Below are 262,502 nucleotides of genomic sequence, written 5' to 3'. Positions count from 1 at the left end.
TTCAGACTTAAATTGAAGAAAGTAGGAAAAACCACTAGACCATTCCAATATGACCTAAATCAAATCCCTTACGATTATACAGAAGTGAGAAATAGATTCAAGGGGCTAGATCTGATAGAGTGCCTGATGAACTATGGATGGAGGTTCGTGACATTGTACAGGAGACAAGAATCAAGACCATCCCCAAGAAAAAAATGCAAAAAACCAAAATGGTTGTCTGAGGAGGCCTTACAAATAGCTGTGAAAAGAAGAGAACTGCAAAGCAAAGGAGAAAAGAAAAGATATACCCATTTGAATGCAGATTCCAAAGAATAGCAAGGAGAGATAAGAAAGCCTTCCTCCATGATCAATGCAGAGAAACAGAGGAAAACAATAGAATGGGAAAGACTAGAGATCTCTTCAACAAAATTAGAGGGAGGGGGATTCAAGATGGGGAACACATGTACACCTGGGGCAGATTCATGTCAATGTATGGCAAAACCAATACAATAATAAGCCTCCAATTAAAATAAATTTAAAAAATAATAATAAAAAAGAAGTAGGAAATATAAAAAATGAAAAATTAGAGATACCAAGGGAACATTTCATGCAAAGATGAGCTCAATAAAGGACAGAAATAATATGGACCTAACAGAAGCAGGCCAAACCAGTCCATTCTAAAGGAGATCAGTCCTGGGTGTTCATTGGAAGGACTGATGCTGAAGCTGAAACTCCAATAGTTTGGCCACCTCATGCGACGAGTTGACTCAGTGGAAAAGACTCTGATGCTGGGAAAGGTTGGGGGCGGGAGGAGAAGGGGACGACGGAGAATGAGATGGTTGGATGGCATCACCAACTCAATGGACATGAGTTTGAGTAAACTGGGAGTTGGTGATGGACAGGGAGGCCTGGCGTGCTGCGGTCCATGGGGTCGCAAAGAGTCGGACACAACTGAGTGACTGAACTGACTAACTGACTGACTGATGCAGTGTATGGGTGGAGAAGGACCTGGATGAATGCAGCCAAAGTTACAAACTTCCAGTTATAAAATTAATACGTGCTAGGGATTAAGGTACAACATGACCAATATAATTAACACCACTTTATGTTATATATGAAAGTTGTTTAGAGAGTACATCATAAGAGTTATCTCAAAATTTTTTGCTATTTCTTGGATTTTATACCTGTATGAGGTGTTGAATGTTAACTAAACTGATTGGGATAATCCTGATATATGTTCATCAAATCATTATGCTTATAGACCTTCAGTTCAGTTCAGTTCAGTTCAGTCGCTCAGTCATGTCCAACTCTTTGCAACCCCAGGAACCACAGCACGCCAGGCCTCCCTGTCCATCACCAACTCCCAGAGTTCACCCAAACCCATGTCCATCGAGTCGGTGATGACATCCAACCATCTCATCCTCTGTTGTCCCCTTCTCCTCCTGCCCTCAATCTTTCCCAGCATCAGGGTCTTTTCCAATGAGTCAGCTCTTCGCATCAGGTGGCTAAAGTATTGGAGTTTCAGCTTTAGCATCAGTCCTTCCAATGAACACCCAGGACTGATCTCCTTTAGAATGGACTGGTTGGATCTCCTTGCAGTCCAAGGGACTCTCAAGAGTCTTCTCCAGCACCACAGTTCAAAAGCATCAATCCTTCGGTGCTCAGCTTTCTTTATAGTCCAACTCTCACATCCATACATGACCACTGGAAAAACCATAGCCTTGACTAGACGGACCTTTGTTGGCAAAGTAATGTCTCTGCTTTTTAATATGCAGTCTAGGCTGATTATAACTTTCCTTCCAAGGAGTAAGCGTCTTTTAATTTCATGGCTGCAATCAGCATCTGCAGTGATTTTGGAGCCCAGAAAAATAAAGTCGGCCACTGTTTCCACTGTTTCCCCATCTATTTGCCATGAAGTGATGGGACCAGATGCCATGGTCTTAGTTTTCTGAATGTTGACCTTTAAGCCATCTTTTTCACTGTCCTCTTTCACGTTCATCAAGAGGCTTTTTAGGTCTTCTTCACTTTCTGCCATAAGGGTGGTGTCATCTGCATATCTGAGGTTATTGATATTTCTCCCAGCAATCTTGATTCCAGCTTGTGTTTCCTCCAGTCCATGTTTCCTCATGATGTACTCTGCATATAAGTTAAATAAGCAGGGTGACAATATACAGCCTTGACGTACTCCTTTTCCTATTTGGAACCAGTCTGTTGTTCCATGTCCAGTTCGAACTGTTGCTTCCTGACCTGCATACAGGTTTCTCAAGAGGCAGGTCAGGTGGTCTGGTATGCCCATCTCTTTCAGAATTTTCCAGTTTATTGTGATCCACACAGTCAAAGGCTTTGGCATAGTCAATAAAGCAGAAATAAATGTTTTTCTGGAACTCTCTTGCTTTTTCAATAATCCAGCGGATGTTGACAATTTGATCTCTGGTTCTTCTGCCTTTTCTAAAACCTGCTTGAACATCTGGAATTTCATGGTTCACGTACTGCTGAAGCCTAGCTTGGAGAATTTTGAGCATGACTTTACTAGTGTGTGAGATGAGTGCAATTGTGCGGTAGTTTGAGCATTCTTTGGCATTGCCTTTCTTTGGGATTGGAATGAAAACTGACCTTTTCCAGTCCTGTGGCCACTGCTGAGTTTTCCAAATTTGCTGGCATATAGAGTGTAGCACTTTCAGAGCATCATCTTTCAGGATTTGAAATAGCTCAACTGGAATGCCATCACCTCCACTAGCTTTGTTTGTAGTGATGCTTTCTAAGGTCCACTTGACTTCACATTCCAGGATGTCTGGCTCTAGGTGAGTGATCACACCATCGTGATTATCTAGGTCATGAAGATCTTTTTTGTACAGTTCTTCTGTGCTGTAGACCTTAAACTTACACAATGCTGTATGTTGATTATATTTCAATAACATTTGAAGAAATGAATAATGCCTTAATAAAGCTAAGTTGGGCTTCCCGGGTAGCTCAAATGGTAAAGCATCTGCCTGCAATAAGGGAGACCCAGGTTCGATCTCTGGGTTGGGAAGATTCCCCAGAGAAGGGCATGGCAACCCACACCAGTATTCTTGCCTGGAGAATCCCATGGACAGAGAAGCCTGGTGGGCTACAATCCACGGGGGTCACAAAGAATTGGACACTAGTGAGTGACTTTCACATTCACTTTCAAAGCTAACTTAGGAAAAAACTTTATACCAAGATTAAGTGAGCCCAACACCGAAGAATCCAATGTTTTGGTTGTTAGGAAATATATTAATATATAACTAATTTACTTATAAATTTAGGAAAAGCCTGTGATCAACTTGATAGACACAAAGTAGCAAGATAGAATATTACAGGGAAAAATTATAAAAATAAAGATATTAATGCTTATGTACCCAAAGAAATGTCCAATACCCACAACACTAGTTCACCTATAGAGAAATAATACATTAATTTCCTGTAATTGTCAGAAAGATCACTAGGAGACAACGCCTAACAACACTTTGAGTAGTAAAAAAATTACTACAGGAAAAGAAGAATTAAAGTCATCTCCATTTATAGAGCATGTGGATCTATGTCTAATAAGTCTGAATAACTGATGGAAATTCATTACAGAAAATAAGACATTAAAAAAAAAAGAAAATAAGACATTTTAAAGACTATAGCATAAGTATGTAGTACACAGTTCACACAGACACATTAGTTAAAAGGTATATTAAAAGGGAGGCTGCGATTTTAAAAGTATAAAAGAAAATAAAAATAAATCTAACACCACATGTGGAAAAGTGTTCATATGAATAAAATTATCGTGAACTCCTCATACAGATAATACAAGAAAAAATAACTGAAGAAAAGGAAAAAAATTACTTCCTTAAATATAATAAGAACTCTTACATGCAAAGAAAAATATACCAATATCCAAATGTGTAATGGATATTTGTGTGTTTCTGTGTGTGTGTATATATATAGAAACACATATACAAGTATTTTTCTGAGGATAATTTATGGTTTACATGAAATAGTTATGAAATTAAAGCTTAGTTATTAACTTAAATATATTTTACATACAAGATACTTTACATACATTTCATGGAAACTACAAAGTAAAAATCTACTGTAGTTATACAAAAGATAAAGAATTAATTCATACCATAAAAAAAAAAACCCTAAAGGAACTGTTGTAGCCACGCATTCCGGGAACAAGCTCACTGAAAAGGACAATGCAGATAGTGGAGTGCAGTTTATTACACTGGCGGCCCCAGGCAGAGTCTCCTCTTAGCCAAGGACCCCAACCAGTTTTTGTGAAAACCTTCTATACCCCAAATTCCCTGAAACTAGTCTGAACAAAGGAAAAAGAAAGATACAATCAGAGTTAAGCCATGATTCATACGCGCCTTAAGCCTCGGTAGTTAACAGTGGACAATTATCAATAGGCCTGTGGCCTATCAATAGGCCCCAATAAGCATAATAGAATGTATGATTCTATTCGGTTACACAGATAATTAGGGTATTCTTTTAGGCGATGGAGAGCCCTGGGGAGCTTCCCTCTGGGGGCCTGGCTTTCCAGTTGGTATGTCCTTTCCATAGATACTGGGCATCCAGCTCAAAGTCTACAATCCGGCCCAAGATGGAGTCCTGCTTTCAAGATAGAGCCGGTTCGGTTTCCTCCTTCAGAACAACAATAACAAACACAAAACAATGAAAATCCTTATCAACAACTTAAACATTAATGGATGAAATTCTCCAGTTAAATGACACAAAGTGACTGAATTAATTTAAGAAAGGAACCTACAGGGAATTCCCTGGAGATCTAGAGGTTAAGTTCCTGCTGGGAACCTGGGTACAATCCCTGGCTCGGGAACAAGGATCCTGCAGGCCAAGCAGCATGTCCAAAATAAAAACAGTAATTTTAAAAAGAACGTGCAATATGCTGTTTACAAGAGACTTAATTCAACATAAGGACATATATAGATTAAAGTGAGAAGATGTGAAAATAAATTCCACGCAAATAGAAACCCAAAAGACAGCACGAGTAACTGTACTTAGTACAGGTTTTCCATCCAAATCAGTCATAAGAGGCAAAGAATGTTACCCTACAGTGATAAAGGGGTCAAATTATTAAGAGACTATTACTGTTAGGAGCCCTAACATCTGAGTAGCCAGGATAGGCCTGAGACCTTGCTTAGGCCTAAGTTTCAATTTCCTGGAGACAGGGTGGAGGCTAAGTTCACAGAAACTCCTGCCTAAGAAGATCCCCGCCCCCCGCCCCCCCCCCCCCCCCCCCCCCCCCCCCCGCCGCCAAAATTAAGAAACTCCTCCGTAGAAAAGTTCCGAAGGCGCCAAAAATCAGGCCAATCAGAGGAAAAAGGGAAATCCCCCAGAAAAACCCTGCACGCATAAACTGGCCAATAAGCTTCCACGCGTGCATGATCTGGCCAATGAGCTTCTGCCAGCTTGATCTTTTGAACAGAAATAGATGCTTATGTAACCTGAGACTATAAAAACCGCTGTGACCTGGGCTCGGGGCTCTTGTCCCACTCCACTGCGTTGGAGGAGGCATGAACCCTAGCTCGAGCTAGAAATAAACCCCATTCTTGCTTTTGCATTGCTGCGAGTGTCTTATTCTACCAGTATGGGGGGACCGGACTCAGGGCATAACATTACAAGTATAAATATATGTGCACGCAGCACTGGAACATGTAGATACTTAAAGCAAATATGAACAAAATTACATACAAAGGAGCAGTAATGAATAGCAAGGTACTTCAATATCCCATCTGTAAACGCAGATAGATCTCCAGGCAGAAAATTAATGAAAAACACTGACCTGAATAACGCTTTAGAAAAGTAAAAAGCGTTAGTCACTCAGTCATGTCCAACTCTTTGTGACCCCTCTGTCCATGGGATTCTCCAGGCAATAATACTGGAGTGGGTTAGCCATTTCCTTCTTCCACGGATCTTCCCCAACCAGGGATTGAACCCAGGTCTCCCACCTTGCAGGCAGACTCCTTACCAACTGAACCACTGGGGCTGAAGCCTTAGAAACGTAACCCTAACAGATATATGGGCTTCCCAGGTGGTGCACTGGTAAAGAATCTGCCTGCCAAATGCAGGAGATGCAAGAGAACCGGGTTCCATCCCAAGCAAAACATTCAGAGCTTTTCCTGTAAAATCAGGAACAAGATAAGGCTATCCACACTCACCACTCTTATTACAGACAGTTCAGTTCAGTCACTCAGTCGTGTCCGACTCTGCGACCCCATGAATTGCAGCACACCAGGCCTCCCTGTCCATCACCAACTCCTGGAGTTCACCCAAACTCATGTCCATCTAATCAGTGATGCCATCCAACCATCTCATCCTCTGTCATCCCCTTCTCCTCCTGCCCCCAATCCCTCCCAGCATCAGGGTCTTTTCCAGTGAGTCAACTCTTCGCATGAGATGGCCAAAGTATTGGAGTTTCAGCCTCAGCATCAGCCCTTCCAATGAACACCCAGAACTGATCTCCTTTAGAATGGACTGGTTGGATCTCCTTGCAGTCCAAGGGGCTCTCAAGAGTCTTCTCCAGCACCACAGTTCAAAAGCATCAATCCTTCGGCGCTCAGCTTTCTTCACAGTCCAACTCTCACATCCATACATGACCACTGGAAAAACCATAGCCTTGACTAGACAGTACTGAAGTCCTAAGCAGAGGAATCTGACAGAAAAATAAGAAATAGAAAGGCATCCAAAATGGAGAGGAAAAAGTAAAGCTTCTTCTGTCTTCAGAAAATGTGACCTTATATATGGCTCCCCACCCCAAATGGTATTAATAGCAGTAGTAAGTACAGTCAGGTTGTAGGATACAGAATCAACATACAAAAGTCAGCCGCATTACACATTAATAAAATCTGTTGTTGTTTTATCGTTCAGTCGCTAAGTGGTGGCTGACTCTCTGCGACCCCATGGACTGCAGCACGCCAGGCTTCCTTGTCCTTCACCATCTCCTGGAGTTTGCTCAAACCCAGGTCCACTGAGTGGATGATGCCATCCAACCATCTCATCCTCTGTCGCCCCCTTCTCCTCCTGCCCTCAATCTTGCCCAGCATCAGAGTACAACAGTGACCAAATATTAGAAAGAAATAAAATAATTCCATTTACAATTAACTATCATCCTCGACCACCCCAAGGCCGTCTGTGACCGCGCGGCTCCGACCTGTTTAGTCTGCTGAGCCCAGGGCTTCGGGGGCCCCTCCAGTCGCATCCGCTGTCCCCTCCCCGCTGGTACTTGATCTAGCAGCGGAAGGAGCGCAGAGGCGCTTGGCTAAATCAAGGGACTTGCGAATCTATGGATGAATTTTAAGCCCGAGAACTCGAGAGGCAATTAAGAATTACTGGAAATTCCACTGTAAGGTGGGGGCAGGTTAGGAGGCTGAATCCCGCCCCCTGGGGTGCAGACCCAGGACCCCGCACCCCCCCGCAAACACTCCCGGCCCACAGGAGGAGGGCTCTGCGAGTCCAGCCCGGACCCTGTCCCTCCCCTCCCCGATTCCACGCCGGGGCCCCCTCCCGCCCCCGCGGGGCCGAGCTGCCGCGCAGAGTGCAAAGGGGCGAAAAGAGGGGACGATGCGATGCAATGGCGGGATGGCATCACCGACTCGGTGGACACGAGTTTGGGTGGACTCCGGGAGCTGGTGATGGCCGGGGAGGCCTGGCGTGCTGCGGGCCCCCGGGTCGCAAGGAGTCGGACACGACTGAGCGACTGAACGGAACTAAACGGAAGGTGCTGCGGGGCCGCTCTTCCGAAGGAGCAGCCGCAGCTCGGAGCGAACCCCCTGCGCCTCAAAAGTCGGCCTCGTGCCCCCCACCACGCGGTGCAGGGTCCGGGCCAGCGCGGCGGGCGGGCGGCCCCAGGTGCGGCCCGGGCGGCAGCGGCGGCGGATGGCAGAGTCGCGGCGCGCGGGGTCCGGGCTCCGCAGTGACCCCCGCTCGGCTCCGCGCGGCCGGGCGCTCGGCCCCGGTCACTACAGCCCGCCCCGCCCCCGGCGCTGAGCGCCAGGTGTCCGGGATGGAGGGCCGGTGGGCGGCTTTTAGTCACGTAACCCAGCTCCACCGCTCCGTCTGCCCCTTAAGCCTGCAACTTCAAAAGTTGGGAACTCTTCCTTGATCCCAGCACCTCACATAGCTTTTGACGCCAAGTCTAGGATCTGTGATTGGGCAACAGATGGATACGTGAGACCCTTCTGCTTCGGGAAGAAGGGGTGTAGGGACAGGAGAGAGGCTCAGATGGAAAAGAAAGAAGGAAGTTTGGGGGGGATCTCTCGAGAGAAAGGGCTCACGGATGAGCACAGCCCACCCACCAAAATACAGGCTGCCGTTCAGGACCGCCACCCCCATCACCCCTTTTCCAAATGCCAACACCCACGCAGGCAAGCTGCAAGTCCCAGAGTCAAGCCAGGTAGTTCTGGGTCCAGAGTACTGCTTCTTCAGAAACAGCCTGTCCAGCCCCTGAGCCACCCGATCAGACGGGAAGTGACCCATTGGATGCCGAAGGGGCCTCTGTGAGGCCAGGCAGTTTGGGCCGGAGGGTCAGAGGCGCCCGGGAACCAACCTGTGCTCTCTGGGCACATCCTTGGGCTTGCACCAACTGCATCTCGCAGTCTGGAGGTCTGGCCGGGGAGCCGCAGGTGGGCTCCGCTGGTGCCCGGTGCCCTCTAGCGGCCGTCCTCTCTAAAGCCGACGCTCGGCCCTTCCTCCTGCCTTCTCCCCAGCCCCGGGGCTGCACTGGCACTTGGCGTCTGCCAGCCTGATTGCGCTCCTCCGCTCCCTCTAAGCTCAGTGAAGCGCCCTACAGACGTTTAGGATCTCTTGGAGAAGGAAGCTCTTTTGGTCAATACACCTTGATCCTGCGAAGGTCGTTTCAAGCACGAACCTGAAATACTGTATTTTTCTCCATGTGTTTCCAAGGAGAAAGAGCTCTAGTTTTCCAAGTTATAAGAAATACAAAGTTAGGGACGTCCCTGGTGGTCCAGTGGTTAAGAATCCGCCTTACAATGCAAGAGATGAAGGTTTGCTCTCTGGTAGGGGATTTAAGATCCTTCATGCCACGGGACTACTGAGCCTGCGTGCCACAACTAGAGGGTTCTGGGCAGCTATGAGAGATTCCCACATTACCCAGTGAAGAGGCCCCGGGCCGCAACCCAATAGAGCCAAATAAACACACAGTTAAAAATATAAAGTTATCATGTGTTTTTGATGTTCTGAACCAGGACTGTAAAATTAACACTTTAGAAAGTTTGTTCTTTTTGAATGGATCTTTCTTTAAAGATAGAATAAAAGATTCCCCTGTAGATCCTTTGAAATGTAAATACATGCAATTTCTCTGTGGACTTGGTTGATTCAGCTGTGACATTTGAAAGTGAAAGCTAAAACTGCGCATAAGCAATTTTTCTTCACAAAATTTGTTGGCTCAATCAGCCCCCTTAAATTAAAGTGATCCTTTTGATTAAATCAGTTATCTTAAATCCCATGACCCCCATTAGCTCAATCAGCAAGGTAACAGTTTTCATTTCACAGGAAAGTACCAGGAAGTGTTCCCAAGAGCAGAGTTCTATTTAGGCAAGTTCACACACACACACTGCAAGGAGATCCAACCAGTCCATTCTAAAGGAGATCACTCCTGGGAGTTCATTGGAAGGACTGATGCTAAAGCTGAAACTCCAATACTTTGGCCACCTCATGCCACGAGTTGACTCACTGGAAAAGACTCTGATGCTGGGAGGGATTGGGGGCGGGAGGAGAAAGGGACGACAGAGAATGAGATGGCTGGATGGCATCACCGACTCGATGGACATGAGTTTGAGTGAACTCTGGGAGTTGGTGATGGACAGGGAGACCTGGCGTGCTGTGATTCATGGGGTCGCAAAGAGTCAGACACGACTGAGCGACTGAACTGAACACACACACACAGTTTTTGAGTTCTGTGCACATATCCTACTATTTAAGACTTGCAAATAATTTATCTCTTTTTCCTCAGTTTTAGAATTTCCATTCTAAAAGGGTAGTGTGATGCTTTGTACTTTGAAAACTAATATCTAGAATCTGTAGTACATTCACATGGTGCGAAACTAAAATATATACATATGTGTTTATATTTTACACACATACATATGTAATATACACACATATGTAATAAAATATATTACATATATATATGTAGAGGAACCCAGAGGAAAGTTTCCGACCCACAGTTAACTATGGCAGTATTTTCTCATGCCATCCAGCAGCTGCTTTAGGGGCAGGAAGGACTGATGCTAAAGCTGAAACTCCAATACTTTGGCCACCTCATGCCACGAGTTGACTCACTGGAAGAGTCTGATGCTAGGAGGGATTGGGGGTGGGAGGAGACGGGGACGACAGAGAATGAGATTGCTGGATGACATTACCAACTCGATGGACATGAGTTTGAGTGAACTCCGGGAGTTGGTGATGGACAGGGAGGCCTGGCGTGCTGTGATTCATGGGGTCGCAGAGTCGGACATGACTGAGCGACTGAACTGAACTGAACTGAAACACGTGTGAATGTGCTCTGGTGAGTTCCCCTTGTCTTGGCACACAGACGTGGTTAATACCCACAGGGTACGTCTTGGAATTATTTCTATATCTGTAAATAGTTTATGCATCCTTTTTTACATAACTGTGTATTTGAATTTGTGGACCTGTCGGAATTTACTGACTCAGTCTCTGTTGATGGAAATGCGAGTCATTTCCAGTCCTGTACCTGCACCGTCTGCACAAATATCTTGTGCGTCGAAATAATTTCACAGGGATATCTGTGGAATAATATCCAGAAGTTAAAATTTTGAGGAAATTTTAATATTATCAAGTACCCTCAAAGAGGTTACCCCAGTTTCTACTTGCATCATCAAAGCATAAGATTGCTGATCTCGGGCTTCGATGTTCACATCTCCCAACCCCAAAAGTCATGCGGCAGTTTGTAAAGCGGGGACCTTGCAGCTAAAACACCGGGCAGGTGCTCTTGTTCCGTGTCTGAATGATCTGGAAACCGAGTTGTGTGGAGCAGGTCACACCACCGCAGTTCAGACATCGGGACGCTGGGACTGGCTCTGAGTCGCTGTCACCGAAGAGGGAAAGGGGGATCCCTCAGCAGGGCCGGGGGCCGGGGTGCTGGATTGCGTTCCCCGGCTTGTCGCACATCAGCTCGTGACGTGTGGCACCTGTGCTTGGCTTGGGGCCCGTGGGAAAGGAGGTTCTTCGGGGAGACTGACTCTTCCCTCTGGTTCAGGGCCTCCTCTGTGTCCAGGCACCGAGTGGTCAGGAAATGATTCCAGCTGATGCAGGCCGGGTGCCCAGCCCTCACTCTCTCCACCTTCCCAGGCACCATGGTGATCCCACACATCAGGGTCCCTCGGAGAGGCCCAGGCCGCGGGGCTGGGAGCCTCCCTGCCTAACAAGCCAGGGCGCTGCCGTGAGAGGGGGCACGGGGCCTTTCGTGGGCCCCTGATGTCCAGAGGCAGCTGTCAGCGAGGGGCCAGCAAGCACACTGCTCTCTGGGCTGTTTCTTCTTGCAAACACCGGGAGGAAAACACAGGATTTCAGGTTCATTCTAGAAACCCACCTTCTCAGGGTTAAAGCGTATTGACTAAAGGAGCTTCCTTCTGCAAGAGATCCTAAACCTCCGCAGGACGCTTGTTTGCGCGTAGAGGGAAAGGAGGAACAGCATCAGCCTGGCAGGTGGTCAACGCCCCTAGCGGCCCCGGGCTGAGGACCGAGGCAGCAGGGCGGAAGGAGAGTTGACCTCACCGCGACGGTCGCTAGAGGGCGCCAGAGCACCGGCGGTTTCAGACCTCTAGGTTCAGGGATGGGGTTGGTGGAAACTCCCCAAAGCGGCGGAGTTGGTGACCAGACACTTCTGGCCTGGAGAATAAGTCCATGGGGTCGCAAAGAGTCGGACACGACTGAGCGACTTTCACTTCACTTCACTTCTTCTGACTCTCCCTTCCCAACTGCCTCGCCTTCCTCTTTAGGAAGAGCTGCTGGCAGCGTCTTAGTCTAGGAGAACTTCGGCCCCCACGTCTTGGGAGATGGGAGAGGCGAGGATCTGTGCGGTCCCAGGGCCTGCTGCAGGGGCGACTCTATAACCTCTCAGCCGCCTAACCACCTTCCTCCCTTGCAATACTTTCCAACAATATTTAATGTAGATACGTGGGCCCCACCTCCAGGGTTTCTGACTGGGTGAGTCTAGCGTTAAGAGTCAAATAATTTGTATCTCTGACAATTTCTCAGGTGATACTGCTGTTGCTGGTTTAGGAACCACACTTTGAGACCCAATGCTTTATATATTCCGGAGAAGGCAATGGCAAGCCACTCCAGTACTCTTGCCTAGAAAATCCCATGGATGGAGGAGCCTGGTAGGCTGCAGTCCATGGGGTCGCTAAGGGTCTGACACGACTGAGCGACTTCACTTTCACTTTTCACTTTCACACATTGGAGAAGGAAATGGCAACCCACTCCAGTGTTCTTGCCTGGAGAATCCCAGGGACAGGGGAGCCTGGTGGGCTTCTGTCTATGGGGTCACACAGAGTCGGACACGACTGAAGTGACGCAGCAGCAGCAGCAGCTTTATATATTCACTTTATTTAGGTGAACTGTGCATTAACGGAGGACAGCCTTGTGGTGAGGAAAGAGATCTGACATTTACTGAGTACCTGTGACACTTGCTTTGTGCTGGGTAACTTGGGGCTTCCCAGTGGTTCAGACGGTAAAGAATCTGCCCGCAATGCTGACCTGGGTTCGATCCCTGGCTGGGGAAGATCCCCTGGCGGAGGAAATGGCAACCCATGCCAGTAATCTTGCCTGGAGAATCCCACGGACAGAGGAGCCTGGTGGACTATGGTCCATGGGGTCACAGAGAGTCAGACATGACTTAGCGTGCCCGCAGGCAGGTACCTCAGCAACACTGTGCATATATTGCCCCATGTAGTCCTCACATCTGCCCCACCGATCAACCGATCAATTCATAGTTATTTATTGAGGCCCTGTCCTGTGTCATGCAATGTGCTGTGCTAGGTTCTGGGGTTGTGGAACCAACCCTACGGACATAATCAAGGAAACATGCTTGAGCAGATAATTACAAGGGCAATTAGTTCGACCCATAGTAAGTGGAAGGACACAGAGGTTAAATTTCTCAGCTAAGGTTACCTAGCTAGTGGGAGATAAATTTAAAAATCATTTTACTCCAAAACGTACCATTTTTTCAGCCAAACCAGAAGTTCTCGAATTTTTTGGTCTTAAGACCTCTTTACACTCTCATTATTAAAGACCCGGGCTTCCCTGGTGACTCAGTGGTAAAGAATCTGCCTGCCAGTGCAGGAGACATAGGTTCGATCCCTGATCCAGGAAGATCCCACATGCCACAGAGCAACTGAGTCCGTGCGCCTCAATTATTGAGCCCGTGCTCTGCAACAATGGAAGCCACCACGATGAGAAGCCTGAGCACTGCACCTAGAGAATAGCCCCTACCCTGTGAAATTAGAGAACAGCCCATGCAGGAACGAAGACCCAGAATGCAGCCAATAAATAAATAAAACCATTTGAAAAATTATTAAAGACCCAAATGATTCATTTATTTGGGTTAAATCTATTAATGTTTGCTGCTTAGTTGCTCAGTCACGTCTGACTCTTTGCGACCCCATAGACTGTAGTCCACCAGGCTCCTCTGTCCATGGGATTCTCCAGGCAGGAATACTGGAGTGGGTTGCCATGCCCTTCTCCAGGGAATCTTCCCAACCCAGGAAATGAACCCAGGTCTCCTGAATTGCAGGTGGATTCTTTTACTGTCTGAGCCACCTATCAACGTTTACTGTATTAGAAATGAGAACCACTGCACTAAACCAGGCTGCAAATAGTAACATTTTTCTTAGATTCTGAGAAGTCATGTTTTTTTTTTTTTTAGAAGTCATGTTTTAATGACTTCTGTAGTCATCAAAAATGAAGAAACTTTTTTTTTTTTAAATATGAGGGTCTCTTTTAAGCTGTGGCCTGTATTTCTAGTGATGATGGCTTTCTAAAGATAAGCCTGACCTGCTCTGGAATCCCCTTTTTTACATGTGTGTGCATGTGTGTTTATGATAAGGAAAAGCAACAGGTAAGCAGGACAAACTAAGATGTGGTGACTTTATTAGTCACCAAAGGGTCTCTGTCCCAGCCGAGAGCTTTTAAAAGCTACAGTTCATGGGGCTTCCCTGGCGATTCAGTGGTTAAGATTTTGCCTTCCAATGCAGGAGGGTAGATTTGACCCCGGTCGCCAAGCTAATATCCCACATGCCTGGAAGCCCAAAAACCAAAACATAAAACAGAAGCAGTCTTTTAACATACTCAATAAATGCCCCACATCAAAAAAATCTTTTAAAACGATATAGTTCCTGAAAGTTCATGACTGTGCCTTGCCTTCAGGGTTCCTGGGGGCAAACACCACCCCTGGGGAAACCCAAGGAAGGGCCGAGGGATCCCTCCTGCAGCCCCATTACAGTGATGGAGTGAAAGAAAGTGAAAGTGACTCAGTTGTGTCCGACTCTGCGACCCCGTGGACTTGGAATTCTCCAGTTCATGGGATTCTCCAGGCCAGAATACTGGAGTGGGTAGCCTTTCTCTTCTCCAGGAGATATTCCCAACCCAGGGATCAAAGCCAGGTCTACCACATTGCGGGCAGTTTCTTTACCAGCTGAGCCACAAGGGAAGCCCAAGAATACTAGAGTGGATAGCCGATCCCTTCGCCAGTGGATCTTCCCGACCCAGGAATCGAACCAAGGTCTCCTGCATTAGGAGGCAGATTCTTTACCAACTGAGCTGTCAGGGAAACTGGACTATCAGAGGAACAGTAATAGAAGCAAATGGATAATTGGACTCAAGTGCTGGCAGCTTTTTTGTAATGTTAACAGCAGAACCGTGTTTAATGGCGGGCTGATGAAGAAAAGCGAAAAGCAAAGGAGGAAAGGAAAGATATAAGCATCTGAATACAGAGTTCCAAAGAATAGCAAGGAGAGATAAGAAAGCCTTCCTCAGCGATCGATGCAAAGAAATAGAGGAAAACAACAGAATAGGAAAAACAAGAGCTCTTTTCAAGAAAATTAGATATCAAGGGAACATTTCATGCAAAGATGGGCTCGATAAAGGACAGGAATGGTATGGACCTAACAGAAGCAGAAGATATTAAGAAGAGGTGGCAAGAATACACAGAAGAACTGTACAAAAAAGATCTTCACGACGAAGATAATCACGATGGTGTGATCACTCACCTGGAGCCAGACATCTTGGAATGTGAAGTCAAGTGGGTCTTAGAGAGCATCACGACGAACAAAGCTAGTGGAGGTGATGGAATTCCAGTTGAGCTGTTTCAAATCCTGAAAGATGATGCTGTGAAAGTACTGCACTCAGTATGCCAGCCAATTTGGAAAACTCAGCAATGGCCACAGGACTGGAAAAGGTCAGTCTTCATTCCAATCCCAAAGAAAGGCAATGCCAAAGAATGCTCAAACTACCGCACAATTGCACTCATCTCACACGCTAGTAAAGTCATGCTAAAAATTCTCCAAGCTAGGCTTCAGCAATATGTGAATCGTGAACTTCCAGATATTCAAGCAGGTTTTAGAAAAGGCAGAGGCACCAGAGATCAAATTGCCAACATCCGCTGGATCATGGAGAAAGCAAGAGAGTTCCAGAAAAACATCTATTTCTGCTTCATTGACTATGCCAAAGCCTTTGACTGTGTGGATCACAATAAACTGTGGAACATTCTGAAAGAGATGGGAATACCAGACCACTTGACCTGCCTCCTGAGAAACCTGTATGCAGGTCAGGAAGCAACAGTTAGAACTGGACATGGAACACCAGACTGGTTCCAAATAGGAAAAGGTGTACGTCAAGGTTGTATATTGTCACCCTGCTTATTTAACTTCTATGCAGAGTACATCATGAGGAACGCTGGGCTGGAAGAAGCACAAGCTGGAATCAAGATTGCGGGGAGAAATATCAATAACCTCAGATATGCAGATGACACCACCCTTATGGCAGAAAGTGAAGAGGAACTCAAAGGCCTCTTGATGAAAGTGAAAGAGGAGAGTGGAAAGGTTGGCTTGAAGCTCAACATTCAGAAAACGAAGATCATGGCATCTGGTCCCATCACTTCATGGCAAATAGATGGGGAAACAGTGGAAACGGTGTCAGACTTTAATTTTTGGGGCTCCAAATCACTGCGGATGCTGATTGCAGCCATGAAATTAAAAGACGCTTATTCCTTGGAAGGAAAGTTATGATCAACCTTGATAATATATTAAAAAGCAGAGACATTACTTTGCCAACCAAGGTCCGTCTAGTCAAGGCTATGGTTTTTCCCGTGGTCATGTATGGATGTGAGAGTTGGACTGTGAAGAAATCTGATCGCCGAAGAGTTGATGCTTTTGAACTGTGGTGCTGGAGAAGACTCTTGAGAGTCCCTTGGACTGCAAGGATATCCAACCAGTCCATTCTAAAGGAGATCAGTCCTGGGTGTTCATTGGAAGGACTGATGCTAAAGCTGAAACTCCAATACTTTGGCCACCTCATGAGACGAGTTGACCCACTGGAAAAGAGTCTGATGCTGGGAGGGACTGGGGGCAGGAGGAGAAGGGGACGACAGAGAATGAGATGGCTGGATGGCATCACCGACTCGATGGACATGAGTTTGAGTGAACTCTGGGAGTTGGTGATGGACAGGGAGGCCTGGCGTGCTGTGATTCATGGGGTCACAAAGAGTCGGACACGACTGGGCGACTGAACTGAACTGAACTGAATGACTGGAATTCTCCCCTTTCCCATCATTTATATTGTCTAATGGGCCTGAGAAGTCCTGGTAGATACATTCCTTTGGTATGAAACGGTCTGCCATTGTTCAGACAGAGGCACTTGCTGACTCTGAATGCTTTATGGCCTTTGTTAAGTTTTACTGAGTCAAGTCATCAAAATCAGAGCTGAGGTAACTTGATGTGATTCTCAGCAGATGATCAATGAGTCCAGATATCCTTTTATTTTTATAGAAACCAGTGAACTGGTGCGGGGTGGGGGGAATGCTGAAGCGAGGTAAGCACGGTTTAGATACAGCAGGTCCTTGGATGAGAAGCAGATGAGATAGTCGGATGGCATCATGGACTCAATGGACATGAGCTTGAGCAAGCTATGGGAGTTGGTGACGGACAGGGAGGCTGGCGTGCTGCAGTCCATGGGATCACAAAGAGTCAGACACAACTGAGCGACTGAACTGAACTGACTGGATGAGAAGCAGGAAGAAAGAGAAACTGCCAGTCGTCTGACCATGTTGTCTTCTTGACATCGAACACCTGTGTCTCTGGTTCACGGGGAGATTTTTTTATATGTTTATCCAAGTGTTCTGTGTCACGTGGGCATGTCCCAAAGTGCAAACAAACCAACCTGAAGACGTATGATGCTAGATGGCCATTTATTATCTTCCATAAAAGCTGCAGTTTGCCAGTTGACCTGGGCATCATGGGGTCCTTCACATGGCATCTCTATGCACAGGGTACATTGTGCCAGGTGATTGTGACTTTTTAGAGGAGATATTTTTCTGGAAAGAAGCACCTGGAGGAAGGTTGACGGTCCAAGAAGTTGTACCAGCAAGTTGAACCTCCTCTTCACTGTCACCTCAAACAGCAGTCTCTTATTTGTCCCGAGGGGCCATCTCCCAGGCATCCTTTTAGCCAAGTTTTGCGTGCTCTTAACGCCCTGATCTTTGAGAAGGGATTTGGAACTAAGCCCAGTCAAGGGTCCAAGGCTCCTGCTTCTGGCCCCTGGGTTTGAACCTTGCCCCACCATGTGCTTACCGGACAATCCCCGGCCAGTGACCCACGCTCTCTGAGCCTCGGTTCCCGCATTTGTAAAGTCAGGATCATAAGAGCACTTGCCTCATAGGAGGTTCTAAGGTTTGAGTTTAGTATCTGTGAAGCACCTGGAATCGGGTCAACCCAGAGAAGGCTCAGATCGGCCACAGTTGCTCTCAGAGGCTCCCTCGCTCAGCACTCCCCAGGCCAGGCCACTGCCCTCCAGACTGACACCGCTCTGACAGGCAGGATGCAGGTCACTTCCTGCTGAAAAGCCAGCTGCCTCCACGATGGCCCTGAACCCTTGAGGTGCCACTGAAGGCTCCCCTCCAAGATCCCTCCCCGTCTCCACACGCTCAGTACTCAGGGCACACACCTGTCATCTCTGGCCACATGTGATTCATGCCCCTGCCCCTTCCACCCAGACTCTACACTGGAGTGTGATTCCCTCTCCCACTGGCCGTGAACCCCAAGGGGTCGCTGAGGGAGTCAACATGGGAGTGACCCTGGGTTGGCACATCACAATTTTATCTCGTTGATTCTCTCTGAAGCAGCTTCTCTTTCCCCATCATGTTACAGGTAGGAAAATGAAGGTGAGTGATTCTCAAGATCAAATCCTTGTCATGAAGCCCAGCTATGGTTGTCCCCACCATCTGTGTAGTTCCATCAACACCACACAACCCTTTAGTGTCATTTAAGAGGGAAAACCAGCCAGAGGTCTTCACGGGGATAAGATGCTAAGAGGGTGTGAGAACACAGCCCCCCAGTGCGGCACCTGCACGGTGAGTTTGGAACATGTCCATTTAACTGAGCTGCAACAGGCTTCCAGGGTCTTCTCTCCTGCCTGGCTGGGCTCAAAAGAAAGTTGGCAGCATTGCAAATGGAAGTGAGGTGGCAGCCACCCTTTCACTGGGCAGGTGGAGCCATGACAGCTCGGGCCTCCTGGCTGGGCCTGTCGTCAGGGTCCAGCACCACCACCCCCCCGGCACCCTGTCCTTCAGCTGCTCCAAATCTAGGCTCAGCCAGGGGAGCTCTACAATGAATTGTGCCATCCTGCAGTCAACCACAGGCTTTCCAGGTGGCACTAATGGTAAAGAACCCACCTCCCAATGCAGGAGGCACAGGAGGCACGGGTTTGGTCCCTGGGTCGGAAGATCCCCTGGAGGAGGGCATGGCAACCTATGCCAGTATTCTTGCCTGGAGAATCCCACGGACAGAGAAGCCTGGCGGGTTACAGTCCATGGGGTCGCAAAGAGTCGGACACGACTGAGCAACTGACACTTTCACTTTCTTTTTTCAGAGTCAAGAGATTGTTCAAAAGGATCCAGAAATTCAAGATGGAGTCTCTTATCCCACACATAGGTCTAACATCTTCTTCCAGCATCAGACAACCATATGGAGCAAAGCTGCCCCTGAAATGAAGCAAGCTTTTGAAATTTTCCTGCTGAGTGCTCCTTCAGCAGGATTTCCTCCTTTCCTTGGGGGCCGTGATGAAGGGTGTATCTGTCCTGGGGGTGGGGCTGAAGACCAGGCTTGGGGGAGGCAGCCTGGACGCTGGGGTCAGGCCTGGCCCTCAGGCCTGGCCCTGCTGCAGCTGTTTGACCGGGTAAAGTTACTTACCCTTTCTGTGAGTCAGCGCTTTCCTCCGTCAGCTCTGGGACTGATACAAAGGGGTTTCTGCAGAGGCTTAGCACCGGCTAGGCTGCTCATTTTGCTGTACTTTGCTTTAATTAGGTAGTCATATAATAACACTTTCTTTTTAAAAGGGGGAACTCATGTACACCTGGGGCGAATTCATGTCAATGTATGGCAAAACCAACCAATATAATATTGTAAAATAAAAAAAAATAAATAAAGATCAAAAAAAAAATAAAATAATTTTTTTAGTATTTTTATTTTTTAATTTTTTGGCCACCCCAAATGGCATATGGGATCTTAGTTCCCCAACCGGGGGTCAAACCCACGCCCCCTGCACTGGAAGCAGTCTTAACCACTGGAGCGCCAAGGAAGTCCCATAACAGCACTTTCTGTAGGTCAAAAATAAAATCACAAGCTTCCCTAGTGGCTCAGGGTGGTAAAGAATCAGCCTGTCAATGCAGTTGATCCCTGGTCCAGGAAGATCCCACATGCCACAGACCAACTAAGCCCGAGTGCCCCAACTATTGAGCCTGTGGTCCACAAGAGAAGTCCATGCACTGCAACTAGAGTAGCCCCCACTTGCAGCAACTAGAGACAGCCTGCTTGCAGCGATGAAGGCCCAGCACAGCCAAAAATAAATAAATAAAATTATGTAAAAAAAAAAACAACAACACCCCAAATACAAAATCACATCCGTGTTCACAGCCATCTTCTGTCTTTTCAATCTTCTTAGGAAGACTAAGTCTAGCTTTTCCAGGTCTCTTTTTGTTTCGGGCTTTATCTAACTATGGGCCCTCATTAAAATAGCCAAAACCTTCCTGAAAGAACAGGCATGAAAAGATGGTGGTGATTCATCCATACGTACAATATTCTTTTGGATAACACAGAAAAAAACAAGTAAAATATATAAATCTGAAGTGCCTCTAAGACTAGAAAGATACGTCAAGTTATTTTAAAACAACTATCATTTCATATTTTAAAAATCCTAGTGATTTTTGAACTTCATTTTCCTTCACATGCTTCCAGTCACTTTCAGGTCATATGTCGTTTCCAGATCGCACCGTGGCTCAGAGCAGCTGCGTGTCACACGGACCAGCAAGTGTGGTTGCTGACAGAGGCACTGGGAAGCTCGCTGCCCACCCCGCTCCAGTAGGTACTGCTCCCCAGAGCCTTCCAAAGACAGGCAGCCACAGAGGCTGGCAGTCAGAACGGTTGCTCAACGACCGCGTGCTTCCTGGCCTTTCCTCCCACGATAATAATCCTAACATTTGGGCCTGGCTTGAGCCAGAGCCCCGTCCAAAAACAATATGATCTCAATCCATCCTGGCTTCGTTCTAGAGCCTTCACCCCTGGGAGCCTACCAGGCGGCAGTGGGGGAGGTCATAGCATGAGTCCAGACCCCCAGGACCGCCCCTCGTTCACAGCCCTGGGGATGAAAAACAGAATAAGAGTAGGAGTTTGGCCTCTGGCCACCGTGGCTTTGCTCCCCAGCTCTGGTCCATGTTGTCTGGGATAAACTCCTTAGCGCCTTGGTTTCCTCAAGTGTAAAATGGGAATGACTCTGGCTGTAGTGAAGCAGCCGTGAAATGTCTACTGCCTGACAGGCAGCCCTTGGTCAAGGGCAGGGAGCCTCACCGGGTGGGAGGAGCGGGGAATGGGACAGCTGGGTCCGTGGGGCCTCCGGGCAGCCCGGTGCTTTCCCTGTTTGGAGCGGTGACAAGAACACAGGGGTGGGGCACGCAGAGAGAAATGAAACCGACCAAGGAGTATGTGGCACCTTTTCATTTAGTCAGTCTTTATTTAAATGTGTGCTTTTGAAATGGCTTATTAAATATGACCTTTTCAAAACTCAAATCTCACAATATTTACAGTGACTTTTATGCAAACGTACTTTAACTGTGAGCTTTTGGCTCCCTCTTTCTCACGTTAATAATTTACAAATTTGTATCACAGCAAAACCCCAGCTACTTCATTTATTATGGGGGTTTGCTAGGAAAGAGCTAATTCAAGCTCAGAAGAAATAAAATATGTTTTACTTATCAAAAAAAGAATTCTAACAAGGTTTTGCTTTCCACTTGAAAGCACGAGTCCCATGATGTGTGGGACAGTATCTAAGCAAAGAAATAAATTTCCAATAGTCATTGCTGCGCCTTCTTTCTTTCTTTTTTTTTTTAATATTTACACTCATCTCTTTTAAACAAACAAAACCAGAAAAGTCAGATTCGAAGAGACTCTGGACTGTCAGGGAATGTTATAAAAATTATCTGACCTCAGCAACGCAAGATTGAAGGCCATCAGATGGTCCAGCACTGATCAGTGCTGCTACAAGAAGCTCCCGCAGACCCGATAGCATCTGCCTCAGAATTCAACGCTGGGGCTGGGGGAGGGGAAAAACGTAGTCAAGAAGGATGAAACCACGCCAGGTGATGCTTCAGATGCCAAATCTGCAAAAGCATGGATCCTGGAGAGGGATCTTCCCCTCTCTGGCTGGAGAAATATCTGGTTCAAGAACACAGTACCCTACATTGTAAAAATTGAAGATTCCTACTGAAGGCACTAATTCATGATCTGGAAACAGAATCATTAAAAAAAAAAAATACAAAAAAAAATACAGACTAACAATTGTACCTTTAATGTCTTGTAAATATAGCTTTAAAATTCCATTTTGTACACTTGATGTCTGAAAACAAACCGTGACCTTTATTTTTAAAAAACACAAATCAATTCCTAAATCATCCTAGTATGCAAGAGAGTACTTGAGACCAACATTTTTACAGAAACCTTTTCAGTGAAGAATCTGATGTGAAATTACAGTGACAGATCAGAAATTAGAGTGAAAGTTTATTTTAGTCCTTTGAGGTTTTCATGCATGTAATCATTTGTCCTTGCAACTGCAGTGTCCCTTATGTATAAGTGGTCTAACACCCTGTGTGGCCCTCTGGACCTGTGGTTTTACACACACTGGGCATCTCGATGCAATGATTCTTACTCCGAAAAACACTTTCACCACAAAACTTCTTTCCCAAATTTAGAAGTATGAATGAAATATTCCAAATATTCACTAACCCTATAGAAGTCTGTGAAACAGCAATTACTTCTGCTAGAGCTGTGGTTCTTAACCGTCTGTTACAAGTTTTCAAGTGAGCAGGTCCTATCCCGCTGGGTCCTCCATGCCTATGATCCTTGTTAGACCATCCTGTTTATACCTAGTTGGTTCCATGCTAACCTGGTCAGAGCAGGGTGTGTGTATGTGTGTGTGTGTGTGTCTACCATGAGTCGGGTGTGCAGAGGAGACTCATTGAGATGGAATGTGGAGTCATAAGCAGAAAGGAGGGTGTCAGTTTCCTAGGAAGTTAAGAATGACTGATTACGGTTAAAAGATGTGGGCAGGGAATAGAACGTGTAATGGCTGAGAATACGGATCTTATTTTCTTAGTCCTTAAGAAATCTGTGGGTCCAGCTGCAGATGGGCAAAACAATTTTGTGCATCTTGCCCCAACTCCCAATTCTCCTCTGGGAATTTAATGAGGGCTGGGTGACATCCACCCTTCGAGTTCCCACCACTTGGTGGCTCGTGGTGACTGAGGGTTCATCTGCAAGCCCACAGCCTTGCTGCCTTTCATTAAGAAAGGGTTAAAGTTGCTTTTATCAATTTTCCAATACAATGGCTCTGATTTCATATAAATAATCACAAGTTAAAATGAATATATTATTCTAAATTAATTTTTTTTCATTCAAAAGATTATATTTCACCTACCCTGAATGACAGACTGAGAAAAATCAGGGACCTCCACAGCCTTCCCAAGAATGGCTACTTTTTGAAATGACACTTTTCATACGAACTGAATAAACAAGACGGTGACGGTGGCAGGAAACTCGGTGGGACTTCAAGGGGCCACTTTCTTCAAGTCACGAATCTGTTTAATCAGGTAGTTCTTCTCATCGGTGAACTGCTCATCGTCGGTCCTTTCTTTTTGGAAGTTGCTCAGAAACTCAATGAGTTTGGGTTGGTTTTTCAGAAGAATCTCTACAATAGGCTGAGTTTTGTGAGGACTGGCCACAAACACCTGAATCGTGAGAAACAAACACCTAGGTCAAGGAACGCACACCTGGAAAACATGGTGCCCTCCCGTGTCTCATTTGTTACTTGATTTATTAAACACAGGGAGCCCAAGATTTTACTCCCTTTTGGAAGAAAATCATGGTGCAGGTGACATGAGAGTCCATGAATCAGATTTCCTCTTTCTTCTTTGGTGGATTGTATGTTCCTTGGGATTTGTCCATTTCATCTAGGTTACCTAATTTATTGATGTACAATTATTTGTAGTATTCTCTTATAATCTTTTATTTCTATAAGGAGGTTGAATCAGGAACCAAAAACCTCTCAACAAAAGTCCAGACAGAACCAAATGATTTCACAGTAAATTCTACACATTTTAAAAGAGAAATCAACACCAATCTACTTCAAATTCTTTCAGAAAATAAAGGAGAAGGGAATAATTCCTAACTTGTTATATGAGGTTAGCATTATGCTGTTACCAAAGCCAGACAAAACCACCACAAGAAAACTACAGACCAATATCCTTTATGAATGAAGATGCAAAAATCCTCAACAAAAGACAAGTAAATGAAGTCCAGAATAATAGTAAAAGGATTACACACTATGACCAAGTGGGATTTATCCCAGAAATACAAGCATGGCTCAACATGATGAAATCAATCAATGTAATACACCACATGTACTGGACTGAACTACATCCTCTCAAAAGATGAATAAAGCCCTAACCCTCGGTACCCGTGAATATGACCTTATTTGAAAGTAGAGATGTAATCAAATTAAGATGAGTTCATACTGGGCTAGGCTGGACCTGAATCCCATTATTAATACCAGTATCCTTAGAGGAAGAGGAAATTTTGGACACAGAAACACACAGACATAAGCAGAAGAAAATGCCATGTGAAGATGGAGACAGGAATGCAGAAAAATGAGCATTACTTCAGACACAATGAATAAACCTGAATTAAACTGGGATTATGCATCTATAAGGAAAGGAGTGCTGAGGACTGCTGGCAATCGCCAGAAGCTAGGAGGGAGGCCTAGATTCTCCCTGAAAGCTCCAAAAGGAGACAAGCTTGCTGACACCTTGATTCTGGACTTTTAGTCAACAGAATGCAGAGTCAGCGACTTTCTGTTGTTTTAGGACACTTAGCCTATGTACTTCGTTAAAGCAGCTCTAGGAAGTCAATAGACACGTGAGTACATTGAAAGAAAACCATATGATCATTTTAACTCATGCAGAAAAGTATTTGACAAACTCCAATACCTTTTCATAATAATTAAAATAAAGCTTACTCAACATGGGACAGCTGGAAATCCACATGCAAAAAAAAAAAATTAAGTTGGACCCTTATTTCACACCATAAACAAAAATTAACTCAAAACTGATCAAAGACCTAAATATAAGAGCTAATAAAACTTTTAGAGGAAAATATATAGGTACATCTTCATGACCTTGGATTTAACAGTGGTTTCATAGCTACATCAAAAGCATGAGCAAGAAAAGAAAAAAATGGGTAAAGTGAACTTCATCAAAATTTAAAACATTTGTGCATCAAAGGATACCATCAAGAGAGTGAAAAGACAACATAAAGAATGTTAGAAAATATTTACAAATCGTATATATGACCAGTGTCTATTATCCAGAATATATAAAGAATTCTTTCAATGCAACAGCAAAAATACACACAACGCTTTTTAAAAAGGGGCAAAGGACTTGAGTGAACATTTCCCCAAAGAAAATATATAAATTATTGATATGCATGTGAAAAAAAAGTTCAACATCATTAGGTCACTAGGAAACACAAATGAAAACCGCCATGAGACTAGTGCTTGCTGTGTGCTCAGCTGCTCAGTCATGTCCAACTCTTTGCGACTCCATGGACTGTAGCCCACCAGGCTCTTCTGTCCATGGGATTCTCCAAGCAAGAATACTGGAGTGGGTTGCCACTTATTCCTCCAGAGTATCTCCCCAACCCAGGGATTGAACCCATGTCCCCTGTATTGATAGGCAGATTCTCTCCTGCTGAGCCACCCGAGAAGCCCATTTTTTCTGTGCATATGGCTAAATGTAATAATTGAGACAAAACTGGGCTTCCCAGGTGGTGCTAGTGGTAAGGAACCCATCTGCCAATGCAGGAAAGCAGGAGACAGGGGTTCAGTCCCTGGGTCCACAAGATCCCCTGGAGGAGGGCATGGCAACTCACACCTGTATTCTTGCCCAGAGAATCCCATGGACAGAAGAGCCTGGGACTACAGTCCATAGGGTTGCGACACCTCACTCATGCACCATATATGCTCAAGTTCCAGCAGCTCTGAGTGTGGTGAGCTGTAAGGCACTGACCAACCCCATCCTCTACATGGCTTAGTAGAAAGTGGCAGTCCGGTCCTTTGCTATTAAGGAGGCTAACAGGGAAAGGAAAGAGATACCAGCTCATAGTGGATTCCTAAATTCCCATTGGGCACATTTCTGGAAGAGGCAGGATCATAGAGACAAAGGTCTCCTGAACCTAGTATCCTAGAATTACACTTAAAAATAAAATACTTCATGTTTATTTATTTTTTCTTGGCGTATAATTGCTTTACAATGTTTTGTTATTTCTGCTGTACAGTAGGATGAATCAGCTCTATGTATCCATCCATCCATCCACACCTTCCTGAGCCTCCCTTCCACCTTGTCCAGATTGTTTTCATTTTAATCTAACTGTAACTTTTAAACATTTTTAAATTTTTATTTATTTATTTGGCTGTGCTGGGTTTTAGTTGCCGCATGTGGTATCTTTGATTTTTGCTGTGGCACGCGGGACCTTTAGTTCTTTAGTTGTGGCATGTGAACTCTTAATTGGAGCATATGGGATCTAGTTCCCCGACCAGGGATCGAACCCGGGCCCAGGGCACTGGGAGCGTGCAGTCTCAGCCACTGGACCACCAGGCAAGTCCCTAACTTTAACTTTTTTAATTTAACATTTTGCAAGTGAAGAAACAGATCCAAATGGATTTGCCCAAAGTCACTGGCAACTGAGCCACCACAAACACCCAGGTCTCTTGAGTTCTGGCCAGTCCTTTCCCATCGTACACTCTTGTTTGTCAATAGCACAGAAAACACGAAATGGCATCTCATTCAAGTCCTTGAACAATCCAAGCAAGCTAATGAAAACTGGCCATTAACAATCTGGTGAAGACATTTTTAGACCACGTTTTCTGTATCTTATGGGAGGTACTTGGGGAAAGAGACTATTATTAATAAAGAACTGCTAAATAACTGAAAAAAAAACTGAAAAATAACTTAATTTTTCTAAATAACAAAATATTATTTTTGGCAAGTGAACAATTCAGTGTGCATTTCAGTGGAAGCAAGAAAGTCAGGGTCCGGGTACGTCCAGTTTATACGCATGCAAGTAAACAAGTGGTCAACTATTTTTAAATGTACCTACTCTATCCACTAATGAGACGATCCAAATTCTGATCTCACAGGATGGAAGTAGGTTATTTTGTATTTTGCCACCCACTGAATACTTCTATAATATTGCACTTTGGAACAAAATTATATGAAGCATGTTTTCATCTAGGATGGCATAGTAAAACCCTGTGGGAGCTAGAATGACAAAACAATGGCAAGCCTTCTATAATTTCCTCAGTCAAAAAGGAAGGATGTTAACAGGGTCTATCATTTTATACTGTGCAGGCATTTTCCTGTCCTACAAGAGCCTATTTTTATTCCATCCAATTTGTGCTTATTCCTTATGAAATAATACAGAGAATAGCACAGCAAGTAACAGATTTCAAGTTCCCATCATCAGCTCTATCATTTCTGCCATATGTGCCTTCAGAATCTGAATAAAATAAAACACTGCAGATAAAGGCCATTAGACACTTCTTGATGTCATTCTCTTTCCTGATGTCATTCTTCCTCTTGTGAGGTGACTGCTATCCTGAATTTGGTTATTTATCATTTCCATGCAGGTTTTTAGACACTAACTACATACGTGTGAATCTATACAGAGTATAGTTTTTCATGTTTTTAAACTTTAAATAAATAAAATCCTTTTAATATTTGCTTAATCCCACTCAATGTTTCTGAGACTCACCTACATTGATCCCATATAACTCTATTAATTTTAAACCATTACTATATGCTATTATATGAATATACCACAATTTATTGTCTTAGATTTCTGCAAATAACCCTTTTTTTTTCATTTTGCAACATGTGAAACAATGTGCTATAAACATTTTGGTACATAATTCCTTATGCCTGTGAGCAAGATTGTCCAGGAAATGGGATTTTAGGAATGAAGAGTATGGACACTTTCAGTACTTTATTTTGCTAATACAAGCACTCTCCCAAGTGCTTGTATTAATACAATTTACAGTGCGCAAACCTACTGTCCCCCAACCTTACCACAATTTGATATTGTCAGACCTAAACATTTTTGGCAATATGAAAAATGTAACGTGACATCTCATTGATATTTTAATGGCCATTTCCATGATTGCCACTGAGATGAGCATCTTTACTTATTGGTTGGCCAATCAGCTTTCCCTGGAGAAGGAAAGGGAAACCCACTCCAGTATTCTTGCCTGGGAAATCCCACAAACAGAGGAGCCTGGCAGGCTACAGCCCATGGGGTCACAGTGTGGAACACAACTGAGTGACTAAACAACAAACAACAACAAAAACAGGTTTCCTCATTTGTAAGTTACCAACTTGTATCTTCTGCCCATTTTTCTAGTTAATCGTTTGCCTTTTTCTAAATGATTTGTCAACTCTATGTGTCACATTCTGTCCTGTTCTCTCACTTTGTTTATGATGTCTTTTCAAATAGGTGTTAAATCTGAATGTCAAACGTTATTTCCTTTTATGGCTTGTGATTTCAAATTCTTTTTAAAAATTCTTCCTTCCCCAACATCATAAAAGGTTTATTTTCTCTTTTAAAAGTTAAAAGATGTTTTGCTTTTCAAGTGTAGATCTCTACTGATAATTTATTTCTGAATACAGTGCATGGGAGTTTTCTATATTAATAATCCCTTATCCTAGAACCATACACAGAAGAACTATACAAAAAAGATCTTCATGACCCAGATAACCACGATAGTGTGATCAGTCACCTAAAGCGAGACATCCTGGAGTGTGAAGTCAAGTGGGCCTTAGGAAGCATCACTACAAACAAAGCTAGTGGACATGATGGAATTCCAGTTGAGTTGTTTCAACTCCTAAAAGATGATGCTGTGAAAGTGCTTCACTTAATATGCCAGCAAATTTGGAAAACTCAGCAGTGGACACAGGACCTGGAAAAGGTCAGTTTTCATTCCAATCCCTAAGAAAGGCAATGCCAAAGAATGCTCAAACTACCGCACAATTGCACTCATCTCACACGCTGGTAAAGTAATACTCAATTCTCCAAGCCAGGCTTCAACAGTATTTGAACCGTGCACTTCCAGATGTTCAAGTTGGATTTAGAAAAGGCAGAAGAACCAGAAATCAAATTGCGAACATCCACTGGATCATCAAAAAAGCAAGGCAGTCCCAGAAAAACATCTACTTCTGCTTTATTGACTATGCCAAAGCCTTTGACTGTGTGGATCACAACAGACTGTGGAAAATTCTTAAAGAGATGGGAATACCAGATCACCTGACCTGCCTCCTGAGAAATCTGTGTGCAGGTCAAGAAGCAACAGTTAGAACTGGACATGGAACAACAGACTGGTTCCAAATTGGGAAAGGAGTACGTCATGGCTGCATCTTGTCACCCTGCTTATTTAACTTATTTGCAGAGTTCATCATGAGAAATTCCAGGCTGGATGAAGCACAAGTTGAAATCAAGATTGCCGGGAGAAATATCAATAACCTCAGATATGCAAATGACACCAACTTTATGGCAGAAAGCAAAGAAGAACTAAAGAGCCTCTTGATGAAAGTGAAAGAGGAGAGTGAAAAAGTAGGCTTAAAACTCAACATTCAGAAAACGAAGATCATGGCATCTGGTCCCATCACTTCATGGGAAATAGATGGGGAAACAATGGAAACCATGTCAGACTTTATTTTTTTGGGCTCCAAAATCACTGCAGATGGTGACTGCAGCCATGAAATTAAGACGCTTGTTCCTTGGAAGAAAAGCTATGACCAACCTAGCCAGCATATTAAAATGCAGAGACATTACTTTGCCAACAAAGGTCCATCTAGTCAAAGCTATGGTTTTTCAAGTAGTCATGTATGGATGTGAGAGTTGGACTATAAAGAAAGCTGAGCACTGAAGAATTTATGCTTTTGAACTTGGTGTTGGAGAAGACTCTTGAGAGTCCCTTGGACTGAAAAAAGATCAACCCAGTCAATCATAAAGGAAATCAGTCCTGAGTATCCATTGGAAGGACTGATGCTGAAGCTTAAACTCCAATACTTTGGCCACCTGATGTAAAGAACTGACTCATTTGAAAAACCCTGATGCTGGGAAAGATTGAAGGCAGGAGAAGGGGACAACAGAGGATGAGATGGTTGGATGGCATCACTGACTCAATGGACATGAGTTTGAGTAAGCTCTAGGAGTTGGTGATGGACAGGGAAGCCTGGCGTGCTGCAGTCCATGGGATCGCAAAGGGTCAGACATGACTGAGCGATTGAACTGAACTAAGAAACATTTATTAACAGTAACTCTTTCTTTAGTGATTTATAATTTCTCCACTACCAAATATCAAATTTTCATATTTGCACAGGCTCACTTCCGGGCTTTACTCTGTTTTGTTGCTCTGTTTATCTGCCTCCATGCCAATACAGTACTATTTCCATTTATGATAAATCCAGAGGAATTCTTAATATATAGTAGGGTGGATTTCTCTACCTTGTTTTCTTTTAAAATTGTCACAGATAATCCCAGGCCATTGCTCTATCATACAAATTTTAGAATCAGCTAGTCAAGTTCCAAAAAAGCCCTGCTAGGATTCTGAATGCAATTAAGTAGAATTTATAAATTAATATGGGATTTGAATGGCTCTAGTGGTTTTTTGCACAATAAAGATCTGGTGGCCTGAAAGATGGACCAAAAAATTTTTTTAACCTTTCAAAGCAACAATTACACACCTTAAAAATTGCTGTGTCTCTGACTTATAGATATAAATTCAATCACAGAATATACCTTACAAAGATTAAAAAGAAAAAAAGAGGTTGGAACTCTCTCAACCCTTAATTCTATTCTAGATACTTATCCTAAGAAAATAATCCTAAAAATGGAGACAAATTAGCTTGATACATAAAATGCTCATTGTAGCTACAAATTGAAAATAGCCTAACTATAAACAACACGGGAATATTTAAGTAAACTAGAGTAAATAAACTCAGTGAAAAACTGTGATACCGATAAAACTATTGACTCTTTTAAAAAGCTATATATGACAACAATGAATTAGTGTTCACATATGGTATAGCATTAAGTGATAAAATTAGTGTATCAATACTGTGTGCAATGTGAATTCAACTGCAGAAAAAAACCTTTACATACGTGCACAGGAAAATGAAATTTACTAAAGTCTTTACAAGAGTTAAGTCAGGGTTAGTGGATTACAGATTAGATTTCTCTCACCTACCCTACCTTTTTTTTTTTTTTTTAAAGATCTGACTTCCCTGATGGCTCAGATGGTAAAGCCTCTGCCTCCAATGCGGGAGACCCAGGTTCGATCCCTGGGTTGGGAAGATCCTCTGGAGAAGGAAATGGCAACCCACTCCAGTACTCTTGCCTGGAAAATCCCATGGACAGAGGAGCCTGGTAGGCTGCAGTCCATGGGGTCACAAAGAGTCGGACGTGGCTGAGTGACGTCACTTTCTTTTAAAAAGATTTATTTATTTATTTTGGGGTGTGCTGGGTCTTCATCACTGTGCACAGGCTTTCGCAAGTTGCAGGAAGCTGGGGCTCCTCTCCAGTTGCGGTGCGTGGACTTCTCACTGCAGGGGCTTCTCCCTTTGTGGAGCATGAGCTCGAGGGCGTCCTGGCTTCAGCAGCTGTGGCGCATGGGCTTAGTTGCTCCACGGCATGTGAGATCTTCCTGACCTGGGATCAAACCCATGTCCCCTGCATTGACAGGTGGATTCTTAACCACTGGACTACCAGGGAAGCCCCTACTCTACTTTTAAACAAATCTACTGTTTAAAGCTTCTAGGAGATGATTTTATTACTCTTACATCACAGAAAAAATATTCGAAAAAGCAGGTGTTACATAGACTAGTTTTCTTTTAAAATGCATTAAAATATTTCTAAGCAAGGAATAAGAGTAGTACACTGTGTTCCTTTCAGTTTCATTTAAAGTTCAAAGGAACATTTAAGGCAGACGTGAAATCTTCAAATTCTGACACTCAGGGTTTGGGTTTTAGCTCAATCACCGATTATCTTAGAAATTTCTGGGAAACAGTATCCACCTATTTTCTTACTGAAAAAGATGCAAATATTTCGAGATATAGATTCGTCAGCAAATCTTTTTGAAACAAATGGGCATCCACTCAAATAACTCTAGAATTTCACCTAAGTCACGCAAAACCGACAGACTGCTTAATGCTTAGTTCATGTTCTCTTGAGTCAAAAGGAAGGTCCAAAATAGGGATTTTGCCATTTGAACTGGAAAACGAATGCCCACATTATTTCTGCAGGGTGCTGTTTACCTTAAAGACGTGAAAGGCTTCAAACTGGATGTTGGGGCTTTTATCCCGGAGGAGGTTCATCGTCAGTTTGAGGTTCTCTGGCTTGCTGATGTACTTGGTCATGATGGCAAAGTTGTGCCGGTCCAGGATCAGTTCACCTAGCAGCTACAGAAAAACACAAAATCAAAGTAGAATCTGAGAGTCCTCTTATTCAAAACATATCCCCCCCCCCCAAAAAAAAACATATCCCATTCCTTTCTCACCAGAAAACAAAATGTAAGTTATGAATGTTGACACGAAAAAAAATCAGAGTCCTTAAGTGCATCTTAAAGCACAGGCACGGAAGCTGTAGTTATCCTTGTTATTTTTAAACTTTTCATACAGTCTTGCTAAAGTCAGTGCTTAGTGCATTTCTGAGTCTTTTTTTTTTTTTTCTTATGCCAGTCATTGTTGCAGCTTAAAAAAAAGTTCTTTCAGGCTTCCCTGGTGGTCCAGTGGTTAAGGATCCACCTTGCAAAGCAGGGGACACCGAGTCCATCCTTGGTCCGGGAGGATCCCACATGCACAGGGGCAACTACGTCCTCACACCTTAGAGCCTGTGCTCTGCAACAAGAGAAGCCACCGCGTTGAGAAGGCCACCTCCCACAACTAGAGAGAAGCCCCCACTCGCCACAACTAGAGAAATGCAGCGATGAAGACCCAGTGCAGACAAAAAAAAAAAAAGCTCTCTCTGCAGCTGTCATCAAGAGTTAGCCAGAAATTAATTTATAATTTTTATCCCTTGCTTTAATGTGATTCTCACTAATGTATTGCTCCTTAGGTACTGAGATAGGATAAGAATAACAAAACTAACTCAACAATGATACTTCCCTTATCTGAATAAATATACTTTGGTAGTTTACTGGAAAAACAGACTATATTAAGTGACTCTTACCTTCTCCCTAAATTTCATGACAAAACCTGATATAGAGCCAGAAAAAAAATATTCATTGACCCTGAGTCCATATGAAATTTAATATGTACAGCAAGTTTTTATCAAAAAGTAAAACAGAACATTTTCTGGGGACAAAAATTCCTAAAATGCAGCATTACTCCACGTTATGAACTGCAGGTTTTTGTCCCTATAAATCTACATGTTGAAATCATAATTCCCAGTGCAATGGTATTATGAGGTAGGGCCTCTTGCAGGTCAACAGGACATGAGGGTTGAGCCACCATGCATGGGTTTGGTGCTCCCACACAAGAGACCCCAGGGAGCTTTCGTGCTGCTGGCCCCTTGATCTCAGACTTCCTAGCATCTACACTGTGAGAAATAAATGTGCGTTCTTTAAGCCTCCCAGTCTATGGTATTTTTGTTACAGCAGCCCAAAGAGACTAAGACACTTCAAAACAAAATAAAAATGCCAAAAAAGAGAGACTAGTTGAAGACCCTCTGGCAGGAAATAGCTGAACTCTTATTTTCACCATAGTGGCAGCAAAACTAAGACTCAGTGCAGCCAAACAAACAAACAAAAATACTTTTTAAAAACCCCAAACAAAACCCACTGTGACGGCTCATTGCGACTCCATCCTTCCCTCCACTATCTCACTTATTTTTTCTCATTCTTCTGCTTCTGTGGCTTCACTCCCCTTGCTCCAATATCCCCCCCGCTTTAGCAAGGTGTAGTCGACAAAACTGTGTACATTTAAAGTGTACATCATGAAAATTTGATATGAGTACATACTGTGAAATATTTACCACAATCAATTTTAATTAACACATTCATCACCTCATGTAGTTACCCTTTCCTCTTTTTGTGGTGAGACTAGTTAAGATCTACTCTCAGCAACTTTCAAGCATACACTACAATATTACTGTGAATTTCTTTTTTTTTGGCTGCAGAGCATGGCATATGAGATCACAGTTCCTCACCAGGGATGGAACCTGCACCCCTTGCGTTGAAAACTTGGGGTCCTAACCACTGGACCACCAGGGAAGTCCTACAATGCAGTATTAATAACTATAGCCACCATGCTGTACATTAGAACTTCAGAGCTCATTCATCTCATAACCAGAAGCTTGGACCCTTTGACCCACATCTCCCATCTCCCTGCCCCCCACCCTGTAACCACCATTCTCTCTTCTGTCTCCACATCTCAACCTCAACTTTCCTCCTCAGCTGAATTTCCTCTCCGGCCTTTGAGCTCTTTGCTTTTTCCTAGTTGCACTCACTCTGCCTTGCAAAACAGAGTTACTGGTAAGCTTATTTAGAATACAAACTCCACAAGGGCATGTGTCAAATCCTGCTCACATCAGTAGCCTTGACAACCTGTGTGAGGTGTGTGGATACGGGGGAAATAAAGTCCAAACAACACAGAATCCTCTCCACAAAGTGTAGAATAGAAAGAAAGCAGTTTTATTCCTGAATACATGTATCCAGGGCATGACGCTATAGGCACTCCACACAGAAGACATTACAGAGACATACAACCCTGCCTCATTTATACAGGCAAACAGTTACAACCCAGTATATCCATATAGTCTCAAGATGAAAGATAACTGGTCATTCCCCTATAAGAGACCTTCCCTGGTGGCTCAGACAGTAAAGAGTCTGCCTGCAATTCAGGAGACCTGAGTTCGATCCCTGGGTCGGGAAGATTCCCCTGGAGAAGGAAATGGCAACCTGCTCCAGTATTCTTGCCTGGAAAATCCCATGGATAGAGGAGCCTGGCAGGCTACACACAGTCCATGGGGTCACAAAGAGTCAGACACGACTGAGCGACTTCACTTTCTTTTCTCTCCCCTATAAGAGGACTTGATTGCACTCTTTCATAGTCCACTCTGAATTCACCCAGCCATGTAAGTAGCCATTTGCTTTACCTAGCTGTTTTTATCCAACTAATGAAGAGGATAATAAATCTTTTCTTATCGCTCTGACAAGCAAATGGTTACAGCTTGGAGAGCAGGACCAAGGTTAAATTCTCCTGTGATGGAGAGACAGGGGTGCTATCTTCCTAGATGTTCACATTCCAGGGGGATGGCTCCCAGACTCTCAAAAACTTATTCTAGGTGTAAAACTGACAAGAAGCTTCTAAAGATATATATACAGATATACATATATACATATTTATCTGTATATATACCCACAAATATGGGCTTCCCCGGTGTCTCAGTGGTGAAGAATCTGCCTGTAGAGCAGAAGATGCAGGTTCCATCCCTGGGTTGGGAAGATACTCTGGAGAGGGAATGGCAACCCACTCCAGTATTCTTGCTGGAGAATTCCATGGACAGAGGAGCCTGGCAGGCTATGGTCTATGGGGTCGCAAAGAGTCAGACACAACTGAAGCCACTGAGTACACACACACACACATACACATATATGTATATATAGCTTCTGTGTAACTACAGATTCTACGTAGATACATATTTATTTAAATATAATATGTATAACGTATACACATATATCATATACTCCTATACATATCAAAAGGTCTTTTGACCACAGAGAAATTTCATTTAAAAAATTTAAAATTTGTGCACACACACATTCAATAAATAATTATTGCAGTGATATTTATGAGTTAAGTTCAGATAAAGTCACTTCAGTTTTTATTACATGGGAATACCTACATATAAATTCTATCAATCTATCCTCCTTATATAATTTCACTACTTTTCAGAAGCAAGCAATTGTGTTAAACCACTTGGCCAAAAACACTGAGTCTTTTAGTCATTAGATATTAGTCTATTCATTAATACTGATAAATAGTGCTGTATTTCATAATAATACAAAGCATTATAAAGAAATACTGTACTAAGTAAATGGCAAAAGATTTATATTTCTGCTTCTTTAAATTTCACGTTACAGGCTTAATAGCACACAGTGAAACCATGTATCATATGTAGAAATAATTAAAACTTTAAAAATAAAAACTTTATATTTTAATGAAATTGACCAGAGCCATCCCCAAATCCAAAATTCCACCAAGCTTCTTTTGAATTATAATCTTTCCTGCTAGTAATTAAATACCAGGCCTCTGAAGAAGATAAGAAATAAATTCCTAAGCTGTGTCACCTGAGTGAAAGGAATTTCTCTGTTAATTACTTTTTATTGACACCAGGAATCTAAGCACCTCAAGATAGTTCAAAAAATTTAGAATATGATTAACAATAAGCAGCAGGTAGCAAATACTTTGGAATCAGAAAATAGCCTAGTTTTCAGTCTATTACTTAGACAGTACTGTGAGTAAATACACTCTTACAATAATCTAACCTCTCTTGTTTTCTAAAATTACCAAACACTGATGTGCAAAATACTACAGAATCTAGAGATATAAACAATGTTACATCAAAACAGGACACACTGCTACCACAGATGTAATTTCTCATAAGAAAATCCACCAGTAACATGGGGGAATTTTCCAGAACGATGTTCTTCGGTTGAAGAAAAGAGCAAACAATATTTGAGAAGTTCATTCCTTGAATAGAGTGATACAAGACCATCTAAGCAATACCTCTGCTTAGCATCTAGCATTCAAAAAGGACATCTTCAATAATGATTTGAACAATTTTTGCATTCTTGATATGCCTTATCTGCCTTCTACTAGTGCTTTTCAATGTCTGACCAATGCTCAGTTTTACCACGTTGTAAGTCAAACATTGGTGAGATGGTCAACTGTAAAGGTTTTCAGGCAGGAATAGTGGCTCATGTGGTATGTGTGGGTGGATTAATAATGAACAAGAAAGAGACCTTATGAGTGGGCTGGGGCATCCGTAAATAAGTAGGTAGCAATCAGTTTGAAAAGGAAGAGGTTTGTTTGTTGCTGTTTTTTTTAATGCAGGTGAGAGGGGGGTTCAGGAGGGGGAACTCATGTACACCTGGGGCGAATTCATGTCAATGTAGGGCAAAACCAACCAATATAATATTGTAAAATAAAAAAATAAATAAATTTAAAAAATAATAAAGCAGAAGTAGATGTTTTTCTGGAACTCTCTTGCTTTTCTGACGATCTAATGGATATTGGCAATTTGGTCTCTGGTTCCTCTGCTTTTTCTAAATCCAGCTTGAACATCTGGAAGTTCACGGTTCACATACTACTGAAGTCTGGCTTGGAGAATTTTGAGCATTACTTTGCTAGCTTGTGAGATAAGTGCAATTGTGCGGCAGTTTGAACATTCTTTGGCATTGCCCTTCTTTGGAACTGGAATGAAAACTATCCTTTTTCAGTCTTGTGGCCACTGCTGAGTTTTCCAAATTTGCTGGCATAGTGAGTGCAGCACTTTCACAGCATCATCTTTTAAGAGTTGAAACAGCTCAACTGAAATTCCATCACCTCCGTTAGCTTTGTTCGTGCATATCCTGCTGTGGCAGGCAGAGTCTTTACCACTGAGCCACCTGGGAAGCCCTCTAACTCATACCCTAGTCCCAATTATTTATTTAGAATAGATCATTGCCTTCCAGAGACTGAACTCTGGGGACAATGATGAAGAATATTTATTAATGAAATATACTTCAATTTTCTTTAGCAAATATATCCAGTCCTTACCATGTGATGGGTTCTGTTCTAACCATTTTACAAATATTAACAAGGGAACAGGACCAGGTGGGATTGAAAACAACCTGAAAAGAGAATGAGGGTACATGTGTAGGACGGGATGACAGGACAGTGGGAAAGAAAAGCAGGAAGAAGTCCAAGAAGGGCTATATTTGGGTAAAAAAAATGTCAGCTTTATAACTTTGCCTGAGGCCCTGGAGACTGTCAATCTCAGAAAAATCTGCCACAAGTTCTCATCACTGTGGGAAATGGTATGAGGATCAACTCTAAGCCCATGACCCCAGCTTTCTTGATCCAAATTTGTTCAATCATCTTAGTTCACACCAACCTCTCTACTTTGGTCCAGTATCTGACAGATGCCCACTAACAAGAGGAAGGACTTGGAAAATTCATAAGCAGTTAGCTATACATTGGCCCTTTAGAGCACTGTCACCTCTGTTTCCTGTTCCAAAGTCCCCTACCTCTGTAACACAGAGTTTTCCTGGCTTGACTCTTTCAGTACACGGCTGTCCCAACAGGATGTACCCTCATCTTTGACTGTTTCTTTTTTAAAATATATTTTAAATAATTTATTTATTTGCTGCATAGGGTCTTAGTTATGTCATGCAAAATCTTTCACTGTAGCACACTGATTCTAGGTATGGAGTGTGTGCTCAGTACTTGCAGTGTGCGGGCTTAGTTGCTCCATGGTATGTGGTATCTTAGTTCCCTGACCAAGGATTGAACCCATGTCCCCTGAACTTCGAGGTGGATTCTTAATCACTGGACTTGCCAGGGAAGCCCCTTCAACTGCTTTTAACGAGCTTTCTGGATGTGGGGGAACACAGCATTGATGGCCTTTGCCTGAAGTTTCATCTCATTACTTCACCTCCAGTACAGACAGCGGTGCACCCACGGTAGTTTTTTCAACGTGGATCACACTGTATGGGATTCTCCAAAAGAAGAAACTCAATAAAGAGTGCTGAATGACTGGCTGGAAATAGTCCACTGACCTCCCCCTCAACGGGTAAAGCTGGAGCAGCAGGGGAGCGTGGTCAAGGCCGACACAGTCGCGGGCAGAGTGAACTGACAAACATGTGGTACAAGACATATTTAATTTATTGCTTTAGCTTAAAACTGCATCTAATATTTAGAAACAAGTTCTATAATGTCAAGATACAAAAATAATATATTTTAGAAATAATATATAGAATATTAATATGTAATAATATATAGATTTACCTGTTGAGTTTAAAACTGTATCCAACATTTAGAAACAAATGCACTGTTCTATAATGTCAACATGTAAAAATAATATATTTTAGAAATAATAAATAAAATAATTATATATAATAATATAAAATAATATTTAGTAAGTTCAAGCATCATATAAATGGCTTGACAAAAGACATCAAATTATTATCTGCCAAAAACCTTCTTTTGAAGCTCTGAGTAGGATCTGAAGGGCAGAGATGCCGCTCCAGCCAATGCCCATTCCCTTAGGAGCTGTCCCTCCTCATGTGGGCAAAATGGCTGCCTCCAGGCACCTCTTCACTGAGGAACGGGAGGTCCCTCATGGACGGATATAGCTGTACTCGGCCAGGTCCCTGTCTGATGAGGGACAGGCATTTCTACAGGCATTTCATCAGAGACAGAATCTCATATTGCTGTTTGGTTACATACAAACACAGACTCCTCATCCTGTGCTTACCCTGTACTTAATACTTTTACTGCTACTTCCAAAAAGTATTTGAAGCAGGGCACTTAGCTTGTTTTGCTACAAAGTACTGTCATAACATGTGCTTCCCTGGTGGCGCAGATAGTAAAGAATCCACCTGCAATACAGGAGACCCGGGTTCCATCTCTGAGTGAAGATCCCAAGGAGAAAGAAATGGCAATCCACTCCAGTATTCTTGCCTGGAGAATTCCATGGACAGAGGAGCCTGGAGGGCTACATGGGGTCACAAAGAGTCGGACACGACTGAGTGACTGACACACATGGTCATAACATAGAAAATACTTCTCAAGTTACAGAAAAAAGAGAATAATTTTTCTGTATTTTTTGGTGGTGCCGAATGGCTTGAGGGATCTTAGTTCCCTGACCAGAGATCAAACACATGACCCCTGCAGTAGAAGCTCAGAGACCTAACCACTGGACCACCAGAGAAGTTCCACCATTAAACCAGTCATTTACGAACAAGTATATCAACTTCTGGAGACTCTAACTTAAAGAAATTTGACATTACCTTCAAAGATTGTCTCTTAGTCACATAATTCTCAGACTGAAGCAGTTTCTCATAGTCTTCAAAAATCTAATGAAAAGAAAAGAAATATTAAGAATGTAAACCCAGCAGTGATTTCTCTGCATTAAGTCTGTTTGCTTCAGAAGTAAATCCCCGGTCCTTCAGCCCAGCCCAGCGGTTGGGCTGTGTATCTCTGGGCAGACCGCCTTTGTCCATGGGGAGGCTTCCCCATTTCTCCATCCTCACTTACTCATAGAGATACCGGGGGACGAGGAGGTGGGTGATACTGGAGACATGTTTCCCTCTGTTTTATTTTAGTTCTGCAAACTAGAAACTGAGTAGAAAAATGGAGTAATTGAGTCCTCCCAATAAAGCACTTTGACCAAAATATTTATTTTATTTTTGGCTGTGTTGGGTCTTTGTTGCAGTGCATGCGCTCGGCAGTGCTGGTACATGGGCTTGATTGCCCCTCAGATATGGGATCTTCCTAGACCGGGGATGGAACCCATATCACCTGCATGGGCAGGCGGATTCTTAACTCTAGACCACCAGGGAAGTCCTGAAGAAAGCATCTATTAACTCATCTAATGAGCTGCAGGATAACTAATTTTATGCCATTTTAAAGAAATGCGTTATGCAGTCTTGCTGGTAGCTATTAGTCTTTGGATAATTTGAGAAAGTGAAAAGAACTAAAGAGCCTCTTGATGAATGTGAAAGAGGAGAGTGAAAAAGTTGGCTTAAAGTTCAACATTCAGAAAACAAAGATCATGGCATCCGGTCCCATCACTTCATGGCAAATTGATGGGGAAACAGTGGAAACGGTCTCAGACTTCATTTTTTTGGGGCTCCAAAATCACTGCAGATGGTGATTTCAGCCATGAAATTAAAAGACGCTTACTCCTTGGAAGGAAAGTTATGACCAACCTAGATAGCATACTGAAAAGCAGAGACATTACTTTGTCAACAAAGGTCCATCTAGTCAAGGCTATGGTTTTTCCAGTGGTCATGTATGGACGTGAGAGTTGGACTATAAAGAAAGCTGAGCACCGAAGAATTGATGCTTTTGAATTGTGGTGTTTGAGAAGACTCTTGAGAGTCCCTTGGACTGCAAGGAGATCCAACCAATCCATCCCAAAGGAAATCAGTCCTGGGTGTTCACTGGAAGGACTGATGTTGAAGTTGAAACTCCAATACTTTGGCCACCTGATGTGAAGAGCTGACTCACTGGAAAAGACCCTGATGCTGGGAAAGATTGAGAGCAGGAGGAGAAGGGGACGACAGAGGATGAGATGGCTGGATGGCATCTCTGACTCAATGGACATGGGTTTGGGTAGACTCCGGCAGTTGGTGACAGACTGGGAGACCTGGTGTGCTGCGGTTCATGGGGTCGCAAAGAGTCAGACACGACTGAGAGACTGAACTGAACTGAATGCTGTTTCTGTTTCTGATACACTTAGCAAAAGCATAGCAGCTCTTGGTTGGGTCTGTTTATTCAATGTTCATTTAACACCACCAAATATATGGTACTGAGTTAGGTATTAGGGATTTAAGTGATCAGGATAAAAATTAAGCCATGGTACTATCCCGAAAACCATAAATCTTGTCAAATTCCTACAACAACCCTATGAAGTAGCTATTATTAATATCCTCATTTTTTGGTAGGCACAGTAACTTGTTCAGAATCATATAATTAGTAAGAGACACAGCAGGATTCTGAAGCAAAGCAACTGGACATAAATCTGTACTGCATTCTGAACCCTTGTGTTTGACAGATAAGGTTCCTGCCTCCCAGGGAGCTTATGAACCAGACAGAAAGATATAAAGACACACCATAATAATGTTGTATACAATGTGGAAAACATGTGAGAAAGAAGGAGAATGGGAGGGGGAGAGAGAGAGTGTGTGTCTGTGTGTGTTTGGGGGTGAGGGGGTTAGGGTGTATGTTAGGGAAAGCTTCCTAGAAGAGTCACATGATGAAACCAAGCAGGACCCTGAGGGGATTCCCGGGGATGTACCCTCCTGAGTCTTCCACTTCTTGTTTCCAGGAAAGGTTTACCCTCCAAGGTCTGGGTTCCAAAGAGTAAATTTAATCAGAGAAATGAGAAAATGCAGAAACAAAAGACAACAGTCAAGCAAGACAAAACAGTAATAGTTTAGCCAAAAACAAAGTCAGGGATCTTCAGCTCCTCCATAGTCTATAGATGATATCCTGAGCCACATCCTTGAATTGTTTAAGAGAGACTGAAATCCCAAACAGGTGGAAGAAGTTAACTGTATACTGACCACAAGTACAGAGACCTCATACTGGTCGAAAAGAAGGGGTTGATGATGTTAACCCCTGATATACCACCTTGTCACCTTACTACCAACCAGTCAGAAGATGGTCCACTCACAACCCTCACCCCTTCCTGAAAAACTATTTGGGATTTGAGTCTTTTGAGAATTAGCTGACCCACACTCCAAGGAGTGTGGGGCATTTATTGCCCTGCAGTAAATGCTGGACTTTCCTTCACCACAACCTGCTGTCAACAGACTGGCTTTGCTGCATGCCAGGTAAGTTTGGTTCAATAACAATGACAGCTGATTATCAAAAGGATGAGATGGATTCACCCTTAGAGAAGGGAGCTGAAAGACAGATGTATATTTTGGTACTTCTACTAGTCAGTGAAACTAGTTGTCAACCATATAAAATGATTCATTTTATTAAGCGTGGGGTGCCCTGTATGGCTTAGATGGTAAAGCATCTGGTGCAAAGCAGGAGACCTGGGTTCGATCCCTGGGTCAGGAAGATTCCCCTGGAGAAGTGAATGGCAACCCATTCCAGTATTCTGGGTCTTCCTGGCACTAGTGGTAAAGAACCTGCCTGCCAATGCAGGAGACGTAAGAGACATGGGTTCGATCCCTGGGTGGGAAGATCCCCTGGAGAAGGGCATGGCAACCCACTCCAGTATTCCTGCCTGGAGAATCCCATGGAGATAGGAGCCTGGTGGGCTATAGTCCATGGGGTCACACAGAGTCAGACACGACTGAAGGGACTTAGCACATACATATACACTTCCTCTTAAGGGCAACATGGATGCTCTTAAGTCAAGGTCAAAGTGAGCTGGCGCTAGTTGTTTCCTGGAGCTCCAGAGCACAACAGGAAGAGATAAGAAAAACAAGGACGCCCTGGTCTCCTGCTATCCTCTATTTTTCATAGTTTCTTAACGATCTGACTTCTGGGTAATAAACCAAGCGGGTGGATGGTTGGTTTCAACTTCTCTCATAAATAGAAGTAAGGGCTAAGAGATCTAAGAAGGAGAGAGAGAAAGGAAGAGTGAGATAAAGACTTAAAAATGACTTCTACTTACAGTGTCATAATTTTGTTCTAAGAAGTCTGCTACCAACACTTTATGTCTGGTTAGTAAATCCTAGAAAAAGAACAGTCAATGAAACAAAATTATTATAGGCAATACATTTTACAAATGTATTCTTCTAAAGATTTTCTAAGTCAATAAATTTGAAGCACAACAATTTCAGAATATTTTCATTTACATCCCAGAATTATTTCCATTTCTTAGTTTAAGGTGTGAAATACAATTTATTTCATGGTAAAAACAACAAAGAGTGCTTTAAATTCGCATCATTGTTGGATTATAGAAATAATTCAACTAGTGAAACAAAAGTCGCCAAAGAGACAAGCTTACATTATATTTCTTCAAGCCCATAACTATTCATTGTGAATATGATACAATAAATACTCAAATAAAGCTTACGATGATCTTTTAAAATGTCATTAATAACTATTACAAACAAAAAGTTCTGAACGGACTAAAACCATATCTCACAAGGTAACAGATTTTCAATGATTGACCTCTAGTTTTCTTCTTAATCACTTTTGAAATGGAGGTGCCTAGGATTCTCGAAAGCACAAGAACGACATTTAAAAAACTATATTTATTTTACTTCTTTATTTGGTTGCACTGGGTCTCAGTTGTGGCATGTGGGATCTCTAGTTGCAGCATTTGAACTCTCAGTTATGGCATGTGGGATCTATTTCCCTGACCAGGGATGGAAGCTGGGCCCCTGCATTGGGAGCGTGGAGGCTCAGCCACTGGACTGCCAGGGAGTCCCACAAGAATGACATTTATCTCAGCATTGTCCTAGTCCTGCGCTTGGGTTAGTGGGCTGTGAAGTATTGTGCAGTTACTAAGTAGCACAATGCACCCTTTCAAAGTTGAGGACAAGTAGCCTGATCTAATTATAGTCATAACTCCTGGGAAACTGAACAAAAGCATAAAGGAACCTGTGACTGGAAATTCACACCTAAATTATAACCTCAAGTCACCTTGATGTCAAAAGAAAACAAGCCCCAGCTAATCCTCTTAATACGCTTAAAGGCTAAATGCCTTGCCTAGGTACAATGCAGAATTTAATTAAAAACAACATGAATTTTCAAGTTTTCCAAAATAAATTCTCATGCTTTAATACATGTTTAATTAAATCTTCTAATTTAATTAAAAGTATATACAAGATACACAACATAACCTCAAAGAGAAAAAGAAGGCAGCCGCAACAGTAAAACTCACTTCTTTTAAAAAATTTTTTTTAATTGGAGGATAATGGCTTTACAATATTGTTCTGGTTTCTGCCGTACATCAATATGAATCAGTCACAGGTATACAGATGTCCCCTCTCTCCTGAACCTCCCTTCCATTTCCCATCCCATCCCACCCCTCCAGGTTGCCACTGAGTCCTGGGTTGTAAAACACTTATTTTTATTTCAATAAAAGGTTAAATATTTAAAGTACTTTGCACTACAGTTTTCTTTTTTAAAATTTTTATTGGCATATGATTGATTTACAATGTTGTGTCAGTTTCTGCCGTACAGCAAAGGGAATCAGTTATATATATACACGTATATCCACTCTCTGATTCTTTTCCCACATAGGTCATTACAGAGTATTGAGTAGAGTTCCCTGTGATATATGGTAGATCCTCATCAGTTTGCACTACAATTTTCAAGCCCCCAAATAATGAAGCTGGCTATTAACTTCATTTCCTATTACTTATTGTCACAACTTGTTTGACCACTGGACCTATCAATGGAGACATGCTTCCCCAGGAGAAGGTAACAGTACAGTTCTGGAACTGGGATTTTAAAATGGGAAAACCCTCTGAGGAATTCATCCCAGTCAAAATTCAAACTAGTTGCTACATCAGGGACCACCTAGTTCCACAGCATCTATTTGGAGTCCCTAGTCTTTTTCTAAGTGGATATTTGGAATGTCCAGTTTTCACATCCTCAATCTCCTGAGTGTTACTAGTGGTTTTCTGAGCTGACTCAGGTTAGAAAGGTCTCTGCCTGGGCTGCAGCAGGCACTCTGGATGGCTGCATCCATGGAGCTCTGCATCTATCATGCCAGTCATCAGCCTTGAGTACAAGGATCACAATCTGCCGTGGCCTCAGGCCCTACACCTGCAATGATGGTGACACCGGAAAGAGTACCTGGCAGATAAGTGCTGCCTGCGAAGGTTTTCCATTCACCCTACATTAGTGTTACACCAAAGAGAGAGAAATAAGGAGGGGTTCTGTGAGTAGCGGCTTCTTCAAATTCTAAGGGAAAAAATAACTTTAAAATCCAACGATAGAATATATAATAGGGTAGAGAAAAATTCCTTCAGCACATATGTGGATAGGGACAATAAGTGTGTACACATTATATATACACAGATATACCCTCAAACTTATACACATATTAATGCATGCACAAAACTGGAGGGACTGTACCATATGCAGGGCATCTTCCCACCCCAGGGATTGAACCCGGGTCTCCTGCGTAGCAGGCAGATTTTTTACCATCTGAGCCACCAGGGGCCCCATATATATATATGCACGCTAAGTCGCTTCGGTTGTGTCCAATTCCGTGTGACCCAATGGACTGCAGCCTGCCTGGCTCCTCTGTCCATGGGATTCTCCAGGCAAGAATACTGGAGTGGGTTGCCATGCCCTCCTCCAGGGTATCATCCTGACTCAGGGATCAAATCTGTGTCTCTTACATCTCCTGCATTGGCAGGTGGGTACTTTACCACTAGCACCACCTGGGAAGCCCCCATATACATATATAGGGTGGGCTGAAAGGTTCACTTGGATTTTTCTATAGTATCTTATATATGTGTGTCTGTATATACACACACATGTGTATATATACACAATACATAGACAAATACAGTTGTCGCATTATTAAAGATCAAAGAACTGAGTGGGGAAAAAATAGCTAGGATCCCCCCAAAAAAGGAAAAAGCCAGGAAATTGCCAAGAAAACTGAAATTCAAATTTTAAAAAATTTTAAAAATTATTCAAAATAGTGTACTCTTTCATCCCACCTCCTAACAATTCTGTTTTGACAGGACTAGCTTCTACACGGTCTAAATCTTTCTATAAATTATTCTATAAATTATTTCTGTAAATTATTTATTATTCTGTAAAATCGTTCTGTAAAAATTATTGATATTGGTATTTTAGTGAATTCTGCACAGCCTGGAAGAACTCAGGGTGAAATGACAGAGACACACATTCCATGGCAGGGACCCAAGATCACAGCAGCTAGCAGCAGCTGCGTTTACTATGTGCTGTAGAGTGTGCTTCACACTTTCAGTTCAGTTCAGTTCAGTCGCTCAGTCATGTCCGACTCTTTGTGACCCCATGAATCACAGCACGCCAGGCCTCCCTGGCCATCACCAACTCCCAGAGTTCACTCAAACTCATGTCCATCGAGTTGGTGATGCCATCCAGCCATCTCATTCTCTGTAGTCCCCGTCTCCTCCCGCCCCCAATCCTTCCCAGGATCAGAGTCTTTTCCAGTGAGTCAACTCATCGTATGAGGTGGCCAAAGTATTGGAGTTTCAGCTTTAGCATCAGTCCTTCCAATTTACATAGGTTATTTCTAATCTGCACAACTCTGCAAAAACGGGGATTATGTTCCTAATCTCACAGATGAAAAAAATGAGGCCCAAGGGCTAACTTGCTCAAGGACGTACAGCAAATCAGGTGCAGACAGAGATGGAATTCAAACCACTTTTCAGCATGTCAATTCTTAGAGCGGGGGGCGTGGAAGAGACTGTGGTTCTAAGGAATCTTTTTGGGGAATGGAAAATTTGCAGACAAGGCCATGAAAAAATATAATCCAATAATGGTAAAACATCAATAATTAAACTATACAACAGTCATCCTACAGGTTAAAAAAAAAAAGGCTAAGCCTAAGAAGTTAAAAACAAAAGCCCAAACCAGCCAACCAATCAAGCAAACAAATCCCTTTGAAAGCAGTTACTTAAATAAAAAAAGTGGGACTTCCCTAGTGGCCTAGTGGATAAGAATCTGCCTGCCAATGCAGGGGACATGGGTTCGATCCCTGGTCCAGGAAGATCCCACATGCCTTGGAGTAACTAAGCCCATGTTAGTCAGTCAGTCAGTAACTGAGCCTGGGCTCTAGAACCTGTGCTCAACAAGAGAAGCCACTCCAGTGAGAAGCCCTCACACTGCAGGGAAGAGTAGCCCCCATTAGCTGCAACTACAGAAAGCCTGCCCAAACAGCAATGAAGACACAGTGCAGCCAAAAATAAATAAATTGATTTTTAAAAAGCGACTTGCATTCATTACATTATATTGACCACAGCACTTTGGTAAAATCTAGAAAATTGGCATTTTCAATATCAGTAGCATACTAGGAAAGCTTTTTTTTTTTTTAAAGGTTATTTAGATTCTCAGGGTCTTAAGTTCAACAAAAAAATATGCTCTAATACAAACTGTCATAATTTATCTTTGTGCTTCAGTATTGTGCTGAAAATTAAACTGGATTGATCATATGCTGTCAAGACATTATTATCACATTTGTTTATGCTATTAAATGTCGAAAAATCTTTGGGGAAATTTTCAGAAATAAATGCTGAATTGAATTTGCTTTTTACCCCTTCATTAGAGCTGCTGTAGGTGTACAGCTATTCGTGAAGTCTTATCTATGGTTTTTCAAAAAAGGAACTAATTTGTTTCCATGATGGCAAATGGTCATCAGGTAGAAAAGGGGAAAAAAAAGGCACTACAGTATTTACTAATAGAGAACACCTTTTTAATTGTTTCGGCACAAATATTTGCTAGAAAGAAATGGAATCGTCCTTTGTGTTAAATGTCCTTCTTCATATCTGACGCACCAAGGCCCCTCCTACCATGTGTTCTAGGATATTCTCTTGGGGGCTTCATCTGCAGCCACTGTACAACTGTCGTTTGGCTGGGTGAGACTTTTTATGTGCCCAGTTGCCTCATGTCATGTGGGATCTTCCCCAAACAGGGGTTGAGCCAGAGTCCCCAGTATTGCAAGGTGGGTTGTTAATCACTAGACCACCAGGGAAGACCCATGACAAGCATGTTGAGTTGCTCTTTCCACAATGTGACAGACGGGTTTAGTAGATTGTGTTCTGTTTTACTGAATTCTCTTACGATCCATATCATACACGGTTGGCTATGCTCAGGTCTAAGAAATACAATTTTCTGCTTTTTAAAATTAAACTGTTTCTTAGAGCTAAGTGACTTAAGTACTGAAACTAAATAACCCTGCTGATTCTGGAGGGGACGGTGGGGGAAGCAGGGAATTACCTTAAAAGTAGCGAAGGCATCTGAAGCGATATCAAATGTTGACAGTTCGACATACTTAAAGAAATCTTGGAATTGATCAGAAAAGAGGATGATTTTGGCAAGCGGTTCATGTCGAATACATTCTCTCAGCATAATACCACAACGTAAGGCAATCTGCGGGACTTCATAGCTAAAGCACAAACAGGAAAGAGAACTAGGTATTAAAAGCACCATTTCAACACTGCTGTTAATGGAAGCATAGGTACCATTTGTCACAGTTCATTCAAACACCACTCACTGAATACCCACTAAATATCTGCAATGTGCCTGGCACTATTTCAGATGCTGGGGATACCTTAAAAGTAGCAAAGGCATCTGAAGCGACAACAAATGTTCACAGCTCGACACACTTAAAGAAATCTTGGAATTGATTAGAAAAGATACAACAGCATCTTTTGTTGGGGATACAACAGTCAGCAGACAAGGTCACTGCCTTCCTAGCATGCACAATTTAGTGAAAAATGCCTCTGGTGGGACAGGAAGCGGACTATAAACAATGACCAGGTAATTTCATATACTTCAGGGCTATGCAACTGAAGAAAATAAAATAGGTACGCTAGAGAGTGTGACTCCTTAATTTGTTTTACTTTAGACTAAGTGGTCCTCGAAGGAGAAAAGCATTCCAGGAAAAGGAACTAAAAGGTCCAAGGAAAGAACCAGCAGCTCTGTAAGCCAAGGTAAGTGTGGTAGGAAGCCTTTGCAGAGTTTAACGTACGCAATTAACACGGCTGATCGGATACTTTAAAAATGGTCATTCTGGCTCCCTGTGGAGAATTCTGTAAAACAGGAAGGAGTGGGCTGTGGAGCTAAAGGGCAATCAGGGAGACTAGCTAGTGAGGAGGAACAGCGGCCCAGCTAGAGACGATGGGGGCTTGGGTTGGGCGGTGGTAGTAGAATAGAGGACTGTGGGCAGGTCATGGATATTGTTCAGAGGAAGAGTCAACAGAGCTTGCAGATGTTGTGGTAGGTTGAGGAATAAATTTGGGCTGAGGGAAATTGAGGATTCAAGAATAGCAAAAGAATATTTACATGAACTTCAGATTCGAGAATAAAATCTCTTTCCCACAATTTAGGAAACAGGCTACTTGGCAACTTCAAATTTATAATTATAGTAGGGAAAACAGCAAAGAAAGGTCTCTGAGAGAAGTCATTAAACCAGGGTGGTATTTATTCATTTTGTGCCATTTTTATGTGGAATAATATTCACAAATATCATCTGAATATTCCCTGACAAACTCATGTTAACATTAAATGCTAATATATTCAGACAGGTACAATTCTTTGTAGAATATTAAAAAATGCCAAATTATAGTATTAGCAATTTCTCTTATCTGAAGAATTTGAAAAGCAGCCTATTGGCATTCATGGAAGAGTTATAAGGTGGATTTTATTAAAGATGTACCCCTTCATAAAGAGGGGAACATTTTCTGAAATGTGAAGAAGAAGAACAGTCATTTACTAATAGAGCACTGAAGAAGTGATTAAAAAAAACAAAACTGGTGACCTAGAGAAAAAAATGTAAGGGGCACACAATTAAAATCCAGACTGATTAGTAAGATATTTATGGACGTTCAAAATTTTGCTTTAAACTTAACCTTTCAATTTCATCTCCTATCACTTCCCTTAATTCTTTGGGGGTATGACCTTCTCTCAACCTAGAGTGCCCTGCTCCATAAGTTTTCACCTCTAAGATTCTCTCTCATTTTTCAAAGCTTAGTTCAAATGCCACCTCCTCCTTGAAGTGTTTCCAATCACCTACCAGAGTCACCCTCCCCTCCTTCAGACTCCTAAACAGCTTGTCTGTAATTCCACTTTAACACATTTCTCATTCTTCAGTATGGCCCATTGCAATAAATTGTTATACATTTGTTTTCTTTACCTCATCTCAAACAGCTTAATTGCTAAGGATACGCTTTACTCATCCTGTAACTTTTTCACCTCCTCGATGTGAATCTCCGTGTGATATCTGTGTCTTATTTACTGGTACCTGCCTCTATCCTTACCCTAGTCTCCAAAGATTGCTTAGTATAATGTCTTTCACAAAGGTGTATAAAGAATTTAGTAAACTTCAAACTCTGATTAAACTTCCTAATACTAGGGGTCTCTAATGAGACACAAACTTTGGCTTATAGAAAAAACTGTATGATCTCTGCTGCTGCTGCTAAGTTGCTTCAGTCGTGTTCGATTCTGTGTGACCTCATAGACGGCAGCCCACCAGGCTCCCCCGTCCCTGGGATTCTCCAGGCAAGAACACTGGAGTGGGTTGCCATTTCCTTCAATGCATGAAAGTGAAAAGTGAAAGTGAAGTCGCTCAGTTGTATCCAACTCTTAGCGACTCCATGGACTGCAGCCTACCAGGCTCCTCCGTCTATGGGATTTTCCAGGCAAGAGTACTGCCATTCTCATTTCTTAATTTGTCAAATAGAAACTATATAAAAAAAGTTTCTACTGGCAACTTTCATGTATAATTAGTTCCTTTTTTTGTGTTTCATTAGATGAAGTTTATCGGAACCATCTGTGATGCAGAGACTATTTATTCTTGAGAACCAAGAGAGTATTTTTCAAAATGCTACTCTGGGTGAGAACATTGGTCATTCCATCCTAATAGTTTGTGCCCAAGGGTGGAACGGTCACTCCTCTAAGCTGACAACTTCTTACAGTTAGGAATATACTGGGATATATAAAGAAATTCCTAATTTTCCTCAGTACCCTTTAAGGAACTTGTAATTCACATGTTTCAACCTATCCTCCAGGATACTGACTTTTGATAGTTTATTGCTTGCTATATAAAGAAGTGCTCCATAAGTTAAGTACCTTAAGTTTCAAGTCCCAAGAACATTAATATCCTTCAGTTCAGTTCAGTCACTCAGTCGTGTCCGACTCTTTGTGACCCCATGAATCACAGCACACCAGGCCTCCCTGTCCATCACCAACTCCCGGAGTTCACTCAAACCCACCTCTATCGAGTCGGTGATGCCATCCAGCCATCTCATCCTCTGTCGTCCCCGTCTTCTCCCACCCCCAATCCCTCCCAGCATCAGAGTCTTTTCCAGTGAGTCAACTCGTTGCATGAGGTGGCCAAAGTATTGGAGTTTCAGCTTTAGCATCAGTCCTTCCAATGAACACCCAGGATTGATCTCCTTTAGAATGGACTGGTTGGATCTCCTTGCAGTCCAAGGGACTCTCAAGAGTCTTCTCCAGCACCACAGTTCAAAAGCATCAATTCTTTGGCGATCAGTTTTCTTCACAGTCCAACTCTCACATCCATACATGACCACGGGAAAAACCATAGCCTTGACTAGATGGACCTTGGTTGGCAAAGTAATGTCTCTGCTTTTTAATATACTATCTAGGTTGGTCATAACTTTCCTTCCAAGGAGTAAGTGTCTTTTAATTTCATGGCTGCAATCAGCATCTGCAGTGATTTTGGAGCCCCCAAAAAATAAAAAAATAAAGTCTGACACTGCTTCCACTGTTTTTCCATCTATTTCCCACGAAGTGATGGGACCAGATGCCATGATCTTTGTTTTCTGAATGTTGAGCTTCAAGCCAAACTTTACACTCTCCTCTTTCACTTTCATCAAGAGGCTTTTTAGTTCCTCTTCACTTTTTGCCATAAGGGTGGTGTCATCTGCATATCTGAGGTTATTGATATTTCTCCCAGCAATCTTGATTCCAGCTTGTGCTTCTTCCAGCCCAGCGTTCCTCATGATGTACTCTGCATAGAAGTTAAATAAGCAGGGTGACAATATACAACCTTGACGTACTCCTTTTCCTATTTGGAACCAGTCTGTTGTTCCATGTCCAGTTCTAACGGTTGCTTCCTGACCTGCATACAGGTTTCTCAAGAGGCAGGTCAGGTGGTCTGGTATTCCCATCTCTTTCAGAATTTTCCACAGTTTATTGTGATCCACACAATCAAAGGCTTTGGCATAGTCAATGAAGCAGAAATAGATGTTTTTCTGGAACTCTCTTGCTTTCTCCATGATCCAGCGGATGTTGGCAATTTGATCTCTGGTGCCTCTGCCTTTTCTAAAACCTGCTTGAACATCTGGAAGTTCACGGTTTACATATTGCTGAAGCCTGGCTTGGAGAATTTTGAGCATGACTTTACTAGCGTGTGAGATGAATGCAATTGTGCGGTAGTTTGAGCATTCTTTGGCATTGCCTTTCTTTGGGATTGGAATGAAGATTGACCTTTTCCAGTCCTGTGGCCATTGCTGAGTTTTCCAAATTTGCTGGCATATTGAGTGCAGCACTTTCATAGCATCATCTTTCAGGATTTGAAATAGCTCAATTGGAATTCCATCACCTCCACTAGCTTTGTTCATAGTGATGCTCTCTAAGGCCCACTTGACTTCACATTCCAAGATGTCTGGCTCCAGGTGAGTGATCACGCCATCATGATTATCTTGGTCGTGAAGATCTTTTTTGTACAGTTAATATCCTTAGGTTTGGTAAAGAATCAATATTTACCTCAACTGTTTTATTCTACTTGTGGATTAGGGTCTCAAGGATAAGGACCATGACAAATCACTATGTTCTCCACAACAACTAACTTAGTGGCAGGTTGCTGATAAAAGTTGTTCCAGTGAATGTAAATCATTATTTTATAGAACTGAACCATATCTTCCTTCTGACTTGCTGTTTAGATCATATGCATTCATGTATGCTCAGTCGCTCAGACATACCCGATTCTTTGCAACCCCATGGACTGTAGCCCACCAGGCTCCTCTCTCCATGGAATTTTCCAGGCAAGAGTACTGGAATGGGTTACCATTTCCTACTCCAGGGGATCTTCCTGACCCAGGGATTGAACTTGAGACTCCTGCATCTCCTGCATTGGCAGGCAGGTTCTTTACCACTGAGCTATTTGGGAAACCACATGGGAAGTCTGAACCGTATAGTTAACTGTGTCTGTGTGGAGAAGGGCACACTATTTTATATGCATGCTTATTCAAATAGCACAGAAGATCTGTTTCAAATTTAATAAAAGCCAAAGTGTAAGAGCACTTATCTCATCTGGTGGTGAGCTACAATAAATATTACACATCAAATGATTTGAAGAAAGATCCTGTGCAAGAATATCTCAGTTTAAGAATGCAGATTATATTATGTGAGGAGAAAAATGACTTTTGTTGCTCCTGATAGAAGAAACAAGGGCAGCCAGCACTAGGAAAAGCATCAAAAACAAAAGGGGCCTTTTCAAGATGACCCATGTCATTTTGCTGTCACTCCCATTAGTTTGTGAACATTGCCTTGCTTTCTGGCCATCCTGTACCTTTCCTAACACAGACCTGGGATTAGCCATTTCTACAAAGGACTCTGGCTCCTTTTAGTTAGAAATGGTTCTTAGAAACTACAATCTGAATGCTAGGGATACTCATTAACATTGGGTTGTTACTGCTTCTAGGCCTTTTCAGTGGACAGTGTTAGCTTGCTACTTTTAAAGTGAGCAAATGTTTCTAGATTAGAAGCAAAACTTCTTGGTTATATTGAGGGGGCCAAGTGTTTGCGGAAAGATATTTTATAAAACTTTTCCTAGTGTTTTTTTATAGATCTTATATAGATGCATTTAACAAAATTGATGCTTGATTAAAAGTACAATTATGTAAGACGTATGAAAACACACTAAGTCCACTAGTACATAATGATACTACAAAAAAAAAACAGAAAAATAAGGAAGGAGTGTTGGGAAGATAGCGGAAATAAACACAGCAAAATATCAATGGTTATGAAGGCTGGGACATGGGATTTCTTCTGTCTTTTGCATATGGTTGAAAAAAGTTTTGCAATAAAATTTTTAAAAATAGGATTATTAGGATACATTTATTATTTTAATATTGGACTTGGAACATCTTCCACTGGCAGGGTTCTTTATGAACCACTGAGAGCAGTTTAGCAACCTCATTCTCAAATTCTCTCAGTATCCTGGAATGTCATTTGCATGGGCCAGGAGAAAAGCTTGTCTAAAGTGAGAAAGTCCTTTTAAATAATCTTTTCATAAACTTTGGGCTCCAAATCCTTTTACCAAGTTTTGTATCCCATATCCAAATGATTCTCCTTGATATACAAGAATCAACTTCTTTCTGTCTTACATTCTTTATGGTTCAACTTAGGTCCAATATAGCATGTTACCACCATATCCCTAAATAACATCATTGTTTGATATATGAGTGCACCAGTAAAGTTATGTTCTAAGTTTTTGAGCAACTTTACAAGAGAAAATTCAGTAAAAATGCTGACTTTTACCAAACAGCTAGCTAAATTGCAGGCATTTCAAGCTAACCTAGAAAATGGTAATGGGGAAAGCTGATTCAGGTGCAGTGGGTCCATTTAAGGCTTCTTTTTGTCTACTCTGTCTTCAGGGTCTTCTATAATTCCCTCTCCCTTCCTATCTGAAGGGCTTCAAGTCTTTATAAGGATGTAATAATGGTTAAGATGGAATTTAGAATCAGATCTGGAAGAAAAATTGGCTGTCACTCACTTGTATATATAACCTTGAGCAATAGCCTTACTCTAAGTTTCAATTTCCTCATCTGTAAAATGGCGAGGATAATACCTAGTCCTCAGAGTATTGATAGAAGACACTGAATATAATAACTGGCACATAGCAAACACTCAATAAATGGTGTCTATATTACTTTGCCAACCAAGGTCCGTCTAGTCAAGGCTATGGTTTTTCCCGTGGTCATGTATGGATGTGAGAGTTGGACTGTGAAGAAAGCTGATTGCCAAAGAATTGATGCTTTTGAACTGTGGTGCTGGAAAAGACTCTTGAGAGTCCCTTGGACTGCAAGGAGATCCAACTAGTCCATTCTAGAGGAGATCAATCTTGGGTGTTCATTGGAAGGACTGATACTAAAACTGAAACTGCAATACTTTGGCCACCTCATGCAACGAGTTGACTCACTGGAAGACTCTGATGCTGGGAGGGATTGCGGGCGGGAGGAGACAGGGACGACAGAGAATGAGATGGCTAGATGGCATCACCGACTCGATGGACATGAGTTTGAGTGAACTCCAGGAGTTGGTGATGGCCGGGGAGGCCTGGCGTGCTGTGATTCATGGGGTTGCAAAGAGTCGGCCATGACTGAGCAACTGAACTGAACTGAACTGATAAAGCAGGACGTGAAGGAATGAGTTTAAAGTTTGGGTTACAAAATAAAGGAAGAATCATTATAATAGAGACAAAAACTAGAGAACTCATCACCAAATTGTTGATAATCGTTTCTTTGGGAGGGAATAGGGTATACACTCCCTTTCTATATTATAGATTTCTAAAATGTTTGAAGTTTTAAAAATAAATTTTTTAGTTATTTGACTGTGCTGGGTCTTAGTTGCGGCATGAGGGATCCTTGATCTTTGTTGCAACATGCAGGATCAGGAGAATCCCATGGACAGAGGAGCCTGGAGGGCATACAGTCCATGGGGTTGCAAAGAGTCGGGACACGACTGAAGGACTTAGCATGCACACGCACGCATGGACTCCTTAGTTGCAGCATGTGGGATCTAATTCCCTGACCAGGGATCAAACCCGGGCCCGGTGCATCGGGAGTGTGGAGACTTTGCCACTAGACCACCAAGTCCACCAAGTCCCCTCCTCTTCATTAATCTGAATTCTTAAAGCTTAGCAATAATAACTTTCATGTGTTTATAACTTCCTTGGTAAGAAGACACTAAATCCATGTCTTTAGCAGAGCCACTTGTATCTGGTGCAGCTCTTTCACAAAATAAATACAAGGCAGTTGCCATCATCTGACTGCTATTCAGTGAGAGCAACTACAGAAAGGAGATCCTCCAAACAAATAATTCCCACTCAGAAAATGCAGTTCGTGGAGTTACGTGTCTCCTTTCACATAATGACCTCACTGCAGAAGATACCATTTTAAACCATCCACACCACTTCTCTTCCACATCAGCTGACGTGCTCTCCAACATATTCTTAGGAGGACAACATATTGCAGCATTGTCAAGGGTCACTTATTTACAAGCTAATTTCATTTTATTTTTTTAAAGGAGATGAACTTAAAATTATTTATTTTTGGCTGCACTGGGTCTTCATTGCTGTGCCTTGGCGTTCTCTAGTTGCGCCAAGCACGGACTGCTCTCTTTGGCAATGCTCAGGTTTCTCATGGCAGTGGCTTCTCTTGCTGTGGAGCACAGGCTCTAGAACGTGCAGGCTCAGCAGTTGTGCTGCACGGACTTAGTTGCTCCATGGCATGTGGAATCTTTCTGCACCCGCGATCGAACATGGAGGGATCCCTGCACTGGCAGTTAATTTAATCTCTGGATTTAATTTAATCCAGAGATTAATTTAACCACTCAACCATCAGGGAAGTCCTGCAAGCCAACTTCAAATGACTATTAATTTGTCTTCACTTGCTGAAACACAGATCTGATATTTTTCTCTCAAAACAATCCAATGGCTTCCCATTTCCTACAGGATGTGTCAAATGCTTTAGCTTAACATTTTAGAATCTCCAGATGGGGGTACAAATTGATCATTTCAGCCTTTTCCACTAATGACCAGGTGTGTGGATCATATCCCATTAAATCTTGTAGAACTACCTGAACTGGAAATGAACACTTCCCTTTACAGTATTATTCTGACACTTATGTATGGTCTTAATTATATTTGTTCAAAATTTTACTCAGTATGAACTGCAGCTCTTAAGAGGGATAGTAATAATAATTTTTTAGACTAGTAGTTACCAAGTAGAGTACCATGTGCTCAGAGCTAAACTCTGCAGAAACTACCTCACTAAAAGACTCATAATGACCTACTGAAGTAGGTATTATTATTGTCTGCAGATTGCAATGAGGAAATCAAGACTTAAGGAAGTTAGGTAACTTGTCCAAAGTCTTAGCAAGTAAATAGCAGAACCCTGACTGGACAAGAAAATCAGACAGTGCATATAATGTAACATTATTTCGTGCAAAGGTAATATTACAAATTTTACTCTTACTTTACAGATAAACTGAGACTTGGTGGAAAGCTGCCCAAGGTCACAGAGATAAGTGCAAGAGACCAGAAAAAGGAATAAGGAGAACAAAAAAGAGTTCTTATAAATTAAAAATAGGGTAGTTGAAAGGAAAATTCAGTTGAGTTTATCTTCAAAGGAAGATACAATTAAGAACATCTTCTGACTAGGGAGACAAAAAAGACAAACAGAAAACGGAAGAGTTAAGAAATCAATCTCAGAGATTTTGCTTTGACTAACAGGAGGTCTAGAAAGTAAGGACAGAGAATATGGAAGTGAATAAATTTTCAAAGAAACACTAAGGGGCAGAGAATGTTAGCTGTCTGCAGAAATCCTTTCTCCCCTTCTTCCTGGGTGCTAATTACATTTCTCAGGTTCCCTTAAGAATTAAGAGGCCAAGTGACTAAGTGCTCTCAAATGGAATGTGAGTGGGAGTAACACAAGCCATTTCCAGGCCTGGCTCATAAATTCTCCCAAGTATTTTTGCCTTCCTGTGGGCTGAACTGGCAATCAACAAAGTGATCTTAGGAAGCACACTTTGAAGAAACCCCTGCTGACCTAGAACATCTGTTCTTCTCTATTATGTGAGAAATACATTTATCTTGTAGTGGGGCCACTGCATTGTAGGGTCTATTTGTTATAAAGCTTAAGGTTTCTTATAATTTTAAACTATCCTAATACATGATACAAGTATATTGCCCTTTCCAGAATTTAAAGACAATTCTCCAGTAGAAATAACATTTTGTATGGAAAAACAAAGTAACAGTATACTACATAGCTATAATAATATAAATATGACTTTTTAATGAAATAAAAAATTGTGATAAAGGATATTGGAAGGGTGAGGGGAAGGAAAATGGAGTCGTAGTGGTGGTAGAAAAACTAAATTGTTACCTAGTCCATGAGAAATTTAAGATATTTTTTTAAATCGGCAAATTCAAACTTAGTAAAAGCTCCTGATTCATAACATAGAGGTAAATGCCAGATGAAGAAATAAAAAAGATCAAAGTGGTTGTCTTTGGTAAATGGGACTGAGGAATGGAGAAGGAAGAATCAAAGAGCTGCTGTTTGCTGTTGCTGCTGCTGCTGCTAAGTCACTTCAGTCGTGTCCGACTCTGTGTGTGGTTTATTTATTTGGCTGCACCAGCTCTTAGTTGAGGCATGTGGGATCTAGTTTCCTGACCAGGGATTGAATCTGGGCCCCCAGCATTGGGAAGGCGGAGCAGCCACTGGATCACCAAGGAAGTCCCTATATCTGGTTTTTAAACTATGCAGCACGTATTATCTTGATACAATTAAATATTTTAAATGCACAAGGACTTGGGAATTGAAAACAGATAGGATGGACTAGGTATGGAATAGCATATGAAGTTCAAAATGGTAAAGTAGAAAGACAGAGAAGGGGAGACAAAAGACAAAAAGCTGCTATCCCCAAGCCTTGCTACATCCATATTTCTGATCCTAGGAGTTGGAGTAGCCTCACAATGCCCAAGAAACCTTTGTAAACGAGCAAACATAAAAAGGTCATAATCGGGGATTTTATTATCTGATGAGACTTTAGGTTTTTGACTGCCCTGTGGTCCCATATACGTACAGTGATATTTCTTCTATTCCCACATGAAAGCATGTCACCGGAGTAGAAGCTAACCATTGAAAGGATATTGTATGTATGCGTCCGTGTCTGTGTATGTTTGTGTAAAGAGGGGATTCAATCTTACGTAAAGAGGGTAAAGTGTAAATGTGAAAGTGTTAGTTGCTCGATCGTGTTCGACTCTTTGCAACCCCGTGGACTGTATCCCACCAGGCTTTTCTGTCCATGGAATTCTCCAGACAAGAATACTTCAGTGGGTAGCCATTCCCTTCTCCAGGGGATCTTCCCAACCTGGGGATTGAAGCTGGGTCTCTTGAAGGAAGATTCTTTACCATCTGAGCCACTAGTGGGCAGCCAGAAAGAGGGCGGATTGGGAAGTGTAAGCTATAATGTAATAGGCAGAGAAGACAGGAAAGTGGAGGAAAGAGAGGCAGTAGGTGGAAGGAATTTTACTTAGAAAGCATTTTGTTGCAGCCTGAACAATCACAGAGACATAGATTCGGAGGGCTGACTTCAAGCATAGCAAATATGAATCCAAAAGGGAACTGATCATATCTCAAATGATGCTAATGCTATCTACTTTTAACAACTTTTTCAAACTCAAACCTACTTTAAAGGAAAGCATGCACCTACCCTTTGAGGAGCATAAACAGGATGTGAGGATGAGCACTAATGTACTCCACGGTAGGAATCCGAGTGCCTATCTGTCTTCTCAGGATGTTGTTAAATATCTGGGTCACATCCTTTTTTCCCTGTTAATGAAACAAACAACCATTAAGTTGTATATTTTAAATGGGTGAATTGTATGGCATGTACATTATTTCAAAAGCTGTTTATATACAAACACACACATACTCAGTCCATTTAATATGATATTTTCCCACCTGTGCATTCTTTGACTTCATTTGTCTAAAGATGTGTACAAAATTAAATAAACAACCAGAGTCAAGGCCAAATAAAATCAATGCCCTACACATATAGTAAGCATTTCAAATCATTAAATGCATGAAGTACAGTCAAAGCTTGTGTCTAAAGGCTTTATGATCTCTATTTTTACAGTAATAAAACCAAAGGTTAAGGACCACTTTTTAATTAGGGTTGGGGAACAGAAAAAGATCTTAAGGGGATAGAAAGTTTCAAAAACTTAGGACCATAAACTGGCTTATTGAGAAGCTGATTCTAGAGTGCTTTTTTTGCTTTTATTTTTTTTAACGTAGCAAGAAATAATCATTAGTGATTAAATTATCACAGTAGGAAGTTTTCTGCATTTTGGAGTTGCCTTCTAATTCAACCTGAACAGTTGACTGTATCCACCCTATTTTTGCAAGACACACCTGCCTTTAAAATGAATGCATGGACTCTTACATACAATACGTTTTCATCCTTTGATCTCTTATCACACTGTGTTTCAGAACATCAAAGAGTCTAAGGCTGTGTCTTGAATACTGGCCAAACCTCAAAAACCGTAGCTCTGAGTTTGATCCTGAGCCCATAAAGCAGAAAGCTTGCAATCTCAGCCATAACTCTTTTTTTTTTTGGAACTCATAAGAATATGCTGAAGTAATTTTTTTTTCTGTCAGCATCTTTAAGGCTTAAAGGATTAGACAAAAATTTATGGTTATAAAGTAATGAGTTTTCTTTTTAAACAATTTTAACCCAAAGGTCTGTCTTCTAATGAGCCCTTATTCACATCACAGCAAGGTCTTCCAGTACTTTCCTCACCCCATTGGACTACTTTCCTCCTGATTTCTGAAGAAGGAAGTGGTTTTGTCACACAAATTGCTGAGTTGGTCTCTGCTACTCAATCTAAAGCAACGCCTTGGGCCACCATCACTGTTGTCAGCTCTGGATTTCAAATCCCTGCTCCTGGCTCCTCTCAACCCTTGTTCATTGTCTTGCCTTCTACACCCAGTTATTTTCTCGACTAGCTATTTTATATACAGTTTATCCCAAGTGTAGAAAAATGCCTCTTCTCCTTTATTCAACATATTATTAGTACATAGTTCTTTTATCAAGGGTTTAAGGGTAACAAAGGGTAATTACAGCACACTGCAGAAACAACTTCCAATTGAATCCCACACATCACTATTATTAAAGATTCCTCAGCATTTCTGAGTATCTTTTTCCTTAAGTCCTTTCCTCTGTCATGGTTCTGGAGCCTTCAATCTCCCTTACTCCGTCAGTTCAGTTCAGTCGCTCAGTCATGACCGACTCTTCGCAACCCCATGAATCACAGCACGCCAGGCCTCCCTGTCCATCACCAACTCCCGGAGTTCACTCAAACCCACCTCCATCGAGTCGGTGATGCCATCCAGTCATCTCATTCTCTGTCTTCCCCTTCTCCTCCCGCCCCCAATCCTTCCCAGCATCAGAGTCTTTTCCAGTGAGTCAACTCTTTGCATGAAGTGGCCAAAGTATTGGAGTTTCAGCTTTAGCATCAGTTCTTCCAATGAATACCCAGGATCGATCTTCAGAATGGACTGGTTGGATCTCCTTGCAGTCCAAGGGACTCTCAAGAGTCTTCTCCAGCACCACAATTCAAAAGCATCAATTCCTCTTTTCCTATCTCCTATTTCCTTCTACTATCAAAGTTAGCCAATGAGAGGACATTTCTCTAATTTCTGTTATTTTACTCTGCAAAAGGAATCTAAGGTCTTTTCTTTCAGTCTTTTCCTTCCAAACACTGCCTGGAGACCTCACTTTTCACAGTGAATAAAAAACCCCATGTAGGTGTCTTCTAAACAAAAGATCTGTTTTTCTCTGTAAGCAATGCTTCATCTTTTTAGGCTATATGGCAAAAGCTGCAGCCCATCCCTAAAGAAATAATTTTCCTTTCCTGTTATAAAAACACACCAAAGATTTTACAATCAAAGAGATACAGGTTCGATCCCTGGGTGGGACGATTCCCTGGAGAAGGGCATGGCAACCCACCCCAGTATTCTTACCTGAAGAATCCCATAGACAGAAGACACTGGAGGGCAACAGTCCATAGGGGTCGCACAGAGTCATACATGATTGAAGTGACTTAACATCCAAAACGCACTTTTTAATGTGGATACTTTAAGCATGAGAAGAAAAGTTGCTGCCTGTGGGCTGATCTTTTAACACTTCCAGTCCATAGAAATGGATAGTACATTTCTGCAAGTAGTCTAATAATGCTCGTAATGGTGCCGTTCTTTCTGAAAATACTGTATGTAATCGGTGGAATGCTTAAAACTAAACTGTTTTCAACTTTAACTGCTTTTCATTCATTCATTCAACCAAGAGGCATTTAGAAGTATTTATTTTCTGTGGGCCTGATTGAGGAGGACGGCTTCACCTACTGAATATCACATTCATTTATAATTATGTCTAGGTGACAATTGAATGAACAAAGGCAAGAGCTGTCTGGTCAATTACACCTCAATAAAGCTGGAAAAAAAAACTGCCTGCAATTATCATGATTGCAAGCCTTCGTAATGACAGTATTGAGTCACCAGGGAAAATTATTACACCTAGCACATCATTTTGGAGGACAGGCACGTCTACAATGCATTTTATAAGGAAAATGTAAAGAAAGCCACAAAAGTACTACTTATCTACTAGTCTCTATCCATTTGAAGAGTTAACTTAACCTTCAGCTACATGGAAAATTCAAATATTCAGGAAGATACATATTTTTCCCCAAGGATTTTAGAGAGTAAAATTTTACTCTACTTGATAATGTAGAAGTCCATTTTTAGGCAATTTAATGACTTAATTCCCAGATAATTTTAAGTAAACTTTCTTACTGTTCCTCTTTTGTTACCTAAGTCAGTGCAGCCCAAAGATGTGAAACATACAAAGCTTTTCTTTGGTCTACTCCCATCTCCTCAATTCTTGGCAAGCACTTTGAACCTATGCTATTCTGTGGTTGCTCAAGGCTTCACAAGGTCACTGGACCCGACAATATTTCACCCTTGCCTCGGTCTTCAAAACATAACCAACCTTGGTCATAGTCCTTCCAGCATCCCACTGCAGATTAGGTTAATCTCATAAACTAACTCAAGCTAAATTAATGATGATAATAGCTTAATACACTGCTGCTTTCAGGGAAACAAACAAAACAATAGATTTATAGAAATCTAAATCGAAGACCTGGAAAAGACAACTGCTGAGAATACATGGAGACGTCTCAAAGCCAACAGTGGAAAAACAAACAACCCAGTTAGAAAATGGGAAAAAAACTATGAACATAACTTCTGAAACATCAATACATGTCTAGGAATTATTCCACAGATATAAGTGCTAAGAATATAAGTGAAGCATTATCTGTAATGTCCATCAATAAGCAAGTGGATGCTAACAATAGAATACTTTGTACCCATGAAAAAGAAAGAGGTTATCTATGTATTTACTAACATGGAAAGATTTCTAGTTGAAAACAACAAGGTGCAGAACAAAATACGTGTGTAATCTTGACAGGGAGGCCTGGCGTGCTGTGATTCATGGGGTCGCAAAGAGTCGGACACGACTGAGCGACTGAACTGAACTGAACTGAACTGAACTGAACACCATATTCTAAGAGCAGGGGAGTTTCCCATTTATGGTCAATCATCAACCAAATTTAAAACTAAAATAATAAAGAAACAAACATCAAGGGTTATAACAAAAATAAACCAGATTATATTTAACTTAAGTTTGAGAAGGAGAGAGTATACTATTTGGCATCTGTATATTTGCATATGTATTTAGTGTTCTTCCATAACACATATATGTATATATATTTAGTTTAATATTTAAAAACAATGGTGTAAGTTCATATTATTCCTGCTTTATAGATGGCAAAGGTTAGTCTCAAAGAGGTTATGTTGCTAACTACCAAATGGCAGAGCAGGGACTCCATAAACAATTCTAAATCTAAGTCAAGTGTTTTCCACTATGCACAGCTCCTACAAATGTCCATAATACCTCATTTTAAACGATATTAAGGAAACATGAAAGTACATAAACACAATGATAAAATTACATTTTAATTCCACTAAGTCTGTTTTAAAAAAGGAAATGGGGAGGGGCTTCCTAGGCGGTCTAGTGGCTAAAACTCCACACTCCCAATGCACAGGGCCCTTGATTGATCCCTGGTCAGGGAACTAGATCCCACATGCTGCAACTAAGACCCGGTGCAGCCAAAATAAATAACTAAATAAAAAAAATTTTTTTTAAGGGAAACAGGGAGTAAGATGGAGAGGGAGAATGACAAGCCAAGCAAGAAGAAAAAGTAAGAAAGGAGATAATTGAGCAGAAAATGTCAAAGTTAGAGAAACAGATAAGGGAGGGAAGGAAGAAAGACACGTTTCTGCCATCCAAGTATTAAGCAGGTCCAGCCCTGCTTAGCTTTGGAGATCAGACAAGACTGGGTGCATTCAGAGTGGTATGGTCATAGACAAGACAGAGGCTTCTGAACGGAAGGCTGAGTTGAAATCTGGGCCCTGTGGGGCCCTCGGTCAGTGTTGCTTCCAGTCAAACACACAGCAGTCTTGCCCTGCATTCCTTCTCCCCAGATCTAGTTGGCCAAAATCTTCTTCCATCCAAGCCATCCAGAGAACTGTAAGCTAGTATTTCCACACATCCCCAGAGCCCTGACCTTATCTTGGTCTATCACTGTAATGAGTTTCCTTTTACTTCCTCGGTGACAAAACTAAAGCAATTTACTTCAGAAATCTCCATTCTCTTCTATCTCTGAGAATTAATGGAGATCCAAGCACTTACCTGACAGTATCTAAAGCCTGACAGTAGTAACAAAACAACAGTCAAATCAAAACCAAGATTTCCATCGTGAAATGTGTCTTACAACCACACATTTCATTGAGAAACCACTGTTCTAAGTTAGATATACCATAGATAATAAAATCCTTACACATATTCACCCCTTATGTTTCTAGATTATTGTTTTACATATTATTTCAGTAATTAGGTGTAACTGCTTTCAAAAAATGTGAGAAGTAGCCTATATTACTAGCATTTAACAAAATTCTTAAATCATTGGTATAAATGTTTTAATTAAAAAAACAGGCCTGGGAGATACTACATTTGAATCTCAGCTTAGGCTCTTAGTGACCGAGTGACTTTGGGGAAATTACTTAATATCTTTAAACTTTAGGGTCTTCATCTATAAATCAAGGCTAATAATATAGTACTGATCATATACAGGTTGCTTTAAGAATAAAATGAGGCTTCCCTGGTGGTCAGTGGCTAAGACTCCATGTTCCCAATGCAAGGGGTCTGGGTTCAATCCCTGGGTCAGGGTTTGATCCCTGGTCAGGGAACTAGATCCCACATGCCCCCAATTAAACCTGGCAAGCCAAATAAATAAATATTTTTTAAAATTTAAAAAGAAAAGAATTAAAAGTGCTTAGAAGAGTGCTTAAAAACTGTTCAATTTTCAGTAAGCACTCAACAAGTTATCTTTTATTATTTTTGACCATTAACTTCACTACTTAGCTGCATAAAACTTAACTACGGTATACCTTTTGCTTTTTTTTAAAAAAAAAAGATTAAGGTAATTTTAGAAATTTTAGTGGGGAAAATGGGATTTTAAATAATACATAAATAGTAATAATTTGGTCATGTGATGCAAACAGCCGACTCATTGGAAAAGACCCTGATGCTGGGAAAGATTGAAGGCAAAAGGAAAAGAGGGCAGCAGGATGGGATGGTTGGATAGCGTCGCCAACTCCATGGACGTGAACTTGGGAAAACTGCAGCAGAAAGTGAGGGCCAGGGAGGCCTGGCATGCTGTAATCCATGGGATCGTAAAGACTCTGACACGACTTAGCGACTGAACAACAACAACAGTAATAAAAAAATCACAGTCAAATATTGGTAGTCACATGTACAAAACTTGAAAAGTACAACTGTCATCCTTTGGCAGATAGTGTACCTCAAAGTCTATCAGCTGTAGGTCGGCTATGAGTGTCACCAGCAGCCCGGTGTTGTAGAGCTCCTGTGAGAGCTGGGCCACAGCTTCCATTGGGGGCTCCTTGTCACTTGTCCCACACAGAATTTCTTTCATTGCTTGCAGTGATTTTGACACTTCTTCTGAAGCCTAGGGACCAAAATATACGCTAATAGTTAAAAGTGAAAAAAAAAATTTCAGGCTACAAACAAACAAAAACCACTTATTGAGCCCTGCTTATTTATTTACTTTTAAAATTCTGCATAATTATTTTTTATTAATTGAATGATAACTGTTTTACAGTGTTGCGTGAGTTTCTTCTGTACAACACCATGAATCAGCTATATATCCCCTCCCTCCTGAACCTCCCTTCCTACCCCACCAACCCCTCCAGGTCATCACAGAGCACTCAGCTGAGCCCCCTGTGCTATAAAGCAGCTTCCCACTAGTTACCTATTTTCTGCTTATTTATGATTAAAGAACTCAACACAGTTCAAACAAACAAAAGCCATGTAGTAGGCACTGTTTTTGGTTTTTTTGAAAATATTACTGAAATTAATTTATAAAAGAGAGATCTTTAGTATTTCTACTTGGTTAATATAATTGAAATGATCTTTCTTTAAATCATATTCATAGTGAACTTTACTAGTAATTAATTATAAATTTAACTCTTGGAAATTAAATTCAATCCATGTTGAAGACTTATCAGTAGCAAGTAATCTTATTTAAAGCATTTGTTAATGATTTTCAACAAATCCCTATGATTCTGAGTTTTTAAACGTAATAGGTACAAAATCATATATTGTCAAAACCCATAACCTTTCTCAACCCACTGATCCCTCACACATAACCATTATCTTTTTGTTATCTACGAAGCTTAAAAAAAAAAAAAGCAAAAAATCTCACTGCATTCTAAAGAAAAATAGGAGAGGGACTTCCCTGATGGTCCAGTGGCTAGTACTCCACCCTCCCAATGCAGGGGACCCTCCCACATGCTTAAACTAAGTTCACATGCCACAACTAAAACCTCCATGTACTGCAACGAAGATTCAGTGCAGCCAAACTAATTAATTAAAAGAATAATAGGAGAACCTATCGAGGAAGAAAGTATATCAGTGAGTAGGGCCTGGGGAGGGGAGAATGGGGTGCTGGAACTATTCTGAAATTAGATAGTGGTGATAGGTACACAACCTCTGAATAAACTAATCACTGAATTGCACACTTTAAAATGGTACATTGTATAGTATCTTAATTATACTAAAAAATTATAGTAAAAAATTTTAAAAAACAGATAAGGAAAACGAACAGGCAAATTAGTTAACACTGCTGAATATTTTAAAGTAGGTATAGTTTTAGTACTTTCAACTATTGTACTCTAATCATTATAATTAAAGAAGGAAACAGAGAGAATAAGGCAAAATAATAAAAAACTAACTCATAGTAGTTGTTATTAAAAAATTAATTTCCAGATACATTTCATGATATGACCAAAGAAATCCTTAATTTATTAAAGGTAAGAAGTTTTCTTAAATTGTTATATATACCTATAGAAGATTACTTTAATATATAGAATTTAGAATAATTATAAAGCAAACACTTGTGTGGCCAAAACAGAGGTCAAAAAAGGGAACATTTTTAGCATCCCAGAAGCTACCTTGAATGCCCTCTTTTCAGCCTAGAAGTAAATTCTTTTATGTCTTTGATGACAATCACTTATTTAGTTTTCTTTACAGGTTATTTTAAAATCTATGTTTGTTTTCCAAAACAACATAGCTTAGTTCTGCTGATTTGGAATAGCACCCATACCCTCTTATGATTTGTTTCTTTCATTCAACACTGTATTTGGAAGGCTCATTCTTTCTGCTGTATGTCGCAGCACTTCTTTAAATTCATTGTTGTATAGTATTCCATTGATAGCTGGACTGCAACTTCTCAGTTTCACTGTTGATGGACATTGAGGTGTTTCCACTGATGGGTTACTATGAACAACAATGCTATGAACATTCTTGACAACGCATCCTGGTGCACCTGTGCAAGAACATCTCTAGAGTTTACACTAGGAGGGAACCGCAGTGTCTTAGAGCATGCATGCAATGCGGTGCGGGGGTACAGGTGTGATCAGTCATGTCCAACTCTTTGTGACCCCATAGACTGCAGCCCGCCAGGCTCCTCTGTCCATGGGGATTTTCCAGGCAAGAATGCTGGAGTCGGTTGCCATTTCCTTCTCCAGAGGATCTTCCCCACCCAGAGATCAAACTACATCTCCTGCGTCTCCTACATTGCAGGCGAATTCTTTACCAATGAGACCCCAGGGAAGCCCCACTTACTTTACAGACAAACTGAATATGTCAGATTCAATGTCCCTTTGAGGGAATAACTAAGATACTAAAAAGACCCACTCTGAGGAAGTGCTGCTCAGTAGGACTTTAAAACAATGTTAAAAGGAGGCTGCACTGGGTATTCCTGGCAGTCCAGTGGTTACCACTCCATGCTTCCAGTGCAAGGTTCAATCCCTGGTTGGGGAACTAAGATCCCACATGGCGCTGTGGTGTACCCAAAAAGAGAAAAAAGGCAGCCTCATAGTAGAAACTGTCAGATGATCTTTAAACACAAACCTTTTACCCTTCATGTATAACACTATACACAGTATAAGTATTAACAGTATAACCTGTTAGACGCTTAACTGTAAAACCCCTTAGATGTTTTTTTCATTCTGCATTTTTTCCTTCTAGTTTTATTGAAATATAATTGACATATAGTCCTGTATAAGTTTCAGGTACAGCATAATGGTTTGACTTACATACATCATGAAATGATTATCACAGTAAGTTTATCCATCACTGCATACAGATACAAAATTAAAGAAACAGAGGAGAAAAAAATATTTTTCCTTGTGATGAGAACTCAGGATTCTCTTAACAACTTCCATATGTAACATACAGCAGTGTTAATCACATTTATCATGCTGTAACTTATATTCCTAGTACTTTCTTACCTTTCAACCGGAAGATTGTCTATATCCAATTCCTTCTTCCCAACAGTCCTGCCTCTGGTAACCACAAATCTGATCTCTTTTTCTGAGTTTGTTCTTATGTTTCTGAAGTACAATTGACCTATAACACTATGTCAGTTTCTGTTACGTAACATAGTGATTCTACATTTCTATGCATTTCTAAAATGTGTAAGTCTAGTTACAATCTGTGGCCATACAAAGACACAACTTAGTTATTAACTACATTCTCCACACTGTCTTTTTCATACCCATGCAACTGGACGTCTGTACCTCTTAATCTCCCTCACCAATTCCTTCCCCCAACCCCAACCCCACCTCCCCTCTGACAATAACTGTTTCTTCTTAATGTTGCTTTGTTTTTTAGATTCCACATATAAGTGACATGGCACAGTGTTTGGTTCTCTGACTTATTTCACTTAGCACAGTGAACCTCTCGGTCTATCCAAGTTGTTGCAAATGGCAAGATGTCCTTTCCTTTTTACGACTGAGTATTATTCTGTTACTCCTTAAGTCTAGAGGATCCAAGGTTGGTCTGAGGCTCTAGAAAATGAATGAAGAGTTCAAGACAACAGATTCAATAATTATCAATGGCATAAGACCTGAAACCAGTTTAAATGTATTCACAAAGACCCTGAGAGTGCATCCCAGACCATGTTTAGGATTCTTCATTAAGCTTTTAGATTGGCTTTTGGTCTGTTCATGTATTTTAATAATAACGTTATTGTTTTAGCTCATACCTTATCTGTCTTTTTGTCTTGCTTTTCCAAAATGGCCAAGTTGTCTCTCAGAATTTTCACGATTTCTGCAGGATTTTTGTGTGATTTACTAAACAGAGGCATTTTTTCATCTATAGAAATCTCTTCACGTAATATAGAATGCTAAAAACAAGTAAAGAAACAAAAATTATGATTCTAATTCTTAACATGATTAAATTGTTATACCAAAATGTCATGTTTTCAACAACCAATTCAGTAATATGGAACATTAAAATCGATCAAACTAAAACAAGTTTTAAGTTTCATGCCAAATTTAAGTTAATGTAAAATATTTCAAGAAAGATATTTTTAAAGGTTTACCTAAAAGCTTTTACTCACAGTTTAATATCTTTCTTATAAGAGAAATTAAAGATTTATGCAAGAATAGGAAAAGGAGTATTCTTAGAGAATAAGTTGATACTTAAAACTAGATATTTTGACTAAAGAGAGTGAGGAAGATGGTGATATTAATGATGATAAATAAAATAGAACATGCAAAACAAAAGTCAGACTAGGATCCACAAGCTCTGGTAAAGCAATATTTTAAAACATTCCACTCCATAGCAATCACAAAATTACAATATAAAATTATTTAGAATCTGTTTTCTTTTTTTTTTTACTCTTCAAATATTCAGCTGGCTATACTCACTGATGAAATGAGGATTACCATGATGGGTGGGAGTGGGGAGGTGAGGAGAAGGGGAAAAGAAAAATCAGTTCTTCTTTTTGAGAACATCTATTTGCATAGAGCAGAAAAAGCCAAATATAGCTATTATCATCCTAAAAATGTGCTAGGGAAAAAGATCTAAATTAAAGGCTCCAGTTAGGAGAAACATATTTATTTGCTTTACATTTATTAGCAAAAATATGTCAAACATTACAGAAATATGATGTAATTAATCAAAAGCTCCCATTAACCAGTGATCCAGAGTTAACAACTATTATCAGCTTTTATGCTTTTATAATATTCCTCCTTAATTTTTCTCTCTCTATATAAAAATATATTTTTAAAACCAAAATATAATAATACTAAAAACAGTATTTTTCGGGCTATAGTATTTTTTTGGCTTTCCCTAATGGAAGAAAGCAAAGAGAAACTAAAGAACCTCTTGGTGAAAGAGGAGAGTGAAAGCATTGGCTTAAAACTCAACATTCAAAAAACTAAGATCATGGCATCTGGGCCTATCACCTCATGGCAAATAGATGGGGAAGCAATGAAAACAGTGACAGACATTATTTTCTTGGGCTTCAAAATCACTGTGGACAGTGACTGAAGCCATGAAATTAAAATATGCTTGCTCCTTGGAAGAAAAGCTATGACAAATCTAGACAGTATATTAAAAAGCAGAGATACCACGTTGCTGACAAAGGTCTGTCTAGTCAAAGCTATGGTTTTCCAGTGGTCATGTATGGATGTGAGAGCTGGACCATAAAGAAGGCTGAGCACCGAAGAATTGACGCTTTTGAACTCTGGTGTTGGAGAAGACTCTTGAGAGTCCCTTGGACTGCAAGGAAATCAAACCAATCAATCCTAAAGGAAATCAGCCTTGAATATTCATTGGAAAGACAGATGCTGAAACTGAAGCTCCAATACTTTGGACACCTGATGCGAAGAGCCAACTCACTGGAAAAGACCCTAATGCTGGGCAAAACTGAGGGAAGGAGGAGAAGGGGACAACAGAGGATGAGATGGTTGAATGGAATCACCAACTCAGAGGACATGAATTTGAGCAAACCCAGGAGATAGTGAAGGACAGGAAAGCCTGGCGTGCTGCAGTCCATGGGTCACAAAGAGCTGGACACAACTGAGTGACTAAACGACAACAACATCCATTATACAGACATATAATACTAGGAGTATTTGGTAATTTCTTATTAAATTTTATTTTACCAATACCTCCAGAGAAAGACTTCTGGGTTAACTCCATTTTCCCTCATATTTTTCTTATTAACAATAATGCAATTAATCAATGAAGAGTATTCTACACAAATGCATAACAGCAACTGATAACAATAGTCTAACTAGTTATGCATCCAGCATAACCTTGGTTACGGTTCTATACACTACATCCCCTAGATTCCTACTTCCCAAATCTGCTTCCCTAGGATTTCTGTCCGGAGAAGGCAATGGCAAGCCACTCCAGTACTCTTGCCTAGAAAATCCCATGGATGGAGGAGCCTGGTAGGCTGCAGTCCATGGGGTCGCTACGAGTCGGACATGACTGAGCGACTTCACTTTCACTTTTCACTTTCACACATTGGAGAAGGAAATGGCAACCCACTCCAGTGTTCTTGCCTGGAGAATCCCAGGGACGGGGGAGCCTGGTGGGCTTCCGTCTATGGGGTCACACAGAGTCGGACACGACTGAAGTGACTTAGCAGCAGTAGCAGCAGGATTTCTGTCAAATCTCTGAGTTGCCTGATATCCTTCCAAAAATTTTCTTCAGTATTTGTTGTTTGTGATCAAGAGTTATAACGCTGGCATTCAACGTATCTGCTAAACAAACGTGAAGTATTTAAATCCTAATCTAGTTCTGACTTGGTAACTGATCCACTGTGATTTAGAAGTTATCATGCTTGTCTACATGTCATTTAAGTTTTTAATAAGTGTTTTTTTAAACGAACTGTGAATTCACCTTCTCATAATGTTTAACTCATATTTTTCCTATCTCACTCACGAAGATATCAGGACAAATGTTGCCAAAGGCTCTGAGAAAGCCCACATACATTCTATCTGTTAGTACCAAGTAAGTTACCTTATTTTATTTTTTAATACATCCCCATGACTGACTTAGCTTATGACTGAAAGTTGGTACCTTTGACCCCCTTCACCCATTTCATCTGCACCCCACCCTCTGCCTCTGGCAACCACCAATCCATTCTGTGTATCTATAAGCTTGGCTTCTGTTTCTTAGTTTTTTAGATTCCACATATAAGTGAGATCATATGGTAGTTGTCTTTCTCTGATCTACTTCACTTAGCATAATACCCTCAAAGTTCCATTTGTTGTCACAAATGGCAAGATTTCATTCTTTTATGGCTGAATAATATTGTTTTATACACACACACACACACACCTCACACACACAGAACATTTCTTTATCCATTCATCCATAGATGGGCACTAAGGTTGTTTCCATTATCTTGGCTATTGTAAATAATGTTGCAATAAAGATGGGGGTGCATAGTTCTTTATGAATTGGTGTTTTCATTTTCTTCAGATAAGTACCCAGAAGTTGAACTGCTATACCATATGGTCATTCTATTTTTAATTTTTTGAGGAACCTTTATACTGTAAGGCTTCCCTGGTGGCTCAGAGGTTAAAGCGTCTGCTTGCAATGCGGGAGACCTGGGTTCAATCCCTGGGTCAGGAAGATCCCCTGGAGAAGGAAATGACAACCCACTCCAGTATTCTTGCCTGGAGAATCCCATGGACGGAGGAGCCTGGTGGACCACAGTCCATGGGGTCACAAAGTGTCGGACACAACTGAGCGACTTCACTTTCACTTTATACTGTAAGGTTGATTCATAAAGAAGGATACAGCATCATATTTTCAAATTAGATAGGCCAAATACAGTGAGCTCTCGCTTGTTCATCAATGGCCCACACCCATTCTGAGTCTAATTCTTAGTATCTATCAAGGCCAAAGAGAAAAGGTGTAAGGGGGAGTTCTGAAAATGCTGCCTCCTTGGGATAACGTGGTACTAGTAATTTTTCCATAAATTCTACCTCAGAGTTTCTAGAACATGCATTATATTTCAGCAACACAAGAAGCAGGAACAAGAGAAGATGCCATGTTAGGTCCAACAGACGGACACTGCCCAGACGAATGCCCCCAGGGCACCGAAAATCAACTTGCCTCCAGGTTAGTGGTGACAGTGGGCCACGCAGCAACACGAATATCAGACAACCGACACGGGCCCTGCTGTACTTTTCCCATTTACAAAGTAAGTAAAGAGAATAAACAACAAATAACACAGGTTATTTTTTTTTTTTTAAGCAGTACAAGAAAAAGGGATAAGTGTCCTGTGGACTTCAACAGGAAAGGTTACTTCCAGAATTAATTCTCTGTAGCAGACAGAACAGAGATAACTGGGGATGGGGAGGTAGGAAAGGAAAGGACTTAGACAAAAAGAGAGGAGAACTTGTCAAGATAAAAGATCAACACATAATATACACACACACATATAGAAATATCCCCAGACGTAGCATGGCAATCCAGATCTGCGCAAGGCAGAAGTGACCCCATAGAACACTAACTGAGGACAACTGAAACGTACACAATTAGTCCATATTTATTCAGTCAAAAAATATTTGCTGAGTTCCTATAAGGTTCGAGGCCTTGCACTACTAAATGCAAAAGTTAATAAGCCTCAGAGAGTTCTCGATGTAGTGGGAGACACAGCCACACAGAAGGGTTTTGCCAGAACACCAGAAAAGCTCAAATTAAAATGATGGAGATAAGATACTGTGTGTGTGTGTGTGTGTGTGTGTGTGTGTGTGTGTGTGTGTGTGTGTGATGGAGATAAGATACTGTGTGTGTGTATGTGTGTCCTGCATTGGAAAAACCTAAATGAACGTTTTAGCCAACCCAGTATTATAGAAATATGGAGAAGATACAGTGTTATAGCCTATAAAAACACGTATTACAACAATGAAAAGAGGTGGAGGAAGCCAACAAGTGCAAAAGGAACTAAAACATGGAGTAGAAGCAACAAAGATAAAATAGCTTAAGTAGAAAAGAGATCTAAATGTGATCATTAATTAAAGGACTTTTCTAGCTGAGACCAATAATGAGACCCCAAACTAGTCAGTGTGCTGCAGACCATGGGGTCGCAAAGAGTCGGACATGACTGAGCAACTGAACAACATCAACAAAATTCAGTGTGGCTTTCAGAAGAAACCAACATTTTTCTCTTAAAGCTCATTCCTACAAAATGACTGTAACAACAAAAAGGATCAAAATTAAGTTGTCTTTGGACTTTCATAAAACTACATGTCATGAAGCCATGGAGAAAATCTAGAGTTCTGAAAGGAAAGTCTATAACCTCATAATTAAATCTTTGGCCAACATATTTATGTGCAAATAGACTGTGTACACTTCATAAAGTTTTTACCAAAAGTTGAGATGGAGTCAAACCCACAAAAGCTCAACAAAGCCAGAAATAGTTCTTCAAAGGGAGCCTTGATGTGGGAGGGTGAGAATCTACAGTTCATTCATGTGGGAATAAAAAGAAGAAAGGATTGAACTAAATAAGTCAAAAAGGAAACAGCCTTAAAAAATTTCAAAGAAAATGAAGAATGGAAATAACAATAAAATTAGAAATAACTGAATCAGAAAAGGAAAAGAAAGTCTCTGGTACTTTGGGTGCCTGTTTTTTTCTGGTGATAAACCTTTCTGCTCTCCTTCCCACCCCACCTCACACACACCACCCCACCTACTCTAGCAAGAGGGTGAGAACATGACCCAGGCAGGGCTGAGTATTTCTTCCACTGCCCTGGTTCTAGGAATTGGCTCACAAACAGATTGTGACACCACCAAGCTAATCAAAATATGCTTCAACTCGGCTTTTCCCCCTAGTTGTTTTCAGTTCAGTTCAGTCGCTCAGTCATGTCCGACTCTTTGCAACCCCATGAATCACAGCACGCCAGGCCTCCCTGTCCATCACCAACTCCCAGAGTTCATTCAAACTCATGTCCATCGAGTCGGTGATGCCATCCAGCCGTTTCATTCTCTGTTGTCCCCGTTTCCTCCGGCCCCCAATCCCTCCCAGCATCAGAGTCTTTTCCAGTGAGTCAACTCGTCGCATGAGGTGGCCAAAGTATTGGAGTTTCAGCTTCAGCATCAGTCCTTCCAATGAACACCCAGGACTGATCTCCTTTAGAATGGACTGGTTGGATCTCCTTGCAGTCCAAGGGACTCTCAAGAGTCTTTTCCAACACCACAGTTCAAAAGCATCAATTCTTTGGCGCTCAGCTTTCTTCACAGTCCAACTCTCACATCCATACATGACCACTGGAAAAACCATAGCCTTGACTAGATGGACCTTGGTTGGCAAAGTAATGTCTCTGCTTTTAAATATGCTATCTAGGTTGGTCATAACTTTCCTTCCAAGGAGTAAGCGTTTTAATTTTTTAAATTAGGTGTTTTAATTTAGTTTAAAATATTTGGGGCATCTAGAAGAAGAAATAGTGAACAATGTAACAAGTTCCTGTGTACTTACCATCCAGCTCAAAAATTAAAACAACCCAAGCCACCATCTTGGTAGCTTCAGTTCTCTGATCCCATTCACCTCTGGCTAATACTGTATCTATTTATGCCCAAGCTATACATACTTTCACACTTTTACTAACATTACAGATAATATGTGATATTGTCATGTGTGCTTTGAAGCATTACAGAAATGGTACTACAAGTCAGTTTCTTTCCCCCCATCAATATTATGTTTATGAGATTTGAGTATTGATACAAATCTCACATTTATCTTACATGTTATCAAGCATCCCATTGGATTCCCAGGTGGTGCTAATGGTAAAAAAAAAAAAACACCTGTCTCCCAATGCAGGAGATGCAAGAGATGCAGGTTTGATCCCTGGGTCAGGAAGATCCCCTTGAGAAGGGCATGGCAACCCACTCTAGTATTCTTGCCTGGAGAATCCCATGGACAGAGGGGACTGACAGTTCATAGGGTCACAAAGAGCTAGACACAGCTGACGCGACTTAGCATGCACTTATGACTATACCACAATTTGGGCTTCCCTTGTGGCTCATTTGGTAAAGAATCTGTCTGCAGTGTGGGAGATCTGGGTTCCATCCCTTGGTTAGGAAGATTCCCCCGGAGAAGGGAACAGCTACCCACTCCAGTATTCTGGCCTAGAGAATTCCCTGGACTATGGGGTCGCAAAGAGTCGGACACAACTGAGCGAATTTCACTCACTCTCTGAGTTTTAATTGTTTATTTTTTTAAAATATTTATTTATTTACTTGGCTACTCCAGGTCTTAGATGTGGCCTGAGGGATGTTTAGTTGCGGCCTGTGGGATCTAGTTTACTGAGCAGGGATCAAACCCGGGCCCCTGTTTTGGGAGCAAGGAATCTTGGCCACTGGACCACCAGGAAACTCCCTCACCTTTTAAAATAGTGACATATAGCAAAAAATGCACTTTATATTGTGACCCAAAGCAAAGGAGTGTATAAATTATTGTATAATTGTCTCATGAAACAATAACTGAACTCTGGATAGATTCCATTCTATCTGTTATATCCTACATCATTAAAAAAAAAAACGAGTCCTGATCATTATCCATTAAATTAATTCACTACCTGCTAGTTGGGCTTCCCTGGTGGCTCAGATGGTAAAGAATCTGCCTGCAATGTGGAAGACCTGGATTCGATCCCTGGGTTGGGAAGATACCCTGGAGAAGAGAACGGCAACCTACTCCAGTATTCTGGCCTGGAGAATTCCATGAACAGAGGAGCCTGACGGACTACAGTCCATGCAGTGGCAAAGAGTTGGACATAACTAAGCGACTTTTACTTCACTTTCACTAACTGCTAATTGGTATGCAAGATGTCATTATGGGTTTTGAAACTAGATGAAAGGTATACAGGATCTCTTGGTATTGTTTCTTATCTATAGTTATCTCAAAATAAAAAGTTAAAAATAAAGAATCTATTACTATGGAAAATTGACAGCAATAATCCAACATAAGTATAGTTATTGTTCCTGAGGCAGAAAACTAACAAATGAAAGAGGTACTTAAAGATGTACAAGATGTGTCTATTTATCTATTCAATCCTTCAGCAAGCCACCTTTTTAACTGTATACAACCACAGAATCATTTCCAGAATGTGGCTCAATTAACGTTAATTCATATTATCTGAATGAGATTTGTCATCTTGATGTTTTTCTGTATTACCTATAATGAGCATATTTCTTCTTTCTGGAAACAATAAACAGATTTGTGAGGGAAAAAATCCATATAACTAAGCAAGGAACTGAATAGAAAAACCCATTTTGTTTTTGAATAGAAAAATCAAATATTAAATATTTAAATATCATTAAAATGTCAATTATTCCTAAAGGCCATAATTTGATACAATTCCAGTCACAAATCCAAGAAAGTTTTTAGTAAATAAATTCAGTCAAGAATATAAAAGAACAAGGATAATAAATTTTAAAGTGAAGATTTCTTACGGGGGAATGAAATTAAAAGTGTTATAAAGTGCTATAAGTAAAACAGTAAGACAAGAAAAACAGACCAATGGAACAAAACAGTCCAGATACAGAAGTGACTGTAAGTGACTTTCAAACTTCTGGATATAAAATAATTTCTCTAATTTTACAAGTGATGAAGTAAATCTAAAAAGTGACAAATCAGTTAATATAAATATGCTACAAATTTAATTAAAACTTTTTGAATTTTTATGGCTATAATAATAACATTACAGGCAAACAACAAATAAGAGAATTCTGTGACATGAATATGAAAGACAGAGGGCTAAAATCATTATAAAAGGAGATCCAAAGCAAATAAGAAAATCATGAAGAATTAATGTATACATATTAGAAAACCACAAAGGAGGAAATATAGTTAAACACACAGTAAATGTTTATTTTCTATAATGGGAACACGCAAAGTTAAAAATGAAGGACTATTTTGCTCATGATGTAACATAGTGTCTTTGTTGTTTTGAGAAAATTCTGTCTATTGATGGTGAGATGCAACAGGCTGTCTCTTTTCTCATTGGTGGGACTGGGCAACATGGATCTAGAGCCTTTAAATATCATAACCTCTGACTCAGTAATTCTGTTTCTATCCGTTTGTCCTAAGAAAATAAACTAATAATGGTTATCTTTACAACTCTTTTTTTTCACATTTCAACATCCCTAAAATGTACATGTGTCTTAATAATTGATGGAACCTTATACTAACTGGCAGGGTATTTTTGTTCTTTTGTTTGTTTTCTTTCTTGGTGGTACATAAAGTGTATGCCTTATAACCAATGACTTCTTAGATTTGATGGAATACAGTTTATGGCTATGAAAATGTTTACAAAGAATGTGAAATAAAATGTACAGGCTGCTAAAAGCACCATCCCATAATAGAGAGCATAATGACAATTACATAAGAGCAAGCAAAACCACAAATACACAAAACTTATGCAGAAAGAAAACAATTTTTAAAAGTTAACAGTGATTGCCTCTGGGTAGCTGGATTATGAATATTTAATTTTCTTTTTCCTTAAAATTTTCTTTTTTCTTCAAACTTTGTTTAATAGATCATGCAAATGCGTTTACAATGGAAACACCTTCTCATAAATGAAAATTTTAATGACTAAATAACCGTTTTTTAAAGTTCAAACTGTGGAATATTTGATCATCATGTTTTTCAAAGCATTAGTCAAACAAATGATTTCTGTTACTCTGGCTATGAAATTTCATTAAAGAGTTGTACTTGGCTTAGATCCTGGAGAGAAAGCCAAATAATATTCAGCTCTGCTCCCAGGCAACTCAGGCCCTGTAGACTTTTAGTAGATTTTGGCAGCATTCCTTTTCCTAAGACACAGTGAAATATTTCATATTCCTAATTTACGTGTGTGCGTCTCTACAGATGACCCACTGTCAGTCACTCCAATGACTCATCTAAACATGTTTATGACGTAAGTGGAGAGGAGTGCATTTGAAGGGGGAAGGAGAAGCTAGAAGAGGTCATTTGGGGCCTTAAATGCCCTGATGGTATCCTTTAAAGTATTTTAAAGGGGAATAAATGGCTAATGTCTGTCTAGCCAAAGCTATAGTTTTTCCAGTAGTCATTTATGGATGTGACAGTTGGACTGTAAAGAAAGTTGAGCGCTGAAGAATTAATGCTTTTAAACTGTGGTGTTGAAGAAGACTCTTGAGAGTCCCTTGGACTGCAAGGAGATCAAACCAGTCAATCCTAAAGGAAATCAGTCCTGAATATTCATTGGAAGGACTGATGATGAAACTGAAGCTCCAATACTTTGGCCACCTGATGTGAGGAACTGACTCACTAGAAAAGACCCTGACACTGGGAAAGACTGAAGGTAGGAAGAGAAGGGGCCAGCAGAGGATGAGATGGTTGGATGGGATCACAGACTCAATGGACATGAGTTTGAGAAGCTTCGGGAGTTGGTGATGGACAGGGAAGCCTGGTGTGCTACAGTCCACAGGGTCACAAAGAGTCGGACACGACTGAACTGAACTGAACTGAAATAGCTAATGAGTATTTCTAGGCCTTTATGTCTAACCTCCGACTGTACTGTTCAATAACAGTTCTAACTTCAAAGGTTTTCCACAAAATCTTAAGGGAGTGGGAAATTTATCTCTGAAGACAAAAAAAGTCTCAGGATTTCCATGGGTAAAATCGTATCTTCTGTCCATCAACTGATGAATGAAAAAAGAAGTTGTGGTACCTATACACAATGGAATACTACTCAGACGTAAAAAGGAACGAAACTGATTCAGCTGTAGTGAGGTGGATGAACCCAGAATCTGTCATACAGAGTGAAATAAGTCAGAAAAATGAATATCGCATATCAATGCATATATATGGAATCAAGAAAAACAGTACTGATTAACCTATTTGCAGGGCAGGAATAGAGACACAGACGTAGAGAACGGAATGTGGACACAGCAGGGGAAGGAGAGGGTGGGACAAACTGAGAGAGCAGCACTGACATATACACTACCATGTGTAAACTAGATAGCTGGTGGGAAGCTGCTGTAGAACACAGGAGTTCAGCCTGTGCTCTGTGATGACCTACAGGGGTGGGATGGGGGTATGTGGGAGGGAAGCTCCAGAGGGAGGGGATATATATATATATATATGTATATAGCTGAATCAATTTGTTGTACAGCAGAACCTCACATAGCACCGTAAAGCAATTATCCTCCAATTAAAAAAATATATATATTTTAAATTAGCCTTTTTTTTCCTTCATATAGGTTTCTTTTATAATCAGCGATAAGTTAAGAGGGGATCATTTCCAAAAGTCTTCCATAGAGCTTGCTAATTTAAACTTAAGTCACAGTTACCTTCTCTCAACTAAAAAATAGTTAAACAACCACATTAAAGAAAATTTCAGGAAAGTTCAGAAATTCCCATTTTTTTATCTTGTATTCCAAATACGACTCACAGATAGATAATGCAATGAAAAAGTACATCTATGGGGGAAAATAATTGGGCCAATAAGTTTCATTTTTAAAAATCAATGGGATGGGGACTTTCCCGGCAGTCCAGTGGTTTAGAATACACCTTTAAAGGCAGGGGACATGGGTTTGATCCCTGGTCAGGAAACAAAGATCTCACATGTCTCGGGGCAACTAAACTTGCACATGGAATTGAAAGATCCCGCTTGCCATAGAGAAGATCCCATGCATAGCAAGTAAGACCTGGACGCAGCCAAAAATAAATAAATAAATAAATATTTTTAAAAAAATCAATGGGATGGAGATTACAGGAGTATATATATTTCTCAACATTCAGTGAAGCATTCTCTTAAAATGGGTACATTTGAATAAATGTAAATTTTAAAATAAAAAGGTACACATAAAAGTTCTACTGTATTTGTTATATCCTGAATAGGCCTCTCCCTACTGCAGAATCATAACTTAGAACTGCCTTCCCAGATATAATAAATTACAAAGCACATCATTATTGTTATGTCATTATTTGTTGAGTTGAAGTTAGAGTGATATGCAATATTTAGTAATAAGTAATATGTCTGAAGCTGACACCTTACTTCAGAATGGCCCATGTATTCAAGATACAAGCTTGTAAATTACTGCCCCCCATCACCATCCCTACTCATTCAGGGTTGTCACTAAGTTACACCATGGTCTTTTCTTCTTCTTTTAACAGTTAGGCCTATTCTGTACTACTATTGCTTTGTTTGCTTCTTAAAATTAAATTCTTGACAGGCCTTCTCTTTCTCATAATGAAAACTGTGTGCCCCTAAACCCCTTTCCTTTTTGGGGTTTGTTGGAAAAACTACTCAGTTCCATTTTTGTAAACCAAAGAAAGACTTCAGTCCCCATGTGGTAAATATTTATTAGCTACCTATTTATGTGCCAGATACTGGGCTAGATCTTAGAAATGGCTGATAAGTATAAAAGAAACGGCTAGAAATATTTCTGTAACAAGGAAAAGAAAAATCACTGATTTTAATGTAAGATTAGGTCTCATAAACAGTGCAGTTAATCTTAGAAGCTCTTAAAAGTACATAGAAATGCTATTTATAAACATATTGCTTTTCTTCAAGTATTAATATTTAGGAAAAATAAAAATGTCTTATTCAACCCTGAACTGTTTTTAGATTTAGTTTCATCACTTTTTGTTGTTGTTGTTCAGTTGCTAAGTCTGTCTGAATCTTTGCAATAACTGATTTTCTAATATTTTTCAGGGTGGCAATGGTTTTTCTATAGTGTGAATAAAATATAATCTTAGACTATAATAAAATCAAGCAATCATTTGTTAAATCGTTTCCCAGGGAAGATGGTTCCTAAATTCCCAACAACCCACTCACAAATAAATTTCTAAGGTACAAAACACTTTGAATCTGAGGATGACTTATTCCCTGTTTCTGTATATTTACAATCCTATAGGCTTAAGAAATGGTGCCACTGCTAAGATAATGTCAATGAAATACTAGTTTAAAATAAAAGCTTATTCTGAAGATTGTGAAGCTATGTGCAATTCTTCCATCAGTCTAAGCACTGAGTACAGGGAATTCTGTAAAGAAGTAAAACCTGGTTTGTGATATAAATATAATTGCTTTGGATTTACTTTTACTTCAAGAACAAGACACTAGTTCAGAAAAGGTTTCCACAGACCAGCTAAGTTTCTTCTTATACACAGGTCAAAAGTTTAAAAAAAAAAAAAAAACACACACACACACAAACCCATGAAACAAAACCTGTTCTACAAGCTTCTGAACACAAGCAGGAAATATCAGAGAAAGTACAGCCAGTTTATATTATACCTAGGGTACAAACCCTTTTAATTGTTCACTGACACTGCTTAAGTTTTCACTTCTGCTAAGTTGTTCTGCCTTAAAGGACTCTCTTGAATTAATAACTGAGGACATCTTTTTTGAGGCTGGCAGATTAGATTAGAAACTTTGCTTAGAAAGATGCATCTTTAAGCGATGACTCACTTTAGCAGCTAACAATATATACTTCCTTCTTCCCACAGAAGAAAGATTACATGCCTTCCATGGATGCCTTTAAAAAGATGTGTAAAATTAGCATACAATCTCCCCTGTTAAGATTGTAAAATGAAGTTTATGGGAATGTGAATACATATTTCAAGGGTTTATTCTTTTTTTCTCTGCTCTACTGTTTATATACATAAATGCAACTGGTTAAAATAGTTCTTCACCAGAACAACATATTATATGAGAGTTTGGTACCATCTATGAGAAACCAAAATCACTGCAGATGCTGATTGCAGCCAGGAAATTAAAAGACGCTTACTCCTTGGAAGGAAAGTTATAACCAACCTAGACAGCATATTAAAAAGCAGAGACATTACTTTGCCAAACAAGGTCCGTCTAGTCAAGGCTATGGTTTTTCCCGTGGTCATGTATGGATGTGAGAGTTGGACTGTGAAGAAAACTGATCACCAAAGAATTGATGCTTTTGAACTGTGGTGCTGGAGAAGACTCTTGAGAGTCACTTGGACTGCAAGGATATCCAACCAGTCCATTCTAAAGGAGATCAATCCTGGGTGTTCATTGGAAGAACTGATGCTAAAGCTGAAACTGCAATACTTTGGCCACCTCATACGACGAGTTGACTCACTGGAAAAGACTCTGATGCTGGGAGGGATTGGGGTGGGAGGAGACGGGGACGACAGAGAATGAGATGGCTGGATGGCATCACCGACTTGATGGACATGAGTCTGAGTGAACTCCAGGAGTTAGTGATGGACAGGGAGGCCTGGCGTGCTGTGATTCATGGGGTTGCAAAGAGTCGGACACGACTGAGCGACTGAACTGAACTGATGAGAACAAAATAACTGTTCTTATTCCTTATTCCTTAATTTGAAAGGAGCATTCATTTTGTATCAAATGGTAAGTTTGAGATATAAATTATCTAATTTTTGTTTTCACTATAGAACTTTGAGTCTAACTGAAGCATTCAACATTCAAATTTCAATCCCTTCAATTAATGGCATCATTAACATTCCTAATTGAATTATGAGGGAATGCTGCAATTTATAATAATTGACATTATCAAACATCACAATGATCATATTAAATTTACTAACAATAAACAGAGGTAACTTTGGAATTTTCATTTAGTTTAAAGAGAAACATGACAAATGGTATCCTGCCACTGTTTTATTTTTGGAAACACTCTGTAAATAAAAACCCATTTCCAAAATAAGATATTCCACGGACACAGAATAGTTGGTAATGATTCAAGTGCCTTAGGCAACAGAGAAGTATTGTTTTGTAGTTGTTGTTGTTTTTTTAAACCTCTCCTAGTAACAGCAGTTCATCATGCACAAAGAAACGAGGTAACAACTTGGTTTATAAAACAAATTTATAAGCAGTAACTGTAAAACCTCAACTAAATGAATGTTTATCATATTAATTCCATTTCTGTGAACCAGGATAGGTAACCGGGTTGATACTCACCCAGTGTTATAGAAAAGTCCAGGCTTGTCTAAGCAGCAAAAGGTAGACCCATGGTGAGGTGCTGAAGACAGCTCTCTCTGGGGCTCAAAGCACTTTAGATGAAGCAGCCTTTATCTTCCATTTAACAGAGGGTGCCTCCTATTACCAAAGCATGGCAGAGAAAAGACTTTCCACGATCTGTCTTGACTTTCTGTCTCTCTCTTTGAAGAGTAACAGTTACCACCGGAAAACGTTAGCAGAAAATGCTCACTGAACACTCACACCGGGCAGCTGTAAATTTCCACTCTCTTTACTTGCTCTCAGATTCCCAGCCTCGCTTGTCTCTTAATCTGTCACAGGCAGTTCTGTTTCTGGTCAAACCAGCTTGCTTGTGCGTTCTCCTCTCCTTTTAGACACATACCACACAGCCACAGCTCCGTCTTTCTCTCCCTCCCTCCCAATCATGCAATGTCACAAGAATGTGTGTAAAGCAATTAAGTTGAGGCAAATTTAATTCTTGGCCAAAAAAAAAAAGTCTAGGGATAAACAAAATTTTTTTCTCATCACATTTTTTCCCCCTCTTAAGTCCTATACTTGCATGGGGTTTTGTCAACAGATTAAATTGCCCTGACCATCTTGTTTCAAAATGTAAATAACAAAGGCATGTTGATAGTGATAACAAATTTATCTGCCAATATGCTAGTTCCTCTGGGTAGATGCTATTTTCAGTCATAATAAGAAAGTGTAGGAAGTAAATACACCAATATTAGTAATTTAATCTTGAGATTTAAAAAGCAAGGGAGATGGGGGGTCAGTGATGCAATGGATAATGCATCTGACTATAGATCAGAAGATTCTTAAAAAAGCAAAGGAAGTATTAGAATGAGTATTCATAATTTCAATGTAATTTTGTGAAAAAATTTTTTAAATATGGCATATTTTGAAATTTAGAATCAATATTAGTTATACAAAGGAAATTACATAGAACATGGAGAAACAACACCAAACACAAAATGGTTTATACCATTTATGTGCAAACCGAATGCTCCTCATCCCTCCCCACTTCATCACGCGCAAGCACTATCAGTCAGGATATATAACACCCCTTCAGTGAAAATTTTAAAAGCTAAAGGTTACAAAAAACATTTTTTCATTATTATACATGTATAATTATAGAGCAAACTATCTTTTTTTTTTTTTTTTTGGCTATGCTGTGTGGCATGTGGGATCCTAGTTTCTTGACCATGGATAAAACACACACTCCCTGGAGTGGAAGCATGGAGTCTTAAACACTGGACCACCAGGAAAGTCCTAATTATCAATTTTGAGAGAAGGAGGCTTACAATATTCACTTTCAATGGTGGTAAATGAGAGACTGGGTTTTTTTGGTAGGGGAATTCTTTCTCTTCTCTTGACTATCGCTATTAGGTTCACAAATTTTCATATATTTAATACGCTTCAGTCAACTACAGGCACTATTCTTTTTGTTGCTGTCCTTGCAGCCTGTGTTTTTGCCCCCACCAAAAGCATGGTCTGAAGCAAAAGGCTCATGTAATATTATTTTAATAAGAAATCCAATCACAGTGAGCAGGAATGAGGGAATAGGGAAATAAAGCAAAGAAGGAGGACAGCCAATATGACAGTGCCTCGTCAAGCTGGCCGCCTGTTAACTATATCAGACCGAGCCTCTTAGAAGCCATATAAAGTGCATTTCAGGATCATCCCTAGTGGTTGGGGGTGGGAGGGTGGAAAAGGAAGGGGAAGAATTTACCTATGGCTCTCATCTTTTCTTGATCAAAGGCTTTCCCCAAAGGGCATTAAATCCCCTACCCTTGAGTTTAAGTCCTCTGTTCTTCTGGGTTGCACAAGTGTGGGTCTGGACGTTGAGGAGACCTCATAGCGGTGCCCACAGGGAAGCCTTGGGGCAGGGAGCAAAGGGTTTGCAGAATGACAAGAGATGAAGCTATGAGATTGCGCCTGCATGAGGGTTCGCACAGAGCTGAAATGAGACAAGCAAGTCCCAGAGGATCTGCAATGGTATACGCTGTTTTTTAGTTGCTCAGTTGTGTCAGACTCTTTTGTGACCCCACGGACTGTAGCCTGCCGGGCTCTTCTGTCTGGGGGATTTCCCAGGCAAGAATACTGGAGTGGGTTGACATTTCCTTCTCCAGGGGATCTTCCCAATCCAGGGACCATGTTTCCTGCCTTGGCAGACAGATTTTTTTAACCACTGAGCCACCTGGGAAGCCCTGTAACAATATATAAGACAAATCTAAAACAATTGTTCAGGGACTTCTTTAGAAGTCCAGTGATTAAGACTCCTCACTTCCACTGCAGGGGGCACAGCTTCAATCCCTGGTCAGGGAACTAAAAACCTGTATGTTTACTCTGTGTGGCCAAAAATTTAAACAGACACACACATATAAAACAACTGCTCAAATTTCTCATATGAGTTCATTATCTTTTACTCAAAATCCTTTGACTCAAATTCTACCCAGGTAGAACTCTGTGAAATCACATATTACTCCACTTCAGTGATTATGATCATTTCATTTACCTGCAACTTTGCTTATTTACAATATCATGAGGAGGGTAGCTTAAAATCTGGCAATTGGAAGTGATATCTGGAAGGTCTTAAATAAGACTTTCTTTCTCTTTTTTCTACTTTATTTATATCACTTGGGTCAGCCAACAAGTTTTTCTGCAGGAAGGCATAAATTTTATAGCCTCCTTTCACCTTATCTTGCATGCATTTTTCTAAAAGACCTCTTATTACATAACTAAATTCCTATTTATTAGTTCTGTACATCACTCCACTTCCCATGGTCCATATCTTTCTGTATTTAACTCTCTATAGAAAGGGGTCAGCCTTTTTTCCCTCAGAGTCTTCCCTCCTGATCAATAACACTGTATTACCTAAACACATAAGAAAGTTTATTTTGTGTTTGCTTTAATTATACTTCTAAGGTTGGTGATGGTAAAATAAAACAAGAACTCTAGTACTTTAACACAGAGTGTAAATTAACATAACTTTTCCCTGTAGGGATATTAACAATAAGTTGCAAAAGGCTTAAAAAATTCATATTCCTCTTCATTTAGTAATTCAATGTCTACAAATTCATTCTAAGAATAACAAATATGCAAGGAAGCATGTACAGACATCTTTATTACACTGTGTGTGCTCAGTTGCTTCAGTTGTGTCCAACTCTTTGTGACCCCATGGATACACAGTCCGCCAGACTCTTCTGTAAAATGGATTTCTCAGGCAAGAATACTGGACTGGGGTGCCACGCCCTCCTCCAGGGGCTCTTCCTGACCCAAGGCTCAAACCCGCACCTCCTGCATTGCAGGTGGATTCTTTACCACTGAGCCACTACTACTACGTATAGCAAACAGCCCTCCCCAGAAAGTCCAGAACTATGTGACTGACTGTATTTAATCATTGGATTCCATGTAGCATGGGCATTGGCCAACCGAAGCAAGTGTACAAACAACTAGCATAGTCACAGGCCATTCAGCATACCTGCTGAATACTGAGTGGAGTTCATTCATCCAAACAGAACATCATAGTCAAACTGTTTAAGAATATTTAAAGAAATGGGGATATATTTATTACATAATATCAAGTTAAAAAATCCAAGATCCTAAGCTTAATAAAGAATATGAGCTCCCAATTTTTGTTCTAATTTTCCCATAAACATTTCTTTTTATATGGATATGGAAATAATACGAGGTGTTAACGTTAGTTGGAACACTGGTAATTTTCTTAAAATATTTAAAAATTTCTTTTAATATTTCTTTTTATTTACTTATTTGTTTATTAACTTGGTTGTGCCAGGTCTAAGTTGCCACGTGTGTGATCTTTAGTTGCAGTATGTGGGAATTTTGTTTTTTCAGCTGCAGCAGGTGGAATCTAGTTTCCTGACCAGGGATGGAACTTGGGCCCCCTGCATTTGGAGTACGGAGTCTTAATCACTGGACCACCAACACTGGTGATTACATTCATATATTCCAGTGTTTTCCAAATATTCTATAATTAACATGTATAATCAGTTTCACTACAAAACAAGGTAAGTGTTCCTAAAAATCACCACGCTACACAGCTCTGTATCATGTAGTAAGAACCACAGAAATTGTGGGGGAAATTGGGTTGCAGGTCAATACTCAATAATGTCATCAGAAACATACTTTTTTCTCTTAAAGTAGGAACCTAATAAAAACAACACATTTTTTTACAGCAAGTGGTTTAAGAAGTACATAAAATAAATATGGCATAAACAAATACATAAAATAAGTACCACAATAAATATGGCATTTTTCCTTGAAAAAGACCTGATATTTGCTTGTGGAGGTGGATGTTAGAAGATTTATAGCTTGTGAATTATTTCAAAAGTGGAATTTTGAAATAGGATTTCTCTTATTGATAGCCATACCACCCTGAATGCACCTGATCTCATCTCATCTTGGAAGCTAAGCAGGGTTGGGCCTGGTTAGTACTTGGATGGGAGGATTGTCTGTTATCAGCTGAAAAGCTTTAACACCAAAGGTGGATGAATATGACTCACGTAACATGAGGTACACAGAGATGGCTGGTATGTGTTTGAGATGTGTGCATGTCTATGTTTTGTGTATTTCTCCATGGCTTGGTTCAACTGGGTGGCTTTCTGCATTCATGAAACTGTACAAAAGCAAATGAGAAATCTGCATTATGTTCAAATGTTTCCTAATACATCAATCATACTGGAACAAATCTGTGTTTTCAAAACGTGTTAAAGCAGAAATGACTGTTATTTTCACCACCATAAAATATATGTATGTATATATATATTTGAATATGCTAACAAATAGTGAACTTGTTGCTATTATTTTGCTAATTGGGCAACTAAAGATTTTTCTAAGTGGTATTTACCTCTCTCTTTGTTTTTTCCCCCTCACTCCTCATTTATGCTTTTGTTTCTCTATTTTTCTCTCTTCTTAAAGACTACAGTGTAGATACAAAATATTAATAAAACAGCTACACATTCAGGTAGCCTAGGGATAACATTTGACTTATTCTTCAACAGTCTTAAGCCAAAAAGAAAGCCCCAAAGCAAAGAATCCATTTACTACCTTAGGAGTTTGCCATGCTATCCACGTACCACAGATACCTCAAGTTCTCTTCATTATTCCCGTTTCAGGCAGAATTGTTACCCTGGAACTTGCTTAAAGATATTCAAATTGTTTTCATAAAAGCAGAATATAGAAGAAATGCTAGATGAGAAATGCTTTAGAGGTGTCCAAGCTGCAGTGAAATGAGGGTTAATTGATAGAATGAAAACACATTTCCAATTATCCATTAATTGCTAATCCTTGGCTAAATTTGGAAAGCTTTAAAAGATCTTCAGCAAGATAACAAAGCTTCATTAGTCTGTTTTTGTTCTCATATTAACTCTGCTTCCATCTCTGCCTGATTTTTTTAGGAAGGAGGAAGCTTGGATTACAGAATTTATGTGACAATCCTGCCCACTGGCTATATTTCCAAAATGCTGGAGCAATCTTTCAGTTGAGAACATCAGACCTTTTCTCAATTTGGAGCACTACTCTGGCCCCCTGCTGGTACAGTGCTGCAGTGCAGCTATAATACTTAGGTCTCAGCAGTGAACTCTACCATGCCAGTCTAAGGAAGGACCACCTTGTTTCCCTAATGCCAAGATAAAATATATCTCTAGGTACATCTATTCACTAATAAATGAATATAGCTATATAGCCTCTGAAGGCCTTTATGTGATAAACTATTCTGAACATTCTTCTCATATCAAGTGGCTAGTTTCATAGGCCATAGAATCTTTGGAATTAGGCTGACCCAGAATTGAATGAAAACAGATTGTATGTTAGCAATATTATCTTTAAATTGGATACAACCGTATAAACTCCAGCGCTAGTTATGAGGATCAAGTGAAATATATATACATGCCTGGCATCTAGTTAACTGTTAAATGTTAGACACTGATCCACTCACAAAATTAAAAAAAAAAAAAACTCATAAAGTACATCATCCAACTTGAAGTTTCTCTGTGACTACTCTCAAATGAAGCAGATCCACTGGAGGGGGTCACAGGCAGTTTGTAGGCAACCTCATTCATGAAACACTTAGTAGATGCAAAGTGCTTCAGTAAGAACCCCGGAGATACACATAACCCACACACCAACAAGTCATTAACTCTGTGTTTAAGGACTTTTAAATTTGTCTTGAGACTTTCCTGGTGGTCCAGTGGTTAAGACTCTATGCTTCCATTGCAGGAAGGGTGGGTTTGACCCTGGGTTGAAGTTCTAAGATCCTGTATGACACTTTTGTTATTCAGTCACTAAGGTGGGTGATGAACTGCAGCACCCTAAGGCTTCCCTGTGTTTCACTATCTCCTGCAGTTTTCTCAAACTCATGTCCATTGAGTTTGCCATGCTGCTGCTGCTGCTGCTAAGTCACTTCAGTCGTGTCCGACTCTGTGTGACCCCATAGATGGAAGCCCACCAGGCTCCCCCGTCCCTGGGATTCTCCAGGCAAGAACACTGGAGTGGGTTGCCATTTCCTTCTCCAATGTGTGAAAGTGAAAAGAGAAAGTGAAGTCGCTCAGTCGTGTCCGACAGTCCAAAAAAGAAAAAAAAGGCCTTATATACCAACCAAGCCAAAATAATTCAATTATAAGAATTCTGATATAGATCGCCAGTCCAGGTTTGATGCATGAGATAGGGTGCTCAGGGCTGGTGCACTGGGATGACCCTAAGGGATGGGGTGGGGAGGGAGGTGGGAGGGGGGTTCCAGATGGGGAACACATGTACACCTGTGGCTGATTCATGTCAATGTATGGCAAAAACAACTACAATATTGTAAAGTAATTAGCCTCCAATTAAAATAAATAAATTAAAAAAAAAGAATTCTGGATGCAGTTTTTTTTTTTTTTGCCACACCACATGGCCTGTGGGATCTTAGTTCCCCCATCAGGAACTGAACCTGCCCTTGGCATTAAAAGCATGGATTCCTAATCACTGGACTGCCAAGGAATTCCCTGGATGCAGCATTTTAAAAAAGCACAAGACAGGAGTACAGAAACTCTGGAGTCTAGTCTAGTTTACTCTAACCAACAGATAGAGTTGAGGTGGAGGAAAGGGAAATAGGACTATTAACCATTTGATTTAAGTAAAATATTACAAGAAATCTCAAAGTTTCTAGAAGTATCACAGGGGTTCCAGAATATTTATGAATTTGAGATTAATTGCAAATTATCAAGGAGACTGTCTATAACAATGCTTTATTTTATACTTGATTAATCTATATCTTTCATTTCAACAAACAAATCTGGGGTACTTTCTATGTGACACAAAGTAGGGGTTTTTTAAATATTTATTTATTTATTTGGCTGCACCAGGTCTTAGTTGCCGCATATGGGATCTTTCATCTTTGTTTCCACATGTGGGATCTAGTTCCTGAACCAGGGATTGAACCTGGGCCCCCAGCATTGGGAGCGGGGAGCCTTAGCCGCTGGACCACCAGGGAAGTCCCCAAAGTAGTTTCCATAATGAACTTTGATCAATACTGTCGGTACTTTCAGGGTTGCTACTAGCTTACTTTGGTAAGAGTCAGAAAAAGGGACAGGTGCAGTCAAGTACGCGCACAGATTAACCAGAATATAGCTTCATCATACAAAGAACAAGTATCCTTTTCTTCAGGTAGATGCAACCCTGCACCAGCCTGGCACATAGTTTGATTGGAGGGAAGGGGGAATGTGAGCTGGATTTCAGGCCCTACTCACTTCCCTAGCCAGGAGTTTTAAGCAGTGGACAAACTATACAACTAATATGCAATGGCCCTGAACACAATGGCAAAGCCCTATTACAACTTTCTTATCATGTCCATATATAGGATTCATTCATCCAACCATCTGAGGAAAATATGCTCTTTGGGGATACAGAGTGAAATAAGGAATTCACACTCTCTTAGGGGGTATAATACATGTACCAAAAATCACTACAGTGTAAGGCAAAAAGTTATGAATCACAAATGAAAAGACTAATGAAATGCCAAAAAATTCAGGAAAGCCAAACCGTACTTATATGTTGAGGAATCACAGAAGGTTTCAGAGAAAAGGTACATTGAACCCAGTTCTGAATGATGGGTAGCATTTGGTCACATGGAGATAGGAACAGAGGATTTAGGAAGTGTAAGACGTAAATAACAAATAATAATTTAGTTTATCAGAAGCAAATGCCCTGTGAATGACAGAAAAAAGAAAAACAGATCGGGATCAGATTATGAAGAGTTTGTAACACTAGGTTAATGAGTTTAACTGTTAATTTGTGGGCAAAGGAGAGCCATGAGGTAATCAAACTCATGAATATGAATTTAGCAGAGTGAAAAAGAATCAAAAAGGTAGAGAAATAGGAGGAGATGAAATGAAAGGCAATTGCACTAGTCTAGGATGACGGGAAGAGCCTGGTGGGCTGAAGTCCATGGGGTCGCTAAGAGTAGGACACGACTGAGCGACTTCACTTTCACTTTTCACTTTCATGCATTGGAGAAGGAAATGGCAACCCATTCCAGTGTTCGTGCCTGGAGAACCCAGGGACAGCGGAGCCTGGTGGGCTGCTATCTATGGGGTCGCACAGAGTCAGACATGACCGAAGCGACTTAGCAGCAGCAGCAGCAGGATGACAATGAAACTAACTATGCGGTGGGAAGGAGAGGACTACGTGAGTGTCAGAGACAATAGATTTGGCAACTGAATAAATGTAGGTGGTAATGTAGAGAACAAACAAGATGATGAGTTTCCATGCCTATGTGAGAGTAGATACATACATCGGGGGTCACTCATTCTGCCTATGCAATGTGTGCTCAGTTATCTGCTCACTCTTGTCCAACTCTTTGTGATACCATGGACTGCTGGCTGCCAGGGTCCTCTGTCCATGGAATTTTCCAGGAAAGAATACTGAAATGGGTTGCCATTTCCTACTCCAAGGGATCTTTCTGACCCAGGGATCGAACCCGCATCTCCTATGTCTCCTCCATTGGCAGGTGGATTCTTTCCCACTGTACCACCTGGGAAGTCAATGCAATATGAGAGACCAACAAGAAAGACAAGAACAAACCTTTAAAGAACACCTACAGGTGGTGGCAGAAAAAAACAGTGGCTAAAGAAATCGTAGTCAGAGAAGGAAAGGAGAACCAGAAGAGTATACTATCATGACCAAAAATCAAAGCATCAAGAATATGAAGTGTGAAATAGCAGTACTGAACAGTGCAGAGCAGTGATGAGCACCCTACGGAAACCTGTAATCTAATTTCCAAGGCTCGCTTTCAGTTCTTAAAAACCAAAAGCATTAGGGGAAATAGTGATATCCAAAGAAGTAGGATAAGGAAGGGGACCTTTAAGTATTCACATTCCCCTAAAATCCTGAAAAACAGGCTGATCAGTTCAGTTCAGTTTAGTCACTCAGTTGTGTTTGTGTCCAACTTTTTGCGATCCCATGGACTGCAGCACGCCAGGCCTCCCGGTCCATCACCAACACCCAGAGCTTGTTCAAACTCATGTCCATTGAGTCAGTGATGCCATCCAACCATCTCATCCTCTGTTGTCCCCTTCTCCTCCCACCTTCAATCTTTCCCAGCATCAGGGTCTTTTCAAATGAGTCAGTACTTCCATCAGGTGGCCAAAGTATTGGCATTTCAGCTTTAGCATCAGTCCTTCCAATGAATATTCAGGCCTGATTTCCTTTATGATTGACTGGTTGGATCTTCTTGCAGTCCCAGGGGCTCTCAAGAGTCTTCTCCAACACCACAGTTCAAAAGCATCAATTCTTCAGCGCTCAGCTTTCTTTATAGTCCAACTCTCACATCCATACATGACCACTGGAAAAACCATAGCTTTGACTAGACAGACCTTTGTTGACAAAGTAATGTCTTAATTTTTTAATATGCTATCTAGGTTGGTCATAGCTTTTCTTCCAAGGAGCAAGTGTCTTTTAATTTCATGGCTTCAGCCACTATCTGCAGTGATTTTGGAGCCCAAAACAAGTCTCTCACTGTTTCCATTGTTTCCCCATTTATTTGCCATGAAGTGACAGGACCAGATGCCATGATCTTCGTTTTCTGAATGTTGAGTTTTAAGCCAACTTTTTCACTCTCCTCTTTCACTTTCATCAAGAAGCTCTTTAGTTCTTCTTTGCTTTCTGTCATAAGGGTGGTGTCATCTGTGTATCTGAGGTTATTGATATTTCTCCCGGCAATCTTGATTCCAGCTTGTGCTTCTTCCAGCCCAGTATTTTACATGACGTACTCTGCATGTAAGTTAAATAACTAGGGTGACAATATACAGCCTTGACACACTCCTTTCCCTATTTGGAACTAGTCTGTTGTTCCATGTCCAGTTCTGACTGTTGCTTCCTGACCTGCATACACATTTCTCAAGAGGCAGGTCAGGTGGTCTGGTATTCCCGTCTGTTTAAGAATCTTCCACAGTTTGTTGTGATCCACACAGTCAAAGGCTTTGGTGTAGTCAATAAGCAGAAGTAGATATTTTTCTGGAACTCCCTTGCTTTTTTGATGATCCAACAGATGTTGACAATTTGATCTCTGGTTCCTCTGCCTTTTCTAAATCCAGCTTGAACATCTGGAAGTTCATGGTTCACATACTGTTGAAGCCTGGCTTGGAGAATTTTGAGCATTACTTTACTAGCACGTGAGATGAGTGCAACTGTGTGGTAGTTTGAGCATTCTTTGGCATTGCCTTTCTTAGGGATTGGAATGAAAACTGACCTTTTCCAGTCCTGTGGCCACTGCTGAGTTTTCCAAATTTGCTGGTATATTGAGTGCAGCACTTTAACAGCATCATCTTTTAGGATTTGAAATAACTCAACTGGAATTCCATCACGTCCACTAGGTTTGTTCGTAGTGATGCTTCCTAAGGCCCACTTGACTTCATATTCCAGGATGTCTGGCTGTAGGTGACTGATCACACCATCACGGTTATCTGGGTCGTGAAGATCTTTTCTGTATAGTTCTTCTGTGTATTCTTGTCACCTCTTCTTAATATCTTCTGCTAGGTCCATACCGTTTCTGTCCTTTATTGTGCCCATCTTTGCATGAAATGCTCCGTTGGTGTCTCTAATTTTCTGAAGAGATCTCTAGTGTTTCCCATTCTATTGTTTTCCTCTATTTCTTTGCAATGATCACTGAGGAAGGCTTTCTTATCTCTCCTTGCTATTCTTTGGAATTCTGCATTCAAATGGGTGTATCTTTCCTTTTCTACTTTGCCTTTAGTTTCTCTTCTTTTCTCAGCTATTTGTAAGGCCTCCTCAGACAACCATTTTGCCTTTTTTTTGTTTCTTTTTCTTGATAGAGAAGTCAAAGCCAGGTTGCGATCACCAGATCATATGGCACTATGCGTGCTAAGTCACTTCAGTTGTGTCCAGCTCTTTGCGAGTCCATGGACTGTAGCCCACCACGCTCCTCAGTCCATGGGATTCTCCAAGCAAGAATACTAGAGTCGGTTGCCATGTCCTCCTCCAGGGGATCTTCCCCACCTAGGGCTTGAATCTGCATCTCCTAGGTCTCCTGAATTGGCAGGCAGATTCTTTACCACTAGCGTCTCCTGGGAAGCACCATATGGGCACTATAGCAAAGCATAAAGCAGGAAGAGGACTCCAAGGCAGTCCTTCTGGGAAACTGGTAATAGTGGTTCAGATCTAGGTAGCATGGCTCAGCTGCCTCACCTAGAACACTGAATGAAAGGTCAGAGTCTTCGCAGCACCTGACACACAACAAGAAGTCCAGGGCAAAAGTAGGATTGTAAGAGGTTAAGGATGAGCTGATGAAGGTACTAGCACATAACACTGTTTCCAAGCATTTGATAAGGAACAGAAGGAGGGCTTGAAGGGATTTTTGTTGCTTTTTCTTTGTTAACTTTGAACTCTCAGTAGACTGAGGGGGGTGGAACAGATAGGAGGAAGATGCAAGATAAGAAGAGGACAATTAATGAGGCAAGAGTCTTAAGCCCACAACAGAAGACGGAGTCAAGACCATAGTGGAAAGTTTAACCCCCACGAAGAATTATATATATATTTTCTAAAATGAAAAAGGAAGAGAAAGAGTGAGTAAAGAAACTGTCCAGGTAAAGAGGAATGAAGTTACAAAGCACATGATTGCTTCCACTTTCTCAGAAGAGAAGGACTCAAAATCAGCTCAAGAGAGTGAAGTAACGGAACGCGCACCGGAGCAGAGAAAAGTGAGGTTACAAAAACACACAAACGTAGAGGAAAAGCTGAAGGCTGTGATCCACGAACCTCAAAGTCTACGTCAGTGCTGACGGTCGCACCACGAAAACTAACTAGGTGAGAATCATGCTGTGGTATTCCTGCAGCTTCCCCACTGAAGGACTAACAGAATGACAGAAGAAGGAAGTCACGGACTCCTCAGGCGTAAGATACAACAGCATCACAACCGACAGAGGAGGGCTGAGTGCTACAACTAGGGTCAGACGGTGATGAGTCTCATATTTCTCTGCCCTTCTTCGCTGGAGCTGTTTTCTACTTTTTTCCACAGTCAATACTTCTATGAAAAGTTCTTTCTTGAATCAGTTACAAACACAACATAGCTTTTAAACAACTCTCATCCCATGGTTGCTCTTTTTATAAAGTATGTCATCTTCTAATTTGCCAAGTTTTTACAAACTTTCACATTGCTACAAATTATTGAAATCAGAGCTACATGAAAAATTTTATGTTGGAAAATCATATTATTTCTATTATAAATCTTTAAAAGTACAATCTGTAAGCTGGTGCTCTAGAGCCAAGAAGAAAACAGGATTTAAAAAGAACACAGAAAGGACAAAGAAAGATAAGGCTGAATGAAGAGAAAGAAAACCTTGAGTTATAAATTACTCAGCTTAAAATGTCAAGGGACACTTGTCTCAAAGTATCCCTTTCTAATGTTTTGAAGCTTGTTAATAATGGAAAGTCCTTTTAAACAAGATATTTAATTTTCAGATTCCAACAAATCAATTGTCAGCAAACAAATACATAGAACTTATAATAAAACATACACACTGAATGGAAAAATCTCTATGGAATTAGTTCATTAACTATAGTTGGATTCCATTTTCTGTATAAAACACATTTTACCATAACTTTAAAGATTTATAAAATATAATCTAGAATAGAAGAAATAATTACAGTCTATTAATAACCACTGACCACAGGGGGGAAAAATCTGTAATAAATATAAACACACAATGGTATCTTGTTTTACAAAGAAACTGTGAACTAATTCTTGTGCCATCTACTAAAAGATGGAAATTTCTCCATTTCAATACAGAATCAAAAATGTAGATGAAAGTTTTCACCTTAGTAAAAGAAGCATAACTGTTATAAGAAACAGAATCTTCCTAAGAAACAGAAGAAAGAATTTTTAAAACATAAACTACCACCATGTGGTGACACAAAATCTCCTATGCTGCTGTGCAGAATAAAATCACTAAGAATATTTCTAGGAAGCAATTTTTCAGAATGTTTATGCTCTTTAACACACCATTTCTACTAACAGAAAGCTAGTCTGAGAAAGTAATCAGAAATGTGACCAGATATTCAATGATGTTATACAATGTTATTTATAACAGGAAAGCCTGGAATATGTACAAAAAAGAAATGGTTGAATAAATTATGCTATGCTACCATTTTATTATAAAATTTAATCAAATGTCAAAATTACATTTGAAAGGGTCATATATTCATATAAGACGAATATGGTAAATAAAAATTTAAAAATAAAATATATGAGTGTTTCAAGTTCATTTTTTGTTGGAATACAACTCCTTTACAATATGGTATTAGTTTCTGCTGTACAATGAAGTGAATCAGCTATTAAATATGTATGGTGGTGGCGGTGGTTTAGTCACTAAATTGTGTCCGACTCTTGTGACCCCATGGGCTAGAGCCCGCCAGGTTTCTCTGTGCATGGGGTTCTCCAGGCAAGAATACTGGAGTAGGTTGCGATTTCCTTCTCCAGGGGATCTTCCGGATTCAGGAATTGAACCTGGGACTCCTGCACTGCAGGCAGTTTCTTTACCGATTGAGCTACCAGGGAAGCCCATATACATACATCAAATTCACTTTTAATTACATATATACATACAACCTGGAGAAGGAAATGGCAACTGACTCCAGTAGTCTTGCTTGGAGAACTTCACGGACACAGGAGCCTGGTGGGCTGCAGTCCATGGGGTTGCAAAGAATTGGACACAACAACCACCACCACCAAACATATATGATAGCTTATTTAACTTACATGCAGAGTACACATGAGGAATGCTGGGCTGGAAGAAGCACAGGCTGGAATCAAGATTTCCGGGAGAAATATCAATAACCTCAGATATGCAGATGACACCACCCTTATGGCAGAAAGTGAAGAGGAACTAAAAAACCTCTTGATGAAAGTGAAAGAGGAGAGTCAAAAAGTTGGTTTGAAGCTCAACATTCAGAAAACTAAGAAAATGCCATTGTACATGGCATCTGGTCCCATCACTTCATGGGAAATAGATGGAAAAACAGTGGAAACAGTGTCAGACTATTTTTGGGGGGCTCCAAAATCACTGCGGATGCTGATTGCAGCCATGAAATTAAAAGACGCTTACTCCTTGGGAGGAAAGTTATGACCAACCTAGACAGCATATTAAAAAGCAGAGACATTACTTTGCCAACAAAGGTCCATCTAGTCAAGGCTATGGTTTTTCCAGTGGTCATGTATGGATGTGAGAGTTGGACTGTGAAGAAAGCTGGTCGCTAAGAGTCGAACATGACTGAGTGACTTCACTTTCACTTTCATGCATTGGAGAAGGAAATGGCAACCCACTCCAGTGTTCTTGCCTGGAGAATCCCAGGGACGGGGGAGCCTGGTAGGCTGCCGTCTATGGGGTCACACAGAGTTGGACACGACTGAAGCGACTTAGCAGCAGCAGCGTACACATATAATTTTTATGCAGATAAAATTAGAAGTAAATACAATAAAATTTTTAAAGTAATTTTCTTTGTTTTTAGGATTACTTTTTTTTTCTCTGTTGTTTTCTGTAATAATCAGAAGTGAGATGAGGAAGGGAATGTCGTTGTTTGGAAAATGTCACAATAAGACACACGCTCTGCCGCTGTCGTAGCTCTAAGTCATATCACTGATATAAATCGATCTGTGGCAAATGTGACTACCCTGCCAAGTGAAAGAGAAAATATAACTGGAGTGCCAATGCTAAAAGAGATGCCATTGGCATTAGTTGAATAAGGCACCTAAAAGTTGTATACAGCAGGTTCAGGCGTGAATTCCTGAATAACATCACCTAACCCCAAAATGAAAGAGGAGAGTGAAAAGGTTGGCTTGAAGCTCAACATTCAGAAAACAAAGATCATGGCATCTAGTCCCATCACTTTATGGGAAATAGATGGAAAAACAGTGGAAACAGTGTCAGACTTTATTTTTTGGGGCTCCAAAATCACTGCAGATGCTGATTGCAGCCAGGAAATTAAAAGACGCTTACTCCTTGGAAGGAAAGTTATGACCAACCTTGATAGTATATTGAAAAGCAGAGACATTGCCAACAAAGGTCCGTCTAGTCAAGGCTATGGTTTTTCCCGTGGTCATGTATGGATGTGAGAGTTGGACTGTGAGGAAAGCTGATCGCCGAAGAATTGATGCTTTTGAACTGTGGTGTTGGAGAAGACTCTTGAGAGTCCCTTGTACTGCAAGGAGATCCAACCAGTCCATTCTAAAGGAGATCAGTCCTGGGTGTTCATTGGAAGAACTGATGCTAAAGCTGAAACTGCAATACTTTGGCCACCTCATGCGACAAGTTGATTCACTGGAAAAGACTTTGATGCTGGGAAAGGTTGGGGGAGGGAGGAGAAGGGGACGACAGAGAATGAGATGGCTGGATGGCATCACCGACTCTGTGGACATGAGTTTGGGTGAACTCCGGGAGTTGGTGATGGACAGGGAGGCCTGGCGTGCTGTGATTCATGGGGTCGCGGAGAGTTGGACACAACTGAGCGACTGAACTGAACTGAACCCCAAAAGAGCAGCTGTGGCAGCATCCAGTTGATCTTAAGGGTTTCGATAATTAGTTGCTCAATAAATGTTCTAGTTTAAAAAGAAAAACACTGCGTTTTCTACCATAGCATTTGCAAGTATAAAGTTTCATTTTTTAAAAAGTAGCAGCTATGTTTCTCTTTAAATAGGCATTTTTTTTTAAATGTAGGCTCTGATACATATAATGTACACACTGTACACTATTGTATCCTCTGAATATGATAAAGTCTGCAGACTCCTGGATTTCCATTATAATCCCATGCTGAGGAAAGTTATGAATGAAAAGGAAAGGAAAAAGCATCAAGCTGTTGTCTTGATGTTTACTTCCTAACTGACAACTTTAAGGATACTAGAACATAAGTTAATGTGAAGGGAGGGAATTTGTGTGTTTTGTTCACTGCTTTATCCTCAGAAAATATTTGTAAATAAATCTACAACTGATTTTTTAAAATTATGAATCACTTTCCTGTTCTACTATGTTCTTTGTCTTGAATCAAAAAGTAAGACAAGGAGGAAGTGCTGACTTTTATGTGATGAGTTGGGGAACTCACTAAATGAAATTAGTTCTGCTTTTTTTAATTTCTGCTTTTACAAAGGGGATGATGCTTTCTCTCTAGAGAAGTTCATCTTTTCTACTTTATTATTAACTTTCTTACACAAATTGTATCCTGCTATTCTGATTAACTCATCTCACAATTTCTTTTATTTTCTCTTTGTATGGCCTTCTATGCACAGTTGACACTGGAACAAATGGCGGGTTAGGGGTGCTAACCACCAGGCAGTCAAAAATCTATGTTTAACTTTACAATTAGCTTTCCGTAATTGCAGTAACCACATTTGTGGGTTCAGCCAACCGCAGATCATGTAGTACTGTAGTAGGTACTTTTTGAAAAAAATTCACAAGGTCAACTATAGTTTCTTTCTCTTTTAAACTGTGCCTTATATGCTGGATTTAACATCTTTACTTCTTAGTTTTATTATGGGGTTTATCATTTCTGATATCCTAATTTGTTCTTATTTTAGTGTGCCTGGCCATTTTTATAGTCTGTTACTTTTTATATTTTAGAATCCCTCTTTTATTTATTAAATATATTTATCTTATATATTGGGTACTTCTAATAGCTGAAATATCTGTAGATAAGTTTTAGTTCTGGTTTCTGCTGACTCTAGCTCAACGTATTTTTATTTTTTCTCCCTTGTTGTGTTTTGTGATTTTTAAAAAATGTGTATGAGCTTATTTTTTAGAATTTTAACTATGATTATTTGATAACTATGTTGATAATCCTCTCTATGGAGGATTTGTGATGGTTTCTGAAAACTGTTACAGACCCAAGTCTATTATAAATTAAAACTCTCTACTTGTAGAGTTTAGAGACCATGAAATAGTATAAAATAAGGCCTCAGATTCAAGTAAATGTGAGCTGGTAACCAGGAATTGCTCAGGGAGATTTTAACTCCACCTAGAGTTGTATGCCGGAGAAGGCAATGGCAAGCCACTCCAGTACTCTTGCCTAGAAAATCCCATGGGCGGAGGAGCCTGGTAGGCTGCAGTCCATGGGGTCGCTACAAGTCAGACGTGACTGAGCAACTTTACTTTCACACATTGGAGAAGGAAATGGCAACCCACTCCAGTGTTCTTGCCTGGAGAACCCCAGGGACGGGGGAGCCTGGCGGGCTGGCGTCTATGGGGTCGCACAGAGTCGGACACGACTGAAGTGACTTAGCAGCAGCAGCAGAGTTGTATGCCTCTCCAGGATGGTCTCTGACAGGCCCCTTACACTTTGCAGAATGCAAGGGATTTTCCCCAAGTCTCCATTTTTCTCCATGTACAAGTTTCTATACCAACAGAGATTGATGGATGCTGCCAAAGTATTCAGTGATTTCAGCACTTGTTTACCTCACAGATTAGACTTGCTTGATTTCTAGCCCCAGAAAGTTTCCTTTGTTTTCTTATAGGTTCATTCATTTATTTTAAAGGATTTTTTAATATGGAATCTACTATTTTACATATTTTATGGACATCTTCTCTATCATGATCTTCCCTGGTGGTTCAGACAGTAAAGAGTCTGCCTGCAATTCAGGAGACCTGGGTTCAATCCCTGGGTCGGGAAGATTCCCCTGGAGAAGGAAATGGCAACCCACTCCAGTATTCTTGCCTGGAAAATCCCATGGGCAGAGAAGCCTGGCAGGCTGCACACAGTCCATGGGGGTCACAGAGTCGGACACGACTAAGCAACTTCACTTTCTTTTCTCCATCATATTCTTAGAAATGGAAATCTATTTAATACTTCTGCAATTGCTTTGTACAATTTAAATTGGGATATTATAATTATTCCTGATAAATCTTGTTTTAGTGTGTTAGGGTAGTCTACAAGTCTGTCAAGGGCACCTATAATCTTGACTGAGTTATTATAGATGATATGGAGAAACCCAAATGAACTTTTTGGCCAATCCAGTATGTTAGCTTACCTTAGAAGTTTGTATCACCTGCAAATTTGCTTCAACTTTCTCAGCCTTCACCACAGTCACTGATCAACACAGCTTCTGACAAAAAGAAAAGCTAAAAACTTAATTTTAAAAATCTTTATAGAAATTTTAACAGTTTTTTCTTATTGTTCTCAGGTACATAGAATTATACATTGAATTTTCATCATCACCACATATCAATACAAATAAACCAAATTAAAATAGCCTACCCCGATTACTTTAACTGGTAGACGTTTTAAAAAGTAGTATTGAACCAAATAAAAATATTTCAACATTGGGGGAAATAAATAGAAATGTGAAAGGGTGGTATGGATGAGAGGAACTCTAACATGGCTGAAATCCCTATCAGCCTTCACCCTACACAGGACGAAACCACCTTATCTAAACTAGTATTTTCTAAACTACATATCTTCAATATGTACAAAAAGGTTGTGCAAAGCTTAGAAGAGCTCTGAAATATCACAAAGGGAAGCTTTGAAAGGTTTTTTACTGATAAAAGCACCATGAAAACCCATGACTACTAGATTTTTTCTTTTCTGCTTTGCCATAGCTTTAGTTCGTATCTTTCACTAATTTTAGTCATCAATGGCAACTTTTATAAAATTTTTCTCTCTCAATATCCAAATGATGGTGTACACTTGTTCATGTGTGTATGTTTACATTTTCCCATTAGAAATAAGAGAAAACTTACACTCTCTCCTTCAGTATAATGCTCTTGCATGAAGAACGTATAAACCACTGACTCTGGGTCTGCATCTTTATTTTCTGAGCAGCGACTACCCGTTTAAAAAGAACATTTAGCTCTTGATATTCTTTCTTCTCAATACTTGATGTATATATCCTACAATAATGTAATAGAAAAAACACAGACTTTGGAATTACATAGATCTGGGTTTAAATCTCAACATCTCTGACCCTCTTATGAAAATAGTATCACAAATCTCAAAGGACACATGTTAAGAGTCAAATTTTATATATATATATATAGTGCCTATCACAAAGCCTGCCATGTGACCTGTGCTCTATTATGTTAGCTGTCTTTCTGTGTAATTTTGTACTTCATTTCCACTTTGCTCAATCTAGCAAAGGACTTTCCAAGCTAAATTTTCTAAGTCATAGCCCTGATAAGCTGCTGCTGCTGCTGCTGCTGAGTCACTTCAGTCGTGTCCGACTCTGTATGACCCCATAGACGGCAGCCCACCAGGCTCCCCCGTCCCTGGGATTCTCCAGGCAAGAACACTGGAGTGGGTTGCCATTTCCTTCTCCAATGTGTGAAAGTGAAAAGTGAAAGTGAAGTCGCTCAGTCGTGTCCGACCCTTAGCGATCCCACGGACTGCAGCCTACCAGGCTCCTCCATCCATGGGATTTTCTAGGCAAGAGTACTGGAGTGGCTTGCCATTGCCTTCTCCGCCTGATAAGCTACTGTGGCTCTGTTCAAGAATTAACATTTTGCAACACTTATTTTACCCAACAATAGACATAAAATACTTCAAAAATAGCAGTGCAACAACAATTATACTACTGAATATATCGCACTAAGGTACAGTCATCTTTTGTCCATGGGGGACCGGTTCAAGCCCAATCCCCTCATGGACAACAAAATCCATGCATGCTTAAATCCCTTCTATAAAATGGTATAGTGTTTGCATATATCATATGCACATTACACATATAGTTTAAATCATCTCTATATTATTTAACAATGTACATGCTCTATAAATTGGGGCAAATTCAAGTTTTGCTTTTTGGAACTTTCTCAAATTTTTTTTTCCTGGAACATGCTCGATCTGTGGTTGGTTGACACTGAAGATGCAGAGGGCCAAGGTACAGTCCAGAATTTATATTCTAAAGTCACTAAAATTAGGGCTTCCCTTTGGCCACTTCATGCGACGAGTTGACTCACTGGAAAATACTCTGATGCTGAGAGGGATTGGGGGCAGGAGGAGACGGGGACGACAGAGAATGAGATGGCTGGATGGCATCATCGACTCGATGGACATGAGTTTGAGTGAACTCCGGGAGTTGGTGATGGACAGGGAGGCCTGGCGTGCTGTGATTCATGGGGTCGCGGAGAGTTGGATAGGACTGAGCGACTGAACTGAACTGAACTGAACTGGTGGTCCAGTGGTTAAGCACCTGCCTACTAATGCAGGGGATATCGGTTCGATCCCTGGTCGGGGAAGAGCCCATATGCTGTGGGACAACTAAGCCCACGAGCTACAACTACTCAGCTCGCACACCCTAGAGCCCGTCTCTGCAACTAGAGAAAGCCTTTGAGCAGCAATGAAGACCCAATGCAGCCATAAATAAATTTAAAAGATAAAATAAAGTTACTAAAATTGTTTCTTTTCTTGAGTGGCTATGTCATCAAAATTCTTTATAGTTACGTAAATTTATTTCCTTTTTAGATTTCTCTTACTACCTCTTTATTTTTGAATATGTAAACATACATGATTCTAAGATCAAAACCATATAAACAAGTTATAGAGAAATATCTCCATCATTGGCACCATCCCTTCTACTTTTATAGATTAATCTATAGACTCTTCTGGGCTTTTGCTTTTTCCACTTCAAAATATACTCTGCAGATCACCCTATATTGGTGCATGGAGACTTTCTACATTCTCTTTATGCCTTCTGAGAAAATGGGTGGCTTGGAAGGGATACCATCAGCCCAGAGATTATTTCATTGTTTCCAATCTTTTGCTAACACAAGTAATTCTGTTTGACTAAATTTATACAAATGCCAGTTTATATTTTATGCCAATGTGTCCTTAGAACAGATTCCTAAAAGTGACATGTCTGGGTCAAAAGATAGATGCATACACAGTTCTATGAGATATTGTCCAATTCCCTCCTGGGCTTTGAACTTTTGTATTCTTACCAGAAAGGCATCAAAGTGCTAGCCTCCCACAGTCCATAGACTATATTATATAACTTTGGATTTGGGTGAGAAAACCTATTTTAAGATAATTAATCATTTGTGGCTATTTTAAACATTTATTTTTAACTGAACAGAAATTGCTTTACAATACTGTGTTGGTGATGCCATATGTCAACATGAATCATTTTTGGCTGTTTTTGCAATATGCATATATGTTCTGCTGCTGCTGCTGTTGCTAAGTCGCTTCAGTCTTGTCTTGACTCTGTGTGACCCCATAGACGGCAGCCCACCAGGCTCCCCCTTCCCTGGGATTCTCCAGGCAAGAACACTGGAGTGGGTTCCCATTTCCTTTTCCAGGGGATCTTCCCGACCTAGGGGTTGAACCCATGTCTTTTGCGTCTCTTGCATTGGCAGGTGGATTCTTTAGTGCCACCTGGGAAGCCCTGATGAATTCTTTACCAACTGAGCCACCAAGGATTTTCCTCTTTAGGGTAGGCTTTTCTCTTCTACTTGCATTCTACTGACCCCAGGTCCTGCTTCCCTTTCCTCTGTTCTGAAGTCTCAACTTCACTTGTCATTCTGAACACAGGTTCTAGAGCTGATGCTGTTTCATTTCAGTGTTAACTTGCCTTCATAACCATAATTTGAAATTATGTTAGTTAGGCAAGGGTGGTGGTAATTTGCTTTGCTCTCCTTATAGATCTGTGTGGTTTTCAAAAGGATATATAGAGAGATTTGGATTTAGAAAGTTACCATCATCCTATGGAAACCTTGAGCCAGGTTTTATTTTTTTAATTTTTGAATTATTTTCTTGACTTACCATTTGTGATCAAAATTTTGACTTTTTGTATTCTGGAGCCAAGATATTCTTTGTGGTCTAATATAAAATAGATTTTTATAACTGTCCTATGTGCACTTGAGAAGATATATTCTCTATTAATGGATTCAGACTTTGATACAAATCTGTAAGAGCTACCTGAATTTTTTGGTCCACTTAACCTGATTTACGTTGAGACATGTGTTAAAGTCTTCTATTATTAGCAGGTTTCTGTTCCTTCTTACATCTCTAGCAGTTTCTACTTTATGATATCTATTGATGTGTCATTTGGTAAATAGATATTTTTTAAAATCTTTATTGTAAATATAGCCCTTAGCTTTATAAGGGCTATTTTATAATATCCTTTATCTTAATGTTTTTTCAATTAAATTCTGCCTTGTCTAATAATAAGATGATGAACCCTGCTTTCTAAAAAATTTGCATTTGATATGTCTTACACTCTTATTATTTTTAAATTATTCATTTACTAACTCCCTTTGTTTATACTTTTTACAACTGTATCTTTCATATACAACAATCATTAAGTTGAGCCATACACATTTATTAATACATCTGATATATTTTGCAGTGAGATAATGCTTTACCTTCATTTTGTGTGTGTACAGATAAAAATATATAGAATATGTATTCACATCATTATACGGTCTGTTCTCTTTGCTCTTTTTAGGGTAAGTATTTCTTTTAACATTTAGGGGAGTGTTGTGTATTTTGTTATAAGGGGTTAACTCTATAGTAATAGCTTTATACAATACTCTTCATTTTGACCCGCCTTTTTTAAGATACCATTCAGTTCAGTTCAGTTCAGTCACTCAGTCCTGTCCGGCTCTTTGCGACCCCATGAATCACAGCACACCAGGCCTCCTTGTCCATCACAAACTCCCGGAGTTCACTCAAACCCATGTCCATCAAGTCGGTGATACCATCCAGCTATCTCATTCTCTGTCGTCCCCTTCTCCTCCTGCCCCCAATCTCTCCCAGCATCAGAGTAAGTCAACTCTTTGCATAAGGTGGCCAAAGTATTGCAGTTTCAACTTTAGCATCAGTCCTTCCAGTGAACACCTAGGACTGATCTCCTGTAGGATGGACTGGTTGGATCTCCTTCAGTCCAAGGGACTCTCAAGAGTCTTCTCCAACACCACAGTTCAGAAGCATCAATTCTTTGGCGCTCAGCTTTCTTCACAGTCCAACTCTCACATCCATACATGACCACTGGAAAAACCATAGCCTTGACTAGAGGGACCTATGTTGGCAAAGTAATGTCTCTGCTTTTTCCCTGCTTTTAGCAGTAACAAAATTAGTAACTTCCTCTTCTCCCCCACCTGGTATTTTAACACTTTTATGAGTGTTTTACATCTAAGTATGTATACTTATTTATATGTTTCTGTCCATCAGTTAGCTTCAAGTGTTATCCTTTTCCTCATAGCTAATTCCTTTTAACCAAGTGACCGCTATTCTACTTTGCACTTCCACTCACCTCTTCCTTTTTCTGTAGGTTGTATTATTTCAACATCAGATTATATAATATTTACATACCATTCTATCACTATCATTCCTATCACTATTATGTCTGAAATTCTCCAGTATATTTGTCAAGAAGCATTCCTAGGAACAACATTCCTTGAGTTGTTTCATGTTTATAAATGCTTGTTGATGTCCTGAATTCTTAATAGTTTGGTAAGAAATGGAGTATTTATTTCCTTGAATTTTTAAAACATGTTGGGTTATTGTTGTTTAGTAGCTGCGTCCAATTTTATTGTAACCCCGTGAACTGCAGCCCATCAGGCTCCTTTGTCATGGGACTTCCCAGGCACGAATACTGGAGTGGGTTGCCATTTCCTTTTCCAGGAGATCTTCCCAACCCAGGGATTGAACCTGCATCTCCTGCATTGGCAGGATTCTTGACCACTGAGCTACCACCATGCTTTGTTAACATCTGGCATAAAATGTCACTGCTAAAAAAATCTAATCCTATCTGATTTTCTTTCCAAGTTTACTTGGTCTTTTCTCCATGGGTGCAGTCATGGAAGTCAAACTTATGTCTTAACTAATACAAATTTAAGGTTAAGGAATATGGGTTTTGTCAATACTACCATGGCATATGAAATGTTAAGAAAAAGAAAAGGAAGACCTAAAATAAATCAGGACAGTGGCAGTGATAGTAGAAAATGAAGAAAGCCATTTGGAGGCTGAAGTTACAGATTATAAAATTGGGCAAAAGGGAGACAAAGACTTTTGTTCTACATTTGAGCCACTGAAAAGCCATTAATCAAGATAGGAAACATGAAAGAGGGTGAGTAGTACATAAATTGAGTAGATCTAAGAGTCGGACACGAATGAGCGACTGAACTGAACTGAACTGTCAAAAGGCTGTGAGACATGTGTGTCAAGTGCTTAAAAGAGCAGAACTTAGAATTAGGACTCATTTATACAAAATGAACAGCAGGAACGAGTGAGATTTCAAAGGAAGAAATAATGTTTCAATTCCCCTATGCTTTTAAAAAAACCTAAATATATAATAATTTAAACATTTCCTTGTTTAAGTGAAATATAAATGTACCATATGTTTACTTCAGAAGCATTTTCAGTAATTAATGGACATTCTCATGATTCAGACATCCAATCAATTCCATTGATTAGCTGAAAAGCACAAACTGCAGTAGTCATTTTGATTTTTATACAGTTTTTATTTTTTCAAATTGAAATAGTTAATTTACAATGATGTGTCTTTTTCTGTCATACAGAAAATTGATTTAGCTATACATGTATACATTTTTTATATTCTTTTCCAATGCAGTTTACATCAGGATATTGAATATAGCTCTCTGAGCTATACAATAGAATGATCTTTATAACTTTTAAATAATTTTTTATTTTTAGTCACATTGTTTTATTCCCATAATGGACATATTGAATATCAGAAAAATATTGGTGAAACACATCAAATTAATGAAAAATATAGAAATATTTCTGAAAATTTCAAAATGTTCACCCTAAAGTGACATCTACATGGTCAAAACTAATTACAAAGCCCAGCAAAGTATTTCTGGTACTTCAAAATAAATTTTAAAAAGATGATTATATGCAATTTAGTTACAGAGAGGAAAACCTATCACATTTTAATTTTTTTTTTAAATTAAGAAGTGCTTGTATTTTCACTTATATATGGAATCTAAAAAATAAAACAAATGTAACAAGGCAGAAACAGACTCACAGATATTATACAAAGAACAAACTAGTGGTTACCAAAGAGGAGAGGTATGGGTAAAGGGTAAAACAGGTGAAGGGGATTAAGAGGTACAAACTGCTAGGTATAAAACTAAAAAGTTAGAAGAATGTAATGTATAGCACAGGGAATATGAAACTGAGTCCCCCTAAAACTGAGTTCCTCTGGTGAGTTGATGATTAACCTCTCCAACCAGAACTTTATTTCCTTTCTTGTCCCCACCTGTTTCCCTCATGATTAAGCAGTATCAAAGAATAGAAGGTACTGAAACAAAGCAGGTTCCTGGGGGCCCTCCTTGGTACAAAAGCCCCCTCGGTGTTCCCCATTTCTTTGTTTGTAGAAAAAGGCTTTAGTCTTCCAGGCTTTCCCTGAGTTCCAAAGAGCAGGCACAGGCAGCTACTAATTATGGAAATAAGGGAATGTAGAAACAAAGGAAAAGCTGTTAAACAAGAAAAGTAATGACAATTATTCAGTGATAAAGCAGAGTCTTAGTTCCTCCTCAAGGGATAGACATAACAATCTGATGGATATCTTTATGGGGGAACTAAGACCCCCACCCAACTCCCCACCCAGGTGGAGGATGGTGAATACATCCTCAAGCACTAGACCCCAGATGAGCTAGGGCCAGAAGGTTGACGATTGAGACTTCGGAAGCATCACTCTGTTACCTCACTACCAATCAATCAGAAGAAAGTCATGAATCCTGCAGCCCTCACCCTGAAATGTTCTTTAAAACTGATCCCCTGAAAACCAATCAGGAGTTTGGCTCTTTTTAACATGAGCTGTCCATACTTCTTATCAGGGCCTGCAATAATCACTGTACTTTCCTCTACCATCAGTTCAGTTCAATTCAGTTCAGTCGCTCAGTTGTGTCCGACTCTTTGCGACCCCGTGAATTACAGCACGCCAGGCCTCCCTGTCCATCACCAACTCCCGGAGTTCACTCAAACTCATGTCCATCGAGCTGGTGATGCCATCCAGCCATCTCATTCTCTGTCGTTCCCTTCTCCTCCGGCCCCCAGTCCCTCCCAGCATCAGAGTCTTTTCCAGTGAGTCAACTCGTCGCATGAGGTGGCCATCCTTTACCATAGGCACTGTCAATAAATTGGCTTTGCTGTATGGCAGGTGAGCAGACTCACGTTTGGTTCAGTAAAAAATATAGTCAATATTTTATATTAACTTTGTATGAAGTATTATATATAAAAATATTGAATTGCAATGAACACCTGAAACTACATAATATTTAAGTTAACTCTAATAATAATATAAAAGAAATGCTTATCATCAATCTAAAACCTTCACTCAAAACCTTTTGGCATTTTTAAGTACCAAATGCAAGAATTCCAAACAGGTTCTGAAAACAATTTTTATTGACTTTTTAAAATGCTGTGTTAGATAGATTCTAATCTACAGTCAGTCACAAAACATATTTAAAAGGTTTCATCAAATTTTTTCTTTTATAAACTATGTATCACTTGATAATGGGAAAAAAATTAAATTTGTATATATGCTGCTGCTGCTAAGTCACTTCAGTCGTGTCTGACTCTGTGAGACCCCATAGATGCAGCCCACCAGGCTCCCCCATCCCTGAGATTCTCCAGGCAAGAACACTGGAGTGGGTTGCCATTTCCTTCTCCTTTGTATATATGAGATTGTGTTAAAAAATAATCTCTAACATCAAAGTTAAATCACTTTTAATTAACATCACAATATTCTTCAGCAAAAGTGTTATTTTAAAACATTTCTATGGATCTTCAGATTATATATTATGAAATCTAGAGAATTATGTTCTTCAAACAAAAGTCTGCACTCACCTAATTTATTATAAAATTACTTACATACAGAACATATTTATGCAATATAGATAATATTTATATAAATGTAAACACAGTATTTTGACTTTCAGTTGTGTTAAAAAGAAACTAGAAGAGTAATAAATTTTCTTCAGCAGAAGAGACTGAAAGCAATAAGTTTGGCATCATTTACTGAGACTGGATACTTTCAAGAAAAAAATGGCAAATAGAGCATTATTACTTAAGGGTTCATTTTCATTATCTCTACTGTAGGATCTCATAAACAGACCTCAGAAAAAAAGGATTATGAACCTGTCCTTAGTATTATTCTAATGTATAAATTGGAAGAGAAAAACAAACTGAAGGTCAAGTTTTCTGGAAAGCAGATTAAAAAGTTATTTTTCAGTTAGGCTAAAGAAAAAAAATGGACATGAGTTGGAGTAAACTCAATGGACATGAGTTTGAGTAAACTCTGGGAGTTGGTGATGTACAGGGAGGTCTGGTGTGCCTCAGTCCATGGGGTTACAGAGTCAGACACCACTGAGCAATTGAACTGAACTGAAAAAAAAAGTATATCCATACCTCCCAATTGCTGTATTTTTACAAAAATTCATTCATTCAACAATTATATTTTTGAACATATGCCAAGAACTGTATTATAGTTATCCAAAGGCTTTCACAAACATTTACTGAGCAGCTACTTTGTGTTATTGGTGTTTGTTAGCCACCAATCCCTTTGATAGCCTATGTAGTTCTCCAGAGCCAAGGACTGTACCAAAACTCCCCATAGATACCAAAATTCCTTAGGCACCTAGTACCTAAGCCATCAACTCCATAATAAATTTACTGATATCTGAACTCGTATAACTTGTTTTTAAGATTCATGGATAAAAGTAAAATTTTTAAAGAAAATTAATTTTCTATTGTTTATTTTACTGCTGTTCTCCTTGATACTCCTGCCACAAAATACAAGGCACTGTTGACTTGATTGGGTTACCAGTTAACCTTGATAAACGATTTCTAAACTCAAGGCAGTATCTTCGCTTCTTCTCATGAGTATCAAAACTGCTAACGTTAATCATAAAATACTAGCATTTTAGCTAGGTTTTCGGATCTTAGATAATTTCCCTCTCAAATGAATAACCAAGCAATCGTTGTACTTTGATTTTTAAAAATAATAAAGAGGAGAAGGAGGTAATTCCTTCCTCCGTCCTCCCATCTCAAAGAGCTTGGGAGTTACAAATGCTTTCTTTTACATAAACCTCTGCCTACCCAGGACGAAGCCACCAAGCATGCCAAGGCAAACCCTGAGATTCCCAAATCTTCAGCAAATCGTAATCAGGAAAACCAAAATTTCACAAAATTCTTCCTTTGCTTCCACTGCTTCTGCAAAGGCCATCCGTGTTCTAGCTTTAAAAAAAAAACAAAACACCACTGCAGGAGTGCCGGCTGTACACTAATGAATAAAACTGCCCTAACGCAGAACCTGGGGCTCACGGCTTCCAAAGGATGGCCTTAGAGGTTAAGGAAAACACATATGAGTAGTCACTCCCTCGCAAACGACAGAAAACGAAGACGTCTCTTTCGACTCTTAAAGACAGCGGTATCTCCCTCTCTCCTCTTCCATTACCAGTCTTGTTCCTTTCTCAATCAGGCAGTTCATCAGACAGCCTTCCTTGTCAGAATAGAAGGTTGATGGTAAGAATCTTTCGCAGACAACGATTACTAGAATAGTTCCCTGAAACCCAAGGGATCACTGTTAAAGCATCAGAGTCCACGCCAAGCCCTGACAATAACAAACCAAAGCCTGTGATCCTAATCACCTCCATCATTTATCTCTCTTTCCAGCCAGGGCTGAGACTCAGACCAGGAAAACCTTTCCCTTTCAGGGAGGTAAGAAGCTTCCAGGTCTGTTTTCTCAGGCCCCTTCTTTCTCCACTGCTTCTTCTTGAACCGCTAAGGTTCCAAAGGCCCAGCAGCCCAGGCCCAGCCACACACAAGATGGCAGCCAAACACCTACCAGAGGAAACAGACGAACCACCACTCCAGCGATGCCGGTCTCTCGACTGTGGGTATCCGCATTGGTCCAGTCGGAGAGCGCGAGACAACCCGAGAACTCTGACAGCCAATCGGAAGACGGCGCGCTGAAGCGCCGCCGCGTTGCAAGCTGTACGCGCTCGGAACCTCTGAGGCGTGAACCCGGTGGGGGTGTGCAGCCAATGAGCTAGGGGCTGGGTAGTGGGAGCGGTCGGTGTCCTGCTCCTCCCATTTCGGGTTCGTGGACCTTAGAAATATGGGCGGTCCTCCGTACCCAGCTGAGGCGAGGCGGGACCGTTGGCTGAGGTGAGGACTAGTAGATGGTGAAGTACTTCCCGGCCAGGGGTCACCTGAGGCCGCGGGTTCTCAGCGGCGTGGAGTGGGAGAGGAGTCCGACCCGCGGGGAACTCAGTCTCGCCAGCGGGGCGGGCGGAGCGCAGCTCTCGGCTGTCGCGGGCTGCGTGGAAAGCGTTAGCTGAGCTAGTGTAACTGCTGTGGGTGGCCCTCCCGAAGGCTCTTTCGGTCCAGCACCAGGGAACGCGGCGAACTCTCTGCCGCCTGGATCCCAGCCCTTGCGACCTACCTTCTCCCTTTCACCCGCGTACAGTCCCGGGTTGAAGAGTGGGACCGCGGGCGCCCTGAGTGCTCACCCCCCGCATTTCAGTCTCTTGTCATCTGGTTGCACACGTTCTTGAGAGGGGATTCCCAAAGCAGCTGGGAACCTGAAGGTATAAAAGGGGCTGCGGAAAATGAACTGCAGTCCAAAATCCAGAAGCAGAACTTGACGTTTACCCATTGACCCATTTCACAGGTAAGACTACAGAAACCCTGAATAAGTAAAATCATTTCCCCAAGATCACGGAGTTGAGAGCAGCTGCTCAGAGCCCCTCTCGTTAACCACAACCCAGTAAGTAGCTATCCCCAGTAGGTAGGAAATAAAATAAGAAACGATACGTAATTGTGCTCATCAAGCAAGTGGAATCCTGTAGTGAGTTCTGTGTGTGTTAAGAATGAAGCGGTAGATGAGAAGGATCAAAAACGGGCTCAGAAACCAGGCTGCTTGGTTCCTTATTGCTATTTACAGTGTAACATGGTTTAGCTTCTTTGTGAGAAAAACCAGGCATGCTACAATTTGTCCCTCGTGATTGTTATGCAGGTTAATAAGAACACAGGAAGTGTTTAGAAGCCTGCCTGACACATGGTTTATACTCAATAAATGTTCATTACTGTCATCACTATGTTAACTGTTAACAGAACAGAAGAAATGGTCACAGTTTCACAAAAGCCTGTTGGTGAAAACGAACCATAAATCGAAGCGAAACAGTGTTTTTCTGCCAAAATGAAAAAGAGAAGGGGGGAAAATTATAAACAAATTTTTAAATACTGTTACGATCTAAAGTTAAATTGCTAGTCTCTGGATGATGAGATTATGAATGATTTAAATTTTCTTCTCTGTGCTTTACAATATTTTGCAAATTTACTGAAGAAAACCTTTTTTGTGATTACTAACATAATTGGCCTTTTTCATGTCCTCTTTATTTACCATGTTTCTGTTCGTATTTTTTTTATCTTGTATTTTTCCATTTTTCTTTTTAAATGAGCTTAGCCCCAAGTTTTCTTTGTTCCGTTTTCTTTTTCGTACTGTACTTTTACATTTTTTAAATTAATTTTTATTGGAGGATAGTTGCTTTACAATGTGTTACCTTTATATTTTTAATGCAATTCATACATTTAGTTCGCATTGATATCCTCTCTACAAAGAACTTAGTATGTTTTACTTTACTTTCTATAATGTTACAACAATCCCCTTCCGTCCCTCCTCCAAAAAATGTTAATTTCCTGTGGTTTTACTTTCTAGCATTTCATTTGTCATTAAAACCCGCTTTTAATCTGTTTTTTATCTAGCATTAATGGTTTTATTTATGTATTTGCTCACTTTTGTTTCTTTTACCTCAGTACTTCCTTCTAGGTTAGTTTTTATTAATGAGGTACTTCTTCATTTCTTTCAGTCTCTGAATGGCTCTTTGAGTGTCTGTAAGAGCCTTTTTTTTTTTTAACCTCTTACTGTTGAAACATAACGTGGCTGAAAAGTATTCTGGACTTAGACTTATTTTCCCTTAACATTTTGCATCGACATTTTTGATGAGAAATCTGATTACCAGTTTGGTAAACGTTCATTTTAGATCATCTAGATTTTCTGAAAGTTTTTAAGACTTTGTCTTTATTCTTGATATTCTGAGGTTTACCCATGGTTTGTATTAATAAGTTTATTTTGTTACTCAGTGGACCCTTAGTGGCCTATGTGTTTTCCAGTTATAAGAATTTTTTGATCATTACTGCCTTGTCTTCTTTCTACTTAGCCCTCTTTTTGTCAGTTCTTTGCTCTGTATTCTGAGTGAGTTACTCAACTTTGTCTCCTAGCTTACTAACTGGCTCTTCATCTGAATCTGTTACTATGACTGTTAATTATTGAGTTTATTTAACAACTATTTTTATATCCAAGATATCCAGTTAATTATTTTTCAGAATTGTATGTTATTTCTTTAGCTCTTTGATATTAAATACAATAATATTTGTTTTTAAATTATTTTCAGGATGCTCTGTTAATTCTCTTTAATTCAACTCAATTCATCAGTTTGGTGGGCTTGTTAAGTCTCTTCCATGGTGTAACTTTTTTCAGATGTTTGATGACTCTTGGTTGTATATACTTATCTCCTCTGAGAGGATCTGCTCTTTATTTTGCCATACGTTTGTGGTTGGCATTGTCTTTGCAACTTCCCATCTGTTTCCTTTCCACAGAGAGGTCCCACAGACTCAGTCTTTCCTTTTTATTTTCCGCATGATTCTATATTTTTAATTTAAAAAATTAAGATTTCTGTGAATTTGGTATGGCAGTAGGAGAAGAATTTATCACGTATTGACTAACATCCTGAGACTAAAATTGCTGACCTCTTTTTGACCTTTAGTTCCACTTCTAGGTGTATATCTTAAGGAAATAATCAGAGATAGGCGTAAAGTATATTCTTCATTATTTATTGTATTGGAAAAACAGAATAATCTAAATGTCTGATATAGAGGTTTACTTAATAACTTACTACATTTTAATTATTAAAATTCTTTAGTATAATTTAACTTATGGATTATTGACCAAAGTATATTGTACAATCACTTAAAAGGTCATATTATAGGAAAACATTAAAGATGAGAGAAAGTGCAAGATTTATTTAAAAGATTATAAAAATTTATATACACTAAATTCAAATTTTGTTTTTAAAGTAATATACTGAAAGAATAATAATAACCGTTAGCATTTATTGAGTCCTTTGTAATGTGCCGGGTGTTAGTCTAAGGGATTAAGTCAGCCTCACAACAGTCTTTTGAAGTAGTTAACATTATTAGCCTCATTTAAAAGTTTTTAAAGGTTTATGAAATGGAGATAGTTTATATTAATTAACATATTTTAAATAGTTAATTTTGAATTTTTCTATAACATTGGTAATATTGATATTTTACATGTTTTTCCAGTTAATATGTATTCTTTTTGCATGATAGTTCATGCTGTTTTAAAAGATGGAGCTATTTTTACAACAACCCTTTTTTTCTGATATATTTTATTATTTTCAAATATGCCATTTACCATTCCTTATTGTTTTCCTTACAGAATGTTTCATGTATTCATGGACCAAAAGATGGAGTTGATTTTTGTTTTTAAAAAGATATTGTTGATGATCTGATGCAGCTGTATGTATTCACTTGATAAAGATTCATGGAGTGATCATTAAGTTGGACTAGTAAACATTTCTGAAAGTTTCTTCAAGCACAGTTTAAAATTCAAGTGTCAAAGAATATTCGGCTTAAAACAGTATAATGATATATTTTCTCTGAGTACTGCAAATTTCAGAGACCACAGTTGGATTCCAGTTATATTCTACAATCAAAGTGATTCATTCAGTTCTTTGATAAAGTTAATTTCGAAGAATTTTATGTTTGTAAACAGCACCAGAAGATGGGAGAAAAAAATGGTAGGTTGAAAAACTATTGTTAAACTTTATGTTTAAAAGTATATAGACTACTTAATGAAGTTGAATTGTCAAATTTTCAAGTTTTTTCATTGCATGTGACTTTCCTGAATTACAATTAAGGATTTATTCTCATGGAACAACAGTTTTGACTCTTTATAATTAATTGTGTATCTGTAATGCTTAGTTAGTACTTTAATGTACTTTTTAAAAATATACTTTATTTATTTAGAAAACTTTCAACTTTAGAGAAAAATTGAAAGGCTGGTACAGAGTTCCCTGCACCCAGTTCTGCCTATGATTAAAATCTAACATTTGGCTAATACATTTGTTATAGTTATTGTTCAGTTCAGTTCAGTTCAGTTCAGTCGCTCAGTCGTGTCCGACTCTCCGCGACCCCATGAATCACAGCACGCCAGGCCTCCCTGTCCATCACCAACTCCCGGAGTACACTCAAACTCATGTCCACAGAGTCGGTGATGCCATCCAGCCATCTCATTCTCCGTCGTCCCCTTCTCCTCCCGCCCCCAACCTTTCCCAGCATCAGAGTCTTTTCCAGTGAGTCAACTCGTCGCATGAGGTGGCCAAAGTATTGCAGTTTCAGCTTTAGCATCAGTCCCTCCAATGAACATCCAGGATTGATCTCCTTTAGAATGGACTGGTTGGATCTCCTTGCAGTATAAGGGACTCTCAAGAGTCTTCTCCAACACCACAGTTCAAAAGCATCGATTCTTCGGCGATCAGCTTTCTTCACAGTCCAACTCTCACATCCATACATGACCACGGGAAAAACCATTGCCTTGACTAGACGGACCTTGGTCGGCAAAGTAATGTCTCTGCTTTTTAATATACTATCAAGGTTGGTCATAACTTTCCTTCCAAGGAGCAAGCGTCTTTTAATTTCATGGCTGCAATCAGCATCTGCAGTGATTTTGGAGCCCAAAAAAACAAAGTCTGACACTGTTTCCACTGTTTTTCCATCTATTTCCCATGAAGTGATGGGACCAGATGCCATGATCTTTGTTTTCTGAATGTTGAGCTTCAAGCCAACCTTTTCACTCTCCTCTTTCACTTTCATCAAGAGGCTTTTGAGTTCCTCTTCACTTTCTGCCATAAGGGTAGTGTCATCTGCATATCTGAGGTTATTGATATTTCTCCCAGCAATCTTGATTCCAGCTTGTGCTTCTTCCAGCCCAGCGTTCCTCATGATGTACTCTGCATATAAGTTAAATAAGCAAGGTGACAATATACAACCTTGACGCACTCCTTTTCCTATTTGGAACCAGTCTGTTGTTCCATGACCGGTTCTAACTGTTGCTTCCTGACCTGCATACAGGTTTCTCAAGAGGCAGGTCAGGTGGTCTGGGATTCCCATCTCTTTCAGAATGTTCCACAGTTTATTGTGATCCACACAGTCAAAGGCTTTGGCATAGTCAATGAAGCAGAAATAGATGTTTTTCTGAAACTCTCTTGCTTTCTCCATGATCCAGCGGATGTTGTTGTTACCGACACATTATTGTTAACTAAAGTCCATAGTTTATTCTTATTTCCTTACATGATGTCTTTTTCTATTCCAGGGTCCCATTATAGGGACCCATATTCAGGATACCACATTACATTTACTTGTCATGTCTCCTTAGGGTCCTCTTGGATATAACAGTTTCTCAGACATTTCTTGTTTATGTAAGATTTTGTATCCAAGTGTCTTATAAGATGCCCCTGTAACGGAATTATTGAGTGATATTTTTTTTTCTCATGATTAGACCTGGGGTTGTTTATCTGGGGGAGGAAGACTATAGAGGTAAAGTGTCATTTTTTACCAAATGCTGTCAAGGGTACATGTTATCAACATGATTTCTCGCCTGTTGATATTGAGCTTGATCACCAGGCTGACATCGTGTTCAGTGATTTCTCCACTGTAAATTACTGCTCTCCTTTTCCCTACTTAACCATTTGACAGAATATCACTATGTGCAGCCCATACTTAAGGAGCGGAAAGTCTTACTCCTCTTTGAGAGGAGGAAACTCACACTATTATTCAAAATTCTTCTGCAAGGGCGATTGGTCTCCTATCCCCAATATATGTATTCAGTCGTGTATTTATATCAGTATAGATTCAAGGATACATATGTTATATTTTGGGTTACAATCCAGTACTTTTTTATTTTGTTATTCAAATTATCCCAGGATTGGGCATTTGGAGCTCTTTCAGTCAGTCTCCTCCCCCTTTGACATACCCCATCAGTGCAGGTGGTTTGGTTTTGTTTTCTTTGTTTTTGGTTTTTCAGTTCAGTTCAGTTCAGTCGCTCAGTCGTGTCCGACTCTCCGCGACCCCATGAATCACAGCACGCCAGGCCTCCCTGTCCATCACCAACTCCCGGAGTACACTCAAACTCATGTCCACAGAGTCGGTGATGCCATCCAGCCATCTCATTCTCCGTCGTCCCCTTCTCCTCCCGCCCCCAACCTTTCCCAGCATCAGAGTCTTTTCCAGTGAGTCAACTCGTCGCATGAGGTGGCCAAAGTATTGCAGTTTCAGCTTTAGCATCAGTCCCTCCAATGAACATCCAGGATTGATCTCCTTTAGAATGGACTGGTTGGATCTCCTTGCAGTATAAGGGACTCTCAAGAGTCTTCTCCAACACCACAGTTCAAAAGCATCGATTCTTCGGCGATCAGCCTTCTTCACAGTCCAACTCTCACATCCATACATGACCACGGGAAAAACCATTGCCTTGACTAGACGGACCTTGGTCGGCAAAGTAATGTCTCTGCTTTTTAATATACTATCAAGGTTGGTCATAACTTTCCTTCCAAGGAGCAAGCGTCTTTTAATTTCATGGCTGCAATCAGCATCTGCAGTGATTTTGGAGCCCAAAAAAACAAAGTCTGACACTGTTTCCACTGTTTTTCCATCTATTTCCCATGAAGTGATGGGACCAGATGCCATGATCTTTGTTTTCTGAATGTTGAGCTTCAAACCAACCTTTTCACTCTCCTCTTTCACTTTCATCAAGAGGCTTTTGAGTTCCTCTTCACTTTCTGCCATAAGGGTAGTGTCATCTGCATATCTGATTTGGTTTTTAGTTTGGTTTTTAGCACTTTCTTATTTTCTGGTACTAAAAGATGCTGCAAGTTTATCTCGTGTATTTCCTGCCATCCTCCTAGAATGAGCCATTTCTTGAATGAGCCTACCTGGTTCCTTTTATTGGAGAATGGTATTACAAACCAAGATCTTGGCAGTATGTGTGTTTGTTGCTCTTGGGGTGTCTTGATTATAGGCCCTCTCAACTGACAGAGCATGGTATATATAAATTGTATTTACACGTATCTATAAATATTTCTGTATGTAACCATCTCTAACTATATTAAGTTAAACATGAGTTTATACTGATGTTTCTGGCTCTAATCCATTACCACATGGGTATGCTAACCTAGTCTCCTTGCTTATCTGTAAATTCCCATTATCTGTTATCCACTTAAATTATTTGCTTAATTCCAATATATATGTATATCAGTATCAGAAGTATAAACTCATTCTGAGGTGGGAAACCTCAGTGCTTGTGCAAGTTCCTTTCACCTGTAGTTTTACAGAGTCTACTTATTTCCAAAGTTGTTTCCATCAGCATCTTTTCCACCCAGCTCTTCAGCAAAGTTGTATATACATGCCTTCCTGGGATCCCTGATCTCTTAAATGATATTGCCGTACATTAAGCTTCCCTCTTTGTGCTTTCAAGTACTGTGGGTTTTGATGAATGCATAATGTCATGTATACACCATTACAGTATCATACAGAATAGTTTCACCACCCTTTAACATATGTGTAATAGGTGAATTGTTATACAGATTGTAGTACCTATCTCACTGGACAGTTATCTAGGCCAGTGGTTTCAAGCCTTCTTTTGGTTTCAGAACTACTTTATCTTAAAAGTATTTAAAACCCCCAATAGCTTTTGTTTATATGGTTTATATCTGTTCATATTTGCTATATTAAGAAATTGAGAAGCTTAAAAAATGGTAATTGACTTATATCTTTAAAATAATAAACCCAACATATTAATATAAATTATGTGAGAGAGAACTATTTTCTGAAACAAAAAAATTAGTGAGAAAACCACTGTTTTTTATTTTTACAAATCTCTTTGATAGTTGGCTTAATAGAAGAGATTCTCATATCTGCTTCTGCCTTCAGTCTGTTGTGATATGGGGCTTCGGTGTAAATGTATAAAGGAAATGAAGCTTCACACAGACAAGAAGTTGGAAAGAGGAAGAATATTTTAATAGCCTCTCAGATAATCGTGGAGATTTTTCTTTGATACAACTACAAAACTCAACAAGTAGTCATTCCTTCAAGGTTAGTTATAGTGTGGAATCTGAATTCATATCAGTGAGCTTTCTTTACACTGTTACATTAAAATCCATTGATTTGTCTTGCACTTTGAATAGGTCTCTTACACATGTATGATTTTATAACATCATGCTTTGGCCACTTGGAAAACATTGGTGCAATGAATTATGCAGATTTTTCCAAATGTTGACACATTTAATCACAATAGTTTAAAATTATATTTGTTAATATCTGTCAATCATCAAAAATCGATGAATTAGTGAGAACCTTTCAAACTTACCATGGCAGATTCAGGTTTTCTAAATTTTCAATTTTAATTTGGTAGCTTGAATTTTATCATTAGCAGTGACTGCCGTTAGTTTTGTCCTTCAAGTTTGAGAAAATGTGTACGAAACACCCAGTCAGATAACCATAATTTTTATTAGTGTTTCTTTTAAGTAAAAATGGTTTTCCATGGTCATGAGAAACGCTGGGCTGGAGGAAGCACAAGCTGAAATCAAAATTGCCAGGAGAAATATCAATAACCTCAGATATGCAGATGACACTACCCTTATGGCAGAAAGTGAAGAAGGACTAAAGAACCTATTGATGAAAGTGAAAGAGGAGAGTGAAGAAGTTGGCTTAAAGCTCAACATTCAGAAAACTAAGATCATGGCATCCGGTCCCATCACTTCATGGCAAATAGATGGGGAAACAGTGGCTGACTTTATTTTTCTGGTCTCCAGAATCACTGCAGATGGTGATTGCAGCCATGAAATTAAAAGACGCTTACTCCTTGGAAGGAAAGTTATGACCAACCTAGACAGCATATTAAAAAGCAGAGACATTACTTTGCCAACAAAGGTCCATCTAGTCAAGGCTATGATTTTTTCCGTGGTCATGTATGGATGTGAGAGTTGGACTATAAAGAAAGCTGAGCACCGAAGAATTGATGCTTTTGAACTGTGTTGCTGGAGAAGACTCTTGAAAGTCCCTTGGACTGCAAGGAGATCCAGCCAGTCCATTCTAAAGGAGATCAGTCCTGGGTGTTCATTGGAAAGACTGATGTTGAAGCTGAAACGCCAATACTTTGGCCACCTGATGCGAAGAGCTGACTCATTGGAAAAGACCCTGATGCTGGGAAAGATTGAGGGCAGGAGGAGAAGGGGACGATAGAGGATGAGATGGTTGGATGGCATCACCGACTCGATGGACATAGGTTTGGGTAGACTCTGGGAGTTGGTGATGGACAGGGAGGCCTGGCATACTGCAATTCATGGGGTCGCAAAGAGTCGGACATGACTGAACGACTGAACTGATGGGAGAATAAGAAAGCTAGTTTATCTTGCAACTCAAAACGGTCTCACTAGTGGTTTTCCTTGAAAGAGCCATTGTACTGTGGTAATTATTTATGTTGCTTTATCAAAGACCCTAAGTGAAATTGGTGGTAAACAATACAATGACTAACTGGTAGTTTGGTGCAACTGCCTTGATTCACACTAAGGCTCCAGCACTTTTATTCACCGGAGCTTTTGAATCATCCGCTAATGTCAGTATAGGGAAGAAAAAGGCAAATAATGTCTTGTATTACTGTTAAAATAGTTTGACCTAGTGTATTGTCTGAAAGGATTTGTGCTATGCTGTTCTTAGTTATTCAGTCGTGTCTGACTCTTTTGACCCATGGACTATAGCCCGCCAGGCTCCTCTATTCGTGGGTATTCTCTAGGCAAGAATACTGGAGTGGGTTGCCATTCCCTTCTCCAGGGGATCTTCCCCACCCAGGGATCAAACCCAGGTGTCCCGCATGGCAGGTGGATTCTTTACCATCTGAGCCATCAGGGAAGCCCCAACATCCAAGAATTCATAGACAATACTTTGCTGGTAACAGGCTCAAAGGTGTCTTAGAGATTCTCTGGACCACTGCCCTGAAGCTCTTCAAGGAATGGATGGAGAAATATAAATACATAAATATACATGTACCTAGGTCATTATCAGTGTATTTAGTAAGTAGTCCATAAATATTCATCTACTAAATGAGCTCAGGTCAATGTGATTCATGAGCGTTACCTCTTTACAAAGACTTTCTCTCTCATGTGAGATTGGAAGACATATAGCATAACTATAGTTTACTTGTCTTCCTTCTTTGCAAAGGTGCCGTACCTCTTGCTTCATTATTATGTTCTTTCAGTAAATCTTAATATCTAGCTGAATAATGCAGCAAGCTTGGATAGACAGTGGAGTTGTATGATGATACTCTTCATTTCTAGAGGCAAGTAGCAGCAGTGTTAGTTTACTGATTTGAGTTTCAGCTCAAGTATCTGCCGCTATATTCCTTCTCAGTCTCCGTGGTTCCTTTTTCTTATTGTCACCACTTAACATGTTGATGTTTTACAGAAAACCCTTCTCGTTCTAAGCATTCTCTAATCACATATCCTCTGTGGCTTCAATCAAGAATTTTTGTATTATTGACTCCAAAATTAATTTGTATATCTGGACCAGATCTTACTCTGGAACCTATGTATCCACTTTACCTACGCTGCTTGAATTTCTCACTTGTTGCTCTACCTTTATTCACTATTGCAAATAATACAAGTATTATACATATGGTTGACCAAATCAGAAACAGAGAAATCAGTCTTGATTCCCTTTTCCCACTGCCCCATGAGTGATATTTTTTAAAGACAAATTAATGACATAACAGTAAGATGCTTAAAACCTCTTAAGTGACTGCCCATTGCCTTCCATATAAAAATAAGGTTCCTTAGCATGCACAAGGCCCTCCATGTCACAGCCACTACCTTTCTCTAAAACATCATTTCTCATCCCTTTTGCCTTTTCACATTGTGTTTTTTTTTTCAAGTGTTGAAACCTTTGTCTGAACTGTGCTTTGGGGAATTAAAAGTAGGCTTAGTCTTGTGTAGTACACAATAGGCCAGAGAGTCAACAGGGAAGCAGTGCTCCTCCTGAGGCTGCTGGAGAGCAGCGGCCTCATTAGCCAGAGGTCCCCTTTGGGTAAGATGACTGCCAGGGAGAGTTGGGACTTTGAAGTCTAAGCCTCTTTTGAAGAATTCCCCATCATTACTAACTTGGAGGTTCTGGGTTTAACTTTTATGAAGGAAAATGTATTTTTTGGTGAACTTACTGTGCTGTCTGCTCATTAATCCTTCCAGTGTCTTCTCAAGTGACCTGTCTATAGGGCAGTTCCTCCTTTGCTTAAGGCCCTATTCATTTTAAGCATTTTATACATTAATGTTATCTATTTTAGAAATAATTTGTGTTTAACATTTTAGGTGTTTTTGTTACTTTTTAAACATGGTGTGAGATTTGCCTTTTGTCAGTTTATTTTCATCACATTTCTCATATTTCTGTTTTCAACTGTGAAAGGATGGAAATTTTTGATTACAGTGTTTGCTGAGCATCTGAAATGTTGATTTATCTATATAACTTTATAAAAGCTTTAAACAATATTTTGCCTCATGTCACTGTGAACAAAAAATGTTGCCTGCCACTTCAGAAAATAGTGAGTTCTGCCTGCCATCAAGCCAACATTTACATCCGCCCCCAGTGGCACTCCCTGAGGAGAGTTCAGAAGGTAGAAAAACTAGATACTGACTGTAGATAGTAAGATGTATATCTGAAGAATAATTTCAATGAGCCCAGACTCTTGTATCTCCCTAAATGTAAAAAAGCACTAGCATCATTAAATGGAGACATCTGTTCTTTGTGATTAGCAGTAATCATTCAATCTTTAATTACATGTTTTATTTTTTCCTCTCAGCAAAAACTGTTTATCCTGATTCCTCCCTACCTCTTGGGAGCCATTTCTCAGAGCTATCTCAGAGGCTCTCTCCCAGACTGTAGTCCTCAGTAGGTCCCCAAGTAAAACATAATTCGCAGCTTTTAAATTGTTTGTTTTTCTTCAGTCAACATAACTATTAAAAAGTTGATAGCAAAGATATTTTTAAAAGCATTAGTGTTAGACATTTCATTATTTCAACAGTTGTTGAGATATTTTATTCTGAAACCATCCACTTGCATACTCACTGGAGGTATGTCCTTGAAAATTTTTAAATGTATAGTTGTCTATAAGTACGCCCGCTTCAACCCCAGAATGAAGTCATTCCTTCTGTTTTCCAGTCAAGAAATAGTTTCACTAAAGTTTTCAACACTTTTTTTTTTTTAATTGGCAGAAATAAGGGAGATGCCTAGTTCATCTTGTTTGTTTTTCATTCTTTCTAAAGAGATAGTGACCAAGGACTCCAGTGGTTAGGCCTCCACACTTCCACTGTCAAGGACCCTGGTTCAGTCCCTGGTCAGAGAACTAAGGTCATGTGGCCAAAAGAGAAAAGAAGAAACAGTGACGAAAATCTTTTTCCTGAAGGAAAGTAATAACCCAATTAAATCTTAATTTTTATTTAGAAACCAAGTAGATTTTTAATAGCATGTGCCTTAGGAAAGTTACAGTCTGTGTCTGTTGAACTCTTAGGCTATTCACTTATTTTTTCTTTAGGTGATGCAAAAACTTTCTGGATGGAGCTGGAAGATGATGGGAAAGTGGATTTCATATTTGAACAAGTGCAAAATGTGCTGCAGTCACTGAAACAAAAGATCAAAGATGGGTCTGCCACAAATAAAGGTATGAAGCAATAAAAACTTTCAACACATTTAATGCTGAATATTACCCACTGACAGTACAGTTCTATTTCCAGTATTGCTGTTTGTTTTAAAAGTCAAAATATTTTTTTTTGTTTTCCAAGAACCTGACATCAGTTCTGTTTGCTTTTTGTGTGTATATGCTCTGTTTCTATAAAAACTCATTTTTATCAAACTATGAACATTTGTAAAAGTGGATGAAGATGATTATTTTGAATAATAAATTATGAATAAATCTCTCTTTATCTCGGGCTTCTTTTCTCTCCCTCATTTTACTTTATGCGGGGGTGGAGCGGTTGTATTGCAAAACTAGCATGTGCTCCTTGTAGAGCATTTGGTACATACAGAAAAATACACCAGATTATCCATCACCCAATCTTTCAGAGACAGCATAGACTTCTATGGATATGTTTTGCCTGCTTTAAACAGAATTTGCCTTAGTAGTCTTCAGAAGGCAAACCTTGTGTTTTACATAGGCAGTCAGTTCAGTCATCCAGGTTTTTATTTTTTCTGTTTCTTTGTCTTCAGCCCAGGTAGCTGTAGAATATAGACTTTTATATGGAAATGTCCTTCATTCCATCAGAATATATGATTTTCAAGCAAAATTTCCCCCCTCCTATTGTTTTCCCCAGGATAGTCTTAATTCTTTTTGGATATTCTGTGACATTAATCTGTTGTGTGTTTGTCTACAGAATTAATACTGTGTTTCATTTTAATATTCTCATTCCTTCATGAATCTGATATATCTAGGTTTGAATTCAGTTCTGCCTCTTCCTATCTAATTGACCTGAGGTAAACAGCTTAACCTCTAAGCTTCCATTTCTTTGTCTTTAAAGTAAATACTCATAAAAACCTCTCAGAGTAGTTGTGAAGATTGAATAATATCAAGTATGTATCAGTGAATTGCATAGCACAGTAGCTAACATCTTGAATAAAGGTGATGCTGCTGCTGATTGTTTTTACTTTTTTCCCTACCTTAACAGAATACATCCAAGCAATGATTCTAGTAAAAGATGCAACTATAAACCACAATTCAACATTGATAAAGGGTATGTACATTTCTAATCCTAACCTAGAATATTCTCTGCTGTTTTCTTGCTTTGAAGCAAGCCAGCCTTAATTATGTTGCCTTAACCAAAGACACTTTAAAATAAAACTGCAAGATCCATATAGGTAAGTTATGGAAATCAGTGTTCCTAGTCAATGAAAAGTCCTGCCCATCCAGAGATAGGAAATGCACACCCTATTAAACCTCTCAGGAAGAACAAATGTATCTCTTCTTCAAAAAAGCTTCTCCTATAAGAAGCACAAACAGAATTCCAAGACTCCAAACCACTGTAAACCTGCTTTGTGTAAAGAACAATGCTAGAAAGATGTATTTTGGTATAGATAAATTGATGGAAACTTTTTTCATTTCTAGATTATTATTAGAACATCAGTGTATCGACTTTAAAGGAATTGAACAAAGATAATGTACTACGATTAGAAAATGAAAAATTGGGAAGTTATTTTAGGTAAACAGGGTCCTACTGTATAGTACAGGGAACTATATTCAATATGCTATAATAGTCCATAATGGAAAAGAATGTGAAGAACAACATATATATGTGTATATATATATATATATAACTGAATCACACTGCTGTATAACAAACAACACTGTCGATCAGTTATCCTTCAATTAAAAAACTTTTTTTAATTAAAAAGTTATCAGAATCACTATCCTATAAATCTTAGACTATCACCGATTTGCTGAAGTGTTTGAGGAAGTACATTTTCTAAATTTTAATTAATACTGCTAAATATTTTTAACAGATTATAATCATTTTAACTGTCATAATTTGGAGCCTTAGAGTTTTAAATCTCTGAAAATATGGCTTAACATCATCAGTTTATTTAAAGAAAGGTTTTGTTATTCAGAAATGTTTTCAGTTTCAGTCGCTAATGTAAAGTTTTAGAAGAGAGTACATTCTTTCAAGAAAACAGTCTCTCTCCCAGTAGCCTACAGTAGCACTTAGAATCAACATACCCTCAAGGGGTTAGATTAGTTTTCTAAGAGAGAAACCTATAACTGCTAGAGGTGGTAAGAAGAAATAATTCTAAACAGCTTTTTTTTTTCTAAATAATCTTTCCCAGTAAAAGAAAGTAAGTTGGGTTTTTGTCTTGGTTCTTTTAAAGTAATGATTTTATTAGTAGAAATGCAGAGTATTCTAGTTTCATATTTTTATATAGTTCATCTGCAGTGTAATAAATTTATCAAAACAGAAGTATATGTTTGCTAGTGGTAGAGCTAGCAGATGTTTTTAAAGTAATCAGGGAATTATGTAGTGACATGGCTAGCAAATGTAGGGATTAAACACTTCATAGTAACTTTATTAAACTTTAAGTTTCATATTAGTATTTATTTTAAAAGGAATACTGAGACTGGGAGAAACAAAAGGACTTGGTGCTGAGGTCAAAACAAGCCATCCCAGATCCAGCCTGAATTCCCCAAACCGCTAATTTACGTTTGATTTTTCTTTGCTTGTGTATAATTCTGTAAATATTTGCTGTATCTTAATACAAAGAACTGGATACTGTTTTCTTGAAAGAAATCATTATTTCTCCTTTCTCTTCTTATCTAATGGTTAATATAAAATCTCCATGTTTTTTAGTAAATCTTGTTTCTGACTATGCTTATATACCTTTGTTATGTTTGTATTTGTTAGTATGGCGTTATATGGCTCATTCAAAGAAATTTGCTGGAAAAAATCAGAAATTCTTAATTTGAAAAGCTTACTTTTTTTTTTAAAGGCTGTGCCATGTGGCATTGGGTTATTACTTCCCCAGCCAGGGATTGAACTTTTGCCCCTTACTACATTGGGAGTGCAGAGTCTTAACCACTGATCAAAACTTATTTATTAATCAGTTATTGTAGCTCTCTTCATCTATCAGATTTTAAATCTTCTTTCTTTACCTCAATAACTAAAGAGGGATATTTGCTTTCCAGTTAGCCAAGGATGACCTTGGATTAGGGCTTTTAATGTGGCACTAGTGGTAAAGAACCTGCTTCCCAATGCAGGAAACATGAGATGCAGGTTCGATACCTGGGTAAGGAAGATCCCCTGGAGCAGAGCATGCCAAGTATTCTTGTATTCATCTCCAGTATTCTTGCCTGGAGAATCCCATGGACAGAGGAGCCTGGTGGCCTAAGGTCACAAGAAGCTGTACATGACTGAAGCGACGCATGCATCTACACACATGACCCTGGATTATAACTTAAATTATTCTTGTATTTTCTTAAACTTTTTTTGCTTCTAAACAGACTGGTCTATACTAAAGGACCATTGCAAGTTAATAATAAGGCAGGAAGAGGATCACTTTTTTATTAAGGTCCACCACTGCATAGGAAAAAGCATGATTAAAAACAATTTTTTTAAAAACAAACATAGACTGTTCTGCATAGTCACTTTTTTTTTTCAAAATTAAGAGCAGGAAATCATAATTTTTTTTTCATTAACTGCATAGCTTATTTGTATAGTGAAGTCATGTTAGAGAGTAAGAATAGGTGAAATTGGAAAACACAGAGACAAGAATGAACCAGGGACATCCTGGCTCAAGATAAAATTAAGTGCAGAAAGATATAGGGGAAACTAAGAGGACTATGAGTGAACAAATGAAAAGACAAAAAGAGCAACCCAAATACTTTTCCCTCCTCTGCAAAAATAGAAAGTAATAGAATAATGAGAAAGCAAGAGAAACGTAAAGGCTTCCCATTTTGCAACCTTAATAGAGTCTCTGAGAGTTACACTATTTTTTCTGTAAAACACAAACAGAAATAGGGATACTTGATGTTTGCTTTAAAGGACGATTAAAATTCAGATAAAGTTTGGGCCAAATTAGAATTTCTGCAGTAGAAATTTCTTCTACGTCTTATTTTATCCTATCTTATTTTCTTAATATTTTTGAAAAAGTTGATACCTAATTTTTGCCTCAATTTTGAAACCTTAATGGTTTCAGATTTAAGGACTCCTTATATCTCTAGTCAATAAAGTTATTATTTAGATATTTTACAGTGACTCATTTTTAACTTGTTTGTAATTTTTTCATGTAGGTCATACATCTGTGACCCAGAACGCAGAAGAAAACAAATCAAGTTCATTGCCCTCGACATCATATGAAGACTTCTTTCCAAAAGACTGCACCTCTCTGTATGTACAGAAGTTAAATTTATTTATGTTGTTAGTGCTTTTGCTCCCAGAAAGCGATTTACTGTTGCTAATCGTTTGACATAAGAGTAGATAAAATATATAAAAAAAGGGTTCTTTCCCATGAAAAGTTTTTTAAAAAAAGTCTTATTTTGTATTGGAGTATAGCTGATTAACAATGATGTGATAGTTTCAGGTTGATGGCAAAGGTACTCAGCCATACATATACATGTATCTATTCTCCCCCAAACTCTGTCCCATCCAGGCTTCCATATAACATTGAGCAGAGTTTCCTGTGCTTTACAATAGGTCCTTGTTGGTTCTCCATTTTCAATATAGCAGTTTATACCTGTCCATCCCAAACTCTCTAACTATCCATTTCCCCTACCCTTCCCAAAAAGTTTTAAAAGTTGTGTATTTTGTGTAGGTTCATAATTCTCTACTTAGGTTATTTGTTAAATCTATAAGTAATAAAATCATTTAATAAACTTTAGAACTAAGGATACCCTAGATACAATTTTTTCTCTTGAATATACGCTGTTAATCCCTTCATAACAAAGAACTTCTTGAATCATCAATATTTCATATTCCCCTTCCCCAAAAATAGGGAAAATAAATTAATGACATTTTGTAGAAAATAATGCCACAGAACCCAGCTTCAAACATAATTTATTTGTTTTAAAGTTCAAAATCAAGTTGAAAAGGAAAATGAAACATTCAATTTACTGGTTATACAACACTAGTGGAATCGCTCAGTCATGTCCGACTCTTTGTGACCCTTTGGACTGTAGCCCACCAGGCTCCTCCATCCATGGAATTTTCCAGGCAAGAGTACTGGAGTGGGTTGCCATTTCCTTCTCCAGGGGATCGTCCCGATCCAGGAATCGAACCCGGTTCTCTTGCATTGCAGACAGACACTTTACCCTCTGAGCCAAACTGTAGCTATGTAAATCACTCAAGAGTAAATTAGTCTAGAACAAAACAAAGAACAAAGCTATGAGAGCTTAAGAGAACTTTATTTCAGTAAGTACTGAATGAAGCCAAAGGTATATATATCCCAGGTAGACAAATAGTAGTGCTCATAGCTCAGAATATACTATAATGCTTTATAAGAAAAAGTGGTAGAAAGGAACTTGGCACTTAATAATAAGGAAGGAGTAATTCCAGGCACAGTATTTAAAAAAGAAGGAAATACTGAATACCAAAGTAAATAAACAAATAACTTATTAAAGTGGACTAGGCTAAGAAGACAGAAGATGGAAAAACAAAGCAAAAATGGAAGAACAAAGCAAAAAAAGCATTATAGACTATATATTTTTACTATGGAATGTACCCCCAGTATTATTCAAAACTACTAAAATAGATTGAAGTTATTTAAGGGAAAACATAACCTAACCTCTATTTTTTTGTTTCTTTCCTCGTTTTTAATGTATTAGGTACATTGTAGTCCATGGATATGATAGATTTGCATTGATCTTTTAGCTGCATTCTCATTCAATGTTTTTTACTATCTTTTTCAGAATTTTTAACATTGAAAACATATAAAAAAATATAGCAAAAACTATACTAACACCAGCCAGAACTAACAGCTATTAACATTTCATTGTGTTTGCTTCCGGTGTCTTTTTTTAAAAGAAAACAAAACACTGTAGTCTCTTTGAGCCATACCTAACTTCTCACCCTGACAAAGTTCTGTTCTCCTCTCTGCCTTTCTAAGAGCAGTCACTGTCATCAGTTATTTTTCTAGTTCTTTCTTTTTTTTTAATATTTACATAGGCATAAGTAATATTTAGTTTTATTACTTCTAGTTTTTAAATTTTACATAAATAGTCATATATGTACCTTTTTACTTTACTCAGCATTAGTTTTGAGATCTAATCATGTTGCTTGCTGTGTTACAGATCTATTTCATTCCCTTTAACTGTTGTTTGGATTTCCATAATGTGAAAATACATTTTATTTATCCACCCCTTTAAGAATGGATAGATTGTTTCAAATATTACCTAATCTAAATAGTAGTACAGTGATCAGTTTTACCCCAAACTTTCTTTTAAGGAAGTATTCATTGTGAAAGATGCCTATTAAAGAACTCAAAGGTATAGTCTGGAATCTATAAGATTACCCAAAATGTAGAAGAAAAGGGCAAATGGATGAGAAAAAGAAGAGAATGATGAATAGTGTTCTTAAAAAAGAAACCATTACCAGAAAACCAATGATTTTAATGAACACTATAGAAATATTTTCTGGATTATCCATATGTTATAATGTTTTTTTTTTTAGGAAATGTTAAAGAGTTTCAAGCTAAGATGATAGAGTTAGGGCCACTGTGCTGCTGCTCATAGCTCCAGTGAAGGAAATCACAATATCTAAACTAGTCTTCAGGATGATTCCAGCAACTAGAAAATGAAAATACATGTTTTTCATTAAAAAATTCAGTATTTAGGGAATTCCCTGATTGTCCAGTGATTAAGACTCCATGTTCCCAGTGCAGGGGACATGGGTTCTTTCCCTAGTCGGGGAACTGAGATCTACATGCCATACAGCATGGCCAAAAGAAAAACAAAAGAATTCAATCGAAAGGCAGAATGAGTCTAGAAAATAAGAGACCATTTTTATGTATTTATAAAAACTTGAGATATTAAGCTAGTAAGTCAAAGTCAGGTGAAAGGACTCTTTACAGTATTCAGTAAAAGACTCTAGAACAATTGGATATCATTTGGATAATTTAAGTTAGATATTCATGTTACATCAGTATAAACTCTAGATGAAATTGAACTCTCAAACCTAAAAAATTAATTTTAAAATTCTGTTCTGTTCTGTTCAGTCGTGTCCGACTCTTTGCGACCCCGTGGACTCTAGCCTACCAGGCTTCTCCATCCATGGGATTCTCCAGGCAAGAATACTGGAGTGGGTTACCATTTCCTTCTCCAATTTTAAAATTAGAACCCTTAAAATCAGAAAAATAGAAGGTTAGATATCTTTCCATAACATTATTTAACATGGCATTATTCATAATGTCATTTATACTTTATTATAAATACTTAATTCTCCGCCTCAAATGTAAGTTCCTTGAGATTACAGGGCTCTCATCTTTGTTTTCATAGCACCTGGCACATAGCAGGCATTCAAGAAATCCTTTATGTACTCGCAGCCCTACCTCCCAGCCTCCAGGGAGGGGAGAAAGGCTGCAGGTGGAGATCATCACCAGTCGCAAGGGATTTAATCTTTCATGCTTAAGCAGTTAAACCACTATAAAAAACAGCAGGGCTCCTGGAGATTCCTGGTTGGCAGACACTTTGAGGTGCTGGGAGGGGGTGCATTTGGAGAGGGCATACGGAAACTCCATGCCCCTTCTTACCTGCCTTGCCCCCTGCCTCTCTCCCATTAGGCTGTTCCTGAGTGCATCTTTTTTATAAACTGGTAATAGTAGTTAAAGCGCTTTCCGGGAATTCTGTGAGTCTTTCCAGCCCGTTAACAAAGAGGAGGAGGTTGTGGGAACTCATGGATTGTTCAGAAGTGTGGGTGACCTGGAAAATGCATTTTGCATCTGGATTGGGGGCAGTTTTGTGGGACTGAATCCTTTAATTTGTGGACTCTGATGCTGACTCCAGGTAGATAATGCCAGAATTGAACTGAATTGTTGGACACTCATTGAAGAAGTGGTGCTGGAAAAAAACACCACATATTTGGTGCTCAGAAGAAGATTAAAAAAAAACACATAACTTTGTATAACTGCAGAACATAGATGTTTTATTTCAGAGTCTGGCTTATTTTCATGTTGTCTGAGAAGAAACTAATATGGGAATTAAATATCATCTTAGTGGCTTTTTTTTTAATATGGGGAATTGTGCTAGTGCTATAAATTTGAGGTTCTAATAAATAATTAATTTTAAACAGATCTACAGAAAACCGGGAAATTCCCCCTATGGAAAATAAAGTTGCAGACTTTAGAGAAAAAGAATCTTCTTTAAATTTATCTTACCTAAAGCATGAGTGCTCTGGCGCCTGTCTGATGAAAATGCCACTTACCTTCAAGGGGGAAAACCCTCTGCAGCTACCAATCAAATGCCATTTCCAAAGACGACACGCGAAGACAAACTCTCATTCTTCAGCACTCCACGTGAGTTATAAAACCCCTTGTGGAAGGAGTCTACGAAACATGGAGGAAGTTTTTCGTTACCTGCTTGAGACAGAGTGTAACTTTCTATTTACAGATAACTTTTCTTTCAATACCTATGTTCAGTTGACTCGGAATTACCCAAAGGAAGAAGAAATTGTTTCTGATGTGGATATTAGCAATGGAGTGGAATCGGTGCCCATTTCTTTCTGTAATGAAATTGACAATAGAAAACTTCCACAGTTTAAGTACAGAAAGACTATGTGGCCACGAGCATATTATCTAAACAGCTTTTCCAACATGTTTACTGATTCATGTGACTGTCCTGAGGGCTGCGTAGACATGTGAGTAGAAGAACATGGCATTTCAAAAAAATCTTCTGAATGTAGGGATACTTAACAAGAAATCCTGCTGTGTATCAGTTTGTCTGTCTGTCTTATCTAAAACCAGTTCATCAAGAATTGAAAATAGAAAGATGCACTCTCTCTTTAGCAATAGGAAGGAAACTCTTCACCAGTTATTTTATTAACTTGGGAATTATTTCTTGCAAAGATAAGTTTTTCCCTTAATCTGTTACTGAAACTCTTGATAGCAACAATTAGAGCTAATGCCATGTAACTGTGCCAAGTGACAAGTGCTTTCCATCTATCTTCTTGTTTCGTTCTCACAAAGTCTTATGGAGTAGTTAATATTATTTCCATGTTACAAATGAGGAAGTTGAGAAACCAAATGTAAGATCAACAAATTTAAGCACCAGGATTTGAACCTATGCTACTGCTGCTGCTAAGTCACTTCAGTCGTGTCTGACTCTGTGCGACCCGATAGACAGCAGCCCACCAGGCTCCTCCGTCCCTGGGATTCTCCAGGCAAGAACACTGGAGTGGGGTGCCATTTCCTTCTCCAGTGCACGCATGCATGCTAAGTCGCTTCAGTCGTGTTCGACTCTATGCGACCCTATGGACAACAGCCCACCAGCACAGGATTCTCTAGGCAAGAATACTGGAGTGGGTTGCCATTTCCTTCTCCTATGCTCTTAACTGTTATATGTCATGTTTTACTTTCACATATCTTTTCCTTGCCCCTTTTTTAGACAGTTAATGGTGCCTGTCCTGATCCTAAAATTGACATTCCATAAAAAAATGAAGACTTGTTCCAATATATTAAGACTGAAAACCATTTTGTTTTAAAGGTCTATAATTTACTGGTATTTGTAGGTTTGCATCGGTAGAGCAGAGTTGCATAATATGTACATTTAACTTAATGCAAATTTATTTGCCTATACTGGGGAAAAGAAAATGCATGAGAGAGATAAAGAGAATTAATTTAAATTGTATAGATAGCAGTTTTTAACCATCCTGTCAGTTAGGAATGTGAGATGAGATACATCTAGTTTGGCCCAGTTCCTTTAGGTTTTGTCATAGAGGAAACCTCTCACTGTGCCAAGTTTTATTCTGTTTAAATTTAAGTTGTTGTTTTGAAGCATTGCCTCTAACCTGTTTACATCTGGCCAAGTCCAGTCTCCTTCAGTGCTAAAAGAAAAAACTAACTGTTGGGTTGGACAGTTTTTACTGTACTTTATAGTTAGTTTAACAAGGCTTTTTTCAAGAATAATTTTGATGGTGTGTGATTTTTGCCTTAGACCATAGAAACTAATGTAACGTGCACCACCAGCATACATATGTTCGTTTTTTGGTCACAAATTAGAAGAGAAGTTACAAAATAAGCAACAGCTGAGGCTCACGGGAATGTGGAATTGGACACGAGCACTGTAGCCAGGGAGTCTAATCCTGACGGGAATGGGAATTCAACGTGTCCCATGCATGGTGGAGAGCGGGCACTGAGCTCTCAGGGAAAGGGGGCAGAAACAGGGACCTACCCAAGGCTAGGAGGTTGGCTAATAACTCACAGGGCCCGCAGTTGTATAGTTGTATTGATAACGACCAGGCTTAGAGCTGTGAAACCTGTATGTCTGAGCCAGGGCAGACAGTGTAGAGGAGCACCCAGGAGTAACCTCTACATAAGTATAACCTCACACAGAGCACACAGAGGCATTTAGGACCATGAAAGCAGCATACGTTCCAACAAATGGAAGGTCACACCTGAAGAATCAGAGATAAATGTGGAATATGACTGAAGGAGACTTTAAAATAGGTACGTTTAAAATGTCCAAAGAGAGAAAACATTAATATCCATGAAATGAGAAGATTATTTTTAACTGTACTATATAAGTAGAAGAGCCATTTGGAAATATGGGAAATAAAGCATATGGTTATGGAAATAAAAAACTAAGTAGATGGACTAAATGGTAGCATTGGTATAGCTGGAGAAACAATCAGTGAATAGCAAAGCAAAACTAAAGCGTTCTCCCAGAATGCAAAGAGATAAAGATATGAGGAAAAAAAAATTACAGGTTGAAAAATAGGAAAGGTCCCTGAGAAATTCCAACATACCTGTGAGAAGAGAGCATCATTCAAAGAGATAATTGAGAATTTTCCAGAACTGAAGAAAGACAGGAGTCCTCAGAGTGAAAAAGCCTACTGTGTACTAGGAAGGGAAAATAAGATAACTGTACATCTAAATATATCATGATGCAACTTTGCAAGTATCTAGGGCAAAGAATAAATATGCTAGCAGATGGAAAAGAGAAAAAATATATTGACAAGGCAGTTTTCATCAAAAGTAATAGAAGACAAAAAGGCATGTTAGCTTAAAATGCTGAAGGAAAATAAAACTAGTATTCTGTAACAAACCAGACAGTTATACGGTGTGGGGTGGGGGTGTTAAGAGGGTGTTCAAACAGTTACACAGCAGTTGAAGATATGCATTCCTACTTTTCAGCAATAGTATTTTTATACTTAGAGCATTGTTTTCCAAGCTTTAAGTTTAGTAAGATGTGAAAGTGAAAGAGGAGAGTGAAAAGGTTGGTTTGAAGCTCAACATTCAGAAAACAAAGATCATGGCATCTGGTCCCATCACTTCATGGGAAATAGATGGAAAAACAGTGGAAACAGTGTCAGACTTTGGTTTTTTGGGCTCCAAAATCACTGCAGATGCTGATTGCAGCCATGAAATTAAAAGACGCTTGCTCCTTGGAAGGAAAGTTATGACCAACCTTGATAGTATATTAAAAAGCAGAGACATTACTTTGCCAACCAAGGTCCGTCTAGTCAAGGCAATGGTTTTTCCCGTGGTCATGTATGGATGTGAGAGTTGGACTGTGAAGAAGGCTGATCGCCGAAGAATCGATGCTTTTGAACTGTGGTGTTGGAGAAGACTCTTGAGAGTCCCTTATACTGCAAGGAGATCCAACCAGTCCATTCTAAAGGAGATCAATCCTGGATGTTCATTGGAGGGACTGATGCTAAAGCTGAAACTGCAATACTTTGGCCACCTCATGCGACGAGTTGACTCACTGGAAAAGACTCTGATGCTGGGAAAGGTTGGGGGCGGGAGGAGAAGGGGACGACGGAGAATGAGATGGCTGGATGGCATCACCGACTCTGTGGACATGAGTTTGAGTGTACTCCGGGAGTTGGTGATGGACAGGGAGGCCTGGCGTGCTGTGATTCATGGGGTCGCGGAGAGTCAGACACGACTGAGCGACTGAACTGAACTGAACTGAACTGAAAATCACTTAAAGGGTTGTAGCTAGAATCTTAAAAATTAAATTAAACAGAAAATACCTTGTGTACAGAAAGTACAATGATAAGGTACTTATATGTGACTGCTGTTTCTTACTTTACATATACACACGCATATAAATATGCATGCCTCTGTAGGATCTTTAATTAGAAATGTAAGACATTTCTTGCTGTGGGTCAGTCAAAAATATTTGAAAGCTGCCACCCAAGAGATGCTTAGACAGGGACATAAGAATAAGGATGTTGCAGCATTGTTGTATTGAAAACTAGAAGCAGTTTAATTGTGATTCTAAATGCTGTGGAAAAGTTAAAAAGGTGGATCTCAAAAGCATTATACTGAATGAAAAGACAAGTTATAGGATAATAACTATGGTAATTTTTTAAAACAATACATTGTATTGTTTGTGGGTAAATATATATGTAAAAGTATAAAGGATGCTTCACCAAACCTCTTGAGAGCTTAGTTTTATCTTTTTTTTTTTTAAGGAAGATCATATATACAGTATATATGTTGTAAATTATAGTTGACCTTTGAACAGTGCAGGGGTTAGGGGTGTCAGCCCTCGAAAATATAACATATAATTGGCCCTCCACATAAGCAGTTCCGCATCCATAATTCCACATCAAAGTTTTTATCCAACTGTAGATTACGTTCAGTTCAGTTCAGTTGCTCAGTCGTGTCCGACTCTCCGCGACCCCATGAATCACAGCATGCCAGGCCCCCCTGTCCATCACCAACTCCCGAGTACACTCAAACTCATATCCACAGAGTCGGTGATGCCATCCAGCCATCTCATTCTCTGTCGTCCCCTTCTCCTCCCGCCCCCAACCTTTCCCAGCATCAGAGTCTTTTCCAGTGAGTCAACTCGCCGCATGAGGTGGCCAAAGTATTGCAGTTTCAGCTTCAGCATCAGTCCCTCCAATGAACATCGAGGATTGATCTCCTTTAGAATGGACTGGTTGGATCTCCTTGCAGTATAAGGGACTCTCAAGAGTCTTCTCCAACACCACAGTTCAAAAGCATCGATTCTTCGGCGATCAGCTTTCTTCACAGTCCAACTCTCACAGTACTGTGTTATTTACTGTTGAAAAATATCCACATATAAGTGGACCTGTGTAGTTCAAACGCATGCTGATCAAGGGTCAGCTGTATATACTTAGGAGAAAGGACTAGACAAAATGATGACAGCTGATTCTGTGTGGTCAAAATGAGTGTTTGTTATTGTTTGTGTTGTCTGTACTTTGTAAATTTTACAAACGAACTCATGTTGAAAAAGCAACAATAGATTTCTACATCTGTAAATAGAACCCAAGTCAATCAATTTATTGCTTATTTTTTCTGTTGCAAACGGTAGTTACCACTCTGACATGTAATGTATATATACAGAAAAATACTGAAGTGAATCATAGAGGAAACGATCTTAAAGTCACTTGCCATTTAACACAGGAGATGAGATTCAGAGATTTTTAACCAGTAGTCACATATCTGGTTTATAGCTGAGATAACCAGGTTCCTTACTCCTATCGAGTGTTAAGTCCCTGTCATGTTAGATAGTCATCTCAGTAGTTAGAGAGGAAATTTGTTTTTAGGTTTTCATGTTTACTGCTTAGCAGTGCTATGAAAAACAGATTGTAGTAGCCAGATACATGGCATCAGTCTCCTCAATCTATTTTTATGTCATTGGAGAGAGAGATAATATAAAACATACACAAAACTATGTAAATTCTTTTGAGCTTGACACGTTTAAGTTTATCCATTGTAGGAGAGCAAATCTGGGAGAATTCTCACAATGAAGCTTCTGCTGCATAGGAAATGAAAGGAATTCATTTTGAAATGTTAAAACTCATATAGTTAACTATTTTGTGAGCAAGTCGAGGTACAGGGCAGTTTATAATTATTTATAAACTTTTGGTAAATGTTGTCTTTCAAAGAGGTCTGTTTTATTTAGGGAAGAAGTCTTGACAGTCCATGAGCCAAACAACTGTTTTAAATACAATTATATTCTTTATACTTTTGTCGAGAGTCTCTTAACTTGATGCTTTTTATTCTGACTTCTCCATCCATTGTCTTCCTTTTAGAACAAAATGTGCATGTCTTCAACTGACAGCAAGGAATGCCAAGACTGTCCCCTTGTCAAGTAATAAAATAACCACTGGATATAAATATAAAAGACTAGAGAGACAGATACCTACTGGGTAAGATACACTGGATTTGTTGCAGGTTGTTTATACCTTTGAAGGAGGGTACTTTATCATTGTGGCCTATTTAGTCTTATAAATGTTGTTAATGTGAGAGTTGGACTGTAAAGAAAGCTGAGCGCCGAAGAATTGATGCTTTGGAACTGTGGTGTTGGAGAAGACTCTTGAGAGTCCCTTGGACTGCAGGGAGATCCAACCAGTCCATCCTAAAGGAGATCAGTCCTGGGTGTTCATTGGAAGGAAGGATGTTGAAGCTGAAACTCCAATACTTTGGCCACCTCATGCGAAGAGCTGACTCATTTGAAAAGACCCTGATGCTGGGAAAGATTGAGGGCAGGAGGAAAAGGGGACGACAGAGGATGAGATGGTTGGATGGCATCACTAGCTCGATGGACATGGGTTTGGGTGGACTCCGGGAGTTGGTGATGGACAGGGAGGCCTGGTGTGCTGTGGTTCATGGGGTCACAAAGAGTCGGACACGACTGAGCGACTGAACTGAACTGAACTGAATGCTTAATTTCTTATTTGTTGTTTTTGTTCAGTTGCTAAGTCATTTCCGACTCTGCAGCTCCATGGACTGCAGCACACTAGGCTCCCCTGTCCTTCACTGTCTCCCTCAGTTTGCTCAAATTCAAATCCATTGAGTCGGTGATGCCATCTAACCATCTCAACCTCTGCTGCCCCCTTCTCCTTTTGCTTTCAGTCTTCCTCAGCATCAGGGTCTTTTCCATTGAGTTGGCTCTTCGCATAGGTGGCCAAAGTATTGGAGCTTCAACATCAGTCCTTCCATTGAATATTGAGGGTTGATTTCCTTTAGGATTTGACTGGTTTGATCTTGCAGTCCAAAGGACTCTCAGTCTTCTCCAATACCACAATTCAAAGGCCTCAGTTCTTCGGCCCTCAGCCTTCTTTACGGTCCACCTCTCACATCCATTCATGACTACTGGAAAAACCATAGCTTTGACTATACAGACTTTGTTGGCAGAGTGATGTCTCTGCTTTTTGATACACTGTCTAGGTTTTTCACAGCTTTCCGTTAAGGAGAAAGTATCTTTTGATTTCATGACTGCAGTTACTGTCCACTGTGGTTTTGGAGCCTAAGAAAGTCTGTCAGTTTTCCCACTTTTTCCCCATCTACTTGTCATGAAGTGATGGGACCAAATGCCATGATCTTTGTTGGGTTTTGAGTTTCAAGATAGCTTTTTCACTCTCCTCTTTCACTCTTTCACCCTCATCAGGAGGCTCTTTAATTCCTCTTTGCTTTCTGCTTTTAAAGTTGTATCATCTGCATATCTGAGGTTGTTGGTATTTCTCCTGGCATTCTTAATTCCTGCTGGTGATTTATCCAGCCTGGCACTGATATACTTTGCATATAAGTTAAATAAACAGGGTGAAAATATACAGCCTTGACGTACTCCTTTCCCAATTTGAAACCAGTCCATTGTTCCATATCTGGTTCTAACTGTTGCTTCTTGATCTGCATACAGGTTTCTCAGGAGACTGGTAAGGTGGTCTGGTATTCGCATCTCTCTAAGAATTTTCCAGAGTTTGTTGTGATCCACACAGTCAAAGGCTTTGGTACAGTCAATGAAGCAGAAGTAGATGTTTTTCTGGAATTCTCTTGCTTTCTGACAACAGATGTTGGCAATTTGATCTCTGGTTCCTCTGCCTTTTCTAAATCCAGCTTGTACATCTGAAAGTTCTCAGTTCCTATACTGCTGAAGCCTGGCTTGAAGGATTTTGAGCATTACCTTACTAGCATGTGAAACGAGCACATTTGTACAGTAGTTTGAACATTCTTTGGTGTTGGCCTTCTTTGAGATTGGAATGAAAGTGGACCTTTTCTAGTCCTGTGGCATTGGCGAGTTTCCAAATTTGTTGACATATTGAGTGCAGCACTTTAACAGCATCATCTTTTAGGATTTTAAATAGTTCAGCTGGAATTAATTTCTTATACCAAAAATCTAAATTAAAGAATTTCTTTAAAAGCTTGTATATCATTTTTGGAAATGGAAGTCAGAGTGCACACATGTAACATGCAGACTGTACTTGACACTCATTGGCTTTACCCCTGTTGGGTTAGCTTACTTTGGGTAGACGTTTCCCCATTAAGACATATACTGTGCAGAGGTCATCTGAGAATTGGGAATTTTCATCTTTTCAAGGTTGTTATTACTAAAAGACAAACAGAAAAGTATTCTTCCTAGACTTTCCCTTCTTAGACATTGGGAGACATTTTAAAAGAGCTAACCTTTATTCTGTGCCAGGCATTGTCTCAAGCACCTTGTAAATACTGGCTTATTTATTAATCTTTTTTTAAAATTAAATTTTATTGAAATGTAGTTGATTTCCATGTTATGTTAGTTGCGGCTATACAGCAGTGTGATTCAGATATACATCTATCCACTTGTTTTTAGATTCTATTCCCATATAGGTCATTATAGAGTACTGAGTAGAGTTCCTGTGCTATACAGTAAGTCCTTATTAGTTGTCTGTTCTATATATAGTAGTGTGTATATGTCAACCCTGATCTCCGATTTGTCCCCCTGCCAACTTTCCCCTTTGGTAACCTTAAGTTTGTTTTCTACATCTCTGACTCTATTTCTACTTTGTAAATAAGTTTATTTATACCCTTTTCTTAGATTCCACATATAAAAAATATCATGTGATATTTGTCTTTCTCTGTCTGACTTTCCCAATTCATTTAATCTTCACAAAACCACCCTATGCCACATAATCCATATTATATGGTAGTACCATATAATCCCCATTTTAAAAATGGAAAATTGAAGCATAAAGAGATTAAATCCATGGTCATGCAGCTAATGAGTGCTGGAGCTGTGATGGGAACTAGGCCTGGGAGCCTTCACACTTAGTCTCTTTCCCTCAGCGATTATTAACGAGGTAGCAATAGAAAGTGCTTTTGCTTTTAAGATATCTAATTGATTTTCTCTTGTATATTTTATTGACAAGCATTTATGAATGCAGCCTATTATGCAAGTGTGATCGACGAATATGTCAAAACCGAGTTGTCCAGCACGGACCTCAAGTGAGGTTACAAGTGTTCAAAACTGAGAAGAAGGGATGGGGAGTGCGCTGTCTAGATGACATTGACAGAGGGACGTTTGTTTGCATTTATTCAGGTAAAGCAAAGGTTTACTTTCACATTACATTGCGGTAAGATCTACATTTCTGAATCTCCATTTTACTAGTCAGGGCCACCGAGATCTTATAGCAAGGACAAGAGCGACAATATAGGAGGAGTATCAGAGGAAGACAAGTGACTGGGAAATTGAGCACTGAAGAGATGACATGCATTAGGAGGTGCCAGGTGTTCCAGAAAAGAAAGGCTAAAGGATAAAACTTGGGTTACTGCATGAGATGTGTTTTTTGGTCTCTGTGGCTGCAGATGCTTCATGGTAAAGTAAGAAAACTTTTAAATAGAAAAATGACTGATTTACTAAGGTAAAGATTATTGGTAAGAGACTGTCTTCATCAACATCTTGAGCTATTAGAATTTAACAAGTTAATGTTATAATGAATACTTTTAGGTGATGATTCAGTCAAGGCTGCTGCTGCTAAGTCGCTTCAGTCGTGCCCAACTTTGTGCAATCCCATGGACAGCAGCCCACCAGGCTCCTCTGTCCCTGGGATTTTCCAAGCAAGAGCACTGGAGTGGGTTGCCATTGCCTTCTCCAGGTCAGTTAAGGCAGTTCACTCCATTTCAGGGATTCTATAGAGAGTTACCCATGTTCTGAGCAAAGCCTCCCCACAGTGTGTTGCTGCTGCTAAGTCATTTCAGTCGTGTCCAACTCTGTGACCCCACAAACAGAAGCCCGCCAGGCTCTTCCGTCCCTGGGATTCTCCAGGCAAGAACACTGGAGTGGGGCCGTTGCCTTCTCCCCCGAGTGTGCTACGGTTGTGCAATTACTGACTCTTCCAGGCCATAGCCCACAGGCCAGACACATCCATCTCTAGTAGTCTCTTCCTTTTACCCCAGAGTGTCAGGCAAAAGTCCTCACTTTCTGTGTGTACCACGAAGTGAGAAAGGTTGGTGAAATGTGGCTCTCAAGGCAGTCTGAAGGAAATGTGCCAGGCAGCAGGGACCAGAGCAATCCTCTCATCTGGAATTCCAGGTTCACTTCAGTGAGGGCAAGAATCCTCAGAGTTCAGAACAGTCACAGCTGGATCCCTGCCACATCCCACTTACAGACACAAATACAACTTGCCTGGACATTTGTCTCTCATATTTCTCAAAATAACTCTTTGATAAAAGTTAGCTTACCATAAAATGCCAGATGGTGTCCAGGAAGTATCATTTACTGACTTTATCTGCATTGCTAGAAAATGCACCTAAGGGTCTCTCTCTAATCTAGCTGTTAATTTTGACTTGTTAACTGTAATTTTAAGTTTCTTGAAAGAAAATGCATAAACTTCAGATTAACATTTTGATTACATTAAGACTTAAGATGAGAACAGGCACATATCACCACAGATTTAAATACATCACTTTATAAATAAAGTTTTTAAATTATAAAACATTCGTAACTAGACACAAAAGCTATAATTATAAGACTGGAGTTCACCTCTCTAATTTCCTAGAGTGCTTTCTGATATGTATTTTTGTTTTTTATTATTGTAGCTGAATCTCTTCTGTGTTATTCCACTTCAGACAAATACTTGTTCCTATGTTTTTTCATGTACTGGAAGATATGAAATCTCTTCTTGGTCTTTTATTTTTATTATTTATCACAGTTTTCTGGGATGAATTAATGTTTATCTTCATTCTAGAAATGAGGTGCACCATACACGGTTCTAACAGAGCAGAAGAGATGCCCTTTTGTTGCTTACTAACTGTATTACTTTTTGTCATATTTAGCTCTTTTACTTTTTTCTTTTAGGAAGATTACTAAGCAGATCTAACACTGAGAAACCTGATGCTATTGATGAAAATGGAAAAGAAGAGAATATTATGAAAAATATGTTTTCCAAAAAGAGGAAAATAGAAGTTGCAGATTGTGAGGTTGAAGTTATCCCAATAGAACTGGAAGCACGTCCTAGAAGTGTGGAGACTCAGGAGTATCCACCTAAGCTCCATAATGATACCAAAGAGCCTATTATGTGAGTGAGATCGTAGGAACCCAGTCAAGATTGATCTATACTGTTTAATACCAATTAAGAGTAGTTCTTTCTTCTTCTTCTTACTTTCCACTCCAACTTCCATATATCCTATATATCAATTTGCTTCCCAGTTGTAAGTTTCACACTGAGAAATATAGGGCACTTAAATTTAAAAATCTAACCAACATACTGTATTTCCTCAGTTTCCATCTGTGGAACTTCATGTTTAAAAACTTTGACTTTAATCAGATTGTTTATGGATGTCATGACTTTGGCAGTTCTTTTTATTTTCTATCACCATTTTATTTGCAAAGGTTTTCTTAGATTTTCTTCATTTTTTAAATATACTTCCAGAATGATTGACTTTAAAATATGATTATTCTAGTGAGGAGTAGGCATAGGTGTTATAATTTAATTTCTAATGAATATTTACGTAACAGTGATGCTGTCTATATTTAAGGGCACAATAAAGAGCATTTTTAGTGATTTACAGAATAACTTTGTTTTCCTTTTCAGAGGAATGAAATATAACAGCACTTCAAGAATTCGATATCATTCAGTCATTAGAAGTCCTAAAACCAAGACGGTCATTATTCAACACAATGGGAAAAATATGGTAAAAAGTGCAAAACATAGATGGTGCCCTTCTGAGAACATTAACTACTACTTAATTCAAATTGTTTGTGTTACTTAATAATGTGTAGGATTTCTTTTATTATTTTGTAATGTGGTGCTGTTGAAGTGTTAGGACTATGTTTTTTATTGACTTTGTATCCTAAGTAATGGTTGGCATGTTCCCAACTTAGATATGGAAGGAGAATGTTGATCATGATCTGACAGTGTATTCTACTGAGACTGAGAGCTATACAGTGTAAGATTTCATGGAAGATGCTAAAGTGATAGTATTACATAAGAAAGAAGGATGGAGTAATTTAGGTTGAGGAGATATGGTTGTGAGATGTAGGAGAAAGAACAGAAGCAGTCTAATGAGAGAATCATCCAGAAAGCAGTACTTTACATGATAGCCTCTGAAGATACACTTTTCAGAAATTGAGAGAATGATGCAAGAAACAGAACAGGCAGACAAAACGGTAGTTCATGGCATGTTGGTGAAAAATAAAAATTCTAACGTAGGTGGTACACACATATTTGCCCTCTGCCTAGTAACATACAGAAGATAACTCCTTAATACCACATCATTATGCGAAGATTGGGCCAGGAGATCACATAGACCTGGTTTGCCCTCCAACACTGCACCTTAACTAACTGGTTAACATCTTCTGTCTGCATTTCTTTTTCTGAAAAATTAGAATAATAGTATCTATCTCAGAATTAAGAAGGTTAAATGAACCCAATCAAAAAATGGGCCAAAGAACTAAACAGACATTTCTCCAAAGAAGACATAAAGATGGCTAATAAACACATGAAAAAATGCTCAACATCCCTCATCATCAGAGAAATGCAAATCAAAACCACAATGAGATACCATTTCACACCAGTCAGAATGGCTGCTATCCAAAAGTCTACATGCAATAAGTGCTGGAGAGGGTGTGGAGAGAAGGGAACCCTCTTACACTGTTGGTGGGAATGCAAACTAGTACAGCCACTATGGAGAACAGTGTGGAGATTCCTCAGAAAACTGGAAATAGAACTGCCATATGATCCAGCGATCGCACTCCTGGGCATACACACCGAGGAAACCAGAATTGAAAGAGACACATGTACTCCAATGTTCATTGCAGCACTGTTTATAATAGCCAGGACATGGAAGCAACCTAGATGTCCATCTGCAGATGAATGGATAAGAAAGCTTTGGTACATATACACAATGGAGTATTTCTCAGCCATCAAAAAGAATGCATTTGAATCAGTTTTAATGAGGTGGATGAAATTGGAGCCAATTATACAGAGTGAAGTAAGCCAGAAAGAAGAACATCAATACCGTATATTAACGCATATATATGGAATTTAGAAAAATGGTAACCTAAACCCTGTATAAGAGACTGCAAAAGAGACATAGGCATTTAGAACAGTCTTTGGGACTCTGTGGGAGAGGGTGAAGGTAGGGAATGATTGGAGAGAATGGAATTGTAGCATGTATATTATCATAAGTGACCAGTCCAGGTTCGACGCATAAATTTTCCTCTGTTCAAAAAAAAAAAAAAAAAAGAAGGTTAAATGAGATAACTTCAGAAACTTAGTGTAGCACAATGCTTGACACCCAGCTAAGTGCTCAACACATGTTGACCTTTGAAGTACATGGATAAGAAGAATAATGGTCAAAAGTGTTGCGTGCCAAGCATTGTGCTAAACCTAATACCCCTTTTTGAAAGTTATCATTACCATATAAAGTGATTGCAGTGTCCTCAACTCATGGAGATAGGCAGCTCCTTTAACCTTTTCTTTCAAGTAACTAGCCAGAGTGTTTTTAATCTTTGCACATCTTATAGTGGAAGCCAAATTTATCATCCAGTATCAGAACTGAGGGATACTGGCAGATATATTTGTATTTTATTTTGAATTTATAATGCCTCAAGAATGTCTTGACAGTCCTTATAATTTTCATAGCTGTGGCTCGCTAAAGTGCCTGGGAGTAGAACACAGCTAAAAGGGCTCCATTGTGTCAAGAGATTCCTCAGGCTATCACCTTTGAGTCTTTGAAAACTAATTGCTACAGCCTGTGGAGTTTGATACTTGATGAAAGAGGCCTTGCTGCTAACTTAAATTCTTTTTCCTAACCTAGAAAGTAAAGACATCTTCCTTGTTTTCTTTTAAGGGATTTACTTCCTCAGAGACTGTCACCTCAGAAGATAATGGGAAACTTAATCCAGCTCAACTACATCTGAACTCTAAAGCCAAGGAAGTGAGAAGTAGGCTTTGTTCCATTCTGTGGTTGCCTGCCTCTTCTGCCTTTTTGTCTCTCATACTCAATACTTGTAGCTCATTTTTTCAGACACCATTGCAAAAATGCTGCATTCATCACAAGGCTTTCTGTATGTCTAGATCAGAGGTCGACAAACTGTGATCTGTGGGCCACATCCAGCCCACCACCAGTTTATGTATGGCCTGTAAGCTAAGATAATTTTTACCTTTTAAAATAACTGAGAAGAGATGAGAAGAGAAATAATACTTTGTGACACTCGAAACTTACAGGAAATTATAATTTCAGTGTTGCCAAAAAATTGTATCAGAAGATAGCCACACTCTTTCATTTCTATACCGTCTCTACTTTCACACTATAGTAGCAGAGTTGAATACTCACAACAGAGATGGTGTAGCCCACAGTGTTAACTGTTTGGGCCCTTACAGAAGTTTGCTGACCCCTGGTCTAGATGCCAACCATGACCTGATGCTGGGCAGGAGAATAGCATGGACAACTCACAGTCCATCTCCAGCTTTGGAAGCCCTATCCAGCGCAGCCATTTCCTGACTCTCGGTTTAGGCTCCTGTAAAAATAAAGACATGACATTCTCCTGCAGTATTCCAGCCAGTTCTTCCCCAGAGGATGCTTAGAAAAAAGTGAAAATATTGCTACCCTGAGTGCTCATCTTTCAGTATTACTAGTCTTGCCATGGTATAGACTATACAAGTCCATGGAATTCTCCAGGCCAGAATACTGGAGTGGTAACCTTTCCCTTCTCCAGGGATCTTCCCAACTCAGGGATCAAACTCAGGTCTCTCACACTGCAGGCGGATTCTTGACCAGCTTAGCCACAAGGGAAGCCCAATTTAATATTAAAACCTGACAAAACTGGACTTTAGTTTATTTGCATTTCAGTATATCCCTCAGTGGAGAGATGTCATGCTCATGCTGAGACATGACCCTTTGTGAAGAACTGACTGACTGGCCTCTTCTCCCTTTGGGCTCCCTTGGCATATGCACCCCCAACTCCCCACCTTCCTAGTATTAATAGAAAGAGGGACACCTTTGTAAATTTATATCCTGTTTTTAGACAGAGAGGGGAGAGGACTGAGAGCTTTTCCTATATTACTGTTTAGCTCAAATTACCCTTAGCTCAAAATAGTTCTTATGTCAAAGATGTGTATTTTGGGACAACATTCTGACATATCACCATTTAATGCATGGAAGTCATCTGAGTACTATTGGCTTTTGGTTCTTTTGTTGTTTTCATTGACCACTACAGTACATATAGCAGGCACTACAAAAGTAGTTATGTACTATTAATATTACTGCAAGTAACCTATGATAGGAAAAAGCAGCCAGAAACAGTGATGATTACATCAAAAACATTAACTTTAGAAAAGTGTAATTTCTTTCTGCCACTGAATTAGGCAGTACAGATGACTTTTTAACAAATAATTTTACTTATTCCATTTGACATGCATTCATACTTTTGAATATTTTGGAAAATTATTTGCATTATTGGATAAGAAAAATAAGCAGTTCATCTTCTAAAGTATTGGTGTTTGTAAAAGTGTAATTACTGAATGATCATCTAGCAAAAACACGTGTACAAAACCCATAGCGGTTGTTATTGCTCTGGGCCTTAGAGCGGATGACTCTTAATCAGGGTCTCGCCAACCTTCCATTGGTATCATAAAGGCCTGAAATTCTCCCTGTTACAGCTGTTTAGAATATATTTAAATGCAGAGTCCAAAGTTGAAGAGAAGTCGGTTTGTAAGAAAATCCCATGGATGGAGGAGCCTGGTAGGCTGCAGTCCGTGGGGTCGCTAAGGGTCCGACACGACTGAACGACTTCACTTTCACTTTTCACTTTCCACTTTCACACATTGGAGAAGGAAATGGCAACCCACTCCAGTGTTCTTGCCTGGAGAATCCCAGGGACGGGGGAGCCTGGTGGGCTTCGGTCTATGGGGTCACACAGAGTCGGACACGACTGAAGTGACTTAGCAGCAGCAGCAGCAGCAGAGCTTAACTATCGGAGAAGGAAATGGCAACCCACTCCAGCACTCTTGCCTGGAAAATCCCATGGACGGAGAAGCCTGGTGGGCTGCAGTCCATGGGGTCGCGAGCAGTCGGACACAAATGAGCGACTTCACTTTCACTTTTCACTTTCATGCATTGGAGAAGGAGATGGCAACCCACTCCAGTGTTCTTGCCTGGAGAATCTCAGGGACGGGGGAGCCTGGTGGGCTTCCATCTATGGGGTCACACAGAGTCGGACCCGACTGAAGCTACTTAGCAGCAGCAGCAGAGCTTAACTATAGTAACAGGGTCAACATGTATACAGATTCATAAAAAGGCATTGTTAGGTAGTAGAAAGAAGGTAGACTTCAGAATCAGATGTTTCTGGGTTTCTTACCCCACTTCTCATTATTATGTTAGTTGAGTGAATCCCTTAAGCCTTCAGAAACTCAAGAGTTTTCATTTGTAAAATTGAAGTACTGTGTACCTTAATACATTGTACGGATTAGCAGTAATTAACACAACTTGCACTTAATTAGTATTGTTACTCTCAGCAGTATTGCTCAGCCAATTACATTCCCTAACAATTCCTTCCAAAATGTTTATTAGAGGACTCAAGCTCAAACCAAGTTGAAGATTCTGAAGACGACCCTGTGATTGAATCCGATGTGATAGATATAACCAAGTGTAGAGAAGAAACTCCGCCAGGGGATACATGTCACCAAACAGATACACTGGATAACAAGAATGAGGTTCAAATACGAAAGCCCCAAGAGGAAAGATCTCCAGCATGTCAAAACCAGCAGGGCTTTTGTGGAAAAGAGTTACCAAATGAAACCAAGGATGCTTCATCTGATTCTCTAGAGAAGTTCAATAAAGATGTGTTTTTATTGGATGCTACAAAAGAGGGAAATGTGGGCCGCTTCCTTAATGTGAGTATGTGGGCTGAGATTCCTGTATCTAAACACATTTTTTTCCTAGGCTTCTTCACAAAATCATGAGGAAAATATGACTGACAGATTCCAAAGCCACACTACCTGGATTAGAATGCCAGTCCTCTACCTATATGACCTTGGACATCTTACTTGACCTCTCCATGCTGTATTTCCCACTTCAATAATATGGAGTTAATAACTGTCTAGAATGTTGTGAAGATTAAATGTATTATATATAAAGTGCTTAAATGGTATCTAGCACACAGTAAACATTTGCTTAAAGAAACTATAAGAAATTATAAGTAAGAAAATCATATATATTTATTGAAAGGCTTTTAAGATGCATTCCTTGAAAAAAACAATGGGGCACATAGAATAATTATTTCTTTTGTGTCTCATATAATAGAATGTCTTATTCCGAAATGCCTCTATTAAAAAAAATTAGTTGGGAGCACTTATGTTTTACTACTCTAACTAAATTTTGAGTGATTTAGTGGCTTAGTACTGGAGAAGGCAATGGCAACCCACTCTGGTACTCTTGTCTGGAAAATCCCATGGACGAAGGAGCCTGGTAGGCTGCAGTCCATGGGGTCGCTAAGAGCTGGACACGACTGAGCGACTTCACTTTCACTATTCACTTTCATGCATTGGAGAAGGAAATGGCATCCCACTCCAGTGTTCTTGCCTGGAGAATCTCAGGGATGGGGGAGCCTGGAGGGCTGCTGTCTATGGGGTTGCACAGAGTCGGACATGACTGAAGTGACTGAGCAGCAGCAGCAGTAGCTTAATACAGAAAACCAGTGCATTTATCAGAATATTTCATTTTACTATCTTACTCTTTTTTTATTCCTAAGCCATAGTCATTTGCTGTTTCTGTGTATCTTTGGGATATATGTAATGAGGCTTATTTTCATTTATATAAAGGAATATTTATGATTTCTCTGATTTAAGGTTCATCAGGCTTCCCTGATAGCTCAGTAGGAAAAGAATCCACCTGCAGTGCAGGAAAACCCTGATTCTATTCCTGGGTTGAGAAAATCCACTGGAGAATGGATAGGCTACCCACTAAAGCATTCTTGGGCTTCCTTTGTGGCTCAGCTGTTAAAGAATCCGCCTGCAATGTGGGAGTCCTGGGTTCGATCCCTGGATTGGGAGGATCCCCTGGAGAAGGGAAAGGCTACCCACTCTAGTATTCTGGCCTGGAGAATTCCATGGACTGTATAGTCCATGGAGTCGCAAAGAGTCAGACACGACTGAGCAACTTTCACTTCACAAGGTTCATTGACACTTAAGACTCCTGGTATCTTCATGATGAGAGGGATACTTTGTATTATTGGCCATTACTACTGTGTAGGCTGGAATTGGAGTTAGCTTTTCCCATCAGACTGCCAGTTTCGTCTCTCCTGCCTCCTACCATCATATGTGCTTTTCAAAGAATGTATAGTCCCAGAAATTTTCCAGGGGAAAAAAGAAAAATACCTTCACCACTAGTCCCAGTGTCTATATAGACTGTCCTGTCTTTGGCCAGCCGGACCGTGCAGAAGCCACCTGCATTCCTCCTACTCTCTGGGCTCTACTTTGTTCTGACTTATCCTACCCAGGAGGGTGACGAGGAGTTGTGGAAGCAGGACGGGAGCTTTATGATAGCCTCCACACATCCTTTGGAAAGGTCCATTCAGGTTCACTGATCTCTGGATACGGCCTTAATTTTTCTCTTTGCTCTGTATCAGAGCTCTTCTTCCTCTCTGTGGGGTTCAGTTAGTGGGATGGGCAGCTTTGACTTTTCCCTTAAAATAATGGGAAGCATGCATAGCCCAAGATTGTTTTATATATTTCCTTTGCTAAACTCAAGACCTATTTATTTATTTGTGACTCTACTACTTGGCTCACAGGATCTTAGTTCACTGACCAGGGATCAAACCTGTGCCCTCTGCAGTGAACTGAACCACCAGGGAATTCCTTCAACATCTCTTTAAAATGTGACATTTGAATGGTTTGAAATTGATGTTTAGTGATGATTTTACATGTAAGTCATGTGCCATCAGAAAAAAAGTACTCTCAAGTCAGAAAATCTTTGAAACCAAAGAACTTTTTTTCCTTGCTAGAGAAATCTGTTTGGCCTTTTTCTTTTTCTCTCTCCTAGATAGAAGGATACTTGGTTAACAAGAGAATCCTCTCTGAATACTGGAGTGGGTTGCCATTCCCTTCTCCATGGGATCTTCCTGACCCAGGGATTGAACCTGGGTCTCCTGCACTTTCACTACTTCTACACTATTGCCAAACATGCTGGAAGCTACTAAACATGCCAGGAGAGCCAGGAGATCAGTAAAGAATGATCTCTAGCAAAGGACTGTTGTGGCTTTCTTTCCAGTCAGTTAGGTTGAATAGTGGCTGCACTGGAATGATATGGTTGGTCTCACTAGCCAGATCCCCCCTTGTTTATAGGAGGAGAAAAACAAGGCTTTTCTGTCTTTTTAAATTTAATTTTCTACATAGATAATCCGTTCTCATGATTTAAAAACTTAAATAAAATAAAACACCTTAGAAAATACATACAAACAATTGTTTCACAGCAGCTCTGACCCTGCCAAGTATGTACCCTGAGTAAAGCTCACCAGGCTCAAACTGAAAAATACGTATGGCTGATAGGTAGTTACCATTGAAATCTAACAGTGGCAAATGTGTCTGAGGAATATTGCTGGGATCCGACCCCTCTATGAATCTGGTGATAATGACCATGTAGCAATAACAGCCCAGGAGCAGCAAAATCACACTGAGATGGTGGTGATAGGAAGAAGTCATCACCATGTTAGAAGCCTTGGAAAAACAGTAAATGATGGTTGTGTTCAGCAGAGAAACCAATTACTCACATAGATACCCTTTCCAAAGGATATGTTTGATGTAAAATTCAGGTCATAACATACTCTTCATATTAAATGTTTTGTTTTAAAAATAATGTACTCTGCCCCTGTTCACCCTGCCCCTAATCCATCCTCTATAGTAAAATCATTTTTTATTACTTTTTGGTATATTCTTCTAGTGTTTTCTTTATGCAAATACAAGTAAATGAAAGGATGTGTTCTTATTCCTACCCCTTACCTAAAAGATAGCATATTACATTCAGTGCCCTACCTTGTGTTTTCAGTTAACAATATACCCTGGAGATCTTTCTGTATGAGTACACAGAGCTCCTCATTTTTTTTGTTGTTTATAGTTGCATATGATTCCAATGTGTGGCTATCCAGAAGTTTTAATAATCTTATGCGGATACATATGCAGATATATCTGTCGAATACACTCCCAGATACTGGATTGTTGAATCAAAAGATAAATGCATTTATAATAATGATAAATAGGAGCTTTTACTATTTTGCATTTCTACTGGCAAGATGTAAGAATGTCAAAACAGGGCTTTCTGAATGAATTCCTACCATCAACAAAATTGTAATAAGCTATGATATTTTGCATACTAATCAGAAAAAAAAAAGAAAAATAAGATGTGTTGGAAACAGAATGGTATTCTAGAATGCTTCAAAGAACAATGTATCAGACTTTATGCTGTATCTAACTTATGTGTTTGTCTGTTTTTGTTAACAGCATAGTTGTTGCCCAAATCTTTTGGTACAGAATGTTTTTGTAGAAACACATGACAGAAATTTTCCCTTGGTGGCGTTCTTCACCAACAGGTTTGAAAAATTTTTTAATATGATTAATTTTGAAATTGTGACTTTAAAAATAACAGTACAAAATTTTAAAAGAAGATGTCTGCTATAGCCCCAACTCTCTGGTACCCTAGAATACTCAGTCATCCCAAACTGTTTAGAGGAGATAAAATTTTAAATAGTTGAAATTTTAATTCTTATTTCCTCTTAGAATTAATGCCCAAAAAGGCGAAGAATGGCAGGTCTCAGTCAGTTCAGTTCAGAGAATAAATGATGCAGAATGCTACATCTTTTAAGTCAAAACTACCCCCGATTACTTCCCCAGGCCTCAGTGCATTGCTGGGGCCCATTCTTTTTAAAAGCATACTTCCTCCCTTGTGGATATTGACAGGTTTCTTCTTATTTGGGATTGTAGTAGATTTGAAATAAAACTCAAATAAAAAGAGCATTCCTAAGTAGTGGATGTTGGAGAGAGAAAACCATATTGTTGAGGAGGGTTAATGATGTTAATATGAAAATTGATTATAATCAAATTTTGTTCATTCAGGATATTTATGATTATTTTTAAAATTTCTACTTTCTAGGTATGTGAAAGCAAGAACAGAACTAACATGGGATTATGGTTATGAAGCTGGGACTATACCTGAGAAAGAAATCCTCTGCCAATGTGGGGTTAATAAGTGTAGAAAAAAAATATTATAAATCTGTAGTTAATGCCTGCTCATGAAATCAGCTGATCAAGCTGAAACTAGGGCCATGCAAAAGAAACCCCTGTGGTCAGTGGAATTAATTTACATTACGGTCTGTCAAGAGAATTCCTCTCAGTTTACCCTTATTGGGAGAGTTTATTTGCATTACTTAGAAATGTTTGGAACAAAATAGGGACATTTTCATATGCATAGTCTTATCTCTTTATTCTTACTGCTGTTCAACTATACATGAGTAGAATGGATGTATATATTTTATATGAAATACCACTATATAATTTGTAACTTATTTGTAAATTATATATTCAGAAGAACAAATGTCACAATTGATTTCAGCACTTGTTACTGCTTTTGTAATTATTATCTTTGACTTTCAGGGCCCCACAGGGCCAAATTTCACCTCTTTACTTACAGCATTTATTTATGTTTAATTCCTGGCAAATAATTTATCATTGTGAGCCATAAGATGGGCATCAGAGCCTGAAGAATATTAATATTATGCATATTACTTCCAGGTATTTTAAGTTAATTGGATAAGCTCCATGAAATAGTGTCCCGTCAGTCCATTTGAATGAGAAAGAAGAGAAACTCTCCTAGGGGAATGTTCTGGCACATTTTTTGAAATGAAACTTCTTTTCCATAGATTGTCTTCACTCCTTCTATATAAACACAGGAAAAGAGGGAATAGAAACTTGGAGGAGCTGAAATATTTTTGTTCTAGACAGAGTAGAACCATAAGAAAAGGAAAGTTAAGAGAATAGTCAAGACGTGGCTTATTTATTGCCAGAAGAGATGGTGCTGGGTAAGAATTTCACTTACAACAATTCTGTTGAAAAAGTCTGAAACAGACCATTGGACTTTTCTGGGCATGATGTGCAAAGTATTTTCCTAGAGAAAAATGGTAAGATTTACTCTGCTGTAGCTTTCCTGACCATGATCATCTAGTGAAGAGGTTGTGAGAGTCTCCAAGAGTTAAAACTAACTTTATAACAAAGATGTACATTTGGCTGTCAGGAAATTCTCCCCGCCCATGGAACCAGCATGGGAATACTGGCTCAAAAAGGAGTAATTGAAGTAGTTGTGGGTTTTTTAGGGTTTGTTTTTTTCTTTTTTCTCAGCTTGCTTCTGGGTTTAATTACCTTTGGTTTCAGACAATGGAGAAGGAAATGGCAACTACAGTATTCTTGCCTGGAGAATCCCGTGGACAGGGGAGCCTGGTGGGCTGCTGTCCATGGGATCGCACAGAGTCAGACACAACGGAAGCGACTTAGCATGCATGTATTGGAGAAGGAAATGGTTACCCATTCCAGTATTCTCTCCTGGAGGGACAGAGGAGCCTGGTGGGCTGCCATCTATGGGGTTGCACAGAGTCGGACACGACTGATGTGCCTTAGCAGCAGCAGCACCTTTCGAACAATCTAAATTTGTACCGGATTTAATTTCTTAAAAATATTGAACTAAATAAAAATTTAACTTGAAGGTGGTTTAGAGAGTGGGAAACCAAAGAGCTAGGAAAGGGAGCAAGAAATTGTAACTCGACAGCCATAGACAAATGGGGAAAGCTGAGAAGTTCATTTATTCACAGTAAAGATGCAGGAATTTCAGGCAACACACTGAAATAAAATGAAGACACTTGAAAAGTATGGGAAATTTGTACAAAGATCTGACATCTTGATCTCCTTCATCTGTACTGGTTCCCAGTTGTCATCTCCCATCAGCATCCTAGAGATTCCCTTTGTCTTCCCGATGTCAGGTCTGTGTCTAGTTAAATTCCCTTATTTCTCCTTTCATGGATTTACTGCCACATATGGGCATGGGGTCACGAACAGTTGGGACACAACTGAGTGACTTTCACTTTATGGGTGAAGCACATCCTCCAGTACCTTTTGAAAGGGAAAAAATGAGAGGTAAATGAGACTATATGTTTTAACATGTTCTTTTGCCCTTACACTTGATTGCTGTTTTGGCAGGGCAGAGAGTTCGTGAGTAGCTTTCATACCCAATTTATCTTTTATATTCGTGACCAGTCTTTCTCTTGAACCTTACAACAATCTCTTTGACCCAGTGTTCTGTTCCCAGTAAAGGTCTATTATTATACCTCATACTAAGTGCTTGGTGGGACCTTTCAATCTGAAAACTTTGTTCTTCGGTTCAGAGAACTGTTCTTGAAGTGTTTCTTTAATGATTCCTCATCTGTTCTCTCTTTCTAGAATTCCTGTTACCCAGACATTAGACCTCCAGGATTGGTTCTCTTATTTTCTTCTCTGTTAATTTCCAGCTTTGTCTTCTTGCTCTACGTTCTGGGAGATTTCCTCAACTTAATCTTCCAATTTGTCTATTGTGGTGGGTTTTTTGGTTTCTTAGTTTATTTTGGGGGGGTCTCATTTTTTTATTTCTAGAGCTCTCTTCTCTGAACATTTTGTTTTTCTTCAGTAGTATCCTATTTTTGGTTAATGGTTGCAGTATCTTATCTCTTGGAAAATACTGTTTATATAGTACATCACACACAGGCATGCATGTCTGTATTTTCTTCCTGAATACTCTGTGAGCTGCAAGGTTTCTGCTTTCTTTGTATGTGTCCTTTGGTCTTTGTCTTTCAGGTTTTAGGCTTTCCTCAGTTAGTCTGCTCCTCAAGAGTGGAACACTGAAAGGCTGAGATTGTGATCGGAGAGTGGGGAAAGGGACCCTTCACCTGCTTCACTTGGCCCAGCTGAACTATTCAATCTCTTATTTGGTCTCTTTCAGTTCAGTTCAGTTCAGTCGCTCAGTCGTGTCCGACTCTTTGCGACCCCATGAATCACAGCACGCCAGGCCTCCCTGTCCATCACCAACTCCCGGAGTTCACTCAAACTCATGACTTTCTTTTTGGCCTGGCAATGAGTCAGTCTTACTGCTTGAAGGCAAAAAACTGCTGCCAGCCTGCCCTTTTCTCTCGTTTTGCCATTCCACACACCTACTTCTGTAATTCATGTGTGTGTGGTCAAGACTAAGTTATCTTCTTTAACACTGTTTCTCTTTTCTAGCCCCAATTTGCCTCCTTTCCTCTCTTCAAAACCTGCTCAAAAAGCAAGACTTCCAGAAGTTTTTCCTTTGATTGCCTCAGCAAACCACCAGCTATTACATGTTTCTTTTTTACAGAGCAACTTATTTTGTAACTGCGATTTAATTACCCGCGTCTGTGTTCTGTTGTGTATTTGTTCCGTGTGCCGGAAACCTCATCTTGTATGGTGCTGTGTACCCTATGGGTGCTAAATAAAGGCTTACCACCGGAAACTGGCATTGCACTCCGTTAATTATGCCTCCGCTTATGATAGACCTATTCAGACCAAACTTGGTGTGTGTGTGAAATAATGGCTGACCACTGGAAACTGGCATTGCACTCAGTTAATACTTGGGGGCGTGTGTGTGTGTGTGGAGTGTTATTTTGATTGTGCCGCATGGCATGTGGGATTTTAGTTCCCCAACCAGGGATTGAATCCGGGCCCCCTGCAGTGGAAGTGTGGCGTCTCAATCACCGGACCGCTAGGGAAGCCCCATGTGATAACGGTTTTTTGAAAATAACGGGTAATCCCTCAGGAAGACCTATTCCCCAGCTGAGTCCAGGGGCTTCGGCCACCTTTCCTCCGACCATCGGATAAGTGGGTGCAGGGTGGGGAGCGCCCGGGGTGATTAGTTTTTTTTTTAAAGCAGTTCGAATTCAGACTCTGAGGTGGAGAAGCCGCGAGCTCCTGCTTGAGAAGACGTCTGCAAAGCCTCGGTACGCTTCCCGGCAGGGGAAATCGGTCATCTCGATTTCGCCAAAGCGGACTTCCGGCGGCGGGGACGCAGCGCGCAGACATGGATCCGGCGGGGCCTTCCGCGCCCGAGTCAACCCGCGGCGCCGGCTGGCCCGAGGCCCAGGCCGCGCGGGACATAGTCCCGCTCCCGACCGGTGAGTACCGCGCCGGGGGCGGTCGCGGGGGGCTCGGTGGGGGCCCAGGGCCGCTCTCCGGTCGCCGCCTTACCGGGGTCGCCGGCCCCGCCTCCGAGACCGCGCTGAAGTCTTTGCCCCGCGGCTCCCGGGCGTCCACCGCCAGCGGCCCCGCGCCCAGACCACTACCTAGGGCCTCTCGGAGGGGCGAGTTTGCCTCCGTTTACCGTGTGCCTTGCCTCCCCCGCTGCAGACGGGACAGCCCATTACTGCGGTCCTACAACGCTAGGAATGCAGCCAGCTGGGGAAAGCGAAAGAAACGCCTGTGGGTTTCCTCTCCCAGCGCGGCTCCACCCGCTTCTAAAACAATGAGGTCGGAGAAGTGCCCCGGGGAGGGGGGAGCTAGGCTGGAAGTGGGCCCCTTTTGAAGAGAACTGGTCAGTTGGGTCTCTGGATCAGTTGTTTAGTCGCTAAATCGCGTCCGACTCTTTGTGACCCCATGGACTGTAGCCCGCCAGGCTCCTTTGTCTAAGGGATTCTCCAGGCAGGAATACTGGAGTGGGTAGCCATGCCCTCCTCCAGGGGATCTTCTGGACCCAGGGATCGAACCCCTGCATTGGCAGGCGGAATTTTTTTTTTTTAACCGCTGAGCCACCGGAGAAGCCGGGTGGGGAGCGGGGTGGGGGCGGGGGCGGGCTGGCCGGGTTTAAGGAAGCAGTTTGGAAACTTTCCACAGAGAATGTAACGTTTTGGAACCACGCCCTCCTTTCCATTTAGTAGTTCAAGTCTGTGGCCCTGTCTTTAAGTGAGGCAGTAGCCTCTTGAGGGGGCACCTTTCTTGCAGTTCAACAGGTGTGGATCTTCTAACCCGTGTAGACCTTCTTCCCAGTGCAGGCTCAGGATCAGGAGCCAGGAGTACAGAGATGAGCTCGGCAGACCCTGCCCTAGAGAATCTAATAGGCAACTCGTGTGTAAGCTGCTGAGAACCAAAGGAACAAATAAGGGGCTCCTTCAGCTCAGTCTGATGTTTAGGAGACACCCTGTTTTCGTTTTAAAAGGCAAGAGTCAGTCACCCAGGGGTAGAAAAATTGAAAGGACAGTCCAGAGATGAAGACTTGAATAAAGGCGCCAGCCACAAAACATCAAATGTGGCAGCCACAAGTGAAGCAACATGTTGACTGTTTCATTTTAGCCAATGAGCATTTAGCTAGCAGGCTTCCCTGGTGGCTCAAATGGTAAAGACTCTTTCAGCAATGCAGGAGACCTGGGTTTGATCCCTGGTCGGGAAGATCCCCCGGAGAAGGGAGTGGCTACCCACTCCAGTATTCTTGGCTGGAGAATCCCATAGACAGAGGAACTTGGTGGCCTATATACAGTCCATGAGGTCGCAAATAGTTGGACACAGCTGAGCGACTTAACACTAGCACTAGTGATCATACAGAATGCAAGATGAGTTACTGGAGATGAGGTTGCTTCCAGACCTTTCCTCCAAACGCCAGACTTCTATAACCAATTTAATTAATGCCTGGAGCGTTTGCCTGAGCACACCCACATTCTCCAGACCTGCTCGACCAGCAGCCTTCCCCATTCCAGCCACCCAGGTGCGCAGACCAAAACCCTAGCGGCACACTGGGTGCCGCTCCATCCTCCTCACCTCCCATCTCACTTGTTAGTCAGACCAGTCAGTGCTGTCTCCAAAATATATCTCGAGCCTGACCTCTTCTTGCCGCTTCTATCACTACCATCCAAGCCACCATCATCTCAGGCCTAGACTGTGGGTTTTCTGGCTTCCACTCTAGCCTCTCATACAGACAGGACTACACGGTAGCCAAAAGGACCTTATAAAACAAAAAGCAAATGTGATTCTCCTGCTCAAAGCACTCCAGCACTCTCATTGCTTTCAGAATAATCTTACTGTGGCTACCGTGTACCCCGTGTCCTGATCTGATCCAGTCCCTACCCATCTTGATGGCTGCACCCCCTCACTGCCTTGTGAGTCCTCTAAAACCGCCACCATATTCAAATCTCTGCTCAGAGGTAACCTCCACAGACAGCCTTGCCTGCCCGCCCTGTTTGGAAGAGCCCTCCCCCAACCCTCATCAATCTCACCCTCCTTCCCATCCTCGGTTTTTCTTCATAGCACTTACTACTACCTGAAAATAATACCTGTTTGAGGGTCTGTCTCTACTGCCAGGATGTAAGTTTCATGAGTGTTGAAATTCACATCTTACTCCCTGCTTTATTTCTAGTGCCTAAAAGGATACATAATAGGTGCTCATCACATATTGAAGAAACCAGTGAGTCTGCATGTGAAGAGCTTGGCTTCTATTCTTCTGATAGAGAAGGGTTTTCAGCAGGAGAGAAACGCAGACAGTGGACATTTTAGATAGCTCACTCTGGCGGCAGTGTGAAGAAGGAAGTGGAGGCGTGACAAGGGAAAGCAGGAGGAGGGAGATGAGGGTATCAGAACGGACAGGGTAAAAGACAGTGAGGGCAAGGCAGTCCACTTCCCCACACTGCTGCCGGAACTCGCTCTCAGGTGGGCGTGTGCCTCCACACACATCAGGCCATGGTAGTTCCAGTGTTAATCAGGACCTGTGGGCTACAAACACTGCAAAATCAACCTGATACATTTAAGCAAAGGGGATGCTTGTTACTGGAAAGCAGGGAGACCACACTCATCCCAGGAGCATGGATGCTGTTGTGTTTTCCAGAAAGAGCCAGGAACCAGGGCCTGAAAAGTCTTCATAAACTTCGACAGCACTCAGCATATCTGCTTTGTTCTTCTCTTTCTTTGGTCCAGTTTTCCTGCTAATGGGATAGAAGATGGCCACACTCACAGCTTCTCAGTTTTTTACATCTCCTTCTTCAAGAAACCAGCCCAGTCTGAACTAAAATCTTCTATTCTGAATTCTGTATATCGGGGACGGGCAGGTAGGTCCTCTAGGACTGTCAGCTGTGCAAGGGAAAGAGTCACATAGTACAGACATGTCTGCTGGGGTCTTTCCTGTGTGTGATGGTGAGCCTGGATAAATCAGGAAATAGTACAGCTCTTATAAATCAGGAAATAGTGAATAACCCAGTAGAAAGATGGGCTAAGGATGTCAATGCCAGAGAAGAAATGCAAATGCCACCTTGTGATGTCCTATATTCATCATTAGAGATGATGATTCATTTCTCTCTGTACTTTGTATTCTTTTTTGACTCAGTCATCTAATTTTCTGTCCCAGCTGTACCTTTATAGTATGTTTTAAAATCAGACACTCTCATTTTTTCCTGTTTTTTTCACTGCCCATAATCATTTATTCTTCCAAATAATATATTTTTCAACTTCTTTAAAATAACCTTCTTGAGATTTAACTTGAAATGGCATTAAATCTAAAACTTATGCCAACCAAAGAAAAACACAACCTAAAAATTGCAAGTTTTGCTTCATGTGGGGACTACTCAGGACTGTAGCCTGGGAGCCAGACTCTGAGGAACTGCTTTGAGGAGGTGAGAGAGGAGGCAGGATATGTAGTTTTTGCTGAAAACAAACATGTGGTTGAACATCAGAAGACTACTGCTAATAACGAAATCTCAAGTTAATGATTTTTGAGCTTTTCTAAGTATGGGAAGATGCAAGAATCTGGGCTCATGGAAATTATTCCTTAGAAATGCCTCGTAAGTATTTAGAGCAAGTATTCTGTTTCCACCATCCTGAATTCCCCTGAGGGCACACTGTTTTTTGGGGGTGGGGGTTGCTGCAGTGGCCGATGGCTTGATGGCAGGCAGCATGTTTTTGTTTGCCCTTATTTGGATAGAACAGACAGCATTGTGACATCCAGCCTCTTGTCCGCTGCACCGTATTTCTCTCCTTGTATTGAAATGGAGCTTAAAACAACTCTTTCATCATGTTATTCCCCTCCTCAAAAATCCTTCCTGGCAGCCTTTCACCATCTGTTCCTCAGATTCTTTTCCAGCTTCCTTTGCACGAACTCTCCTCTTCAGGCCCACTGATCGGCTGTCTCGCAGTCAGACCTCTTGGCCTTTGCCCCATCTGTGCTTCTGTCTGCAGTGTCCCTCCCACCTTGACTCCCCTTTCCATCTCCAGGTTGCACCGGCTCAAATCCGTGTCCTTGACAGTACCGCATCCCACAGGGAGCACTTCCTCCTCTGGCCATATCGTGTATTTTATTTCCTACTCAGTTATATTACTCTGTGCCATGTATTCTGGTATTTTACTTTCCTGGTTGCTGCTTCGGCTCCTTGTTTACCTTGTAAGCTTCTTGCAGGCAACAGTTCTGTCTCCTGTTTCTTTTATATCCTCTGTTGCACCTTCTTCCATCTGTGCCATATCTTCCATATGGTAGCCACCATCTACCTGTGCCTCTTGAACACTGAAAATGTGGATTGTCCAGTTGAGATGTGCAGTAAGCCCTAAACACACTGGACTTCAAAACTCAGTATATATTTGATGGAATAAAGCCTATTAAGATTAATTTCACCAACTTCCTTTTGGGGGGACCTGCCATGCAGCATGTGGAATCTTAGATCCCCAACGGGATCAAACCCGTGCCCCCTGCTTGGAGAGCACAGTGTTAACCACGGGCCCACCAGGGAAGTCCCGCCTTTGCTTTTTTAAATGAGGCTTCTAGAAATTCTTCATCTGCACCTGTGGCTCACATGGTGTTTCTACGGACAGCAATGGTCTAGAGCCCTCAACACAGTGACTGTTGTACAAAGAGGCGCTCCTAACTTGGTGGTAGTTTGAGAGGAATGAAAAACAGCAGTTCGCCATTTCATTTCATATGAGGCATTTTCTCTCAGTCTCCCCAACTCCTGTTTTCTTGGTTGATAGGAGCAGGAGGATCACTCATTTGTAGCCCCACTAAGCAGGACTCCAATCCAGGAAACAGACGATAATTAAAGAAGAAACTCAACTGAACGTGAAACAAATGCTAGCTCCAAAGTGAGGTCTTCGGACAATGTGAGACGCAAAATCTAATTTAAGAGAGGTGCTCAGAGATCTTAGACTTTGGAGTAACCAAAAAGACTTTTAAGAAGCGTTTAAGCAGTTTAACCTCATCTAAATTAAACACTTTCACCGTTAAATGAAGTTTTTGTTTCAGAACTAAAATTTGAAGGTAAAATTCAAAGTGCTTTCTGTTGTGGAAAACCAGATGAAAAAAGAGGATGAGCATTGGAAAGGGCAAAGAAATATTGCATGGATGCTTGTGGCAAACCACAAGAGAGTAAAGCAACAGAGAGGAAAGCTGTCTCCCACTGCTGCGTCCAAGTGGGATGTTGGGAAGAGCTGGCTTTTTCCTCCGTCTCTGACTCTTCCATCTTCTTCCTAGCTCTCCTTTGTTTCTTTCCTTTCTTCATTCTTCTCTTAAAAAAAAAACAAAAAACTGCTTCCTACCTTCATGTATCTTTCTCTCCTAATTTATTATAATGCTAGATTACATCACATTTAAGTACATTGTTCATTTACTTCTTTAATTCACCCCAAGTTTATTTTTGAATATAGTATAGTATAAGGATCTAAATTCTTTTTTATAGGTAGGTAATCAGAGCATTATTTCTTGAATACAATTGATTTATAATGTCAGTGATTATAATTGAGAGCTTACTGTGGGCAGGGCAGTGTTGTGAGGACTTTGTATTTAAATTCCTACTTAGGTTTGTTAGGCAAAGGTTTTCCTCATGTCTGTGTGTGCTGTCTCTTCAGTCGTGTCTGACTCTTTGTGACCCTGTGGACTGTTAGCTCACCAGACTCCTCTGTCTATGGGATTCTCCAGGCAGGAAGACTGGAGTGGGTTGTCATTCCCTCCTCCATGGGAATCTTTCCGATCCAGGGGTCAAACCGTGCCTCTTATGTCTCCTGCATTGGCAGGTGGGTTCTTTACCATTAGCGCCATCTGGGAAGCCCATTGTTCCTCATGTTTAGATATTGTATTTATTTATTTAGAAAGTCCCTGGACATTTTAAATACAACATTTTCTTTTTTTTTTCATTAAGCCATTAAAAAATGCAAAAGTAAAATTTAAAAAATTGCAAAGGTGCTTTTCTACTTGGGTCCCAAATTTTTTCTCCCTGGGAGCTGAGACTCTCTTCTAAAAACAAGTGCCCGACCCTCTCCTTTAAGATGGGTGGAGGAGTTACAGACCAAGAAATTCCACTTTTCCATTTCTCATGAGGGCTATTACTTTGTAGGTGTCTTCCAGGTTGCAGAAAGGTTGCAAAAAAGGATATGCGCGCTCTGCCCCAAAGACCTCGAGTGTAGTGTCCTGTACTTTGCACAGTCAGAGAATATAGCTGCTCATGAAAACTGTTTGGTAAGTTTGAACACACATGAGTCCTTTCAGGGAAGGACACCCCAAAATAGATAAATGTACTTTAAATACAACAAAGAACAACACATTGGCTGCCCATGGTTTGGGCTTTTAAGTGGGGATTTGGGGAGCATATTTTTCTCTTTTTAAAGTTTCAGATAGTAATACTTTTTGATTACTTTTGGCTTTATTTATAACTGATCAAACATAAGGAATTATGGTGAAAAAGCTTCTTTAAAGATATTTTAATTAAATATTTCAAATATAATAGATATCCACAGACATTTATAAAACGATACTATATGATACTCACTTCAGCTTTTCTTTTTTTAAAGGAAAAACAACGTAGATAGTTAAGGACTCTCCCTTCTCTGTCCCATTCGCGGCATTCCTTCACCAACACAAATTTGGTACTTATTATCTTGTGTTTTTAATTTTATGTTTCCACCACATATTTAAGTATTTCTAAACAATCATATGATATTGTTTTACGTGGTCTTGGACTTTACAGAATTTCTATCAAATTCTGTGGATTATTTAGACACTTATCCATGTTGATGGTAGCTCTGATCTTTAATTTTAAATGTTACATTATTCCGTTTTATGACTATAATTCCTATCTTTTTAAAATGACTTTGTTTTTCTTTCTTTAGTATTTGTTTATCTTCTGACTGCGCTGGGCCTTCGTTGCTGCACCTGGGCTTCCTCTAGTTGCAGCAGGCAGGGGCCACTCTCCAGTTGGCGGTGCGTGGGCTTCTCTTGTTGCAGAGCAGAGGCTCCGGAGGGCTCAGGCTCAGCAGTTATGGTGCACAGGCTTAGTTGCAAGACATGTGGGATCTTCCCGGATCAGGGATCGAGCCCAAGTCCCATTGGCAGGCACATTCTTAGTCACTGGACCCCCAGGGAAGTCCCGATAATCACTGTTAAAGTGAATGATCATTTGGGGTTTTCCAGTTTTTTGTGTGACTGACCAGCTGCCATGAATATCCTTAGATAGGTCTCCTAATTCATGGGTTTCTCTTACCTTGGTCGTGGAAAAGCTCTTCACAGCCGCTCCAGCAAAGTGCAGCCTTGGACGAGGGGTATCTCCTCAAGGCCGGCCCTCCTGCCTTGAAAGCGGAGTAGCTCCTCTCGGCCCTCCTGCGCCCGCGCAGCCACTGCCTGTTGGACGTGGGGTAGCTCCTCTTGGCCGCCGGCCCTGGCCTCAGGCGTGGGGTAGCTCCTCACGGCCGCACCTCTTTGCGTGGTTCGTTGCGCCGGGGCCGGCGTCTCCCGCGTCGCGTCTGCGCCGCCGGGGCCGGCGTCTCCCGCGTCGCGTCTGCGCCGCCGGGGCCGGCGTCTCCCGCGTCGCGTCTGCGCCGCCGGGGCCGGCGTCTCCCGCGTCGCGTCTGCGCCGCCGGGGCCGGCGTCTCCCGCGTCGCGTCTGCGCCGCCGGGGCCGGCGTCTCCCGCGTCGCGTCTGCGCCGCCGGGGCCGGCGTCTCCCGCGTCGCGTCTGCGCCGCCGGGGCCGGCGTCTCCCGCGTCGCGTCTGCGCCGCCGGGGCCGGCGTCTCCCGCGTCGCGTCTGCGCCGCCGGGGCCGGCGTCTCCCGCGTCGCTAGGGGGCATCAGAGGGCAGACAAACTGAAATCATAATCACAGGAAACTAGCCGATCTGATCACATGGACCACAGCCGAATGTGGTCCACTGGAGAAGGGAATGGCAAACCACTTCAGTATACTTGCCTTGAGAACCCCATGAACAGTAACAAAGGGCAAAGTGATAGGATACTGAATGAGGAATTCCCCAGGTCGGTAGGTGCCCAGTATGCTACTGGAGCTCAGTGGAGAAATAACTATAGAAGGAATTAAGGGATGGAGCAAAAGCAAAACCAATACCCAGTTGTGGATGTGACCAGTGATAGAAGCAAGGTCCGGTGCTGTAAAGAGCAATATTGCATAGGAACCTGGAATGTTAGGTCCATGAATCAAGGCAAATTGGAAGTGGTCAAACAGGAGATGGCAAGAGTGAACGTCGACATTCTAGGAATCAGTGAATTAAAATGGACTGGAATGGGTGAATTTAACTCGGATGACCATTATATCTACTACTGTGGGCAGGAATCCCTTAGAAGAAATGGAGTAGCCATCATGGTCAACAAAAGAGTCCGAAATGCAGTACTTGGATGCAATCTTAAAAATGACAGAATGATTTCTGTTCATTTCCAAGGCAAACCATTCAATATTACAGTAATCCAGGCCTATGCCCCAACCAGTAATGCTGAAGAAGCCGAAGTTAATCGGTTCTATGAAGACCTACAAGACCTTTTAGAACTAACACCCAAGAAAGATGTCCTTTTCATTATAGGGGACTGGAATGCAAAAGTAGGAAGTCAAGAAACACCTGGAGTAACTGGCAAATTTGGCCTTGGAGCACGGAATGAAGCAGGGCAAAGGCTAATAGAGTTTTGTCAAGAGAATGCACTGGTCATAGCAAACACCCTCTTCCAACAACACAAGAGAAGACTCTACACATGGACATCACCAGATGGTCAACACCGAAATCAGATTGATTATATTCTTTGCAACCAAAGATGGAGAAGCTGTATACAGTTAGCGAAAACAAGACCTGGAGCTGACTGTGGCTCAGATCATGAACTCCTTATTGCGAAATTCAGACTTAAATTGAAGAAAGTAGGGAAAATCACTAAACCATTCAGATATGACCTCAATCAAATCCCTTATGATTATACAGTGGAAGTGAGAAATAGATTTAAGGGACTAGATCTTATTGATAGAGTGCCTGATGAACTCTGGACGGAGGTTCGTGACATTGTACAGGAGACAGGGACCAAGACCATCCCCATGGAAAAGAAATGCAAAAGAGTGAAATGGCTGTCTGAGGAGGCCTTACAAATAGCTGTGAAAAGAAGAGAGGCGAAAAGCAAAGGAGAAAAGGAAAGATATAAGCATCTGAATGCAGAGTTCCAAAGAATAGCAAGGAGAGATAAGAAAGACTTCCTCAGTGATCAATGCAAAGAAATAGAGGAAAACAACAGAATAGGAAAAACAAGAGACCTCTTCAAGAAAATTAGAGATTCCACGGGAACATTTCATGCAAAGATGGGCTCGATAAAGGACAGAAATGGTAGGGACCTAACAGAAGCAGAAGATATTAAGAAGAGGTGGCAGGAATACACAGAAGAACTGTACAAAAAAGATCTTCACGACCAAGATAGTCACGATAACGTGATCACTGACTTAGAGCCGGACATCTTGGAATGTGAAGTCAAGTGGGCCTTAGAAAGCATCACTACGAACAAAGCTAGTGGAGATGATGGAATTCCAGTTGAGCTATTTCAAGTCTTGAAAGATGATGCTGTGAAAGTGCTGCACTCAATATGCCAGCAGATTTGGAAAACTCAGCAGTGGCCACAGGACTGGAAGAGGTCAGTCTTCATTCCAATCCAAAGACTGCTCAAACTACCGGACAATTGCACTCATCTCTCACGCTAGTAAAGTCATGCTCAAAATTCTCCAAGCCAGGCTTCAGCAGTATGTAAACAGTGAACTCCCAGATGTTCGAGCAGGTTTTAGAAAAGGCAGAGGCACCAGAGATCAAATTGCCAACATCCGCTGGATCATGGAGAAAGCAAGAGAGTTTCAGAAAAACATCTATTTCTGCTTCATTGACTATGCCAAAGCCTTTGACTGTGTCGATCACAATAAACTGTGGAACATTCTGAAAGAGATGGGAATCCCAGACCACTTGACCTGCCTCTTGAGAAACCTGTATGCAGGTCAGGAAGCAACAGTTAGAACTGGACATGGAACAACAGACTGGTTCCAAATAGGAAAAGGTGTCCGTCAAGGTTGTATATTGTCACCTTGCTTATTTAACTTTTATGCAGAGTACATCATGAGGAACGCTGGGCTGGAAGAAGCACAAGCTGGAATCAAGATTGCTGGGAGAAATATCAATAACCTCAGATATGCAGATGACACTACCCTTATGGCAGAAAGTGAAGAGGAACTCAAAAGCCTCTTGATGAAAGTGAAAGAGGAGAGTGAAAAGGTTGGCTTGAAGCTCAACATTCAGAAAACAAAGATCATGGCATCTGGTCCCATCACTTCATGGGAAATAGATGGAAAAACAGTGGAAACAGTGTCAGACTTTATTTTTTTGGGCTCCAAAATCACTGCAGATGCTGATTGCAGCCATGAAATTAAAATACGCTTACTCCTTGGAAGGAAAGTTATGACCAACCTTGATAGTATATTAAAAAGCAGAGACATTACTTTGCCAACCAAGGTCCGTTTAGTCAAGGCAATGGTTTTTCCCGTGGTCCTGTATGGATGTGAGAGTTGGACTGTGAAGAAGGCTGATCGCTGAAGAATCGATGCTTTTGAACTGTGGTGCTGGAGAAGACTCTTGAGAGTCCCTTGGACTGCAAGGAGATCCAACCAGTCCATTCTAAAGGAGATCAATCCTGGATGTTCATTGGAGGGACTGATGCTAAGGCTGAAACTGCAATACTTTGGCCACCTCATGCGACGAGTTGACTCACTGGAAAAGACTCTGATCCTGGAAAAGGTTGGGGGTGGGAGGAGAAGGGGACAACGGAGAATGAGATGGCTGGATGGCATCACCGATTCTGTGGACATGAGTTTGAGTGTACTCCGGGAGTTGGTGATGGACAGGGAGGCCTGGCGTGCTGTGATTCATGGGGTCGCGGAGAGTCGGACACGACTGAGCGACTGAACTGAACTGAACTGAATTCACGGGAGCTTTCCTCTGATCCGGGGGGCACTTAGCAAAAAGCGGAACTGCTGGCCTCAGGAAAGGTGCATTCTGCATCTCACGAAATGTGCCAAACTGCTCTCCAAAGGGATTGAGCTAAGTTTGACTTCCACTGTTCTTACTTCTTTGTCAACACTTAATTCTGTGTGGTTTATTTATTTTGGTCTGGTAAAAGTGTGCATAATTATGTAGAAAATTGCCGAACTGTCCTCCACGGTGGCTGTACCATTTTACATGCCCACCCAAAATGAGTGAGAGTTCATGTTGTTTGTATTTTAATCAGTAATGGCCTGATGACATGAGATTTTGAACATCTTTTCATGTATTTATTTGCCATCTGTATATCTTCTTTGGTGGTGTCTATTCAGATCTTTTGTCCAGTTTTTAATTAGCTTGTTGTTAAGTTTTAAGAGCTCTTTATATTTTGACAGATACATTTTATGTACCCCAATCTGTAGCTTTTCTTTTCTTTCTCTTCACAGTTCCTCCTTGGGTCTATGGTTTGGTGTCTGTCATGACACTATGAAATCTCATGTTTTCCTTTCAGATGGGTGTGAGATAGTCTCTTGTTTGGATTTGCAGTTACTGGATGACTTGCAAGAGGCTTGCACCTCCCTTGCTGTGCTTCTGTGTGGTTCTGTTTGTTGATTCTATGACTTCTATTCCGAGACTACATTTTATTTTTGAGATCTTAATTTCACTTATATATGTTTCTTTGCATAAAAATACATTCTATGCTTTATCATATATTTGGCTTTTGATTTTATTTATGGTGCTTCCTGTTGCATGGAAGCTTGTAATGTAATTAACATTAATCATTTTCCTTTATAATTTGTAGGATTTTCACCCTAAGACTTTCTTTTCCATATTAAGGTTCTGTTTCCCAAAAAGTTTAAAAACTGTGTTGTTCTCATTTAGCTTCTTTTTTAAATTATGCTAATCAATTTATTGTTGATAATAAGAATGCCTTTGGATTTAGAAACAGCTCATTTAGGACTGAGGTAGATTAGAAAGCTATGGGCTTCCCAGGTGGCTCACTGCTAAAGAATCCATCTGACAGTGCAGGAGATGTGGGTTTGATCCCTAGTTGAGAAGATCCCCCGGAGAAGGAAATGGCAACCCCCTCTAGTATTCTTGCCTGGGGAACCCCATGGACTGAGGAGCCTGTTGGGCTATAGTCTGTGGGGTCACAAACAAGTTGGATACAACTTAGCTACTAAACAACAACATATTAGAAAGCTAAAGGAAAGATTGAAATAATTAAGGGAAGTGATATTTTTGATGCAACTGAATTTATCTGGATTAACATATAAAGCAGGGATCTACTTTTGACAGCTTATGGTGAACGAAGTCGGATTCGTGATATCTGAAGATGATTATTTAGCTTTGGGACCAGGAGCCGGGCTTGATCACTCAAGAACTTTTATGTAGCAGAGTTTTATTAAAGTGAAAAAGGGACAGAAAGCTTCTGACAGACATCAGAAGAGAGGTGGAGAGTACATCGCTCACTGGTCTTTGCAAGGGCGCTATGTACCTTATTAGAGTGAAGGGTCTTACCAGACCCACTCCCACAACATACATCTTCAGATAACAAGATTAGGCAGAAGCTTCTTTTTAAGGAGAAACATGTCTTTGAGCAATATTTATTGTTATATTGACAAAGACAAAGCAATGTAGAAAAAACGTTTGTCCTTTTCTTCTCTTTGGGAACTCCAGACCCCTCTCTCCTCCTTGAGTACCCTGGACTTATTATCAACCTACCTAGAATTGGCTCTCACTTTTTTTTTTTTTCCATGTAATTAACTACTTCCCCCAGCTGTATCTTGCCTGCAGTGTGGGAGACCCAGGTTCGATCCCTGGGTTGGAAAGGTCCCCTGGAGAAGGAAATGGCTACCCACTCCAGTATTCTTCCCTGGAGAATAACATGGACAGAGGAGCCTGGTAGGCTACAGTCCATGGGATTGCAAAGAGTCAGACACAACTGAGCAACTAACACTTTCACTTTCTTGCGCTGTTATTAAAAAAACAAGCTATCCTTTCCTTACTAATTTATAGTGATAATAATGGTAACTGTTGTTATTATGATTTGGTGTCCACTGTGTGTAAGGTAATACTCTGGGAGCTTAACCTGTTTTTAATTATTCATCCTCACAACTACCCTAAGACGGAGGTTTTGTAATTATGCCCAAACTCAAGGTGGAACAACTGAGGCACAGAGAAATTAAGTGACTTGCCCAAGGTCACAGGGCTGTAAGTGACTGAACCAGGACTCTCACCTAGATGTCTAGTTCTTGAACCTTCATCCTTACCTGTTGCTCTTAACAGTATTGTCATATGGGCACGGATATCTTTCTGGCTGTCCATTCTGTTCCACTGGTCACTTATGTATCCCTGAGCTGGTACAATGCTCTTAATTACTGTGATTTTACGATAAGCCTTGGCTATTTTTTTTGCACTTTGAATCTGAGATCAGCTTATCAGTTTTCACAGAAATTTCTATTGGAATTTTAACTGGAATTCTATGGAATTTATAGATAAATTTGGGAAAAAATGAGACACCCTCACAATATGTCTTTCCATTAACAGGGGTGTCTCTCCAATTAGTCGGGTCTTTTATGAATTTCAAAAATGTCCAACAATTTTTGTCTAGAGGTCTAGAACTTTGGGTTAGGTCTGTTCCTGTGTTGGTTTTGTTTTGTTTTTGTTAATACGTTTTTAAAATGGACTATTATTGGTATACAGGCTTCCCAGGTGGCTCAGTGGTAAAGAACCCACGTGCCAATACAAGAGATGCAGGTTCAATCTGGGGGTCAGAAAGATCTCCTAGAGAGGAAATGACAGCCCACTCCAGTTTATTCTTACTTGGAGAATCCCATGAACAGAGGAGGCTGTAGTCCACAGGGTTGCAAAAGAGTCGGATATGACTTAGCAACTAGACAACAACATAATTGATATACACAAATACTATTGATTTTTTTTAACTCATCCAAAAATCTTGCCAAACTCTTGCATCTAAAAATCAGATTTACTTGGACATTTTATTTGGACAGTCCTCATCTATAAATGATGGAGAACGAAATGGCAGCCCACTCCAGTACTCTTGCCTGGAGAATCCCAGGGACAGGGAAGCCTGGTGGGCTGCCGTCTATGGGGTTGCACAGAGTCGGACACGACTGAAGTGACTTAGCAGCAGCAGCAGCATCTATAAATGAAGACTTTTTTTTTCCTACAAATTTCTGGGCCTCTTAATTTCTTTTTCTTATTTTACCACATTGTTCTAGAACATTGTGTTATACTGGTGATTAGAAGCATTTTAATGAGTCTTGATTGTTCTTATATTACTGGGATGCTTCTGGGTTTTATCATTAAATTTGTATTTACTTTGGGTTTTTAATACTTTCAATTTATTAAAATTAGATAGCTCCCTTTTATTTCTAGTTGTCTACAAGTTAAAGTATTGAATATTATGAAGTGCTTTTTCCTTCATCCATTGTAATGATCTTCTGAGTTCTTTCCCTCTTTCTCTGGCCATGCATAATGCTAGATGCTTTCTTTTTTTACATACACACTTTGACTTTCTTAAATCTCAAACTTATAGAAAAGTTGCACATACACTACAAAGAATCTTTTTAGTTGGAACTGATCAAAGAAATATTCACATATTGAGATACAGGAAAGTCATTCTGGCTTATACATGAGTTAACTTGAATTTTATGCTAACTAAAATAGTCTTTCTGTGGCCTATCAAATATACATTGTACATCTGCTTTATTTGTTAGAGAAAATGCACATTGACCAGAAGTAAAGAATGTCCATGTTAAAAATAAAGATTAAATGCCTCTCTTCCTGGCATGTCAGTGCTGGTCCTTCTTTGATGATAAAACTCCCTTCCCAGGTACCAAGTCATACTGACTCACTGCGTACATGCTGGTCTGTTCTTTTTCTTCTTCTTTTTTTTAAAAATAATTTTGAAGAAATGTAATGCTGACTTGTTTAACATTCTTTGTTCTGACAAGGTATAAAACTGTACTAGAAACAGTGCTTCTGCAGAGCAATTTCTTAGAGTAATCTGGGAAATGGACTTCCAGGCTAGGCCTTCATTTGGCTCAAATCCATTCTTATTATAGATTGTTTATTGAGTATTTTCATTGACAGAACCATTGGAAATTAAATTGAGACACGATGCATTATCTTTCCTGAACACTTAGTGCGTCTTTTCTACAAATAAGGATATTTACATAATCACAGTGTAACCATCAAAATCAGGGATTTAGCATTAATATATTATTATCACCTGATCCTCAGACCACTCAGGTTTCAGGTTCAAGTGTCCTAATAACTTTCTTTATAGCAGAAGAGTCTGATATGTTTGGTTTTCATGTCTCAAGTTTTCTCCTTTTAATTTGTTACTATAAGTACTTGTTTATTTTCTGCTGTTAAGCCATTCTGAGAATATCACTACTTGATTGTGATGTTTATCCTAATATACTCTTAATGTTCATTTTCTATTTTTAGTTAACTTTGTTGGTATAATTTATATTAAAAAGCACTCATTTTAAGTGTACAGTTCAGAGAGTATTAATTCACGTATTTGCCAGTGTAACCGCTACCACCATCAAGATGCAGAATGTTTCTGTTACCCCAGAAGGTTCTCTCATGCCTCCTTGTAACCACTTCCCCCCACAGCCCCAGCACCTCTAGGCTGAACCTGTCTTTCTCATCTCGTATGAAAGGAAGCAGTATGTATGCTTTGTGTCTGCCATCTTTTGCTCATTAACAGTCTTTGGAGATTCTTCCATGATGTTTCTCATATCTGTATTTTGCTCCTTTTTATTTCTGCATAGTATTCCATTGTATGGATCTATCATAATTTGTTTATTCATTTGTTGATAGACATATGTATTATTTCCATTGTGGGGCTGTGCTGTGTGCTGTGTTAAGTTGCTTCAGTCGTGTCCATCTCTTTGCTACCCTATGGACTGTAGCCCACCAGGCTCCTCTGTCCATGGGATTCTCCAGACAAGAATACTGGAGTGGGTTGCCATGCCCTCCTCAGGGGATCTTCCCAACACAGGGATGGTACCTGCTTCTCTTGTGTCTCCTTCATTAGCAGGTGGGTTCTTTACCACCAGCGCCACCTGGGGATTTTAAGATAACTCTGCTGTGAACATCTGAATATGTGTCTTCATGTAGACATGCTTTTTGTGTATTATATCACTAGTTTTTTTTTTTTTTAGATTCCACATATAAGTGATGACATGTACTGTCTTTGACTTATTTCACTAAGCATAATACCTTCCACATCCATCCATGTTGTTGCAAATGGCAAAATTTCATTCTTTTTATGGCTGAATTCCATTGTGTGTTTTTTTTTGTGTGTGTGTATACATACTAAATATACACATACATACATGTATGTATGTGTGTGTGTATATATTATATATATATAGGAGCTTCCCTGGTGGCTCAGACAGTAAAGAATCTGCCTGCAATGTGAGAGACTCAAGTTTGATCTATGGATCTGGAAGATCCCCTGGAGAAGGGAAATTCTGAAGTGGCTACCCACTCTAGTATTCTTGCTTGGTGAATTCCATGAACAGAGAAGCCTGGCGGGCTACAGTCCATGGGGTCACAAAGAGTCACACACCGCACATCTTTATTATCCGTTCATCAGTTGATGGACACTTAGTCTGCTTCCATACTTTGGCTGTTGTAAATAATACCATTATGAACATTGTGGTACATGTATCTTTTTGAATTAGTGTGTTCATTTTCTTTGGATGCTTACCCAGGAGTGGAATTGCTGGATCATATGGTAGTTCTATTTTTAGTTTTTTTTTGAGGAATCTTCATATTGTTTTCCATAGCAGCTGCACCAATTTACATTCCCACCATCCATGTACAGGGTTCCCTTTTCTCAACATCCTCACCAACGTGTGTGCAGTCTTCTTGATGACAGCCATTTTGACAGGTGTGAGGTGACATCTCTTTCAGGTTTTCATTTGCCCTTCTCTGATGATCAGTGATACTGAGCATCTTTTCATGTGACTTTTGGCCATCTGTCTGTCTTCTTTGGAAAAAAATCCATTCAGATCTTCTGCCATCTTTTAATCAGGTTGTTTTTTGATCTTCAGTTTTATGAGCTGTTTGTGTATTAACCCCTTACTGGTCATTATCATATACAAATATTTTCTCCCACTCAATAGGTTGTCTTTCTGTCTTATTGATGGTTTGTTGATGCAAAAGCTTTTACGTTTAATTAGGTCCCATTTTTAAATTTTTGCTTATATTTTCCTTGCATTTGGAGATAGAATATTGTTTTTGTCAAAGAGTGTCCTGCCTGTGTTTTCTTCTAGGAGTTTTATGGTGCCCCATCTTACACTTAGGTCTTTAGTCCATTTTGAATTTATTTTTGTGTATGATGAGAAGATGTTCAAATTTCATTTTTTAACATGTTGCTGTCCAATTTTCCCATCACTGCTTATTGAAGAGACTATCTTTTCTCCTTTGTATATTCTTGCCTTCTTTAAATGTGGACATACAATTTCTTGGGTGAATATCTAGAATAGGAATGCTGGGTCATAAAGTAAGTGTATGTTTAACTTTAAAGGTGACTGCATTATTTTACACTTCTACCAACAATGTGTAAGCATTTCATTTGCTCCATACCTGCACTGACACTTGGCTATTTTTCAGTCTTTTTAATTCTAACCAACCTGGTGAGTGTGTATTGGTATCTCATTGTGGCTGTGGCTATGGGTTACCAATTTTGAGCATCTTTCCATGTGCTTATTCACCGTTTGTAACTCTTCTTCTCTGAAGTGTCTGTCCAGATCTTTTGCCCAGTTTTAATTGTATTGTCTTATTGAGTGGCAACACTTTTTCCTATATCCTAGATATAAGTTTTTTGTCAGGTATATGAATTGCAAATATTTTCTCCCAATTTCTGGCTTGCCTTTCTGTTTTCTTAGCAATGTCCTTCAAAGAGCAAAAACTTTCAATTTTGATGAATTCCAACTTGATAACTTTTAAAAATATTTATCTATTTATTTGGCTGTGTTGAGTCTTGGTTGCAACATGTGGTCTTTTTTTGCAGCACACAGGCTTAGTTGCTCCATGGCATGTGGTATTTTAGTTCCCTGACCAGGGATCAAACTCATGTCCTCTGCATTGGAATGCGGATTCTTAACTGCTGGACCACCAGGGAAGTCCCAACCAACTTGACAACTTTTTTATAGTCTCTGCTTTTATTAGAAATCTTTTCCTGTGTCAGGGTCAGAATTTTTTTCTGTTATGTTTTTCACACCCTTTATAATTTAAATATACTGTAATGTTGGTCTTTCATTCGGAAGTAGTTTGGATTCTTTTGGTCTCAAGAAGCTCTTAGAAACTCAAGCCAACCTGAATACACAGGAGGCTTTGTAATGAGTTGCAGGGCCATTCTGTGGCTCCTGGAGGCAGGGCCAAGAAAGCAGCTGAGAAGCGCTTAGGAACCTGGAATGTCCTGTCTAGCCCTCATTTTTTGTTTTCCCTCTCTCAGTAGACTGACTTTCTCTTCTCTGACCGTGTGCCTCAGAGCCTGTTTAACTTTCCTAGAATAGGAACTTTGGTTGGCCCAGCTTGGGATCTGGGTCTTGACCAAGTCCATTTAGCCGCTGAGGGTCAGGGTTAGGCAGTGTGAAACATGCCCGGGGGTCAGGACCATTCCCAAAGAAAAGCTGGGTGGCTTGAGTTCTGCTCACACACGCCAAAAGGTTGTCAGCTTCCATTCCTGATGAACACTTTTTGGTACCGTTCTCTGACATGTCACTCTCAGCGTTTCTTTGTACATAATCTGGATTGTTTTTCTTTTCCCAATCTGCAGCTGTATTCCTCGGCACTTGTGGAATGTGAGGACCATGATCCACCCAATAATGATAGAAATTTTGATGTGGAATCAGTAAAGAAAGAAATCAAGAGAGGAAGGAAGTTGGTAAGTATGAATGATTTTCTTGCAAAGATGAACAGACCCTTGGCAATGCCTTCAAAAGAAATTCTATTTGAATAATAAACCAGGGATACAGATGTATCTTGGAGAGCTGAAAGAAGTAGGACCTGTATTGGAAACTTAGATTCAATTGAATATATTAATATTTTTAAATAAGCTACAATGTGTTTCATCAGCAAAGTATCAATAGATAACGAGTCAGAATGCTTTGACAGTAGAAGGAACTCCAGCTGAGACTGGCTTTAAAAAAAAGAATGCTCATTTTCTCACTTCAGTTCAGTCAGTTCAGTTCAGTTGCTCAGTCATGTCCGACTCTCCGCGACCCCATGAATCACAGCACGCCAGGCCTCCCTGTCCATCACCAACTCCCGGAGTTCACCCAAACTCATGTCCACAGAGTCGGTGAGGCCATCCAGCCATCTCATTCTCGGTCGTCCCCTTCTCCTCCCGCCCCCCCGTGGTCATTTTCTCACTTAGCCAGAGGAAAAACTGGCTTCAGAGTTGGTCAATTCAGGGGCTCAATGATGTCATCAGGGGCCCATCGTCCTTTCCACCCTGCTGTCCACAGCATCAGCTGGTCCCTTTGTGATCCTAGGGTGGCCACAGGCAGCTGCTGAAGTGGTGAAGTATCAGACTTTCGTCTTCCTGTCTATAAAAAGTTCTTCCCCAAGCATGGCCTAAGAGCCCTCCTGAAAGCTGAGTTAGGCCACAGTTCTCTTTCTGCACCAATTGCTGGAGGCAACCGTACGTAATCAGGATCTACTCTTGGAGCTGGGGTCAGCTCCCTGGGAAGGAAGCACCCCGGGTAGTTACCCTCCCGGGGCTGCTGCAGAAGACTCCCCCAGTGACAGCACCCTTCACAGCTTAGTCAGCAGTACAGCAAGCATAAGCACTGACACTCAGCACCACCACAACCCACAGTCAGGTTAGGATCCAGAGCAAACACTGTTTTAGTCCTTGTGCTATGTCAGCATATACAGGGGCAGTTTCCACAGCACCCGATGCACTTTGAGATGTGCCTGCTCTGGGCTCTCAGTGAGCAGGCAGCTCAGCACAGCTGGGGCTCAGGAAGCCTTCCACGCTGGGGGTGGGGGTGAAAATGAAGACAGGGAATTCCAGAGAGAGGGGACAGGGTGTGCAAAAGCTTATGGAAAGCTGGAAAGAAGATGTGGTGTGTTCATAGAACCACAAGCATAGGACTCTCCCTGGCATTCTCTTTACTGACTTCACAGAATTAGATAGGATGTAATAGAAGATGTGAGGCCATTCCCTTGCCCTTAGATAGTGAGTTGACTCTGGTTTTCATTGGAACAGCAAAGCTGCAGTAAACTTCTTTGTGCATTACCCTTTTGTGCTGGTGTGAGGGGTACTGTATGGCACAGTCCTAGAAACAGCTGAGTCAGAGAGAATTCCCTTTAAAATCTTTGAAACGTGCTGACAAAATGACCCCCAGGAAGACTATCACTTTATACGTCCGTTCTTCGTGGATAAAAGAGTGCTTCTCCCAGCCCTAGACAAAAATGAGTGTCACAGACCCTGTTGATTTTTGCCCAGTCTCACCAAGTTCTACATTGCATTTCCCTGACCCCAGGAGAGGTTGACCATTTCCCCTCCTTAGTCATCGTCCTGGCCTCCCGGCTCGCCCGGCTGCAGCGGCTCTTGGGTGATCTCTGGCCGCGGTCCAGGGCAGAACCCCTCCCTGGGAAGCATGTCTGCATGACGTCTGCAGGAGCTCAGTAGCGCTGGTAGCCGAGCAGTTAACCCGAGAAGACCCACAGACGTTCTCACTGATCTTAGATTCACGGCCACAAACCTCAGACAGACCGTCAGCACCGCACCGTCCGCACAAACTGATTCATGTCCTCTCATCTGTCTTTGAAGTCTTGCCCCACCCCCACTTCTCATTCCCAAGATGATGACTCTGCTTGTTGGTTTTGGTGGGTTTTGTTTTTAATATTTATTACTTATTTATTTGGCTGCGCCAAGTCTTAGTTGCACTGTGCGAACTGTTAGAGCATGTGGGATCTAGTTCCCCAGCCAGAGATCAAACTAGGGCCCCCTGCACTGGGAGCTTGGTGTCTTAGCCACTGGACCACCAGGGAAGTCCCGGTTCAGTTTTTCTTTCTGATAAGACTTTATTTTTTAGAGCAGTTTTAGGTTCACAAAAAAAACTGAGGGGACAGTACAGAGAGTTCCCATATCCCCCCCACACCCTTTATCAACACCGCCCCCCCTTGAGAGGGGACATTTGTAACAGCTGATGAACAACACTGACACATCAGAAACACGCAGAGGCCATCACTGAAGTTAGGGTTCCCTCCTGGTGGTGTCCATTTCTTCGCCTTATTCTTACCAAGAAGGTGGAAGCGATTAGACAGGAACTCTTCCTGAGCACTCCACCCACCTGTCCCTAGACCTTCAGCCTGTCAAAGCTAACCCTGCACCTGGGCTTTGGAGCCGCTGCCCCCCGCCCCCTCCCCAAGGACTAGGCTCTTGCATTTTCCTCCCCCGCCCCTTCATATCAGTGTCCCCTCTACTTGATTATTCCCGTCAGCATATAAACATGATCAACCGATCATGTCATCTTTTTAAAAAAAATCTTTCCTCATACACCAAAAGCTGGTCAGTTACAGGGTCACTTGTCTGACTTAGGTGACCTTCTGGCAGGACCCTCACACAGCGGTCCCTGCCCTGCATCTTGCAGCACTTCCTTCTTCTCACGTTCCGTACACACTCTGCTGGGATGTCTCTTACCTTTCGGGCTGCTTCTTCCCAGCTGCCTGGGCTCTTTTTCCTCCTCTGCTCACCCTCTGTGGTTTGGAGTGCCTGAGGCCCTGTCCTGGCCTCCTTCATCAATCTGAACATCCTTCCTCCATGACCTCATCCAGTTCCCATGGCTTCAGGACCACTCTTATCCCTGAACTCTTTTATCTCCAGCCCTGAAGACCAGCCTGACGTACTTACCTGGATGTCTAATTGCATCTCCCGTTAAACTGGCCCAGAAAAAAATAGTTCTATCCCCTGCACATCCCTGCACAGTCCATCCACACCTGTCCGCTTCTCCTCTGCAAACAGCACGTTGCTTGTCTGCCAGCATCTGCTCTGCAGCCCCAGCCCAGCATCAATCTCATCAGTGTCGCCCTATAGACCTTGAGCCCTCCTCTTCTCTCTCACCACCACCCATCCGCCAGGGTGGGGTCTGACCCCACTCTCTTGGACGGTTGCTGAACATTGTGGATACCTGTCCCGCTTTTCTCTCCCGCCTGCCCCTCCCAGCCCATCCTCCACACAGCTGCCAGAACAGTGTCTTTACACATCAGTTTATGCTCCCCTTGCACGAAGATAAAACCCCAGCTCATCACTGTGGTTCATAAGGCCCAAATGTCCAAGCCCTCAGTTACCCCCTGGATCTCAGCCCAGACTCTCCCCCTTGCCTCCCCTCTGTTCCAGCAACACTACCCATCCCTCTTGTAAGCTGGCCAGTACGGAAGCTCATTCCTGTCTCAAGAACATAAGGCCTTCTGCTGATGATGTCCTTACCCCTGCTTTGATGTAGACTAGGAGCTCTTGCCTAGAAAATCCCATGGATGGAGGAGCCTGGTAGGCTGCAGTCCATGGGATCACTATGAGTCGGACATGACTGAACGACTTCACTTTCACTTTTCACTTTCACAACATTGGAGAAGGAAATGGCAACCCACTCCAGTGTTCTTGCCTGGAGAATCCCAGGGACAGGGGAGCCTGGTAGGCTGCCGTCTATGGGGTCGCACAGAGTCGGACACGACTGAAGTGACTTAGCAGCAGCAGGAGCCCTTATTAAAATCTAAGCTTCTATGTTACCCCCTTAGAGAGGCCTTGTGTATCACTGACCACCCAATCTGAAGTAGGGAACCAGAGACACTCTGTCACTTGGCCTTAATTCTCTACAAAGCATATGTCATTGTTTTAAAGTTGGCTTGATTTGATCATTGTCTGTCTCCACCACAAAGTTTACTTCATAATGGCAGGTACCTTATCCACTCCTGTTTCCCCTGTTCTAGAAGAGAGCCTGCCAGGTCAACAGCTGCTTTGTGGTCTTTCAGTGAGTCAGTGTTTATTGTTGTTCAGTTGCTAAGACATGTCTGACACTGTGACCCCATGAATTGCACACCAGGCTCCTCTGTCCTCCACTGTCTCCTGGAGCTTGCTCAAATTCATGTCCATTAAGTTGATGATGCCATCCAACCACCTCATCCTCTGTCGCCCCCTTCTCCTCCTGCCCTCAATCTTTCCCAGCATCAGGGTCTTTTCCAATGAGTCAGCTCTTTGCATCAGGTGGCCAAAGTTGGAGCTTCAGCCTCAGTCTTTCCAATGACTATTCAGGGTTGATTTCCTTTAGGATGGACTGGTTTGATCTCCTTGCTGTCCCAGGGACTCTCAGGAATCTTCTCCAGCATCACAATTCAAAATCATCAGTTCTTCAGTACTCAGCCTTCTTTTTGGTCCAGCTGTCACATCTGTACATGACTACTGGAAAAAACGATGGTTTTGACTATATGGACCTTTGTCGGCAAAGTGATGTCTCTGATTTTTAATATGCTGTCTAGGTTTGTCATAGCTTTCCTTCCAAGGAGCAAGCATCTTCCCATTTGATGTTTATTAGCTGTTTGTATTTCTGGTGTGATTTGGCTCTTCCTGTTTTTCTGTGGCTTAGTAGAGTCTTAGTGTTAGTCGCTCAGTTGTGGCCGACTCTTTGAGACCCCATGGACTGCAGCCCACCAGGCTCCACTCTCCATGAGATTTTCCAGACAAGGATACTGGAGTGGGTTGCCATTTCCTTCTCCAGGCGATGTTCTCAACCCCAGGGATCAAACCCGGGTCTCCTGCACAGCAGGCAGAAAGCCTTTATCAACTATGCAGCAGTCTTCCTTTTTTCTTTTTATGGTGTCTTATCACCTTAAAGGTGGAGCTTACATTTTCTTATGTAGTCAGATCAGTCTTTTTCTTTGTGACTTCTGAGTTTCCTGCCTTGCTTAGACAGCCTTCCTCAACTCAGTACTATACTTTTTTCTTCTCATATTTTCCAGATTTCTGTAGGTTTTTAAAAATAACCCATTTTTCATATAAAGCTTTACTCCACGTGAAATTTATTGGGAAATATATTGTGAGGTAGGGATCTTACTCTTACTGCTTTCCTATGCATCTAGTTAGATGCCCCCCCCAACATTAAATGATCATTCTTTGTGCTCTGACTTCACATCCTGCCTTCTGCACAATCGAATTGCTCTCCCATATTTGCATTTGGTTTATTTAGAGAGTGGTTTGTGCTGCTTTTCAGATGCAGTGTGAGCTGTCTCCTGTTTTGCTAGGTGGTTGCCTTGAGCTTGCACTTCATCAGGCCGGAGTGCGATACGAACCAGCCTTGGTCATGGCCCGGGTTCCCCCAGTTAGCTTTCTGTCCTCCTAGCCGTCTCGACCCCACCTTCCTATCAGGCCAAGAGACTAAAACAGAGAGGCAGGAGACCAAATGAGCTGAAGTAAGGAAAAAGCTTACTCTTCAGCAGCTTTTTTTATGTTTGTCTTTTACGTTGTGGCCTCTCTGCATAGATGCCAAAGAGGTTTCCCTTCCTTTCTCTAATGTCTCCTTAGTCAAGCGTCTACAAGACACGCGCTGTTATCCCCAGGGAAGAATGCAGGTCTCGGAGAGGGGAAGGGGCCTGCTGGAGATCACACAGCTGTTAGGGCACCCCCTGGAGCTGCCCTTGGCCACAGGCTCAGTGTCACCTGCAGAACCTCTTGCCTAGAGCCAGGCAGTGTTGCCAGCCCTGCTTTTTAGAACTCTCCTGAAGAGAGGGGACAGGAGTTGGAAACAAAGAATTTTCTGCTTTTAATCAGATCATTATAAAACATTCCAGTTAGTTGAGGTGGTGCTGAAATTTCAAAATGAGCAGCCAGATGTCAGGACCCAGTGTTTGCAACTGAGGACGTGAGGACAGCCAGCTTGAAAATAGCACTTGATGACCTCTTGCCTTTTAATTCTTAACAAAAACTCTGAAAAAGCAGGTGCTTACTCAGTAAATCTCTTCTGTAGAAATGCACGTTTTGTGGGAAAAAAGGAGCCACCGTGGGATGTGACTTAAAATCCTGTTTCAAGAATTACCACTTTTTCTGTGCCAAGAATGACCACGCAGTTCTGCAAGCTGATGGACATACAGGAAGTTATAAGTATTTAATAAAACTGTTTTAAAGCCACATTTGGGGGAGGGGTGGATTGGAATATGGAATGGTTAGATTAAGAGAAGATTTTTTAAAGCTAGTTTTATACAAATTGTTTCCAAATAGGAATGTGGTTTGGGAGATGCCCAGTTAGGAACCTGACTTCAAAAGACCATCCCTGGCTTCCCAGGTGGCTCAGTGGTAAAGAACCCACCTGCCAGTGCATGAATGTGGGTTCAGTCTCTGGGTCAGAAAGATCCCCTGAAGGAGGGCATGGCAACCACTCCAGTATTCTTGCCTGGAGAAAGAATCCCATGGACAAGAGGGCCTGGCGGGCTACAGTCCAGGAGTCACAAAGAGTTGAACACAACTTAGCGACTAAACAGCCACAACAATAGTCATAGGAAGAAAAGAAGCAGGGTTGGTTTTGTCTGGAGTTTACTCTCCCTGCATCTTTTCTTTCCTGGTAGAAAGTGCTACTTGTCATAGGGGTGCTAGTGACCTAACAGGTGGCCACGAGGCTGGGAACCAGTTCACACTCGCTCTTTTCTGCAAACAGGAAAGGAGCCTTCTTAGTCACAGGTCCCTGCTATACCCATCTTGTCTCCAAATGCATGCATTTTCCCACTAATATCACCACCCTCTTCACTATAAAGAGCCTCTGAAAATGATAAACTAGGCAGCAGGTACAGTTATCAGACATCAAGTCCTTGAAGAAAAACTTGTTTTGGCTTTGAAATCCTGCTCCTTGTCTTTCAATAATTCTGTCATGTTAATTTTTACGTAGTGAGGCGTATTTCAAGTCTACTACAAAAACTGTATTTGTTTTACCCAGAGAAACTTGATCTTCCTTCTGATGAAAGATGTCAGTTGTCATACAGTTGAGTCAGAGGAAATCAGTAAGCCAGCAGTTAATTGATTCAGGTCATTTTAAGTGAACTCTTTCATACACAGATGCAGTCTAGAATATGTTATATAAAGGTGAAGAAAGTTATATAATGGTCTTAACAGTTTTGACCTCTTTAATGTTATGAGATGGAGTAAAACAGAGATTGATGGTCCAGCGTGGACAAGCCAGGCAGATACTTGTCACCTCTTTGGGGCATGTGAATAGATTCTGATCGAGCCAGACATTTTATTTTCACTGTGCTGGATCTTCGTTGCTGCCCACGGGCTTTCTCTAGTTGTGAAAATGGGGGGCCGCTCTCGCGTTGCTGAGAGGGCCTCTCCTTGCGGTGGCCTCTCGTTGCAGAGCTCGGGCCCTGGGTGCGTGGGCTCTAGAGCACAGGCTCAGTAGTTGTGGCGCACAGGTTTAGTTGCCCCTCAGCATGTGGACTCTTCCCAGACCAGGGATCGAACCTGTGTTCCCTGCATTGGCAGGTGAATTCTTTATCACTGGACCACCAAGGAAGTCCCGGACATTTTAAAGCTCAGTGAAATATATACATTTTTTTCAGTCATAGTATCTGAATAATAGGATTGGTGTTGAGAGGATTATTATTTTATAATTGGAGCAGAGTTGGTTTACCGTGTTGTGTTAGTTTCTGGTGTACAGCGAACTGATTCAGCTCAGATTTTCTCAGATGCTTTTCCCTTACAGGTGTTACTAAGCAGAGTTCCCTGTGCTATGCAGTAGGTCCTTGCTGGTTATCTGTTTTATATATAGTAGTATATATATGCTAATCCCAAACTCCTAATTTATCCCTCCCAGAGGGATACTTTTAATACAATTTTTATAAGATCTGTTACATTCCTAAATGATATTTTAAAATTCCATATGGAGGGTAGACTCTACCCCCCAATTTTATCAAAGTCTTCCAACACTATTTTATTACTTTATTAACCACTTTATGCCAAGAATACTTCAAAGTAAAGGTTAATTCATTTAAAACTCACCTGTATATGAGACTGCAAAAGAGACACAGGTGTATAGCACAGTCTTTGGGACTCTGTGGGAGAGGGTGAAGGTGGGATGATTGGGGAGAACGGCATTGTAGCATGTATATTATCATATGTGAAATGAATCTCCAGTCCAGGTTTGACGCATGATACAGGATGCTTGGGGCTGGTGCACGGGGATGACCTGGAGGGAGGATATGGGGAAGAGAGAGGTGGGAGGGGGGTTCAGGAGGGGAACACATGTACACCTGGGGCGGATTCGTGTCAATGTATGGCAAAACCAACCAATATATTAATGTAATTTGCCTCCAATAAAATAAAGAAAAACAAAGAACCTACTGTATAGTACAGGGAACTCTAAAAAAAAAAAAAAATAGCCCAGTAAGGTAGATACTGTTATTCCCATATTATTATGAGGAAACTGAGGCCCTGAGGGACAGTAATTTGTACCCAGGTCACACTTTTGGCAAGTAGCAGAGTTGGGCTAAAGGTCTCCAGAGACTTTGCTCTTTGCCACCACATTCTCTTTAAGCGTAGGGGCCATATATGCTAAAATATGGGCAAACCTAACATTCCAAGAAGTTTAAAATAATTTATAAAAAACTTAACATCTGATTTTTTAAGTTCCATAGGTATTTTCTTGTTTGAGACTAGACAGGAAATGTATGAATGTTAATTTTATATTCTTTTTATATTTGATTTATGGAGAAACCCATGGGTTGTAATATTCTATTTCACTTTTATTACTTACCTTCCCAAAGAGCTTGTTTTATTATGACTTCTCCAAAGACCTGAAACATCCACTGTGAAAGACTGTTATTAGCAGAGCTACAAGGTCAAACAAAAAGTTCCTGCTATACCTTAAAGTCTGAAAAAATACTGATCATACATTAGAACCACTGAAGAGAGACTCCATAAAATAATCCTTTTTTGTCATAGTTTTTATCAAGTATCAGGCTTCCCTGGTGGCTCCGATGGTAAAGAATTGCCTGCACCACAGGACACCCAGGTTTGATCCCTGGGTCAGGAAGATCCCCTGGAGAAGGGGGAAGAAGTATTCTTGCCTGGAGAATCCCATGGACAGAGGAGCCTGGCGGGCTACGGCTTTCTCCGATTGTGAAAATCAGGGGCCGCTCTTCACTGCCGTGCACGGGCTTGTCATTGCGGTGACCCCTCTTGTTGCATGTGGGCTGGGGAAGTACGGGATCGGTAGTTGTGGCATGCTGGCTCAGATGTCCTGCGGCACGTGGGCTCTTCCTGGACCAGGAATTGAACCCGTGTCCCCTGCAATGGCAGGTGGGTTCTTAAACACTGGACCACCAGGGAAGTCCAATTTTGTGCTTATTGTGGAAAAGCAGCAGAACTTTATATAGTCAGATGAAAATTTGCACCTTAGCTGTTGGATTGCTGAGGATCTTTATACAGTAAAATCCCACTGACCCCTATGTAATAAACATATTGTTTAAAGTATGTCATCAGCACTCACACCTGCAGAGAACACGTTGACGGTCCACATGGTTCAAGGGCACCGGGGATGCTGGTATGGGCTCCATCTGCACTTGATGTGCGTCAATCATGAACGCAGGCTTGAGCTGCAGTTTTCTGTTTTGCGGTTTTTTTTCTTGGCCGTGCTATGTAGCATGCGGAATCTGTTTCCTGACCGGGGATCAAACCTTCACCTCCTACATTGGGAGCACAGAGTCCTAACCACTTGACAGCCAGGGAAATCCCAGCAATTTTGTTTTTAATTATGTATTTTTGGCCGTGCTGCGTCGTCATTGCTGCAAGGGCTTTTCTCCAGCTGTGGCGAGCAGGGCTTCTCATTGTGGCTTCTCCTGTTGCAGAGCACAGGCTGTAGGGCAAGCAGGCTTCAGCAGTTGGGGCACATGGGCTCAGTAACCGCAGCTCCCAGGCTCTATAGCACAGGCTTAGTAATTGTGGCACACACAGGCTTAGTTGTTCCAAGGCCATGTGGGATCTTCCGGGATCAGGAATCTAACCTGTGTCTCCTGGATTGGCAGGCGGATTCTTTACCACTGAGTCACCAGGGAAGCCCAGCAATTTTGTTTTTAAAATAAATACTTAAGGTTAAGCCCTCATGAAAAACAGGTTAGTTCCCTTTTAAGTCACAAAGCGATAGGCATAATACTTGCAAAGTGTAAATCAAAATATCTGACTCTCTGAAATTTCATGTTTTCAGAGTGTTTTGCCAACAACATGCTGACCCTCAAAATGGTAAGTATCTAAAACTCAGTGTTGTGGGTTTAAAAAAAGGTAAACATTTAGGTAAGACATGGAATAATCTGATTTACTGGCCTCAGTAAGTTAAAATACAAGTTTTTGAGTTAAAGTGTTAAATACTTTTAAAATGAAGTTGTTGGTCCCTGTGCGCTGTGCAGTATATAATGGCCTAACTTTCTCTCTGTAACCAGACCTGCCTTCGGTGAAGCCTTTGTCTGGTGTCTTCCATTCTCACTACAGCGAGAAGACCAAACCAAGACACGGTAAAAAGCTGAGACTTTTGTGAATGTTCGTCTTCTAAAATGAGTATCAATTTTCAGCAGATAAAATTGACAAAGCGCTGTATGTTCCCTGAATGCAATTTTCCTAAGAATTCATGATTAGCCTTTCTGTTCTGAGGACAGCTGGGTCCTGGCCGCCTAGAGTTAGGTAGCCTTTGTGTACTGCCGGAACAGCTGTCTTGCCAACACTTATCTGGAATGCTCTCTGTGCATGGGAGTCAGCCCTCTTGAGTAAAACTTAGTTCCCTGTCCTGCTAGCTGCATTGTGCGGTGTTAAACAATGCCTTAAACCAAAGAGTTACCCTCATTCTCCAGCCATTAGCCCTTCAACTTATCAGATATACTATACAAAATACTGCTGTCAATCAATGTTTATTGACAGGAAAAGATGACCATAATGTGTTTCAAAAAGCAAGTTGTAACACCATTTGTAATAAATCCTTTCCCTGGGTGAAACCATCTTTTTTTTAATTCTTCCAAAAGTGTTCTGTGTATACCAACTACTGTACTAAGCTTTTTTCACTTCGTGTATCTTAGAGATTCTTCCCTGTCAGTGGCTGTAAGTAGATCTCACCTCATTTTTTAAAAAAGGCTTCATAGTCTTCCACTGTGTATCTTACTCAGTTGTATAGTGGAACCAGTTTCCAGCTTTTTCTATCACACTAAATACTGAACATTCTCTGCAATCATCCTTGTGCCTGTATGTAACAATACTGTTCGACTTCCTGTAAGTAGACAGCTGGTCAAAGCGTATGGAGTGAAACTCTGGGCTAACTGTTGGCTAGTTATCTTCTAGAGGCCACACCAGCAGTGCACACAGTGACCCAAATCCTTGCAAACTTTGTATATTAAACATCTTCATCTTAATCTGACCAGTGAAAAATTCTGTTTTCCTCTGCATATCTTTACTTTGGGTGAAATTGAGTGTATTTCCCTATCTTTTGATCAGTTACATCTGTTGTCCTATGACCTAATTTGTTTTTCTGTTTAATGAACCCTCTTCTCTAGAGCTCCCCATTTGCCCATTTTTCTAAGCTACCTTTTTGATATTGATTTATATGGTCTTTTTATATTTTAAATTTTGGCCTTTTGTCGTCTGTTTTGCAAACATTTAGTCTTAAGTCTGACATACCTAAAGTTTGACTTTCTACACTTTATGTAGTCATGCAGTCAAGCATTAGTCTTTTCCTTTACGAATTCCAATGTCTACATAATTTGTATTTTTCAGCCTACTTTTCAGGAGTGAAAAGAAAAAGAGGAAGGCCTAAACGTCTCTCAACAGGCAATCAGGTACAGGTAATCTGACTTCGTTTTATTACAGCTTTAATTTTCTCCATACAGTCTTTTTTTTTATATCATTCTGAATTTGGGTGACACAATGATAGATGTTAAGATGAATAAGAAAGAAAAGTTGGATGTGTCTTGGGTGTCTAAGCACATAACCTCCAGGAGGTAACCATCCTGTGGCTCCTATAATACATGCCCTGGTACCAAATCAGTGAGAGGATGTGAGCCCACGTGGTATTTATGGTCTTAAAACAGGCTCAGGTACAGTGGAACATCCTTACCTAGCCAAGTATTTCCCAGCTACAGGATCCATATTTGCCCTAATACATGACTCATAATTTTCTGGATTCCTGTTACGGGTAAAGCATATGAAAATGTTTTGGGGATTTGCAGTAGCTCATATAAGCTAAATTAATATGAGCCAGCAGCCTTCGCCTCTCACCCTTTATACAAGAGGGGCTTGTTACACCTCTTAAGGTTTTGTTAGACAACACAAAAATACATTTGATGTTTATGCCTACAGACATGACTTTCACCATAGGCATATCACTGAATTTGATAAAATTTCTCATTTTATGCAATACAGTAAGTCCCCTACATATGAACCTTCAAGTTGCACCCTTTCAGAGATGCGAAGGTGTGTTCGCATGTCCAGTCACGTAAGCTGGTTTACTTGTCTGGCCGACACTGTCACCTGCGTGCATCCTGTACAGGTGGTGGTTCTTTTGTACACTTTACAGTCCCACAGAGACTACAGTAGTCCAGTATCTTTATTTCAAGCACAGGACCCGAACATACAACGGCCCACGAAGGCTGCAGCAGCCGTTCAGAACACAGTCCAGTGCTGCCCTGTCACCTGTGACGAGAAAAAGAGAGCTCCTATCCAGACAACACTGGATCGCTTTTTCAAGAGGGTAGGTAGAACTGAATCTGACAAGGAACCAGAGCCGGTGCCTTCAGCCTCAGGCGTGAGTGAAGCTGCAGCTCGCCCTCCACCTCCTGTGCTGCGCCCCTTCAGCTCTAGACCGTCTCCCACCCCCTCTGCCTTCTCCAGTCAGTAACTTCCTGCCTTCCGCTCAGTGCCAGCCCCTGTATGCCGGCTCTTATACTGTGCTACTGTACTTTTCAAGGTACTGTCCTGTAATACTAAAAATGTTTTTTGGTGTGTTATGTATTATTTTTGTGAAAAGTGTTATACACCTATTACAGTACTGCATAGCCGATGGTGTTAGTTGGGTACCTAGGCTAACTGTTGGAATCACAAACAAACTGGACTTGGAACACGCTCTCAGACTGGAACTTGTTCATATGTAGAGGACTTACTGTATTAAATGTCAGCAGTAAAAAATCAGTGTAAAGTAATCCTGATTCTTCTCTCCTAGCCACCTGAGAGAATGGCACTGAAGAAGGAAAAGGACGGCAAACACACAGGTTTGCTCTGTTTTGTCAGTAACAAATATGACTTACAGTACTTATTACCGTGAATTTCAGAGTTGGTATCCCACTTTATTCTTCTGGACTTGTAGTAGTGAACTGTGAGAGTAGAAATCTTCTGTCATGACTGTCCACTCCATCAAAATCTCAACAGATCAAGGTAACAGGGTGGGATGGTCCACTGCTCTTCAGTATTAGGAAACGATACAGTTCTTGACATAGAAGCCAGGGTTGCTGGAGTTCAGAGTCCAATGATGTGCCGCCCCTCACCGTGTGATCCCCTCCTCTCACCCTAGGAGGCTTAAGCCAGTAATTTTACCTTTCTGTTAAGGAAATGGACTTCCCTTTGGCCTCAGCTGGTAAAGAATCAGCCTGCAATGCGGGAGGCCTGGGTTTGATCCCTGGGTTGGGAAGATCCCCTGGAGAAGGGAAAGGCTGCCCACTCCAGTATCCAGTTAAGGAAATAGATATTCCATAATGTGAAATGTGTAAAGTATGTAAAAAATGTAAAGCCAATTGTGACAGAAAAAAAATGAGGGAGATTATCTCAAAGATTTGAAGCTAAATTTTAGAAAATTCTATTTACATCATTATTCTAAGCAGAGAAGTTTTCCCTTTTTATAATATTTCATTGTTTCAGCTTGGTAAAAAGAAAGGTATGGTGAAATCAATAGAAAAGATAAAGGTGCTGTGCTGTGCTTAGTCACTCAGTCCTGTCCGACTCTTTGTGACACCATGGACTGTAGCCCTCCAGGCTCCTCTGTCCACGGGAACTCTCTAGGCAAGAATACTAGAGTGAGTGGCCATGTCCTTCTCCAGGGGATTTTCCCAACCCAGGGATCGAACCCAGGTCTCCCACATCACAGGCGGATTCTTTACCAGTTGAGCTACCAGGGTAGCCCCAAAGTGCTGTGTATGTATTATCTAGTAATGCTCCATTTCCACCATTATGGGAAGTCTGAAGAAGTGAGTATGTAGGATGGCTGCCCTGAGACATATCATGTCCTTCTAAAATTCTTTTCTTATTCATAGATGCAATTGTGAAAGCTGCTTTTCTCAAGAAATGTAAAGAAGCAGGGCTTCTTGACGTTTTATTTGAAGAAATATTAGACAAACTTCATTTGATTCAGGAAAGACTCATGGATGAGACCACTGCAGAATCAGGTACTGAAATAACAGTTTCTGCATATAGAGATGTCTCACAGACCTACATCGTGAACAAAACAAACACCCCCCCAAAGGACACATTTTCTTCCTATGCTGTTTCTTTTTTCTTTTCCTTCATCTCATTCTTTAATAAAGTTTATTGATCCAGATCTCTCTTTATAAGTCAACAGGATGTAAGTAATTCACAAACTCATTAACATAGTAAAAGAAAAAAAAATAGCCTGATGTCCTGGAAGCTGTAATGTTTTTTCCCCAGAGGTTCATAATTGAGAGTGAGCAGCAAGAGCTCAGAACTAGATTCACTCACACACCTGCCCCACCCCGCAACTGAGCATGTTTACTTCTGAGATCTGAGAATGGCATTCATTACGTTAGTTTTGACTTGACTCAGATTCTGTTCATTAAAAACCTAGTTGCCTTTTTTTAAACTATAAAGCATAGAAGAAATTTTAACGTTTTTTTTGATTTTGGTTTAAAGATGCCTTTCAGAAACAGCTTTGTACACGCAGGTATATAGCCACATACCCTTCTTACAAGCTGTGTTAGGAGCTTAAAAGCTTTATTATAAATAAATCTGACACTTAAATAACAGGTTTGTACTTTACACGCCCACTTATACCTGGATTTTTTTCAGTAACTACTACACAATAAACTACTACCCAATCTGTGGATGCAAAAACCACAGATTGAGGAACTGCATATTTGGGGGCTGGCTATAAATTTTAGCCTGGATTTTTGTCGGCAAAGGAGGTCAGCAGCATAGCTGTCTTAAAAGGAAAAGCCTGACAGTCTGTATTTTAGGGAACAATGTAAAATATATGATTATTTGAAAGGGATTTTTTTTCTATAGGACAAAACCAAAAAGTGAAGTTATAAGCAAATATTGGCCAAAGATCACTCACTACATTCTTTTGTTATTCTTGTCTCTAGATCAAGCACAAGTGAACTTGAGCAGGCCCCTCAGGACCACCTGGGGGGCTTGTTAACACAGTGGCCCATTTTGGGAGGGGCCAGGGACCTTTTTGATCCAGTAAAGGTGCTAGGAATTTGCATTTCCAACAAGTTCCCTGGGGAGGCTGCTGCTGCTTCAGGCTACAGGGGTGTCGGTTCTGTGTGCTGCTCCTTATTTGGGGTTACTTTGTGAGGTGTTTCTGTCTTTATAAAACTGAAAATGTTTTTCTCCCTCCAGACTATGAAGAAATCGGGACTTTACTTTTTGACTGTAGATTGTTTGAAGACACACTTGTAAACTTTCAAGCAGGTATGTGAGTTATAACTGAGCAGCAAAGTTCATAAATACTTCCATATTGAAATAATATATCACTAGTCAGGTGATAAAAGTCCTATTTTAGAAGAATGTTCAATTCAGTTTCATTCCGTTAAAAAGCCCATGACAAACACGAGCCCTCACACCCGGAAGAAGAAACACATATACACATGCACACAGAAAAACGGCACATGATGGAGACAGCGGTTATCCGTAAGTGGCTGGATTGTAGTAACTTCTTTTGTCTTAGTGCTCATTTTCCACATTTAATACAGACACAGAATACTTTTCTAACCAGAAAAAAACTCATTTAAAGTAGAAACAACAAAAAAATTGCAGAATGGAAGTATTTGGGCACCATGTGTGAACATCAGCAGGAATGGGTGAGACTGTGATAAATCATGATGCCACTGTTTCCCTCTCACTTGGTGTGGTGTGTATAAATTTCAATTCTGCCAACATTAATCTTCAAATCTAACAGGGGAGAGGGAAAGTTGTGATCAATTCTAAAGTTCATCATCAAAAAAGAACCGCCAAGAAATTTTTGAAAAAACCTGCTGGAAACAGAGACATAATTTTTCCATAAATTGAGCAGTGGTCCTTTCACCACTGTTTCAGATGCCTTTGAAAGAGGCTAAGCTTCACACTGATGGGTCTTACCTGACTTCTCCACCAAGGCTGCCACACACAGCTGGCCAGGCTGTGCCCTGCACATCCCAGGCAGGAGCGGAGGGCACAGGGTTTGGGGCAAAGGGCTCCCCCTGAAGTTGAAAACAAACAATGCCCTACACTCTGTTCTTTTCCTGAGATGTACTTGTCTTTCCAGCAAATGTATTAAGAAAATACTTTCCCTGTGAAGAAAATATTAGTTCATATTCCTCTCTCAGTATGCACAAGCCTTTCTCATTTTTGTTTTCATAATACACATTTCTGTTTGAATTTTGTGTTACATTTATAATCGGCAGGAAAATGTTGTGTTTTTTTTTTTCACCAGTCTCTTGAGAATGTCTGCATACTTCTAATGGGAGTACCTTTTTTTGGAAAGCACCTGCTTTATTTTGTATTTTGACTTTCATTTGTGTTTATTTTTCTTTCATATAAAAGTGAAAGTACCTAGGTGAGTCAGTTGGGAGTACAGTGTATTGTTTGCGGGGTGTGAGCACCAGGAAGAGACACTATTTGAAATTGCATGAGAACCAACTTAGATTTAACTTCTGACGCTCCCAAGTGATAACTCTTGTGCTTAATTCAGCCTTTCCAGTGTTCAGAAAGTTAACTACAGATATACAGATACTCTAAGAAAAGATTATGTATGTATATATTTTAATATTCTTCCATTTTCAGGTTTTAAAAAAATGACATTGCCGTTGAGTAATATTATAAATTCATAAAGCCTAATAACTAAAGTAGCTTCTAAGTTGCCACAATAAAAGCACTCCTGTTTCTAAATAAAGCCAGAAGCTTTTATGTAACATTAAAACTAGGATGCATTTGTCTGAAAGATTTGCCTTACCCTCGGTAGTCTAACCACATCCTCTCCCAATAAATGGATAATGTGCAGCATGAAGATTATACAGTCGCTGCTTTCAAGTCCTCAAAGATATACAGAAGCTACCTTTTCTAATTGTATACAAAATTTTAAAGATTTATGAACGCGCCTTAAGTGTGATAAATACTAGAATTCGATCCTGAACTAGAAGAGGAAGCAAAGGCATGAGAGCTCACAAGACACTGGATCCTTTTCATCTGGGCACAGTGCTGTGTACTATGCACTTTCAAAAGAGGCTAGAAATAGTACGTTATGCATAGAACTACTGAATAACCTGAAATAACTTCCTTCTCACAGCAATAGAGAATCAAATTCATGACTCTGAAGAGAAGCGACGGAAGCTGAAGGAAGAGATTGAGCTACTCCAGGACTTGAAACAAACCTTGTGCTCTGGGCTTCAGTCAAGTTCCACTTCAGATTCTTCTCTGTCTTCTTAAGAAGGACCATTTCCTAAGCCAGGAATCAAGCACAGTTGCAAACAGGGTGAAAGCTGGAGACCGGCCTGTGAAAGCCACACACCTTCAGCACCAGGCCCCTGGGGAGTCTCTGGTCCTTGCCCGCTCTTACCTGTTCTTGCTGATGGGCATCTGAAGCCTGTTTACTGCCTCCCCCTCCTTACTGTCATCTCACTTCTACCTCTCTCCCACTAGTAAAATGTTCCTCCGAGTCTACCTGAATAAATTAAGACCATGTTTCCCATGGCTCTTAAAAATCCCTTAGAGTGGCCTCCCCGCCCCCACTCCAGTGAGCGAAGTGGACGCCAGGTGCTCCCACCCCAGGGCCTTTGCACGTTCTGCTGTGAGGTCTTCGCCGAGGTCGTCCTTTGTCCTCACGTCTGTTCTCGGTGTGAGCTACTGTATCGCACATCAGAGCACTGGAGTAGGAGCAGCCTGTGGGCAGAAACTAACATTCCTATGTTTTTCTCCCTGTCACGTTTCCAGCAGCTAGCATGCTCAGTAAACGTTAAATGCATAAACTGTTTTTATCTTTTGAGACTAGTTCCAGCCCATAATGCCTCTTTGATATAATAAATTTTAATATTATACATTACCAAATCTGTCTGCTTTTGAAATTTCTCTTCATTCACAGTCACCACATGGGTACAATATCATCTTTAAAATAAACATTTAAAACTGGCTTCTTTGGAGGTTTCTCTCAACCTAACAAGTTCAGATGTTACGTCCTATTCACGTCTGACCTCTGAAAACTTCCCATTCACATTTCTACCTTTTTACCACACTGTCTGATCCACAACAGTGATACATTTCAGCATGAGTGTGATCTGAGTCCCCAACATGGTATCTGGCACATAATCCACTCAAAAAATATCTGCTGAAGAGTATGATGTAAATGAAGAACATGTCCATCCCTGCTGTAATGGCAGCCCCAGCCCAAGTCACTAATAACTGGGGGCAAAATCTCAATGGTTTTCAAATTTGGCTACACATCCGAATCATCTGAAGACAAACTACAGAAGCCAAATATATATATACACACATACTTTAGATTGGAAGATGGCAGAGTAGAAAGACTCCTGAGCTCACCTCGTCTCACAGGCTGTACCAAAATTACAACCTGCTTCCCAGATGGTACAGTGGTAAAGAATCTGCCTGCCAATGCTGGAGAAACAAGAGATGTGGGTTCGATCCTGGACTTGGGAACAACCCCTGGAGAAGGAAATGGCAATCCACTCCAGTATTCTTGCCTGGGAAATTCCATGGACAGAGGAGCCTGGAGGGTACAGTCCATGGGGTCACAAAGAGTCAGACCCGACTGAGCATGTGTGCACATGCATGCACACACACAAAGAACTGCTATGGATCAGAGAGACCGAAGGTACCTAACAGTCTGCTACAGCTAAAGATGAAAGAACCATAACCAGACGTGTGGTGGTGCAAAAACACAATACAGTCAAGACCCACACTTGGGGGTGAGTGACCCAAGGCAGAATAATTAAAACTACAGAGAGGTTCTCCCCAAGGAACAATGGGTCTGAGCCTCACATCAGCGTCCCCAAACCGAAGGGTCTGTGCCAGGAAGACAAGCCTCCAGAATATTTGGCTTTGAAGGTCAGTGGGGCTTACCTTTGGGAGCCCCACACAGCAGGGGGAAACAGACACTTCACTCTTAAAGGGTGCCCAGAGAAACTCATGCTCCAGGGCACAAGCAGTAGTTTGAAAAGAGCCTGGGACAGACCTACCTGCTGATCGTGAAGCGTCTCCCTGAGAGCTGGGAGGCAACTGGAGCTCACCTGGGAACACAGAGACCGGCATTTCTGGGAGCTCATTCTTCCACATGGACGCTGGTGGCAGACCAGTGGCAAACACCATTCTGGAATCCTCCTGCTAGCTTTAGCCTCAGGATGAGCTGTGCCCCTGGCCACTAGCCTATAGGTACCAGTAGTGGGAGACCTTGGGCTTCCCAGGTGGCATAGTGGTGAAGAATCCACCTGCCTATGCAGGAGATGTGGGTTCAATCCTGGGTCGAGAGGATTCCCTGGAGGAGGGCATGGCAACCCATACTAGTATTCTTGCCTCAAGAATTCCACAGATAGAGGAGCCTGGTGGGCTACAACTCCATGGAATTGCAAGAGTTGGACACAGCGACTAAACAGCAGCAGCAACTGGTATACCTCAGGCAGAACAACTTGGGTGGGGGCAGAGCCCCACACCCCAGAAGACCTGCCGCCTTAAGCCCCCCGAGCCCAGAGCCACCCCTGGACACAGCCCTGCTCGCCAGAGGGCCAGGCCCCAGTACAGAGACAGTAGACCTGACCACCCTGGGACCCAGCTCTGTCCACCAGTGGGCAGACATCAGCCACAGACTCCCCGGAGCCCCAACCAGTGAGCCTGCTCCAGCCTGGGGACCAGCCTCACCCACCTCAGGACAACGACAGCCCACTCCCCAACAGGCCAGTACCAGTTCTGGGCCCACCAAGAGATAAACCCAATTTCAAGACACTCCTGACTCAGGACTTCCCAGGTGGTCCAGTGGCTAAGACTCCCAATACAGGGGGCCTGGATTCAATCCCTGGTCAGAGAAGGAGAGTCTGCATGGTGCAATGAAGAGTTCACATGCCACAGCTAAGATCCCTGATGCCACAGCTAAGACCCAGCACAGCTTTAAAAATAAAAAAAGACACCCCAGACCCTGTAGCCACCTGTGTCAGGAACTGACCATATCCACCAGGGGTCTGACACCAGTTCTGGGACCCCAGGACCTGGCTTTAGCCGCCAGGGGGCAGGAACCAGCTCCAGAATCTCCTGGACCCAATTCCTGGTTCCAGTGAGCCAGCACCAGCCCCTGGACGAGCCTCACAGGGTTCCACAGCCTTGTGATCCACCTGCCAACCAGTGGTCAGCTGCCTCTGTACAAGGCAGGACCTGGCAACCCATCAGACCAAGAGGCCAGCCACACCTTCCAGACTGCCCACAGCAGTCAGCCTGCCACAGCAGAAAGACCCACACAGCAGGGCACCCCTAGATCATACAGCTCTGGCAAAGAGGGAGGGGTGCCCTGCTGGGACACGGAAGACACCTCCTACCAAAGGCCACCTCTCCGAAATCAGGAAACATAACCAGCCTCCTCAATGCATAGAAATAAACACAGTAAGCTAAAAAAATGAGGTGACACAGGAAGACTTCATCCCAGATGAAAGATTGAATCCTAGAGCTAAGAAGAGGCAGAGTTCCAAGTCATGATCTTATAGATGACTAAGAACTGAGAATAAGAATGAATGAACAGAGTGAGAAATGAGAAGTTCTTAAAAAAGCTAGAAAACATAAAGAACCACCAGACAGATGAAGAATACAGTAACTGAAATGGAAAACACTAGGAGGAATCAGCAGCAGACTAAAATGACACAGATGGACGGGCCCATGAGCTGCAGGACAGAGCAGTGGGAGTCCCTGACACTGAACAGGAAAGACAAAGAGGGCAGCGGAAGAGTCCCTGAGACAGCAACAGCCACACTAACGTTCACATTATAGAGAATCCAGGAGAGGAGAGAAAGGGCCCGAGAATACATCTGAAGACACAGCACCAAAGACTCCCCTAGCCTGGGAAAGAAAACAGTCTCCCAAGACCAGGAAGCAGAGTCCCAAACAGGGTCAACCCAAAGAGGACCACACCAAGACATACTGTAATTACAACGGCAAACACGGAAGATAAAGAGAGAATATTAAAAGCAACAAGTTACTTATAAGGAAACTCCCATAAGGATATCAGCTGACTTTGCAGCAGAAACTCCACAGACCAGAAGGGAGCAGCATGACAGCATTTAAAGTGGAGAGAGGGCGAAACCTACAACCAAGAATACCCCACCTGACACGGCTCTCGTTCAGATCTGATGAAAATGAAAAGTTTCACAGACTAGGAAAAGCTAAAAATGTTCAATGCCACCAAACTGACTTTACGACAAATGTTAGAGGAAAAGAAAAGGCCACACAACCAGAAACATGAAAATTATAAAAGGAAAAACTCACTGGTAAAGGCAAAGATACAGCAAAGACAGTAAATCATTCGTGAACAAAGTTAGTAGGAAGGACAAGAGACAAAAAGCGTTAGTTGCTCAGTCCTGTCTGACTCTTTGTGATCATAGGGACTGTAGCCCGCTGGGCTCCTCTGTCCATGGGATTCTCCAGGCAAGAATACTGGAGTGGGCTGCCATGCCCTCCTCCAGAAAAGACTAAAGTAAGAGTAAAATCATTTATGCCTACAAAAAGAAGTTAAGGGATAGACAAGACAAACAGATTTAAAATATATGTCAAAAACAGTCATCATGAGGGGAGGAAAGTACAATTGTAGGGCTGTTAAAATGCATCTGAAATTAAGAGATCGACTATTTAAAATAATCACATATACATATACACAGACTGCTATACCAAAACCTCATGGTAACCACAAACCAAAAAAACTGTAACAGAGAAAGGAATTCAAACAAACTAAAAATAGTCATCAAATCACAAGGGAAAGAGAACAAAAGAAGGAAAAAAAACAAAAATAAATACAAAAACAAACAAACAAAAAATACAAAAACAGTCTACAAACAGAACTACAAAACAATTAATGAATGGCAATAGCTGCAAACATACCAATAATTACAAATGTAAATGGATTATATGCTCTCATCAAAAGACAGAGAGACTGGCTGAATGGACACAAAACATGCTTCCTACAAGAGAGTCACTTCAGGTCTAAGGACACATGTAGACAAAGTTAAAAGAAGGAGAGGCATTCCATGCAAGTGGAAATCAAAAGAAAACAATACTGTACCAGACAAAAGAGATTTTAAAGCAAAGACTGTTAAAGAGGTAAAGAAGGACATTACATAACAATCAAGGGATCAAAGAAGATATAACAGTTGAAATATACAGACACCAAACACGGGACCACCTAAATTTATAAAGCAAATATTAACAGACATAAAGGGAAAAACTGGCAGCAATGCAGTAATAGTGGAGAATTTTAACAGCCCAATGACATCAATGGACAGATGATCCAGACAAAATCTGTAAGGAAACACTGATCTTAAATGACACATTAACCATCCACAGAACAAAAAGCCTACTGAATGGGAGAAAGTATCTGCAAATGATATGAGTGATAAAGGGTTAATGTCCAAAACATGTAAACGGCTGATATAATTCAACATCAAAAAACAAACCCCGGCTTGATTAAAAATAGAAGACAAAAAAAGGGACATTTCTTTAAAAAGGACATAGAGATAGATGGCCAACAGGCACGGAAAAAGATGCTCAACACTGCTAAATCCTCAGGGAGACGCAAAAAGTATCATGAAGTATCTCCTCACACCTGTTGGAATGGCTGTCCTCAAAAAGACCATCACTAGGGGGGTTCCCTGGTGATCCAGTGGTTAGGATTTGGCGCTTTCACTGCCATGGCCTGGGTTCAATCCTCCAATATTCATAGCAGCATTATTTATAATAGCCATGATATGGAAGAAACCTAAGTGTCCATCAACAGATGAAGAAGATGTGGGAAGGTGTGTGTGTGTGTGGGGTGTGTGGGAGGGTGTGTGTGTGTGTCAACAGATGAACGGATGAAGAAGATATGTGTGTGTGTGTGTGTGTGTGTGTGTACTAGTCAGCCATCAAAAAGAATGAAATTCTGACATTTGCAACAACATGGATGGACTTGGAGGGTATTATGCTGAGTAAAATCAGTTAGAGAAAAAGACAGATACTGTATGTTTTCACTTACACGTGGAACCTAAATATTAAACTAGTGAATATAACAGAAAAGAAACAGACTCACAAGCATAGAGAACAAACCAGAGGTGACAAGCGGGGCGAGGGAAGGGGCTGACGCAACAGCGTGAGGGGACCAAGAGCTGCAAACGATCATGTTTATCATGAACAAGCTGTTAGGACACACTGGACCACAACACAGCCAGGAGTTTACAATAACCATAAATGGACTATAAGCGATAACAATGTTGAATCAATATGTTGTGTAGCTAAAACTAATAAATCAACTATACCTGAATAAAAAAGCCAAGACTCCATCTTAGACCCGCTGAAGGAAGATTTCCCCTGGTCTAGATGCTGCTGTAACTTCAGCTTGCCTCCCTGATGTTACATCCTATAGCAAAGCTTATCTGAGTAACAGTTCTCATGTCATGACCTTTATTTCTAAAAAACCCTCTGGCCTCCACTTTACTTTCAGATTTCACTGGTCATTCACAGTGGTAACTCAGCACAACAGAGCAACAAGAATTAGGCAGCCATCAAGTGGCAAATGCTGGACAAGTGAAAACACTGGGTTTGCACTTTCACAAGAGTCACTCACTGCTGAAAAAATTAATCTGAGCCTGATTCTGCCTACTTTATGGTACTAAAATATGGGCATCAAAAAAGAAAACACAGGGGCCTTCTCTGGTAGTGCTGCTGCTGCTGCTGCTAAGTCACTTCAGTTGTGTCCGACTCTGTGTGACCCCATAGACGGCAGCCCACCAGGCTCCCCCGTCCCTGGGATTCTCCAGGCAAGAACACTGGAGTGGGTTGCCATTTCCTTCTCCAATGTGTGAAAGTGAAAAGTGAAAGTGAAGTCGCTCAGTCATGTCCAACCCTTAGCGACCCCACGGACTGCAGCCTACCAGGCTCCTCCGTCCATGGGATTTTCTAGGCAAGAGTACTGGAGTGGCTTGCCATTGCCTTCTCCCTCTGGTAGTGCAGCGGGTAAGAATCTGCCTGCCAGTTCAGGGCACACAGGTTCGATCTCGGGCCAGGGAAGATTCCACAGGGCGGACTAAGTCAGTGTTTCGCCTAATGAGCCTGCACACCTGGAGCCCATGCCCTGCAGCCAGAGACGCCACCGCGATGAGGAGCCCGTGCAACTGTAACCATGAATAACAGCTCCCGCGCCGCAACTCGAGAAAGCCCTCTAACAGTAGTGAAGACTCAGCAAGGCCAGAAAACAAAAGCAAAACATTCGTGAAGCACAGGGCACAGCGCCTGGCACCGTGGGAAACAACTCATGCACATCACACACACACACACCACACGTGTCCACGCACTCTCCCCGCGCCAGCACTGCTGCCTGAGGAGCCCTGGTTCAGCTGCTCCATTCTGGACACAAGCTTGCTCACGGTGAAGCCCTGGAAGGCGGTTAGGCCCGCCGCTAAGCCGCTGCTCGGGCCACTCGCCTGTTCTGGAAGTGAGCTAAAAGGACACCGTGAGTGCCCCGTGCTGCACACTCGGGGCCTCCAGAACGACCGCTTCTCACACAAACCCAACTGGGTTTCTTCTCAATGACTCAGGAAACGCCGTTTATAAATGTTGTTACGGTGTTTACTCCTAAACCTCGCTCCTCTCGCCCAACAACTTTCACACTCCTTGAAGACAGGGGCTGTGTCTCACCCCTCATTCATTAGTCCCCCAAAGGATCCGGATGTATTAATATTTTTCTGCTGTGATGGTTCAACTGTAGTGTCTTTCAGCAGGAATAAAACTAGAGCCTATTCTCTGGGGTTGGAGGATAGCTGAGAAACAGCATGCTCATGGTGAAGTGAAAGTCGCTCAGTCGTGTCCAACTCTTTGCAACCCCACGGGCTGTAGCCCGACCAGGTTCCTCGGTCCATGGGGATTTTCCAGGCAAGAATACTGGAGTGGGTTGCCATTTCCTTCTCCAGGGGATCTTCCTGACCCAGGGATTGAACCTGGGTCTCCTACACTGCAGGCAGATGCTTTACCCTTTGAGCCACCAGAGAAATGCTTACGGTAGTACCTGCTTTTAGCCTAATATCCAAGAATCAGAGTACTGCTTTCTTTAAAATTTTTCATTGCAAAATACACATTACTGTATTAACCGTGGTTATGTTCAGGAGCATTAGGTCCATTCACGTTGTTGTGTACCATCTGTGCACAGGACGCTTTTTATCTTACAAAACTGAAACTATGAACCTGTTACATAATAACCCCTCGGACTCCTTCCCCCAGCCCCTGGCAACAACCATCCACCTTGAGGCAGATGCGTCTACCTCAAGGGGTCTCATGTAAGTGGGATCATACAGGGCTTGTCATTTTGTGGCTGGCTTCTTTCACTGAGCGTAACACCCTCAGAGTTCATCCAAGTGGCAACGTGTGTCAGAATTTCTTTCCTTTTTAAGGCTGCATATTATTGACTCTTGAGAGGGAAAAGATAACTCTAGATGCCCATTTTAACAGACTGCTTTATTTATTAACATGTCACTCTAAACACTGCATAAATACAACTTGTATAACTGGAGTATCAAACATTGTTCCAGTAAGATCAAGAGAACATTTTAGGGCTATTTTAAGAAATATGAATACTTCAGATTTCATAATTACGTCAGATGAAGAAAACAACTCAAAGAATAGTTTTCATCTCCTGCTGTGATTAACAAAACTAGGTAGAAAAACAAGAGAGCATATTAAAAAAAACAAACAAACACATACACACAAGTACTTTCTGAAGGACTTTTTCCTGTTCTCTTCACTGAATACATACTCATACAAATAACTCAGTAATCTGAGAAGTGGTTCTTCACCTATTAGGAACTCGGCAAATATTTGTTGAATTATCTACGGAAATGGATAGACTACGTTCATTTGTGCTTTTGTTAAAGTGTTTTTTTTTTTCAAGTAAGAGCAATAGTAAACACACTGAAGTTCTTGTTTTGCCCGGATCATAAGCCTATGATGGTGATTGTTATAAATACTACCCATCATAGCTAATAATCAAATTAATGTACATTTCTCAACCTAGTAAGAAAATTCTATCATGCTGCAGTAATAATCCTAATGGAGTAACTCACTGGGCTTTGATCACTTGTAACTCATTCAAGAAAAGGGGGCTGGGATTTCTGGGCTTGTGTTTATTGCCCCCATCAATGACTTTCCATCTGGGCCCTCCCCCACCAACACACACACAGAAACTTTGCTAAAAACAGACATTTGAGTCTGAAAATGTATCTAGTCTCAATTCAGATGGGAGACCTTCCAAACAGGAAACAGTTCACCAAGGGAGCTTCCACAGAGAGAAATGAGTCTGCTGGCCAGAGAGAAGAACAAATCCTTGTTCTCAAAGCAAGTTCAACAGACACACATGAAGCAAGCTCAAAAGGCACACATTGAACACTCTTACTCCCAAAGCCACATTTCATAACCAGACCACTCGCCCCATAATTTAGATCCTTCTTCAAAGTTCAGTTGTGCTAAATATTATACCTAACACAACCAAAACGAAAGTCAAATGGGAAAGCTGGTGAAATTTCAAATAAGCAAAATGAATGACGGTATTTGGCACAGATACAAACCAATAGAAACAAACTGTTAAGTCCTGTAAGAAACGGGTTTAAGAACTACTTATTTGAGGCAGACATAACAAATCTGATGACTCAGCAACCACGATTTAGGCAGCAAGAGAATGTTGAATATATCACTATTATCCTCTTACATGATTAGCATTTATTGGGGAAAAGGTGGGGGCATTTAAATTTGGGTTCTCAAATTTAACCTTAATAAAACACTGTTAGATACAAGTGGAGACTGATTTATAAAATATTCACCTTCACCCAAGTGAAGTTTCTTCCATTATTAATTTTTCATAGATGGTTCTACATTACTACTCTTTAATGTACTTAAGTCTTAAGAGAAACCCTGACTAACCGAGAAATTCGTCTTCACGTAATTATCATTTCAATAGGTTTGTATTAAATTGAATATCATTTTGAAGTTAAAAAAAGTCATCAATGATGCAAAAACACAAACAAAACCTCAAACGAACTATCTTAACTATCCCTTCAAAGTGAGGCTACAAACCTAGCGACTAATGCAGCTCTTCAGCCAAGTCCCAAGTCAGCACCTTTCATTCCGGGGGGATTGGGGGGGGGCCTCTATGCCTCTCACAATTCGTGCACTATCCAAACTCCTGGGATCAAAGGGGCTGCTGATACATGAGCCAGGAGAGTTGCCACAAACGTCCGCTTTTCAATTTTAGAAGTTCCTCTAATCAAAAACAAACAAAAACAAAAAAACAACCAACCAGCAAAACTTTCACCCCTTTACAACGTCCCAGCCAAATGTTAAGGTCACATTTAAAATACACACATCTGGAAATAGTTTAAAATGGGTTCAGGAAGAGCTGTGCACTCTTCACATATCCCTACACAGGGAACTGTATCCCCATGTGAGCAAGACATGTGATGTTTTTTTTTTTTACCTGCAGAATTACATCCCCCACAGAGCAAAAATGACATGCCTCCACCAGCCCCAGAGCACTCACACAAAACCCAGCAGTCTTGGGCTTCAGTTCTTAAAGGCTCCACATTTACTGGCTTTAGCAATGAATTCCTTTAGCAGAGGGCCATCCATTTGCCAAAATGCTGCAGTCTGTGTGACTTCTGTCAAATGATTGATGCAAAACTTAAAGCAGAATTCTTCTAAATCCTGGACACACACAACAAAAATAAAAACAAGAAGAGGCCTTTTTTTAATTAACTTTGATTGAATTAGTGCTCTCCAGATCCCTCACCCCAAAGCTCTCACCCTCCCCTATAAGAGATTTGAGACCAGAAACCTCAACCTAGGCAAACACGTGACCACAGGTACAAGGCAGAAATAATACAAACTATTTTCTCATCACACAGTAAAAGCAACGGTTCCCTTACTCAGGTCTGACTCTTCAAAACACACACACAGTTGTGGTATGTGGAGGGGGGGGTGCAGTTTCTTTACAATTATCACATAATCCAGTCACTCAAAGACATAGTTTTAAAAAGCTGAAAGCAACTTAAGTCCATATCATATGTTTTACTACATTCAAGCATCAGAGAAAAGCAGTGAGGTGTGGGTCATTTGGTTCAAGGGAAGAAAAGACTTTAAGAAACAGAAAAGTGATGAATAGAAATGTCAACCTAAAGTGACACATTAAAAATAAAAATTCTAAAAAAACAATTAAAAAAATTTTTAATAAGAATTCCAAATACCTTAAAATCACTTTCATGCTCTTCTATATAAAAGTCTTCATTTTAAAAGCCACAAGGAGTAATACACTATAATTTCCACCATATTAATTTCTCAGAAAGTCAATCAGAAAATAGTCACCAGCTACCAACATTCACAGGAGAAGCCTCAAACACAAGTGGCAAACCAACAGTTTAAGGATCTATTTTTGCCTGTGCTAAGACATGCTTTCATCCCCAGCAAAATGCTACTGTGGCCTTTGCTCCTTCAAATGTTGCAACATACATGTATTAAATCAGTTAGGTAACCTGGAATGTACACAAAGGTGAAGTCTAACAGCTCAGTTTCTGTAACCTGGCCAGCAATACTGAAGGTCAATATTCAGGGTTCTACCAGACCAGGATCCCGACAACAGTTAAACTGTAGGGTCTTGGCTTCATGCATCCCAGCTCCCACCAAATGAGAATATCAGGCAGGGTGGGGAAGGGCCACTTCCCACACAGAAATGCCCCTTTCAGACCCCTGCAAACAAATGCTTCCTCATTCTACGAGTCTCTCTGTCCCTTGCTGAAAGAAGCACCCCCTTCAGTCATATAACCAGGAAGAGAGAAACCACATCTGAAGTCTCTCAGCCAGCTGCTGCCAGTTTTATTCCCAGATAATTGAAAACGCATTTACATTGTTAGCACAGTCTCTGGATCCATGGCTTTGCTTTGTTTTTTTAAAGTAAGAGATTCCCGGTGAGCTAAATGGACAGCTGAATGCCCTACAATATAAAACATTCTCTCTCACATTGTTACTCAGGAAAAAGCACTACTCCTGGTATTATAACTCAATGGTAAATAGCTTGAGGGACTAAGTCATATTCCATAGAAAAATGAAAGTCACATTTTATCAAAAATATGTAACTAGTTTATCTACATATAACTGAGGAAGAAGGACCCAGTCATAGCACAAAAAGTTCTTCAGACCACGTCACCTATCAGATACGGATCTTTAGCACGCTAGGCTATCCTGTTCTTCATATGTCTCCGAGTTTGCTCAAATTCACATCCACTGAGTCAGTGATGCTATCTAACCATCTCATCATCCTCTGCCACTCCCCTGTGCCCCATACAAAATAAAAAGTGCAAAAAAAAAAAAAAAACCTACCACTTCTGTATCTGCTAATTTGGAATTAAAGATCTTTGTAGTATAATGAAAAAGTGAGTTTATTCAGTTTACTAATTGTACAGATTACCTGGGGTATAAACTTTTAAGAACTTTTTTATATAGTACAGGTATACAAAGTGAAAAGTGTCAGTTGCTCAGTCATTTCTAACTCTTTGCAACCCCATGAACTGTAGCCCACCAGGCTCCTCTGTCCATGGAATTCTCCAGGCCAGAATACTGGAGTGGGTATCTAATCCCTTCTCCAGGGGATCTTCCCGACCCAAGGATCAAACCTGGGTCTCCCACACTGCAGGCATTCTTTACCGTCCGAGCCACCAGGGAAGCCCCGGGTATACAAATGGGGCTGCTAAATTGTCAGTTCACAACTCTATGAAAATAGTTTAATCAAATTGCTTTGTCTTCCCCTCCCTTTAGTTTGGTGAGATTTCTCAGTGCAGTTGATCCTTGAACAACATGGGGGATCAACCCAAGTATAATTAATCCAAGTATAATTTACAGTTGGCCCTCCATATTTGCAGATTCGACCAAGTATGGAGCTAACAGTGCTGTAGTATTTACTACTGAAAAATATCCATGTATAAGTGGGCCCGTGCAGTTCAAACCCATGTTGATCAAGGGTCAACCATAGTCAACCAATGTTCAATAGTTTCAAACACTGAAAGGCTAACTAAATAATACTGAAAGTAATCTAAATCTGAGTTGTCTGAATAACTAAACTGTGGTTAAGGCAGATCTTCGGAAAAGGACGCGCTGAACACACTTCAAGAGAGGAATTAAAATCTGCACGTTCACTTCCATGAACCAGAGCTGCACAGTCAAGCAAATTCAATCAGCAACCTGAGCCCCTGTGCTGCTGATGTTGATATGTGAATTAGAAAAACGCCCTTCTGAGAATTCTTAAATAGTATAAGAACCTACATGATTTGTTCAGCTCAATATGCAAATGATCAGATCTTCAATTACCTAGGAAAAAAAATGCAACTCTTACCCAACTAATAAGTCAACTATAATAGGACTGCTGGACTTAAAAAAATTCTAAGAAGGATGAGGAGATAAAAAAACTTTCTAAGCGCCTTCTCAAGGCTATGGAATATGAAAGTGGGCAAGGGTGTAAATTCAGGGAATCTCATAATATGATATTCTTGGTGTTTCAGAAAGCAAAGTCCATGTTTATGACATTCTGTGGTGGAATTATTATAAAGTGATTCTAAAGCAGATCAAATAGCAGATTTGTTGTAATTAGGAAGGAAGATCAAAATACAATATTGCTATTCTACATTTATAAATTCATTCTCAATCTTTAAACATCGCATATTCCAATCACTGTACACACTCTGAAAATAACTTGGTTTTTCTTTCCACAAAAGAACAAAACACGGAAGATTGATAGTCTTAAAATCCACATTTTAAAATGATGCTGCAGCTTTCAATGGAGCTCTTCTCCAGTCTTAAAAGCCCAAGGCCAAAATACACGAGTGCTAAGACATTTTGCAGAAGGACTACTCGGCCAGGGTGATATTTTTCAACAGCACATACTAACTGCACTATGGGATCCGAGGTTGACTGGTTGCAGGGATATGGAGGGCTGACTATAAATTATACACCTTTAACCCCTGCACTGTTCAAGGATCAACTGTACATCAAGCACAAAAACATTCCATATCAAAGTGGGTTTTGATTTTCTTTTTTAGAAAGTATTTCAGTGTCTCACATATTGGAAAAAATTTTTAAAAAGCAGAGACATCACTTTACTGACAAAGGAGTCAAAAGCTACGGTTTTTCCAGTAGTCATGTATGGATGTGAGAGCTGGACCATAAAGAAGGCCAAGGGCCGAAGAATTGATGCTTTAGAACTGGGGTGTTGGAGAAGACTCTTGAGAGTCTCTTGGACTGCAAAGAGATCAAAACAGTCAATCCTAAAGAAAATCAACTCTGAATATTCACTGGAAGGACTGATGCTGAAGCTCCAATACTTTGGGCACCTGATGCAAAGAGTCAACTCATTGGAGAAGACCCTGATGCTGGGAAAGACTGAGGGCAGGAGGGGAGGGGGACGACAGAGGATGAGATGGTTGGATGGCATCACCAACTCAATGGACACGAGTCTGAGCAAACTCTGAGATAGTGAAGGACAGGGAAGGCTGGCAAGATGCAGTCCATGAGGTCACAAAGAGTCAGACATGACTGAGTGACTGAATATACACTCAAAAAATATTCTGTGGTCTGCTGATCACAAAAAATGTTTAATTAACCTTCTAAGAAAAGAAGTAAATGCTGACCATCTGGCATTAGCACTAAGTTTTAAAAAAATCATATCCCAAAATCAGTTCTGTAATTAGATTCTTGGCTCATATTTATTTCTACCAACCAAAAGCAAAATTTTAAGACATAGTTGCTCAGAAAGTAGCATTTTCTGGAAAGTTCTCTAATCTGATTAAACAAACAAAAAAAACTCCCCAACTGTTTCTTCTAATGTTCAACGAGACACAGAAAACAAAAATTTCCTGAAAAGAAACAGTATAAATAGAAGCATTTCAAAATGTTTATCCCTATAACATTATCACAACTATCATGAAACAATGTTTTATTCACATTTTCTCCCCTTATATCAACACTTATTCAGGTTTGTTCTATAGGAATATTTAAGTCCTCTTTCTCTAAGTCCTTCTTTACTTTTTAAAAACTTGCAGAAAGTCTGACAATGCATCTATAAGGGTTCTAAACAATTAGCTTACTTTCAAAAATCTTCACAACTATTGAGTCAATACATTTTTGTTCTTTTAATGTATGCACATTTGCTTCAAAATTCTCTTGTCAAAAGGAAGCATGGAGGAATCACAGTAATTTTTACAGAAAAAAGAAGAAATATGAGAGGTAGGGAGTCTCCACCCTCCCAGCATTTTCACAGAATGAAAGAAAAGTCATGTAGGGTCCCTAAGCTGAATCACTGAAAATAACAGATTTTGCAGCTAATTTCCAATCTGCCTTAGCAGCAGCTTCCCATCAACTAACAGATATAGTAAGTGGGCTTTATTTTTATATTCTAAAGGTTTATTTACTTTCTACATTCTACAGTATTAAGGAAATAAAACATAAAGGTACATTAGTCAATTATATAACTCCCAACAGAATAAAAAATAATACAACCTAAAAAGAAGGCTTTTTGCCTTCTATTTTCTAATTTCTCTACATTGAATACATAAAAGTTACAGGCTTATGAGTTATTGTTTAACAATTTTTTTAAAAGTACAACTTTATGGTGACATGTTTCAAACACATTCATTCATTCATTTAACTCAGCATGTATTTCTGAGTGCCAACTATATGCCCGCACTGGGACAGACTCTGGTGAAGCACGTTTTGGTCTCAAACAAGGGACAGTTTTTAACGTACTTGATATCAGAAAAGGGAAAACTAGCGAAGGAAATAACCTGGCCTGGGTACATATAAGGCATCTTCCGTAAACTTTCTGGGGCAGATTTTAGCTGAAGGTCAGAAAGAACTTTCTAGCAACTAGAGTCGAGTTGCTGCCCCAGTGGTCCTGGCTCCCAGGTGGCACTAGTGGTAAAGAACCTGCCTGCCAATGCAGGTTAGGCAAAAGATGCGCGGGTTTGATCCTTGGGTGGGGAAGATCCCCGGAGGAGGGCATGGCAACCCACTCCAGTATTCTTGCCTGGAGAATCCCATGGACAGAGGAGCCTGGGGCTACAGTCCATAGGATAGCAAAGAGATGGACACGACTGAAGCAACTTAACACAGCACAGGTGGTCCTGACTGGTTTTGGTCAGCAAGATCTTTATCCCAAGAACACAGACCTCATCAGCAGTGAGGAGGAGTATGGAGAGACACAGGAAGTTCAAAGTCAATTGCCAAATGAAGTGAAAAGTCATGGACCAATTTAAAATTGTATCACTGGGAGGAAATAAAATCTGAAGAAACAGCATTACTAATAGAGATGTTCATGATGACAAACAAAGGGTAGGAAAAGACTAGACATCCATTTCCTATTAGAAATGATTTACTTTGATTATCATCCCATCTGTTGAAAAGGCCAGAGAAAATCAGGTCCTTATCAAATATTTATAATCATAATATAATCTGAAATAAAAATAGGACGCATTTTGAAAATCCAAGACATAATGGTCCATTTTGATCCCCAAATACGGCAAAGATGCAGTCTGTCCTCCAACACATCTCCAAGGCCGCAGCTGCAGATCTTTGCATGAGTCTGGGAAATTCTCTGACACCAGGTGATCTCCCTGGTCAAATGATGATAAAATGAAAAACTAACTGTGTCATTTTGGGTGCAAACCTTGGGTGCAAACCTTAGCTGCTGGTGCTGCTAAGTCGCTTCAGTCATATCCAACTCTGTGCGACCCCATAGATGGCAGCCCCCCAGGCTCCCCCATCCCTGGGATTCTCCAGGCAAGAACACTGGAGTGGGTTGCCATTTCCTTCTCCGCAAACCTTAGCTAGACACCTCAAATGCCAAAGCTATTGCTCTTTGACTTTTATTCTCCAAGAAGACATAAAACCAACCATATCAGCCTTCAGTTCCCTAATTAGCCTTAATGCATCCTTCCCATGGTACCACCTTCACTCAGTTCAACAAACGCTGGTCACCCATGTGCTGGGCACAAGGCACACAGATGAACAGGATACAGTTCCTGCTCAGAGCGCGCTTACATTCTGATGGTACCATGGCTCTTCACTTTCAGAAAATGCATATAAACAAAGAACTTCAGGCTCCCAATAGCCCTTTCACTCAGGGACTCTGTAGAGATCCATGAATCAATCCAGTATAAAAAGCAACAGAACAAAAAGGAGTCTAGAGCAGGCTCTTCATCCATGAGTAACCGTGAGTGACCATTATATGATGACAGAACTTCAGAGCAAACACAGGCATAAATCACAGGGCAGCCCTGGCTTATGACATGGCAAAGATAGGGCAGAAGCACAGCAGGTCCTGAGAAAAAATACAGTAAGCTCGACTGGAGAAATATTTGAAAGTATCATATGCCGTCTGCTAGTCCCATCAGATGTGGCTCTTTATATTCCAACCTGCAGTGGAGCTGCTGGGACTCCAGTTTCCTATCTTAGGTAGAAACAGGAGAAGCAACAATTTTTGAAACTGTGAACAGAGAATAAAGTAAGCCAGATTTCATTTGTTTAGGGGTCAGTTTGTTCAATGATTCCCTAAACAAAAGGGAAGTCACTCATCGTGTTCCTTGTCCCATGAGAAAAAAAGGGGAAAGGCGCCCACGGGGAGTTACGGCGCTGTGTGTGTCTGCGCGCTGGCTGACGTTACCTCTGCGTCGTATCTGACCGCGGCGGAGAACAGTGAGAAGGCGTTCTCCACGGTGATTCCTCGCTTGATGATATGCTGACAAAGTTTCTTCAGCCTGTTTTCACAGTAGGACGTCGCCAAGTCCAGAAGACCTGAAAGTAAAGTATGGGATGTTTAGTGGAGCTTGTAATAGTTTCCAATCATCTATAAACATAAATATTTCATTTTGGTGAAGAGTTATACAGATAAGTCAGCAGGAGCTTCTTAGGGAACAGTACTCTGAATCTTACTAAATAAATGCTCTAAGTTTGTCCCTTCCCCACCTCCCAAACACACCTCTCCTATACTCCCTTTATACGATTTCTTCTATAGTACAAAGGAAGAGGAAAAAATCAAATTCTCCTGGGTTTCCAAAATGATATCCTTAATTCATTTGCAACTTCTACTTCAAGATTAAAACAGTAAAATAAGATCACAGTCAGAAATAACTGTGTCCATAATTATTAACTGTGATATCTATATATACTTTCTAAATTTTTTTAAATTGAAGTATAGTTGATTTATAATGTTGTCTTAATTTCTGCTGTACAGCAAAGCGACTCCGTTATACACTTATATTCTATCATGCTGCTGTTCAGTTGCTCAGTTGTGTCTGACTCTGCACGACCTCATGGACTGCAGCATGCCTAGCTTCCCTGTCCTTCACCATCTCCACGAGCATATCATGAAATAAATGCATATTCCCTGTGAGGGACAGGGAAGCTTGGCATGCTGCACTCCATGGGGTTGTAAACAGTCTGAAATGACTTGGCAACTGAACAACGTATTCTCTTTTACATTCTTTTCCATTATGATTTATCCCAGGACATCAAATATGGTTCCCTGTGCTATACAGTAGGATGTTGTTTATCCATCCTGTATGTAATAGTTTGCATCTACCAACCCCAAACTGGAAGTTTATCTCTCACGCAAATTCAATACTATTTCTAAAGGCATTTACTTTAAATCATTCTTAAAAACCACGTTAAAAACCAATAAATCTGAAACCTCTTACCTTTCAATACTACCAGAAAACTAAGATCATGGCATCTGGTCCTATCACTTCATGGCAAACAGATGGGAAAACAATGGAAACAGTGACAGACTTTATTTTTGGGTGCTCCAAAATCACTGCAGATGGTGACTGCAGCCATGAAATTTAAAGACATTTGCTCCTTGGAAGAAAAGTTATGATCAACCTAGTTCAGTTCAGTTCAGTCGCTCAGTTGTGTCCAACTCTTTGCGACCCCATGAATCACAGCATGCCAGGCCTCCCTGTCCATCACCAACTCCCAGAGTTCACATAAACTCATGTCCATCGAGTCGGTGATGCCATCCAGCCATCTTATTCTCTGTCGTCCCCTTCTCCTCCCGCCCCCAATCTCTCCCAGCATCAGAGTCTTTTCCAGTGAGTCAACTTGTCGCATGAGGTGGCCAAAGTATTGAAATTTCAGCTTCAGCATCAGTCCTTCCAATGAACACCCAGGATTGATCTCCTTTAGAATGGACTGGTTGGATCCTCCTTGCAGTCCTAGACAACCTAGGTCCTGATCAACCTAGACAACATATTAAAAAGCAGAGACATTCCTTTGTCAACAAAGGTCCATCTAGTCAAAGCTATGGCTCTTCCAGGAGTCATGTATGGATGTAAGAGTTGGACTATAAAGAAAGCTGGGCACCAAAGAACTGATGCTTTTGAACTGTGGTGTTGGAGGGGACTCTTGAGAGTCCCTTGGACTGCAAGGAGATCCAAGCAGTCCATCCTAAAGGAAATCAGTCCTGAATATTCACTGGAAGGACTGACGCTGAATCTGAAGCTCCAATACTTTGGCCACCTGACGCAAAGAACTGACTCATTGGAGAAGAAGCTGATGCTGGGAAAAATTGAAGGTGGGAGAAGGGGAAGACAGAGGATGAGATGGTTTGATGGCATCACCGGCTCAATGGACATGAGTTTGAGTAAACTCCGGGAGTTGGTGATGGACAGGGAGGCCTGCTGTGCTGCAGTCCATGGAGTCACAGAGTCAGACACGACTGAGCAACTAACTGAACTATAAGAGTATGGGAAAGTCGCTCAGTTGGGTCCAGCTCTTTGCGACCCCGTGGACTATACAGTCCATGAAATTCTCCAGGCCAGAATACCCAAGTGGGTAGCCTTTCCCTTCTCCACAGGATCTTCCCAACCCAGGGATTGAACCCAGGTCTCCTGCATTGCAGGCTGATTCTTTACCAGCTGAGTCACAAGGTGAGCCCAGTAAGGGTATGAGCAGACATATTTCTGGCCCTGTGTCTTGGCCACTCCCAACATGGCTGGTACCTATGGCGTCCTCAGGTGGCAGATCCACTGTGTCTGTGTAGAGGTACTGGAGAAAGGCACGGTATACAGGGTAGGAGAACTGGTCTATTTCTATCACCTCCTTCATGTCCTCATTCCAGTAAGACTGGAACATGGATCGAAAGTGCTCACACCTGAAACAGAACAGCAAAACTTACCTACTTAAGTTGATGGAAGCAGGGATAAACAAGTATGATAGGTATGTTTACTCTATTTGAGTAGAACATTCATTCCACATACAAGAACCGAGATATATTCCACATGCAAGGGTTTCTATATTCACCTTTTATGCACACTCACTTTCATTCTTTAAGGTACTGCCTATTAAACAGTAAGAATTATACATAACCTCAAAGTAACCAGCGCTTCAACAAGTACCACTGTGCATCTGACAGACCTCACTCAGATTAAGGTTTCTGCTTACCTGTTTTATTTAAAAGATGTTATACAGAAGGGCATTTCAAACAATGAAATTGAAAAGAAATTCAAAAGTGACTGTTTAAACTTTTGATATATATTAATATCACTCAAATGATTCAATTTTTGTATGTCATCAGCACATTCTTGTAATCAGCATTCTTGTAATCAGTTCAGTTCAGTTCAGTCGCTCAGGCGTGTCCGACTCTCCGCGACCCCATGAATCACAGCACGCCAGGCCTCCCTGTCCATCACCAACTCCCGGAGTACACTCAAACTCATGTCCACAGAGTCGGTGATGCCATCCAGCCATCTCATTCTCTGTCGTCCCCGTCTCCTCCCGCCCCCAACCTTTCCCAGCATCAGAGTCTTTTCCAGTGAGTCAGCTCATCGCATGAGGTGGCCAAAGTATTGCAGTTTCAGCTTTAGCATCAGTCCTTCCAATGAACACCCAGGATTGATCTCCTTTAAAATGGACTGGTTGGATCTCCTTGCAGTCCAAGGGACTCTCAAGAGGCTTCTCCAACACCACAGTTCTTAAAATGGTTTTAAAAGTTAACGGGACTATGTTCAAAAGGATTTTTATTCCATCACCATACACGACAACTTTCCTTCTTTTCTGACTCATCCTCAAAACAGCCACCATCCCAACTCTGTTCCTTTTCTTTCATCTGCTCCCCTTCTCCTCCCAAGCCTGTTACCAATTTATTTGTAAAGCACACTTACTAGGATAGTCACATATTTGAAGAAAAACTAAACAGGTCTTTTTGTACTGTATTTACATGTAAGATACACCTAAATGAGGAACTGATTTCTGAATATTTGATTTTCTTAAAGTATAACATACTTTATAATTTAAAAAAAAAACACAATCTTTCAAATCCTTTTTAAAATGAGTTATAGTAGAAAATCACAAAAATATTTTCAATATCCATTCAGAATACTGAAAGAATGGCTCCACTTACAAAGGAAATTACCTCATCTGGGAGGGAAAAAGTTTCAGTTCTCTGCTGCTGCTGCTAAGTCACTTCAGTCATGTCCGACTCTGTGCGACCCCATAGACGGCAGCCAAACAGGCTCCCCGGCAAGGGTTAATAGACGGACTTGGTCAGAACACTGTGCAGGAAAGGGACCCATGGGCTGACCACAGGTCTTTGGACAGAAATAATCCCCCTTCACCCTTTCAATTACTACTCTGGTGTAGACACTTACTCCCTTAAAGTAATAAATGACATAGCATTTTAGTTCCCTAAAAACATGTTATTTTGTCAATAGATATTAAACTAAATTTTGAAAAAAGACTCATAAATGGCCAGTTTAACTCTCAATGGTCAGATTTTATGTGCCTCTCTCTCAAATGGCAGCCTCAGTGAGCAATCATCCAGTTATTAATAAATACAAAGTTCGCTCACATTTATACAAAGAACTCCTGCCATGCACCATATTTAGAGAATATTTCTTCAACTGGGAATTAGAAGTCTCTCAGGACCAGAAAGTCCATTATTCCTAAGTTTTCTGCTTGTGGAAAATGAAGTTTTAATTGCTGCTGCTGCTAAATCACTTCACTTGTGTCTGACTCTGTGCGACCCCATAGACAGCAACCCACCAGGCTCCTCTGTCCCTGGAATTCTCCAGGCAAGAACACTGGAGTGGGTTGCCATTTCCTTCCCCAATGCATGAAAGTAAAAAGTGAAAGTGAAGCCGCTCAGTCATGTCTGACTCTTAGCGACCCCATGGACTGCAGCCTACCAGGCTCCTCCATCCATGGGAGTTTCCAGGCAAGAGTACTGGAGTGGGGTGCCACTGCCTTCTCTGGGTTTTAATTAAAAGAAGACATATACACTTTTCATTGATAGGACTTTGTATTTTCTTAAACCTATACACAATTTTTTTGATGGAAATAATTATGTACGGGCTACTTCATTTAACAAACAATACAGAAAAATACTCCCACAGTATGTTTTTTCTAAAAGGCACATGAGTGTAACATCAGGGAGGCAAGCTGAAGTTACAGCAGCATCTAGACCAGGGGAAATCTTCCTTCAGCAGGTCTAAGATGGAGTCCTGGCTTTTTTATTCAGGTACAGTTGATTTATAATATTAGTTTTAGATACACAACATATTGATTCAACATTGTTATAGCTTATAGTCCATTTATGGTTATTGTAAACTCCTGGCTGTGTTGTGGTCCAGTGTGTCCTAACAGCTTGTTCATGATAAACATGATCGTTTGCAGCTCTTGGTCCCCTCACGCTGTTGCGTCAGCCCCTTCCCTCGCCCCGCCTGTCACCTCTAGTTTGTTCTCTATGCTTGTGAGTCTGTTTCTTTTCTGTTATATTCACTAGTTTGTTTTAATTTTTAGGTTCCACGTGTAAGTGAAAACATACAGTATCTGTCTTTTTCTCTAACTGATTTCACTCAGCATAATACCCTCTAAGTCCATCCATGTTGTTGCAAATGTCAGAATTTCATTCTTTTTGATGGCTGACTAGTACACACACACACACACACACACACACACACACACGAAAAACATTTCAATAATGAGTGGACTGATAATACCTGCAAGACTATTAAGTGTGCTGTTTCACTCCACTCCCAAGATTAGTTCTTATTAGTTTCCACTGTGTGGAATAACAAAGAAATGGAGACTGCAAAAGAGTACCGATGACTCTAAACTCATGAGAAAATACCTGATTTTCAAAACAGCTTTGTGGACATGGATGTATTTCCCATCAATTCGAAACTTCAGATCGGCAGTTTCTGGACTGTCAAATTCTTTCTTCAGTGACTCGGCAACTGTTAGAAAGTCTTCATGCTCTGAAGGAAGCAAGCACATTAATACAGGTGCTCAAGCTTTGAAAGACTTCACAAAGATAGTGATTAGCACGATGGATAAATTCCATTAGATTTTTCTCAGAAAAGTTCACACCTTACTCGACAAATCAACTTTCCAGTATTAAAATCAATGTCACAGAAATTAAATTAAATTTCACGGGCTAACAGGGAGACAAAAAATTCCAGGGACCCTTGTCAGCACTGAATGAAGGTACTATAGACACAGGAGATAGTTTTTGATGTCCCCAAGATGAGAAGGTGATTCTCAGCAGCTGGTGATACCTAAATGTCGCCAAGTGTATAAACTATAAGAAAAAAAGTGTATATTTGGATTCTGTAAAGCAATTACCCTTCAATAAAAAAATAAACTAATTTTAAAAAAATGTATATTTGGAAAGGCCAAAAACTGGTCTTCCATGCTAAGCCGACATTAAAAATGTGTATTCTGGGGACTTCCCTGGCAGTCCAGTAGTTAAGACTTCACCTTCTAACTCAGGGGGTGTGGGTCTGATCCCTAGTCAGGAAGCTAAAATCCAAAAAAACCAAAATATAAAACTGAAATTCTGTGTAACAAATTCAATCAAGACTTTAAAAACATGGTCCACATCCAAAAAAAAACTTCTTGAAAAGAAAAAGTTATAGATCGTCATTTTACATAAACTCTTCTCTAGAAAGTTTGATCAGTGTTCATCTAAGGCTGAGAATTGATCAGTTTTCCTCCACTGAAGCACTTTGGACACCTTTGCTCTGCTTTTGGGGTAGTTTCAAAGGGTAGGTAAATTCAATTCAAGGAGTCCTAAGATACACACTCCTTACTTGAGTGGTCACTCTAGAGTGGTGTTCTTTCCCAGGGTGACCCTTTTCCCTATCTGGCATTCAAACATCCTTCTTAACCTTAAAAATTAATGCAGCACAATCATAATCCTTACACACTATCTAAAAGCAGAGCAAATTTACTTAGTAGGAATGTGTACTTAAGAGGAGTAGCTTTACAAAACCGTGGTCACACCGCCTGATAAAAAGGTGCACGGACATAATTCTTCAATGTAAGGAGAACTGAGTTGTGGTGAAGGAAAGCAAAGGCGTGCGCACAAACCCGTGCAACGCTGTCTTGTGCTTTACACGTGTGAACAAAGGAGAAGAAGAAGGTGGCTAACAGGGAAACGCAAAAATTCCAGAGACCCTCACCAGCACTGCTGAATGAAGGCACTATTGACGCAGAAGACCCATTTCCAAGTCCCCCAACATGAGGACTTCCCCCAAGACTCGCAGCAGCTGCAGTCACCAGGGCAACTCTTACAGAGGGACAACTGCTAAAAGCTAGGCTGAAACCTAACAACGAGCTTTCCATGAGCTTTATTATCAGACTCTCCTAAGGAAATGCCTAAGCCCTCTTACTCTAACCTACAGCCTCCCCTCCGACCCTGACGATGCAGAGCTCTTTGGCTGTGGAGGAAAGGTAGATATTCTCTCAAAAACCTGACCCTGTAATCTGAATCCCCAGTGAATGAAAAGATGGGAAATAACTAAGATGGGCAAAGAGTCCAAGAGTCTAGATTGTTACCCACCCTCCCCACCCAAAACACGATCCTTTTCAGTGCCTCAACTCCTGCATCTGGTTGTAAGGGCTGGACCACCTTGGTTTCTAGCAACAAGCATAGTACCACCCTCCAGAGAAGAAATTGTTCTTCAGAGGTACCCATTCATCCTCTGATTTTCTTCCCAGCACTCTGCTGAGATCAGAAACTGCGAGGAAACAAACACTTCTGAAGTTTACAGGGTGGACAGGAAAAGGGGTCACCTGGGAGATATACTTAGTGACTGTACTGTTTCCAAACTTAATAGTAGAAAATGGTAGGACATTTGGTCTGAAAGGAATGTCTTTTCAAGATGAGGATTTTAAGATGTAAGAACCTGAGGGAAGCCTTTCATAAACAGGTCCAGGTTCAGTTCAGTTGCTCAGTCGTGTCCGACTCTTTGCAACCCCATGAATCGCAGTACGCCAGGCCTCCCTGTCCATCACCAACTCCTGGAGTTCACCCAAACTCATGTGCATCGAGTCGGTGATGCCATCCAGCCATCTCATCCTTTGTCGTCCCCTTCTCCTCCTGCCCCCAACTCCTCCCAGTATTAAGGTCTTTTCCAATGAGTCAACTCTTCACATCAGGTGGCCAAAGTATTGGAGTTGCAGCCTCAGCATCAGTCCTTCCAATGAACACCCAGGATTGATCTCCTTTAGGATGGACTGGTTGGATCTCCTTGCAGTCCAAGGGACTCTCAAGAGTCTTCTCGAGCACCACAGTACAAAAGCATCAATTCTTCGGCACTCAGCTTTCTTCACAGTCCAACTCTCACATCCATATATGACTACTGGAAAAACCAGAGCCTTGACTAGATGGACCTTTGTTGACAAAGTAATGTCTGCTTTTTAATACGCTATCTGGGTTGGTCATAACTTCCCTTCCAAGGAGTGTCTTTTAATTTTATGGCTGCAATCACCATCTGCAGTGATTTTGGAGCCCCCTAAAATAAAATCAGCCACTGTGTCCACTGTTTCCTCATCTATTTGCCATGAAGTGATGGGACCAGATGCCATCTTAGTTTTCTGAATGTTAAGCTTTAAGCCAACTTTTTCTCTCTCCTCTTTCACTTTCATCAAGAGTGATGAAATCCTAGGTTTCATTCTAGGAATTCGCGAACTAAGATGGACTGGAATGGGTGAATTTAACTCAGGTGACCATTATATCTACTACTGTGGGCAGGAATCCCTTAAGAAGAAATGGAGTAGCCATCCTGGTCAACAAAAGAGTCCAAAATGCAAGTACTTGGATGCAATCGCAAAAATGACAGAATGATCTCTGTTCGTTTCCAAGGAAAACCATTCAATATCACGGTGATCCAAACCTATGCCCCAACCAGTAACGCTGAAGAAACTGAAGCTAACCGGTTCTATGAAGACCAACAGACCTTTTAGAACTAACACCTCAAAAAGATGTCCTTTTCATTACAGGGGACTGAAATGCAGAAGTAGGAAGTCAAGAAACACCTGGAGGAAAGGGCAAATTTGGCCTTGGAGCACGGAATGAAGCAGGGCAAAGGCTAATAGAGTTTTGCCAAGAAAATGCACTGGTCATAGCAAACAACCTCTTCCAACAACACAAGAGAAGACTCTACACATGGACATCACCAGATGGTCAACACTGAAATCAGATTGATTATATTCTTTGCAGCCAAAGATGGAGAAGCTCTATATAGTCAGCAAAAACAAGACCAGAAGCTGACTGTGGCTCAGATCATGAACTCCTTATTGCCAAATTCAGACTTAAATTGAAGAAAGTAGGGAAAACCATTAGACCATTCAGGTATGACATAAATCAAATCCCTTATGATTATACAGTGGAAGTAAGAAATAGATTTAAGGGACTAGATCTGATAGAGTGCCTGATGAACTATGGACGGAGGTTCGTGACATTGTACAGGAGATAGGGATCAAGACCATCCTCATGGAAAAGAAATGCAAAAAGCAAAATGGCTATCTGAGGATGCCTTACAAATAGCTGTGAAAAGAAGAGACGTGAAAAGCAAAGGAGAAAAGGAAAGATATTCCCATTTGAATGTAGAGTTCCAAAGAATAGCAAGGAGAGATAAGAAAGCCTTCCTCAGCGATCAATGCAAAGAAACAAAGGAAAGTTCCAGGACAGGCAGGTATATGAAACTCTGAAGATGTGCACGGGTCTATACATATGTGTGAGTACAGCCAAGGAGTTCCATCCTATGAACCAAATTTTCTCTAATCACAACATTCACTGCAAACAATCACTGAATTATAGTTAAAGAACCTGGATAGGTTCCATTTCTTTAAGTTGAGCAGCAGCTTTACTTTTCCTAAACATACTCTTGCCCCCATGACCACAAAGACTGGTCACCTGTTAGATGGGACAGCTCCAGCCACCTGACACACCTGAGCTGGACGTGCATTACAAGACCTTCAGTATCAACTACTGAGCAACCCAAATCCCATGCTGTCACAGCTGTATTTTCAAGCACAGGGTATCGTGACTCACTTTATTCCCTCGGCATTATAAACAAAAGAATAATTTAGAAGAAATACATCGGCTAAAAGGTACAAATAAGAAATAAAAAGAGACTAAGATTATCCTGCTAATGGCTACTCAGCTTGATGACAGCTTCACATTTTCAATCAACAACAGGCCCGTGAAGGAAGACAGTAGTCAGAAAACGGACAGATGACGTAACCAAAGATCACCCCGAATTCCACTATCCTTTTATTCTTTTTCAGGCCACACTGTGCGGCAGGTGGGATCTTAGTTCCCTGACTAGGGATCAAACCCGGGCCCACTGCAGTGGGAGCACAGAATCTTAACTACCAAGGAAGTCTCCCACTATCCTTCATAATACCTCTCCTTAGCTCTCCTCCAAGGAAAAAAAACTTTTGAGATTGGTTGAAAGGAAAAAAGGAGAAAAAAAGTGGAATTTACTCCACAAAGTTAACAAGTTCTTCATTTTTTTAAGTTCACTTTTTGTTCATATTAAATTATATAATATAGTATAACAAAAGCACTTAAGAATATTTGTACACACTCAAATATCGGTACATGAATGCTCATAACAACAGAATTCACAATAGCCAAAAAGTGGAAACCATCCAAATGTCCATCAACAGGTAGATGGCAAACAAACTGTGGTCTATATATATAATACAACACTGCTGCTGCTGCTAAGTCGCTTCAGTCGTGTCCGACTCTGTGCGACCCCATAGACGGCAGCCCACCAGGCTCCGCACTACTCAGTCATAAAAAGAAGTACTGACACGTATTATGTTACAACCTGGATGGGTCTCAGAAGCACTGAGTTAAAGAAGTCAGACACAAAAGGTTGTACATGGTAAGATTCCACTTAAGGGAAACATCCAGAACCGGTAAATCCATAGAAACAAAACAAAACAAACAGGTAGTTGCCAGTGGTTGGGGGAAAGAAAGAATGGGGAGTGACTGTAAGGGGTATAGGGTTTTCTTCTAAGGTGATGAAATGCTTTAGAGCTTCATGTAAATGCTGGCTGCACAGCATGGTGAACGCAGTAAATGCCTCTGAATTGTATACTTTAAAAATGGTTAATTTTTGTATGTGAATTTCACCTCAAACCGAAAACACCCATGGGGAGTAAATAATAAATTCATGTAATATTCCAAAGCATTTTAATAAACAGTATCACGCAAATCCAGTTTGGGGAAGGGTATTAAAGCTAAAGGAGGATGAAGCATTCTGAACCGGGCGGAGCCCACAGCCAGCAGACGTGCAGGCACGGCGGCCGGCGGGCGCTGCCCTCGGTCCGGGCGGGCCGCCCCGAGCTCTCACCCGCAGACAGGAGGCGCCAGGTGACGGCGGGCGTGGCGAAGCAGGCGAACACGTCGTCGGTGGAGGAGAAGTGCGTGAGGTGCGGCAGGGTCACCGACTGGCCGCGGCACTGGCCCCACATGTACACGTGGCCGCCCTGCGTCTTGGCGGCCGACGTGTGCGCCGAGTGGCAGGCCGCAATCTCAATCACCCTGGAGAGTTTTAAGAACAACACACGTCACGTTTTCTTCGCAGAAGCCCAAGCCCAGCACACACGGTAAAGGAAAAGTTTTGTGCTCCGAACACGGATTCAAAGTTAGCTGTCAGGTCATACGGACAAAACCAAAAGACTGGAGCAACAGCTCTGGGTTAGGCTCATCCTGGTGCGCCCTTTCTCACCCGAAGCTCATTCTGAGATAGGATAGGCAATGCATAATGTTGAGGAAAACCCGGGAAAACGGACTAGCAACCAAAGTAAATGAGGAAAGTAGACACTGAAAAAAATGTTCTGGCAGTTCTGGGAGCTTAACCAGTAGCAAAAAATTCTGTATTCAATAAACCATTTCCTTACAAATACAACTTTCTCTCTTACCCCTAATCGGGGCTCAGAATGCTCATTAGGCTGATTAAGCAGTGGTCCAGGGGTCATGGACTCTGACTATCCCAATCCAAAGGGACCATCAAGCCAAACTTACTACATTTCTCTGCATGCTTCTTAGGCGGTGTCCCAGAATTAGAAGTCAACATCCTAAAGCTTAGTGGGCAAGACCTCACAATATGGCTCAACAAACATTAAGCATCTATTCCAGTAACACACATTAAATCAAATCAATATTTAAACAGATAATGGCCTTTCAAGGGCAGATTTTATTTATTTAAAAGTTTAGTTGGCTCAAAGGGAAAATAATATGCTTTAAATTTCAACATGGTGATGGACCCTACTAGGAAGTCTGCAGGCAATACACCAAAATGCATGAATGCCTATCAGTGGTTACTTCGGGTGGACATCTGAGAAAGCTGCATGAGAATCATGTCAACTTCACATTCACTATGACAGGTACAACACTCTTTTGTTCACAGTGAGAATGTTAATGAACGGAAGAGCTACAAAGCCAAACACTAGCGCTCTAGCGCACACAGGCCAAGTCCCCAGGCATACACAATCCCAAGATATGGTACCACCAAGTTACCTTTCTTTCTCCACCATGATGTGTGCTGGGCTTAGCAGGTTATTTTTATTGCCAGTTCCCAGCTGCCCATACGTGTTAGCTCCCCAGGCATAGAGCAAGCCCTCATCGGTTAGTGCTAGAGTATGTGCATAGCCGCAGACAATCTGCAAGTAAATTTACATGGTTACCATCAACAGGAGAACAGGAAGGGCAGGGGAAACATCTACTTAAAAAGATTACAGCCAGCTCCTGCAGAATGCCAATTCATTATCAGGTGTGGACTGACATTCTCTGGAACATTAAAAAAGCATTAGAAAAGCCTATACCTGAGACTACTGGATTCTTCCCAGTAGCTTTTCAAATTATCAAGACCAGTGTGCCAGCACCATGGTCTTGCTTCTCATCATGGGAATTTAGGGAGGATATAATATTAAATGTGGCAGATGAAGGCACAGAGTACTGTTCAAAAAGTCTTATTAAAGAGTAAATCTCTGGGACTTCCGTATTGGTCCAGTGATTAGGACTCCATGCTTCTATTGCAGGAGGAACAAGTTCAATCCCTGCTCCAGGAGCTAAATTCTCACAGATATTCCAAGTCAGATCAGGGAAGATAGACAGGGAACAGCAGCTAGGAGCCCACCACATGTACCTGGTTCACGCACACACTGTGCAAAGCCGCCACTCTCACAGGGGTCAGCTGATTGCCATTGTTTCCCAAGCCGAGCTGACCATTGCCATTGTAGCCCCAGCCATACACCTGAGAGAAAGGGGGAGAAGAGGGTTTTAAAACTGCTGGGAAGAGGAAAGAGATAAAAATGAAATCCGTCTAAACAAATGAGAGATTTCTTTCCCTTCCAATGCTCATATTCTACTGAATGAGGTCCTACAACTGATCTCCAAACAGAAGATGTTTCAGGCGTGGGGATGACAGAATCTGGCAACTTCTACTCCAGAGCTTACCAGCTGGATAGCCTTGGGCGAGTCATTAATCCTTGCTTGCTACAAGAGGAACCTGAGGCTCATTAACAACTATTAATCACCTACTGTATTTCCTAGTACTTTTTTGAAAAGTACTAGGAATTAAGTCTTTGGAAACGGTTGAACAGGGGAGATGGACATACGCAATTTTTCTGCAGCCAGAGAGCAAGTGCTGGGGCAGAGATATAATCAAGGCACCACAGGTAGAGAGGAGAAAGGACTGAGCCATAGGAATAAAGTTAAGGAAAGATTTTTTCAGATAGCAGAAACCTGAACAGCATAGATGCTCAGATCTGGCTGAAGGGTAGATGGGGATGAAGGTATCCCAGGGAGAGGCAGGTTCAGGAGACAAGCAGGTGGGCTGGCTGGACCCACCTTGGGTGGTGACAGGGAAAAGACCAGAAGGAAAAGGGCCAAGGGATGAAGTGCCCAAACACAGACCAAGGACTGCAAAATGCATACATGGATCTGCCACTGAAATATCCCAAAGCAGAGATTACCATGATTAATGCTGTATTCTGGAGCGACCTTGCAGGCAGCAACACGAAGGGTGAGGCAGGAAGGCCTCAAACACATAAGCTCATCTCCCACTGGCAGAGAGGGGAGCTCTGACGGGGGCCAGCAAAGGCAGTGATGGCAGGACAAGAGAGGGGACAGAGGAAAGAGGTGAAAGAGGAGACACAGGAGAGTGTGGGGACCCCTCAGACACCTGCAGCAAGAGGGGCCATCGCTCAAAGCAGCAGAGCTGGGCACAGGTCTGACAGCGAGTGGTGAAGGCTGAGAACAGCCAGCGTGGCACAGGGTGAAGTACTGGCCAGGAACAGACAGCAGGCCTGGCTCAGATCAGAAACACGCGGTGTGGGTGGCAACACACCCCAGGGCAACGCAGGGCAAACGGGCATGGGTGAGGGCCTTCCACGTCTGTGTGACAAGGGGCAAAGGGGACAGGAGTTCAGGGTGCTAGCAGGAGATGGTTAAAAGCACATTCAGTGTCGGAAATCTAACAGGTTTGAACCTCTGGGGAGAAATTTGGCAAGAGCTATCAAAAAATTTAATGGTATATTCTCTGACCCAGAAACCCTATGTCTGGAAAATTATTCTATAGAAATACTTGTATGTGTGTACAAAGATATACACACAAATAATAACAGAAAATCAGTGCAACAGTGTTTTTAATAGCCAAATATGAAAAAAAAAAAAAGCTGAAATGCCCATCAGAAGAGTTCTGGATATGGGTCATGGAAAATGAACATCCATACAAAGAAAATTAAGCAACTGTTATAATGGAAGCAACTATAAATGGTCTGCCAGTGGAGTTAGGTAAAATATCTATGCTGTTAAGCAGAAAAGGTGCAGACTGGCAGAGAAAAGCAGTAGGTGATTATACTCACCTGTATACAACTATTTATAGAGAAAGGTCCAAAAGGATATATATCAAACCATTAAAAAACTGAGGGAAAGGTATTCACTTTTTATTTTACGTGTCCTATTTGTTTTCCTTTGTTGAAATAATCACATAATAATAATTAAATTTACTTTTAAAAATAAAAAAAGTGTTTCAAAAAAGAAAGAAGTGGAAAACACTGGGATGGAGGATGTTAGACGACTATCCCAAGGCATTCGGAAGTCATCCAGCATAGTATCAGGCTTGATTCAGAAAGTCAGCTAACAGAGCTGAGTTCTCAGTAACCTCCAGGACCCGCACACCCCGATGCAGGATGCCGTACATTCGCGTCCAGAGAAGTATCCTGGAGTAGTGTTTGTGCACTGGGACATGGACAAGTGGTCACAGGTCCATTTAAGGAGAAGCTGCAACCAGAGTAATTCTACAGAAATAACCATCAGCTCAAAGGTGACCATGGTCAAGGATCACTGAAAGGTGGGTTTTCTAAGAGTAGCTAATAACCATCACGATGAAAAATTCTGCATTTGCAAGCTGCTTCTTCCTGGGGGCAAGCATTGCAGACATGGGCAGGCACAGAGCCTTCATGCCCATTAGCATCACTGCTTATAAACACCATCAGCTAACTTTAGAGAGCACACAGGGCCTCTCACCTTCTGAGATGGCCCGCACTCTGTGGAGTGTTCCTCTAAGGGCTGGTCTCATCTTCTGAGGCAGGTTGTATTCTGTCTATGGAATGTGTATCTCTCTAAATAAACCAGTTTTCACTTAAAAAAAAAAAAAAAAAAAGAGTCCTCTTCCATTAGAAGAAAGAGGTAACGTCAAATTCTTTCATCTACTACATTAAATCACAAACAAATGCCTACAAGCATCGGGCTATGTGGATCTGGCAAAAACACATTCGAACTTCTACTTGCAGATAAACTTGGAACTTAAAAATTCATAATGAGGCGCGAACAGCCTGTGGTTACACCTCTATGAGTTAACTATCCATGGAGCTATCAAATCAGAGCTCTTCCTTCCACGATCTAAGCCCGTACCTCATAAAGAAAAGGACAGGAGAAAGAGGGGTGCAAAGAATGCTCACCTCACCATTGTCCAGAACAGCCATGGACGAGGTCTGACCACAGGCGATGCCAACCACCCTCTTAATATGTAAACAGTTTGTCACTTTCCGAGGAGTTGGTTGATTTGCGGTGGACCCTGACCCCACCTGGCCACAGTTGTTATAGCCCCAAGCAAATACCTACACAACACGAGGAGAAAGGAGAAAGAGTGAGGGTGGAAATGCTAACACACAATAATCATCATAAAACAACAACAAACCCACTGGATGAGTCCCTACAGCGTGCTAACGGTCCTAAGTGCTTCACACACAGGAACCTGTCTAACCCTCACAGCAAGCCTGAAAGATGACCCTGGGGTGGGTATTAATACTATTATCATCCCCATCATATACAGACGTGTAAATGGGAACACAGAGAGGTTAAGTCACTTGCTTGAGATTCCACAGCTAGTAAATACGATTTACTACTAATGTGAACCCAAGCAGCCTAGCGGTGCTCTCCACACTGTTACACCGCCACTATAATTTTAGTAGCTCTTTATGGTTTTTAAATCTGGCATCCAAAGGAAATGAGGTATGTGCCACGTAAGTATCAGTGATTATGAAAAAAAATCAGCCTAACTCTTTGGGTGTAGTCTTTTTTTCCCCCCATGGAAATCCTTCAAAACAATACTTACTTTCCTCTATCTCATTAATCACCAGTGGGCAATACTATATACCCTTCCTTCCACAAGCCCCATCATTATAATTATTAATCACAGTTCCACTTCCTAACACAGTCAGGCTCACAAGTATTAAGGAGATGCTTGTCCCTACAGGAATGACAAGCGGTCATTAGGAAACTTTTTTTTTTTAATTATTATTATTTTTAGCTGTAGGACTACTGCTTTAGAATGTTGAGTTGCTCCTGATAATGTTTTCTGAGTCCTCATTTGCTGTCATCCCCAAGCAGCTCCCCTCCTCAACTGCATCCTGTTTGGCCTGTGATCAGCCATAGCCTGAAAACCGTATTTCTAAATGGAGAGACACAAATGGATCTCTAAGCTAAAGATGAAAAACAAAATGAAAAATCCCTTCAAGTTAATTATTAACTGAGCCTGCCAAACAAGAGTGTGTCCAAAGAGAAGAATCAGCCAAGGGCAGATGCTGGCGGCAGAGGAGGTAACTTCCTCCATCACTAGGAAGATCTGTGAGGACCCCTCTCACCTGCCTGTGGCAAGCGGTCCTCACACATCCTGAGTTCTGGCTGCCACGAGTCTCTGTTCTCCCGCCTCTGTCAGCATTTTCTACCTAAGATCACACATCTGAGGCTGCCCATGTACTGTCTTGAAACCCACGGCTGATGTCTTAAAAAGTATATGTGGTACAGGTTCATTTCACAGGCACAAAACGAAATAACCCTGACAGTAATTACTTCCTGTTAAACGGATTCACAGGAACAGCCAGTGTAAATATTTATATTTACCAGTTACCCAGAGTAGCATGTGCTTAAGTTTACGATAAACCAGGAAGGAAGGCTGCACAATTAGCAAGTTCTAATTTCAACCATCATTCTTTTGCACTTCTTTTCAAACAGCCCAAGTTCTCTTCCAATGCAGTTGCCTTTGGTTTTTAAAAAAATGGGGACTGGGGTTCCACTGACCAAGAAACAGCCTGGGAACAGTGGATTCCATGTACCAGGGCTCTGTGCAAGGCCTGGCTCCAGCACATTACAGCCACGAAACCCTCATCTCACCGAGCTGCTCTGGTTTCCTCAGCTGCAACCTGCCCCATTTATGAAATCACTAACGTCTCTGAAGGACTCAACAGGGAACAACAGAATCTGACTTTTATTTCAGAAGACACAGTGGGCAGAGAAGTTATACTGCACAGTTTAGACCAATGTAAAAGCTATGGGACAGGGACTGCCCTGGTGAGCCAATGGCCAAGACTCTGCACTCCTAGTGCAGGAGACCTGAGTTTGATCCCTGGTCAGGGAACTGGATCCCACACCCCACAACTAAAGTTCTTGCATGCTGCTACTAAGATCTGGCACAGGCAAATAAATAAATAAATATTTAAAAAAGGAAAAAAAGCTATGAAACAGAAGAGACCATGGCAACGGTCCAGGAGATGGCAAAGCCCAACCTAAGGTGATGGAGATGGAGAGGAACAAAATGACACAAGAGACTAGAGGACAGAACCAGCGGGATGAGTAACATTTAAGATATGCATGGAACTCGGTTGGGGGGGCAGGAAATCAAGCTGTATAGAACCTACTGGAATGTTGGTAGTGATGCTATGACATCACTACATTTACTGACTAACAAAATAGACCTGGGGGGGCGCAGGTAGAGGTCATTGAAAAAACGACAGTACAGAACACTGTCATACACATCTGATTTGTAATCTGAGCAAAAAGCAAGAGGCTCAGCTGCCTTAAGAATTCAGTCTACTGTCTTCCAAAGAGTGCTCCAGATCACACAAGGTAGGCTGTGTTAGAGAAGGAGCCTGTTCTCACAGTGCTTTTAGCTATGTCCCCAGGGCAGCTATGTTCACACCATCGTCAGTTCAAGTACAAATATGGTCTTTTAAAACAAAAAAAAGCAAGGCGTTTTCACAAGGCCAAAGGTAGAAATGATCCAAATGTTCACCAACAGACAAATGGATAAACAAAAGAGATAAACAGTGAAACACTGCCAGCCTCAAAAAGGGATGAAAATCCGCCACGTGCCGCCACACGGATGAACCTTGAGGACATTAAGTGAAATAAGGTGGTCACAGCGGACAAGCACTGTGTGATCCCACTCACAGGAGGCACCTAGAGGGGTCAGGTTCCTAGAGCGCAGAATGGGGGTTGCCAGGGGCTGGGACTAAAAGGAAGGAGTTAATGTTTAATGGGCTCAGAGGTCAGTTCTGAGAGATGAAAAGAGTGCTGTGGATGGTGATGGTTGCAAAACAACGTGAATGTACTTAATGTCACTGAACTGAGCACTTAAAAACGGTTAAGATGGTAACTTTTATGTGTCTTTTGTGTGTGTTAGTTGCTCAGTCATGTTCAACGTTCTGCAACCCCATGAATTGTAGCTCACCATGTTCCTCTGTCTATGGATTCTCCAGGCAAGGATACTGGAATGGGTATCGTTTCCATTCCTTCTCCCTTTGCCATTTCCTTCTCCAGAGAATCTTCCCAATCCAGGAATCAAACCCAGGTCTCCTGCATTGCAGGCAGATTCTTTACCGTTTGAGCTACACAGAAGTAAACGAGGGACTTCCCTGGCCGTCCAATGGTTGAGACTTCACACCTCCATTACAGGAAGCACGAGTTCGATCCCCAGTCAGGGAACTAAGATCTCCCATACCTTGAGGAATGGCCCTCCCAAATTTAAAAATAAATAAATAAAAGTAAAAATAAAGCTTAAGAGCAGGGCACTTACCTCTCCATCAGCTGCCAGAGCCATTGAATGATGCGAGCCACAAGCTACTTCAACCACTTGCTTGATCAAGAGGTTGGTGCAGACCTGGATGGGTGCCAGGCCTTGGTTGGTTGTCCCATTCCCAAGCTGGCTGTAGCCATTGTGGCCCCAGGCATACACGACTCCATCTACACAAGGGGGGCCACACACAATCAGCTCAGAGAAGAGACAGCCGACCCCAAACATTCCTCCCAGACTCTGTACAACTCGTATTCCACCCTTTACTTCTTTTAGTGACGTTGTGATTTGTAAGAAATGTATATTTGGTCACCCAGATTACAAAAATACATTGCTCTTGTATATTTGGTCATCATCCACAGTTCCTGGCTCACAGCTCCCAAAACTGGAGGAATCTCCTTAGAGCTGACAATGATGAGGGGGTCTTTTGATAATGAGAATATTATCTCCTGGCATCTCTTGCCAGGAGAACTAACCACAAGGTAAGTGGGTTGGAAGGGACAGGGCTGCAGGCTAAATCAACTGCCAATGCCGATGGCTTAGCCGTCATGACTACATAAGGAAGCCTCCGTAAGAACTGCAGGGGACAGTTTTCTGGCCCCCTTTCAGAGCGTTTCCATGTCGGAGAAGCAGAACACTCACACACGCCACTGCGTGAGGCAGCAAGCCTGACAAGGATGCAGGCCCCTTTATTCAGGCTGTTGATTCACATCCTTTTACAATAACCCGTCATCCAGGGACTAAACCGTTTTCTGGAGTTCCTTGAGTCATTCCAGCAAATTAATCCAATCCAAAGCATGAATTTCCCTGTGGTCCAGTGGTTAGGAATCTGCACTTCCACTGCAGGGGGCCTGAGTTTGATCCCTGGGCCGGGGACTGAGATCCCACATGCCACAGTGAAAAAAAATAAAGAAAAATAAAAACCCACAAAGCCCAAGGAGAGATGGAGGGAACCTGGGATTTGCAGCAGGTTCATCAGAAGCACAGGTAACAACCTGGGCTCGAGACCAGCATCTCAAGTGGAGGGTGGTGTTGTGGGACTGAGCCTCTTACCTGTACAATCTGATTCTATCTCTGAGTAGATAGCATCAGAATTGTGTGCAATTCCTGGACACCCTGATAATATTGAAGCATTACTTTTGGGTGTGGGAATGCCTATATACACACACACACAGATTGGGTCTAGGAATTAACTAATACTTTGACACACACACCCACCCCCTATTAACTAATACTTTGACACACACACACACACCACCCCCCCACCCCCAGAACTCTCTATTTAGTTGATGTCAGGATGGGATTTGCAGAACAGCCTGCAAATGGCTCACATTTGTTTTTTGAAGACAAAGAGATTAAAGAGCAAAGAATGAGGAAACTTTGACTACTGGATAGCTACCTAGTCACCGTGGTATGAAACTGCAGCTGTGCTGTAATCAGTTACTAAAGGTCAAAGTTACCAATGCAATTGAGAAATTGGAGTAGAGCCTACTCTTAAAGAACTTGCTCAACAGATACATAAGGAAACGCAAAATAAAAAGCACGCTAAATGAACAATTTCCTGCTTATTTCATATATAACAGCCAAAATAAAAATTAAAGTAAGTGCTGGGTGGGGCCCTTGATGTTGATTCAAGCTCAGATTTGGGTCAATCTGAGCTTCAGCCATTTGCCTCAAAGTGGCCAAGAAAATTATGCAGGAGCAATGGAAAGCACCTCTAGTACCTCTGAGTCAAATGAGAAAATAGTTAACCTAGGGGAAGGGGAAACCAAGAAACAACTGAAAGCAGGGGGTACAGTGTGCAAAAACTGGCTCATTCTGAGGGCTGATGTCACCGGCTTCCTGAGGAACCTTTACTGACACGGGCTGTGAGTGTAACTGACATAAGGGCTGTGTCTGTGGTTTTCAAGGCTGCAGGCTGGAAGAGCATGTGTGGGCTGAAGCAGGACCCACCACTCTCTACTGAACCATCATACGTGGCTGTGCATGACCCAGAAGGTTATTCCCAAGGAGACTGCCAGGGTGGTAGACAGGATAAAAGCCATGGTAGTGTGTTTATCCTGAGAAGATGGATTTCCCAACTCCCCCTATTAATGGCAAATGGAACATCCCAGATGAAGCAGCTGAGATGCAAGCCATGTGGGACTGGCTTTACGATACCTGGGGTATTCATCTCTGAATACAAAATCAAATAGTTTGAGATGCCGTATCCAATATGCTCTCTCAACTTCCTCATACGAATCTTACAGAGAACAGGAAAGGAATTATGAAAATGGAGAAAGACAAAGGGAGAGAATCAAGGGACCCAACCCAGCAGAATAAAAGTCTTCAATTACCGAGTGGGATCAATAAAAGGGATGTTGATGGAACTGAAACCAAGGGATGACCATGGCACTGTCACAGGCTGGTGGACCGAAGGGACCCCATGTTGGTCTCTAACACTGAAGGGCCCCAAACAAGTTGACTCTATTTATCCCAGTTTTACAGGCATTTAAAAAGCTAGAAGGGCTTCCCTGGTGGCTCAGACAGTAAAGAATCTGTCTATAATATAGGAGATACCTGTATTCAATCCCAATGGGTTCAATCCCTGGGTTGGAAAGATCCCCTGGAGAAGGAAATGGCAACCCACTCAAGTATTCTTGCCTGGAGAAGCCCATGGACAGAGGAGCCTGGTGGGCTACAGTCCATGGGGTCACAAAGAGTCAGACACAACTGAGCAACTTTTCACTTTTCAAAAAGCTAGAAGGTAATGACTCACTGGAAAAGACTCTGATGCTGGGAGGGATTGGGGGAGGGAGGAGACGGGGACGACAGAGAATGAGATGGCTGGATGGCATCACCGACTCGATGGACATGAGTTTGAGTGAACTCCGGGAGTTGGTGATGGACAGGGAGGCCTGGAGTGCTGTGATTCATGGGGTCGCAAATAGTCGGACACGACTGAGCGACTGAACTGAACTGAATGATTAAAATAAGAAAATTGATCCGGAATGCCCTGGGGCAAGGATAAGGAAGATGAATCAAGATAAAGACTGACCTGAAGGCCAGGATCTTCTGGCCCCACCACTGGCCAGACACCCAAAGGCATAAGCACCTGTGTGAGTGAAACAGCCAAGGGGAGAGAGGATACAGACAGTGGATGGGAGCCAAGTGACAGTCTGGATGGAAACTGGGGATGTGGAACAGACTCTGTGTGAGGTGGTCCCGTCTCCCTTACCTGAAGGTATTATTGGGTAGATATTAGTTCTGACTGGGGACTGCCTCCCCTACCTAAAACATGAGGCGTGGAAATCTACCCTCAGGTCAGTTTTAATTGGGCGCTGGCTGGAACCCCTAGAACTGCCTAAGCCCAAACAGGTGTTTAAAGAGAGAACACCCCGTGGACAAGAAGAGCTCATGACTGTAATTCAAGCTGGGGCGCTGCGCCCAATGCACTCACTGAACGATTGAAGCTTGCCCAGTGGCCTGCGGGAAAGGCAGATGGTTTCTGGGGACTAACAGCAGGCATTTTTAAATCACTTTGGTCGTGTACGACGCTTTGCAACCCCATGAACTGTAGCCCACCAGGATCCTCTGTCCATGGGATTTCCAAGGCAAGAATATTGGAGCAGGTTGCCGTTCCCTTCTCCACGGGATCTTCCCAACCCAGGGACTGAACCTGCATCTCCTGCTTGGCAGGTGGATTCTTCACCACTAAGCCACCAGGGAAGCCCCATCTGTAAGATTACCCGAAAGACAGCTGGATCTGAGTGGGGTCCTGCATGAGAGTAGGTATGTCTGAGTTAGCAGAGGGCGGCAGCTCTCCCACTGCTGAAAGGTGGGAAGGCACTGACTCAGACATGACCTTGAGAGTATCCGCCACCTGCACTCTGCACCAGAAGCTTACAGCCAACCTGGAGCACCTCCCAGCAGTGACCACTGGGATTTCAGACCAGAAATTTCCCAGATGCTGCTCACCATTTGAGAGGAAATCAGCAGCCTGGGCGGTAACTGAGATTCCCTCAATGACTGAAGGACATAAAATAGTCATGAAACTTGAGATACCCACAACATCTTGGGTGGTGTTGGAGAAGCACTCTAGTCAGGAAGGCAGTGCCCAGAGGGTTTCATAATAAAACAGAAATGTTTTACCCAGGGGGTGTGCTGCTGGGGTAAGGTGGGGAGGTGCCTGCTGTATCATGAAGCAGGCAGCCTCTGTTCATTGAGGACCAACTCTGGAGCCGGTTGAGAAGCTGCTAGAACCCACTGCCTTACGGATGTGCCCTGTGAAGCTCTAACCGAGCAACCAAGAGCTGCTGGCCTTACAGACACAGTTCCAAGGCAAATGGACACGCTCCCATTTGGAAAGTGGCCACATTAAAACCAGTGGATGGCAAGACTGACTGAAGGAGGCAAGAACAATCAGCTCAGTGGCTGAACTGCAGGCTGTTTTCCCAGCAGCGACACAAGAACTGAGCAATCAGAAAAGCCCCTGTGGTTGGGTCTTTACCAACTCACTGGCTACAGCCAATGGCCTGGCTGTGTGGTCAGGTGGATGGGCAATGGAAACAACTGGAAAAGGGATGCCCACATGGGACATGGCCCTATGCCATCACTCTGGGAATTAAAGAGGCGCATTAAAGTATGACGTGTCCACGCCCATCACAAGAAGGTGATGAGAACCACCAAGTGACCGTCTGGTGCACTCTCTTGGAGTGGCCTCCCGGATCCATGAAATGAGTGGGTGTGGGGGGCTGCAGCGATGCAGAGACAGGTTGGATCTAGACATCTTCCTCTTGCACCCTGAGAGGCACAAAATGCAGGCACAAGAACCATTCTGTCAACAAGAGAGACTGCAGGGCTATGGGGAAAATGCCCCACACAGAGCTGGCAAGGGGATTACACTGGAACAACGCCAGTGGCCTCGGGGGCTATAAATGGGTCCTACTAGGAAGAGACCCTTACTATGGACTGAGCTCTGCCTACGAGGTAGTAGAGGCAAGTGCTCAAAATACTATTAAAGGATTGGAATGGAAAATGCTGTTTTCTTGTTGTTTAGTCTTTTTTTGTGTAGACAAGTCACGGATCAATTGCCTGGGGAAGATAAAGGCATTTTAAGACGGTGTCTCAAAGACTTCTCTCATATCCCTTTCTTGGGAAGATACTAGAAAATGTGTCGCACCCACATGAGGGTATAATCCAAGGAGGAAGACACAGGACCCAAAACGTAGGCGATTCAGAAAGGACAAAGGTGAAGGGACTTCCGAGGATGATGGTGAAATGAAGATCCAGGACAACAGGTGTGCAGCAGCTTGGAGTGACCAGTCAGGCTGGAGCCGGGGGACAGGGTGACCTGGAGCGGCCTGATGGGTTCAGAGGTGCCCAGAAGCAACACTGCGATACAGCGGGAGCTCCAGCTCACATTAATGACAGATGGGGAGAAAAGTAAGCCCAGGGAAGCAAACAGCTGTGTAAGAAAGGAGAATGGCTCAGCTATGAATAATGCTTTTCGAGTCCTGGGAATGTGAAAACTGCACATGGCGACGTGGTGACATCACTATGCTGCTAAGTCACCTCAGTCATGTCTGACTCTGTGCGACCCCATACATGGCAGCCAACCAGGCTCCCCCGTCCCTGGGATTCTCCAGGCAAGAATACTGGAGTGGGTCGCCATTTCCTTCTCCAATGCATGAGAGTGAAAAGTAAAAGTGAAGTCGCTCAGTTGTGTCTGACCCTCAGCGACCCCATGGACTGAAGCCTTCCAGGCTCCTCCATCCATGGGATTTTCCAGGCAAGAGTACTGGAGTGGGGTGCCACTGACATCACTACACTGACAGGATAAGCAGAGGGAAGGCTAATCAGGCTAATCAGAAAGAGGGCTAATTCCATCTGCTGTTACAAAAAGTCCAAGGATAAGGTCTAAAATTCAAAACCAACAGCATAAGCATATTAATGTAAAAACATGAGATTAAAAGTCAGAAAAAAACAGTTAAAAAGGAGTGGTTTTTAAGAGTAAGGACGGATGAAACCGAGTGCTGGTTTTTACTAAAAGTCATACACTGATGGTTTAAAGTGTTAAATTGTTTTTGAACTCTATGACTACTTGAAACAAAATACACACAAATGTATATATTATACATACATTAAACATGCTATATATCACCTATGATATATGTTACGTAAAACATATTATAACAATCAAAACTGAATTAAAAACAAAAAGAAGACTACTCCCACAAGAAAATCAGTTACTTATATTTGTGCTTTCTGCTTATTTATATCTTAATTATAACACTCAACATATTTAAAACTGCAGGATCCGAACTCCAAAAATAATTCCAAAAGCTAAGTCTCCCAAGGTCATGCATATGTTTTAATATGTTCGCTCATGACAAAAAAAAAAAACAAACCCGCTTCAGTACTTTATGGCAGGAAGTCAACCGCTGCGTTAAAAAATTAATGCGTTAGGAAAACATTAAACCATTAGGTCACAATAGATGACAAGCTGAGCCAGCCAGCAAAGAAGCAGCTGCTTGAACGGGTCCATGTGATGCCAGAAGGCAGGATCATACAACTCAGAGGCGGAATAATCACCTCATTATGCTCTACGCCAGTTACACTCTTACTAGACAGTCATGCTCACATTTGGACCTCACAGCCTGAGGAAGATGCCGAGAACCCGGCTGGATTCCAGTGGGAGTCAAAGGCAACTAAAAAGCTCAATACTAAGACAGGTGGTTACATCCAAGGAAGCCGTGACTCCCCAGACCAGAGACAGAAAGACAGAGACACAAACGCTCCCACGTGCACCCTGCAGTTTACCCAACAGAAAGCTAGAGAGCAAGAACTCGTGTGCCTAAAACGTGAAGGGAAGAAGCCGGGTTATGCACGACAGACTCAGGGAGATCGGGGGCCCACGGTGCAGAACAACAGCCTGGGAAGAACGCAGAGGCCTCTCTGGTGATCTCGGGGAGGCAGAAAGAATCTACCCAAGCTTTTTTCTATATGACGGTCACATGAACGCCAGGAAATGAACTGAGACTTCCTGAATTCAAGATACAGAAATGACACTAGTAAAGCAAAACCAGTATCACCAGTGTTTTTAAAAACACACCAGGTAAAACCTGGATGTTACCACGCTACAACAAAACTCACTGAAAAACTGGGCTGAAGGACCACTTACTTCGTCTGCTGCGATTCAATTTCCGCAACTTTACAGAAGTCGCCTAAAACCTCAGAAGTTTGCTTAAAATGAAAGTCATCCGACGGCTGTTCCAAGGGGAGCCTGAAGTGTTTAGTAACTTTCACCTGCTTTATGTACGTCCGCTCAGAAATTAAGAAACAAATCATTCGAAACTCAGTATGTGGCACAGCCCTACCTCCTCGTAGCTTAGAATTAACCGCTCGATTTCCCACAAACAGAAGCAGCTGAGCTTGTTGCCACTTTACCTTCGGTGCTGAGAAGAACATGGGGTCCACTCCCATAACTAAGACTCTTAATCTTCTTTCCACATAAGGCTTCCAGCTTTTTGGGTACAAGTGTACTCTGGTTGTCTCCAGTTCCTAGGCAGTTACTGTAGTTCAGTCCAAATACAAAGACCTGGGAGACAAACAGTTCTGTCTGAGTCACTTGGCCTACAGTGGCCTCAGTGTAGCAACAGCTACACAAAGGCTCCCTTCTCCACCCGGAACATAAGACGCGCGTCAGCTCAGCCTGGCCGCTCAGCAGACAGGTAGAGACTGACACGGCTGTTCAAATTCAACCTCTGCTGCCTACTTAGGTTTTATAATATTTGGCTGTACCGTGAGACTCAATGGTTGGTTGGCATCACCGACTCAACAGAGCTAAGTGTGAGCAAACTCCGTGAGATGGTGAAGGACAGGGAAGCCCGGCGTGCGGCAGTCCAGGGGGTCGGACGTGACTAAGCTGCTGAGCGACAACAGTGAAACTCGAAGGGCAGCAGGGATGAGGGGTATTAAACCGAGAAGCTGAAGGAAAAGACAGGTGACACCAAAGACGCACCACCTTCTTGGATTTCAGGTTCTCCCTCTGCGCTCCTTTTTCCTCAGTCTGCACACGGCAGACTCAACCTCCCGGAAAGCCCTAGAAGGAAGCCCTGGGGTTTGGGCCAGGCCCACCTCATCGCTGTCAGTGACGTAGAGCGCTTCATTGGCCGAGGTGCCGAAGACGCAAGCTTTCCGGATGGACGCGATCTCCTGAGGCGACAGCAGAGTGAAGATGGGCCACTTTCCCACGTCCACCATGACTCTGGCTTCAAGTAATTCCTACAAAGGAGCCGACATCTCTGCTGTAACAAACAAAGAAGGTTCCAGAAGAGATTAAGCAGCCACTCACTGAAACAGAAAAAGACCACATTGATAAAGAAGAAACAGAAGCTGATTCGGAATAAACCACCTACTTTTGGTTAAATGGATGGCTCACGTTCCCCAGCACCGCGTCCAATCCCTCCACCTTCAAAGTTGTGCCTTTTCCTGTAACGAGAAGAACCACTGGCTAGAACCAGATGTCTGTCGTGCCTGCTTACAAGTCAGGGCTCATTGGTCATGAACATGTTTTATGTGCAATCTGACAGCACATAAATGGAAATAAGACATGCCAACTAGTGAAATCAAGGTCTCCTCAGGTATTTCTGCCTCCAGGGTAATGAGATAAAGTTAAAGGTTACAATATTCATTTGTCTAAGAGAGTTAATTCTCATCTCAACTAGGAGAGTGTGTGTGTGTGTGTGTTATAAAAATTAGAATAATTTATCTCTACCTTCCCACTCTCCACTACTGCCCCCAGGATACCCTAAACGACCCCTGGGTCCCTTGTAGAAAAATCACTGCCCCAATGAGCCACTGTTTACTGATAGAAATGGAACATCCCTCAACAGCCTGGAGTGGCAAAAATATTAAGAAGCAGTAGCCTAAGATTTACTGGATGAAACCATAAAAGAAAGTACCATATTCAATGCGTAATTTATATGAATACCTTTTCTACATATATACAGACCACATTGCATTTCACACGCACAAGGATAAGCCAATTCACCTTCATCATGGTGTCAGGGTTGATAACTACAGCCTTCAGGCAAGTAGCAATCAGCTTAAAGAGCATCCTATACAAGGTAGAGAAATGTACCAATTTCCATAAAACTCTACATTTGATCTGTTCAAGAAGTTGCACACAAAGAATCTTGGTCATAGCTCCAATTCTCTGAGGGTTCAAAAGTATTTCTAGAAATTCCAGGGGGCTGCACGAAGCACAAAAATCTATCAAGCCACGCGAGTTTCCATTCTGGCTCTCACCTCTGGAAACTGAAATAGAATCAAAGAGTTGACAGACACATCCAGGGTTTCCTAATGAGGCACAGAACTTCTGATGGTCCTTCAAACTCACTCTCCTCGCAGATCTCTAAAAACAGACACACGAGTCAAGGTCTTTTTGGCCCCAGGACCTCTGCCGGCAACTATAGGAGAGCCCTGGGTCTTGGGCGTACTTAGCCAGGGCCTCAGTTTCCACCACCCAGGGAGGTTTTTCTCATCAGCACCTGCTGGGATGAGAAGGGTAAGATGCTTGCAACGCCTCAAGGATCACAGTGCATATTCAGTAAGCACTAACCACCACCAGCACAGGCTGGTTCTTATCACTGCATAGCCGGACCCCTGGACTAACATTTGAATGTTCTGAAAAGTGTGCATGAGGGTTTACGTACATGCACACACACATCTGTGTGTGTGTGATGGTGGGAGCACATAAAGGACTTCAGGGAGGGGAAAAGCTAACACTTAGGCATGTTAACACTTTTCTGTTTCAGATGGTACAAAAGGATACAGGAAAATAGGCCTCCCTACCGTCCCTCCCTGACCCTCTCTTCAAAGGCAACCGCTACCACAGTTGATTCTAATTCCTTCCAGAGACAGTGCAGACTCACATGGCAGGTGTGGGGGTGAAAGCTTCCCCTTCCCCTTTGGAGTCATTAACACACGTACCTCGTCCCTCCTCAGTGGTTCCACAGCACATTTCATTATATGAATTTAACAATTTAAATGTCTCCCACCAGAAACAGATAAGCCACTACCAGTCTGTTGCTAACATGAACAACACTGAAACTACTGCTTGCATACATACATGTCTTTTTAATATAAGTTTCTAAGATAAATTCACAGACCGGTTCCAAATAGGAAAAGGAGTGCGTCAAGGCTGTATATTGTCACCTTGCTTATTTAACTTATATGCAGAGTACATCATGAGGAACACTGGGCTGGAAGAAGCACAAGCTGGAATCAAGATTGCCGGGAGAATTATCAATAACCTCAGATATGCAGATGACACCACCCTTATGGCAGAAAGTGAAGAGGAACTCAAAAGCCTCTTGATGAAAAGTGAAAGATGGGAGTGAAAAGTTTGGCTTGAAGCTCAACATTCAGAAAACAAAGATCATGGCATCTGGTCCCATCACTTCATGGGAAATAGATGGAAAAACAGTGGAAACAGTGTCAGACTTTATTTTTTTGGGCTCCAAAATCACTGCAGATGCTGACTGCAGCCAGGAAATTAAAAGACGCTTACTCCTTGGAAGGAAAGTTTTATGACCAAACTGCTGCTGCTGCTGCTGCTAAGTCACTTCAGTCGTGTCCGACTCTGTGTGACCCCATAGACGGAAGCCCACCAGGCTCCCCCGTCCCTGGGATTCTCCAGGCAAGAACACTGGAGTGGGTTGCCAGTTAGCATATTAAAAAGCAGAGACATTACTTTGCCAACCAAGGTCTGTCTAGTCAAGGCTATGGTTTTTCCCGTGGTCATGTATGAATGTGAGAGTTGGACTGTGAAGAAAGCTGAGCACCGAAGAATGGATGCTTTTGAACTGTGGTGTTGGAGAAGACTCTTGAGAGTCCCTTGGACTGCAAGGAGATCCAACCAGTCCATTCTAAAGGAGATCAATCCTGGGTGTTCATTGGAAGGACTGATGCTAAAGCTGAAACTCCAATACTTTGGCCACCTCATGCGACGAGTTGACTCACTGGAAAAGACTCTGATGCTGGGAAAGGTTGTGGGCGGGAGGAGAAGGGGATGACAGAGGACGAGATGGCTGGATGGCATCACCAACTCTGTGGACATGAGTCTGAGTGAACTCCGGGAGTTGGTGATGGACAGGGAGGCCTGGCGTGCTGTGATTCATGGGGTCGCAAGAGAGTCGGACACAACTGAGCGACCGAACTGAACTGAAGATAGATTCCTAAAAGTGGAATAGCAGGGTCAAAATCTAATAGCTCTTTTACTTTTGTCAGCTATTTTAAATTGTCCTCTGCTAGCAGTACCAATATATTAAGATAAAAGAATCGTGCACGTACGGCACCACCCTTCACCTGCACCCTTGCTCACGGTATATTTTTCACGTGTCTCAGTTTTGTTTAAACTTGAATTTCTCTTAGGATGAGTGAGGTTGGGATAATTTTTTTTTTAAATAATCACAATCATAGCAACAGGTAACACTTCTTGGGTATTGTGTGCCAAATACTATCCCAAGTTATTTTACATTTATTAATTCATTTAATCCTCACTTGACAGACAAGGAAATGGAGACAAATGGATTTCAAGAGTTTGCTCAAACTAGTAAGTGGAAGATTCGGGACCTGAAGTCATGCCACCCGGAGCCAGCGTGTGCACCCTTCACCTCTTGGTCTCATATGATTAAGAGACCAGGTGTCAACCTATTACATAAAGTCACTATTTTTTCTACTGGACTGTCATTCTTTTCTTAGTTCCTGATTTAGAAGTGTTCTTTGCATGCTAAGAAGACAGTCTTAAAGGCTTTTAGAAGTAACAGAAAAGATGCCCCCCCAAATGGTCTGCCTTGCGCCTCTTACAAAACAAGAGGAGAAAAACACAAGAAATGAAACAGTGTGGATATCTTCAAGCAGGTACATAAATTCCAAGAAAATCCAGACACTATTCTTCTAGAATACGAACTAAATCAAAGCCTATATCAAACTGTGTCAAAATTTAATACTTTATGGTAATATACAATTACATTTTAAATGGGGGGAATAATTATATCAGCCAAAAATATGATTTACCACCTTTAAAATTATAACACAAAAGGATATTACCATTCAAAGTCATACACTTTCCTGACAGCAGTGCAATTATTCTGAAGTCATTAATCAGTTTACAGGCAGCTCTGCCCTAAGGGTTTGGTAATCTGCTTTAAAAAAAAAAAAAATCAAGCTAACGTGCATAATGATAGCTTATTATACGAACTGAGTTTATGCATGCTAAATTACTTGACGCTTTATGAGATACTGCTCCAAATGCTGGTAACTTGAGAGTCAATAAAAAAGTCAAAGCATATATCTTCCATGCCCACACTCCTCAGAAAAGCAGAAAGCATGACCAATAACCCTGGTCTGGTGGAAAGGACTGGAGTCCTGAGGCCTGGGTTTTAGTCCCAGGTTTACTTTTAATCAATCCATGGGATGTGATAACCTTTCTGAGCCTGGGTTTTCCAAAAAGCTGCTCTGCAAAAATCTACAGTTCAAGAAGCAAAGAATAAGCTCCAGGGATTTCTGAACACGTGAGAAAACAAAGGCAGTGACACCAGCCAAGCAAGCAATTTACTCCTGGTAATGAAACCAGGACGAGCAGGAAGTCAGAAACCAGTAAGGATCGAGACCTGCTCTCTGTTGGTAGCTTCGCATACATTATTCCATTTAATCTTCACAATATCCTCGCAAGGAAGAGGCCATAATCCACGCTTACCAGGTAATTAAAGAGGTGAAAGGTGAAATGACTTCCCCAGGTCACAGGGCAGTCAGGATTCAACCCCCACTCCTGAGACTCTTCTTACAGAGAACATCAGTCCTTCAAAGGCTGAACTGCTCCCAACACGGCTTCCTTCTGACTTTACCTTGTCTCAGACATGTACACCAGCATCTTTTCAAAATGCCTCAAATATAAAAGAAATTTACCGCCCCCCCAAAAAAAAAATCCATTCCCCAAAACACCTCTGTCTGGATTTACCTGATTAAACCTTGGGAATGTCATTGGTACCTTCATTCTCCCAAAAACCACTGAGAAGGCAGGCCCTGAAGACTACATGTGTCCTTCATCCTCAGAGAGGTCACAAGAGCATGTGACACAAAGTATACCCTTGGGTTGTAGACTAAGGCATGGAGTGGGTCTTCATTAGACTAGACTCAACCTGGCCAACTGATAACATGAACAGGGAATCTTCAGAACCGAAACAAGGTTCTCTAAGAGCTCTGTGGAGCTATCAAAACCCAGGACTTGTCCTGTGCTGCCCATGACACAAATGAGTTCTGAGCTTGGGCTCATGATGTGTCTTCACTGTGGCAGCACAATGCAAATGTAAATACCACCAGAATTTTCTGATTAGCTCAGAATGACCACCATCATCATTAGTTAGATTACTGTGGTGAGACATTTAATCACTCTTCTTCCTGGGGGCAGTGGTATCTTTGCTGGTTATTAAGAAACTCATACTAAGACGCGTAATTCTATCAACTTCAAAGACTTAACATTCCACCCCCTATCACAAAATTATAATGTCCTAATCCAAAAAGCCAAAGCAGGCAGAATCACTAAAAATTAACCTTTTTTGAAATCTGTATCAGACATACCAGGTGGTGCTAGTGGTAAAGAACCTGCCTGCCAATGCAGGAGACTAAGAGACGTGGGTTCGATCCCTGGGTCAGAAGATCCCCTGGAGGAGGGCATGGCAAACCACTCCAGTATTCTTGCCTGGAGAATCCCATGGACAGAGGAACCTGATGGGCTACAATCCATAGGGCTGCAAAGAGTCAGACAAGACTGAAGCAACTTAGCACCCCTGCATTTATCAGACTGAAGAACCCTGTGACTTTCAATGACTGGGAAATACAAGGATCCATCACAGGAAGAGTGGAATTAGCTGGGACAATGCTGATGTCCTATGACATCTACTAACTGTGCCTAAATGTGAAGTAGAGGGATTAACAGTTTTTATCTAACTGTATGATTTCACTGCAGAGGAACATAAATATAGTTCAACTATGTTTCACTTAAATCATCACTCCAGAGTTTTAAAAAACAAATTAAATGCTTCAAATAGCAACCTGTGAAGTTATTCTACCAATGCATGTACTGAAGATGTGTAACTAATAGGAAAGAATCTTCACACCTGTCAGGTTCACTAGGTCCACTCAACCTGAGCCACCCTGGACAGGTACATACCTCGGTAAGTATTCAGCAGTGATTAACCAGGCTGTCTTTTCTGCATTTTCATACTGTCCATGGGATTCTCCAGGCAAGAATACTGGAGTGGGTTGCCATTACCTCCTCTTTGTCTATGACAAACCTAGACAGCATATTAAAAAGCAAAAATATCACTTTGCTGACAAAGGTTCATCTAGTCAAAGCTATCGTTTTTCCAGTAATCATGTACAGATGTGAGAGTTGGACCATAAAGAAGGCTGAGCACTGAAGAACTGATGCTTTCGAACTGTGGTGCTGGAGAAGATTCTTGAGACCCTTGGACTGCAAGGAGAGCAAACCAGTCAATCCTAAAGGAAATCAACCCTGAATATTCATTGGAAGGACTGATGCTGAAGTGCCAATACTTTGGCCACCTGATGCGAAGAACTGACTCATTGGAAAAGACCCTGATGCCGGGAAAGACTGAAGGCAGGAGGAGAAGGGGACAACAGGATGAGATGGTTAGATAGTATCACTGACTCAATGGACATGAATCTGAGCACACTCTGGGACAATGGAGGAGCCTGGCGTGCTGCAGTCCATGAGGTCTCAAAAGAGTTGGACACAACTTAGTGCCTGAACAGCAACCATGACAAACAGGTATCTTAAGGCGGACAGTCCAGTGCTTTCCCGTCCTATGTCAGCGTGCACTGCAAGGGAAGATGCCAACAAAAAGTTAAACCATGTGCTTACTCCCGAGAGGAAAACAAAAACCAACCAAGAAACCCACAAAAACCAAAAGTATTCTGGAAGACTTAGGCATGCAATAAAACAACATGTACTATGTGAATGCAATTTTAAGTATAATGTATACCGAAGAGGAATACAATTTTTTAAGTATCATGTATAACGTACTTCTCTGGAAAGATAGAGGTGATTTTTTTCTTTTTTTGCTTAATTATATTCCAAATTTCTATAATACCTATTTTGTGATCAAAAATAAACAAGCATTTTAAATGAAAACAAAAGTTTAGTTATCTTAACTATGTTTATCCTCCTAATCTGTTACAAGTTTTAAGAGGTATTTGTACCTTCAATTCACTACCTAGGGAGACAGAATGCTTCTGGCAAATCTGTAAAATGAATTTTTAACATAAACTTAAGTGTAGAAGGTGTGAATGTGAAATGGTACAGCCAACGTGAGTCTGAGTACGCTCCAGGAGCTGGTGATGGACAGGGAGGCCCGGTTGCTGCGCCCACAGGGTCACAGAGTCAGACACTAATGAGCGACTGAACTGAACAGCCAACATGGAAAACATTATGGAACTTCCTCAAAAACTCAAACACAGAATTACCAGATGATTTAGCAACCCACTTCTAGTGTATATCACAAAGATTTGAAAGCAGGGTCTCAGGCAGCTGTACACTAATGTTCAAAGCAACATTATTTACAACAGCCAAAAGGTGGAACATTCAAATGTCTATCAACAGCTGAACGGACAGACAAAATATGTATCCACTGGAATGAATAAACATGGATACAATGGAATGTTATGCAGCCTTGAAATGAAATACTAACCCACAATAAGGATGAACCCTTAAGACATTATGCTAAGTAAAACATGCTAGACACAAAAGAATAAATATTATATGTGTCCACTTACATGAGACACCTAGAGTACTCAAACTCAGAGACAGAAAGCAGAAAGAGGCTGCCAGGGCCTGGGGAGGTGGGTACGGGAGTTAGTAAATAGGATACAGAACTTCAGAAGAGATGACGAGAAAATTCTGGAGACTGAGAGTGGTGACACTGGCAGAACCGTGTGAATGGACTTAAATGTCATGAAACTGTATACTCAGAAATGGTTTTAAAATGGTAAACTTAATGTTATGCATATTTTAACCACAATTTTTAAAAATCAAAGAAAGGTCCCACGGGCTTCTATCAAGCCTGTATTAATAAACTCAAGCGTGTATTTTTAAAAGTTAAATGTAGAAGAGTTTCAGAACTAAAATATAATTTAGGAAAAGAATAGTCATAATTCTGTCTTGGGAAGGCAAGCTCAGATTAGGGAAATTCTGAATGGAACATTTCTACTCATAAAAGAAATATAACCTTCTTAGAACTTTCCAGTACATACAGCAATTCAAACTAGACCAAACTAATTGCTATGATGAACAGGTCCTTCCAGGACTTGATCGATAATCATAAAGAATGAGGTGTAATTAGCATGCCCGTTACGCTAAACAGTTACTCCTGAAGTTCAACAAGATAGTGATTTTTTTTTTGCAACATTATTTTTAGCCATTATTTAGGAAATACTTTCTTATAAACAGCACTGATGCGTTCAGAATCAATTATCATTCATTGTACATTAATAGGTGAATCAATGTGTTTTTTTGGCTATACAGATATAAAATAAGCATGAAAGAACAAAAAAGATAAATGGAAGCAGAGATTAGAAAAGAGTTTAACCCTCTCAAGGACTTCCTTTATGCTTCAGCTGGTAAAGAATCCGCCTGCATGCGGAAGACCTGGGTTTGATCCGTGGGTTGGGAAGATCCCCTGGAGAAGGGAAAGGCTGCCCACTGCAGTATTCTGGCCTGGAGAATTCCAAGGACTGTATAGTTAGTCCCTGGGGTCACAAAGAATCGGACACAACTAAGCGACTTTCACTTTCACACTCTCAAAGGATAATGTGCCAACCCACTCAGATCTCTGTATTATCTCTGCCACTAGAAAATACATCCTAAGAAAAATGAATATACATCCTGTGTTGCCACAGACTGACTCTGCATGCACTAGTATCACAGATCTGTATCACAGTCCCTGGCTGGCTTTTCCTAGCAACTGGCACTGTCCCTCAGAGTTGGTGGCATGGGCAAGAAAAGGGTGTTTCATTGTACGCTCTGAAAGCAAATTCAATCAAGAGGACAGACACAGACCTTCCAATTATAGAATCCTGCATTAGAACCGGAGACTGAGGAGTATGCAGCAGCCAATCTTCTGATCCCCCCAAGAGCATGTCTGTTTTCCTTTCCCCTAAGAACCCAGTGTTAAGGGAGGGTGCAGGGCAGGTGTTGTTTTACTGATCTAGCAAAAATATATTTGAAAATATTTAGAGTTTTTTTAAAAAAAAAAACAGGAAATGGAGGAAAATAATACAGGAAAACGTTCATACTTAAAGTTTCTGATGAAATAATGGTCTCACTACTAAACAATACCAGAAATTTAGGGTTGCCTTGTAAGCCAGCCCTTGGCTTCCACAAAGCCCTCAACCCCTGAACTCTACCCAGATGTATTTGGCACAAGAGAGACGGATGTCCCCCAACCCGGCTTCTGCTCCCCCGAAAGCTTGAGAAGGAAAAGAGGTTATAACAGAGTGAGACACCCAGCAGAACTGGTTAGCTCCAAGACTCTGACTCCTCCGGCTGGTGTCATCCTCGGGGCATGAGGTGAGACTGTATCACTCTTTATCACGGAAGCTGATATCCTCACAGGAAACAGGAAGGACTCTGAGTGTTGGAACAATCCATCTAAAATGGCCTATGTGTTCCTCAGCATACCAGCCATGGCCAGGTTTAGACGACATCCAGAAACAGTCATGGCAAATACGAAAAATTAGTTTTTAATTAAAAAAACTTTACAGCACTTATATATAAACTGCAGATCCCTAGTAAAGGTTTCTCTTATTTCCATAAACTGGATGGGGGATGATTCTAATGATCAGTTTAGTTGCTAGGCCATCTTAACATAGGGCTTTATTTATAGTTAATGAGCTACTGATAAAGTCTACGATATCTCACAAGAAAGTACTACCATCTGATAATCTCAACTAAATGATAATATATAGCCATTCTTCTGACCCCACATACCAATAACGCTGGGGAAAATCATAAAGCAATCCAATCATGACCCCTGCCTCTGAGAAACTTTAGGACTAACAGAAAGTCAATCTAGTAAGTGGAAAACTAAAATGCAAACACAGTGGAATAACTTAGTCAGCAATGAGACAAACACGCCAACACACAGGCCAGGTGACGCCTGTAAATGGGGAAAATTATGTGTGAGACAGTTTTAATTATATGAAAAACGTGTTTTTTTTACATCCTGGAAACCAGTTATATGAAGTTCCAGAAGTCAAATTCTCTCCAGCATAGGACAAAATGAAAGCATTTCCTCAGGGAAGCTCATCCAGGCTTCCTGCAGGAACAAGTGTTTTTTTATAGCCTCTTTTTGTCACTAGTGTAAGTTCCCATTTGAACACAAAAGATTTAGGGCGTGGCCATCTTCCCCCATTTTTGAGTACATTATATTTCAATTCTAGGAAGACTTTCAAACAGCAATTCTAGGGTTCGGTGTAAACTTTTCTAAAGCACCATTTTATAACTTGCTGTGTCTTGTATCTATGCTACAACACAAGCAATTCAAAAAACCTCTGAAGTTACAGAAGAGCCACATGTTACTCTTACTATTTTCTTCCGCACTTATTCTGATGAGCTTTTTGAGACCCAGCAGATGCTACAACACTGATCTCGACATCAAATGTATTTCCCAGGTCCAGAGAATGAGCTCAAAAATCTTTTAAATAAAAAAACACTTTTGTTACGTAATTATTTTATACTGTTAGGTTAATCATGTTTCCATCATGGCGTGCAATTGTAATGATCTTTAATTTTTTTTGTCTGGCTATTAATTGATGAAAACTGGTAAATATCCTTCACTACTGTGAAAAAGAAAGGTTACTTAAGATCATTTAACCCAGATTTTCACAAATTTACTTGCACACAGAACCCTTATACAACAAGATAATACACATAAGAAACATTAATAACTACCTTCCCCAGGTGCCTTGATCCTAGGGAAGAAAGGGCACTGGCTAAAACATTCAAGTCAAAATAATAAGAAATTAAACACAATTATAAAATAATAAATTCGTATTCTTTTTACTACTTCACCCTTTTAAAAAATACACTTTAAAACTATTTCATCTATTCTCTGAGATAAGTCTTGCAGAGCAGCAAAGTTTCACAGACGGGCTGAGACACTGATGCTGAAACAGCTGGAACAAGTGCCGTTCATTCTCTTTCCTGCAGTATTACTGTAAGGCAAGAGTGACAACTGCAGACAAATGGCAACCCACTCCAGTACCCTTGGCTGGGAAAGCCCATGGACAGAGGAGCCTGGTGGGTTACAGTCCATGGGGTGGCAAAGAGTCGGACACGACTGAGTGACTCTCACTCACTCAAGAATGAAAGAGTAAGCAAGAATGCCCCGAATACTTGACAAATTCCACAAAGACTATGGGACCCCAAGAATGAAGTGTTTGCCAAAGGAGTTTCTGCCATCCCTCATCAAGACGCCTCTGTGCAGTTGACAAGGTAATCCTCCTACCTTCATTAAAAGGCCGCATGACTGCTCTCTTACAATTTCCTAACACTTAACTGCGATTCCCTTTGGCCTCATCAGCTTCATTCAAGTCCATTACTCATTGAAGAAGACAGCTGTTACTTCTCACCCACCAACAGGTCACTTGATTTGAAGTTCAATGTGTAATAATGGCCTCAGGAAGCGATTCTAAAGCCTCATCCTCCAAGAGGCTGCATTCATGTCATTGCACAGAAGCTTGAGGCAACTCTAGGACACCTGGGAATCTGACGGCCCATTCATCGTTTAAGTGAAGAAATCATTTTACAGGAGCCACATGCTCAGGTTAGCAAAGCAAACGAGCCAAGTGGACATAGCGCTGGCAACCAAAGAGGATAATGCGCAGGGCTGTGACGCTATGCTGCTTTTACGACATACTTTTATTTTCAAAAGGAAACCAGAAATCTCCATGACTACAATTAATTTTTTTCTATGCGTCTATTCTTTGTTGCCTCAAGCATGCAGATTTAACAAAATAGGCTGCATAAAAATAGACAAGTGAATAGTTAAAGAAATGGATGGGCCCAAGTTCAAATCTATTTCTGGTGTCATGAACCTCTCCTCCAGGGACATCTCTAAAATGATTTCACCTACTACTCTTCACTTCATGAAGAGTATCCCTGTGCCCTGTGATAGCCTAAAGCCAAACTACAATTCCAGCAATGAATGGGCAGAAGCACACTATATTCACTCTGTAAGTGTTTACTGGATGTCCTCTAGGTAAGCAAGACACAGAGCCAATCTCGCCACCAGCAGAACTTCATGTAATCAGGGCAGTGGGGAGGCGGTTTCGAGGCACAGAAATAGATGCTAACCACAGCATGCCCATGCTTGTTGCAAAAAGCTCATTGCTATTCAGTCACTCAGTCGTGTCCGACTCTTTGCGACCCCATGGACTGCAGCAGGCCAGGCTTCCCTGCCTTCACCATCTCCCAGAGCTTGCTTGAACTCATATCCATCGATTCGGTGATGCCACCCAACCATCTCATCCTCTGTCATCCCCTTCTCTTCCTGCCCTCAATCTTTCCAGGCTTCAGCATCTTTTCCAATGAGTCGGCTCTTCGCATAGGGGGGCCAAAAAGCTTAGTCTATCCAAAGAGCAACAAGTAACTTAAGTAACACCAAAGGAACTTAAGCATGGAAGCGGCATGATCAGATGTGTGTCTGTGAAGGAAACTTCGACAGAATGCAGAGAATAGATGCGGATGACGGAGGAGACACACCCAGCGCCTAAGGTGGCTGCGGTAACCAGGGAAGAAAGAACGGGAGTCTATGCCAGGTAAACAGAAGTGGAGAAAACAACCCAGAGAGACTCAGAAGCGTTCTGCAGCGGACTGAATGGGAGGAGGAAGAGACACAAGAGAAAGACAGAGCCGAGGCTCGCACTCAGACGCTCGGCTCAGGCAGTGAGGGAGGCTTCACCACCACTCACGATGGAGGAGAACACAGCAGGTTTCAGGGGGAGATGAGGAATTCTACTCTGGGCATTTTAGCTACCTGTGGGATATCAAAGTGGGTATGGAGAGTAGACAGACTTATAAATCTGAAGAAAGAGAGCTGTACAGATACGCACACAAATGTATAACCAAATCACTCTGATGTGCAACTGAAACTAACACTGCAGATCGACTCTACTTCAAAAAATAACAATAATAATTTTAAAAAGAAAGAGATCTGGATTGGAGACTTGGAAATCCGGCACGAGATCACTCAGGAAAAAGCGTGTGGAGTTAAGAAAGGGAAGAGGGTCTTGGACAGAACGCAAAGGAACTCCAACAGCAAAGGGACAAGCAGGGCTTCATGACAGAGGCGGGAGGAAGAGGCAGAGCAGGAAGAAAAACAGGAGAAGAGTGTCACAGACGCCTAGCGACACAAAGGAGGCAGTGTCTGGGTCGAATGCTGCTGAGAGGCCAAACAAGTTGAGGACCGAGAAAGGTCTGTGGATTTACCAAAGATTAATGGCACCTGTAAGAAGCAGCCTCAGGGAGGCCGTGGGTGAATAAGGCCAGGTTGCAACGGTTTGAGAACATGTGAAAGGCAAAGGATGATCTGATGAAAAGGAATTTAAAAGGTTGGAGGTAATTTCCTTCTTTATCGTTTCTCTTGGCTACTGAGAGTCTGCATTTTTCAGTTCCACCAGCAATGCAGGGGGTTCCAGTTTCCCCCTCTCACTGTCTGTCTGTGTCATTATGGTTACCCTAGTAGGTGTGAGGTGGCATCTCATTGTGGGTTTGATTTGCATCTGAGGGCATTCTCTTTCATCAATTCTCCCTGTGAACGAAGAGGGAAGGCTTTCTGTTGAGAGTAAGAGGGGAGGTAGCAATAAAAGATGGAGCGAACCAATAAAAAATAAGGGTAGGACCTCCCTGGAGGTCCAGTGCTTAAGACCTCGCCTCCCAATGCAGGGGGTACAGGTTTGACCCTGGTCGGGGACCTAAGATCCCACATGCCTCACAGCCAAAAAACCAAAACATAAAACAGAATCAATATTGTAACAAATTCAATACAGACTTAAAAAAAGAAAAAGGTCTACATCAAAAAATCTTTAAGAAAAAAAGGGGGAGGTGGGGTGGAAAAGTCTGAAGTAGCCACCAGGGAGGATGGGAGAGAACACTGACTAGGGAAACCTAGAAAGACGCTATACGGAGTCCAGCAGGAGGTGAAGACTGTAAGTCTATAAAAGCACTCATCTGATCTCCAATGAGATTTTCGTCTCCAGCAAAGAGGGTTTTTTGGATTTGTTTGTTTTAAACTGAACCAGAATTGGAGTGAAAAGCTGCTCAGGTGATTTTTTTCATTTGAAGACAATAAGGGGACTTCCCTGGTGGTCCAGTGGCTAAGACTTCCCAATCCCAGTGCAGAGGGCTGGGGTTCCATCCCTGGTCAGGGGACTATTAACAAATTCCACGTGCCACAACTAAGATCCTGTATGCCAAGACTAAGAACCTACATAGCCAAATAAATAATTTTTTAAAAAGGCAGTAAGAACTGCCCCTGAAAAATCCATCAGTGGTTTTTTGAAGTCCTGTATCATATTTATTAGAAATGACAGCTTGCATACAATTCACTCTCCTTGACCCTTTAAAGCAAAGCACTTCCCAGACTTGTGTTCACTGCAGCAGATCTTACATCTGCACTTAGGACTACAATCATGATGATGATGCTACATTCATCAAGTGGCAAACTTCAAGGAACACCATACATCCGACGTCTCAACAATGGGCAATTCCTCTAAAATATGTCAGACACTGCTATCACCAAGTGTTAAGACTGATAATAACAATCAAATATACAAATAATAACCAATTCCACAAAAGAAACTGTCTTTTGACTTAACCATCATCTAGGAGAGTACAAGACATAGCCAGCCAGGTGCTGTGCTGAGTGGCTCAGTCGTGTCCGACTCTTTTCGACCCCATGGACTATACACCACCGGGCTCCTCCGTCCATGGGAATTCTCCAGGTAAGAATACTGGAGTGGGTAGCCTACCCCTTCTCCAGGGGATCATCCCAACCCAGGAATCTCAACCCAGGGTCTCCTGCACTGCAGGCATATTCTTTACCAGCTGAGCAACCAGGGAAGCCCAGATATAGCCATAGTCTTCATTAAGCTGTACTTAATTAGTGCATCCCTATGTACTATGAGGTAAAGATGTAATTAATTGAGAGACTTACCTTTAACGCATGCCACTGCGTATGTTGACCACAATCTTGTGCTCATGGAGCCCGTCTTGGGACGGCCTTACATATGAACCAGATTCATACCCAGGGTTTCACTGCACAAGGTGCTATGCTGTTTCAGTTACCTGTTGCTGAGTAACGTGCCATCCCAAAACTCGGTGGCTTAAAACGACAGCAATTTGTTATTTCACTCAATTCTGTGTTTGAAGTGGGCTCAGCTGGGATCGCAGGCACTGGGCGCTTAACCAGGGTTGTAACAGGCCAGGCCTTGTTCACATAAACTCTCTCAGGTGGTCTTTCTCCACCAAGTCTAGCTCAAGCCTCTATACCAGCTGTAGGCTCCCAAGAGAGTAAATGGTCAAGCTGCCAGGCTCTTAAGGACTATGTCCAGAACTGACACACAGCACTTCCACCACATTTACTGGTCAAAGCAAGTGACGTGGAAAGCCTAGGTTCAGAGGGAGCAGAAACAGACTCCACCTCTTGAGGGGAGGAGGGGCAGTAGTGGAGGGATGGGAGAAATTGCTGGCAGTCAACCCTGGAACACTCTTCCACAGCTGTAGACAGTATTACTGAATGTTTTCAAGATACCACTTGAGTTCAGGATTGAAGCACTAGAGAGGGTATAGACTTTATCTATTTCCAAAACTCAAACTTTTTCTTAAGCATCAAAAAGAATATTTGGGCAAAAAATACTCTTTTTTCCCCCTTGGGATGCTGAGCTCACAAAAGCCGCAGAATCTTCTCTTCTGAGACTGTGGGATGGAGACAGACCATCAGACTTCAGGAATGGTCTGAGTATAATCTTCCCTAGATGGGATTTATCCTTTCCTGAAGTCATTTCACAACTTACAATATATTACGTATGCATGGGTACGATCTCATTTTTTAAAAACATATCTATACTAAATATATATATAAAGAAAGGTCTCCCCAGCTATTTTAACTCTTTCTAGCCAAACTCAAGAATCATAAAGATTTGTCGAAGTACTTCAATACTCAAACTTGCTACTGGCTCTTCTAGGCTCAGGAATGGACTAAATTTGAGTATCACAGTACCTTTTACAATATAAAATCTCACTATCTGAACAAAGCAATCCAGTATACCTGTTTCGAAAACAGAACTTATAAGGGGATATATGTTTACATATAGCTAATTCACTCTGCTGTATGGTAGAAACTATCACCACACTGTAAAGCAACTAGACTTGAAAAAAAGTTTGTTTTTTTTAAAAGGACTTACACCCAAAATATTAACTTGTTCTCTTTAGATGATATAAATTACAGGTGATGCACATTCTTCTTTAATGTCTGACTGCACTCGACATTTCTTGAGGGTCCAAACATTGTTTTTTCCATGCCTGTCTTACTGTTTAATGCAGTACACACAGAAGAAACAGTGTAATAATGATAATAAAGGTCTTTCACTTCCCTTCTGTTTCATTTTCCCCACTCTTTCAGATAAAGGAGGACACTGTCTTGGATTTCCCAGTTTGAACTGTTGATTATTAAGATGAAGCCAAGCTTTTGTTGGACACAGAACACAGAGGCAACTCTTTAAACAATTTTAAAGAATTTTTTTTTAAGCCGCAAACTTGATAGTATTGATTTCTATGGCTACCTGCTTTCTGAAGTTCTCAGAACTTGATCGTTTGGATCACATAAAAATCACTGCAGAAGAAATCTCTTTAAAAATGAATACCCTTCCTCTTCAACAGAAATGCCGGCAGGGTAGGAAAAAAGGACTAGCCTAGAAGTATTAATAAATGGACTAGTATTTGCACAATGGATTAAAAGATATCCATTCCACAGATTAACTGCCATATTAACAGACTCTAAATATACGTATTCAACCCTGAAGGCAGTCCAAAGAGGTGAAATTTACCAGTGTTCTCTACAAATAGATACTTGCTAAAATTTAAAGCACACCACACACTGCTGTCAGGTTCAAATCATGTTCCCCATTCCTTTCAGCATTATATACCTTGATACTTTCATGTTCTAGCACACAACACACACCAGCTTCAGAAACTCAGTTTTTGCCTCCAAGAGCTATAATCCTCCCTCCAAAAAGAATAAGCCAAAACCAAATAAGACTATGAATCTGGGTTTTAAGTGTTATGAAACTGCTTTATAAAACTGTAATCCCCAGATGCAGAGTTCTGCAGCAGATGATATCGGAGTGTCTCACGTGCAAATAAACAGAAAAAGTCACTTACAAGAGCAGAATAGAGAGTGCCTAGACGGTCATCTTAAATAGAGCAGACAGCTTAACCGAGGCAGAACTAGAGAAATGTCTTTTCACTCGGTTCATCGCACTCCTGGACCGAGTCCCTATTAAATAAAACCCCTTTGGTGGACTCCGTGTTGCGGGTTAAAGGGAGACGGTGCAGAGTATGGCGACCTACTGAGGCTTAGGAGCAGATGCGAAGATCTTGGCCAAGGGCCGAGGGAGGACCGGGAGAGTCGGAGGGGAGGTCTCCTCTCGCGCAGACAAGCGCCCAGAACAGTGCCAGACTTCAGCTCCGAGCCAAACGTCGTCTCCGCAGCTCCCAAAAGAGAGGGAGCCGGGAAAACTTTGCAGAGCTTCTCCCCCACCCCGTCCCTGCGCCTCCTCCTCCTCGGATGAAAAGCGAGCAGAGGCGCTAACGGTGCGGGGCCGGCCGCCCCAGCGCCCGCCCGGCCGCAGCGCCGGGGGGAGCGCGCAGGAGGAGCGGGGCACGCCGGCCGGGCCCACGGGGACGGCGGCGCGAGGGGAAGGGGCCTCCGTGCGCCCGCCCGCGCGCAGCCTGCCCGCCCCGCCGCGGTACCTGGGAGGCCAGCCGCGGCCGCGCGCCGTCCCTCCAGGCCCAGCCGCCGGGACCGCGGAGGCGTCGGGGTCCGAGCACCTCCGGCGAGTGGCGGGCGAAGGGGCGGAGCTGGAGGGGGCGCCGGGGGCCGGGCCGCCGGGTCACGCGGCCCGGGCCGCCTCACGTGACGCCGCCGCCCGCCGCCCGCCGGCCCCGGGCACATCCGCGCTCCGGGCGAGGCGCTCGGCCCGGGCCAGCGGGCGCCGGGCTCCGCGAGGAGCCGCGTGGCCGCCCGAGGCCGGCCCCCAGGCTCTGCGCGGAGTCCCGGTCGCGATCGGTGACTGCCGGCGCTCGCGGCGGCTTTGTCCTGCCTTGCTGCTCCCGCCGCCCTCGCTCTGGATGACTGGCCGCGGGGAGGGGGCCGTCCAGCCACCCGAAAGGGGCCTAGGAAGGACATATTCGGCTGGAAACCCTTCTCCAAAGCGCGCCTGCCCGCGGGGGCATTACTTAGGGGATGCTGCCAGGGGCAAAAGGCCAGAGATGTCTCTCCCCCGCACCCCCCAAGCATCCGTCTCTCATTTAACCTCCCGGTGGACAAGCACCTAAGGCCCAGGAATAGAGAAAGTGGCCCCTGCACCATGATCAGAAGGAAGCCGGGAGGGAGGTACAGGGCCCCGGTAATGGAAGGAAGGCAGTGGTACCTCGGATGCAGGCTGTCAGGACGGGAAGGGACCTAAGACGGCAAATGGCCCTTTATTTATTTTTGTTATAAATGAAAAAAAACAAAAACAGGCCGGGAGTGGGCATGCGACCTGCTGCTCCATCCAGCCTGTCATCCGCTGTGGCCACGTCCGTGGTGTGTGCGCGCGCGTGCATGCTCAGTAATTCAGACTGTCGGACTCTTTATGACCCCATGGACTGTAGACCCCATCCCACCCCCGCCACGTCCATGGAATTTTCCAGGCAAGAATACTGGAGTGGAATGCCATTTCCTTCTCCAGGGACTCTTCCCCGCCCAGGTATCCGAAACTGGCATCTCCTACATTGGCAGGTGGATTCTTTACCACTGCGCCACATGGGAAAGCATGGAGACTGCTGTCACCTTTATAAAGTACTGCGCAGCTCTGGGGAAACTCTCTGGCTCCACAATGTAAGTCCCAACTTCTTGGCATAACATAACTTTCCAAGCAATTTTGTTGAAACTTACTTTTCCCGTTTAAATAGGAAAACACACCATTTTTAAAGCATCACCAAACAGCTCAGCTAATCTACTAAAAGAGGCCTACTTTTCCTCATCTTCCAGGGCTAACTCAACACTACTCCATGCTCTGGCTGCAGAGAATTCCTGCTTCCCTTGACTGCTCAATTTTCTTTGGATTACTTACCCTTTTTTCCCCAAGTTGCTTTACTCTGTTCATTCTTCGGCCTCAGTCTGAGATGCCCTGAACGCCCTCTCCTCCCATGAAGAAAACCAGAGCCCAACAGTAGTTAACAAAGTAAAAACAGATTTTGATCACAAGCTATTGCCACAAGGGAATTGAGTCCAGTTCTATAGTGAGGTTTGTTTTCCCCTATTGCAATAGTTGCTGAATAAATTCTTGTTCTTACTGCCTTAACCACTGTGGAGTTCTTGTTATCCCATATCAGTACATATCAGTCTCCTACTCATCTTTCAAAATCCAGGTCAAAACCCACTCTTGTCTTCCTCCCTGCATCCTCCACCTGATGAAACAGCAACTGAAGTTCATGCAGAGGTGTCAGCTGTAATTTCCAGGACAGTATACCTATTCTGATACGTAAATTTCACATTGCTCAGAAAGGTTCCATTCAGTTCTGGTAAGAAGTAAATTATCTATCCCTATCTTCTTTCCTAGATTATAAACTCTTTTAAAACCAGGCTTCTGGGCTTATTTTGATGCCCTCAGTATCCACTGAGTGATGATCAGTGTGGTAGATCCTCAGTACCACTGAGTGAAGGTTTATATAAAGACCCTCAATCTGCACTGAATGAAGTAGCTTGACCCCAACGTGGCAGCCGCTCAGTGAATGTTCTAAAAGAGGTCTACTTTTCTCAAAGACACTGAAGTCAATTTCTCCTGTAAAACGTGTTTGGAAAAAAAAAAAGGGAGTTTGGGGTTTGAGTCATCTATATTTCCTGAGCACTCACTGCTTATCATGGGCCAGATGCTGGGCATGCAGAATCTTGGAGAATGAAAAGTTTAGTAAGACATGCTTGTGGATTTCAAGGAAGGTGTAGTTTGGTTATTCCAGTCCAGATGAAAGTGTGATATGGAATGCTAAATGAACACAAATGAGGCACCAAGAATTAGGGGGTTAAAGAAAAAGTTTGACCAAATTCAGGTGGACAAGAAGTAGTTAGATGAAGAAGGGAAGGAAAGGCCTTCCAGAAGAGAGAGCAATGTGTTCAAAGATAGGGAGGCCTGAAACAGTGTTATATATTTAGGAAAAGCGAGTCACCCTGCATAGCTGGACTTGATGCCCTTGTTTACACATGGAACAAAGGACACCTAATTAGGTTAACGTTAAGGTACTTGAAAGAATCATATATTTATTAGGACTATTTATTGGACTGAATAAGTTTCCATCAGACAAATTATAGTCTTTTCACCTAAAATTGGACTGTGTGCTGTTGCTGGGTGATTTCTTTTTTTCCAGCTCCAAAAGCTCTCTGTAACTGTTATCTAAAAACAGCAAAATTACTTGTTCCAAAGGAGATTATCTTCAGTTCAGTTCAGTTCAGTCGCTCAGTCGTGACTCTCCGCAACCCCATGAATCACAGCACGCCAGGCCTCCCTGTCCATCACCAACTCCCGGAGTTCACTCAAACTCATGTCCATCGAGTCGGTGATGCCATCCAGCCATCTCATCCTCTGTCGTCC

At 41.4% G+C, this 262,502-nt stretch overlaps 3 protein-coding genes across 24 annotated transcripts; 1 reads left to right on the top strand and 2 right to left on the bottom strand.

Moving 5' to 3' along the window:
* Positions 1-21,223: 21,223 nt before the first annotated feature.
* CAB39L (calcium binding protein 39 like) lies at positions 21,224-113,944 on the bottom strand. Of its 6 annotated transcripts, none has more exons than XM_055426113.2 (12): positions 113,822-113,944; positions 103,755-103,904; positions 103,046-103,120; positions 84,502-84,639; positions 69,816-69,956; positions 66,051-66,215; positions 59,786-59,904; positions 48,539-48,707; positions 43,260-43,319; positions 39,913-39,978; positions 32,174-32,317; positions 21,224-23,539 (listed from the first exon to the last, which is right to left on the bottom strand). In XM_055426113.2, the coding sequence occupies exons 5-12, from the start codon at positions 69,915-69,917 to the stop codon at positions 23,360-23,362; spliced, it is 1,005 nt and encodes a 334-aa protein (XP_055282088.1). In that variant the 5' UTR covers positions 69,918-69,956; positions 84,502-84,639; positions 103,046-103,120; positions 103,755-103,904; positions 113,822-113,944; the 3' UTR covers positions 21,224-23,359. The 6 variants fall into 6 exon arrangements, with proteins under 6 accessions (XP_055282088.1, XP_055282089.1, XP_055282090.1 ...); XM_055426114.2 differs by having other exon boundaries at positions 103,046-103,117; XM_055426115.2 differs by lacking the exon at positions 84,502-84,639.
* An 88-nt stretch (positions 113,945-114,032) lies between these two features.
* Positions 114,033-197,726, top strand: SETDB2 (SET domain bifurcated histone lysine methyltransferase 2). Of its 5 annotated transcripts, XM_088842743.1 has the most exons (22): positions 114,121-114,649; positions 117,500-117,860; positions 126,695-126,820; positions 127,821-127,886; positions 130,931-131,027; positions 134,922-135,485; positions 140,862-140,978; positions 143,955-144,124; positions 145,883-146,102; positions 146,619-146,718; positions 148,879-148,972; positions 166,403-166,524; positions 179,164-179,271; positions 185,357-185,490; positions 189,581-189,615; positions 189,813-189,884; positions 191,131-191,198; positions 191,930-192,103; positions 192,572-192,620; positions 193,656-193,787; positions 194,980-195,051; positions 196,904-197,726. In XM_088842743.1, exons 2-22 carry the CDS (start codon positions 117,845-117,847, stop codon positions 197,041-197,043), a joined length of 2,676 nt encoding a protein of 891 aa, XP_088698869.1. In that variant the 5' UTR covers positions 114,121-114,649; positions 117,500-117,844; the 3' UTR covers positions 197,044-197,726. The 5 variants fall into 5 exon arrangements, with proteins under 5 accessions (XP_055282094.2, XP_055282093.2, XP_088698869.1 ...); XM_055426119.2 differs by lacking the exons at positions 166,403-166,524; positions 179,164-179,271; positions 185,357-185,490; ... (6 more) ...; positions 194,980-195,051; positions 196,904-197,726 and adding exons at positions 151,600-151,922; positions 155,523-155,611; positions 156,172-158,294 and having other exon boundaries at positions 114,033-114,144; XM_055426118.2 differs by lacking the exons at positions 166,403-166,524; positions 179,164-179,271; positions 185,357-185,490; ... (6 more) ...; positions 194,980-195,051; positions 196,904-197,726 and adding exons at positions 151,600-151,922; positions 155,523-155,611; positions 156,172-158,294 and having other exon boundaries at positions 114,075-114,649.
* Positions 197,727-205,284: 7,558 nt separating this feature from the next.
* Positions 205,285-259,760, bottom strand: RCBTB1 (RCC1 and BTB domain containing protein 1). 13 transcript variants are annotated; one of them, XM_088842747.1, is made up of 14 exons: positions 259,624-259,690; positions 247,744-247,867; positions 241,925-241,997; positions 241,644-241,790; positions 240,954-241,104; positions 233,529-233,695; positions 230,134-230,292; positions 227,316-227,423; positions 226,688-226,830; positions 225,519-225,709; positions 219,998-220,124; positions 216,783-217,021; positions 214,535-214,665; positions 205,285-207,537 (listed from the first exon to the last, which is right to left on the bottom strand). In XM_088842747.1, the coding sequence occupies exons 4-14, from the start codon at positions 241,767-241,769 to the stop codon at positions 207,397-207,399; spliced, it is 1,683 nt and encodes a 560-aa protein (XP_088698873.1). In that variant the 5' UTR covers positions 241,770-241,790; positions 241,925-241,997; positions 247,744-247,867; positions 259,624-259,690; the 3' UTR covers positions 205,285-207,396. The 13 variants fall into 13 exon arrangements, with proteins under 13 accessions (XP_088698873.1, XP_088698871.1, XP_055282105.2 ...); XM_088842745.1 differs by having other exon boundaries at positions 241,644-241,810; positions 259,624-259,689; XM_055426130.2 differs by having other exon boundaries at positions 241,644-241,813; positions 259,624-259,688.
* Positions 259,761-262,502: the final 2,742 nt, after the last annotated feature.

This window comes from Moschus berezovskii, chromosome 13 (genome assembly GCF_049115385.1).
Source record: "Moschus berezovskii isolate FMDL1 chromosome 13, NW_MosBer_1.0, whole genome shotgun sequence".
NCBI lineage: Eukaryota > Metazoa > Chordata > Mammalia > Artiodactyla > Moschidae > Moschus > Moschus berezovskii.
The sequence above is the reverse complement of the archived record's forward strand: the minus strand, read 5'-3'. Positions and strand labels throughout refer to the sequence as shown.

What these genes read in the sequence shown, in the direction of transcription:
- SETDB2 (XM_088842743.1), top strand. An exon ending in CCAAAAGACTGCACCTCTCT is followed by an intron (nt 131,028 to 134,921) that starts GTATGTACAGAA and finishes AATTTTAAACAG; the next exon opens with ATCTACAGAAAACCGGGAAA. An exon ending in GGACATACAGGAAGTTATAA is followed by an intron (nt 185,491 to 189,580) that starts GTATTTAATAAA and finishes TCATGTTTTCAG; the next exon opens with AGTGTTTTGCCAACAACATG.
- CAB39L (XM_055426113.2), bottom strand. Translation starts at nt 69,917, where the DNA reads ATGCCTCTGTTTAGTAAATCACACAAAAATCCTGCAGAAATCGTGAAA. An exon ending in CTGTTTATGCTCCTCAAAGG is followed by an intron (nt 48,708 to 59,785) that starts GTAGGTGCATGC and finishes TTTGTGCTTTAG; the next exon opens with CTATGAAGTCCCGCAGATTG. An exon ending in AAGCCTTTCACGTCTTTAAG is followed by an intron (nt 23,540 to 32,173) that starts GTAAACAGCACC and finishes CTCACGATTCAG; the next exon opens with GTGTTTGTGGCCAGTCCTCA.
- RCBTB1 (XM_055426127.2), bottom strand. Translation starts at nt 241,769, where the DNA reads ATGGTGGACGTGGGAAAGTGGCCCATCTTCACTCTGCTGTCGCCTCAG. An exon ending in TGTTCTTCTCAGCACCGAAG is followed by an intron (nt 233,696 to 240,953) that starts GTAAAGTGGCAA and finishes CCCCTTGTGTAG; the next exon opens with ATGGAGTCGTGTATGCCTGG. An exon ending in CTGGCGCCTCCTGTCTGCGG is followed by an intron (nt 220,125 to 225,518) that starts GTGAGAGCTCGG and finishes TGCTTCCTTCAG; the next exon opens with AGCATGAAGACTTTCTAACA.